The sequence below is a fragment of the Dipodomys merriami genome, unplaced genomic scaffold (assembly GCF_024711535.1).
Source record: "Dipodomys merriami isolate MVZ:Mamm:240054 unplaced genomic scaffold, mDipMer1.0.p SCAF_98, whole genome shotgun sequence".
NCBI classification, from domain to species: domain Eukaryota; kingdom Metazoa; phylum Chordata; class Mammalia; order Rodentia; family Heteromyidae; genus Dipodomys; species Dipodomys merriami.
In genome coordinates this window covers 1,074,197-1,362,554 of record NW_027206601.1, presented here as the reverse complement: position 1 = coordinate 1,362,554, position 288,358 = coordinate 1,074,197, and positions in this window count along the sequence as shown.

The following is a 288,358-nucleotide window of genomic DNA, read 5'->3' as shown; positions in this document are numbered from 1 at the left end:
CTCTTGGGAAGCAATATATTTTAAAATGATATTATTTAATAATTGCTTTACAAAATATAGTATATTAAATAATGTGATAATTCATTGTCTAAAGATTTTCCTAACATTATTTTAAATTCATTTTAGAATTTGAAACTTACTTTCCATTTGCTTTTGATATATAATTAGACATATTTCTAGAGTATAGTGTCATGTTTTAGAACACAAACACATATGTATATGTATATGCACACTAAAATTACACAACACTTTAAATAATTTTGTGTATTTAACAGTGTTTCTTTTCTTTTCTTTCTTTGTTTTGTTTTGTTTTGTGTTGGTCCTGGGAAGCTTGGACTCATGACCTGGGCACTGTCCCTGAGCTTTGTGTTCAAGTCTAGCATTCTACTACTTGAGTTATAAGTATACTTTTGTCTCCTTGGTGGTTAATTGGAAATTAGAGTCTCATGGACCTTCTTGTCAGGGCTGGCTCTGAACCACTATCCGCAGATCCTCCTGAATAGCTAGGATTACAGGTAAAACCCATTAGTGCCTGGCTTAACAGAGCTTCTTAGGGTAGAATTTTCCACTTGTGGCATCTCAAAAACTTTTTGTTACAGGTTGGATTTTGGCTTTTCTGATTAGGTATGCTTCATTTATGTGAGCATCAGAGTATACAAATCAAAATCAAGCACATTGTATATTTTGACAGTTTAAGAAGAAAAGAGAAGTGTGTGTGTGTGTGTGTGTGTGTGTGTGTGTGTGTGTGTGTGTGTGTGTGTGTGCGCATGTGCGTGTGTGTACTGGTCCTGGGGCTTGAACTCAGGGCCTGGGTGCTGTCCCTGAGCATTTGGGCTCAAGGCTAACTCTCTACCATTTGAGCCCCAACTCCACTTTCAGGTTTTGGGCAGCTAATTGGAGATAAGAGTCTCACAGACTTTGTTGTTCAACCTGGCTTTGACCTGTAATCCTCAGATTTCAGTATCCTGAATAGCTAGGGTTATAGGCATGAGCCACTGACACCTGGCAATACATATGCATTTTTGAAATAATCAGACATTTAGCATATCTATCACATCAAACATTTATCAGTTTTTTTGATGAGAACATTCAAACTTCTCTTTTCTAGCTATTTTGAAGTATTCAGTATAAACCAGACCCATTATGACTGTTACTTTGTCCCCAGTGCCAATTCCCCCTACTGCCATTCCCAAAGTCCTTGATAACCACATGCTACACTCTGCTTCCATTAGTGCAGTATTTTTCAGATTTTACATATGAGTGAACTTCCGTAGAATTTGTTTTACTATGCCTGGCTTATTTTACTTAATATAATGTCCTCTGGGGTCATCTGGTGGACACAGGTGACAGGATTCTGTTTTTTCTAAGGGGAATGGTATCTCATTGTGCATGTGTACTTGATTTTCCTTACCCATTTTTCAATTGATGAACACTTGGTTTGACAGCTAATCTTGGCTAGTGTGAAGAGTGTTGCAATGAACATAGGAACATGGGTACTCACATCATTAATCATCAGGAAAATGTGAATCCAAGCCAGAATAAAATACCTAATAACTGCTGCTGTGGCTGTAGTATGAGGCATGTTTCAATGTGACTGATGGGAATGAAATGGAACACAGTATAGAGGCTCCTCAAAAACCTACTACTGGTAGACATCAAAAGGAAGGAAATCAGGCAAGGAATTTGACATTTATTGGAAGGTAATTTCTCAGCTGGATTTTACACTCATTACCTTGTTACATGAGTTAAAAATGAAGCACCTGGTTTAATCACCACTGACACTTTTTTTTTTCTTCTAGCTTAGAGTATATACTCATACTATATGAGTTGTGTTTGAAATAGCCCATTTTACTTCTTTTTTTCTTTTCTTTTCTTTTTTTTTGGGTCCAGTTGTGGGGCCTGAACTCTGGGCCTGGGCGCTGTCCCTCAGCTCTTCAGCTCAAGATTAGTGCTCTACCACTTGAGCCACAGCGCCACTTGCGGCTTTTTTCTTTTTGCTTATGTGGTACTGAGGAATCGAACCCAGAGCCTCAGGCATGCAAGGCAAGCGCTCTACCACTGAGCCATCTTCCCAGCCCCCCCCATTTTACTTCTTGACTCTAAATTACACTGATGTTTAACACAGTCTTCAAAAGTAATTTATGACACCACTTAGATGGCTGAAGAAGACAGTATGGTTCTAACAACTAAAGCTCAGCTTCCTAATCGGAACAGCTGACTTGTTAGAATGGTTTTATTCAGGTGGTTCTCATGGTTACCCAAATTGTCTTTTCTACTTTCATGAAAGACCAGAGGGAAAACAAGAATACTCTTAAACCACCTAGAAATATTCTGTTGGGTGAATGAGAGAGAGAGAGAGAGAGAGAGAGAGAGAGAGAGAGAGAGAGAGAGAGAGAGAGAGAGAGAGAGAGAGAGAGAGAGAGAGAGAGAGAGAGAGAGAGAGAGAGAGAGAGAGAGAGAGACACACACACACACAGACACACAGACACACAGACACACAGACACACAGACACACAGACACACAGACACAGACAGACACACAGACAGACACAGACACACAGACAAACACAGACAGACACATAGACAGACAGAAAGAACACATCTTTGCAATTTAGGAATAGACTTCTTTCCTTTTATTTAAGTTACAATTAGTAAGTTAGTTATGGTTTCTTTTATTCTTTTGGAACCTCTTATTTTGAGTCTCTTCTTTTTATTTTCTTTCTTTTTTTTGTGTGTGAGAAGGGTGGAGAAAGCATGTTACATTACTCAAGGATGAGCAAATTAGTGTTACACAATGCCTGTTTATCAGCCCAGAGATCTTGTATCAATTATTCAAACCATTATGAAAGTTCTTCTTCAAGTTGTTGCCAAAGAGCTGTTCAAGGAGAATGGAGAACTCCGTTTTTATTTCCAGTCTAATTTAACCCTCTTTTTCCTTTTTGTGGAACTAAAATCACATACACTGATTTTTTTAAAAGTATGATTATTAGTTTTCTTGGAATTGTGTGTCAAAGAACAAAATAGCGAAGGAAGTACTGTGGCTGCCTAATCGATCAGTAAAGTATGATTGTTACCAGCAGCAGAAGTTTGCAGGCCTCTGCCTCCTAGGAAGATTCCCCGAGCCCGAGGGGACTGTCAGTGCCATTGCCTCCCCAATGAGAAAAATTCTAGCTTCTCTCATTGGCTACTTCTTCACAGCCTATGATTATCACCCTGAGAAAACACTGTGAGGCAGAAGGATGAAGGAGAAGCTTTATAGTAGGGGACACATGGGTTTCACTTTGTCTATTAGGGTACAAACTTCACTCAATTTTGAGTGTGTGTATTGAAGACATAGTAATAATTATCCTGTAAAGTTATTGTTGATTGCCTGTTCCATGAGCCACACACAAAAATGATGTCTGGAGTTTCAGCTCACACCTTATGCCCTGAAAAATTGGAATGCATTCCCATACTATATTCCCTGTGGGCCTATGGATAACAGTCATCTTCCTCATTCTAATCAGAAATGGTGAACTTTAAAAAAGTCCTTAATCTATAGCTGGTATATGATATAATTTGGGTTATTTTCTGTAATAGTTCTTTTCTCTTTTCTTTTTCTCTTCATTGTGATATGCATTAGCTATTTCATAGGGGAAACTTGTGAAGGTTATTTCCCAGAGACATAAAAATGTGAAGACAGATGCTGGAACCACAGGATTATAGACTGTTTCCTGCCTCATGCTCTTGTTATCACATGGATAGAACTCCAGTTACCCACCATGGACTGTCATCAAGAGGATCAAGCCTTAATCTTTGTTTACAAAGAAGTTTAAGGGAAATCCTACAACAATAGGAGAGATACAAATAAGAACACTAAAAAAAACTATTGAAACAACTATATTGAATACATGGGGTCTCTACATTACTTTTGATCATTTTGCATAAACCTATAGAGATGTCAAAAGAAAAACATTTTTCCTACTTAACCCTATTATACTATACTTGTATTATTGTAATAACAAAATGACAGAAGAGGGAGAGACTGGAAGGGTTTGAAGAATTAGAAACTGAAAACTTTCTATAAATCTACAAACTCAAGACACTGAAGGGAGCTCAAATGTGAAACACCCAAAGAAATCCAAACCAAAGCATACAGTAACCACATTCATAAACACAGATCACAAAGACAACTCACGAGAAAACAGCACCGTAATTACAACAAAGATATCAATCTATATCATGGCAGATTTCTCAGAAATTACAGAGATCAGAAGGAAGTGGCATAAACTTTTTGAAGTACTTAAAAAATAGAACTATTGAGCCCAAATTCTATATTCAGTGGAAATATGCTTCCCGTAGAGAGGAAATAAGAACATTCTCAGATTGAGGAAAACTATGGAAATTTGTCACCATCAGACCTACCCTAAAAGAATGGCTCAAGGAAATTCTCAAAATAGAAAAATAACAATAAACAGAGGAAACCTGGAACATGAGTCAGAAGCAAACATATGGACAAACATAAGTACTTTTCTTCTCTTTAGTCTTTTAAATAATGGCAGAGGGTTGGAAGCAAAATTGAAGCACATCAGATGCAGCTCTTAATGTATATGTTATACATATTTAAGACACCCATATTCTAGAGTAAGTAGGGTAAAAATTACCTAGATGGAAGTGAAGTTCCTAAATATTATGTCACCTACTAATATAAAGAAACCAGCAGATGGGGATGGCATGTCTTTAATACCTAGGAAATGACTAAAAAGCTACACAAGCACTACTGACACTAAAAATCTTTAAGACATGGAAATGCAAGAAAAAGACAGTGGAGAAATGAACAGCATAGAGAAAAGACGACAAAAATGAAGTTGTACATTATTTTAAGATCTCAACAATTATAGTATACATAACTATCTCAATATAGCTATGCAAACTTTTCTCAGCATAGATTCACAGACAGGACACTGTTTGTAAGAAACTCATTTCAAATATCACAGCACAAGCAATTTGAAAATAACACATGCACAGACACAACATGTAAATAACCCAAAGGAAGAAGGAGTGGTTACATAATGTAAAATAGACAGTAGAACAAAGAAAATTTCCAAAGACAAAGGGGATCTATAGTTATAAAAGGGCCAGTACATCAATCATCCATAATAACAGTTGTATAACACATTAAAAGGACTACAAAATATGCAAAGGAGAGTTGGAGGTGTGGCTCATGTGGTAGACCACCTGCTTAACAAATGTGTAGTTCTAAGTTCAAAGAAAGAATAGTAAAACTCACAGAAATGTACAGAGAAAGCTCAATAATTCTCAATCTACAATTGCTAGAATCATACAGAAAGTAATCAAAGTCACAGAACAAAATATTCTAGTTGATATATATAGAATACTCCAACCTAGAGTATAACAGTATAACAAGATAAAAAAAAACCATCAGTAATGAAGACCCAAAATTACCCCTGCTTGCAGTGCTGTAATTACTATATAGATTACCCCAAGAAACTTACAGAGGTTTCCTAGAACTAATAAGTAAATTCAAGTGCTTCATAATAGACAATGAATATACAAAATCAGCTATATTTCTATGTATACACAAGGAGCATGTACATAATAAAATTTAAACTGCTATACTCCATAATATATAAAAGATAAATATGTATCTCAACAAACAAATTGTATATATGTAAATATATATAAATATACATAAAATATATAAACAAATATAAAAATAAGCATATATACATGTATAAAACATACTGAAGAAAAACCCATAGAATGCATACATGAGTGAGGAGCCATACCGTGTTCTTGGATGGCAAGATTCAGCATAATTTAAAGTTAATTCTTTCCAAATTAATATAAAGCTTTAAGGTAATGTCAACCAGAACCCCAACAAGATTTTTAAGGGTATAGTTAAGATGATTTCAAATTGATATTAAAAAAAGCAAACTACTGGAATAGCTTTAACTGTTTGAAAAAGAAGAAGAAAGTAGAATGAGTCACTCTGTTTCAAGACATTGCATACCTGCAGTGCTGGAGACTGTTGGGACTTGGTGGTATTATACATCCAGAGTCCAATGAAATGGCACAGAATGTCCAGTATACAAATATGCTCCATTTTTTAAAACAAAGGTGCAAAAGGAATTCAATAGAGAAAAAACTGCTGTTTTTCAATAGTGCTAGAGACACTGGGGATTCATACACAAAAGCATCATTCTCAAAAGGCACTGGTGGCTCATGTCTGTAATTCTACCTACTTGGAGGCTGAAGTCCAAAGGACTTTGGTTCAAATCCAGCCTGTGCAGACAAATTCACAAGTTTCAACCTCTAAAATAACCAGCAAAATATCCGGTTGGATGCATAGCTCAGGTGGTAGAGGGACAGTTGAGCAGCAAGCTGAGTAAGGGTAAAGCACTGAATCCAAACCTCTGTACAGACAAAACAAAATCAATGCAAAATTGATCATGAGTTCAAACATACAATTATAATGATCTAAAACTTTTCCAAAAGGAGCAAAACTTTAGGATGGAAGGAGTAAGCATAGATCTTAGAATTAAAATGAACAGCACAATCTATAAATAACCAAGTATAAACTGTATTTAATTACATTTAAAATCATTTGTTCTATAAAGACTACTAAGATAATGAAAATAAGCACACTGGGAGAAAATATTACAATCAAGTTATATACATGACTAAAGACTACTGCCTAGAATATGTAAAGAGCTCTCAATGGGCAATAGCTAATGGAAAATATAGCTTAATTAAATAATGGACAAGACAACTAAAAGTGGAATATAAAATCCAGGTGGCAGGTGAGCACATGGCCCAAGGGGATAAAATCTGATTCTGTAGGGAAAAGCACAATGAGGTACTGCTATATATCTATCAGAATGGGTGAAATTAAGCAACAAAGTGATAGCATCTATAGCTGGTGAGAAATCAGAGAAACTGGATCACAGTTTTGCTGGAGATAATATGAAATACAGCCATACACATGGTGACAACGAGACACTTTATTGTTAAAACTAAACATATAATTGTAAGGTCCTCTCCTGGATGGCGAGCAGACTCCACCCTCATCGCAGAGAAGTCTCCACCCAGTACCTGCGTTACCTAGGCAACTGGGATACCTGGAAGAGGTCACGTCCGCATCTGCTGAGGTCACATCCTAACCTGATGTGGCCACACCTTTCTCCCACCTGATCCTACTTCCCTTACCTGGCCACACCTTTCCCCGCCCATACCCTAGATAAGGGCTAGCCCAGGCCCAGACCCCTCTCTCTCTTTTTCTCTCTCCCTCTCTTTTCTCTCTCTGTTCGTTTCTAGCTCTTGCTGCTCTTTTCTTGCTCTCTTGCTCTCTCTCTCTTTCCCAGCCACGTGGAGTGCCACCCTTGCCTGGTCCCAGCAGGCCTACTGAATAAACCCCTTATCTGAATACCACGTGCGTGCTGGTGCTGTTCTTACTCGGCCACCTCTTTTTAAAAACCTAACATAAATGGTGCCGTGACTCGGATAAAGGCTTAAAGTCAGGATAGCTGGGATTTCTCTGTTTTTTTTTCCCTCGTTTTTCTTTTTTTTTTTTTTTGTTCTTCCTTTTTTGCTCTGAGGAATACCCGCAGTTCTGACGGCCTTTTGCGAACCCATCTGTCTGCGGTGGAATCAACGCATCGATACCATTGCTGCCTTCACATCCACGTCCACACTTCTCTACTCTGGTGAGTGAAACTACTCTACGGCTCTCTGTTACTCAGTCTCTGTCCAGACGTGGCGCTACGCCAGAGAGCTCCTACGGCCTTTAGCTGAAAGGCGGTCACCTCTGAAGCCGAGGACGCTTGGCTTTGGGGGCTTGGCCATTTCTCTCTAGAGGGCTCTGGGGGAATTCGGGACGCCGCTTCTGCCTGGTCAGCTCTCCCTCACTCACCAGACTGACTCTACTCATTTAATGGGGTGCTGTGAATCACGCCTGAGCCGTGAAACCCCTTTGAAATGCCTCCCGCGCTCCCTGGAAAGCCAGAGAGCCTCATTTTTATGCCATTCTCAGAAGTACACAGTTTTTGCTACTGCAATGGTAAATGATCAGAAGTCTGTTTACTTTCGGGCTCTCTTTGCTTCTCTCTCTGCCATTCATGTCCAACTTTCCCTATCTCTCCCTTTCTCTTTTCTACAACTTTTTGGCTTGTGCCTTGAAGAGTGCGACGCAGGCTGGGTCCCAGGGACCCCCCTCTAGGTTCCCTCTCAAAGGCTAGCCAATGTTGGCTTAAATCTATTCAGGCTTTCTTTGCATTCTTTCAGAAATTCTCCATCTTGAATCCGCCATCTTGGCCACGTGGTGGGTTAAGGGTTTGGCCCCATCTGACCCTTAACCTTCCACTAAGTTTACTACTCCATCTATTCTAAGGTGCCTTGCTAACAAGTTGCTGTTTTCACAGGCCCTAGTAACTGAGGCCCAACCATCTGATGTGCTTTGTTAGCAAAGATGTCTAAACGTTGTCGAAATTTTAGGTTTTAAGTTGTGCCTTTTTTGATTTGTGTTGTGTATTCTACTACTGACTATGTGGTTCTAAAATACTGGGCATATCTGTGCTAAAATTCTCATCACATCTAATGAGTTTTGTCATTTCAGAATATTTGTTGACAATTCTTGATAAGAACCAGGTAAGCTCAACTTATTCTACTTGATCTCCTTGTTGCTTTAATCGGAAATAATAAAGGGCTTTTGTGGCAAAGATTTCAGTTCAAAGCCAGCTCGGGCTAAAAAATCCCTAAGACTCCATCTCCCAGCTAAACTCTGCAAGTGATACTATAACTCAGTGTGGTAGAGTGCTAGCCTTGAGCAGAAGTGCTCAAGGACAGTGCCCAAGCCTTGAGTTCAAACCTCCTTGAACACTGGAAGTGCTATTGTAACTCAACGTGGTTCAGTGCTAGCCTTGAGCGGAAGCGCTCAGGGACAGTGCCCAGGCCTTGAGTTCAAATCTTGAATACCAACTGGGACAAGCCATCCCAGCAACGAGCACCTAGACTCAGCCAGTCTAGGGAACAAGGGAACGTGGAAAGGAGTAAGGGGAGATGATGTCACATCAGCTACTTTGTGCCTGCCCTTTCAAAATTAACCTGAGCCGGGAGGTCAGTAGAAGTAAGAAGCCTGCCCATCCAATGTCTATACCTGTCTACCTATTAACTGAACAGGAATTTATATTCTTGCCTTTGTCACCTGAATTCTCTACCTAGTCGCCAGATGTCAGAAGTAACTAGGGACATTTCTACCAACATTTTCAGCCCCAAGTCCTTCCTCTTGCCATTTATTTGCTCTCTAGTATTTTTTTTCCAGCCCCTCAATGCTCATGAGACTTCTCCAGATTTCATCTAAGGACTCACGCCACCAAGGGACAGCTGCTGCTCACTGCCTTCTCTGGGAGGAGACCAAATTCCAGCCTTTTACCCCTATTGTCGACGCCCCTTGTCAGCAGGAAGTAGCCAGAGAGAATCCTCGCCCTATTTCATGATTATTAAAAGGCTGGAATGTAAGGTCCTCTCCTGGATGGCGAGCAGACTCCACCCTCATCGCAGAGAAGTCTCCACCCAGTACCTGCGTTACCTAGGCAACTGGGATACCTGGAAGAGGTCACGTCCGCATCTGCTGAGGTCACATCCTAACCTGATGTGGCCACACCTTTCTCCCACCTGATCCTACTTCCCTTACCTGGCCACACCTTTCCCCGCCCATACCCTAGATAAGGGCTAGCCCAGGCCCAGACCCCTCTCTCTCTTTTTCTCTCTCCCTCTCTTTTCTCTCTCTGTTCGTTTCTAGCTCTTGCTGCTCTTTTCTTGCTCTCTTGCTCTCTCTCTCTTTCCCAGCCACGTGGAGTGCCACCCTTGCCTGGTCCCAGCAGGCCTACTGAATAAACCCCTTATCTGAATACCACGTGCGTGCTGGTGCTGTTCTTACTCGGCCACCTCTTTTTAAAAACCTAACAATAATGACCACATAAACCAGAATCTGATGTCTTCGTTTCAGAGAATTAAAAACCTATGTTCAGCAGAAACTTGTATATACACCTTTATATACAGGTCTTAGTAGTAATAGCCCCTAACTGAAAAACAAAACAAGCTAAAACAAAATAAACATAAAACAGTTGTCCTTCTGTTGGTGAATAGTACAACAAATGGATATGATACATTGGTTTCGTGAGCCGCACATGTACCCTGCTCAGCATAGCGAAGGAACCAACTGGCCAGTTCCACTGGAAGAATCCCCAGAGCAGCACCAGGAAAATCTTCAGGGATTATTTGCTGTAGGATTCCATTTACACAGCATTCCAGAAATGACAGCACTATAGGGATGGAGCACAGGTTTTGTGGCTGTTAGTAACTGTGCAGGCACAGGGGTGGGAGGCACCGTGAGACCTCCTTCCTGGGCCAGCATCAGGAATTTGGATGTTTTGCAGATGCTCCATCTGGGAACTAGTTGTATACATGAGTTCTCTACAGTCTTTTTGGCTGTTGATGTAAACCTGTAAGTATTTCAAATACAAACAGAATTCTTATTGTTCTGGTATTGAGCTTAAACTCAGGCCTTGCATTCTTATATGGCTTTTCCTGCTCAAGGCCTGTGGTCTGCCACTTGAGCCACATCTCCACTTCTGGCTTTCTGCTGGCTGATTGCAGAATGATATTCTCAGGGATTTCTCTACCTGCACTGGCTTCAAACAAGATCATCAGCTCTCAGCCTCCTGAGTAGCTAGGATTGCAGCTATGAGTTACAGTGCCCAGCCTAAAAATTATAGTTTTAAAAGGTGATGATTATCATGTTGGACTAAGGATAGGCCTGGAGCACATACTTCTTATGTCTGAGGCAGGACAATTGAGTTTAAGTGCAGACAAGGCTACATGGTCTGTTTGAAAAGATAAGTTCAATTAATCAATCAATAGGCAAATAACTTTAGAGTTATTAACAAATAGATTAAGGGCAGGTCTTCAATACCCACTTGAGACTTCAATTAAAGTAATTCTCACAGCCGATACTGCTACATTATTGAATTGTAGAATTCCCACCTCTTATTTATCTGAGAAGGCTCTTATTAGAACTTTAGGAAGAAGAATTTCAGTGGGTATAGAATTGTCGATTAGTTATTTGTTTCTTTCAGCACTTAGAAAATAGCCCTTCATTTTCTTCTGGTTTGTAGCTGCTTTAAGAAACAAGCAATGATTTTCATCCTTTGGCACTTACATCCACTGTTTTTTCTCTGGTTGCTTTTAAGATTTTCTTTATCTCTGATCTTCTGCAATTTTAGCATGGTGTGTTCTACTCTGACTTTCTAATATATGGGACTCTAGTATATGGGGAAACACTGTCATTATTAAACTTAGAAAAAAGGCCATTACTTCAAATATCCTTTGTTTCTCCTTCTTTCTGGAAACCCAAACACAAGTTTGTTATGCTACTTATTACTGTCCATAACTTGAGTCTGTATGCTTAAAATGTTTTCAATCTTAGCCCGGTGCTGGTAGCTCATGCCTGTAATCCCAGCTACTCAGGAGGCTGAGATCTGAGGATTGTGGTTTTGACTCTTATCTTCAATAAATTACTCAGAAAAAGCCAGAAGTGGCACTCTGGTTCAAGTGGTAGAGTGCTAGCCTTGATTACAGAGAGGCTCAGGGATGTGCCCAGGCTTTGAGTTCAAGCCCCAGGACCAGCCAAAAAGAAATTCTTTTTTCAGTCTTTCCCCTTCTGTTCTTATGAAGCTATGGATCTTTTGTCCATCCTATGTAGTTATAATATGCACTCTACATTTTATCTCTTGAAGTTGCATGGTTTTATCTTCTCATTTATCTTCTTATTACTTTTTTCATTAGTTTTTTGAGCATATTGGTTATATTTTCATCACAGTCTTTGCTTCCTTATTACTTTTGTTATACCATTTATGGTTTTATGATGGTTTCCATTAGCTGATACAGTTTCCTGACAATACATATCTAGTAAGTTTTAGTTGGAGACTAGAAAATGTGAATGGTGCTTTCTTGAATAACTGGGCTGGACTCTTCTTTCTAAAGTGTGTTGGATTTTGTTTGGATAGGCATTGAATTTGCTGAAGATTACGAGCTTTGTCAGAGTGGATAGTATTTAACTTTAATAGTGAAGTGTGACTCCTGGGGTGTGGGGTATGTAATTACAAAGTCATTCTGCCAAGGATATGGTGAGGATTTGGTTTGTGTTAGGTTTTTGGCATGTTTCTCGCTGAGGTGGTTATGGAACTCAATGGTACTTTCATGTTCATATATATATATATATATATATATATATATATATATATATATATATATATACATAATTTTAAATCTTTTTTTGCATGCTGGTACTGGGCTTGAACTCAGGACTTACATTCTCCCTTAGCTTTTTCACTCAAGGCTGGTGTTCTACCACTTGAACCACAGTTCCACTTCTGGCTTTTTTTCTTTGATTGTTTTATTGGAGATAAAAGTCTTACAGACTTTTGTGCTAGGGCTAAATTTGAGCTCAGTCCTTCAGAGCTCAGCCTCCTAAATAGCTAAGATTACAGGTGGGAGCCACTGGCATTGGGCCTAGTTTTTTTATTTAACAACTTTTGTCATTACTTTCAGGTATTATTAGGATAGCCTCCTCCTGAATGTCAGAGCTTAGTTCTTCCAATGTATTCTGTGAAAGATGATTCATGTCACTTCATGAAATTCAAATTATTATGTCACCCCCCCGATTAAAAATTTCAAAAGTCATCTATTATCTTTGAGAGGTAGCACAGACTTTGAAGTATGACCCCAGTGTCTTCAATAATGTGAATATTGTTTGCTCCTTCATTGTCTCCTCTTTCAGTGTCTAGACAGGGACTCTCTTATCCTTTCTGTTCTGGTCTATTTATGGCTCTTTGAAAATAGAAAATCTTTGTTTTCCTCTTGTCTGAATGTTCATCCTTTAAGATCACCATGCTCTGTCTGGCTCCATGGTGTTGTGCATCTTCATCATGGAGAGATAAAGTTTCCTGTCATCCTGTGTGGCATCTTCACTGCCATTGTGCTTTGTGAAGCATTACGTTGTTGCTGTGAAACCACCTACTTGTGTTGACATCTCCTATGGAACTTTGAGTTATATCAAAGCAAGGTCAAGGTCAATGGCAATCAATATGAGTTGAAATACCCTTGGAAAGAGCCACATCTGAATCCTCAGGAGCAAGGCCAATCTTTCTTTGAGATAGCATTGTATAATACATCCATTTATACTTGATTTAGAGTTTGTGTTGCAAAGCAAATGAACAATAAAATCTATCTGGTCACAGAAATGGTGATCATAATAGAGCTTTGATATCAAATGATGAATGCCAGAATCCAAGGAGAATTCACAGAACTTTTATTTTTAAAGGGATCATCTTTAGAGCTGAGTTTTAAGAAGCATTGTATTGTTAAAAAAAAGTGCAGGACAAATTTACTATGGAAGAAGCTACAGAGAAGCATTCCCATTTCAAAAGTACAGCATGAATACTGCATAGAGACATTGTTACGTGTGACATGATGCAAATTTGGTGTTTCCTGCAATGGAAGGAAAGCCAGCAAGAGGATGTGGAGGGCAAGTGCTGGGGCTGATCCCAGGAATGATGGGGACAGTCCCTGGGCTTCGCACAGTCCCTGTGCAAGTCAGTGCTAACCCCTCCCAGGTGGCGCTTTCTTCTGAACAATGGGTCTGAGCTCTGGATCAGGGTCTTCAGAATCTTTTTTTTTTTGGTCTTTCCCCAAAGCTTTTCTCCTCTATTTAATTATTTATTAATTTTTATATTGTCAAGGTGATGTACAGAGAGGTTACAGTTACATAAGTAAGGTAATAAGTACATTTCTTGTTAAACTTGTTGCCCCTTCCCTCATTTTTCTCCTATTGTACCTGTTGCTGTCAATGATGGGAGCTACATTTACATCGCTCTGTAGATAAAAGAGAAAAAATAAAGCTATTTTCTTCCACAGGTAGCAGCTGAGGTCACTGGCTATGGCTATTTTGAGTGACTCTGAATTCCTACTGACAATTATTTGGCACTGTGACCAGCTGAGATCATTGGCTATTTTTTTTTCTCCTGCAATTCTTGTAAATTCAATTAAAAATATTTTCTTAGCATACATCAGTAGAATAAGAGAATGTCATTGTGTGGTCCCCATGCATGCATGCTTAAATAGGTTCTGATATGCACGTGCTCTCAGCAACTCTCTTCTGCCTGTTTCTTTGGCTGTCCCTTTTCTTGTCCTCCTCTGGGGTCAGCTGGCCTTATTTCCTTTTCCTCAGCTGCTTCCGGGTGGATGCCAGTCCTCACACTCAGCTTTGCTCCCACTGAGATGTGTAGCCCCATTCCATGCTTGTGCAACGGTCTAACTGCTCCCTGGGAAACCGGGGCTCTGGCTTGCATTAAAATTACTCATATAAAATCAGATCTGTACCAAGTATCTCCAGAGATACTATGATAATGTAGCATGAAATCACTATATTTCTGCTCATTGAATTGTGACATGAATTCATTTCATGGGGAAAATTTTCCATTGTAGCCGAGTGCTGGTGGCTCTTGCCTTTAATCCTAGCTACTCAGAAAGCCGAGAGCAGAAGGATTAGATTTAAAGCCAGCCTGGAAAGAAAGGTTTACAAGACTGATGTTTCAAAACTAACCAGCAAAAAATAGGAATGGAGGCATGGCTCAGCAATAGGGTAGCATCCTAGCCCTGAGTGCAAACTCCAGTATCCCCAAAAAATAAAAAATAAAAAAGGATCTATTTTACTAAATGGCTCTGATTTTCAGGGTTTATCAAAGTAATTAAATAAAAAATAAATTGTAGATTATTCATCTTTTGATTGGGTAGTCAAACATAGTGACCTCTATAAAAAGTTGTTTGATAGGTTTTAAACTTCTCAAAATTATTAAAATTTTTGTTGCATGAGTAATGACCTAATACATTATTATTAACTAAAATCCATGGTTAATCTACGCTTCTGGAGCTTTATCCTCATGTCTTTTTTTCAATTGCAGTATCCTGATAACTTAGGATACAATGTGACATTAAAACCTTATGTTTCTTTAGGCTCCTCTTGGCCATGAGAGTTCTTCAGATCTTCCATGTCCTTCACAATATTTTTACTGAAATTTAAAAATTTTTGTTTTTGGAAGCCATATGTTTTTTATTTTCTTTTGGTGGTGCTGGGGTTTGAGCTTCAGGTCTCCTGTTTGTTAGGCAAGTGCTCTACCATTTGAGCCATGTCTTCAGCTACATTTTTATTTTTGATTGACACATAATTTTACCTTTTTTTTTTTTTTTTGGGTCCGGTTGTGGGGCCTGAACTCTGGGCCTGGGCGCTGTCCCTCAGCTCTTCAGCTCAAGGCTAGAGCTCTACCACTTGAGTCACAGCTCCACTTCCGGCTTTTTTCATTTTGCTTATGTGGTGCTGAGGAATTGAACCCAGGGCCTCAGGCATGCAAGGCAAGCGCTCTACCACTGAGCCATCTTCCCAGCCCAATTTTACCTATTTTATGAACAACATTTATGCATTTTGTAATGATTATTTCAGGGTAGTTAACACTTTAAGCATTTATCATTTCTTCAAAATTCTCTCTTCCAATTTTTTTTCCCAAATACACACTGCATTGCCAAGTGCTGGTGGCTCACACATGTAATCCTACTTACACAGGAGGCTGAGATCTGAGGATCACGGTTCAAAGCCAGTCCCGGAGGAAAGTCTATGAGACTCTTATCACCGGTTAACCAGCAGAAAAGCCAGAAGTAGAGCTGTGGCTCAAGTGGCAGAGTTCTAGCCTTGAGAAAAAGGAGCTCAGGGACAGTACCCAGGCCTTGAGTTGAAGCCCCAGGACCAAACACCAAATGTACACACGTGTGCACGCGCGCATGCACGCACACACACACACACACACACACACACACACACACACACACACACACACACACACACACACACACACCATTATTGCTAGCTCTGATTATCCAGTGCATAGTAGATCAGTAGACTTGATGACCTTGAAAATTGTGAAGAAGATGGCCAGATGATTTGTACCATGTCCCTTGATTGGAATTTGTCTGATATTTTTCCTATGGGTAAGCAAGGATTCTGGGTTAGGATGAGGAAGATTAGAGAAGTTCAGTACCATTGTCATCATATAATTCCCAGGCACATCTTCCAACATGATTCACCACTGTTAATGTTGGCTTTAATCAACAGGTTGAAGTCTCATTTGTCAGATTTCTCTGTATTTTTAAAAAATATTGTTCTCTTAAATATTGACAACTTTCTTGCTGGCTTTTATATTTAAAATACTATTTTAATACAAGGTCCTGAAAAGTACAATATGTTACATTAAGTAGGTGTTCTGAAGAGGTATCTTTTCTGAATTCCTGAAATATAATTCCTAGTACATTTTTGTTCTTACTATTCTTTTTGTGTCAGTACTGGGGCTTGATCTCAAGATCTCAAACTTTTGCTTAGCTCTTTTTGCTCAAGGCTGGCCCTCTACTACTTCAGCCACAGCTCTACCTCCTGCTTTTTGCTTGTTAATTGAATATGAATTTTGTGGATTTGTCTGTCTGGGCTGGCTTTCAACCTCTATTCTCAGATCTCAGCCTCCCCAGTAGCTAGGATTACAGGTGTGAACCACTGGTGCCTGGATGAATTCTCCCTTTCTTGTTATTTTTGAATGACTTGAGATGCAACTGTAGCTCTTCCACACATATCTCAGTAGATAACTAAATGTACAGCTCTGATAAATGTCCATTGAAGGAGTCAAGATTGTACTTTGCCCCACAACTGATAAAAAAAAAATTGCAATGTTTAGCTGGGTGCAGGTGGCTCATACCTATAATCCTAGCTACTCAGGAGGCTGAGATCTGAGAATCATGGTTTGAAACCAGCCAGGCAGGAAAGTCTATGAGACTCTTATCTCCAGTTAAGTCACAGAAAAGGCCAGAAGTGGATCTGTGGCTCAAGTGGTAGAATTCTAGGCTTGAGGCAAAAGGAGCTCAGGGACAGCACCCAGGCCAGAATTCAAGCCCCCAAACAACAACAAAAAGATTATACATGCGTGTGTGTGCATGTGTGCATTCACCTGCCTATGTATGCCAGGCCTGGGGCTTGAACTCAGGGCCTACGCACTGTCCTTGAGCTTTTTTGCTCAAGGTAGCACTCTACCACTCTAGCCACAGCTCCACTTCCACCTTTTTGGTGATTAATTGGAGTTAAGAGTCTCATGGACTTTCCTGCTTTGAAACATGGTCCTCAAATCTCAACCTCCTACGTAGCTAGGATTATAGATTTTAGCCGCAGGTGTCAGCTAGATTGTATCTTTTGAATGCCATCAAGTTCTCATTAGAAGGCTAAATGTATCATATAAAAAGCTTACCTTTCAGTTCTATATAGGCAAGGTTTTCTGACCCATTGTTCCATTATTTAACAGTCAGACTGTCTTTGTGTGAGTCACTCTGCTTATTTACATCCATTCTTAATTCTTACTAAAGCACATTTATTATGGGTAAATATATTTATAACAGGTACAGATTCTTGATGGACTGGCCTTTTTATTGTTATAAGATATTCTCACTGTGTCTATTATTTTTTTAAAACATTAAAAATAAGTAAATATAAAAGAAAGAAAAGTTAAACATTCATACCAACCTACCTTTTAATTATTTTTCAAGAATAGGGAATTTTAAAACTGATTAACCATCTTTATTTTTTTAGCAAAAATAGTTTTCCTTTCATACTTATGCTTAGCCAATTTCCTCTAAACTATAGGAAAATAGAAAATAATTCATTGTTTTATAGTGCTTTATAAAGAATCAAGAAAGTTTATTATTTAAATGAAATATACTGTCTTCTGAAATTTCTCTCATCTGCGCCTGTCTCTTTTTGTCTCTCTCTTCATTGCCTTTGAAATTCGTGCACTTTGCTCTTTATAATGCTTCTTAAATGTCACAGCAAAAGCTTGAGAAACCAAAGCATTCTTTTTAAATTTACTCTGCAAAGGACCCTTTACAGACATAAATTTAAGAATTCATTTCCTTTTTTGTTAGAAAAATGGAGGGTTGTTTTTTGACCATTCCTAGTTAAACTTCTATTAACTTTTCAAGCCATCAAAGTCACTGTCAGTTCTTACTTAAACATGTGGTATAAATTCTTCCCCTTATACATTGGACAAGCTATGCTCACTGGCATCTGAGTGTGAGAGAGAGAATGTGTGTGTGTGTGTGTGTGTGTGTGTGTGTGTGTGTGTGTGTGTGTACTGGTCTGGGACTTGAACTCAGGGCTTGTTTTGCTGTCCCTGAGCTCTTTTTTTGCTCAAGGCTAGCATACTACTCTACCACTGGAGCCACAGTTCTCCTTCTGCCTTTTTGGTGTTTTACTAGAGATCATAGGCTCAAGGACTTTTCTGTCCAAGCTGGCTTGGAACTGCAATCCTCAGATCTCAGCCTCCTGAATAACTAGGATTACAGGTGTGAGCCATTGGCTCCTGGCCAATGAGATAACTTCTGTTCAAAGCAAGAGGCAAGTTAAAACCCTTCCATGTATTTGTGTGTGGAAGGAAAGTGGAGACACCTGGTGTAGTGTGGTGTGGTGTGTCAAGGCCAGCTTCTGCAGTGAAGGGCAATGCCCACGCCCCCACCTGCTCTCTTCCACATGCCATGTGAATGCTGACTCAGAGTCCAGGCTCTGAAGAGCAAATCACCCACGGCAGCCTCTGAGTCAGAGTCTGGTGATGTGAAGGAGAGGGCAGGGGGAATTCTCCTGTGGGTGAGCCCACAGAGTGTGTGACCAATCAAAAAGAAAAAGCTGGCCAGGTGTGGCGATGCACACCTGTAATACCCCCTCACACACCCACCTAGGAGGCTGAAGCAGAGGATTGCTAGCTATGCGGTGAGAACCTGTTGCAACAAAACAAAACAAATACAAGAACTCTCCTCTCTCTCCTGAGCACTTACATGGCATCTCTTACCCCATTTCTGACCTATTTATGCCCCCTCCACCCATCTAATGCAAATGCTCTAGTTTTCATTTGCTTTCCTATGAGTCATCAAAGCCTGGCCACAAACCATGTATATATTCAACTTATAGGAGCAATGTTTAATAAAGGAGACAGGGTGTGAATGGGTGAGTGAAAGGTATAAATGGTGAGTTATCTTTACTTTATATTGATTTTCAACTTTACCATTCTTGTGTGGAAAAGTCATGGTTCCATCTACAGTTCTTGTGAGATCATACCAGTTTCCGGGCAAGCAGGAGCACAAGGAAAGCACCCTGACACTGGGCATGGCTCCCCCTCTTTCATGGGGATGCTTTCCAGGGCCCAGAGCATATGTGAAGCCATGTGTAGTCTCAAGCTCTATATAGTTTTTAGTATATACCTATGGCAAGGTTTAATTTATAAATTTTTAAATTAGGTATAAATAAGATCCTACTCAGAGTGCTTCATGATCATTCCCCTTGATACTAGTAATATAATAAATAAAGAGAAAGCAGAGCTAAAAAAATTATAAATTAGACACAGTAAGAAATTGGCGCCGGGCGCTGGTGGCTCACGCCTGTAATCCTAGCTACTCAGGAGGCTGAGATCTGAGGATCGCGGTTCAAAGCCAGCCCGGGCAGGAGAGACCGTGAGACTCCTATCTCCAATAAAACCACCAGAAAACCGGAAGTGGCGCTGTAGCTCAAGTGGTAGAGCGCTCGCCTTGAGCTGAAGAGCTAAGGGACAACGCCCAGGCCCAGAGTTCAAGCCCCACAACCGACAAAAAAAAAAAAAAAAAAGAAATTGGCAATAATAGGACTGGGAAGGTGGCTCAGTGGTAGAGCGCTTGCCTTGCATGCCTGAGGCCCTGGGTTCGATTCCTCAGCACCACATAAGCAAAAAGAAAAAAGCCGGAAGTGGCGCTGTGGCTCAAGTGGTTAGAGCACTAGCCTTGAGCTGAAGAGCTGAGGGACAGTGCCCAGGCCCAGAGTTCAGGCCCCACAACCAGACCCCCCCCAAAAAAAAAGAAATTGGCAATAATAGCTAGTAATAGAATAATGATAGCTACTATGCTATTTTTTAAAATATGACTTATTTATCTTGGAAATCTTCCATGTAATATTTTCCAACTACATTTGATCATGGTAACTGGAGCCTAGAAAATGGAGGGTTTTTTGTTTTTGTTTTTGTTTTGGTCATAGGGCTTGAACTGAGGGCCTGGGCACTGTCCCTGAGCTCTTTTGCTCAAGGTTAGTGCTCTACCACTTTGAGCCACAGCTCAACTCTGGTTTTCTGGTGGTTCATTGGAGATAAGAGTCTCATGGACTTTCCTGCCTGGGCTGGCTTTGAACTGTGATCCTCAAATCTCAACCTCCTGAGTAGCTAGGATTACAGGTGTGAGCCACCAGCACTGGGCTTGGAAAATGACACTTTAATGAGAGAGCAATTGTACTTCAGGTTGGATATTGTGCAGGCTAACTCAGGCAAACTTCATTTGAGAGTATGTTGAGTAGCAACAGGACTATAACTGGCCAAAGTTACGAAGCTTGAAGTATCCATGGCTTCCCTTGTGTGTCCCCTTACGGGTTGACCCTCTGTATTCCTGGGGACCACACCTCTGGATTCAGGGAACTGCAAATAGAAAAGAGATAGAAAAGTGCATCTTCACTGAACAAACACTAGGTTTTTCCTTATCATGATTCCCTGATACCTGAGTCTGTGATAGTCATGCTGCGTTAGGTGCCATAAGCAATCTATACATGATTCAAAATACACAGAGGGGTGAGTATAAGGTCATGAGAGATGATTTAAAGTGTGATTAAGTTATGCAAATATGACCTCATTTCATATAAGGGACCTCAGCATTTCTCAATTTTGGCATCTGTGGGGGTCCTGGATAGTCTTGAGTAAGAGAATGACTCTATTTACACAGAAACCAGCCTGAGTGCATTTTAAACAAAATGAATTCTGTCTAGTTGTTTGTGTTGTATTCGAAGTGACTTAGACTATCTAGAGAATGGAGGTTTAATTAGCTAATTAATTTTTACCTTTAAATAGTTGAACAAAGGATTTCAACAGCACAGTTTATGAATACAATGCATCCTCATCCACCTCACCCTTTTTGAGCATTCTCACCCAGGTCTCCCACCCCATCCCTTTCCTCACTTTTCTTAATGTTAAAGGATGTGCATTGAATTTTTGACTGTATTTCCCCTCTTTTTATTTGAATGTTGATTTCCTCATGTGGACAAAGCTTTTCCTCTCCAGGCCTCTGTAGAGCAAACCTGTAATACAGTGCTTACAAATCACTCCCAGACAGCAGTGCACAATCTAATGGAGCAACCCCACAGCCATGTCAGGGGCACACATTTATTATGCTTTCCATTGTCTGGCAAGTCTGCTCTAAGAAATATGCTATGAATGTTAACAAGGAAGCCGGATAACCCTGGAAAGAGCTGACCCACGCTGCCTCCCACTTCCTGCTGTCCTCCACTTCCCCTGTCCTCCTCCTTTGATGTGGGTTTTGGCAGGACAGCTTCAGCCAGGATGGTTTGGAAAGGGTGAGACCAAAAGCAAGTGGAAGAATTTACTTTCTGGGATGATCTTAGATGAATGAAATCCCCACTCTCTGTAGGCGTTATGATTTATTCTTCTGAAAATTCTTGAAACACAAAATATTTTTTCCTATGGCACGCTCATCTCAAGGCTTTCAAACTCACAGACACATTGAATATTTTGCCCGTATTGGTGACATTTTATTTGGGTTTAGTTTCCAACCTAGGGTGGCTTGAGTGGTCAAGTGGTACCTGATGCCAATGATGCCAATGATGATGAGAAGGGTCACAGACCCCCTAACCCTGTCCCTATGTCAGACCCCAGAGTCCCTGTAACCTTTGGGAGCAACAGTCATGCTATTTTCATGTGAGATGGATGGAGCCAAGAGCAATTGCGTAAGTTCTCTTGTCTTCGACACCCATGAGGAGCTCAGCAACACTCAAATCCAAATCACATAATCAATCTACATTATCCAAGACACAGTATTCCGCTTCTGATTCAGTCGGTTTTGCCCCATTTCTAAGATGTCATTTCCAAGAGTATACTTATTTTCAGGATTCTACTCATTTGATTTGCACTAATTGACCACCTGCAGAAGAGTTCATCTTACAACCCCTGTGGGTTATTAATGTCTCTTTCTCAATTTCTACTTCTAGTGTTCCCCGAACTTCTGCTCCTGCTCCACTTTATCCAGCCCTTAACATAGTCTCTCAATGCCGCTTCATTGCTTAAGGTACAAAATATAAAACCTTTCTCTCAGTGTTCATGATTGAGTTAGGCTGTGCATAATCTTAGGAAGCCTGACTACTGAAAGACTTGACTCTTCCTTAATTAGAACATGTCAGATCTGTCTGCTTTCCATATTTCTGTCCAAATCCTTCAAGGCACAAAGGCTTTGAAGAGCCAGACACTCCAAGACACAACTTCTTTTTTCCACTATGTCTCTGACAGTGGAAGGGCTATTTGTGTCTTATTCAAATATGTCTCTCAGCCCAAGGAGCCAGATGCCTCCTGAGAACAGAAGAGAATGTGGTAACAATGGGAAGGGCGGACTTTTTCTTATGGGATCGGATGAAATGTGATTTAGAGGTGGGAATGTGGCAGTAAGTGATTGGCCATTGGCTATGGCCTTTCTGGGATTCTCCAGGAGAGACCATGAAGGGTGCTCCCTTCTCCTCGCCACCCAAGGGCACTGTGGTCCTCTCTCCCTGTGACCTTGGGGGCAAGGCTTGCCCTGTGTCCTTAGGGACAAGACTGGGTGAGCAGCAGCCATCTGGAGGGAGGCGGAAAGTCTAGCTGAGGGTCTGAGATCCCACACCATTCTTCCCAGCACTACAGGGATGTTTGTCAGTCCAGATATGGCTTACTCTGGGACAGAAGAGCCAGCTTTCCCCCTCTGATAAAATTGCAGGTCCCTCTCCCCTTACTCAGAACTATGAGATCCTGAGAAAGAAGATCCTCTTCAGGGTAAGTTCTCCTTCCCCCCGTTAGACTCACTCCCTGTCCTGCCCTCTAATCAGACAATGTGCCCACCCCTCCCAGGCCAGATTCTTGGGTCAGCTTCCAATGTATGCAGCTCCCTGGTGAGGTTTATGCATGGCTGTCCTCATCGGCCTCTGACACAGGGGCTCTGCATGCTTCTGTTCAGACAGGTTCCGCTGTTAGGGATGGAGTGTGTGTGTGTGTGTGTGTGTGTGTGTGTGTGTGTGTGTGTGTGCGTGCACACTTGTGTATCCCCAGGTTCAGATTGGGAGCCCTAACCTCTCCTGTGATGGTTTTCAGGAGTGAGGCTTCCAGAGATAGCTAGGTGATTTTAAGATGTGGAGCCCCCATAATGGAATTGAGGTCTTATGGAAAAAAGAAAAGATACAGAAGTTCTCTCCTCTCTCTTCCTTTCCCTCTCCCTTCCTCTCTCTCTCTGTCTCTCTGTGTCTCTCTGTCTCTCTCTCTGTCTCTCTCTGTCTCTGTCTCTCTCTCTCTCCTGCTACAGGAAGGACATGACTCAAAGGTGCCCCGTGCAAACCAAAAGGAGGGCTCTCATCAACAATCTGACTATGCTGGCTGTTTTTTGGAGGGGGAGGGGATTTTCGTTTGTTTTACTTTGCCAGTAATGGGGTTTGAACTCAAGCCCTCATGATGGTTCAGCAGGTGCTCTGCTACTGAACTGCTTGGGCCACACCTCCATGACAGCTTTTTTGTTGGCTAACAAGATGAAGTCTTCTGGACTTTTCTATCCAGAGAAAACTGAAATCCTCTGGATGAGTGTCCCTTGTGTAGCTAGGATTGCAGGCATGAGCCAGTGGCACTGGGCATCCCCTCATTTTCAAGGGGACATGAACTACATGGTCTTGGCCTTGGCCACTGCTTCCATCTGAGACCAGGACTGGGCTTTGTGGAGCAGAGCCTGTGCCAGTTACCACCGCACTATCCGGAAATTGGTTTTCAAAGAAAATTAATTATACCCAAATAATTTATCTTTCTACTGTACAAAAAGCATCAGTGTGAAACTTTATAAACTAGTACTGAAGTTGTTTGGTCAATGTGGAGAATGCTGAACTTTGTGTGTGTCAAAACACCAAAACTTGTGCAAGCCCCTATCAGCCCATGCTCTGGTGTGTGACAAGGCAGCATGTGTCATTGTTGGCTTGTCCTATGAGCCTCTTAGTCAGGGTGCCCAACACACAATCTGCAATAAATGCCACAAATTGACACCTTTCAGTAATATTGTGACAAAAAGTAAGTCTGCTGTAAACAAACAAACAAACAAACAAACTTGCAGCTCTCAGTGATGTTCTGAATAAGGTTTATTTTGGGTTGCAGCATTTTGCACAAAAAAACTGATCCCATTAACATCGGATGGCGTGGGACTGACTTGATTACACTTCTGATTTTTCCCTTTAGTTGATTTATTGTATTTATTTATGGATCACAGGACACAGGCTGGAGGAAATTTTAAGCAACTCTATTTTGTTTAGTCGAGTTAAGATCTAGTTTGATTTGCTGTCTTTCCCTTTCTTTAACTTTCATCATTCTCTGACCCTATTCTGGAAGTATAGATCTTCTGTAAATAAATAGCCTTTAGAAGAAAGTGTTGAGATTATTTTTAAGGTAAGTGTTTTCTATGAACTGGACAGGTGAGAAGACCCAGGCTTTTAAAGGTTAGTTGATATTAGGAGCTGGTGGCTCACACCTATAATCCTAGCAACTCAAGGAGGCTGATATCCAGAGGATTGTGATTCCAAGCCACCCTGACCCAAAAAGTCCATGAGATTTCATCTCCAATTAACTAGCATAAAGCAGGTCTGGAGGTGTGGTTCAAGTAGTATAACACCATCCAATCAAGCAAGTCAAATGAGTATAATGTTTTGAGCTGAAGCCCCAGCATCCATCTCTCTCTCTCTTTCTCTCCCTCTTTCTCCCTCTCTCTCCCTCCTTCCCTCCACCCCCCCCACATACACACACACACATAAAAAAGGCTTGCTAACTTCATTCACCATCCAGGCTCATGAACATGACTCCAAGCCTGTGCCTTCTTCATCATTGGCTAATGCAGCTTCCAACTCACTTGAGATAAAGCCTCACAGTTTGAAAATTTTCAGTTTGTAAAGAGCATTTACAGTCCAGATCTTCAGAAGATCCCTAAGACAGAGGCATTGTACTTAATAAGATGTAAACGAGGTGGTCATAAGTCATAGGAAAGAAGAAAAGAGTCCCTCATTACAGGCATGGAGCTACTGAGTTACCATTTGAATCCAAGGTGTTTTTCTCCAAATACATGCACTCACTTCCCAGCATTTGGAGCTGACTCAATGTGTTTATCATCCCAAACCACTTGGAAAGCCCACTGCAGCCATGATGGAGTTTCTCTAGCTATGTGTTCCACTTCGTTAATCTTTCCTTTGACTGTGTATTCTCCAGCCTATTGGACTTTTTATCTCCAACAGCATAGTACTTATCTCTAGAAGTCTTATTTGATTCTTTTTACACCTCCTGTATCTGAACTTGCCATGATCCATCTTTCCTTTATATTTTACAGTAGCCTTCTCCCACTTGAACTGCATTTCCAGTCCAGAATTTTTTTATTCTTTTTTTTTATTGTCAATGTGATGTACAGAGGGGTTACAGTTACTTAAGTAAAGTAATAAGTACATTTCTTGTCAAACATGTTACCCTTTCCCTCAATTTTTCCTTCTCCTCCTCCCCAAGGCCCCCCAAAGTTATACAGATCATTTCCAAACTATTGTTTTGTGAATATCTCTGTTGCATTGGTTCCTACCTTGTTCTTTGTCTCACCATTCTGTTATTCCCCTTCCCTTCCCTAATTTAAATAAATGTATGTACAATACCAGGGTACCAGAATCAAATACAGTGATAACAGGGGATATACCATAGGGGGAAGAACATACAAAAGAAACAATAAATCACATAGTACATTAAAAACAACAACAACAACAAAGAAAAACCTATTGTGTCCCTGTCTTGGGGTTCATTTCACTTAGCACCATCTTATATGGTCATATGTACATAGCTATTGAGCTATTTTGCTCATCTGCTAAGATTATCCTAGACATATACTAATTATTGCAAATAAGGGAAGCTATGGGACTTATGTTTCTTTAGGCCTGGCTTACTTCACTTAATATGATTTTTCCGAGTCCTTCCATTTTCTTACAAATGGGGCAGTGCCATTCTTTCTGATAGAAGGATAGCTTTCCATTCTCTCTCTCTGTGTCTGTGTCTGTCTGTCTGTCTGACTCTCTCTCTCTCTCTCTCTCTCTCTGTCTGTCTCTCTCTCTCTCTCTCTCACACACACACACACACATTTTCTTGATCCACTTATCTACTGAGGGACATCTGGGTTGGTACCATATCTTAGCTATGGTGAATAATGTGTGATAAACATAGTTGTGCTAGTAGCTTCAGTATGGCCTTGTTTGTCATTTGGGTAAATGCTCAGAAGTGGGATTGTCTATGTGTAGTCTTTTGAGGAACCTCCATACTGCTTTCCAGAGTGGTTGAAGAACCGTAGAACCCTGAAGTTAGATCCTTATATATTACCCTGCACCAGAATCAACTCCAAATGGATCAAAGACCTTGAAGTAAAAGCAGATACCCTGAAAATATTACAGGAGGGAATAGGAGAAACTCTAGGGCTCCTTGGCACAGGCCAAAATTTTCTTAATAAAGACCCAGTAACGCAACAAATCAAAGAAAGCTTGAACAAATGGGATTGCATTAAACTGCAGAGCTTCTGCATGGCAAAGGACATAGCTAGTAAGATCAATAGAAAGCCCATGGATTGGGAGAAGATTCTCACTAGCCATATAACAGACAAGGACCTCATATCTAAAATATATTTAACCCCCCCCAAATTAAATTTCCCAACAACAAATCCTCAAAGAAACAACTGCCCATTAATAAATGGGCTAAAGACTTAGAGAGAGAGTTCTCTAAAGAGCAAATAAGAATGGCCAGGAAGTGGTGCTGTGGCCCAAGTGGTAGAGCGCTAGCCTTGAGCTGAAGAGCTGAGGGACAGTGTCCAGGCCCAGAGTTCAAGCCCCACGACCGACAAAAAAAAAAAAAAAAAAGAATGGTCAATAGACACATGAAGAAATGCTCAACATCTCTGGCAAATGCAAATGCAAATCAAAACAACATTGACATTCCACCTCACCCCATTTAGAATGGCCATAATAAAGAAAAGAAATAATAGTAGATACTGGTGGGGATGTGGCCACTGTTGGTGGGAGTGTAAACTGGTTCAACCAGTCCAGAATTTTGGTGGTTAATTGGTTGTAGAATCTGTGGGATTTCTCTCTAGACTGGCTTTGAACTGCTGTCCTTAGACCTCAGCCTTCTAATGTCATTGTTGTCTGCTTGAGGTCATTTGTTGGTCATAGTTGGGCTGGTTTTATCATTATGAGATGTACATGAACATGTTTGTTAGGTATGTAGATTTATGGATTTGTAGTGCTGGATCCCAGGCATGTTTTGTTGCTGTAATTGTTTTTTGAGCTTCATTCAGGGGTGTTGAAAATTGCTGGAGATAATTTAATTATTTTAGATCTTATTAAAAATCTCTGTAATTTTGGAGCAGATCTACTGCAAAGGCTCATTTTGAACTACTAACAATTTTTTGCATGCTATTAACCAGTACTCTGTGAATATTTTTCTCTGTTGAGTGGTTAAAAATATAATCTTATACAAGCTTTGGCATTGATTGTTCCCTAGGTTATTCACTTTTCTCACATTCATATAGAGATCCGTGTACTCTTAGAGAAAAGAAGCTCCCTTTTTAGGCACCCAGTGTTTTCACTGCACAGTTTGTGTGTGTGTGTGTGTGTGTGTGTGTGTGTGTGTGTGTATGTGCGCGCACACACACGTATGTGCTAGTAATGGGGTTTGAACTCAGGACCTCTTGCTTATCTGTTTTGTTCAAGGCTAGTGTTCTACCACTTGAGCCACAACTCCACTTCTAGTATTTTGCTGGTTAATTGGATATAAGAACCTCTCAGATTTGTCTCCCTGGGCTATCCTCAGGCAATCCTCACATATCAGCCCCCTGCGTAGCTAGGATGTAGCCACCGATGCCTGGCTCCCTGTGTGGGTCTTTCCTTGTTAGTCCCTGCTTTGTTTGTTGCAGAGGGTCATGACAATCACTCAACTCCATGCTAAAGGACTTAGTCCTACTTGAATGACTTGAGTTTATCCCTTCCTGAAAGAGCTGAGCCGGTTTCATGGTCTTGAAGTTGTATAATTCCAGGTAATCTTAAGTTTTACAAAACAAGCACATTACATTTATAAATGCCAATGAGCAAATTCAAAATTAGGTGCAAACCAGAGCATTTCTTCTGAAGAAGAAAATAAACCCCATCATTTTTAAAAAATGGACCAATGTCATCACTTCCTTGAGCTCATTTTCTTTTTAGAAAAATGTTTAGTTTTAATCTGTGTGGATTTTGATATGATTGATCCTTGGAAAGAATTGAAAGGATATAATTGAATTTCAGATTACATATTAATGATTAAACCACATTTAATATACTGCAGTGTTGGTTGGAGTCATATAATTACATTATCCCATTCCTCTTAGCCTGGCTGACTCACAGCAAGTTGGTGTAGGAGTTCTGGGCTAGGGTTCTGGGACTTCAAGTTATCTATGTGTTCGTTTGTTGGGGTGGTTTGAGTTTTATAATCAAGAAACACAAGGCTTGTGTTAAAAAGGAAATAAGTGTCTGCTGACCCTCAAATCTATTGCATAATGGAGTCTAGTCTAGAATGGGAACAGTTCTGTTTGAATGAGCACAAAGCCTTTCTTTCCTGGCTAACCCTCAGAAGCTGATGTGTGTGTTGCCACAGTGCAACAGCTCCCATGGCTTTCTCATGCGCATGACTCACCTCTGTGCTCTCTCATTCAGCACGGACACTCGGTGTGAGGCACAACTGGAGATCATGAGTGCTTGGTGCTTTTCCTTGGCAGTACTGAGGTATGGATGGGGGGCACTCTGCCACTCGAGTCATGTCCTAGCCCTTTCAGGCTTTAGTTGTTTGTTAGATGGGGTCTGGTTATTTTGTATGAGCCTAATTGGGGCTGCAGTCCTATTTCTAACTTCTATCGAACTGGGACTACAAGCTTCATACTTAGCCCTTTGGTTGAGATGGAGGAATCTTGCTATTTTTGTTGTTGTTGTTGTTGTTCAGGCTGGCTTTCAAACATAATCTTCCTCCCTTCTGAGTAGCTGGGATTTTAGGCAGGAGCCATAGCACCCTGCCTGTGACTATTCTTGGCCTTTGGGGCCAAGTACCTGGTGAGAAGCATCTCAGGCTATTGGTTGATTCTCAAAAGATACTCCCACTTTGGGGCAATGGAAGTGCCTCATTGTAGTTGTGGTAGGAACTACATGAATGTCCTGGCCAACCAAACTTTTGTGGGATCTCCTGCTTCCTCTCCCAAGCCCAAGCCTGCCTGCAGTGCTCCCAGGGTTATTGTTGTCTTGGGAATGAATGGAAGCCCCCCCCCAGAAGTGAAAGAGAGTGGCCCTCCCCCAAATGCAGCAAAAATAGGTCATTTTTTTAGAATTTTCCAAAGTAAAAAACAAGCCTGCTCACCAGTAGGTCTCTGGGTTGTTAATGATTAAAAACTGCTCTGTAGATTTGGTTTTTTATGGTTCTATAGAACAGACATAGAACAGGTAACCCAACATCTCCACAGTCTCTGCCACCCTTGGAGAAACTTCTGAGTTTTACACTCAGCTGACTGGAAGACACCAATTTAACCACCTTCCAAGGTACCCATCTTCCACTTGATTGGTTTCTGACTCCCTCCCTTGCTCTTTCTCCATCCCCCCCTCTCCATCCCTACCCCACAGATGCTGAATGAGATGGCGCTGATCCCTTAGCTCCAGAGACTCCTCAGCTATAGAAAGTCACTGCTCATCAGAAATGAAATAAGTTTCAGCATCTTGTGTCTGTGTTGGAGCCTTGGCAGCCCACCCAATTTGTTATTTCCTTTCCAATCTTCATCACCAGCCAGCAAGGTACAGTCATTCCTGGTTTACAGATGTGTAAAGTGGAGACATTGAGAGGATAGCAAATGACCCCAGGCTCACACTTAGAATACAGAGCCTTGGCTTCAATACAGATGCTCTTATGGAGCCAGCAGCTCCTGTGAGCCTACTGTGCATCCTCACACCTACTGGTATGAGCCCCAAGTGCAGGCTCTGCCCTGCTCACTGGAACAGCACTTAATATTGGCAGCTCTGAGCATGCGAGCATTTGTTGGATGACTGTCCTCTCTGGCTCACCAGCATCCACTTTAATGAAATGTCACAATGGAAAATACAACGTATATGTAAAATAGAATTAAAAATGAGTTTCAAGCTTGGTGTTGGTGGCTCACGCCTGTAATCCCAACCACTGAGCATCTGAGATCTGAGGATCACAGCTCAAAGCTACATGGAGCAGGAAAGTCATTAAGTCTTATCTCCATTTAACCACCAATACTTCTTGTTTCTCACATGATAAATACTGACACCAGTTTGGATCTTTCTGCACAGTTCCTATGACCTGTCACCAGAATTTCACCTGGTTTAGTCAGGTTACTCATATCCCATGTTTCCCAGTCTACACATTCCAAACAGCAACATAGATTTTTTAAAGTTCTACATGTCTAGACTAAAAAATTTTTTTTTTAAAATTCCCTGACATGTTGCTCCTTTCTCTTTTTAAAAAGGTATAAACCAAGTTTTGATCCTCAAGGGAACATTTATATGGAAGTTTATTTGAATACAACTGGAGTTTGTTTATTTTCCTGGAACCATTGAATTTGTCAGACCCAAAGAAAGCTATAAAATAAATATAGATTTTACTTATGGATCTACTGGGAGAAATATGTGACTGGCATTTGAGAGGGAAAAGAAGAGATTTATATGTCTAAGTAAAAAATTAACACATCTCAAAGGGCAGTAGATAAAGCAGGTATTCCCAGGAAGGTATTCCCAGGAAGCTGACCATTTGTTGGCCTTGGCAATGTCAAGGAATTTGGACAGAATGGTTGTAGTTTTGGCTGTTGTGTCTTTCCATGGATCACTCCTTATACTATTATAATTTGTTGTCTGATGTCCTCTCTAGCCAAGCTGTGACATGTATGATTCTCTCAAACATACTTTCTGTCAAAGTCATGAAGTCAAGATTCACCTCTCCTGTCCTCAAGCACATACATGGAGTCATTCATGGCTCTTCCTCTTCTCTCCTCTACTCCCCAGGCAATGGGCTATGGAGGAAGCATTCTAGTCAAGGAATTGAATGAAATGATTCCTCACTAGAATGCCAAGGGACCTGAACATACCAATGTACCTTGAAAATCACCTTCTAGCTGCCTGTGGTGAATACATACATAATCCCAATACACATAAGGAGGAGGCAGGAAAATCCCAGGTTAGAGGCCAGACTGTGCTGCTAAGCGAAGCCCATGTCTACATTACATAGCAAGACCTTGTTAAAAGCCAAAGAAGGAGAAAAGTGTGCCAATGTTGTGTTATAATTGTATCACATCGTATAGCATCATATAAAACTCTGTGATTGATGTAATTACCACTGAACTCTCCCTTGGATATAGATTTCAGTACAAACCTGTTAACATGCATCAGCAAACATAAATGTACCGTAATTTTTTTGGGGGGGGTCTGGTTGTGGGGCCTGAACTCTGGGCCTGGGCACTGTCCCTCAGCTCTTCAGCTCAAGGCTAGCGCTCTACCACTTGAGCCACAGCGCCACTTCCAGCTTTTTTTCTTTTTGCTTATGTGGTGCTGAGGAATCGAACCCAGGGCCTCAGGCATGCAAGGCAAGCGCTCTACCACTGAGCCACCTCCCCAGCCCGTACCGTAATTTTTTTAAAAAAATTGTGAAATATTTATTATAAATACAATTTGTAGTGAGTACAAATACTTGATACATTTAACTATAAAATATTTAACATGCAATTTTAGCATCATTATAAATTTAATGTAAAAATTGCACAGTGTTTTTGCTTGGTCTCCATCCTGATGAGTCAGGGTGGGTTTTCTCTTGCTGGGTTTGGTGGTGGATGTCTATGGCCCCAGCACTCAGGAAGCTGAGCAGGATTGTCAGTTTGAGGCCATGCTGTGATGTAGGAAGGTCCTGTGAAACAAAATAAAATAATACATAAAATAGAATAAGCTGGGTGCCGGTGGCTCATGCCTGTAATCCTAGCTACTCAGGAGACTGAGATCTGAGGATCACAGTTCAAGCCAGCCTGGGCAGTAAAATCCATGATACTCTTATCTCCAATAAACCACTAGAAAACCGGAAATGGCGTTGTGGCTCAAGCAGTAGAGCCTTGCCTTGAGCTGAAGAGCACAGGGATAGCACCCAGGCCCAGAGTTCAAGCCCCACAACTGACAAAAAAAAAAAAAAAAGAAATAAAATGGCTGAGATGCAGTTCAGTGGCAGAGTTCTTCCAATGCTATTCTCCACAGAAATGGAAAAGAATTCTAAAATTCACGTGGAAGCACAAAGGATCCCCCAAAGAACCATCACGATCATGATCCTGAGGGGGGAAAATGGAGCCATGCTGGAAGTTTCCCAATAATTGATTTTGCACCACATTATAGAGCTATAGGAATAAAAACAGCATGGTACCAGCACAAAAACAGGCACAGTGACCAATGAAATATATAGCGGGCTCAGAAATAAGTCAGGACAGGTACTGCCATCTGATTCATGACAAAGGTACATAAAAATATAAGGTGCAGGAATAAAAACAACTTTTTTAAAAAATTCAGTAGTGATAGATACTGTACATTATATTCAGAGGCCTGAAATTAGATCTGTTTCTTTCACTCTGAAAAAAAGCTGCAACAATGAGATGTACAAGTTGTTATGTTGGAAAAACAAACTTTGCAACTTTGGGGGGGGGTTGGGAAGGATGGGAAGAGGAAACAAAGGAGGAGGCTACAATGCTTGATAAGAAATGTATTCATTATCTTGCCCATGTAATTGTAACCCCTCTGTATAGTATTTTCACAATAAAAAATGAATAAAACAATTTAATAGAGAATTTGAATTTTGAGATCAGTAGAGCAAAAAAATCATAGGGGAGAGACTTCAAAACATAGGCAGAGGCAAGAACTTTTTGAATCAGACTCCAATTGCTCAGGAAATAAAAGCAAAAATTGAAAAAAATGGAACTGCAACAAATTAAAAAGCTTCTGCACAGCAAAAGAAACAATCAACAGAGTAAAGTGGGAGAGAATCTGCAGAGTCGGAGAAAATCTTTGCCAAATATTCACCCAACAAGGGATTAATATCTAGAATTCATAAAGAACTAAAAATATTGAATTTCAAACAGTAACAGCATAATCCAAATATCAAAATAATCCAATCAGTAGGTGGGCAAATGGACTGAATTGACAGTTTTCAAAGGATGACACACAAGTGGCTCTCTAATGCATGAAAATAGGTTCAATATCCTTAGCTGTCAGTGAAATGCAAACCAAAATGACACTGAGATGCCACTTCACCCCACTCAGACTGGCCATCATCATCAAGAAAACAAATAGTCAGAAATTTGAGCATGGATGTGTAGGAAAAGAAGAACTCTTATTCAATGTTGGTTGGAGTATAAGCCATTCTAGCTACCATGGAAACCAGTATGGATGTTTCTCAAAAAACTGCAAGCAGAACTCCTATCTGACCCAGTCACACCCCTTTTAGGTAAATAATCAAAGCAATCAAATTCAGCTAACACAGATCCCTGAATACTCATGCTAATCATAGAACCATTAATGATAGCCGGTTTTCAGAATTACCTTAGGTGTCCTGGGTGAATGGATAAAGAAAACATCGAAACATTGGACTCTCTCTCTCTCTCTCTCTCTCTCTCTCTCTCTCTCTCTCTCTCTCTCTCTCTCTCTCTCTCTCTCTTACACACACACACACACACACACACCACAAAATTTTGCTCAGCCATTACCAAGAATAAAGTTATGACATTTGCTTTCTAAAAAGTGTGTAAAACTGGGGGCTGGGAAGGTGGCTCAGTGGTAGAGCACTTGCCTTGCATGCATGAGACCCTGGGTTCCATTCCTCAGCACCACATAAGCAAAAAGAAAAAAGCTGGATGTGGCGCTGTGGCTCAAGTGATAGAGCACTAGCCTTGAAGCTGAAGAGCTGAGGGACAGCGCCTAGGCCCAGAGCTCAGGCCTCACGACTGGACCTCCCCCCCCCAAAAAAAAAGTGTGTAAAACTGGAAATCACAGAGACAACCAGTGCATATTTTCTCTTTTGTGGAAGCCAGGGGAAGACCAAGCGAACCAACCAAACAAACAAACAAAAAGCAAGGGCATTAAAGTAACATGGGATTCCTAGAGAGCCGAAAGACGGAGGGTTTAAAGCCAACATGGGCAGGAAAGTCTGTGAAACTCTTATCACCTACTAACCACCAAAGAGCCAGAATTGGACCCATGAAACAAGTGGTAGAGCACAAGACTTGAGCAAAAAACTGAGGGCAGTTGGCATTTTCCAGCCTTAGCAGTTTTTGAAGTACTTGTTACAACAGTACTAAAAAAAAAACCTAATCCAATAACATCTACTTTAATTAATGTATATATTCACATTTAAAATGTTTATAGATGTGATTGGATCACTCTTACCTTGCTAGCTGTTTTGAATTTGTTCCTTGTGTTGCTTTGCTTCTTGTTTCCTTCTTTCTACTTTGCTTTCTCTAGGTTTAGCCCAGCATTTGTATGCTTTCATTTTGCTTTTTCTATTGACTTCATTAGGCTTTGGAAAACATTTCCACACCTATAATCTTAGTTGCTCATGAAGCTGAGATCTGAGCATTGAGGTTCTGAGATCTGATCTGCCAGCTTGTGCAGACAAATTCTTGAGATTCTCATCTCCAATTTACTAGGAAAAAACTCCCAGAAGTGGAGGTGTGGCTCAAATGGTAGTGTGCCAGCTGGGAAAGGAAAAAAGTCAAGTGAGAGCATGGGGTCCTAGGTTTAAGGCCCAGTGCCCAGCCTGGTTTTTTCATAGCTACACTAGGATTAGAAATATTTGTCCTTAGATATTTGCCTGAGGCATTAGTCTCACAGACGCATCTGTGTGTTAATAATTACACCGCATTTGTAAAAGGATAAACTTTCAGTTTCTCTAAATGTCCAATCACATGTCCAAAGTTGAATCAAATTGTAGCACATCTTTTAGTGAGATGATGACCTAATAGTCTAAAAATGATTACATAGCAATTGGAAAAATACTTTTAGACCTGATTACGTGAGGCTTCAGACAGGCGTTGGCTAAACACGCTTCACTTTTATTACCTGGAGAGCTGGTAGCAACCTATTTCCTTACCAGCTTATGTCAAGACTCAATAAATCACTTAGGAAGACTCTGGAATATTCTTTCAGTAAAAGAAGGTTAGGACATTAGGATTTGAAGATGCAAAGAGCTCATTGGAAAGAGGCAAAGCTGCTCCACTTCCAGCAAACATAATCCACAAAAGAATCTAGCTCATTTGCTTACTTAAAAAAATTAGAACACAAAACTGAGGACGTTTTTGTCTTTCATTTACTTCTTTCCTGACTTCGCTTGTTATAGGCCCTCTTCCAATTGCACTTGTGGCTTTGTCTACATTGGATAAGGGACATTCTCTGCTTGCAGCCTACCTGGGGTTTCCTGTGGGAAGGAATGGAATTGAACTGTAGGGCGCATGGGCCTGCACTGAAGAACAAAACCTTTGTCTACATAGCGTGGAAGGGACAATGGAAAGGTTTTCATGTTTAATTTATTACCGATTTATTATTTTTAAAAAATGAATAGTCTGTTTTTTAAAAACCTAATTTTCTTTTTGTAATTTTTGGAAAATATTTGGATTTATTTTATATATATATATATATATATATATATAATACAACACAATTATTACTAGAGTCAAGCTAATGAACTTATCCATTCTTCACATAATACATATACACATAATACAATATATATTTTTTTATTGTAAAGATACTGTACAAAGGGGTTACAGTTACATGAGTAAGGTAATGAGTACATTTCCTATCGAGCATTGGTACCCCCTCCGTTGTTTATCCCCTACCATCCCTTCCCTCCCTACCTCCCCAACTCCTCCCTCACCCCCCACTGAAGTTGTAAAGGTCGGTTTCAACATAGTGTCTTGTACATCTCATTGTTGCAATGGATCAACTTGTATCCTTTTTTCAGCATTTAGTTATTTCCCTTCCCCTCCCCAAATTAGAAAAAAATGTATATACAAGACATAGAGCACCGGAATCAAATACAGTGAAAACAGGGTTTATACAAAAGAAACAAACAAACAAAAAGAATGGCCAACAAACACATGAAGAAATGCTCAACTTCTCTAGCCATAAAAGAAATGCAAATCAAAACAACATTGAGATTCTACCTCACCCCAGTTAGAATGGCTATAATCAAGAAATCTAATAGCAACAGATGCTGGAGAGGATACGGACAGGACAGAAGGGAACCCTACTGCATTGTTGGTGGGAGTGTAAACTTGTTCAACCACTTTGGAAAGCAGTATGGAGGTTCCTCAAAAGACTCCACATAGGGGGCTGGGAAGGGAGCTCAGTGGTAGAGTGCTTGCCTAGCATGCATGAGGCCCTGGGTTCGATTCTTCAGCACTACCTAAGCAGAAAAAGACAGAAGTGGTGCTGTGGCTCAAGTGGTAGAGCGCTAGCCTTGATCTGAAGAGCTGAGGGACAGTGCCCAGGCCCAGAGTTCAGGCCCCACATCTGACCAAAACAACAACAACAACAACAACAAAACAACAAAAAAAATAGTACACATAGAGCTCCCCTCTCACCCAGCAATCCCACTTTGGGCATTTACCCAAATGATCACAAACAAGGCCATACTAAAGCTACCAGCACAACTATGTTTATTGCAGCATTATTACCGTAGCTAAGATATGGAACCAACCCAGATGCCCCTCAGTAGATGAATGGATCAAGAAAATGTGATATATATATATATATATATGTATATATATATATCTTATATATATGATTTTACAAGGAATGGTTTTTATATTGCAAATGATTATTTTTATATTAGTTCATTATGCTTAGACATAAAAACATCCACGATTGTTTTTATACAGTCATAGTTTATTAAATAAAAAAACCCAGGGGCTGGGAAGGTGGCTCAGTGGTAGAGCACTCGTCTTGCATGCTCAAGGCCCTGGGTTCAATTCCTCAGCACCACATAAGCAAAAAGAAAAAAAAGCCGGAAGTGGCACTGTAGCTCAAGTGGTAGAGTGCTAGCCTTGAGCTGAAGAGCTGAGGGACAGCGCCCAGGCCCAGAGTTCAGGCCCCATGACCGGACCCAAAATAAATAAATAAATAAATAAATAAATAATAAAAAAACCCAAAAATCTATTTCATGATCAGAATTATTTATAGTATCTATGCAGGTTTATGAATGGGCTTTCCCATGGTCTTTATGAACAATGTCTATTCGGTTTACTACTATTCAATTTCTACTCAATTATATGAGAAAACTGAGCATACATTGCATTTATATGCATGCATGTGCACACATGTGTACATGTATATTTGTGTGTGCATGAATCTGTGTGGAGCTGTATTATATAAAGATGCATGTGTATGAATATGTGCATATGTGTTTGCACACATCTTTTAGCCAGGTCCGACACCAGGACTTTTGTTTTGTGTCAAGAATATGACAACTTCAGAGTTTTCTGAGAGGTGTACAAGATCTGTTACATATGTAAAAGTACAGTCAGTCAGGAGATCGTTAGAGCAAGACAGTCTCCTCTGTTTGCTGTTCATGTTTATTATGAAATCTGAGGATATTCACAAGAGGTTCAAGTATTCTGAGCACTAAACAATGAACTATTTTCTTCTTACTGAGGCTTGAGATTTCTGTATACATTCTGAATTCGTGGTCTTTATTAGACAATTTTTAAAAATAAATATTTTTATTTCTTTATTATGTTATGGCATAGCTTCTCAGTCTTTAAACACATATGTATTCTTTTTAAGTAATTCAGAATAAAGTCATTTTAAAAATGTCAGTAAGGTCTTATGTATCTTTTTTTTTTTTTTTTTTAAGATTTATGCTTTTGGTGTTGGATCCAAGAAACCAAAATCAAAGACAAAATGAACTCCTCTTCTGTGTTCTTTTAGTAGTTTTATGTTTTAGGTTTCACATGAAGCTTCAAACTCGAGGACTCCTCTGCTTTTACTGAGTCATTGTTGGACAAGGCTCTATGTCATACGGGAATCTACCCCCTTTAACCTCTCCTCAGCAGCTTGACTGTGGAGGTGGCTGCTGGGTGAGGGGATAGCAGCAGGCAGAGGCCTCCCGTGGGGCATCGTGTGCTGCCTTTATCTTTATATATGATTTTCAAGGGGACATAAAAGGTTGTTTAAACAACAGCAAAACAAAACCAACAAACACCAAAATTGCTTTCAGAGCAGCACGATTAACCTTGGAAGACAACAGCAACTTTTTCAAACCAAAGTATACATTCTAGCATATGAATCATTTGGGGAATGCTTCCCTCCCCTCCCAGGTCAGTGGGCAGACTTCCCCAATGCCACCCTCCCCTTCCCCCACCCTCCCTTCTTCAGGGTGCTGGTCTCCCTGCATGCTCCATACCAATTATGGATGTCTGAGTTGACAAGGTCACTTTTCTTGTTCTTTCTAATGGGCCAAAACCATGAAGTAGCAAAAAGAAATCACTTCTAAATCCTTCCTCTCACCTCCTTTCTGTGTACGTGCAAGGCACCCACGGGATTAAAGGTTTGGATGTTGTTAGAGCAACAAAACGAAACCCTAATTACTTCTGCTGTGACATCTCACTTGTAGGAACATGATGGCAAAAGCCACCTCTCAACTGGGGCATCCGAGTCATTTATATTCAGCCATTTCTATTTGCCAAATTAAAAAAAATGTAATGCCTAGCTACAGCAATAAGACAAGATGCAAACATAAAAGGGATCCAAATAGGGAAAGATGAAGTAAAACTCTCCCTCTTTGCAGATGACATGAGCTTGTATTTAAAGAATCCCACAGACTCCACTCCCAAATTACTCAAGCTGATTCAAAACTTTGGCAAAGTAGCAGGGTATAAAATTAACCCTCACAAAGCAATGCTTTTTCTATATGCCAACAATGAGAAAAGCATGGCTGAAATCAGGAAAGCAACTCCACTCATAATAGCCCCACAAAATATAAAATACCTAGGAATTAACCAAAGAAGTGAAGGACCTCTATGATGAAAACTTTAAAAATGCTGTGTCCCACAAAGAAAAATCCACACAATGTACACTTCTAGGAGGAGCACTGAGACAAAGAAAAAGAACACATAAGTCACCAATAACTCAAGCAATGGGAATACTCTGTAAACCTTCAGATTCTGCAGCTGTTCATCAGAGAAATCTGCAAATAACCCGATGACTAGGAGTGCCACAGTTTTGAATAAGGGAACCAATTCCTTGAGAACTAGAATTACAAAACACAGTGGAATTAAGTAGAAAGTCCGAATAGGCCAGTAATCTTTAAAGGGACTGAGTTTTCACTTAAAAGCTCCCTAGATAGTAATCTTCAGGACCAGATGGTTCCATTGGAGAATTCTACCAGCCATTGAATGAAAAATTAAGATGATTTTTTTGGGGTAAAAACTCTTCCAGAAAACAGAATAGGATGCACAAACACAAAACTCTCAATAACATATTATGACTTGAAATCTAACAGGGTACTAAGAATTGTTCACTGTAGTCAAAGGGGAACTATTGCGAATTTGTGTGGCCATGAGAACATTGGAAAATTAAGCAAAGCAATTGATCACAAGAACAAGCCAAAGAAGAAAAACCATGTGATCCTATTCATTATACACAAAGGGCACTTAGCACAATTTAAAGTTCACTCAGAATAAAAGAAACATTCCAAGAGAAAAATAGAGGTAGAAGGAACTTCCGCAGTATGATTTTTTTAAACCTGAAAAATACATTCTAGATAACATTTTACCTCATAACACAACTTTTTTCTTCCCTTAAGATCTGGGAAAATCAGGCACGGGACTTGGGTTTCTATTTGTATGTGTGTCGTCAACATGAGCATCTCCCTAGAGTTTTGTGAAGAACAGGTGGGGACACAGATGAGCACATTCTTTCAAAGTGCATCATTTAGCAATTTGAGAATCGAGAGACTTTATGGTAATATATGTCTTGTCATTACAGTAAAAAGACTGAGTCACCCAAAAAAAATCTGAGAAAAGATAAAGATGACCGGTTTGACCATTCTTATTCAACACAGTACTATCTTGTGTGATCAAGTATGAATAAAACAGAAGTGAAGGCAGAGGGTGAAAAACTGAAATGAAAGCATCCTCTTTTGCAGATGATGGGTCATGTAAAAATTCCAAGGAGCGGAACCTGTTTCCATCTATATGGGAGGTAGACGGAGATGGGAGGACCACAGTTCTATGCCAGCTCATGCAGAAAAGTAAGGAAGTGCCCTATCTCAGAAGAAAGAAGGAAAGATAGAAAGGAAGAAAAGAAGAAAGGAAGAAAGAAAGAAAGAAAGAAAGGAAGGAAGGAAGGAAGGAAGGAAGGAAGGAAGGAAGGAAGGAAGGAAGGAAGGAAGCAAAGAAAGAAGGAAGGAAGGAAGGGAGGGAGGGAGGGAGAGAGGGAGGGAGGAAAGGAGGGAGGGAGGGAAGCAGGGAGGGAGGGAAGGAGAAAGGGAACAAAGAAAGAGAAGAAATGAAAGAAGAAAAGAAGAAAGAAAGAATAAAAATGCTGGGTATGGTTGCACATGTCTATAAATCTAGTTATGCAGGAGGGTAGAAGTAGGAATAAATATCTTGGTATGAGGCCTGCCTTCGGCAAAAGCATGAGACCATACCTGAAAAACAACTAAAAGAAACAGAGCTGGGAGTGTGGCTCAAGAGGTAGAATGCCTGCCTAATTAGTGTCAGGCTCTGAACTCAAACTCCAGTGACACACACACATACACACACACACATACACAAGCACACACACACACACACACACACACACACACATCCCACTAAGACATCCACAAAAAGAATTTTAGAAATAATGAGTTCAGCAAAGTTGCAGGATAAAACATCAGCATGCAATAGCAGTTCTATTAATATATATGAAAAATAAAATAAATGTGCACTCAATGCATAGAATTTGTTATAAAAATGATAAAACACTGATAAAAGAAAGTAAAACAGGAGGCTAAAAGATGGACTAAAAGACTCATCATAGAAAAAATTTCATTTCTCTTCAAATTGATTTATTAGCTTAAGGAAATTTCCATTAAATTTACCCAAAGGTATTTTTTAGGATAACATAACCTTATTTTAAAATTTACATTGAAAGCTGGATGCTAGTGGCTCTAAAACTCTCTATTCAGATCTGAGGATAAAGATACAAATCCAGCTCGCTCAGAAAAAGTCCATAATACTCTTATGCCCAATTAACCAGGAAAAAGCCAGAATTACAGGTGTGGCTCAAGTGGTAGAGTGTCAAGATAAAAATAAAGCCAAGTGAGACCCTGAGTTCAAGCCCCAGTATTCTCTCTCTCTCTCTCTCTCTCTCTCTCTCTCTCTCTCTCTCTCTCTCTCACACACACACACACACACACACACACACACCATTCAGAATATATATATATATCTATATATATATCTATATATATATACATATATATAGATATATATATATATATATAGAGAGAGAGAGAGAGAGAGAGAGAGAGACCTTAGAGTAATTAAAACAATCTTAAGAAAAACCACAGCAGAAAGCATCAGTCTCTCATTGTGTCTTACCACAATAGTCAAGATAATGGTATATTGACAAACAATAGATAAATACACTGATGAGAGAGAAGAGCACAGAAACAAACTGAATACTAGTACAGCCCAATGAATTTTGAATGCAGCTACAATAATCTGTGTGTATCCTATGAAACTAAGGAAGTTGAAGGGAAGGTTAGATTGAGGGGGATGCAGGAGAATGGTGAAAGGAATGACATCATCAAGATTTGTTATCCTTATAAGCAGAGTGGTGGAATAGAAACTCCTTTGTACAACTACTTAAAGAGAATAAAAATATAACATTAGAAAGGAAAGATGTATATGCAAAGATAAAAAAGGAGCAAAACAAATAAAATGAGGGAAATGATCATCTTTTCAATAAATGGTACAGGAACAAATAGACTTCCATATGCAAAATTCAGAAACTCAAACATACAAACAAACCTCTAAATAAAAAAAAACACAGATCTTATATTTAGACATTATGCTTATCAGAAAACTCAGGTCAAATGGGATGAACCCATTTTTAGCAGAGGTACAGAAGCAATTCAGCAGAGGAGCATATCTTTTCTGGTGGGTAATTAGACAACATATTTTCAAAATCTCTTAAAAATAATAAAAATGGCTCGTGAACTTCAACGCACAATGTATTATGGTAACACCTTTAAAGGATCCATAGGAGGGAATTCTTCATGATTTTAAGTTTAGGAGAGATTTCAGACTTGATATCAATAGCATGAACAATAAAAAAGCAAACAGTAGAATTGATAAATAAACCTCATAAACAGGTTTTCTCTAGTAAAGCCTGTGGAGAGAATGAAAGGAAAATCTACAGATGGAGAAAGTGTATCTCATAAACTTTTCTGTCCAGTTTGATTTCAAAACTTCATCCTCTCCCATTTCAGTCTCCCCAGTTGCTAGAATGACCGAAGTGAGCCCCCAGCCCTCAGAATCTTCCAATATTAGTGTCAATATAGATCCCAGAGACTGTGGAATTGAGACATTCTTTTGGTTTCTGATGAGTTTGCTGGGGAGGGCACTGCTGACTCCACAGCTGTACCCTGAGGAGCAAAAATGATGTGATGCTGTGGTGCTCAGGGTCTCCACTCAGAACCCAATGGGCTGTGTCGCCCTTTACTACACTGCAGTACTCGTGGGTGCCAATCCATGGTCCTCACCCATGCTTTCTAGTGACTTTCTGCAGACACTCACAAAGCAGAGGGTATTTCAGAGACTTGGGGCAGGCGAGAGATCTGTGGGTTGGAATTTGAGGTACCTTGGGGCAATTAAATAGAAATGTGTAAGAGAATTGGAAGTGGAGGCTGATGATCCTTCAGGTCATGGAGGAGTCCATGAGAAGGTAAAATTGTGTTCAAAGAATGTGAGTACAAAGATTCAACAAAAACTCCAAATAACAAAAGATGAATGAATGGATTGGAGAAGAAGGAGAGTCTCTTTGAAGCTAAGGAATTTGGAGACTCTTGCAACCCAGTTATATTGTGGAGGATATAATTGTGTCAGAACCATGGAGGGCATTCATAACTGGGAAGATGTCCAGCATATTCTTCATTATTTATTTGTTTGTTTTTGTTGCCAGTACTGGGCCTGGTCCCAGATCCTTCTTAACTTTGCACTCAATGTTTGTGCTCTACCACTTGAACCACAGCTTTGCCCCTGGCTTTTTGGTGGTTAATTGAAGATAAGATTCTCAGAGACTTTCCTTCCCAAGCTGGATTTAAACTGTGATCCTTAGATTTCTGACTCCTAAGTAGCTAGATTTAAAGGCATGAGCCACCAGTGCCTAGCTCTATCTTTCTTTTATAGGATCACTTTTCATTGTATAATGAAGACTTTAGTTACTACCTCATTATCAGATGATGAATTGGGAATTTTAGGCTGCTTGACTTTCAACTGTTTTCAAAAAGATTTTTAATCCTTTCTTTGATTTTGATATACATCTAGACCTCTCTATTTTTTAATTTCCATAGTTTTGCATATTTTAAAGGTATTTACTATCACTATGGTATAATGAGCTATTACATAATTTTTAACTGCTTTATAATCTTTTTAAATTTAAATTTTACTTTCTTATAAAGATGCTGTACAGAGAGGTTACAGTTACATCAGTAAGGTAGAGAGTACATTTCTTGTTGGGCACTGTTACTCCCTCCTTTGTTTTTCTTCCACTATCCCCTTCCCTCTGCTACCTATTCCATTCCTCCCCCTCCCAAAGTTATAGGGTTCATTTCCAACAAAGTATCTTGTGAATATCATTGTTGCAACGGGTCATTTTAGCTTTAGAGCAGGTGTAATTTCTGTGCACGACATTTGGTGGAGCTTTTGGAGGTTTCTCTCTAAACAATGTTATTGTCTCCAACTCATGAGAGCTCATTTTTGCTTTCCAGTTCTTGCCTTTTTCACGATTTTCTTTTCTGGCTGTGACCCACCCACTCTCCCCATTGTAAAACTAAAACTTTTAGGGGTTAACTTTATAACTTCAGTTTGCAGCATGACTTTTATAGGCACATGTATCTGTCTAGGCGATTTCCTTTTTAGGGATTTATCTTTTCCCATTAATGGAGGTTGAAATTGATCAGATCTCCTTTCCGCTTCCTCTAAGAGATAATTTTATGAGTATATAATTTCTAATTTTGTTAATATGGCTACTTGCTCTCTCATTGATCTGATATTTAGGTAAATCCAATTTAATCAGGTCACGTGACTGTTATCTTCACGATTGCCAATTATTTCAGTGTGTACAGTGGTTAGAATGTGTCCTCACACAGTTCATGTGTGGGAAATAAAGTTCAGAGTTCAGATTAGCAGTGAAGTTCTTTGGGAGAGAGAGGGCTTTGAGAGCCCATCAGGATTGGGTGATGGGGCCTCACAGGGCACTGGTGGCTTTATAAGAGGAGCCACCTGAGGTAGCATGCTTGCTTGTTTCTCCCTGCGATGCTTTTCATGTCACCAGGCTACAAGAAGGCCTTTATCCTACATCAGCACCATGATTTGAACTTTCCAGCACCCAGAACTTTGAACCAAATAACTACTTGTGAGTATTTTGTTATAGCAATAGAACATGGACTAAGTTGATTGTAATATTCTTTTCAAAAGCTGGGCATCAGTGGCTTACAATTTGTAAGCCTAACTACTCAGGACCCTGAGAGCTAGAGAACTGAGATTCAAAATCAGCCTGGGGCAGAAAAGTCGATGAGACCTTATCACCAATTAACCAGAAAAACGCTGAACTGGAAGCATGACTGAAGTGGTAGGGTGTCAATCATGATTGAGAAAGCAAGGTTAGAGTGCGAGGCTCTGAGTTCAAGACTTAATATTCCTTCCAAGTGCTACTAAATTTTGGTGTCAAGTGTTGTTTTTTTTAATTTGATTGATTAAATATTTTAATTTCATTTTTCTTCTTCCATTTATTCAAAAGTTGCATGTTGTAATTCTACCCTTATGTAGGCACTGTAAAAGCTACAAAATACAAAGTCACTTTCACAAACCCTGCAGAGACAACCCATCTTCATCCCTATCTATCCAAGTGCTGAGAGGCCTCGGACAGTGAGCCATTAACTGCTGAGACTCCTTCCTTTGCTTCTATTACCATTCATTAGATATCAGTTCTACCCTCTGTAAATCACCTACAAATTCTGTAATGGCACTACTGCTTGTACACTCAAGGTTTTCTCTGGCAGATTTACATGTTGGCCACTTTATTTGTCCCTGACAGTTTCTTGAGGCCCAGGTCTCCCTTCTGAGTTTGCTTTCCCAGCCTGAAGCCCCACTGTTTGAAAGTGAAGTCTGCAATGCAAGTTGTGACAATCTGGATTTGTCTCACAACCTTCCTCTCTCTTCCCTCTTTTTCTTAGGAAGAGTTTGTGGTTGGGTTTTACTCCCACACTAGAGAGGCCACTCTTTAAGCTCCAAGCTCCAGGGTTTGCTTTTTTGAAGTCTACCCAGCAAACTCTCATTTCTTTGATGGTAATTGGAGTTTTCTGTGACTGATTTTCAGATTTTTTTTTCTTTTTGTCTTTCTTTTTCCATATTTTCACTAGGCTGCAACTTGGTGGGAGTATCTTTTATTTGTCCTGTTTGGAATGACCAGGCTTTTTGAATCAGTTCTGGAACATTCTCTACCCTTCTCATTCTCCATCCGGTCACCAATGTGAAGCCCATTTTCCTCCCCTGGGTCTCTGATTAATTTCTTCCCAAATGCTTCAATCTCCTGTCTCTCCTCCGCTTGACCACCCTACCTACCACCATCTCAGCCCTTTTCACATTCATCTTTTTTTCTTTATGATTAAAGGCCTGGACCTGTGCTTTTTGTCTTATAGACCTCTTCCTCCGTAGTAGCAGGGTTGCTTGCTTTTTTTTTTTTGGTCCGGTTGTGGGACCTGAACTCTGGGCCTGGGCGCTGTCCCTCAGCTCTTCAGCTCAAGCCTAGTGCTCTACCATTTGAGCCACAGCACCACTTCCAGCTTTTTTCTTTTTGCTTATATGGTGCTGCGGAATCAAACCCAGGGCCTCAGGCTTGCAAGGCAAGCGCTCTACCACTGAGCCACCTTCCCAGCCCCGGTTGCTTGCTTTTGAGATGGAGTTTGGACAACATTTTCCCCTGCTGGCCTTGGTCCATGATCCTGCTATCTCTATTTCCTGAGGAACTGTGATTACAGGTGTGAGTCATCAACTGTGCTCAGCAATCTTCTTTTTTTTTTTTTTTTAATATTTGGAGATAGGGAGACATCAATATCTTCAATGCCATGGCTTTCCTCATAGCAGATCCAAGATTCATAGTTTGCTTTGCTTATCCCAAGGTTGTATTGATTATGAACCTTTCTTTTTGACAGAATGTTTTCACATACAACATCCTGTTGTCTTGGTAGTAACAAAATGCCTGAGATGAATCAATTTAATTAGAGAACAGGTTTATTTAGGTCCATAGTATCAGAAGTTCCTGTCAAAGGTCAATTGGCCCAGTGGTCACCCGGTTTCTTTGTGCCTGGAGGAAGCCAGCTGATCTCAAGGGAAGCAAAAGAGGTAAGTACAGAAGACTTAAGGGTCTCAATGTCTCCTTTAAGGGCATGTGACCAATGATCTGACATCCTTTCATGAGCCTTAAGGCTCTACAAACTCCTGGTAGCAACACAGACTGGTGAGCAAGCCCTCCATACATGGTCCTTGGAAGGACATTCAAGATCCAAGTTCTGGTACATACATACATACATACATACATACATACATACATACATACGGGGATACATATATATGGCTACATCGTTATATGTAAGTTTTAATCTATCTATCTATCTATCTATCTATCTATCTATCTATCTATCTATCTATCTATCTATCTATCTATCTATCTGTCTGTCTGTCTGTCTGTCTGTCTGTCTGTCTGTCTGTCTGTCTGTCTGTCTGTCTGTCTGTCTGTCTGTCTGTCTGTCTGTCTGTCTGTCTGTCTGTCTATCTATCTGTCTATCTATCTGTTTTGGTGTCAATCTTGGGCTTGAACTCAGGGCCAGGGTACTGCCTCTGAGCTTCTTTTGCTCCAGGCTAGCACTCTGCCACTTGAGCCACAGCTCCTCTTCCAGCTTTTTCAGGGGGTAGTTTATTGGAGATCAGAGTCTCATGGACGTTCCTGCCCAGGCTGGCCTTGAATCCTGATCCTCAGATCTAAGTCTCCTTCATTGTGAGCATTACAGGCATGAGACATCTACTCTCGACTAGGAACCACACTTTATGATTAGGAAGCAAAGCTTGTTGGCAGATGGTAGGTTGCAGTGCACATTCAGTATAGCCCATTTGCATTGTACAGACCTTGCAGGAGAGGCTGTGGTCTTGTCCCAGTGAAGGCTCTGCAACTACTTGAAATGTAAGGCACAGAGCGTGTGGCGGTATCTCCAGAGCCTCCGTGTGTTCTGAAAAGCTTGTGAGTTGCCTCAGAGACCAGAATCTAGCTAACCCCTGTGGCAGGTAGGGGAGGATTCACATCAAAGGCTGGCCTCTCCTCTGGAGGCCCTGCAGGGTGATACTCAACCTTCCCAACTCTGTTCCCTACCTCCTGTGTGGTTTTTGAAGAGACCTTTGATGCTTTTCTGCTCAATTTCCTCATTTTAAATCAGAGAAATAATTGCCTGCCCATAAGTTTTCTATTACACATTGATGAAGCCCATCTGTCTAAAGCACTGTAGACACAGCCCAGCCTGTGGTGAGTGGACGGTGCTGTCAGCTACATGTTGGTGATCAGGGAGAGCCAGGGATCCACGTGGAGGATGGTGCTGAGTATGTGCTCAGTGGCCAAGGACATGGAGACAAAGAACAGTCCTGTGAATGCCACAGGAGTTCCTGCACAGCTATCACCTGCAGCTCTCCCAATATCTATGCTAGAAACATGATCTCCATTTGCCAATTGAGAAAATGAGTCCAAGGCACGAAGTGACTTGTCGAGTTCATGCAACCAGAACAGTTTCTGTTACAGACTAGTTCACTCTGAACTTGCTCAGCTCTCAACTAGTCAGGCCCCTCCTGCCGGATCACAAACTTGAGGCGTATTTCCCTGATGTGTCCTTGCTTGCCTACATCAGGGTGCAAAGGTCTACCAGTCAACAAAGATGTTCCCCCCAGCCCATCATGTTTTACATGACTCGTCTCTATTTTTTACTGTTTACATTTTTTATTGTTAGTATAAAGGTGATGTGCAGAGGGGTTACAGTTGTGTGACTCATCTCTAAAGCATCCCTTAGGTCCATAGTGGGACTTGTGATGCTGGCTGTGTCTAGAGGAGCCAAAGAAGAGGCTGAGCTGGGCAGTCTCTCCCTCGCTGTCCAGGGATGCTGTTCATCCATTCCATGGCAGGTGGGCCAGGGGATGCTGAGCTCTTGTCTGTCCGCAGGTGTGTGAGGCAGCTGGGGCATCCCAGCATCAGGAAAGTGCTGGGCTGGAGTCATGGAGCTGCTGGCACAGCATCTGCTTCTAAGTGAACCTGGAAACCTGAGGCAGGTGCAGAGGACTATCTGATGTGTGGAACTAGAATCTGATCATGATCTTAAATTGTCTAGACAACACATATCTATCTGCCTTGTAGATGGCTTACTGTATTGCTCTTGGCACCCTCAAGCCCTGTTCATAATTTCCATGATGGTCTTTGGTCTATCTGTAGAGCTATGTTGGATACAGGGATGAGGCGTGTTGTAAGCACCATGTGCTCTGACCTGTGCCCGAATGCAGGCAGGATGGTGGCTGCAGGCTGCTGTGTGGACTGCTCTAGTATCTTCTTCCATAGGGGAGCCAGGGTGCAGCTCTCCTCCTGGCTATGGCAACCCCAGGCCAGGACAACAGAGAGCACCTCTGCATGAGGAAGAAGTCGGTATTCTAAAAAGTGAAAAAGTGCTGTGAACTGAAACAACAGGAATGTTTGCTAACCAAATATGTCTGTCCCTCAGTACTCAGACGGGACAGGTTCCAGGACCCCCACCAACACCAAAACTCACAATTCCGACATCCAAGGTGGTAGAGTATTACAATCATTGGCTGCATATTTTATTACATTTTTAGATTAATTTTTTTCTTTCTTTTTTGGCACTACTAAGGTTTGAACTCAGAGCTTTAGCTTTTTAAAAAATAAGATTTCACATTGTACACAAGCCAACTGATACCACTCTACCCCTTCCTTCCTTCCTTCCTTCCTTCCTTCCTTCCTTCCTTCCTTCTTTCTTTCTTGCTTTGTTTCTTTTTTGTTTCTTTGTTTCTTTCTTTGTTTCTTTGTTTCTTTTTCCTCCTCCTCCTCCTCCTCCTCCTCCTCCTCCTCCTCCTCCTCCTCCTCCTCCTCCTCCTCCTCCTCCTTCTCTTCTTCCTCTTCTCTCCTCTTCCTCCTCTCCTTCTTCCTCTTCTTCCCTCCTCCTCCTCCTCCTCCATCACCACATTCTCCTTCTCCTCCTCCTCTTCCTCTCCCTCCACTCAACTAGCCACATTCAGCTTTTTCTAAATTAAAACGAGGTCTTGATCAGTTTTTATTCTGATCAACCTTGAACAATGATCGTCCCAGTTTCTGCCTGCCAAGTAGATAGGGTTTGAACTCAGAGCCTCACACTTACTAGAGACCATTTGAAACATATTTCCAGTCCCACTCCTCATTTTGTTCTTATTATTTCTTTTTGTAATTATCTCTAAGTGGTTGTACAGAGGAGCTGTCATTCTACAAAACAGTTTATGAACACAATGCATTTGATCAAAGTCACCCTTATAACATTCTCACCCATTCCTCCCAATATAGAGACTCTCACAAATTTTTCTACCTAGGCTCACTTCACCATGATTCTTCTAATCTCAGCCTCCCAAGTAGCAGCAACGGGCAGGAGAATCTGTCATTTTTAGATGCTAGAATTCTTGCTGTCCTCTGACTTGAGCAAGTCTCCGGGAGTGGATCCAGAGCTGGCTCATTTGTGTATCCTCTGGAACCTCTGCTTCATACCTGCAAAACTTGATGGATTTTAGAACTTAGAGGGGTAAAATGAGGTCAGATTAGAAGGGTACCAGGTGTCTGGGAAGGTGGCTCAGTGGTAGCGTGCTTGCCTTGCATGCATGAAGCCCTGGGTTAGATTCCTCAGCACCACATAAGCAGAAAAAGTCGGAAGTGGTGCTGTGGCTCAAGTGGTAGAGCACTAGCCTTGCTGAGGGACAACGGCCAGGCCCAGAATTCAGGCACCATGACTGGCAAAAAAAAAAAAAAGGCACTATGCCAAGCACACAGCAAGGATGAAGGAGGCAATCTGCGTCCAATCCCTTGGGGACAATGTTCTAGCATATTGGTGCTGTGTGTGCATGCATGTACCTGCCAGCACTGGGGCTTGAACTCCAGACCTGGGATCTGTCCCTTAGCTTTTTTCCTTCAAGGCTAGCTCTCTACCTCTTGAGCTAAAGCTCCACTCTGGCTTTTTGGTGGTTGATTGTAGTTAAGAGTCTCACAGACTTTTCTGCTTAGCTTGGCTTCAAACCATGATCCTCAGATCTGAGCCTCTAGAGTGGCTAGGATTATAGGCATGAGCCACCAGCACCCAGTTAAATTTGAGAGGGTTTGAAATGTGGTCAGGGACAGGTTAATTTATTTTTCTTCTTATTCAGTAAGATGAAGGAAGGAATGAAATTTGTCAGCAGCTTAGTTGGTGTGTCTAGTAAGCATGTAGACACATGAGCAAAGTCTACTTTGTACTGAGTCAACACACTAACATTCTACGGTGTTTTTTTTATTATTTAAAAGAAATTTTGGTGCTTCAGGCCTATTAGCCATGCACTGTACCATTTGTGCCATATCTCCAGCCTCTTCTTTTAAAAAAAACTTAAAGAAAAATTCTTAAAATTTCAAAATTGTTATTATACTGTGATGCACAGAGGATTACAGTTCAGGTAAAGAGAGTGTATTTCTTTTTTGGACAGTGTCCCCCGTTCCCTCGCTCAGCCTCTTTTGTTATGTTAGTTATTTTGCAGGTGAATTCTTTCTTTCTTTTTTTTTTTTTTTTTTGGTCTGGTCATGGGGCTTGAACTCTGGGCCTGGACACTGTCCCTCAGCTCTTCAGCTCAAGGCTAGCGCTCTACCACTTGAGCCACAGCACCACTTCTGGTTTTTTTCTTTTTGCTTATGTGGTGCTGAGGAATTGAACCCAGGGCCTCGGGCATGCAAGGCAAGCGCTCTACCACTGAGCTACCTTCCCAGCCCCTTGCAGGTGAATTCTTAGGTTTCTATGTAGCACCAGCCTCCCAAATACCTGAGGGGCCCCACACCCAGCAGTGGAATCCAGCCTTGAGTGAAAAGCTAAGTGACAGTATGAGGCCCTGAATTCTAGCCCTGCTACCGGCACATTGTGTTGGCATGTGTGTGTGTGCGCACATGCGTGTACACACATGCACAATCACACACCAAGAAATAGTAGGTGCACCTAGAAACATTCAGAAGAAATTTCAAGGGAGAGAAAATATCTTTCTTTGGGAACTGGACTCATAAAAGCGCTCAAGACACAGAGTCACTAAGCTTCTGCTGGGAACATATGAAACCAGGTAAATCTTAGATCCTCAGTTTTCTTTTTTTAAAAAAAGCAAAATAAGTATGAAACAGGTAATGAAAACAATTGTAATGTCTAAGAGGTTGAAGTCAACCCCTGCAGAGCTCTGGCAACATGGGTGATCATACATAAATTTAAATGTGTGTCGAGTTCCACAAAGGACAGGGACCAAAAGATTTCCCTGTATTGCGCACCCCAGGGAAGAGAACCCGTAGACACTTCTCTCATCCCCTGCCCTGGGCCCTCCTGGCCTCACCAAGGAGAAAGACCCAGCAAACACGAGCTGTGCCGAGACTTCCTGACAGGGGTTGCAGGGGTCCAGAGAAAAGGCAGCTGAGCCTTGGGGCTGGGACCTTCCTGCATCCACTCTCTGGGTGTCACCAAATGGAAGAATGCTGGAGGTACTGGTCTTGTGGGGTGACTGGAGGCAATGTGGAGGCATGCTTCCGGGGTGTGGGCTTTGGAAGCCTGCTTTTACCAGTCTTGGTGTTCTTCCTTCTTCCCCTACTTTCTTTATATTTTCCAGTCCATTTCTCAGCAGACGGGCTGGCAGTGGGCAAGTGAGAGGCCCTTTTTCTCATGGAGCGTGGGAAGGTGTATGCACACCATTTCCTTCTCGATGATTCACTGTGAATGTCCACACACAATGCAAGCCTCGGAGGACACCTACGATTGAAAAGAGAACAATTTAACCACTGTTTATCCCAGCGTTTCTGGAATTGTATTTTGCAGCTGCATTTTTCTTATCAGGAAATACCTTCGAACTTCCCATGACGTACATTGACCACCACCGACAAAACCCCCTCCCCCCTTGCCATCCCTGAGAGCCTGTGTGGATGAGTAAAATCCCTGTCAGTGCTGGGGCAGTGCCTCACCTGGTCACCTGAGGAGGGATTCCCACACACTGGTGGGGGCTAACACACATCATGGGTGGAAGATTCATCCCTAGAGAAAAATGGCTCCAGACAGACAGGAATGAGCAGCAGTGCATACAAGCTATGCACAGGGCTTGTTTCTGGAACTCAGGTGTCAACACCTGGCATTCCCACATTCTGAATGATAAGCTGAGAGTGAGGAATTGAGCATGACTCTGCGAGGCAGTTTCTTCACATCTGCAGGCGACTTGCCACAGTGGATGCATTCTCAGACTAAGACAATGGCGGGACTTTTCCCTCCACATCCAGCTAAAAATGCTAAGGAATGAAAGAAAACACAATGGCAATACCTAAAAGCCTTGCATTATGGAAGGAGAGAAGACACAGTTGCCATGAGCCAATGCCAGAGAGCCCCGCTCTCCTGTAGACTCTGGAGAACCACACTGGAACCACTGTAACTAATAACGGGGTACAGTAACATGGTTAGTTGAAAATAAATGATCAACTTAAGTAACTTCCTTCTGTGAAAATGGTAAACATTTACATGAAATGAAGCAATGACATTATTTTTGCTAACAGTTGCCAAACAGTGTAAGATAGGTCGGTGTGTCATATAAAAGTTATACAATTACACATATATTCATCACCTACCTATATGAAGAGAACTATGCAATTTTACAGAACCAGCAAGAAGAATGGCATCAAATATTTTCAGGACAATGGGGGAATCTGGAAAAAAATCATTCTGAGCAAAGTAAGCCAGCCCCCAAAAGACAAAGGGCACATGTTTTCTCTCATAGACCCCAAATACAACCTCCCAGGTAAACCCACACAAAGACACATGCTAACATATATGATCAAGTTGATTAAAATATAGTAATTGAGGAGTAAACTCTTTGGACAATTAGCAGAAAGTTTAACAAAATGAATATCAGGAAGTCCAAATATAGTTTGGAGGGAGGCTGAGTGGAAAAGGGATCCAGTGTTACTACTCGATGCATGTATGGAGCAAACAAAGTGGGAAACTTGATGTCACTGTGGAGGAAGGAGGACAGAGGGAGGGGGAAGAGGAGTGGGAAAAGATGGGAGGAAGATGGAAGGGATGGGCTGGAAGGATGGAAGGGATGATCTGATCAAGATGCACCGTTCACACAAATAGGCATACTGAATTGTAACTCTCTTGTAGAACCATTTGGAGATTAAAATTATAGTAAGTCTTTAAAAAGAGAAAAGATTTCTTATTCCTAGTGAACAGCTATGGCAGAGGCTGGTTTCTTGGCCAGGGTCCCATGGCACTGTCTCCGTGCTGGCTGGGGGTGTGTGTGCCATCATGAGTTTGTCAATGGGAAGCCAGTATGACTGCTGCAAGAAATCCCTGTGGCATCCTCATCTTGGAGGGTCTTGTGATTGGGGATGGCTTATTTTTCTTTGTTCTCAGTGGGAAAGAGAAGAAGTGTGATTCTCATGAGGAGCCATGCCTGTGTTTCTTTAGAGGGCTGTTGTTTGCATAGAGCAGTCACTGTAGGGTCACAGAAGCAGGAGCAGGGAGGACACTGGGGTGCCATTGGGAGGCAGGTGGAGGCTGGGGCTGGCGCAGACCAGGGTGCAGGTGGACGGGTGTGGACCAGGATGCTGGTTGTCGGGGTGTGAGAATGCTCGTGTGGCTGGCATGGAACAGGGTGCTGGTAGACGGGTGTGAGAACACATGTAAAACCAGGGTGCCAGCACCAACGCAACTGCAGGAAGACTTCGTTGCACACCCTCTTGGTTGCCTCTGAATATGATATCATGGAGGAAATGCCGCCATTTCAAGTTCCCAGTGCATGGACGACTGCACATGGAAAGCAAAATGACCGATTAAATAGCAAGGGAAACATGCACCTGGACAGAATCTGGGTTGGAAGACACAATCTGCATGTAACTCAAATGTTGCTGTAATTCAGAAAAGATAAATTAACGGCAGAATTACACACAGAAGACTTTCAGTATCCATGAGCATATAGTTTCAAGGAGACCATTACTGTGCTCATGATGTACCAATTCAGTGATGGACTGTAGACACGAGTTGTTTTTCCTAGAACACCTCCCAACTTCTGCTAAAGGCACGCTGCCTTCCAGTGATTTTCAGTTGATGACTTGATTTAGGTTAAGTTCATTAATGCTGATCCTGCTTTAGCACATTCATCACAGGATGAATGGCAGGGCAGCTCTCAGTAGGTCACATGATTTAAACCCAGGGGTTAATCCTGAAGGACTGACAGACAGCTCCCCCATCACCTACCCTCCATGATGTGTGTGCTGGAATTTAAAACTTCTGTGTTTAAAGACACCTTTTGAATTGTATTTACTTCCTTGCTTGACTACCCTTGGTCAACACCACATACAACAAATCCACAAGTAAGGTGCTATACTTTTAGGTGACATGATTGTGTAACTAAATAAGACACAAAGATAGGAAATCCCTTAAGACTAAAGGAAATAAAGTAACTGCACAGCCATCAGATTCATGGAGAGACAGAGACTGTGACACCTTGCGACATCTCATCCTACATTCTCCCCTCTTGGTGGTGAAACTCCAATTTCTGAATGAGCACAAAGCCAACCGGGAGCCTCCACCTCCTGCCCTTTTCGGCCCATGACTCAACTCCATCTAGTGAGAGGATGTGTTGGCATTTCCAGAAAAAAAAAATCCCTCCAAGTAAGGGAGCAAGCTCACCCTGCTTTTCTACCTGCTTACTCCATTTCCTTTCTACTGCTATTAGTATGTGGAAAGGCAAATGTGGTGGTGAGAGCTCCGGCACCCCAGGTAATCCATGAAGTGCCCTTGACTCTGAGTTACACATGCTGAGGATGGTAGTGCAGAGAGACGGATGCTGGTACCAGGGGCAGCAGACTCATTGCACTGAAGCAAGGAGAGGACTGAGTAGAATACTATGTGAGAAGAGGCTGTCCAAAATGAGGAGGGGGAGAAGGGAGAGAGACAGAGAGACAGTAGGAGTGCTGAAAGCATATAACACAGTGAAAGACAAAAAGTAGACACGGAGAGGAAAAGAAGGATCTTCTATGTCCAATTTAACCATCTTCTGAGACAATGAACTGATAAATCCATTTCATAAGTGTTGAGGAATTTGTGGCAAGTATTCCAACTATTCCATCTACTCAAGTCCTAGAATCAAATTATAATATGTGATTGAAAACATCTGAGCCCTAGGGTACAATGCAGGCAGATAAAATAAATAAATAGTTCTATTTTTTAGGTATCTAGAAGACTAAAGTTCACTTTACATTTTCTGTTGTTTCTGTTTAAATAAGAAAACAATTTTACCGTGTTTAACTTGATTTGTACCAGAGAAGAAAACGATCAAAGTCTACTGGAAAACATGGCCATGGAGTTTGCTAGTATTGAAAACCTTTGGCAAACCATCTGTGGATCAGTTTTTTTGTATGAAGACTGAGGATAATACATGGTCTCCAGCCAATAAGAATTTTTTTTGTGGCAATAAAAATGAGCTAATGTGTGTGAAAGAACAATGTGATCGGAAGATGTTATTTGAGGGACCCCTGCATTCCAGGAAACTTGGGATACTTTGGGCGATGGAATGTTTTGTGTTTGAGCTGTCAGGATGTTTGGGGAAGTACAAGTAGAGGGACTATTCCTCGAGCTCACTGCAAATTCTTTCTTTACAAAGATCTTATTTGCATATCACTAGAGAGAGAAAGGTATGGGTCAGTCAGAGGAATACTGACAAGAGTTCAAAACTCCAGCACTACCAAAACCAACCAATTAAACAAAACTCCCCAAACTTCAACAGCAAAAAGCAGTGCAATTCTTGGCAGACACAGCCCAGGGTGGGGGAATCAGCTGAGAAAAAGTGTGTGAACAGTATACCTCCATGTGGCTTTGAATGTCCGCATCTTACTAACCCGATTCCTCTTTATGTAGCGTAACATCAAAAAAATAGAGTAACATCAATAAAATAAATGCTTTCATCTCTCAACATGATGACAACGTTTTCTCATTTCATTGGCATAACTAATTATCTTAATTTGATTCTTCATCATCACAGAAACTTTGCTTCCTATTTTTACGTTTGGAACCTCTCCATATGCTATTTTCTTCCATGAAATACAAATTGAGTTAGAACTAATTAGTTCCTAGTTTTGAATACAATTAAGAAATGTGTTACTGAGTTGTAAATTCTGGAAAAGGAAATATTCCAGAAGTGAGTGGTCTGGAAATAATGACTCAATCTGAAGCCACGAAATCTCATTGGACCTAACCTTTCTATTTCATGAACTTTAAGGTTTGCGTTCTTGTTCTGTGCTCCCCTATAACATAGAGAATCAAATGAAAGGAGCAATGTTACAAAGTTTTGCAAACTTTCTTTTTAATGAAGAGAGAGATCATAAAATTTTACCGGGGAGACAACTAACATCAGCATAGTTGCGGCAACCTAAATGAGGTTACAAATCCACAAAATGACAGAAATAAATTGAAGATGTGATTTTTATTCTAATTTCAATGCTTACAAGCATTCACCTTCATCACAACTGCAGAGGAAGTGAAATTTTTCCAACCCAACACACACCAAGAAACATAGGAAAAGGAACCAAGGAACAGAACAGGAAATGTATCTCTTGGAGGAGTCTCCAAGAAAAGACTCAATGCCAGACATAAGACCCAATGTTTGAAGCTACGAACACAATCCCCACACCAGAAGTTTAGCAATTGAAAAAGTATTCTTATTGTGATGATCAAGTATATATTTTATTATCTGCTGCTCTATAAAACATCTTATCTACAACAGCTATTGAGACACACAGAGAAATATTTAACAATCACACAGGTTATCAGATCCCAATGAAATCCTGGCATGCATGGCTCACACCTTTAATCCTTGCCACTCAGGAGACTGAGATTTGGCTATCTCAGTTTGAGGCCAGGCTGAACAGAAGAACCTGTGGAACTCAGACTCCAATGAACCAGGAAGACTCTGGATTGGAGATGTGGTTCAAGAGGTAGAGAACCTGAGCAAGAGGCCTGTAGTTCAAGTCCTGTCACTCAATTCCTGATTCTAGAGCAAATCTATTCCTTATAGACTGAAATGGCTGACATAGTATTTGAACTATGACATTACTGAATTATTGTAGTAGAATATTGTGGTAGAATTGTAGTAGAATTGTTGTAGTAGAATATTGTAGTAGAAATACAATATGGGTACTGTCACTAGGCAGGCATTTGTCAGTTTCTTTTTTACAATTTTATTTTATTATAAAGATGCTGTACAGGGGCTGGGAAGGTGGCTCAGTGGTAGAGCGCTTGCCTTGCATGCTCGAGGCCCTGGGTTCGATTCCTCAGCACCACATAAGCAAAAAAAGAAAAAAGCCGGAAGTGGTGCTCTGGCTCAAGTGGTAGAGCGCTAGCCTTGAGCTGAAGAGCTGAGGGACAGCGCCCAGGCCCAGAGTTCAGGCCCCACGACTGGACCAAAAAAAAAAAATAAAGATGCTGTACAGAGGGGCTATAGTTACATGAGTAAAGTAATAAGTATTGTCAGTTTCTTAGAATTAAATGTTCAGCTATTGTATAAAGCATGCTCATTCTTTCTGAAATTCAAACAAAAACATTCACACAAAAACCTATGCACAGATTTCTTTTTTTCTCCCTGTGGGGCTTGAACTCTTGGCCTGGGCACTATCCCTCAGCTCTTCAGCTCAAGTCTAGCACTCTACCACTTGAGCCACAGTGCCACTTCCAGTTTTCTGGTGGTTTATTGGAGATAAGAATCTCACGGACTTTCCTACCCAGGCTGGCTTTGAACTGCGATCCTCAGATCTCAGCCTCTGAGTATCTAGGATTACAGGCATGAGCCATTGGCTCCTGGCTTCACAGATTTTTTTAAACAGATTTATTCATAACAACTCCCCTGAGCAACCCAAATATCTTCCAATAAAACACTGGATTGACAAATTGTGGTATAGTTATACAATAGAATCATGCCTGGCAATAGAAAACAAGTGAAAGAAGGCAGATCCCAGGCACTATACATGTGACACTGTGAAAGGCACAGAGAGACAAAAACCAGCTGAGCAGCTGTGAGGGCTTGTGACAGAGAGGAAGGTTCATGGGAAGGAGGCTGCAAGGTTTCATGTTGCTGTCTAGGTTCTGTGTGGTGCTCTGCTGGTCAATACAGGATCCTAGACATTTGTCAAAACCCACAGACACACACTGCACAGAATAAACTGTATGACATCCAAAATTTGAACCTTAGTATATGGAATAGGGAATGATCTAGGGTCATGATCAGCATCGTCCTCATACCTGCTGTCAGTCTCAGCTCAAAAATATTACGTGAAAACATTCAAAATGGAAAGCTCAAGCAACCTGCCTGGAACCGGAACACGAATCACCTATTTATGCAGTGTACCCATGCTGTGTGGCCCCTAGGTCTCTATGCTAATGAGTCACTTAAAAGGTTATTAACTTCACTGTCAAAGTGATGTAGTACTTTTGGTCAAATAACCCTTCTTTTACCGAATAATGCCTCCCCAACACAAATCTTTATTATTCTATATCACTATAATTATTTTATTATTATTATTGTTGATAATCTTTAGTGTGTCTAGATTATAAATTAAACAGGTACAAATGTATAATTTCAGACCCCACTGGGCATCATGGAATTTGTCTCCCACTGTGACTAGCTTTGTAAAAACAGTGTCTACACTGACTGAACACTGTGAGGAAAAAGACCGCATGAAACTGTGTATCCGCTGTGCCTTATTTTGATTGCTTTACCTCTCAGGAATGGGAGTTTGCAGTTTTGACATGTCTCAATGTGTAGACTAGAGTTGAACAAATAGTAGCAAAAGAGTAAATCATAAAATTTCAGATTTCTCACTGTTCAAGAAATAAACTACAAATCAATCTTCACTGAACATTATGGTACTGGAAGCCTGCCTGGGCCAAAAGCAAGATGCTGTATCTGAAAAATAACTAAAAGCCCAAAGAGCTGGGGACATGCTTCAAGTGGTTGAACACTTACTTTGCCTAGCAAGCTCAAGCTCCTGATTTCAAACACCAGTATTGTAGCAAAAGAGGGAGGAAGAGGAAACGAAGGAGGAGGAGAAGGAAAAGAAGAACAGGAAGAAGAAAGGAAAAGACAAGGGCAGGGCCGAGCAATAGAGTTCTGATATCACAGCAAACCTAGAGCTACAGAAATAAAGCTGAGAATGTCATGCCTACCTAAAACCATAGTTAGTATGTGAAGATCAAATAAATTTGGGGAGGGCAAAATAAATTCCAACTAGTTGCAACATGCTTTGAATGATTCTTTGAAGACATCATCTCAGAACTTAATGTTGCTCGTGTATCAACCTTATATCTGCAGTGGCATGTGCCTGTTGATGGTTGACCCCATGTACATTTTTTTAAAAGAAATTGACTGGAATTTAGTCTCCCAAAAAATGTTCTCGAAGAATCAGATTGAAATAATTCCAGAGGGGAGAGTTGTAATCCCAGGGAACAGATGGAAGTGGTGTCATTGATCACGATGCATAGTACTCAGAAGTTGAGATTTGAAACAAAACCCTTTTGTACAATTACTTAAAGATAATTAAAGTATTTTCACATTTTAAAAATTAAATAAAGAAATTGAGCAATAAGATAAAGTGCAGAGTTCTGTTAATGTAATGTTATTGTAATGTGATGGTGCATCTAACATAATCTTGCAAGTAATAAAAGGTAAGGTTTAGTTTGTGCTACATCATAACACAGCAACAACAATAAAAGCAATATATGAAACAAAGACACAAACAAATACCAGTAGAAACACAGGCTCATTTTAATAAATTTGGTTTTATTCTATTTATGTGTATTACATAGGCTAACACATTAATTGTGGACATTTATATATAACATATAGTATCTGACAATAGTGTAGCATTGCTTATTGAGATATTAGAGATATTAGGCATCTATATTAAATATCTTTATATTAAATTAAATATTTCAAATTATTTCTCATTCTTTTTTTTTTTTTTTTTGTCAGTTGAACTCTGGGCCTGGGCACTGTCCCTGCGCTCTTCAACTCAAGGCTAGTGCTCTACACTTGAGCCACAGTGTCACTTCTAGTTTTCTGAGTGGTTCTCACAGCCTTTCCTGCCCAGGCTGGCTTTGAACCACGATCCTCAGATCTCAGCCTCCTGAGTAGCTAGGATTACAGGTGTGAGCCACGGGTGCTGGGCATTCATTCTTTTCTTTGCAGTGCCTGGGAATTGAACCCTGTGTCTTTGTCTGCCAGGCAAACAACTGAGCTCTACCTGCTGGCCCTCCTCATTCTTTTGCCACAGCTACTGAAGAGTTTCCTATATTGTCTTTACAATATGACAGTTAACCATCAATGAATGGATCAGTTCCCTTATACAAGATCTTACAGGTGTTCTCAGCATAAAGTACGAAGAGAAAACAGATTTGGTGCTTGTGCTTTTTAAACATCAGCATTTAAACATCTTTTTCAAGAAAGACGGCTTGGTCTTCCTTTACTACGGGCTTGTGCTCAGTGTGTCTTCTTCACCTTCATAAAAACTGGAAGTTGTGTATGTTCACAGGAGGGCCATCATTGTTGTATTTGTCTGCTTGAACTTTGACTAATCTAGAAGGTACAAAGAGAGGTCCCCTGAAAATTCATTCATTTTCTAATTTTCCTAAATGGCTCCAATCTTTCCCATCTCTCTAACAGGAAAATCAACATCCCACATCACATTAGAGTAATTTCAGGGTGTCTCTTCAGTTTCATTCTGGTACCACTCCACGCAGCCTGGAGCCGGTTTTAAGAATTACATCTGGGAGGCTAGAGGTGTCTCTCCCTCATTAGCAGCATGTGCTTTCTCTCTCCCCTTACAAAACCTGGATATTCACACGGAAATGTTACAAAAGTCAATAAATAAAAACCAATCAGGACAGTGACTCCATTACCCATATTTTGTAGCTACATACCAGGTAGAGATTGTCATGTTGCTGTCCACTGAGTCCTGACAGAGAAAAGCTGCATTATCACAGTCTTAGTGAGTGACTCTGTGTGTGGAATGACTTGCTTTAACATCCTTGCTTTTGATGCATTAATAAGACCAAAATCAGGTTCTTAAATCATGAATTTGAGAATTCTATTGTTTGATAGAATAGTTAATAATGCACTGGGCTCTTCCGCTGTATTCTTTAATTTTCAATCCCAGTAGCAGTGACCTGGCCCTTTGATTACTCACAGCATTGCTTTCCAGTTTATCTTACAGCAGGCTGCTGATGTGCTGTGCCTGCTCTCTGAAAAAGTAGGTGATGTTTCTCTGTTTCTTGTTTTATAAGAATGGTCTCAATCCAAGGACAACGTTCATGGAAATGTATCTGTCAGAGCTGGCTGTAAAAGTTCACATTTGTATAACTTCATAAATGGAATGAATGCCACAGCAGAGGATGTAACTGTAATAATACTGAAATGACTTTCATTTCTCTTTGAGGCTGAATCTTTTGAAGTCTCCATAAAGATCTGAAAGGTAGCTTCTGCATTTGAAGGTCAGAACTGCGCAGACTTTTGTGTGATACAAATGATTGCTTCAAGGAGAGAAATCAGATTGTGTCATGAGTCCTGCCATCCGTGGGAATGTACTCTTTCGATGTTTCCATTAGGGAAGTGAAGCTGTGAAGATTCATTTGTACAGGGGGAGGGGGAGTCTTTTTGAGACCCTATCTACTTGATATATTGGGCTAGCAATATATCCAAGAGTCTATATGATATGTGCATCTGGATCAAATTACAAACAATATTTTTCATTGGTTTACTATTTCCTCAGTGGGAAGAAAGAAGAAAAGAAAGAAAGAAAGAAAGAAAGAAAGAAAGAAAGAAAGAAAGAAAGAAAGAAAGAAAGAAAGAAAGAAAGAAAGAAAGGAAGGAAGGAAGGAAGGAAGAAAGGAAGAAAGAAAGAAAGAAAGAAAGAAAGAAAGAAAGAAAGAAGGAAAGAGAAAGACAGAAAGAAAGAAGAGAATGAACACCAAGCTCCCTCTTTTCTGTGTTTCCGTGAGTCTCTACAGGTCTCAACAGAGCCACTAGGTAATAGTGGTGTTGATTGATAGATACCCTATCGAGATGAGCCAAACCTCCCCACCCTGCAAATCATGGCTCCGACTATGGTGATGAGTTAGCCCAACACATGCCACGGGTTTTAACATCACCCCAGGAGCATTGGGAGCAGGTGAAAGAGCAGGGTGGGGACTGTTCTGTCAGCATGGTGACTCAGCATGAAGTCACCTGCCCTGACGTAATCGCCTCACTTCTGAGGGTTCCTAAATTATCCATGCCTCTTGGCGTGCAATCCCGGGAGACACCCCTGCCCTAACGTGCCCTGACTTAGAACTGTCAGCGGCAGACAGGGTACTCAGGGATCCATTTTCTGTTTGTTGGTTTTGGGGGAGTGTTTCTGAAATAGGTATAATGTGAAGAGACACTTCAGAACATGAACAGATTAAAAAGACCTTTTTTGTTGTTGTTGTTTTTTGCAGAGGGAGCTTGACAATCTAGAGAGGACAAATAGTGAAGCAATTAACGGCCATATTTAATAAACACTAAATGAATACAGCTAATGCGAAGGGAAAAAAGAAGTGTTGAATAATTAATAATGCCTGGAGACTATGACAACATGGAGACTTGATCAGGGCCATTGGTAAATGGAGATAAAACTGCATTTGATTATTTAGGATTAAGTGGTTTTGTCAGGAGTGGGGACTAAAGGATATTGCTGGTGACAGTGAAGAATCAATGTTCTAAAAACTTAAAGGGCTCCTGGGGAAGTTGAGGGCTCAGCGTGGCTCTGAAATGGGGTCCTTGGTGGAGGGGTGCATTAGGCCCTAAAGATTTCCTCACCTGGGGCTTTTGTCCCCTCTGGACTGTGCTGCTCTGCCAACTTGCTTCCAGTCCACATTACAGGAAAAGTCACCCAGTGTCCCTTGCAAGCAAGTCATGAGTTGATGGCTTTTGTCTTGCTAATGTCCTCTCTCTGCAGTTGATTTGAGGAAGGAGCAGAGCCCACAAAGAATAGGGGACATAGCTGGCCAAGAACCATCTGGAAATGAATCTCACCAAACTGTGGTCTTGACAACAGATCTTTCTCCCATGATGCCTTCCCCTGACTATAGGTCAGCCAGCACTGGGGATGTGATTGTGACTTGGTGACCCACCTCCTGGACTAAGTGAGTGCAAATGGCTTTTAGTTTTATGAGCAGAGTTTGAAGAACTTCATGGGGTGGAGGATTTCCTGTGTCAAAAAGAGGACAATTCTGGACAAATTCACATTTGTTCATACACCATACACAGAAGACTCAGTCGAATTGTGCCTGCCCTCTTGATACACTACAATCTACACTATTTTAGGCTGCCTTATTTTCTGGCAATTTGTTACCAACACCAGATGAGGCAAAGGGACCTGCTGCTGAAGACAGTGAACAGATTAGCACATAGTAGATTTGTTTTCTGTGACAGAACTAATAGCTTAGATTATTCACCAGCAAAGTAGGGAAATCCCAAGTTTTTTGTTTTGTGTGTTTGTTTTTGTTTTGGTCAGTTGTGGGCTTGAACTCAGGGCCCAGGCACTGTCCCTGAGCCAATTTGTGCTCGGGGCTAGCACTCTACCACTTGAGCCACAGTGCCATTTCCAGTTTTTGAGTGGTTAACTGGAGATAGGGTTCTCACAGGGACTTTTCTGCCTGGGTTGGCTTCAAACCCTGGTCCTCAGATCTCAGACTCCTGATTAGCTAGCATTACAGGCGTGAGCCCCTGGTGCCCGCTCCAAGTTCTTTTTTAAAATATCACCTTTACATTAGACAATCATAATTATGTCTGTTCATATTATTTATAATGTAGCATTTATATATAGCAATTCTTATTTAATTATTATCATTCTCCCTTACCTCTCCCAACCCCACCCATCATCTCAATATTCCCAGTTCCATTTTCACATATATACATAGAATATTATGGCTGCATTTGTACATCATTCCTCTCTCCATTTGTCTACCCTTGACCTCACACCCTCACACACTCTTAGGTCCAGCCCCCTGGTATTCTTTTTGTTAGATTGTAAGTTAACTATTCAAAGGAGTTATGCCACTAGAATCCTCCCTTGCATATAATATACTTTAAATATCATATATTATATATGTATATCTATGTGATGTGGAATATTTAAGCCAAGATAATTGACATGCTCTCCCCTTCCTTCCACCCTAAGTTCTGAGCAGGGAAGGATACTGCTTGGTCAGCATTTTGCAAAGCCTCTCTTTGAGTCATAATTAAGATAGAAACTACTACTACTAATAAGAATAACCTGCATAGATACACACATTGAATACTTACAATGTGCCATCCTTGGCATGGTCTCTGTCTTTACAAATATAATTATATCCTCCTCCAAGTGATCACAAGACTAAGAAATATTGAGGAATATGTCTGAGATTACTCACAGGTAAGTGAGAAGTAGAAATTAGCCCCTGGTCTTTGCATCATCTCCTGATTAGAGAGATGGTAGAGGTAACTTTCGGCATTGATGCAATTCTGGGTGTTGAACAGTATTCCATATTTCCAGATCATATAGATTATGTAATGGCAGAGATTTTACATGCTAATGATGTTTGTCTTTTCCCCATTATTAGCTGTAACTTGAAAGCATTTACATCTTTATGTGAGGATGAAGAATGAGTTGGGGATTAGTTACCAACTTGGTGCGCAAGGCAGTATTGGAATGTCCTGTCCTGCATTCTGCTCAGCTTCTCTTGATGGTAGGCTGGGTGGTGAAGAGACAGATTTGCTAAGTGTTTTCTTTTTAATTGTGAAAATACCATACAGAGGGGTTACAATTACATGGGCAAGGTAATGAGTACATTTCTTATCAAGCATTGTTGCCTCCTCCTTTGTTTCCCCTATCTCCTCCCCCCCTCCGCTCCCCGCCCCCACCTGGCCAAAGTTGTAAAGTTCGTTTTCAACATAACATCTCATTGTACATTTCATTGTTGCAATGGGTCCACCTGTATCCCTATTTAAACGGTTTGTTTTTGCCCTTCCCCTCCACAAATTATACCGACATCAAATACAGTGAAAGCAGGGGTTATACTGTGGGGGGAGGGACATACAAAGCAACAAAGAAATCATCTTATAAATATGTTAGAAACAATCACAAGAAAGAAAAAACATTTGAATACTTATCTTGGGGTTCAAAACACACGGGCCAGGTACCAGTTGCTTACACTAGTTACTCAGGGCTGAGGTCTGAGGACAACTGTTAAAGGCCAGCCTGGGCAGCAAAGTCTGTAAGAGTCATCTCCAATCAACCACCAGAAAGCTAGAAGTGGAGGTGTGGTTCAATTGGTAGAGCACCAGCCTTGAGAGAAAAGGAACGGTGGTCAGGCTCTGAGTTCAAACCCCGTATTGGCACAAAAGCAAAACAACAAAATAAAAACATGCTTGTGGGCAAAAGGAAAAGCAAATGCAAAGGAGGAAGGCTACAGTGAGACTAATGAACATCATCTCAGCTGTAGTTCACATGAGCAAAGCGGAGCTGTTTCATGAAATTTGGAAAACCAGAAGTGAGAGAGAAACATATGGCTCTGGGGGAAGTTCAATACCTATTTGCATTTTTTTTGTTTTTGTTTTTGTTTTTGGTTGGTTGTGGGGCTTGAACTCAGGTCCAGGTGCTGTCCCTGAGCATCTGTGCTCAAGGCTAGTGATCTACTACTCTTGAGTCTCAGCAGCACTTCTGGGAGATAAGAGTCTCATGGACTTTCCTGCCTGGGCTGGCTTTGAACCATGATCCTCAGATCTCAGCCTCCTGAATAACTAGGATTACAAGTGTGAGCCACTAGCTCCCGGCTTCATATTTTTATTGTGACTCCAAGGAACCACCCCAGTAAAGAGAAATGAAATAATGATGAAAATGAAATAGAAAACTTTTCAGACTTTCTCCTAAATCAGGAGGCCGAGATGGTGTCACAGCTGCATTTATAAGAAGGTTAACTCTATGAAAAGGCATCTCCACTGGAAAGCCCCATTGGTTTTACCAGGAAAGGACAGTGAGTATGATCACTCACATTTCTAATACATGAGAAATTTTATGCTGCTCTGTATGAAGGTCTGTCAGGTTTAAAAGGTTTACAGACTCATGCTTTGAATGTTTTCTGGGAATTTCCCACATGGCTGAGAGGAATGCAGGTGCTTTCTTTGCAAATAGAAAAACATTCTTAATAACCAGGTGATTGTAAGTAGTGAGGATTAATGATGACATTGAAATCCATGAAAAAATCCAAGTGAATCTTAAGAAGGAAACATCCCCCCCACCAGCTGCTCCCACCCCCCCCCCCCCCGGGCAGGGAATAGCAGGGAATAGCTGAGATGCTTCCAGACCTGGAACCCAGAGTGGATGTCTCCAATATGTTTTTATTAAGGCGTGCAGGAAGCTGGTGATGATTTTTCTCTAAGGAGAAATGTGGATTTCATATTATCTGTAGACTGGGAATAATTGTGTCTTTAAATTATGAAACACTTCAGATATATACACACAGAGAGCATAACACAATAAATACCATTACGTCCTCTGTTTAGAAAATAAAACATTACCAAATCATTACTCTGTGTAGCCTTCTAAGACCTTGTCCTCCCTTCTTTCTAGAAACAGCCACAGCCTTGAACTGATGTGGGGAATCTTATATATGGAGGGAGTCCAACTGTGGGACACATGGCAGAGTGAGCAAGGGAGTGCAGAGATATAGATACACACACACACACACACACACACACACATGCATGCATACACTTGCGCACACATATGCCACACATACATGCGTGCATACACACATCTGCAAACACAGGAATTGTTTTGCATATTTCTGTATTTTCAGAATAATCTGAAATTTTTTCTCCTCTATTATCTCCACTCTATATTATCTATACTCTTTTGGATTATTGTATGGTCCTTTTTTTTAACTTTTTCATTTTTTCCCCTGGTATTTTGGATCCTTTTTTTTTAAAAATGTGGCTCCATGCATTTCTGAGGTACTCGTTTTCACTGCTTACAGTGTTTCTGGAAGGAAGACATATTGACTTGTTTATGTCTTCCTCTGGCTCAATGCCCCCATTCCCCCTGCCCCCCTCTCCTGAGAGTATTTCCCCCTTTCACCATTATCTGTAAGTTGCCACAAGCATTCTGTGCCTGTTGTCTGTCACAGGAAGATGTGCACGAGAGTGGATTTATGGGATTGAATCAATGTTACATATTTTCATGTATCCCATACTGCTGGCTTTAATATTTGCATGGTTATTAGTATTCCCTTTGCTCATTATTGGAACCAACATTTACTTTGGTAGACATTCTTACGTTGGCTTTAGCTTTATGCAGTAGTGTCACATGAGGTCATAATTCCTGTCTGAATTATTACCAGGCTTAGTCATATGAGGTAGAACTGACTTTTCAGTTTTCTTCTGGGCCCACAGTGCACACTCTAATCCATTACAATCCTTTGTGGGTGAAGAGACTAAAGCATGGTGTGGGTATCCTGGGTGTGTCTTCACAAACATTCACATGTGGCTCAGCACCTCTATTGGAATGCAGTGGACTTGCACGTCGCTACCTTCTCATTTGTATGATATCTTATTAAAAGGGTTCCTATCATTGCTATATCAAAAGTTCTTCTTTTTGCATGAAGTATAACAATCATGTGGATTTCCTTTTCCATCTTTAAATTAGTGAATTATGGGAACAGATTGTCCAATCTGGAATCAGCCTTACATTCCTTACAGGAACTCACTTTACTTCTTGTTGCTTTTTATCTTGTTAAAACTGTTGTTTGCTGAGGTTTTGTAAAATTTGGTCAGGATTATTTCTGTTCCAATTCAGATCAGTAGTTTTTTCTTTCCCATATGTCTAATTTTAGGGTTTATATCACAGTTATCTTACTCATAAGATTGCTTACATGCATTTTTTAATTCTTTTGGAATGACTTGTGAAATATTAAAATTCTGGGTTGCTTGAATAGTTGATACCAATCATTTGATAAATGTTGTTTTCTGTGAGTATTTTAAATGTTTCAATTAAGGTTTTCTATCACCTCCAATGAGTCTTCTCAAGTGATATTTCTGGAAAAAAATTGTCCAACTTATTCATTTAAAAATGTGTTAGCAATCTGCCACTCATTCAAAGGTGGTGGAGGTGTTTGGAGACCCTTTTTCTCTCTGTTCTTCTCTGCTAAAAACAACTGTGTTAAATTTCATGATTTGGTCACAGCATAATGATCACTACATATTTGAAATGCAGTAATTCACAAACAGCTATTTTTAATAATGAACATTCTGACCTATAACATTCACCTGAATGTTTTTACTCTTTTGATCCTATATATTTTATGATGTTGTATTTAAAATATACCACGGCCAAGATACTTCCTCTTCCTCCTCTTCCTCCTCCTCCTCCTCCTCCTCCTCCTTCTTCCTTCTCCTTCTCCTCCTCCTCTTCCTTCCTCTTCCTCCTCCTTCTCCTCCTCCTCCTCCTTCTCCTCCTCCTCCTTCTTCTCCTTCTTCTCCTTCTTCTCCTTCCTCTTCTCCTTCTTCTCCTTCCTCTTCTCCTTCTTCTCCTTCCTCCTTCTCCTCCTCTTCCTCCTCCTCCTCCTCCTCCTCCTCCTCCTCCTCCTCCTCCTCCTCCTCCTCCTCCTCTTCCTCCTCCTCCTCCTCCTTTTCTCCTCCTCCTCCTCCTCCTCCTCCTTCTTCTTCTTGCCATCCTCTATTTCAAAATGATTTTGGTAAGTGTTATCTGTTTTCAATTCCTGTGATGGCAAAACCCCATCTGTTTCCTGTTGTGGAGGGAGTTAGTCATCAATCATGAGTTATATACCTCTAGAGACTAATATGGTCACAAATGAGAACAGGTAATAACCGCATGGTATTCTACTTATACCAGGGCACAGGACAAAGTACAGGCTAAGAATTTATTAGAAATACAAGCAGGTTTGGTATCAACTTGCCTCTAATTGATTATAATTAGGCCAAGTATTTTAGCACAGTGGTTTATGTTCCAGATATGTTGAAACAAGTTACTTACCTTGTAAGTTGCTGTACATGGAAATTTTTACTGGAAAGCTCAGAGGGGAGTATAGACACACATTCACATGAAGGTTTGGAGAGACACAGAAAAATAGGGAGGGAAAGAGGGAACAGAGATAGAGACAGAGAGAGACAGAGAAACAGAGAGAATGTTTTGTAATAGGGTTACAAATTGGATATTAACTTCCAGTCCATTTTGTACTTGCTTGAACCAACTGAGCATATACTTTGCAGTGAAGAGCATCTCAGCAGGGGGTGCTCTTCAATGTGTGCCCCAATGCTGCCTTAATGCCTACCTAATAACCACCTGTACTTCTCTCTAGTCTAGCTTTGCATTCATTCACTAATTGTGATGATGGACGTCAAACCTGTGGAAATGCAAGTTGTAGCTGGTCATGGTTCTTCCAGATCCACTCATCTATTTTGGCTTCAAAGACATCACTGTTAAGAACCCTAGGAATCTAAACGTGAGTACCACCTGTACTGGAGGAGGGTCATTTGGTAGAACAACACTGGCACCTAGTGGCACGTGTTATGGAAGGAAATGCTTCCATGGCAGCCATGCAGGAGTGGAACTCTCCAGTCACCAGCTTCTGTGTCCTCAGGTTCACCTGTGCTTCATAGTCTGATTTTAATGGTAAGGTCACAGAGTTGTAATGCTTAGAGATGGAGAATCCTAGGATGCCCCAGGAAAACACTAGCTTACACATAGTCTCTTTTGCAGGGTGTGAATGATTATGGGGGCGGGGTGGGGGATGGCTCATGACTTCCTCAATGATCCATATTATCCTAATAGTAGAAAACTGAAGGAAAACTAAAAACACAACAGACAACATTTTTTTTGGCCTAGAGGAATTTAGTGCCTATATAGGGCGGTGGGACACTCATTTATAAATCCATGCATTCAAATCTATTTATAGATCATACTCTGGGATCGCTCCTATGAGAGATGCCATGGGCAAAGAACCAAGTAGGCAAGATGGGAGCTTGAAAACACTGAGCAGGAGTGAATCAAGAAAGAGAGAGAGAGAGAGAGAGAGAGAGAGAGAGAGAGAGAGAGAGAGAGAGAGAGAGAGAGAGAGAGAGAGAGAGAGAGAGAGAGAGAGAGAGAGAGAGAGTGTGTGTGTGTGTGTGTGCCAGTGCTGGGGCTTGAGCTCAGGATCTGGACACTGTCCCTAAGCTTTTGTGCTCAAAGCTAGTCCACAGCTCCACATTTTGGCACTTAGCTGGAGATAAGATTCTCACAGACTTTCCTGCCCAGGCTGGTTTCACATCAAGATCTTTAGGTCTCAGCCTCCTGAGTAGCTAGGTCTACAGACATGAGCCACCAGTGCCTGGCCAATGAGCTACTTTTGCCTACAGAGTTGAAGCCATAGGTGACAGAGGTGGAGCGGACATCAAGGGTAAATGCAGGACAGGTTGAGACAAAGAGCATCATTCCTCTGTCACAATAATCTCCTTTAGGGAGATTATTGACACTCAGGAGACATTAAAATCAGAGACCAGAGTGTGGTTACTGTCCAACTAAGATGATACAAAGAGCAAAAAGAGGTGTTTGTCACATCACTGATCTGAGTCTACATGAGTTTGCCCTCAGACTTGGGTCTGCAGAGACCATATGATATTATGATATTATCACCATATGATATTTCATTATCCTATCATTTATTTATCTATCTGGTACTGTTGAACATTTGGGTTGTTTTGAGTTGATGGCTTCCATGGGTATTAGTGTGGTATTGGTTTACCAACATTTGAATTTCTTTTTTTTTCTTCTTCTCCTTCTCCTCCTCCTTCTTCTCTTCCTCCTTCTCCTTCTCCTTTTCCTCCTCCTTCTATCCCTCCTCCTCCTTTTCCTTCTCTTCCTCCTTCTCTTCTTTCTTCTTCTTTTCCTCTTCCTCTTCCTTCTCCTCTTCCTCTTCCTTTGGTTTGCTTTTGCTTCCTCCTCCTCCTCCTCCTCCTCCTCCTCCTCCTCCTCCTCCTCCTCCTCCTCCTCCTTCTCCTCCTCCTCCTCCTCCTCCTCCTCCTTCTCCTTCTCCTCCCCCCCATTTGTACCAGTGCTGGGGCTTGAACTCTGTTCTTTTTTGACTTTTTCGCTCAAAGATGATTCTCTACCACTTGAGCAACACCTTCACTTCTAGCTTTTTACTGGTTATTTGGAGAGCAGAGCTCATAGACTTTTCTGCCTGGGTTGGCTTCAAACCTTGATCCTCAGCTCTCAGCCTCCTGGGTAGTTAGGAGGGTCAGGCATGAGCCACAGTGCCTGGCTGACATTTGCTTTCTATTGTATTTATTATTAGAATCTATTGGAGATATCATTAGATTCAATGGCTTGATCAGAGACTTTGTGTGTATTAAACCTAAATGGATAATGGAAACCTTTGTGATGACATAATAGCTATGTGAATATGCTCTTATAAAATGATATTATGGAAATGAACTCCAAAAATGCAAACAAGAGGGTTTTTTTTCATTTGTTACTGTCTTTGTTTACTGTACCTTTTGTCCTGTTTGTAAGTTTATCTGTTTTGGGGAGAGTAAGGGGGAAGCACAGAAATGGTGGGACAAAGAGCAAACAAATGCAGCAGTGATACTCACTAGACACTATGTTGAAAATGAACTACACAATATTTGGGGGAATGGGGATGGGAGAACCTGGAAGAGAGGAAGGGAAGGGGTGATATTGTCCAAAAAGAAATCCACTCTTTACCCGACTTATGTAACAGTAACCCCTCTGTTCATCTCCTTTACAATAACAATTTTAAAAAATCTTGGAAAGTAATATATGAAAAAGGCTGGATAATCAAATCTACTCAATCCTAGAGGCCTGAGTAGAATAGGAGAGGAATGGAGTGGGGAAGTATCTCTGATTGTAATGAGATTATCAATGAAACTGAAAGGTAGCCCCAAGATAACCAGATATAGGCAATAATAAACTTATTGAAAAAAAAAAAAGAATGAAAACTTTTGTGGCAAATTTCAGAGCCATTTTGATTCATATTTTCACCAACACACATGTTATCTGTCTTTCTGATGTTTACTTTTTGGTGGGCTGCAGTTCTCTGTTTGGGATCTCAATTGCATTTTCTTGATTACAAAAGGAATTGGGCTTATTTGTTACGTTGACTTGCTATCAGCATATCCTTGTTCTGAAGGGTCACAGCTCAGCTGTTTATCAGCCCCTCAGGCCACTCAGGGAAGAGAACTGGAGACACTGATGTGCGGAAACTGGAGCAAGGCCTGCCCAGAACTTCATAGAGTGGCCAAGAAAGAGGACATTGTAGCATCTGAGGAAGCATTCCCCCAAGGTTTCTTAAATCACAGAAATACACATGGTCCATAAGGAGACTGACAACAGCTGGAAGGCAAGATGGGGTCCTTCCAAAGCACCTGTCAAGTTTCAGGTCAAAGAACCATCATATCGAGCTCTCTCTACCCAACCTCTCTCCAGCTCTATCCTGACTTCAACTATCTATTGGGCCCCAGTAAATTTAGCTAGAATATATGGCGACTAAGGAGAACTCAAGATAAGCACAAACTTGGAAGAAACAGAAGATAAGGTCATTTATAAGTCTCAAAACATGCTGCATACCCCTCTACCTTTACCTGTGCAGTAGGCCAAATCTTAGCCTCTTTTATTAATGGGAAAGCTTTGTGCATCGTGTTCCATGCCTACTTCACTTGCTCTCCTCATGAACACAAAGCCTCTACTTTTGCACATTGAAGAATCCTATTAGTCTTTCACACTGGTTCTTCTTGTATCATGCCAGCCCCTTAAGCTCCAATGTATTTTAGTTATTGACCTTCACCAAGACTGAAAGTGAAAGGATTTTTTTCAAGGTCCTCTGAACCAGAGAAGCAGACTTCCAAAGGAGAAAGTCAGCTTTCTCTTTATCTCTTGCCACACCTTTCTGTCTCTGAGTAACTACCCAGTCCACATTCCAGTTCTCTAGTTTCAGTTGAGTTACTCTGTGCATGTCTGGTGCATGCTTCAGCCTCTCAGAAGTTGGCAGTCAACTGAAAACTATGTTCCCTACCTCTCACTTTCCTCTTCCCTTCACCAAATTTTTATTAGAGAAGTTTATGTTCCTCAGAGAAATGAAAGGAATGACACAATATGTGCTCATAGCTTCCCATCAAAAGAAATGTACTCCTTACCCGAGTTATAAAACAGTAACCTTTCTGGTACATCACCTTTACAATAGATAAATAAACAACTATCTATCTATCTATCTATCTATCTATCTATCTATCTATCTATCTATCTATCTATCTATCTATCTATCTCTCTATCTATCTATCTATCTATCTATCTATCTAAAATTGAGGAAAGGATTGTGGTCTGGAGAATGGGAAGAATGATGAAAGGGGTGACATTGATCAAGATGCACTGTGTTCATAAACTGCTTTGTTGACTGGCAGCTCCTTTGTATAACTACTTAAAGTTAATAAAAATGTAGTTAAAAATAAAAAAGTGAGATGTACAAGTTGTTATGTCAAAAAACAAACTTTACATCTTTGGAGGGGTTGGGGGGTGGGGTGGGGTGGGGGATGAGAAGGGATGGGAAGGGAAACAAAGGAGGAGGCAACAATGTTGGATAAGAAATGTACTCATTACCTTGCCCATGTAATTGTAACCCCTCTGTATGGTATTTTCACAATAAAAAAAAAAAAGATAAAAGCAAGAAAATTACAAAAAAAAATTAAAAAGGAGTCATTAGTTGTTGCTAACAGTGGCATCAGAATTAAATCAAAGATTATGCATTGCATTTCGTTGTTTTGCCTTTCAAAGATTCTCTTATTCTAGAATGATCCTTCCATCTTGTTGAGGGGTGGGAGGGCCAGGACAGGTGTTCTGCAGAATATTGTACCGTCTGCCTGTGTCTCATCTCCTTGAGTATCTCAAGATTCAATCACATTTAGATTTTTTTTTTTAGCATAAATGCTCCATAGTTTCTTCTTCCTTTTGCATCTGATCAAGAAACACACACGTTAGTCTGTGCTAATTATTATTAGTGAGAGTAAGCTTGTGATTTGATTAAGATTTGGAAGCAATATTTCAATAAGACAATGTAAACCACTTCCCCCTCCTTGCAGCCCAACAATTCTCAGCCTCAATTGAAACTCTTCTTTAAGCAGTCATTCCACTGGCGGCTGGGAGTTCTGATTCTCTGGGCCTTCTATATTTATTGGGTGGCAGTCAGGTTTTGATTTTAATTTATTTTTATTTTTTGTGTGGGATACAGAATGGTTATAGTCGCATGACTCAGGTACAGTCAGTACAATTCGGTTTGAACCATGTCTCTTCTTGCATCGCTCTCTCCCTGTTTTTCCCTCCCAAATACAAACAAACTAACAAACAAGACAAAGGGGGAAAAAAAGAAAAATAGCCACAATGATAACTAAATAATGAGTCCTGTTTCCTTTTCTTGGAGCTCATTTCCTAGAATATTATTTCATATGCTCATCTGTCCGTAGCAGTCAGGTTTAAGAAGAGTCTCATTTATGGGAATGTGTGAGTGAGAGCAGTAAGAGGAGGGAAGAGTTGGATGAGAAGGTGACGGGATGGATATGGTTGAAGTACTGTGTATGCAATTATGAAAATCAAATCATGAAAACTGTTAAAATTATTTTAAAATAGGGAGAAGGAGGAGGAGAAAGAAGAATAGAGGGACAAGTCATATAAGAGTAATAAAAGTGTAACACAGGGAGACAGTTCAGGTTGGTAATGGGTATCCTTACCAATACTATGTGGACAATTGGTCTATTTTTCCAGGGGTATTCAATGGCTGGGACTCTGTTGGGATTCACACAGAGTGGGCTGGCCCCTCCCTATAAGAACAGCTAGCAAGGGTGCTGGAGCTCCTGTCTACCTGACAGAGGAGCCTCATATTCGCCCTTTGATTTTTTTTTTTTTGCTCAACATTGGCACTCTACCAATTGAGCAACACCCCAACTTGTCATCTTCTTTGGTTGGTTAATTAGAGATAAGAAAACCTCATGAACTTTTCTGCTGGGTCTGGCTTTGCCCCCAAGACCTTCAGATCTCAGCCTCTTGAGTAGCTAGGATTACATGTGTAAGCTCTGTGTACCCAGTAATTTAATCTTATCTCCAACAAGAAAGTACAATGACAATACACTAAAAGCTATTTCCCATTTGCTGTGTGGCTGAAAAGATACTGATTTCTTCTCAGTGACAAGTTTGTGCTGAGATTTTAGAATTCAGTAATCAACCCATCCTTGCATGCCGTGACATCACCATGCTCACCAATACATTTGTAAAGAAGAATTTATTCCTCTGCTGGCTTTCTGTTTCTCAAAGTTCCTAATAAGCTTGAAATAGCAGGTACTAATGGGGTTGAAATGCAGCTTTGTGAGAAGCTTTGATGGCATGGAGGTGCAAGGACAGTTACCCAGCAAATGCAGAGGCTGGCCCTTCCCCTTCCTCAGCTCCCCATGTCAGAGTCCGGGGAGTCCTGCCTAGGCTCTGCTCTGGAAGGTGGACCAGATGCTTCTTTTTTGCACATGAACAATTTATTTATTCATAAGCATTAATAGCTGGGTGCCGATGGCTGATGGCTGTAATTGGTCCTACTCATGATTTAAAGCCATTTAGGGCAGGAAAGATTCTTACCTGTAATTAACCAGCAAAAAGCTGAAAGTGGCTCAAATAGTAGAGGATCAACCTTGAGTGAAAAAGCTCAGGGGCGGCACTCAGGCCCTGAGTCCAAGCCTCAGTACTGGCATGTGCGCTCACACACACACACACACACACACAACACACACACACACACACACAACTTTGTAAGTACATGGTAGGTCTGTAGTTCATCATCTAGCATTCTCTGATTCCTTTTAGACTGAACCTGTCACCCCTTCCCCCAGCACCGACTATTCAACTCCCAAAGTGTTAATGTCCTTAGCAAGTCCCCTCTTGTGAGTTGAACATTGTGTCAACCCTGTCATCACCCTTTCATGCTGACTTACCCTCCTGGGCCATGCCAAGTGGTTTGTTTTGCAAGATTGAGTACTGCCGAATAGGAAAGAAATTCAATAGCACCAAATAAACACATTAAAGTAATTTCCCCTGTGCAAATGTTCATCAGAGGAATCTACTCCTCCAAGTGGAAATATTTACCCTTTCTCCTAGGTGATTTTCATGGAGCAGAGTCATTCAGCATGGGGAACAACTTCTCAGATGACCACAGTCAGAAATTCAGGTGTAGACAAGCAAACAGGGAGAGGCTGAGTGAAAGAGCTGATTATAGGATGAGTATCTTGTGAGGATGGTGACTGGGCCCTGACTTATCAGTGACTGTGTGCCTGCAGTGTGGCTGGAGGAAACCAAAGCTCATTTGAGTCAGATGTCTAGAAGAAATTGGCCTCAGCAGGAGAGCTGGTTGGCCTAGTATCATGGAGATTCACATGTTGGAGTGGACACTATTTCCCAAAGATGGCTGTATCCAGGGATCAGGGAACTCCAGCTTGGAGCCATGGCTGGCCCTCGAAACCTCTCCCAGAGCTCATAGAAACAGAGAGAAGGCTTCCTCTCCTCAGAAGTTTCAGGAGTGAAAGTTCACCATTTTAACTTAACAAAACTAAGTAGAATGCTTAGAAGCAGAATGCTGTCTGTGCCTGACTCTCCTCATCTGGAACACTTGTAATAACTTAACATCAATAAAATGAAACAAGTCATGTTGGTTTTGAAGTGGCTGATTTTCTTCTCATCTGTAACCAGGGCCCTTTTTTTGGAGGCGGTTACCCAGATGCAATCTCTTTTCTTTCCCAGTTCTCAGGTCTGTATCTAGCCTCCACACACTGAGGAGTGTGTCCCTGAGTTTATCACTTTCCTTGGATTTACTCTGCCACAACCTCCCCCTTATGAGTGAACCAGCCACTGATGCTTTCTTGTGTCACGGTATCAAAACGTTGAGACATCTCCATGCTGGCTAGTGACCTCCCGAGAAACAGAGATTAGATATAGACCAGTGCAACCCCTCCCTGAAATGCATGGCTTGTGTTTGTCAAGAAAAGGTAGGAAGAGACAGACAAGAGTAGGAAATGCCAGGCTGAATGTAGGTCTGCTTGGGACGGTAGTATCTAAGGCCATGAGTATATGTGAATAATTAGACCTGAAAACAAACAAACAAACAAATGAAAACAAACAAACCACAAAACCATCCCATCCAAGCTGGAAAACCCTCTTCAGTCCTGCCTGTTTTGTTAAGTGAGTCAAAAAAATCTCAAATGCTTACCCGGCCCTTTTACCTGGCCATTCTGTGTGATCATTTCTGAAGGTGACAGTTATGAGAAGTGAGAAACCACAGGTTAAATTTCTTTTCTTCTGCCCCAGGACTTTCGGTATGACCATCTGGTCCTTCTAATTTTAGTTTTGTAAGAAACCTCCATTCTGATGTCCACAGTGCCGGCTCTGATTTATATTTCTTCTGACAGTGTATGAGCTCCTTTGTCTCTGGACGCTTGGCAGGGTTTGATGTTCCTAAATTACTTTTCTATAGAGCAGCTTTACTATTCCCTTTCCAACTCTGATCTGTAAATAATTTAGTAATTTTTTGAAGTAGTGTGAAAATATCAATGTGATCTCAGTTAAGTAAGTAGTTTTTACAGAGACTTTTTTTTTGTCGGTCATGGGGCTTGAACTCTGGGCCTGGGCGCTGTCCCTCAGCTCTTCAGCTCAAGGTGAGCACTCTACCACTTGAGCCACAGCGCCACTTCCAAGTAAGTAGTTTTTACAGAGACTTTTTTTTTTTTGTCGGTCATGGGGCTTGAACTCTGGCCTTGGGCGCTGTCCCTCAGCTCTTCAGCTCAAGGTGAGCACTCTACCACTTGAGCCACAGCGCCACTTCCAAGTAAGTAGTTTTTATTGCAAGGTTCCCAAGGGAGTTCCCCAAACTAGAGGCAGACAAACATCTACTCACAGAAGGCATGAAAGCCACCTGTCAGGTTGTTCTGCAAATGTATTGGAACTTCCAGGAATACAGAACAATTTCAGGCAGTGTGTCAAAAGTGCAGATCCCCCAGCTCTGGTTGAAAAGACTTCATTCGGTCCAGGGTGGCGATTGTGGGATGCTGAGCATTAACTAAATTCTTGCTTAGTCAACAGCAAGTCATCCAAGAACACTGAGTGATTCCGTGCATACTGTTCAAAACGCATGAGAGCATCTTGGTTACATGACTTGAGACAGGAGGAGAGAGTGACTATGCAGAAGAATGACTGTGATCACAGGTGCTCTGGGGCACATGGAAAAGGTAGCCAGGACACCTGGTTAAAGGCAGTGTGGGGAGATGGTAGAGCTCTTACAAGATAGCTTCTAGAGCCGGGCTCCAGTAGCTCACACCTATAATCCTAGCTACTCAGGAGGCTGAAATCTGAGGATTGCAGTTCAAAGCCAGCCCAGGCAGAAAAGTCTGTGAAACTCTTATTTCCAATAAACCACCAGAAAACTGGAAGTGGCTCTGTGGTTCAAGTGGTAGAGTGCTAGCTTTGAGCTGAAGAGCTGAGGGACAGTGCCCAGTGGCCGGAGTTCAAGCCCCACGACTGACACAAAAAAGATAGCTTCTAGAAGTTATATCTGGCCCACACAGGAGTATGAATACCCTCTCTGTCTCTCAGCTGAGCATCTTCTTTTTTTTTCTTTGCATAGTTTTTTTTATTGTCAAGGTGATGTACAGAGAAGTTTCAGTTATATAAGTAAGGTAATGAGTACATTTCTTATCAACCTTGTTACCCCTTCCCTCAATTGTCTCCTACTTTCCCTCCCCCTCTAGATCTCCCCCAAGTTGTGCAGATCGTTTTCAACATATTATCTTGTGTATATTGCTGTTGCATTGGTTGCCCCTTGTCCTTTGTCTTGTACTGTGTGGTCTCATGATGAATCACTGCCTTGTCACAGGCCCCAAAGCAATGGAGACAGAAACCATGAGCCTAAATAAACCTTCCCTCCATAAGAGATCTCTCTCAGATATGTTGTCAATGGAAATCGATTACGACAGTGTCCAATCACTTTGCCTCTTGCCCACATGTCCTGCCAGCTGGGGAGCACCTGACTGAATGGGGCACAGGAGCCAACACTAGATGGTCACTGCACCTCTTCATCTGAAAACTTGGGCCACCAGGTGCCAGCCTGCTGAGACTTAAGTCTCTGCTCTGTATAAAACCCTCCGTCTATGCTAATTTGCCATAGAGTCTAACGTGACTATGACAATAGTTTGCTTACTCTTCCCTCTAGGATGCATATCAAACATCTGCTCTGGGGTGTGTGTGTATGTGTGTGTGTGTTGTGTGCATGTGTGTGTCAGTATGGGGCTTGAACTCAGGGCCTCACACTCTCACTCGGCTTTTTTTGCACAAGGCGGGCACTCTACCATTGGAGCCACATTTCCACTTTTAACTTTTACCTGGTTAATTGGAGAAAAGAGCCTCTTGGGTTTGTCTGCTCAGGCTGGCTTTGCACTGTGATCTGCAGATCTCATAGTTCACCCTTCCAAGTAACTAGGTTCACAAGCATGAGCTACCAGCTTTGTTTTGTCTTTTGATCAGTCTGCTTTCTCAAAGCCATACAAGGGTATTTGTACATGTTTGGTAGTGCGTTTTTTAAAATGAGAAATCATGAATTTGATTAAAATGTGCCAATTCAATGTGTAGATTTGAAAATGTGGCTGCAGGAAGGCCTGGAGAAAGCCAATTGTATGCTTTGTGTGCTTTCTTTCTCTGGGGCTGCCCGAGAGCAAAGAGAGTAGAGTCCCCACAGTTTAGAGCCTAACATTCCAAGATAACAACCAAACAACAAAAACAAGGAAAAGATAGGAAGAGGAAGACTCTGCAGGTTTATGTTCTCCAATTCAGATGTAATTAATGGATTTATTTACTGCATAAGATGAGAAAGTGTTCTGAACTCCTTGGGCAAAGTCCAATGGATTTTGTTTGTTTGTTTATTTTAAGGGTTGGTGCCCTTGGGAACTTATTGATGGCCTTTGCCTTTTTGACTTGTGGCCTTCACTTACAAAGCCTATGGCTTTTCAAGCCAAGAGCCCAGCTTAGGTCCAGGTAGCTCAACCTGGATCTCCAGCTACATTCTTCTTCCTCTAGTACCCAGATGATAAGGCAGTCTTGCCTGAAATTTCGTTACCTCGGAATTCCTTTTGCCAAAGTCTTCTCCAGTATCCTTTTCTGCTGATCAACTCCAGGGACACAGCTGCAGCCTTCATTCCTTGTCAGCCAATTCTTAATCCCATTTGATTTCCGATGCAGCTGAGAAACTGAGTAGCTCTGTGGAGACTGAAGTCCTCACCATTTTGCCCTTCTACTTTGGTTTCCCCACTTTCCTCTGATTGCAATGGATATGCTGTTTGCTTTTGGCATCATTTCCTCCTTATCCACCTTTGAGTCCTTGATGTCTTCTCTGCGCACTTCAAACTGCTACAATCGTATCGTTCAGTGATCTGAGGGCCAAAGTCAGAGGATAATTTTGTTTTGACATTTAGTTCTTGACTCCCTTAAATTTCTGGACTATCCTGAAATTTTCTCCCCATGCTACTTGGTCAGTTCAAGTTTTTTATGTACAATTTCAACAGGGCCCATCAGGGGTTGAGAGTTACTTTCTTTCCCCCTCCGCTCTCCTCTCTTTCCCTCCCCTCCCTTCCATTCCCCTCAAGAAGAGTATCTTGGCCAGGTGCAGGTGGCTCTCATCTGCAATTCCAGCTACTCAGGAGATTCATGGTTTGAAGCCCACTTGGGCAGAAAATCACAGGAGTCTCTTCTTTTCAAAAAGATTGAATTGGAGATGTGGTTCGAGTGGTAGAGCACCAGCTCTGAGCAAAACAAAAGTTAAGAGATAACACCTAGGCCCTGAGTTCAAGCCCCAGTACTAGCACACAAAAAAAATCCCAAAGAAGGGCTGGGAAGGTGGCTCAGTGGTAGAGTGCTTGCCTTGCATGCATGAGGCCCTTTGTTCGATTCCTTAGCACCACATAAGCAAAAAGAAAAAAGCTGGAAGTGGCGCTGTGGTTCAAGTGGTAGAGTGCTAGCCTTGAGCTGAAGAGCTGAGGGACAGCACCTAGGCCCAGAGTTCAGGCCCCACGACCAGAGCCCCCCTCCAAAAAAAAATGCCAAAGAATACCCTTGGGTACTTCTAAGTTTAAGAATTAGGTATAAAGCTCCTATGGACATTTATGTATAAGATTTTGTGTAAGTTTTCACTGCATTTATTTAAACACAAGTGTGATTGCTTGGTGTTGTGATAAATGTATGCTTAATCTGTAAGAAACCAACAAAAGTTGCTTTAGCATTTTGCATCTCACCAGCAATGAATGTGAGCTCATCAATGGTGATTGTTGCTGTTTTGGATTTGGTGCATTTTCAAGAGATGTGTAGGGACCTCTCATGGCTGTTTTAATTTTAACTTTATCCTTCCTTCCTTCCTTCCTTCCTTCCTTCCTTCCTTCCTTCCTTCCTTCCTTCTTTCCTTCCTTCCTTCCTTCTTTCCTTCCTTCCTTCCTTCCTTTCTTCTTCCCTCCCTCCCCCCCCCCCAGTTTCTGCCATTTTTTGAAAAGCAAACATTTTTATTATAAAAACTTTATGTTGGAAAAATTAGATGAATATTGAAATTGCAAAAATGATCCGCAGCTTCTCCCATGATGATAGCCCAATTTAAAACCAGGAAAAAAGCACCAATACAATGCAATGACCCCAAAGCAGAATTTCAGCATGTTTTCTGCTGCTGACCCATTTCAGGATCCAGCTCAGAGTCTCAGATTGCATTTGGCCATCATGTCTCTGCAATCTCTTCCTGCCTGACTGGTTCTTGATTCTTTTCTTATCTTTCATGACCTTGAGATTATGGGACAGTATGAATTGTTCCTTTTGTATGTTACCCTCATTCCTAGTGTGTTTGTCATATTATTGTTTGTTTGTTTTTCACAAATACATACCTGAGAGAATGATCTGTTAGTAGAAGAGTGGGTTTATTTTGGCTCATGATTTCAGAGCTTTTAGGCTGTCATGATGGGGGCTGGTAGAGCAGGGTAGCATAGATGATTGCATGATGTGGTCAGGAAAGGAAGAAGCACACCTGTGAAATTTGTGCACACACATACACACACATACAGAGTTAGAGAGAATGCTACTAATACACTTTTCCCTAATTTTTTCATTTTATTTGAGCCTTCAGTTTATGAAATGATGCTGTCAACATCCAGAGTAAGTCTTCCTCTTACTTAATGCTGGGGAACTATGCTCACAGACATACCAAGATGTGTGCTTTACTCACTTTCTAGTCACTAACCAATCCTGTTATCAATAAAGAGTAACCATCATAAGTCTATCTGCTGTCAACTTGGCACCTAAACCCATGTCCTTAAACAGCTACCTCTCATGAGACTCCAAAAGGCCAATGTGCATCTCACAATGCAAAATATATTCAGTCCATCTACTCCTCATAGTTGTGTGTGTGTGTGTGTGTGTGTGTGTGTGTGTGTGTGTGTGTGTGTGTGTGTGTTTTGGTACCAGGCCTTGAACCTAGGGCCTAGTACTCTTGTTCGACTTTTTTCACTCATGGCTGGATTCTACAGCTTGAATCATACCTCCAACCTGGCATTTTTCTATTTAATTTGGAAATGGAGTCTCATGGGCCTTTCTGCCACAACTGGCTTCAAAGTGGACCTCTAGTCCTCAGCTTCCTGAGTGGCTAGAATTACAGGTATAAGCCACCAGCACTCAGCTGAGTCCTCAATAGTTTTAACAGCTGCTTAAAAAGTTACTGTTAAAAAAGTGCACATTCAAAGTCTCTGAGACCCACAACTCTCAGCTGTGAGCTTCTATAAAACATAGACACCACACTTTCAAGATAGAGTGACACATAGAAAACATTTCTGTTGCATGAGGGACAAATAGGAGCAAAGAAAGGAGGGATAAGAACCAAAGCAAGGCCCAAGTCCTGCAGAGAATCACTGAGTCCCCCAGCTTTGTGTCCAGCCTGTGGTAGCATTATGTGAACTCCCAAAGGGCTTAGGCAGCCCTGTTCTCAAGGCCTTCTTTGCTGCCACCCCGAGACCTCTCTCCCAGCCGCTCTGCAGCTTTGCTGGGCAGATAGCTCACATCCCTGGCAGCCCTCATGTACTGTGTACCCATTTCATCTTCAGCTTCACTTTCACAGCCTCACTCTTCATGCTCAGGGCTGCCCACAGATATCCTAAGCCTGTTACACCTTGCCTGGCCTCCTAGACTTCCCTTTCAAATTTGAGTCAAAGCCTCTATGACCAAATTTCTATTGCATTCTGCAGGCACACAAGACCAGCTTCACATGGGGGCAATGCCAAGACTGCCATCAGCTCCAGAGGAGTGTGACAACTGGATCATCTTGGAACATGGCTTTCAAATGAGTTAAAACCTCTGTACTCTTGAGCCTGCATCTAATCCCTGAGATGCTTTCTAGGTATCTTTCTTGTAGTCCGGATGTTAAGCACTTAAGATTTTCAAACAAGTGCTTCCTAACTTCCAAGAGCCACACTTTCTTTTACATTCACTCATTTTCTTGGAAAACCAAAGGCTTTATAAATATGTTTTCTCTTTTTATGAAGTACAGTTCTCATCTCAAACTTGACTAAAAGCAGCCACCAATAGCTGTTCTTCAGCTGAATGCTAGGCTGCCTTGAAATTTCCTCTGTAAGATTATTAGTCCATTATTTTTTAAGTTAGCGTCACTCAAAGTCTCAGAGGATGGACAAAATGTACACAAATTTATTGTTGGAATGGGGGATCTCTAGTCCAATTCTCAGTAAAGTCACTATTCCCATCATGAGCACATCCTCTACTCTCCTGTTCTGAGCCCACACCGGGTCCCGTGTTAAGTTCTGATTTCTAGTATTCTAGGGCTTCCCAAGTCTTCATCTACAAACATTTCCAAAATTTTCCCACAAAGTAGTAAAGTAGGGCTGGGAAGGTGGCTTAGTGGTAGAGCACTTGCCTTGCATGCCTGAGGCCCTGGGTTCGATTCCTCAGCACCACATAAGCAAAAAGAAAAAAGCCAGAAGTGGCACTGTGGCTCAAGTGGTAGAGCGCTAGCCTTGAGCTGAAGAGCTGAGGGACAGCGCCCAGGCCCAGAGTTTAGGCCCCATGACCGGACCCTCTCCCCTCAAAAAAGTAGTAAAGTAGCAAAGTGTTTATGTACCACATTATGAGGGAATAACAACAATGAACAGTTTTCTGGCACCAATTTGTGTGTGTGCGTGTTGGTTGTTTATATTGTTAAATTAATACCTGAGAAAAACAAGTTAAAGGAGGAACAAATAGTGTCAAATGTGTGGCTTAGAATAGAGAATAGAATAGAGGCTTAGAAGAGGGGGATGGAAAGAGAGGAGAGAGAGGTGAAGGAAAAGGAGGAAGAAGAGAGGGAGAAAGGAGGAGGAAGAGGAAGATAAAAAGAAAAGAGAGAATACAACACCACATCTGCAACTCAGGCCTTCTAGAGCTTTATGCTTTAGAACTGTGGAGTCTGTGGACCTGTACTCCTGACTAGGGTGCTGCCATGGGGTCCTTTACTTCACACATCTCCAAAACAAAGCCTGACCCTTGGAATCACAAAGCAGTGCATGTACTTTTGCAGAAATATGTTGTAGGTTATGTGAGCACTTATTTCTTCTTATGGTTTAATCATATTCTGTGTTACAGAGGTGCATACTCTGTCTATTCAGCAGTTATTACTATTTTACTTTCTTTTTAGTGTGTGTGTGTGTGTGTGTGTGTGTGTGTGTGTGTGTGTGTGTGTGTGTGTGTGTGTGTGTCGGTCCTGGGGCCTGAACTCTGGGCCTGGGTGTTGTCTCTCAGCTCTTCAGCTCAAGGCTAGCGCTCTACCACTTGAGCCACAGTGCCACTTAAGGCTTTTTCTGCTTATGTGGTGCTGAGGAATCGAACCCAGGGCCTCATGCATGCAAGACAAGCACTGTACCACTGAGCCACCTTCCCAGCCCTCTTTTTAACTTTTTGACCACTGTGAATAATAATATTATGAAGAACTAGCCCATTCAAGTGATTTTTTTTTTGTGTGTGAACATGTTTTTAATTGTCTTGCATAGAATTCAGGAGTGGAATGGTTGAGTCATATGGTAACTCTATGCTTAACTTTCTAAGGAACTGCCAAACTACTTTCTAAATTTCCCACTCCATTTTACATTCTCACCACCACTGTGAGAAGATTCCAAATTCTCACCAACACTAAGTTGCATTTGTCTTTTTGATTACAGCTTGCCTAGTGAATATAACGTGATCTGTTATTTTGGTTGTTATTTCACGTTCCAGATGACTAGTGATATTGAGTATCTTGTCTTGTGCTTATTGGATACCTTTGTATTTTGCTTGGAGAAAGGTTATATAAAATCAGTTGTGTGAAGTTTTAGTTGGGTTTGTCTTTTTGTTATTGTGTTGTTAGAGTTCTTTATATATTTTGGATGCAAGTCCACTAGCAGATATATGAATTATAGATATTTTTTCCCAGTAGGCAGATGATTTTTCACTTTCTTGAGAGTATCTTTTGATCCTCAGAATAATGTGTATACATATATACATAGTCTCATTTGTGTATCTGTTTAGCTACTTTTGCATTCATTTTGCTCCTTCAGTTCAAAGCCTTTATGTTAATTGACTCTTGCAAAAAGGCTAACTTCAACAAAAAATTACTGCTGTGTTTCTGTGCTGTTAAAACAAGTGAGTACAGGACCTGATGCTCTTTCTAGGATCTCTAGGAGAATGGAACTAGTTATTCCCCACCATTAGCAACAAACAGGAGAATGGCTGGATCTCTCACTCCAGTGGAAGAGTATGCAAACTGAAATGAGATAGAGAAGGCTGAGAGCACATGGCATTGGGTAAAGGCATGTTGTTGCCAGGGTTTTGTGGTGGGCTCCATTACTGATGGTTGCAGCCAGTTTCTTGATAATCTGATGCATTATCCTTTCATATATGTCCTTACACCACTTGAGCAGGGGTCAAGGAGACAAAGCTTAAAAGCTGTCACTTCCTGTGTGACAGCTGTAACTTTGTGTACTGTGGACCAGGCTCAGAAGTCCACCTGCGCTGCTATGGGAACTGCCTATGACAGGCTGAGGAAGCTGGCCCTGTGGCATCAGAGAGAAGCAGATTTGGGATTTGGCTGCCCCACCCTTGATAACAAGGCACAAGGTGAGGATCTTCACATGCATGCTGTCTCTAGTGGGTGCTGTGGAGAGTAGCAAGGGAGACTTGGAAAACAGTCATAGTGATTCCGAGAAGAGTTATTGGGACGAAGCAGCCCATTGCTTTGATGTTAAAACCAAACCTGGGGGAAAGGATGATTATTGCAAGGAAGGCTGCTAAGGTCTGAACTCTGAACTGCGTTCCTGTCTGCAGAAACAGTAGGAGTCCTGGGTAGATATCCAATCAGAACAAAGCATATGTTGTTGGTGTAGAACAGTGTCGAAACAAATCAAACCCAACTGAACTAAAATAAACATGAAAGTGTGTCTCCTTCATCATGCTGGTGTGAGACATCCATTTTCTCAACTACTCTGCAGGGCAAAGGAGCCTGCCCTGAACTCTTGTGAAAATTACCCATGATTCTATTTGCGCCATCTGCCTGCCATAGAGACATAAGCAAGTCTTCTGAGAGATCAGCTCAAAAGAGACCTGGCTTATGACTTGTCAAAAACAAAACAACAAGCACCAACAATAATTCAGTTCTCTAGGACAAAATTAAGTGAGCACTTTTATAGAATGTCAGGATGACAACATACTTAATGAATTGGTCTTGGGACCACTGTTGGGACATTATGTGTAAAGATTGCTCTGGGACACAATGCCTTTCCTTGACCTGCAGAGGAAAAGCTCAGGGATGGGTGAATAGACAGAAATGGAGGGAGTGGTCATGAAGAACCAGGGCCAGTGGATCCCACATGGATGTGAGCTCCTTTTTAAAATGCAATGATAAAAACCATAGAAACAGCAAAGTGTTTTTCAAAGATACTAGATGCTTGAATGCAAGCATGCAAGAAAGCCCTAGACTGAATTGTCAATGTAAAACAATTTGGACAGGTAAAACTAATCACTAACTTGAGTAAACCTTAGAGATTCCTTCTGGGATCAGAAGTCTTTGCATCTTATTAACTGTTTAAGAGTTATAAAAATCTTCCATTTTGTGCCAAATTCCATTTCCATTGATGTAATTTTGAATACTGTAAGGCATCCATACAGCTGTCCTTTTTTTAATCTCTGCTTTTCCTTCCTAAGATTCCAGTTGCTCATGGTCAGCCACAGTTCAAAAATATTCAATGGAAAATTCCAGAAATAAGCAATTCCTAAGTTTTACATTTTACTATACAGAGTAATTAGATGAAATGGCATGCCAGCCCCTTCCATCCTGTCTGGTATATCCCTCCATCCAACATATCCATTTTGTATATGATACCTGCCTGATAAGTTAATTCGTAGCTATAGTAGTTGTCAGAGCTACTATCTCCAGGTCATAATGCTTGTGTCAGACTAACAATTCACTTAACAACAGATGATAGCTCTCAAAAAACACTCAGCTTTATTACAGCATATAATTCTTATCCATAATTATAAGATAGAATTGATGCTTTTAATTTATATTTTATTCATCTTGTTGTATGTCTAACTGATACACTATATCATAAGTATGTACGTATAGAAGAACCACTGTATTCTGTGAAGTGTTTAATCCCTTCCTCAGTTTAGGTATCCACTGGGGTCTTGAATGAGGAGAAACTTTTGTGTTTATTTGGAAGTAAAGCCAATATCTCCCTAAAGGCAATTGCTTCCCAATAATCAACGTCTCATCACTGCGGAAGCTGAGAGTGGGATTCGGGTCAGACGCGGCCTCTGCATGCGGAAGCTTCACCTTACGTGAACTGCTGCAAGCCTGGGTCCTGTGAACAGAGCTGGCCACATGGCCACATACTGCACACAGCCTTTCCTCTGAGATTTATGGCATTTCTGCTTAGTGGGATTGGAAACACTAAAAGCACTTAACCTCCCCACCCCCTTCCACTTGCTGGCTTGCTTGTCTTCTTAGCTGGGGAGAAGAGGGTGCCTCAAAGCAGAGCAAGAACCCTTACCAGAATGTTTTACAACCTTGGAAAAGCCTGGGGTTAATCTCATTCCCATGGAACTGGTCAAATATCAAAAAGGCAGCTTGCTTTTTATGGGTTCCTCCACATCCTGAAGTGAACAGAAGTAAACAGGCAATGAAGTACAAGAGCTTTTGTGGGGTCAGCCACATCCTGGAGGTTACCGGCCTTGCAAAGGACAGGATTGAGGGGCAGAGAATGGGTCATGGGGCGCGGGAGGCTCTTGCTAAAGGGTTCTCCTTACAGAAATCAAACTCAGCTCCACTGTTCAAAGACAATTCTTCAACTTGGATGACTTTTCCATTCTTAGGAGTTTCCAGGCTAAGAGTGGCTAAGAGAGAGACAAACAAGTTGTGGGGTTTTGCTCTTGATAGGTTCAGAAGAGCCAGGGGAGCTCTTGATTTATTCCTGATTGTGGACACAATCGAGCTGTTCTGAACACCAAACACCTGTCATATGAGAGATGCTCACACTCCATGCTGTGTGGACAGGGCTACAAGCAAAGGGTGTTAGGTATTGCCCCTTGATACTGCTCCATCTTAAAAGAAAACAAAACACAAGCCTGTTTCTCTTGATTTTCTTCTAATTTTTTTTTGGTGCCCTTCCTGAACTCAGGGCCTGGACTCCTGAGATTTACTGCTCAAGGCAAGCACTGTACCATTTGATCCCAGCTCTACTCTCTCTCCCCTCCCTTTGGTTTTGGTGGCTAGTTAGAGATAAGAGTTTCGTGGCCTTTCCTGCTCAGGGTTGCCTTTGAACTGGGATCTTTTAGATCTCAGCCTCCTGAGTAGCTTGAATTGCAGATGTGAGCCATGGGCGCCCAGCTTGATTCCCTTTTAAAAATATTCTTTCCCCTGTGGTCAAAGGGAATCCTGTTGCATTGTTGGTGGGAGTGTGAACTTATTCAACCACTTTGGAAAGCAATATGAAGGTTCCTCAAAAGACTACACATAGAGCTCCCCTAGGACCCAGCAGTCCCACTTTTGGGCATTTACCCAAATGTTTACAAACAAGGCCACACTAAAGCTACCAGCACAACTATGTTTATCACAGCATTATTCACCATAGTTAAGATATGGAACCAACCCAGATGCCCCTCAGTAGATGAATGGATCAAGAAAATATGGTATATATGTACAATGGAATTCTATGCCTCCATCAAAAACAATGACACTGCATCATTTGTTAGGAAATGGAAAGACTTGGAAAAAATTATATTAAGTGAAGTAAGTCAGCCTCAAAGAAACATAGGTCCCATGGTTTCCCCTATTTACAATAACTAATATATATCTAGGACAAGCAGAAAAGGTCAGAAGCTATGTACATATGATCATATAAGATCATGCTAAGCAAAATGAACCCCAAGATAGACACAAGTGGTTTTATCTTTCTCACTATTGTTTTTAATGTATTTATAATGTGCCATGTGATTTTTTTGTTTCTTTTGTATGTTCTTCCTCCATAGTATAACCCCTGTTTTCACTGTATTTGATTCCGGTGCCCTGAATCTTGTATATACATTTTTCTAATTTTGGGAGGGGAAGGGAAATAACAAAATGCTGAAATAAGGATATAGGTTGACCCATTGTAACAATGAGATGTACAAGACACTATGTTGAAAACAAACTTTAAACTTCTCAGGGGGAGGGGAGGAGGGGAGCAGAATTTAGGTGGTGGGGAGGGAACGGAAGGTAGGGGGAAAACAAAGGAGGAGGTAACAATGCTCCATAGGAAATTTACTCATTACCTTACTCATGTAACTGTAACCCCTCTGTACAGTATTTTTAACAATAATAAATATTTTAAAAAGTATTCTTTCCCCAACTTCCAGTCCTCTTTCTTTGGGGGGCCTCAGTCTCTCCCAATTTCCAGTGGCCACATCTAGGTAGGCAAAAATGTATACAAATCTCTACTCTCTGCAGTCTGGGCTGTACTGCCTCTTTGAGTGTTGGCTGGACTGTTTCCCATTAATGTTCTATTAGCTTCTCAAAAGCAATGTACTTCATCGCCGCTGGACTCAGCCGCCACTTCACGTGCTTTCTCTTCCTCTCTCAGTGCATCAACATGGAACCACTCTGTCTTTTTTGCTCCCTGAGAGGAACTAATTCCTTTCTACAGTCATATACAGGAATACCTTGAACTTCTGCAGCCAACCTGTGCCCATGCAGGCAACCTCTGGTTTCTCCTATTTTCTTTACCCCTCTATAATATCTCACTCAGAAATGACTTATTTACCCAAAGCTCAGCTCTGGGAATTCTGTATCACAGCTGCCCTATATGCACTGTTTATCCTTGCTCTGTTCTGGCGTGCCTGTGGCTTATCTTCTGGCTCCTCCTTCATTGTCTGCATCCTTGCTCTCCAGTTACTTCCTGGAGAGTCCTCTCAGAGCCACCATGCATACTAGCCTTTTCCCTTCTCTTCAAGTTTGTGGTCTGTCTCTACAGCCCCAAGACTCCTTTGAGATCAGTGTAAGCTCTGCTCATATGTTAACCTGTGTGATATGTTCTCTTCCTCTAGAATTTCCAGCATAAGGAGGATCTCTATGAGAATCCTAACAGTGGAGTCTCATTAGATTTCAGACTACTTCACTTTAGATGGAAATTTTCCATCATTGACGTTTATTGCTGGAGCAAACTACTTGGGATGCTAGAGCAACACATTGCAATCTGGGTGGGTTAAAACCACAAAAAGTATTCTCTTCCAGTTCTGGGGTCAGAAGTGTAAGTTCTGGTTGTTGGCAAGGCCATGTTCGCTCTGAAACCCAGAGGGAGCCAGTTCTTGCTTTTCTGGGCTTCTGGTCAGGGCTGCCAAATTTTGGTCTTGTTTGATAGGCAGCTAAACCAATCTGCTCCATCTTTATCATTGCTTGTACTTGGACAATGATCAGAAACAGAATTTGTATAATAAGGCTCCTTCCTCTCTTGAATTTGAAAGGATTAAACTTGATTATGTATTATTATTATAGTTCATTCATTGATATCTCAAATTCCACTCACCCTGAGATAGCACAGGAAGGTGAACTACACCATTTCCCTCTCCATACCTGGTCCTCCTCCTCTCCCATTCTTTATTCCAGTGAGTGATATTCTTTCCTAGCCAGGAACATGAAGTCACCCTCTCCTCCTTTCCTTTGTGTGTTTTGCCTCACTTGTGTATATGAGTACTACACTCAACAGAAAGGACTTTATGTCATCTCTTCTAATGATACACGATTCTGAACACTGGACTTGGAAGAGACTTTCCTGTGAGGAGGCTTGAAGCCTCAGCCTTATGAGACCCATGATAGAGTTGCCTTCATATATAAAATGAATGAGTCGGAATTCATAATTCAGGGATGATGGGGAAGAGAAGAATCAGGAAAAATCCCCATTACACTATAAAAAACAACATGCTGACACATAGGCATGGTTATACTGTCTGTGAGTAACAATTCAGATGGAAAAAATGCTTGATTTGCAGATAATTTAGCCAACTTACAGAACATCTTTTTATCTCCAATGTGCCATTTCTCAAATATAAACAACACTGCCTTCCTTTTAAAACTGAACATCTGAACAACAGTGTTATTCTCAGCAGCCAAGAGGTGGATGCCACTATGGCTACAGGAGCTGATGGTGCATGTACAGTACCTGCATCTGCTCAGTGCAATGTCGTTTAGTCTCACTATGGAAGGGAGTTCTGATACCTCACAAAGCATGGATACGTCTTGAAGACATTCTACTAACTGAAACAAGTCAGTTACAGAAGGACAGTGTATGACTTCACTTATCCACAGAGACAGAAAGTGGAGCCATAGTTGACAGGGAGATGAGATTAAGGCCTCGCACTCTTGCTTGGCTGTTTTGCTCCAGGCTGGCACCCTACCACTTAAGCCACAGCTCCACTTTCACCCTTTTGGTGGTTCATTGGAGATAAGGAATCTCCAAGACTTTTCTGCCCAGGTTGGCTTTGAAGGATAATCTTCAGATCTCAGCCCTAGTAGCTAAAATTACAGGTGTGAACCACCAGCATCCATGAGGATTAATGTTTAATGGATTTAGATTTTCAGTTTTGAAAGACAAAGAGTCCTGAGCAGGCACGGTGGAAATGGTAGCTCAACAATGGGTATGGAGTTGACACCAATGGGCCACAGACAAGAACTTGAGCCTTGATTGAGTAGAGGAATGGAGGCTAGAGCTGATGTATGCAATGATGTGGGCAGGGATGGCCAAGGGCCGAGACCATCTCATAAGGAAGCTTAGAACATGGAGGGGCCCTGACTAGTGCTATAAATCAGACCAGTAAGGAACAAGGTTGGACAGGCAACCAACAGCCACTGACTGAGGCAGGGCAGATGACTTGGCTCCACTCATCATGGGGATGGGGACTTCTATTCCCTGAGGGATTGCTGTCATCCAGAGCCCCAGGCTCTGCCCTAGCTTTGCACCTGTTCATGGCAAAGAGTGCCAAGAGTTGTTAGCAGTTATCTCATACAGGGTTTCAGATTATCCCCACGAAGAGAGTAATTAGGGAACTGGTTGAGGCTGGGGAACTTCTTCAGGTCCCCTGTCTTGGCTGGAGCGTGAGAGAGTCCTTCTTCCCACAGTCCACAGACTTGTAGAAGGGCTGCAAACTGCACTGCACTGGGAGCGGAAGGAATATGTGATGCTATGGCTCTTCCACAGTCTGAGGAAAGATTGGCTTGCAACTGGAAATGGAAACTTTTCAGCCTTGTTTTATTCATGACTTTTGCAAGTTTCTACCTTTGCCAAAGGGAATGTTTGCCAGAAGAAAACACATGCGGGATCCTTCACTTGCTCTTCCCCACATGGGTAAGTCATTAAAACCCAACAGCTGACAGCTCAGGTGCTAAGTGGTTGCTGGATAGACCCCTTCCTTTAAAATTTCATGTTTAAAAGTTAGTCATAGCATATACAATAAATTCGCACCTACATTCTCCCCCGCTTCGTTCTTCTTCTCTTTTCCCCTTGGCCTCACCTTTCCCTCTTACAAGTACCATTTCCCAGTATTTATTTTGGTTGGGCTTTAACTTAGTCTTTTTTTGTTGTTGTTATGAAAATACCATACAGAGGGGTTACAATTACATGGGCAAGATAGTGAGTACATTTCTTATCAAGCATTGTTACCTCTTCCTTTGTTTCCCCATACCATCCCTTTCCCTCCCCATCCCCACCCCACACCCCCTTAACACCACCACCACCACCACCACCACCAACCACCCTGTCAACCCCCACCCTGCCAAACTTGTAAAGTTTGTTTTTCGACATAACGTCTTGTACATCTCATTGTTGTAATGGCTCCACCTGTAACCCCATTTAAACAGTTTGTTTTTTTCCTTCCCCTTCACAAATTATATCAACATCAAATACAGTGAAAGCAGTGCTTATACCCTGGGCGAGGGACATACAAAGCAACAAAGAAATCATTTTATAAATATGTTAGAAACCATCACAAGAAAGAAAAAAAATTGAATCCTTATCTTGGGGTTCATTTCGCCTAACATCAACTTGTCTGACAGTTTCTGTTTGTCTCAGACACATACTAGTTATTGCAAATAAGGGAAACCATGGGACCTATATTTCTTTGGGCCTAGCTTACTTCACTTAATATAATTTTTTCCAAGTCTTTCCATTTCCTAATAAATGGGGCAATGTCATTCTTTCTGATGGAGGCATAGAATTCCATTGTACATATATACCATATTTTCTTGATCCATTCATTTACTGAGGGGCATCTGGGTTGGTTCCATCTCTTAGCTATGGTAAATAATGCTGCAATAAATATAGTTGTGCTGGTAGCTTTAGTATGGCCTTGTTTGTGATCATTTGGGTAAATGCCCAAAAGTGGGATTGCTGGGTCATGGGGGAGCTCTATGTGTACTCTTTTGAGGAACCTCCATACTACTTTCCAAAGTGGTTGGACAAGTTCACACTCCCACCAACAATGCAGTAGGGTTCCCTTCTGTCCACATCCCCTCCAGCATCTGTTGTTATTAGAGTTCTTGATTATAGCCATTCTAACTGGGGTGAGGTGGTATCTCAATGTTGTTTTGATTTGCATTTCTTTTATGGCTAGGGAGGTTGAGCATTTCTTCATGTGTCTATTGGCCATCCTTCTTTCCTCTTCAGAGAAGTTTCTCTTTATTGACTTAGTCTTTTTAAAGAATTACATTATTTGCTCTCTCCATAAAATCTATTACTTTAATTAATTCATTTGTAATCCCTTTCTTTTACAGAGTGTGTTTACTTGTAGACTTATAGACACATTCTACCTACTACAAATGAGGGAAACCACGTAACCTTTGTTTCTCTGGGTCTGGCTTACTTCATTTAATATTATTTTTTCCCACATCTTTCCATCTCCTTACCAATGGCACAATCTCATTCTTTCTGATGGATAAGTAGAATTCCATTGTATGTGTATACCACATTTCCTTGATCCATTTGTCCCTTGAGGGGCATCTGGTCTGATTCCATAGCCATACAATTAATATAAGACAGGGAGCATTAATTATTAATGTTTAAAATGTTTTAATGTTTAAAATATTTTAAGTATTTAATTTTCTAATTTAATGTTAACACTCATTTTTAAAATTGTCTGTGGATATGTCTCAGTAGATTGATTCGTGAGGTTAGCTTTAGGCAACTTGGTTCACCGTGAATGCATGAGTTTGAACCAATGAATCTGCATGGTTACCATGAATACATATAATTTGTAATATATTGTGTATAATATATGCATTTTATTATATATTACATATATTTTATATCAGCAACCTCAAATAAATATATATATACAATTCGGTTGAAGGACTTTGTCTGTTGGTGCTGTTGGCTTATAGAAAATGTCCCCAAGGAAAAAAGCAACATCTGAATTTGAAATTTGAGTCTGCCCCTGTTCGTTTTTATTGATTCAGTAAGCAAAGATGCCTGGTATGGTGTCAGAAACCAAAAACCATTGTGAGACTAGATTTGCATGTGCTCATTGTCAGGAGAAATAGCAAATATAATAGGACATACAAAAATTAGAATTTTTTTAAAATTAAAAAGTAAGTAAACTCAGAATCATGAAAAGCAATTTTTGATTCTCTTAAATATTAATACAAATGTAATTCAAAATTCTGTACTTTGCATTCTGATTGAGTTTGTTTGGAGAGCCAACAAGTGTCTGCTTAGTTCCTGCCTGATATTTTCCCTCAGGCACAAACTCATAAAGGAAATTACACTCTGCTTTATTAACCAGCAGGAAGAAGGTCCGCACTAGTCCTGGCCTGCAACTCAGACAATCTCCTGGATGATGAGATTTCATTAATGCAGGCCACAGGGAGAGAGATGGGACCACAAGGTGCAGTTTTAACAAGTTTTTTACATGGATCTGCAACAAAGAAACCAGTTATTATATATGAGAATGGTGGCTTGGCATAATTATTCACACATAGAAAATTATCAATAAAAGTAGAATGGTAAACAGTACATGAATTAAGCTGGAATTCAAAGAAAAGATATTGACCAAACATAGGAAAAGAACACACTGAGCTGGGTGCCAGTGTTCACGCCTGCAACTCCACCTCTCAGAAGGCTGAGATCAGAGGATGGCAGTTTGAAGCCAGCCTAGACAGGAAAGACCAAGAGACTCTTAGCTCGTGTCCAGTGCTTCTTGCTCAGGGTCACTCCTTCTATCTTTCTCCCTCACCATCTCTCACTCTCCTCATCCCCCAGGTTTTAGATTCACTCTTTGCTTTTTTGTGCAGTGGATTATTACCTCCATCTGGTCCCCACATTGCCTTCGAAATCACTGATTCCTAGTAGGAATCTGGCACAAGCCATGGTTCATCCTTTGTCAAGAATAACCAGTGCCTTCTTATGAAATAATTACCAGCAATGTGGTTATGAAAACCTGGTATTACAAAGACAGCCCTCCGCAATTGTTTCCCATGTAAATTACCTGGGACATTTAATCTTAATTAGTTGTTTGATTAACCTAAGAGATTGACTGCACATGAATAGTCCAGTTAAATTCTTTATTATTTTTTAATTCATTGTTTAATTTATTCTTCATTCTCCTTTCCATGTTAACATACTGGGAACCTCAAGTCCTAGTCTCTGGGTGACCGTAAACGAGAGCTCTGTCTCCCGGGAGGATAGACATTGTGTGTTACAAGCATGACCCTCATCCATGTCCCATTCCATAATGGGGTGTCTGCAAGTTGACTTCTGAGTTCTACTGACATGAGCCAAGCCATTTTTGATGCTTTCCTGTTTGAAGCATGACAACATTTTTCAGGCTCATTGTGTTCATTTCCTGTCTTGGCGTTGGAATGGAGTCTTAGATGCAAAAGTTATATAGAGTTCTGGGCAAAAGCCTTAGGAGAGACCTACCTACCTTTGGCCTCTACTTGGTTAAGCAAGTGTTAGGCAGTTAAATAGTATAGTTACTCCTTTTGCCAGTGACAATTATAACCTCAAACGTCGGGTGACTATATGTATAAAGCAATATTTATAACCTCTTACTTCATTTTTTTATAGTACAGTGAATTAATAATTCTAAGCTTTTTGCTTGTAATGAAGCATTCCAAACTTCACTACTTTTCCGGGAGGTCTCAAGTGAGCACTAATGATTATGGTTTTAGATTTAATGAAATCTGGACATACTCCTGGACTATGCCTATGAAAGGAATCTCAGCCTCCAAATGCTGTTGTTTCAGTGGTTTGGTTGAGTCCTTTGTGAAGTTTATTCAAGTGAATACAAGGACCTAGGTGAGGAGTAGTGCAGATAAACTTCTACACCAAACACTCAAGCGAAATAAGGAGACTAGGTCTAAGTACTATTATGTTGTCCTCACAGCCATCTTGGCACCTTGCTGAATAGAGGGGGCTTTCTACCCAGCTCTGAAGAGCATAGAAGTGAAAGACGCTACTCTTTGAATTACAGATATACTACTGTTTAACCCCAGGAGAGCTTTGCTACAGAAAATGCTCACCCTTGATTTCCCATAAATGGTCTGCTTTGCTTACCCCTGAGTATTTCCCTATATAGTTTGCCTCTTTGGGGCTTGGCTCTCCACCTCAAATATTTTTTTTAAAGCTTTGTGCAAGCAACATTCTGAGCTGCAGGTCTTTGGGTCAGGAGTCCACCTGCACTCGCCAACTTTCTACTCTGTCTTTCTGTTTTTTGGGTGGGTCATGGGGCCTGAACTCTGGGCCTAGACACTGTCCCTCAGCTCTTCAGCTCAAGGCTAGCGCTCTACCACTTGAGCCACAGAGCCACTTCCTCGCCAACTTTCTAATATTACCGATTTGACCTCTTAAGATGTGGCTTCTCTGTTTCTCACGATTGAGCTCTTGAGTTCTAAGAGAATTATAGCAAAATCTTCCTTTTCTAATATTTGCAAGCACTTCACTTTTTTGTGTGTGCATGATTAAAGTTTGCTTTCAAAGGGGAGAGTGCAGGACAGGATTTTAGAAGAGAAGTGACCTCAGATCATGTTTTCTTCTGTTGGATGATATTCCAAGGGAATGGCAGGATTTCAGAGCATGCAGTGATTTAAATGTGAGTGGATCCGCTTGCCCAGTGGATTTTATTGCTGTCAGATAATTCACCATCAAGTAATAAAATTGCACTAGCCTACATTTTGACTCTGAAAATTTGGAGAGCATTCTTTCACCACTTGTCCAAATCCAGAGTGAACTTTTTTAAACTTAGCGATGTTTTATGCAAAGTAAATTTCTAACTATGCTTTAACAATGAAGCAGGTGATGAGCTGACTAATGGGCTGTGGAACATTAAGATAGTACAATCATTCTCTGTCCTTGTTTGCTCTCACTTTTACTATTAGTGAGTATAAGTTCACTCTTACTTATGTGACTCTTTCTTATGCAACTCATTCTATATGGTCACCACAACTCACAATGGAGAGAAGGTCAATGCTTTGTCCAAGGTCACAGGTAGGAAACGGCAGATCGCAGGATGGGAACTCAGGCAATTAGGCTAAGAGGCCATGGTGCTGGACACCACTAGCACTGCCTTTCCGTTCCTTCATAGGCCTGTAGGTATATTTCCAATGATGAGATTGAACTGAATGTTAGCTCCAGCCACCCTAACACATTTGATCCAAGCAGCAAGCAAGTGCAGATTTATTTACTAAGGGTTCTTGGTGGTTAGAGGTCAGCAGAGCTTTGAGGTAGAGCCCTGTGTTACTCATCTATTTGAGATCCAGACCCAGAGTGGCTGAGAGCTCCTGACTGTCACTGTGCTGCTCCGCTGGTGGGGCAGGAGGAGAAGAAGGGAGAGGTTGTGGAGGGTTGCAAGGCTAGGCCTGTACGAGGCTCACTGGACTTGGTTTTGAAGGTCTCTGTGCCTTGACCTCAACCTCATGAGGACAGCTGGGATCAAGTACTGTAAATGTAGCCTAGGACCATGAATTCTCGCATCTTGGCCTCTGTCTGTCCTGTGGTAAGCCAGGACAACCCCACAACCATCAGAGGCTTCCTTCCACGTGGAGGTGAGGATGCCACGTGTGTCTTCATTGGCACTAAGGTGATAGGTAAAAATATTCTCAAATATCAACCTAATCTTAGTGTTCATCTTGCTACTTAAAAATGTTTTTTTCAGTTTTTAGTGTTTTGACATGGAATATCACGTGCAGTGCTCACATCAGAGTAATTAGCACCACCTCGAACTTGTAGCATTTGTTAGTGTTGAGGACATTCAAATCCTCTCTTCCTGCTGTTTGAGAACACATGATAAATCATCATTAACTATGGTTATCCTTCTGTATTTCTATCTTTCCAACCACATCTGCCTGCAGGATTCCAAACCTTGGGAAAATGCTCCGCCTTTCTTATGAGATATTCTTGCAGAGGGACAGTAATTTCTGACATTTTGTAATGTTCTGTAGATCCCCGAAGCACTTCTGAGGCTCATTAAACCTTCCCTGTGCCTTGCCTCAGAACTCCTCTGTGTCCTACCAGTAAGTAAGGTGTAGCATTTGCTCTTAACAATGTATTTCTCAATGTATTTTCTTGCACTTCTACAGATTATTCTGGTATGTATTAAGAAGGCACTATTGTTAAGTATGGAGATTGTGTCTTCATAATGAGTTTCTTTTGTTCTTCAGAGATTTCTGGGGATTCTTGAATGGATAAAATAGAGTCATATTGCTTTTTAAATATTTGCTCTCACTGTTATTTAAAACAAAAGTTTTGGGCCTCATCAGCACCTCCTGGGAAGCTGTCTAAATGTAGCTTAGAATGACGTCATTCTCTATATTGTCTTTCATCTTCCAAATTTCTGCCTTTCTGTGATGTGCTTTCCACCCCCTTCCACTAACTTCATCTGTGATGCTAGCTGTTTTCTGTGCTCTTAATTTCATTTTTAGGGCTTTTGGTTCCAGGATTTCTGCTTGGTTCTTTTCCAAATCTGCACTGTCCCTTTGTTCTTCTTTTTAGTTTCCATATTAAAAACTTGGTTTATACTCTTTTGTAAATACTCAGTGGAGTTGTTTTATAATCTAAATCTTCTCAGCCTGTTTCAGTTCCCTGTGCCCCTGGCTACCCTTCATTCTTGAGTTTTTGCTCTTGTTTCTTTCCTTCCTGTGTGGCAATTTGCTTTTTTCTCTATTCTAGACTTTGATCATATAGCTGTTTGTAAGACTATTTTTTTCTTTCTTCTACCAGAAATCTGGGGCAAATTTATTCTGATTTCAAATTAGAGACTTGTCAGTTTTATACAAACAGGTCACAAGGTGGCTTTTGGAATTGCTTACTTCAAGGAAGATGAAATCCCCAGAAAGTGGGGTGGGGGGGGGGAGCTGGGTGGGTGGAGGGTTCAGGTAGACTGGGTACCAGAAGGCAGCTGTGAAGGCAACTCAGTTTACAGCTCTAATTTCTTAGAGATTTCCTAAAGCCCTCAGAACAGCCACAACTTTGAGCACTGGATTTCCCTCTTTGGGTTCTGAACCTGTAACCAGAGTTTATCTCAGTTCTTTAACACTATCATGCTACACAAACACATGCACCCTATGACACACACATGGGAGCATGCACACATCTGTGTATGAAAACACACGCACACACATACACACACACAGATGACCACATCATAGCACAGTTGAAACTGTGTTCTCAGTAGCAGGATATGATCTAAGACACTGTGTTTTCTTTGTGCAACCTGGAGAATGATGGAATGTTTACAGGAGTTCCTAGATTCAACTTACCTGTCTAGGAATCCTGGAAGCCAAGTGAAATGATACATTCCTCAGATCAAAAAGCACATGTCCACCTCCATTGCTCTTCTGCCAAGAAAGGCAAGATGTGTGCAAGGAGAGATCTTGAGTTAATCAGTTAATTAATGTAGTGTCATTTTATATAACCATTTACATAAATAAGTGAGAAATAATGACTAACCTTCTTATGTTTGACAGTTGAAGCAAAAAAAAAATAGTATACACTGATGAAGACTACATTGTGTGTGGCCAGAGGGAAGTTAAGTCTTCTATACTTCATTCAAACTTGCAAAGTGGAAACACCTTTGGATGATAACAAATTGGGACTATAGAGTACAATAGCCACACAATTGTCAAAAACTTAAACAATAAGAGATACACAGCAAGAGTTGCATTCAAGCACACAGCAAGGCTCCATTTTTATTTATTTACTTATTTATTTATTTTTGCCAGTCATGGGGCCTGAACTCTGGGTCTGGGCGCTGTCCCTCAGCTCTTCAGCTCAAGGCTAGCGTTCTTCCACTTGAGCCACAGTGCCACTTCCAGCTTTTTCTGCTTATATGGTGCTGAGGAATCTAACCCAGGGCCTCATGCATGCAAGGAAAGCAATCTACCCCTGAGCTACCTTCCCAGCCCCAGCAAGGCTCCATTTTTGATTGGGCAAAACACTTCTATCCTCAGCTACTGTCTGTATGCCTATTTATCTGTCTGTCTAGTGTATCCATCTATCATCTATCTATCTTTTCAATCTGTATCCATCTATAATCTATCCATCTATCATCATCATCATCATCATCATTATCATCATCATCAATTTAGAAAGCAAGAGCCTTGCCTATGTTAAGTAAGAACTCAACTCCTGAACTCTACCCACAGCCTGTGATGTACACTCTTTTAATTCTAAATCAATAATACAAATGATTCATTTTAAAATGCTAAAATTTGATTATTTTTATAGTGTTGGAAGCAAAATGGCTCTGAGCTTTCAATATCAAGACATTGCCATGCATATTTTAAATCTCCCATTATTTCAGAGTATGTTAGGTATAGATCAGAGTGTGTATGTTTTCTGTGCTTATCTTGGCAGCCAGAAGTATAAGACCAATTAGGGAAATATCAAACCTGCCTGTATGCCAAGCCTTTAGTTCATTAGTGTGTGTCCTTCATGAAAGATTGTTTCTTCAAATCCTGCCTTGCAATTGAAAACCATATCTGTATATAGATTGCCTCATGAAATCGATTCTGTTTATCTTAGGGTTTTGTCTTTATTTATTTATTTATTTTTATTTTTGGGGTCCAGTCATGGGGCCTGAACTCTGGGCCTGGGCGCTGTCCCTCAGCTCTTCAGCTCAAGGCTAGCGCTCTACCACTTGAGCCACAGCTTCACTTCCAGCTTTTTTTTTTCTGCTTATGTGGTGCTAAGGAATCAAACCCAGGGCCTCATGCATGCAAGGCAAGCACTCTACCACTGAGCCACCTTCCCAGACCTTTGTCTTTATTTATATATGAGGAAACAAAAGATGGAAAGCAAACAGAACAAAAAATAGTCTAGATTTGTATTGGCCAAGACTTGCATGTGGGTCTCTTGCTTTTTAATGAAAACATTAAAAATATTGGTGGTACCTGGGTTTTAAACTAAGACCTCACACTTGCTACACTGGACTCTAATCACATTATACCAGCTATTTTTGAGACACAATCTCATAAACAGTGATCTGGAACTTTGATCCTCAGATACCAGTCTTCTAAGTATCCAGAATTATAGGTGTGAGTCACGGAGCTAATAAAAACATTTGAATATTTATTAGCATCAATTTTTTGTACAAAGGAGTTTCATTCTGACACATGCATTCATGTGTACAGTTATGTTGGTTGGTAACTCCTCATCTCATTCTTTCTCTACCCTTCCCAAATGGCTCTTAGCAAGTTTTCTTGCTTCTTTTAATAAAAATGTGTGTGTGTGTGTGTGTGTGTGTGTGTGTGTGTGTGTGTGTGTGTGTGTGTGTGTGTGTAGGGGGGATGCTGGTATTGGGACTTGAACTCAGAGTCTTTGCTCTTGCTCAGTTATCTTGCTCATGGCTGTAATGGAATCAAGTTTAATGTCACATTGTTTTATTCTACCATTTGATCAAAGAGAACTTCAAGAATCTCAAGTACTTTGACTAGAGCTGAAAACTTCTGGATGAGCAAAACTAACCAGCAGAAAATTTATTCTTTCTTCTATGACAAGCCAAGAATTTCATGTAAGTTTTCAGGAAATCACTGGTGCATTTCTGTTAGTCAAAGAAAAGGCAAGTCCTACAATTGCAAATCTTTAAATTTCTTTGACAGTTTATTTTTTATTACATCCTCTTGTTAAATTTATCCCTAGCTATTTAATATCTTAATGTTATTAGGATGGTACTTTTCTATTAATTTAATTTTTTTATGTTATATTGCTCTTAGGAAAATACTTTCTAACTTAGAAAAATGTTAAATCTTTTAATTGTATGAACTGAACAATAGGTTATTTGGGATTTTCTAAATCTACAATTATACTACCTGAAATAAGTGAGTTATTTTATCACTGACAATGTCAAACTTGAAGTGTGGCTCAAGTGGTAAAGCACCTGCTCAGCAAGTGCAAGGTCTGAGTCCAAATCCTGTTACCACAGAAATAGATATTGCATTAGTTGCTTTCTCTATATTAATTGAGATATTACTTATCTCCCCTAGTCTGTTATTTGGACAAACCATATTGTCTGAATACCAAAATTATCTTTTATGCATTAAGTAAATGCAAGTTGTTTTGCATCTATATCTTTAAACCTGTAACTGGCCTCTCCCATATCTTTTTTTATTTTTGGTAACGGACTTATAAAATGTTTGGTCATTCTTCCATAGCTTTGTAGCCTATGAAAGAGTTTAAAGTTATAATTCTTCTCCTTTAAATATGTGGAAATTGCTCATGAAAGTGGTGATGTCTAATGTTTGATTTGAAAGTATTTTAATTACTGATCAATGTATTTCATAGTAACCAAACTATTTATATGCTATTTCTTACTGTCATATCTTAATAATTATATCTTTCTTCAAGGTATCTACTTCAAATAGATGTTCAAATTTAATATTTTACATTTATTTGTGGATTAATTTCAGCTTTTGAAGTATCTGTTCATGTTTATTATCTCCCTGACAGTGGTATTTTTTCTTTTTACTTGATTAAACACACCAGAGACTGTTAATGTGTTACTCTAAAAAAGAATTTTTTACGGTATTGACCATCTCTATTGAGAGAAAACGATGTCCAAGATGTAGTCCTAAGAAAATTGTTGAAAAAGGATTTAGGAATGGGCTTGGCCAACTGTGAAAATATTGCACATTTACTTGCGTTTTTCTATTATTGTACATACCATCTTTGTCTCTCACACACTTAAACATACACTCATATACACACAAGTGTAAGTTATTTACCCAAATACATTTTGTTTTTATTGCCCTTTTACTATGATGTCTCAAAGTTATGAGGCATGCTAATGTCACCCAATATGATTCTACAGAGTTGTTGACTTTTTGTGTTTTCCTTTGACCTCTTTTTGACATTGCTAAACTGACTTAAGAATTCTAGGTTTAAAAAAAAATTTTAGTGTAGATTCCTTTTAATTCTCTCTGTTACCTATCCTGTCATCTGCATAGGAATACTTTTCGTTTTTCCTTTAGAATCTGTATGCCTTCATTCTTACCTATTTTCCAGTACTATGCTGAGATTTTATTCAGAGTTCTCTTTCTTTTCTCTATTCATATTTTTCTGAAAGCTTTTCCATTTTCTTAAAAAGTTATCTTTAAGTAGTTGTACAAAAAGGTTTCAGTTCAACATGCCAGGTTGTGTATCTAGTGAAGCTCGATCAAGCCACTGCTTTCTTCATACTAATGAAGGCTAAATTCTGCCACTTTTGCTTTATCTACTGATATAATCTGAGCTTGCCTGTCATATCTAAAACAAATTACACTTAGTTATATTATTTTACATATTGCTAAAGGGCTTGCTCATGTTATTGGTGAATGTTACGTCTATGTGCAGAAAGACAAATTGAATATTCTTCTATTTTCTGAAAAAAAGATGCATAAAATGGTTAATTCTTTCAAGAAACATTTTGTGCAACTCTCCAGAACAATTTTAAATTGTGCTTAGAAATTACGTCTTTTGAATTAAGACTTTAGATCCCATTTATTTTAATTATATTGAGATTTTGTGTCTTTTGTTGATTTGGTTTTGATGCCTTGAAGATTATAAGAATTTGATCCATCATTTTTGAATTTGTGAAGTTCATGAACATCTACATTTTCCAGCATACTCACTGTCATCTTTTTAATGTTTACAGAAATTTTAGCAATATTTTCAATACATTTATTGTTGATTGTCTTTTTATCCTTTTATATTATGTCATTATGCCTATTTGATGTTAAAGATTTTTAACAATGAACCTTTTCTTACATATGTTTCCTCTGTACTATCTTGTTTATTGATATTGGATATCTTTTTTAAAAAAGATTCTTTTTTTAAACATATATATTTTTATTGTAAAGATACTGTACAGAGGGGTTGCAGTAACATGAGTAAGGTAATGAGTACATTTCTTATCCAGCATTGTTTCCCCCTCCTTTGTTTTTCCCCAACCATCCCCTCTTTCCCTACCTCCCTAACTCCCCACCACCACCGAAGTTGTAAAGTTGGTTTTCAACATGGTGTCTTGCACATCTCATTGTTACAATGGGTCAACCTGTATCTTTGTTTCAGCATTTTGTTATTTCCCTTCCTCTCTCCAAATTAGAAAAATGTATATACCAGATGCAGGGCACCAGAATCAAATGCAGTGAAAACAGGGCTTATTCCATGGGGGAAGAGCATACAAAAGAGACAAAAAAAATCACATAGTACATTATAAGTACGTTAAAAACGACAGCAAGAAAGATAAAACCTCTTGTGTCCCTCACTTGGGGTTCATTTTGCTTAGCATCATCTTATATGGTTGTATGTAGATAGCTTTTGACCTTTTCTGCTTGTCCTAGATGTAAACTAGTTATTGCAATAAGGGAAACCACGGGACCTATGTTTCTTTGGGTGTGCCTTACTTCACTTAATATGAAAAATCACAGGAAGGAATAGGAGAAACTCTAGGGCTCCTTGGCACAGGCTGAAATTTTCTTAATAAAGACTCAGAAACACAACAAATCAAAAAAGCTTGGGCAAATGGGATTGCATGAAACTGCAGAGCTTCTGCATGGCAAAGGACATAGCTAGTAAGATCAATAGAAAGCCCATGGTCTGGGAGAAGATCTTCACTAGCTATACAAGTATATCTAAAATATACTTAGAACTCAAAAAATTAAATCCTCCAAAAACAAATCCTCAAGGAAACAACTAAAGAGCTAAAGAGCTAAAGAGAAACTTTTCTGAAGAAGAAATAAGAATGGTCAATAGAAACATGAAGAAACGCTTGACTTCTCTGGCCATGAAAGAAATGTAAATCAAAACAACATTGAGATTCCACCTCACCCCAATTAGAATGGCTATAATCAGGAAATTTAATAACAACAGATGCTGAAGGGGAACTGGCCAAAAGGGAACTCTATGGCACTGTTGGTTGGAGTGTAAACTTGTTCAACCACTCTGGAAAGAAGTATGAATGTTCCTCAAAAGACTCCACATAGAGCTCCCCTATGACCCAGCAGTCCCACTTCTGGGATTTACCCAAATGATCACAAGCAAGGCCATACTAAAGCTACCACACAATTATGTTTATTGCAACATTATTTACCATAGCTAAGATATGGAACCAACCCAGATGCCCCTCAATAGATGAATGGATCAAGAAAATGTGGCATATATGTACAATAGAATTCTATTCCTCCATCAGAAAGAATGACATTTCCCCATTTGTTAGGAAATGGAGACTCAGAAAAAAATTATATTAAAAAAGATTTTTAAAGTAGGAATTTAGATTGATTTAAGACTTTATCTTATGTCTACTGAAAAAAATTAGGGTTATAATTTTTCTCAGATCTTTCTGCTGCATTCAAAATATTTTAATATATTTTAGATTTCCATCTACTTTACTTTTGAAATTTTTGTCAGATCTCCTCTTGCTCATGTTTATTTAGAATATTCTTGCTATTTTCTACATGCTTTCACGTTTTTCTGATATGTTTCTATCACTGATCTGTATTTGAGTCCATTAGCTATTAAGATATACTCTATCTTAGCAGTTTTAAAAAGTTATTAAGGTTTTTTTATACACTATCATTTTTTAGCATTTGGAAAGTATGTGTTTTTCTACTGCTACCAGAAATATTCTATAGATGTTTGTAGACTTTTTAAGGACCAATTCTTACCACTCCATTTATGTATGTATGTATGTATGTATGTATGTATGTATGTATGTATGTATGTATGTATGTATGTAATGTATGTATGCATGCATGCATGTATGTATTTTTGCCAATTGTTGGGCTTGAACTAAGGGCCTGGGTACTGTATCTGAGCCTTTTTTCTCAAGGCTAGTATTCTACTACTTTGAATCACAACCTGTTTGGGGTGATTAATTGGAGATAAGAATCTCACAGATTTACCTGCCCAGATTGGCTTTGAACCATGGTCCTCAGATCTCAGCCTCCTGACTAGCTAAGATTACAGTATCCATCTTGTCCCTTTTATTTTTAATATGCTAGACTTGAAATATAGTAATGGATTAATTTGTGGCATAGCCTAAATAAACAGAGTTTCTGAGAGTTTTATTCTTGAGAACATCAAAGGATTGTTTAACTTCTTCCACAATTAAAAAATATATATACACATATGGAAAAGCAAGTGAGTGTTGTCACAGGAAAGCAAGGTTGGTTCTGAGACATGTCTTCTTCACAAGTTCTGTTCCCTTGTCTCCAGTGTGATATTGCTTAGATGGCCACTCTGTTTCCTTGTGGCTGAGGGATGAAGCAGAAGGAACATAGATGACACACACCTGTGTGCTGGTTGGTCCACATCCATCACTGGGGAAGGAGTTCTTCGCCATTCTGGTGTGCTATCAAGTCTGTGTGGGCTCAGGAATAGACATACCAAATCAGTATCTGGGTCTTCATATACACATTGATTGTGATTGAAAGCTAGAGGAAGTTTCAATGTGGTTCTCCCTTGCCACTGCCATGCCCGACACTGAGGACCCAGCAGTACTTCAGAAACCTCTAGCTCTGCATGGGACTCTGCAGTGAGACAGTAGATGCTTGCTTTCTAGAACAAGTCATGTGGTAATGGTGTTCAGAAGTGTTATGTCTACTTCTAGAATATACAACTGTCAACTGTAACTGTCCATGGATGCTATTGTGCCTATAACATTGGGCTCCTGTCCCTGAATAACAAGCTGGCATTTTTGGAAACCTTTTTGATTTCTTAACATAGATTGATTTTGGGGGGGGAGGGAGTCAGTCAGTCATGGGGCTCTAACTCAGGCTTGGGTGCTGTCCCTGAGCTTCTCTGCTCAAGGCTAGAAGCAGCTCCACTTCTGGTTCTCTAGTGATTAACTGGAGATAAGGGTCTCATGGATTTTCCTGGCTTTGAACCTTGATCCTCAGATCTCAGTCTCCTGAGTAGCTAGGATTATAGGAATGAGCCCCCAGTACCCAGCTGACATAGGTTGATTTTCTATCAAACCACCTATATGGAATTTTTCCTGATCAGATTTGAAATTCTCTGAAATGCTTTTCCCAGGCAGCTGTTCTAGAAATATAAGTGTAATGAAAACCACATGGGAAAAGCATGTGCATGCACATGTGCACATACACACATACACACACACACACACACACACACACACACACACACACACACACACACACACTGATATCTCATCCAATATTCCACTTAGTATCATCAGTCCCCAGCTCCTGAGGACTCTACCGTCTGTGGGGTCTTAGCACTTAGGTTGCTTGGCATTTCCTTTTAGTAAGTTAATGAGTTCTTTGGCATTTTCTGAGACTTTCAACAGTATTGGCTTTTAAATTTCCAATAAACTTTCTTAAAAGCCTTGGGAGATTGTCCTGTCAGCAAATAGCAAAGTCATCTTTGGAGCAGAACTGTGTTGTATTATTATGAAAGGTTCTAAATTTGGGACCCAGAAGGTCTACTAGAGTCAGACGCCAATCTGGGGAGCAATTGTTGTGGAATAATCATCCATAGGTGTGGAGTGTTTCCCAACATGGGTGAGCTCCAAGAATCAAAAAGAGAAAGGAGACTGAGAATCCCATGTATGAGACAGCTGACCTTGCACAAGATAACAGACAGGACCTTGGATTGAGGGACAAGAGGTGGCAAGCTTTTTCATTATGTGCCTTCTTACAAGCAGAATTCAATTTGAAAGCTGTTGTTTGTTTTTTTTTTTAAGAGAGAAAAAGGCATTTTTATGCTTGTGTTGTTTTGAATGCTAATATATGCTAATATATTCAACAGCAAAACCATCATGCCATTTAAAGCTTGCCTTTGGCACGTTACCTCTCTTGTTAGAATATTGTCATCACGCCAACAGTTAACATCACGTTCCTAGGGATAACAGGCACTCATACTGAGAAGCCAGATCTGAAGATGATTTCCTGGTGTTCAGGAGGGACAACTCACCATCGGTCACCTGAACAGTGGCCTAACAGTGTGGTGCACAGGGGATTTAACCACAAAACAAGGGACCTCAGTTTTGTTTTAGCCATTTAAACCAGGCAACCTTGTTTTCTTCCTAGGAAAATGATGGTGAGTTAGCTGACTCCGATTGTGTATGGCACGGTGGCACAGACAGGGGCTGTAGATGGGGATCTTTGTATGTAGGTGAGCAGAGAAAGAAGCCCAGCATGAATGAGAACTGAAGTGTGGGTGCTTTTACAAAGGCCAGACAGATGTAGAAGAAGAATCATTTTGGAAGCTGGATGCTGGTGGCTCATGTTCATAATCCTAGCTACTTAGTCAGTCTGGGTAGGAAAACTCTATGAAACTCATCTCCAATTAGCCACACACACACACAACACCACCACCACCATCACCACCACCACCACACACCAAGGTGGCTCAAGTGGTAGAATCCTAGCTTTGAGCAAAAGAGCTCAGGACGGCACCCAAGCCTCAAGTTTTAGTCCCAGTAGTGGCACAAAAACAGAAATAAAAATAGTCATTTTGGAAAGTGATATAAAAATGGGAAGCCCCAGTGGGTTTCTTTCAGTGGAACTATTCTTACTTGATTTTTGTTGTTGTTGTTGTTTGGTGACTAGTTGATCAAATACCTAGATTGAAAACCTGACTTCTCTCTTCAATTAATAAAATATGTGATTAGGAGCAAGGTGCCAATGGCTCATGCCTTTAATCCTAGCTACTCAGGAAGCTGAGATCTGAGGATCCAGCTTCAAAGCCAGCTGAGATAGGAAAGTTCATGAGATTCCTATCTCCATTTAACGAGCAGAAAGCCAGAAGTGGAGCTCTGGCTTAAGTAGTAGAGCACTAGTCTCCAGTGAAAAAAGCTAAATAAGAGAGTAAGGTCCTGAGTTCAAGTCTCAGTATATACATAAATACATACATACACACATACATACATACATGCACGCATACATACATACATACACACACACACGTGTGTGTGTGTGTGTGTGTGTATGATTATCAATGAAAATGTGTCTCAGCAATAGAGCACTTGCTTAACATCTACAGGGCCCTGGCTTGACTAGATTTTTACTCTGAAACACCACTGTGATCCTTCTCTAAATCTCAAGTTAATTAGATCCCATTGATTCTATTATGAAATATCATAATTCATTCTTCCTGTGGACTTTGGATACGTTACCCTGGATGGACTCTCTGCCCCAGGATTCTCCTCATTGTCTTCTAATTCACAGTATAGTACCTCCTTGTTGTTTTCCTGCCATTACCTATAAATAAAGTATGTATTCCTTTTTTTTCTCTTGTAAATATAGGCATGGTATTACTGTCACCTTCCTGTCAATTTTATCTCCCATGTTTTCTGTCCTATCTACAATCACACAACTCTCTTGCACATTAATATGTCTTACACAATTTGATATTCTGTTGGACTCTGCCCAGGTTTCAAAGTCACAAGTCTTACTTCATCCAAGAATCCTTCTACTTGTGCCTTTCATAAATGATTCTCCCTTCCAATGCATTTTCATTAACACTGGAGTTCATTGGTGGAAAGATTTAATTTGTGTATCTTGGCACATTTTTGGTGTCTACATTAATGACTGTGGATTAGAATTAAGGCTATGGGCTGAGTCTACCTGGCTTCTATTTGTGTGACCTTGAAGGGGACCCCATAGAATCGTTCTATTTACCCAGCATCCTCTGATCTACTAGGGGCAGGAGGTACAATCAACACACTCATTGCATACTTCTAGTCCTATTTCTTTTCAAATCCCATCCTGGCTTGAGTAAGAAGTATAGTAGTTGTAGGGAGCCGGGGCGAGACTCCGCCCACTCCCTTGCAGCTTTGAGGTAACCACCCCATATTAGACGGTGCTTGGCGGGACGCCTGGGCTGTGCGCGTGCGCGAGCCAGGTAGAGTCCCCAGCCAATCCCATGACACCTGGTGACGGTGAAAGGCAGGCGACCAACAATAGACCGACCCGCGTTCCTATTTCCCTATATAAGCGGCTATGTTTCGGGTGCACACTCTCTCGCGCCCAAGCTCTCCTACAACTAAAAGGCTCTCCAATAAAGCATGATCTGAGAAGATTCCTGGTGTGGTGGTCGTTCTTTCTCGCTGGTCGAGTAGACGGTCGCTACAAGTAGTGATGCATCTTAGAAAAAAATGGAGATATTCTGAAGAACATGAGTTATTTTCTTGTTTCTTTTTGTTTATATATATATATATATATATATATATATATAATTGTAAAAATACTGTGCAGAGGGGTTATAGTTACATGAGTAAGGTAATGAGTACATTTCCTACAAAGCATTGTTACCTCTTCCTTTGTTTTTCCCCTACCATCCCTTCCCTCCACACATACCCAACTCCTCCCCCCCAAGGTGTAAAGTTTGTTTTCAACATAGTGTCTTGTACATCTCATTGTTACAATGAGTCAAGCTGTATCCTTTGTTTAAGCATTTTGCTATTTCCCATCCCTTCCCCAAATTAGAAAAATATATATACCAGATGCAGGGCACCGGAATAAAATACAGTGAAAACAGGGCTTATACAATGGGGGAAGAACATACAAAAGAAAAAAAAATCACATACCTTATAAATACATTAAAAATAATAGCAAGAAAGATAAAACCACTTGTGTCCCTATCTTGGGGTTCATTTCTCTTAGTATCAGGTTATATGGTCATATATACATAGCTTTTGACCTTTCCTGCTTGTCCTAGATGTATACTAGTTATTGCAAATAATGGAAACCATGGGACCTATGTTTCTTCTTCACTTAATATAATTTTTTTTCAGATATTTCCATTTCCTAACAAAAGGGTGATGTCATTCTTTTTGATGGAGGCATAGAATTCCATTATACACATATACCACATTTTCTTGATCTATTCATCTATTGAGGGGCATCTGGGTTGGTGCCATATTTTAGTTGTGGTAAATAATACTGTGATAAACATAGTCGTATGGTTTTGTTTGTGATTGTTTGGGTAAATGTCCAAAAGTAGGATTGCTGGGTTGTAGGGGAGCTCTATGTGGAGTCTTTTGAGGAACCTCCATACTACTTTCCAAAGTGGTTGAACAAGTTTACACTCCCACCAACAATGCAGTAGAGTTCTCTTTTGGCCACATCCCCTCCAGCATCTGTTCTTATTAGATTTCTTGAGTGTAGCCATTCTAACTGATGTGAGATGGAATCTCAATGTTATTTTGATTTGCATTTCTTTCATGGCTAGAGAATTATCTATTGGCCATTCTTATTTCCTCTTCAGAGAAGTTTCTCGTTAAATCTTTAGCCCACTTATTAATTGGGCAGTTGTTTCTTTGAGAATTTGTTGGGGGATTTAATTTTTTGAATTCTAAGTATATTTTAGATATGAGACCCTTGTCTGTTGTATAGCTAGTGAAAAACTTCTCGCAGACCATGGGCTTTCTACTGATCTTGCTAGCTATGCCCTTTGCCATGGAGAAGCTCTGCAGTTTCATGCAATCCCATTTGTCCAACCTTTGATTTGTTGTATTTCTGGATCTTTATTAAAAAAATTTCAACCTGTGTCAAGGAGAACCTATTGTTTCTCCTATTCCTTCCTGTAATGTTTTCAGGTTGTCTGCTTTGATTTCGAGGTCTTTGATCCATTTGGAGTTGATGCTGGTGCAGGGTGATATATAAGGATCTAGCTTTAGTTTTCTAGGTGTTTAACCAATTTTGCCAGCACCATTTACTGAAGAGACTGTCTTTCTTCCATTCTTTTTTTTTTTTAGCTCTCTTTTCAAAAATTAGGTGGCTATAGGTCTGTGGGTTAATTTCTGGGTCTACAGTTCAATTCTATTGGTCTTTAGGTCTGTTCTTGTGCCAGTACCAAGCTGTTTTGATTACTATGGCTTTGTAGTAGAGTTTGAAATTTGGTGTTGATATTCCCCCAGCACTTTTCTTTCTGCTAAGGATCGTTTTTGCTATTCTGGGTCTTTTATTGTTCCATATGAATTTTTGGGTTGCTTCTTCTATTTCCTTGAAGAATGTGGTTGGGATATTGGTAAGGTATCACATTGAATTCGTAGATAGCCTTTGGCAGTATCGTCATTTTCACGATGTTAATCCTCCCAATCCAGGAGCATGGGAGGTTTTTCCATTCCTTAGTTCTGCTTTAATTTCCTTTTTCAGGTTTTTAAAGTTTTCATAATAAAGGTCCTTCACTTCTTTAGTTAACTCCTAGGAATTTTATTTTTTTGTGGGGCTAATACAAAAGGAGTTGCTTTCCTGATTTCAGCCGCACTCTTCTCCTTATTGGCATACAGAAAAGCCATTGATTTTTGAGGGTTAATTTTATACCCTGCTACTTTGCCAAAGTTTTGGATCAGCTCAAGTAACTTGGGAGTGGAGTCCATGGGTTTTTGAACACAAGATCATGTCATTTGCAAAGGAGAGTTTTACTTCAGCTTTCCCTATTTGGATCCCCTTTATGTTTGCATCTTGTCTTATTCATGCAGCGAGGCATTCTAATACTAAATTGAAGAGAAGTGGAAAGAGTGGAAATCATTATCTTGTTCCTGAGTTTAGGGGAAATGGCTTTAGCTTTTCACCATTAAGTATAATGCTAGCTATAGGTTTGTCCTACACAGCCTTTATTATATTGAAGAGTGTTTCATGGATCCTAGTTTTTCCAGAGCTTTCATCATAAAGGAGCTTTGGATCTTGTCAAATACTTTTTCTTCATCTATTGAGATAATCATGTGGTTCTTATTGATGTGATGAATTGTATTAATTGATTTGTGTATATTGAACCAGCTTTGCATCCCTGAAATGAATCTGTTTGATCGTGGTGTATGATTTTTTTGATGAGTTGTTGACGTCAATTGGCCAAAATTTTGTTGAAAAATTTTGCATCGATGTTTTTCAGAGAAATGGTCTATAGTTCTCTTTCTTTGATGAGTCCCTGCCTGGTTTTGGGATGAGGGTTATGATGGCTTCATAGAAAGAATTTGGTAGTGAACTTTCACTTTCAATTTCATTGAAGAGTTGCAGGAGCATTGATGTGAATTCTGCTTTGAAGGCCTTGTAGAATTCAGCTGTAAATCCATCCAGTCCTGGGCTTTTCTTGGGTGGAAGGTCTCTTATTGCTGTTTTTATTTCGATGCTTGATATTGGATGCTGTTAAGTTGGCTTAACTCATTTTGGTTTAGTTTCGGCATGTTGGTATTTGCTAGAAATTTGTCCATTTCTTCCAGAATCTCAAACTTATTAGCATAAAGGTTTGAGAAGTATTCCCTTATAATATCTTGAATCCATTTTTTTTCCTGTGGTGATGTTTTGATTCTCATATTAAGTTTGTTTATTTGAGTGTGTTCTCTTCTTTTCATGATAAGATTTGCTAAAGGGCTGTCAATTTTGTTAATTTTTTGAAGAACCAACTCTTTGTTTTGTTGATTCTTTCTATGTTTTTTAGGACTCAAATTCATTTAATTCAGATTTAATTTTAATTATTTGTGTCTGTCTAGTGGATTGGAGTTTAGCTAGTTGCTCTTTTTCCAGGAGCTTCAGGTGCCTCATTAAATTTTTGGTTTCAGATGTCTCCAATTTGGTAATGTAGGAACTCAAAGTCATAAACTGGCCTCAAAGTACTGCCTTTTCTGTGTCACAAAGGAGCTGATAATTTGTGTGTTAATTTTTGTTAAATATCATGAATAATTGAATTTCCTTTCTAATCTCTTTCATGACCAGTGGTGGTTCAACAGTGTGTTGTTCAGCTTCCATGTGTTACAAGATTTTCTTTGGTGGCTTTTGGTGTTCAGTTCTGAATGCAGGACAATTGAGTCACACACACACACACAAAAAGACCAAAAGGAAAAAGAGTAAAAAGTATTTTAAAAAATCACACACACACCTAAAATAAAAATGATGAAAAAATAGAAAACAGTTTTTTAAAAATAAAAAAATAGGTAGAAAAAATAGTTCTTTGATTGGGGGGGGGGGGTCTCGTGTCTCCCCTGTGTCCGTAACATCTGTAACCAGTCTCTTGTTGGAGTCTATGGCTTGCTTGGGGTGTTTGGTTTTCCTGTGGCTTGACTTGTTTCTGAAATCAATTTGTTTGAGCAAGTAGAAAGAAGTTTGCCTTACCAGGGACTTTATGTCTCTCCTCCCAGGCTAGTTCAGTGGGAGGGAGATCTGCTTTGAGTATCATAAAAGAGGGAATAGCTGTTCCCTCTAGCTTGGAGTTGCTATGATGGGGCTAGGTTGTGGGTAGGGTTGAGGCCTGTCAGCAATCAGTAGCTTTTCCCTGAGGGGCTAGCTCTGAGACAGTCACAGAGCCCAGCCTGGAGCCATTCTCAGGATTTATGTTTACTGAGTTTCAATTGTTTTGTTTTTTTTTTTTTGGGGGGTCCGGTTGTGGAGCCTGAACTCTGGGCCTGTGCACTGTCCCTCAGCTCTTCAGCTCAAGGCTAGCGCTCTACCACTTGAGCCACAGCGCCACTTCTGGCTTTTTTCGTTTTGCTTATGTGGTGCTGAGGAATCGAACCCAGGGCCTCAGGCATGCAAGGCAAGTGCTCTACCACTGAGCCACCTTCTCTATTACCCCTCCTGACACTGGGTCTGCTGCCTAAGTTGCTGTGGGGAGGGGCAGCCTCTGGTCTGTTTACCCAGAGAAAAAAGTCACTCCTCCAGGGCGAAGCTTCTCTGCCTGGGAAGAGCAACTTTCCCCTGGGTGGAGCTGAGCCAGGCAGGTCAGGTTCCTGTGACCTGTTGAATGGCTCCTATTGTCTTCCTCCAAGGCCTGAGTTATGTGTTAGCTGCTCTGGTAGAGTCTTTGTGTGTATCAAAGATGGAGTTCTTCTCTGGTGGTGGGGAGGGGCTACCTTCCCACCACTACTCCTTGAGAAGGAGTGAGGATGTCTTGGGGTACTTATGCCTTTCCCTTGGCTTCCAGGCCATTCACAGTCTGAAACTACCTGTGATCAGCAGGATGAAGATTTCCACTCCTTGTCAGTTCTTGTTGGCGGTGAGTAGAATCCACTCACACACCATCTCTGGTGCCTTTGTCCTGGGCTCTCTCTGTTAATAAGGCAAACATGGCAGCAGCCATCGCTGCCACTGCTGTGGACACTGGTGAGTGCTCAAATCTGTCACCTTAAGCAAGCTGCCTAGATTTTTCCTCTCTGGCCAAACTCTCTGTACTATGGTGGCACACTTGGTGTGACTCTCTAGCCTTGGACTTTTCACTGGAACACTAAAACTGGTTTCTATGTGAGAGCTAGTTTAGCCCCAGTTTCTCCTCTGCCATCTTCTTCCTGACTCTCTGGGTTATTTTCTTATATTAGAGATACTCTAAACTTATTCAGTCCCTACCGATGTTACCTCAATGTTAAGGTGATTTCTTCAAAAAGTAAGGACTTTGTAGAGTTTCCATAAGTTATCTAAGTTTCAACATTCCCATATCACCTTATGTATTGGTGAAATAATTAGGTAGGAATATATGGCTTACTAACATAGTAAAATTGCATTTCCTAGCAATAATATCTAGACATGGTTGTGGGTAGTGGTCTTTCCAGTTGCTCTAGGGGCTCTAGTCACATGACAAGGTGGCTCAGTGAGCAGAGACACCTTCTCCTGAATGAAGGAAAGCTAGAAATGAAAGAAAGGGACGATACTGAGTTTGCATACATCATTTCTTCCACTTAGTAGTCTAGATCCTCTTTGGAATAAAAGAGTGCTTTCTGTAAATCATAGACAGAAAATGATAAAAATGGAGAGAAAAGAGAGATGTTGCTGTGTTTCTCCTGGTCAACTTTGATTGGATAAGTGGAAAGAAAATTTAACCCATCCTTGCTATAAGAAATCATGACTCCATTAACAGTTAAGAGAAGAAAAAGATGGATGTATCGCCCAGTTCTGTAAGAGAGAGCTAGCTATGCTGGTAAGGAGTTCTTTGATACTGAGCAAAGTGGAACCAAGCCAGTGATAGGAGTCAGAGTGAGTCTAGGAATGACCAAGCAGGTTGGACAAGACACTGACAATTTTAGAGGCAGGGCTGTTATCAATAGGTGTGGCTCAGGGGATATTTACCAATGAGGTTGCTTCTCACTCACCAAACTCACTAGATGCCTGGATTTCTGTGGAGTGATCATTGTCCCTGGATTAAAATTTGTTGTCCTTATTATTCAGATAAGATCCAACTCACTTCTAGTGTTTACCTGTTGCTATGGAAACACAGTGGTTGATTGATTAATTGTAGATAAGGTAAATCTCACTGACTTCTCTGCCCAGGCTGGCTTCTATCATGGATCCTCAGATCTCAGTCTCCTGAAGAGCTAAGATTATAGATGTGATCCATCAGTGCCTGGCTTACTTATGACATTTAAAGGTAATTTATCCTCTCTGCTTGAACTGTGTTGCCATATTTTTCTCCTATTTAGTTTTCAACAGCTAGACTTTATGAACTGAGATGTATTTTTCTTTGCTCTTTTTAGAACATGTTTAGAATGACCTCCTAGTCAGAGTTAAGAAAGCTGCATTGAACAATGACAAATGTCACATAAGCACCAGAGGTATGTGGAGGGCAGAAATGTGGAGTCATTCTCTCTGTCCCTCTCTCTCTTGCAGAGGAATAGCACATGGCTAAGTGTGCAAGTGTCTAGGCACAGCTGATTGGGCTGCTCTCAGAACACGTGTTCTGGTTGTGGTATGTCTTGACCCCAGGACATAAAGGAGACCGTGAGCTCTGGACTGACTGTTGGGCTAGGAATGGCTTAGGAAAGGAAAGATGAGCAGGAGAAAGAGAAGGCATGGTTCAGAAAGAACCATGCTTGGCTGGTGGCCCAAAACTCACCGGGGGCTGTGGTTTGCAGGAATTGATAACAGATCTGAATAGAAAAGGGAAATGAGGACTGAGTCTTGAAGACCAAAGGTATTTGGATGTTCTTCTTTCTCCAAGAGCCATCAAAGCATAACATCACAATAGCTAGGTGGTCCAGACACGCTTGGCCACCCCCTGGCCTAAAGTCACTTGACCAGGCCCTGGCCACAGGTCCTTTCCTACATTTGTCTTCTGTGCAACAGTCCTGAACTTCTAACTGCCCTTTAGATCATCCAGGGGAGCATACAGCCAGACTGACCAAAAAAAGACAAGCAGAGTTGTGTGAAGCTTCCTCATAGCAGTCTTTCCTAGCTAATACCAGGCAGGTGTTTCTGAGCTCTCAGTGTCTCTATTTTTCCTGCTCTAGCACTTCTCATAACTCCTTATTTTCCAACTAAAGAAGCAGGAGCCCCTAGCAATTATTCAAATCCTCCATCTACTTTTTCAGAATTCCTATCCTCTGTCCCAGCACAGCAGGTATTTTCAACCTGGATAGAATATTACATGGTGAATCATGTTTGGCTATTGTTTGTCTCCATTGTACACACACACACACACACACACACACACACACACACACACACACACACACACACACACACGTATAAAATCTCAGCGGACTCAGGAATGACTGTTTATGTGGTCTCCTGAGCATTTAATTTGATGTCAAGTGTGGATCAGAGGCTCAGGAACTCATGGCTGAGAGCCACAGTGCTTGGGCTCACTATGTCAGAAAGGAATGAAATTCCCTTTTTGCCTTTGAACCTAATGATAGCAAGAGGTTGTTGTTTCTCTTCTTGTCATTCCTCTACAATGGGCCAAATCGGCACTAGATTAAAGAACTTGCCTTTCCCGTGATTCTGGCTTGTCAAATCTTTTTTGGCAGTGAACATTTTTTTCCAGTGCTAAGAAATAGCCAAAACTGTCTTCCCATGGTATTCTGTGAAGTGATGAAGAGCAATCTCCATGCCAGACTGACATCAGGTCACCACATAGTACCTTCATTTCCAGTTTGGCAAAGAACTTATTCACACCTGAAGGTTTTAACAACACACACATTTCTGGGAAAAAATAAGCAGTTGAAATATGGTTTAAAAAATATGTCTTTAAGTCTAAGGAGCCACATGTTGAAACTGCATGAGGTATTCCATCTTTTAAATGGAAACAGCAAAAATCAAAATCCATTCTAATCAAATTGTAAGCAGAGAAAGAGCAAAATGATTAATTCATTCATATAATTAAATTGTTCTTTGGAAGTCTTTCAGTTGGGTCGAAATTCTCCTTCAAAACAGCAAACAAGAAGGGACCCAGAGGAATCATGTAGGCTAGTTACTTGAGCTTTTATTGTTCATGTTCCTCAAAGTGGCTTTGCAAGTTACTTTGTACTTGGTGTTGTAGGAAGGAAAAAGTCCCAGACATGCAATACTACAAGGACAAATAGATCTTCTTGGCTTTTTACACACTGTGGGAGTTCACAGCAGCTCCTCATTGCCGTCCATCTCCTGCTTTTTATGTGGTTCCAGAGATGCCTTCTGCAGTCAGCTCTCCGCATTTTGCCTTGGTACCTATTTTATTACATCTAGAATGGAGAAAATGCCATGGTCTTTCAGAGTAATATTGTCCCCCATTATAATCTCAAGAGTCGTGGTAACATGTTTCAGTGCAATTTCTGTTCAATAGGTAATAAAAATAGAAGGTCCAGCCAGGTGCTGGAGGCTCACCCCTGTAATTCTAGCAACTCAGGAGGCTGAAATCTGAAGATTGTGGTTTGAAGCCTTCCCTGGCCAAAAAAAAAAGTCCTCAAGACTTTTATTTCCAATTAAGCACCAAAAAAAAAAAAAAAAAAAAAAAAGCCAGCAATGAAGCTATAGCCCCAGTGGTAGAGTGCTAGTCTTGAGCAAAAAAGCCCAAGGACACTGCCCAGGTCCTGAGTTCAAGCCCCAGGATTGGCACAAAAGAAAGAAAGAAAAAAGGTTTCCTGACCCAGGACAGTGGAGGTAACTGGAGTGCACAGACTTTCAGTGCAGTGATGACAGATCTGAATCTGAGCACACATTAGTGCACACTGTACTGACATCTCTGGAATTTATATTCCACAGAACTTGGTCTGATATAGTACGTTTTTTTTTTCTTGTGAACACTGGCAAACCAATTCATGGACATAGTAACTTTACAACTCTGGTACATTTCATAATTAAAATCTGGACACTTGGTTCCTAAATTCCATGTCAAATTCCTCTGGTGGATGGATCTAATCAATGCACCTTTCTTTGAGCTCTTTGCAATATGAGGTTTGCCTCACATCACTAAAGTGAAGTGACTCTTTTCCCAGAAATACTCACTTTCTAGATGCTTTATTAAGTGGCTGAAAATCATGAATAAGACTTAGATAGCTGCTAAGATGCATTTCTGTAAGAAAAAATGAAGAATGATGTCTTTGGCCTTCCTCTACCACAGCTGACCACACTTAGATTGGACCCACTGTGAATGTAGCTGTCTAATCCCATATTCTTACATCATAGAGTTTATCTCTATCTAGTGCTTGTTTGGTTACCACTTTCCTAGTATCTTGGCTTCATTGCTAAGGGAAATCTCCAAAACTTCCCATCTCTAGTTCAAACTTCTCTTGAAATCCACTCATGTGCTTAACCAACGCAACATTTCTATGGGTCATGTGACCTGTGCTTCTGATTTGCCATGTCACTAAGCCCTTCTTTCTCCTGAGGTAGTCACAGCTCATGTCTGTTTAGACACTAGAAACTCCTTGTGCTCAAGAACTTAGGTAACTCCTGGAATCAAGCCCTGTTTCCATCTTGCTTTTCCTGTCCAACAACCAAACTTTGAGGAAATCATTTTGCTTTCTACCTTCAGGACAGGATCATTGTATAAGCCTTTGCCGTAGCCCCTATGATCTCTGTTCTGATCAAGGGTACCATCTTGTCACACCCAGATTGCCTTGCAGCTGGTCTTTTTTTTTTTTTTGGTCCGGTCGTGGAGCCTGAACTCTGGGCCTGGGCGCTGTCCCTCAGCTCTTCAGCTCAAGGCTAGTGCTCTACCACTTGAGCCACAGCGCCACTTCCGGCTTTTTTTTTCCTTTTTGCATATGTGGTGCTGAGGAATCGAACACAGGGCCTCAGGCATGCAAGGCAAGCACTCTACCACTGAGCCACCTTCCCAGCCTGCAACTGGTCTTTTTAACGTTGCCTTCTTTCTATACTCCAGATTCCAGAAAACATTCAGAATGAACTTGTAACACTCAAATCATGCTGTGATACTAAGTGGATCAGAATCCTGCAGTGATGTCTTCCTTCCCCTGGAGTAGAAGCCAAAGTCCTAAGGGAACCTTCTAGAATGGGCTCATCATTGCTTGCTCTTTTCCTGGTGATTCCTGCTGAACCTCACAGGCTTGGCAGTGACTCGGTGGACACACCAGGACCTCAGGCTGCCAGCTGCTGCTGGATCGGCATTGGAGATGTCCTTTTCCCTTGTGTCCCGGTGGACAGCTCTTTGAGCTTTGCTCTCTTGTCTTCTTCAATGCTTACCCTGTGAGTGTTCTTGTCTGACCACTGCCCATGCACCCTTTCTGGCTCCCAAAGCTATTCTAACCTTCCAGCATGTCAGATTATGGATACCACTGTATGTAAGGCATGGTCCCTGATGGTCTTTGCTGACTCCCAGGCGGCAACTAATTCTTACTGCCTCAGAGAAGAGTTTGTACCCAGAGCCTATAGGAAGAATCATTTGCATTCACATCTTACAGATATGCCTTCAAAAAAAAGACACCCAATTGCAGCTTTTGAGCATATGTATACATGTCCACAGCTTGTTTAATGGATGTAGTAGCTCAGAGGTGCTGGCTGACCAGAGGGCTGAAGAATGCAGTACCCAGAGGGGCAGCATCCAGCTCCTGGAAGTTCACCAGCCAAATCAAGATATCAAGGTACCTGGGATGGAAAGATCTTCTAAAAGGACTTTCTTTAAATCTAGTAACTTGGGGACAGAGGAAGGTGCCCTTGTCACTGGCTCTTTCTTAAAAGATTAAGGAATATTCTCAGGTCCCTAATAAGTTGCACTGACTAAAGTAAGAGAGTGCTCATGAAAGTCCAGCCCTCTCTGTGAGAGGTTCTCATTTTTTCCTAGCCCTGTAACATCCTGATCAATGTTCTGGAAATGGTTTTGAAAATCATTGCCTTGATTACTACTCTGGGAAAGATGTCAGCTGTGGGAAACTAAAATATCTCCCTTGGTATTCTGTGAAAAGGTTAAACCATTTTCTGTTTTCAGGTGAAACAAATGCTTTTGTGATAGTTGCAGAAGGTGGAAAATGAGTCACACCAGGCAATGCACATCATGGGAAGCCAACCTCTTCTCACACACATGAACGTGGTCTAGCACTGTAACCACACAAGACAGGTCCGATCCTGCTCCAGTGTTTGGAAAGCCTGGGTGAGTTAGAGCAGCCTCTGTGCCTTGCTCACTGCATGTAGAAGTTGGGTGTAGATTGTATGATTTTTTTAAATCATGAAAGCCAAATGAATTAAGACATATAAATACATGTAGAATGAGCATTACTATGAGTAAGAACTGGTTTGAGTTAGGAGGTGTCGACCTCCTCCAGTTCATGATGAGATGCAACAGCATTTAGGCATCTTAAGTAAGACTCTACGCCAAAGCCTTGACTTTCAGAAACAGGACTGGAATACAGGTCTACAAGGGAAACAGGACAAACAAAGCTCTTTATTTTGCCTATTTTTTTCTGCCTCTGAGAAATTCAAGGTAATATTGATGACCTTCTTCCAAGTAAAATGTTTGGCTTAAGAAGCCCATTTAGAAAATGTGTTTTTAATATTATGTCAATGTGATTTAATGTGACAATGAGTCATGTGACTTTGCAATATCTAAGACCAAAAGGAAAGATTTAGAAATACTTCCTTCTTTATCTTAAGATAATCATTTTTAAGACATTAAAAAACCAGATACTTTAAAGAAGGACTAAGCTTATTTAATTCTTAAGTGACCATGATGTACGTTGTTCATGAAATTACCTTTAATGTGTTTATTATTCAAACACTCTGACTACTTATGACTATTATTCTATATGTGATCATCACAAGATAGAATTATGGCCCTGTAGAAATCCATTGGCTCAGAAGCACATTGATGAGAGTATATATGTGACTTTCCTTCGAACAAGAGAAAACAAAGTATGTTTATAGTAAGGCCCTCTGTAGGTCGAGTTCATACTTTGACTTTGTTCAAAGATCATACAATATGGAAAGATGCACCTCCAGAATGCTGGCCTGTGGCCTTCATGGTCTGTTCCCCGTGGTCTGCCTTGTCTCTACTGAAAAGGCCTTTCTCATCACAGGGACTCCAGATTCTGAGAGTCAGCCTGGCGTGCAGTATAGGAATGGGTTCAGTTTTATTTTTTATTCTCATGACTTCCTATTTTGCTGCTTGCTTACATCTCTCATGTTATGTTATATTTCTCTTTTTGGGAGTTCATTTAGATGAAGTCAGTTTAATCTTCAAAAGAGTAAGTGTTACCCTGTGAATTACTGATACTTTGGCCGTACTGAAGTTTAAGCTTAAGGCCTTGCACTTGCTAGGCAGATACTCTGCTTTCTAAGCCATGCCACATCCTTTCTTTTGTTCTGGTTATTTTTTATAAATGTTTTGTCCAGATTGGCCCAGACTGCCATCCTCCTATTTATGATCCCACATAGCTGGAATGTCAGTCACTTTACTGCATCCAGACTTTCCTTGGTTGAGATGAAGTTTTATGTCATTTTTCTTTTTGGCCTGGGCTGGTCTCAAATTGCAATCATCATAATCTGCTTTTGAAGGACTAGGATTACAGGTGTGGGCCATCAGCCCTGCTTACCAGCTATTCTAGGCTTCTCATGCTTCTTATTCCAAAAGAAAACAAATCATGAGTAAATTTTAGTCACTTCATTCTGGAAGTATCCAAAATATTGAAAGAGTAAAGTCAGAAAAATTCATAAGTCTCTTAGATTCTTGTGGGACAGGCAAGATAATTTCCAGAAGAAATAGGTAAAGCAAATAAGTATGTAGCACTTAAGAAGCCTGGAGAGACCTGGCTTGGCACAGCTGCTGGATGGGCAAAGTGGATTCAGTGACAAGGTGCATGATGACTTTGGAGTTACATTGGAGAGGGATGATGGAAGAGGTTTGCCTGGGCAATGGTCACATGGGCCATTCTGCCTGGAGCAAGAATATAAAAAAGAAATAGTGAAAAGTAGGTATAGAAAATAGATGTAGAGTCTGAAGGGCTGTATTGGGCCTTTCCTTGCTTGGGTGAGCCACAGGAGCCATGAGAGGAACAAGAGCAGGGGACTAGTGGATGAGAGCTCAGACACACTACTGTGACAAACAGAAGCAGAAAGCAAAGGAGGAGAATGAAGGAAGCAATGACCTAGGAAATAAGCAGAGCTTTCATGATAACTGTGGCAAATAGTTTGGTTGCTGCAGTACCAGAAATCTCTGATGCTCTTCTTGTGGCACACTCCCTTAGTGAGCAGGGAACTCGGAGATACTGTGACCAGGGATTATACTGCACTGACATTGTCCAGGCACATATTGGTATGGCCAGAGAAAGCTTTGGTCTGTACGTAAATCTCAGCATATGTGTTCACCAGTGCCCTTACATAATTAAGAAAAAGACCCAAATGATAAAATTCTATAGCATGCATTTACAAAGTTTATTAAAGTGAATTCGTATCTTTATCATATAAATTATTATTCTTAAATCATTCTAGTCCATGGAATATAGTATCAATAGTAAAGTCATTTCTGTGTCCAACGCAGTTAAACGAAAGATGTAAGCCAAAGAGTATATTAGGAAGGAAGACAACTCATGATAGCAACAGAGAGAGGATGACTACTGATCAATTACAGTGATTAGAACAATTAGGTGTAAGTTTACACCCCAGTTCCGGCATGGCACCCTACATTCTGCCCCTGACAAGTTCTGGAGCCTTATGTCCTGTGGCTCCCCCTGCTCTCATGTCTGATGACATCAGGGGAGATAGTCACGGACCTTTTGTGCTGCTCAGGAGTGAGGGCCAGGACCAAGTCCTGGGTTTGGATTCACAACTTGGCAGGAATAGTGACCTTAATTTCAATTCCATCCAAAAGTAGACCCTGAAAGAAGGTCTCCAGAGCAGAAAGCTAATTGTTGAATCCCAAGAGAGAAAATAAGGCGCTGAGACAGAGGGAAGTGGAGCTAGAAAAGACATCTGAACGCTGGGTATACATCTATAATCCTAGCTACACAGGATGCAGAGATCTGAGCATACTGGTTTAAAGCCAGTCCTTATCTCCAATTATCCACCAGAAAGCCAGAAGTGGAGGTGTGGCTCAAGTGGTGAAGGGCTGGCCCTGAGTGGAAAAGGTGCCCCAAGTTCTGGCACGAAGAATGTATAAGTGGACCCCTGTAGTGACAGAGGCTCCACTGTGCCCAGGCCCTGTAGAACTTCACAAGAACATCCCTGTAGCATGAGAGAAAGACCACATCTCAGAGGACTAGTGACAGCAGAACTTCCACAGGGCAGGGCCCCGCCTGCCCTGCCTAGCTTTGAGTAAGCTAAGCAAGATGGTAGATCACAAGGTGGGGCCTGGTACAATGCATTGTTATAAGAACAAGTAAAAGGAGATTGCAGTAGGTACTGGTGGCTCACAGCAACAATCCTATCTACTCAGGAGGCTGAGATCTGAGGATCTCTGTAGCCAATCCTAGCTGAAAAGTCTGTGAGATTCTTATCTCCAATTAACCAGCAGAAAATGATAAGTAGAGGTATGGCTTGAGCTGTAGCACTTAGACTTGAGTGAAAAAGCCAAGCAAAAGTGAGAGACTCTGAGTTCAAACCCTGCTACTGGCACAAAAAACAAAAGCTAAAATTAAAACAAAAAAAATCCCCAAACCATAAAACCAAGACAAAACAAAACCCACCCCCACCCCTAAACTGTAATGAACTATAACAGATGGGAATACTTTTGGCTGGGAAACAAGGCTTGAGATATTTTCTAATAAGAAATTTTATTGGACATTATGTGTGCTTTTTAGAAATTGTAATGGAGAAGCACACTCTAGAATGTGAGTAATACTTATTGACTTTTGGAAAACTAGAACTGGAAGGGATTTTTGAGATCATACCATCTTTCTGTCAAGTTTCTCTTTCCCCAGTTGCAGTTGGTGGATTTTTCACAAATTTTTTTTAATTGTTTATAAATTTAAGTGTGGAAAGCGTATATCACTTATTGTGTTATAAAAACTTGATTGTTTAGGCTGTCATAATATACTAAATCTTATTTTGTCCCATTTTATAAATTCATCTTTTGAAGTCAATCAGAAGGAACGTGGCTTCCATTCTCCACATCCTCCATCCATCCTGGACAGCAATGAATGCATGTGTGACCTCAGGACCCACATTTCACACATCACTGGAGCCTCCTCTTCTCACACACATCACATTGTCACTGACCCACAGAAAAACAGGGCCTGGACAGAGCAATGTGGGGTGCTGTAGAGAGCAGTAGGCATATCTCTGCCTAACTGAGACTTAAAGCTGGTGGTGGGAAGGAAGTCAGCTGCAGAAGTGAACATAGCCCACGCTCTTCTTTGGTCCATCCCCAACACCCAAGTTTCGGCTTATCACACATATCAAGTTGCATTTCTTCTTGGCTTTTTCTTGTGAAATGTACCCACTACTCTGCTTTAAATGATTCAAAAGAACCTGTTGTCTGCCCTGGTGTTGGCAATGCTGAGCAGAGGCTGGGCGTGCAGGATGATGACACTCCACACCTCCAGTCCTCACATAGCCACAGATTCACTGAACATGCAGGAGAAAGTATGCAGCAGATTCTTGCAAAACTTTCAAGCTCTCTTCTACCTGTGATAGCTCACAGCTCAGAGCTCAGAACTATGTGCTAAGGAAAAATACGTCTCTAAGGTTTTGGTTTTAAATATTCAGGATGTGTGTCTTGCTTCAAAGCCAAGCTATGCTCAGTCACATTGTCTAGAAAGAATCTGGTAGTTCCATGACTTAATATTAACGAGTTGGGCTGGGCAAAATACGTACTTAGTGTGTATGAAAGCCTAGTTCCATCTCAAGCACCAAAAAGTCCACCAAAATGTTACTAATCATTTAATATTAGTAAGATATGATCCTTCATGGGAATATGAAAAATCAAAATTGCGTTTATATCACTGACTTGAGAGATGAAATATGGGAACATTTATATTTTTAGATATATAATGTCTAGGTTTTCTTTAATGGGTATATATTATCCTAATAAGTCAGGAAAAAATAGTAAAAAGGTAGAAGAGCAAAAAAATAATGAGAGTACAAAGGTGTTGGTACACCAAAGAGGAGGGTAGAGAAACACAAACTATTATTTCATCTCACATATTGCTCATTTTGATTATAATGATTGTGTTAATGGATGCTGTAAAGAGTTTTTAAACATTAAAGATGAATTGGGCACATGTAATCTCAGCTAGTTAAAGGCAGAGATTAATTAGAAGGACCATTTATTTGAAGCCTGTCAGGACAAAAATTAGTATGACTATATAGCAAAATAAATAGGCTGAGCCTGTAGTTCCAGATACAGGAGGTACAGGAAGGAAGATCTGAGGCTAGTCCTGGGCAAAAATATGAGAGCCTATCCAAAAAACTAATGCTGAAAAAGGTCAGGAGGCTTGCCTCAAATATTGGAGCACCTACCTAGTATAGACAAGACTGAGTTCAGATGAGCTACAGATGAAGAGCATTAAAAACTCCCAGGCTGGCAGTCATAGTCCTCACCGTGAAGGACGCTGCTGCATAGTTATAGATGTGAGCGATTTGATCCACGATGCAGCCGCAAACAGGAGTGTAATAACACATTCAAATGGAACTATTGGCTCAAACATGCAGTTATCAAATTCCAAAGTTATTGGTTGGACAAAGCTTATAAAATATGTGGCCAAGAATGAGTTAGGGATGACAGTTCAGGAACATTGGGCAAAAGAAGAAATGGGTGTGTGGAGGGGTGGGGTAAGTGGGGTGGGGATCATCACATCATGGAGAATAGTCAAACAAGTCAAGCTGCTTTGCATGAAATCCTGACGCACACACTACTTTAGATAGGGGAGAGGCAGCCATGGAGACGCTCTGGGAGGCCTCCAGGTATTACTGGCACACCGCAGGATGGAGTATGTGCGCTTATTTCATTTCCTGGTTTTTTGCTTTGTTTTTGTTTTTTGGTGTTTTGCACCCAGGGCCTTGCTGCCCTGGGACGGATGGCCTCTAGCTAATTCTACAGAGAGTAGTGTCTTCCATAAAGGCACTGTCCCAAAGTAAGTCAGGTAGTCTAGCACCTATATTTCAAAAACCTCCTCTGTAGGATCCTTATGCCCCAGGCCAGTGTTTACCTGTCCTTTTCACTCCAGGGACAGGAATCAGATAATGGGAGATAAATCCTAAACCCCAGAGCCTGAAATGATCCACGCCAGTGAGTCCTGAGCCTGCCAGCCATTCCTGGCTTGTCTTTACCCACAGAAACCACAACAGCAACTTGTGCCTAAGAATGCCCATGAATTCTTTGCCTTCTCCCCAGCCCTGGTGCGTCCCTGCAGGGCCCCACTAGAGCCTCAGATTCCTTGTGTCTTGGTAGCTGTGTACAACAAATCCTCTGTATAATGGCAGCCATCTTCTGATGTCAGTCTTACTGTAGCTTGTACTCTATTAATATGCTGGGAAATAGAGCATGCGCCATTTCAGCCCACAAAAATGGATGGATCCTGCAGCCAGCAAATACATTGGGTCTCTAAAGCATTCTGCCTCTCATGGAGGAGATGAAGGAAGCTGAGTCCTCATAGAGTGGGTGATAATAGTTAAAAATGAATACAGCCCTCTTCGTGAGATTTGAACTTGAGGCTTCCTATTTTTTTTCTTCTGAGTACTCACTCCCTGTTTGTGCAGACAAGCCTGTATTTAGCTCTTCTTCCCTATGAGTTCAGAAATCTTTGGTTTTCTGCCTGGAAAACATAAGATGATCCCATTCTCTTTTTAGGATATAAGGTCTCACTCAGAATGTAGCTCAGTCAGACCTTGAACTGATGATCTTCATGTTTCTACCTCACAGGTGCTCTGATCACAGAGCTGTGCTACCACACCCAGCCAAGTTAATCATTCAGAAGTAGTTGGTTTAGTTTAGTTTTCAGCCACTACTTACTATGCATCTCTTTGGAACCTCAGAGCAAAGACAAATTAGACTTGCTCTTCTGCTGTTGGTCCATCTCTATGGTTCTTTAACTTGGGCTTCAGATGCCTGTTGGAATACTTCTGTTTCCAGTCTATTGGAAGGCTTCATTATTAGAGAGCATAATATTCAGATTAGAGCTTTCTTACAGAAACCTCATTCAGCCTCTGTCAATGACCGCCGGTGCTTTTGGCCTGGACAGTGAAGCATCATGTCCTCAGAAGTGTTTGGCATCTCACAAAGTCCTCTGAGTTGCTATCCTGGGTGGCAGTTTCCAAGGGTGAGTTGTAACTGTTTGCAAACTTCAGAGGCTTCTTCTCTGCATCCTTTCCATTAGCACCTCCCACCAAATGCTACAGAAGAGCCTTTAAGAAGGTAAGTTAGTGCCAGGCGCCAATGGCTCATGCTTTAATCCTAGCTACTAAAGAGGCTGAGAGATGAGGATTGTGGCTTAAAGCCAGCCTGGGCAAGAAAGTCTTTGAGACTCTTATCTCCAATTAACCACCAGAAAACTGGGAGTGGCACTGTGGCTCAAGTGGTAGAGCTCCTTCCTTGAGCTGAAGAGCTCAGGGACAGCATCAGGCCCAGTATACAAGCCCCACGATGACAACAACAACAACAACAAAAACAAAAGGTGAATAAATCCTAAGGGCTGATGAGCCCAAAGAGATGAGGGACATCAGGGCTTGACCATCTGTAAGGTGCTGTGATTGACAAGCTCCTCAGAAACTTGGAAGAGTAAAAGGTGTGAATGGCAGAGTCCTTGGCTGGGCCTGGGTGTGCCTGTCTCCGAATCTGTCATTCACACATTAGTTAGCATCTTCCATTAGCAACACCCAAGCCAACTTGGACCAAGTAACTCTTTTTGTGGTTGTATAAGAAACAGGGCAGATATTAATAACATTGTAATTTAGAGATAATCCAATCTTTGTGTTTTCCTATATCTTGTCAAGATATAGACAAAAATTGATTCTGGGGTTGTATCTGTTACTTTAAAAATATTTTTAGTATTTTTAAATAGTTGTCCACTCATTAGCATAATATATCTTTTCACTTTTGTGTTGTAAAAATGATGTCCAGAGGGTTTGCAGTTATGCAAGTCAGGTAATGAGTACATTTCTTCCTGGACAGTGTCAATTCTTCTCTCATTTTGTCCCAGATTTTCCCTCCAAGTTCCCCTCTCCTATACGTTGTATAGTTTATTTTCAATATAGTATCTAGTGAATACCACTGTTGAATTAGTTAACCCTTTTCCCCACCATTTCTGTGCTTTCTCTTCCCCTCCCCAAATCAAATAAACTTACATACAAGACAAAATGTACAGAAATAAAAAAACAGCAACTAAAGAGGTAAAACAGAACCCCCCCACACAAATACCATTCAATAAATTCATTGATAATACACCTTGATCTCTATCACCCCTTTCATAGGTCTTTCTTATCCCTCCAACCCAACCCCTCCCCTCAATTTTCCTAGTTTCATAGAAAATGCGTTGAATATCATCTTATGTACTTCCTCTCTTCATCTATCTTACCTTGGTATATTATAGTTGTATTCATGTAAGAGGCAGAGAAAAATTATTTATTTTCCTTTTTTAGCATTTACAAATAGTATGCTGGTATTTTTAATTACTGTGAGAAGATATGTGCAATGTAAAAATTACAGTCTTATTTTTTTTCTCAAAAGGCACAGGTTTAAAAACAATTACTGGGCACTGGTGCCTCACAACTGTAATCTTTGCTACTCAATCAAATTCAAATTCATAAAACTTTTCCTCAATGTTTTTTAAAAAAAGTGTTTATATAGCCTTAGCTCAAAATTTTGATCAATGTTCCATTTTGAACTAATTTGTGTATAAGGTAGTGATTCAACTTCCTCCTTCCTTATCAGGTCTTTTCTTGAATTAGGACAGCATCATCGCAGTTTTGGTGTGTTGGCATCCTGACTTTATTCAGGGGCACAAGCTTGGAATGGAAAGCCAGCTTGTCCCTCAACTAGACATGGTCCTCTGTATTCTACTGCCACGTGCTCAAGTATGCTCCTCATCTATACACAGAAGTCAAGAGGTCAATAATTTGCATTTGCTGTCCTTATATTATGAATTGTAGTAAACAGGCCTGCCTGTCATCCATGCAGTATCCACTGCTAGTTGCACTTATTCATGTTTGCATTTTCAACTTTGTACCAAACAGTGTCACTAGAGCAAAATCAACCAGTGGAGGTTGTCAACCATCACGAGCCACCATTGTCCCTTGGTGGCTGGAACACAGGTCGATTGGAAGGGAGATGGTCATGAGGGACTTGCTGCTGCCAAGACTGGCTCAGAAGCTTGGACTCTTTCACTGCTTGCCTGTGTGGAGCTTTGTGGCTAGCAAAGCCTGGCCTTCCCTGATGGCACTCCCTCACTGAGTGTTCCTCTGATGAGGGAGGACCCCAGGTTGTGGGAGTTCCAAAGCTTCTGAACTTGGGAACTCTAGATGAGGAATGCAATCCCTCTGGCCTCTGGTTCCTCGGATAAGGGAAGAGCTCTTCTAATCCACAGGAGGGAGGTACATCCCAGAAGACTTCCTGGGGAAAGAAGTAGCCCCACCAAACCATCAGGACAGAGGAGGACATAAAGAAGGTATTTTATGGATAGTATATATGTGAGCTGAAAACTTGAGAAGATGAGTAAAGTCATGTCATCCTTGCAATAACCTTTGGAGCAGTTTCTCCTAGCATTGACCCAGAGAAAACATGTCACAAGTAAAATGTGCAGTGAGCTAGGAAGACTATTTGGACTGTTTGTGTTGTGGCCTGGAGGTCAAAGAGAATGTAAGCCTGCCTGACGGCCAGGGAAGCTTCCTGGACCTGAAAAAACAGAGATGCATGTTTCCTCAGGTGATGATCCAGTGACATGCAGACCTGTAGGCTCCATAGGTCTTTGGAACTTCTGCTTTGGGCAGGTGATGCGTAGGGCTCAGTGGATGCTGGAGAGATACTTGAGGTCCAGAGAAGACTTTGCAGAGTAGTGACTGCAGAATGTCATGGACATTCCCTTGATTACCAAATTTATATTGTGTGTCAAGTTTCCAGATGATAAAAAGATTAACAGATGCATTGTGTTATAGGACATCACTAAAAGATCGTAACCAAGAAGGAACATCTTGCATCAATTTTTAAAAAGAATTTTGTTGTTGTAAAGGTGATGGAAAAAGGAGTCACAGTTACATAAGTCAGGTAATGAGTACATTTCTTTTTGTACAATGTCACCCTTCCTATATTTTCTTCTAGTTTTTCCCTCTTGACCCCCTCCTCCAAGTTGTATAGTTTATTTTCAACATAGTGTCTAGTGACATATCACTGTTGCATTTTTTTTTATCATTTGCCCCTCCATTTCTGTGCTACACCTTACTCTCCAAACAGATAAACTCACATATAAGACAAAAGGTATAGAAAACAAAAGCAGCAATGAAAGAGGAAAAAAAACAAAAATCAAGCCCCCCCCCAAACAAAACAAAACAAAACCTCTTGTTTCAATTTCTTGGAGTTCATTTCAATAAACATCATTTTTTTTGGTTGGTCTGGGCCTGAGCTATTCAGCTCAAGGCCAGTGCTCGACCACTTGAGCCACAGTGCCACTTCCAGTTTTCTGGTAGGTTATTGGAGATAAGAGTCTCATGGATGTTCCTGCCCAGGCTGGCTTTGAACTGTGATCCTTAGATTTCAACCTCTTGAGTAGCTAGGCTTATAGGCATGAGCCACCAGCACCTGCTTCAATAAACATCATTTTATATGATCATATGCACATAGCTATTGTGTCTTTGTGATCCTCTCCTTTGGTCTCACTGTGTGAATGTTTAGAATCCTGTATACTTGATCATGTCCAAGTGCAATTTTTGACCTTTACCATTCAGTGTGTTTACTTATAGAATTATAGGCACATTCCAATTATAAAAATGAGGGAAACCTGTAACCTGTTTCTTTGGGTCCAGCTAACTTCACTTAATATAATTTTTTTTCCAAATCTTTCATTTCCTTAACATGGGGCATCTTTCTGATGGAAACACAGAATTCCATTGTGTATATATAAGACATTTTCTCCATCCATTAGTCCACTGAGGGGCATCTGGTTTGATTCCATATCTTGGCTATGATAAACAATGCTTCAATGAATATGGTTGTGCTGGTAGCTTTAGTATGGCCTTGTTTGTGATCTGTTGGATAAATGACTAGGAGTAGAACTGCTGGGTAATAGTGAAGCTCTATGTTTAGTCTTTTGAGGAACTTCCATACTGCCTTCCAAAGTGGTTGAACAAGTTTACATTCTCATCAAACTAAAATACCTAAGGAATTAACCAAAGATGTGAAGGGACTCTATTATGAAAACTTTAAAAATCTGAGCCAAAAAGAAATTAAAGCAGATTTAAGGAAATGGAAAAAAACTTCCATGCCTAAAGGTATTTACAAATTCCATGCATCAAGTTGTGTGTGTGTGTGTGTGTGTGTGTGTGTGTGTGTGTATGTGTGTGTGTGTATGTGTGTGTGTGTGTGTGTGTATGCATGTACAACCAGAACAGAGGAAGTCAGATAGGATTTCCAGAGGCCCAGTGTGGATCTCCTGCTGCACTTGTGGTGGCTAACTGATCCTGGGTTCAGCCACCTTCCAGATTGGTTGACCTCTTTTTGGACACAAAGCTCCATGATGGAAGATGTGGTGTTGTAATGTCTGTGGACCATTTGCCTGTGAAACTGGCAAGTGCTCAGTTGCAATTTGTAGCAAGGATGTACATAGAAACTTCAGCAAAGGTCAAAAATGAAGGAAGGAAGACAAGGGCTCGAGTCAAGGAATCAATATACATAAAGAAGGCAAACACAGTTTAAAAGGCAAATGGAAGACAGACTCAAAGTCACAAGAAGACAGCAACATCTACTTCCTGTCATTGTTTTTCTCAAGTTCACCATGTAATTACCATTCAAGACTGATAAGTGTGTTGGAGGAAATAAGTTTGTAATTAATTACCATTGGGGAGATTCAATGGGGAAAGAACTAGAGTCCAGCCCACTTGCTCACGTTTGCAAGTTGCTGGTGTCTTTCTTGGGAAGACACAATGCAGTCCCAGACTACTGAAAGGTGACTGGATACAAGGAGAAATGGACACAAGCAGGCGATGCTCACTGGAAAACATCCAGAAATGGGAGGATTATCAAACAAACGGTCTGAGATACACAAACCCTTCTGAAATGGGCTTGCTTGCCACATAACACTCAAACAGAAATGTTTTCCTTGAACTAAGAGACTGTGAAGCAAGGAGAATGTTGCCATGAGCTTGGAGATGTGATGATAATAATAATGGCAACAGCATCAAAAATGATAAGTGATATTATCATATTAAACATAAACATTTAGTATACAAATATTTAATATGTATATTAAATATGGTAAATATATTATTAAATATTACCATGACATTATAATAGTAAAGCAGATGCCCTCAGAGAATTGTGGTTGCTTATCCAAAAAGAACATTTGTTTTCATTTAATTAGTTCTCATCACTGTGTCAAGGAAACAGTCACACGAATATATATCTTTTGGGATGATTTCAAACCTCATTCTGTTTTGGGTGCTTTTTTGTGTTGTTTCAAACAAGCAAATGAACTTCTCAGATGTTACATATGAAACAAATAAAAGATCATGTTCTACATTCTTATTTCTGTGGAGAATCGCTGCTCACAGCAGGTCAGGGTGAACTTTCCAACTGAGAAAGAATGATTCCAACAAAGGCTTTATTGCCATTTTGAAGGATCAGGGTGGGCCCAGATGGAATACTTGGAAGCAAGTCCTAGTTTTCTTTCTTTGGTGTAAAGGAAAGTTGAGGACCTGAAACACAGTAAGTACGTGTCCAGTACAGTAAATGTCCGATCTTTTTGTAATAAACTCAATCATCAGTCTGAACAGGGAGCAAGAGAACAATCATAGGTAAAAAATCACAAGTTTCTATCTTTCTGTCACCTTTCCATGTAGTTTAATCCTTTATTTCATTAAGCATCCACTTTGAACAAAGAGTATGTAAAGAATAGGGCCTAGCACGTGTTACATTGGTACCTCCACCTGACAAGAGAATTCTCTTGCAAGCAGGAGAATTTGACATGGAAGTTCAGGAAGTTCACTCTGACACAGCAGACTCCCCAGTGGGGGAAAGCTCAAAGAGGGGACATCCAGGAGCAATGGTGTTCTAGTTACATGACCCAGGATTTGTTTTAATCTGGTGTGTTAACACGCCTGGACAGAGAAGTGATTGTCTCATCGTGAGGAAGACAGTGCAAGGGACAAAGCATTGCTGACAGAACTTCTCACTTTTTTTGATCCAGAGTACCTTCACGATGATTGTCTTACAGGAGGACTTGCATACTAGCCAGGCTGGACATCAGGGTTTGGTCATCCTGTGCATTAAATTGCATTGCCCCCATTGGATATGTCCCTTCCACAGGGACCCTCTTGGGCTGTGTTGTGTGATATTGTTTAGGGTAGTGTAATACTCCTTGACAAGAAATCCTGGGCCTCCCATGGAGCCCATCTTCCTGCACCTCGCAGTTTCTTGTATATCTAGTTGAGTCTGTGTCCTGTCCTGTCCTCTTCCTGCAGGCTGACACTTCAGCACTTCTGTGTGCACACCCTGCACCATGCTTCTGTGTGCGTGCCCCGCACTATGGGGACCCGGACTTAATTCTTCTGTGGAAATACTTTTATCTCTCCAACTGGAACTTCTGAAGCTCATCCCACATGCAGAGGACTGAGAGCTTCCTATGGTCAGCCTGCACTGACTTTAACAGTGAGGTGCTTTGCATTCTCGCCGCAGAGGGGGAGCAAGGGTCTCTCATGACAGGGTGTGATTTTTTTCTTTCCTCCCATTTTACACTTTTGTGAAACATTTGCTTAATTAAGTTTCCCCCTGTAGATTCACAGAGCCTCAAACAGAAGGTCAACTTCAATTATAGATAATTTTATATCATTGTGTAAATATTAATTTTCTTGAATGCCCATTTACTCCATCTGTTTGTCATGCAGTTGAATTGCTTCTTTTTCTTTTTGAAAGGATGATCCTTTCTCTATGGGATCACATCTGCGCCTATGTAAAAATCCATCTGATTATGCTCTTGTGACACTAAGTATCTAGTACTCAGGTAGCACTGTTTGGTACTTGGGCTGTGTACAATCTCTGAGTTCAGATAGATGGACTTATAGCATAGCCTTCTGCTTTTCAAATTATTTTTTTACTCATTTGCCTGTCTGTTTAATATTTTGGCATCTGTATTTATGGGTATTATGTTGTAGTTTTCAATTTTTGAACTATCTGCGTTCATTATCCAGGGGAATATTTGTTCATAAAATGAGATAGACAAGATTCCTTCTAATTATCAAGAAGGCATTGTGTATAACCAATAATATTGTTTGATCTTTTGTAAGTTCCCCAGTGAAATTTTTGGGCTATTTCTCCTTCTGAGAATTTTTTAAAATTATAATTTTATTGCCTTTAGGTAGTTGTGCAAAGACGTTGCCATTCAACATGTCAGTTTAGAAGTCGAAAGACATCTTGATAGATAGGACCTCTTCAGATCTTTTTAAAATTATAAATTTAATGTTCTTAACTTTACAAATGATCCAGCTCACTTCCAAAGAAAAATGGTACCATGTTCTCATTGAGAGGAGTCTAGGGAACTTTTCTGCCAGGCTGAATTCAAACTGTGATCTTCTAGATCACAATCTCTTGAGTAGATAGGATTATAGCCAAGATTACTGGTACAGTCAAAGGAATGATTTTCTACTCTGTGAGTGTGGGAATTTTATTGGACTCTGCCCACTTTAGTAGCTTTCCCTGTGAGGATGGTGGGCTGCTGTCTCCCACTGGTCAGATGGGGGAAGAGTCTTCCAGGTGAAATTGTGTGTCCCAGATCCCAAGACCTGTCACTCATGAGGTTAGGGCTGAAGCATTTCCCAAGTTCCTGAAATATTATTTATAGAATTGTTTTTGTTGTTGTTGTTTAGTATTAAGCCCTTGAATTTAGGGCCTTGTCTTGTTAAACAGGCACTTTACCACTTAAGCCTTTTTTGCTGTCACTCTTCCCATCATTTTTATTTGCATCAATTAGTTGTACAAATAGGTTTCATTTTGACATGTCCATAGATGCACATAGTGCACCTAGAGCAGACCCAAGCTCAAGGCGAGCACTCTACCACTTGAGCCACAGCCCCACTTCTGTTTTTTTTCATGGTTAATAGGAGATAAGAGTCTCATGGATGTTCCTGCCTAGGCTGGCTTTGAACCTTGATCCTCAGATCTCAGCCTCCTGAGTAGCTAGGATTACAAACATGAGCCACCGGTGCCAGCATCAAACATTGTTCTTCTATTTTCACACGTATACATGATGTGTTTTGACCATATTCTTCCTCTCTCACACTCTCCATTTGCCCTTCCTGCTCCACAAGTACCCACTCTTTGAACAGGGCCTATTTTACATTCCCACCACTCACTTTTTCCTATTAGATCCGAATTGTGCAAAGGGATTTTATCTTTGTGTGTCCCACATACACCATTCATTGTTGTTCAAATGAGGCCTTACATGTCCCGGTGGGCTGGCCACTCTTTCTCTTTCTGCTTCTGTGCAGCTGGGATGAAAGGCATGCCCAAATTTCTATTGGCTGAAATGGGAGTCTTACAAACATTTTTCCCTAGTTGGCCTCAAACTACAATCCTCTCCATCACTGCCTCTGAGTAGCTTGATTCATGGGCATGTGCTACAGTGCCTGCCCTTTATTACTCTTTTGATGTCTGTAGGGTCAGCAATGATGTCTTCATTTAATACCTAATATTAGTAATATATTTCCTTTCCTTCTTTGGCAGTGTTTCTATAAGTGTGTCAAAATTTTGCTCTCACTCTTTTTTTGATTTTTCTCTTTTTAACTTCATTGACTTTTGTTTTTTGTCTTTATTTTTTCATGTTTGCTTTGGGGTTGTTTATTTTTTATCTGGAGGTAGGTGATTAGACTAGTAATAAGAGAGTTTCCTATTTGGTAATGTCTACCTTCAGTGCCATAAATGTTTCTTTCTTGTTGAGACTTTCTGATTTTTCATTTGTGTATGATCATACTTGCCTGCACAATATTTTATAATAGCTCATTTAAAATAGTTTTAGATATTTCACACATCTCTATCATCATGGTATTGGCATGTATTGGTTTCTCTTTCCCATTCCAATTCAGTTGTTCTGATTTTTTAAAAAAATGTCAGTCATGGAGCTTGAACTCAGGGGCCTGGGAACTTTTATGCTCAAGACTAGTGCTCTGCCACTTTGAGCCATAGCTCTATGTCCAGTGTTCTAGTGATTAACTGGAGGTAACAGTCTCACACACTTTCCTGCCCAGGCTGGCTTTGAACTATGATCCTTAGATCTCAGACTCCTGACTAGCTAGGATTCGAGGGGTGAGCCACCAGTGCCTGGCTGTTTGTGGATTTTGATATGAAGAGTCAATTTCTTTCTCTTTTCTTTTTTCTTTGTTGGTGATATTGGGGTTCGAAGACGGGGTCTTGGGCTTCTTTGGCTTTCTTGCTCATGGCTTTCCCTCTACCATGTGATCCATGCTTTCAGCCTTGCTTTTTCCTCCTTATTTTGGAGATGGAGTCTAGTGAACTCCTCTGCACTGGCTGGCTACACACTGTGATCCTCCATATCTCAGTCTCCTGAGTTGCTAGGATTATAGACATGAGCTATTGATGCCATAGCTTGGGAGTGATCTTCTACTCTGTTGGAATATTATTTTATGAGAGTGTGGATTTTATTTAAGTCTATCTGCTTGGTGGCTTTCCCTGTGAGGATGGGTGGGTTGCTGTCTCCTATTATTTAGATGGGATACAAATTTACCAGGTGAAATTGTGAGCCATGGTTCCCTAAGAGCTGTCACCCATGAAGTTGGGGCTAGAAGACTTCCTAAGAGTCTTCCTGCTCTAGCAATTGAGCACGGGAGTCCATGCTCCTGTCATTTGCTGGCCTGGACAGGTAGGGGTAGGGCTGCAATTTTCCTATGGAATTTAGCCAATTTGGAGTTATTATTTAGAGCTTTTCAGTTTTAGCAGGCTGCTGCTTTCTTGGTCTTTTGCCAGAAAGGATGAGCTTTGTCTTGGGCTTTTCTTGTTGACTTCACCCACCACAAGAATAGAGTACAGGAATATGGGAGGAATAGAGGAATCCAACAGAAAAAGAAGGAGCTCATCTCTTGTTATTCTTCCCAGCTAGTCTACCTTCCTCCCTGCCTGCCAGGGTTCTCCTGTGTCTGTTCATGGATGATGTCAGGATTTCACACAGGATAAAGGATGGGTGTGCAATCCTTCCTCTCAGAAATGTGAGTTTCTGTCCATCACCTTTGTGCAATTCACCTCTGTGTCATTTAGAACCCCGCAGGATGAGGGAAACATTAAGTCACTGCTCTTCCACATAAAGAAGTCTAGGACACGTGTGAACTGCCAGATTCCCTCTATGACTCATCTTCTGGGATACTGCCCCACATCCTCTTGTACTGTAGCCTTTCAAACCAAGCACCAAACCCCATCTGGTCTAATCAATCAAAGTCTTCCACAGGCACCCGGTTTCTCCAGTGCCAACCGCCACAGGTGAGGTCTGCAGTTTAATTACCCCTTGATCCACACAGTGCTTATAATCAACCAGCCACCAGTGGTCTTTTTCCTATGAAAGTCTTAGATTTTCTGCATCTTTGCCTTTGTAGCTTTTTGGGACAGAACTTTCTGTCTCAATTTCTTCTTGCTTCATTTGGTTCGTTGTATCCTCTAGCGGGGTATATTACCTCCTGGGAGGTCTCCGTCTTTATACTTGCAAGTCACTATTCCCACTCTTCAAGGGACAGAAATTCCTAGAGGAAAGGCTATACTAACCAGATCTTAAGTGCAGAGTCTATGGGAAATTATACCTGATTTCTTATTAACAATAAGTATTCCAGTGAAGACGGGAGAATTGTGCTTTAATTTTTATGAATAGAAAGAAAGTAATTTATTTTGAAGCTCAAAATTCTCTGAGAATTGGCTTTTTTTGTTGTTCAAAAAAACTGTATTGTGTGTGGGTGGTGGGGGTGGGGAGATGAGAAGGATGGGAAGGGATGGGAAGGGAAACAAAGGAGGAGGTTACAATGCTTGATAAGAAATGTACTCATTACCTTGCCCATGTAATTGTATCCCCTCTGTATGGTATTTTCATGATAAAAAAAGATATTGATTAAAAATAAATAAATATAAAAAACTGTATCATCGAATTCCTATACAAGTTAGTAACTTACATTGTAGAGTTTTTATGTGTGCAAAAGTAATTTGCATATCTATTCTCGAGAGCCTTTCTCTTTATTTTTGAGACCTGTCATTCACATACATGTGTTTAGGGTTTCTTCCTTTCCTCCTCCTCCTCCTCCTCCTCCTCCTCCTCCTCCTCCTCCTCCTCCTCCTCCTCCTCCTCCTCCTCCTCCTCCACCTCCTCCTCCTCCTCCTCCTCCTCCTCCTCCTCCTCCTCCTCCTCCTCCTCCAAGATACAGAACTACTATAAATGAAAGTGAAGAAAGTAAAATGTTCCCTAAATACATTTGCTTACAAGCCCCTGCTACTAATAATGGTACTTGTGAAATTTGCAAGACAAATATAGGCTGGATTTATGCTTCCAGAAATTGTCCAAAGTTAGCACCCAGTTGCCTTCTGAGATGCCTTAGCAGATGGTAATTCTTAGGTCAGATTATCCCAGACCGTACTCTGCTCCTGGACTTTCATTTTCTCTGAGTACATGAACAGATCTCCTTAAGGGATACTTACTTTAACAACTTTACTAACTTTACTAACTTTAACTTAACTAACTTTAACCTCCTAGAGGCTGGATGCTGGTTGAGGTGGGTACCACATGCTGTTGAAGCATATCTCCTCCCATTCCACTTCCAAGAAACGGCCTTGCAGGGTTCATTGGTGTATCGACAATACACTGCAGAGCTTCTATCAGATGTCTCTCAAATAGTGCTTGCTGACAGTCTTACAGCCATTCATCAGCTTGCTCTAATTCATCTAATGTTGTCAGAATTTGTTGGTCTATATGGGTTTGTGTCAAAACTCCTGCAGAGATGAGCAGAAAAGCTCAAAAGCGATGCACATATGACCATCTAAGATGATGCTAAGTGAAATGAACCCCAAGATATGGACATAAGATATTTTTCTTTGTTGTTGTTTTTAATGTACTATGAGATTTCTATTGTTTCTTTTGTATGTTCTCCCCCCTATGGTTTGTCCCCTGTTATCACTATATTTGATTTAGGTAACCTGCATCTTGTACATACATTTATCTAATTTGGGGAGAGGAAGGGGAATAACAAAATGCTGAAACAAGGACACGGGATGACCCATTGTAATAATGACATTCACAAGACACTATGTTGGAAATGAATGTTACAACTTCAGCCGGAGAGCGGGGGAGCTGGGGGAGGGAAGGGATAGTAGGAGAAAAACAAAGAAGGGGTAACAATGCTCAACAATGCTCATTACCTTACTCATGTAACTGTAACCCCTCTGTACAGCATCTTTACAATAAAATAAAATTTAAAAAATAAAATAAAAATTTAAACCAAAGTCATTATCTTCCTATCTTCCAATTTCCAATTTCTCCTAGATGTATCATCCTGCTCAGAAATGTCATCTGCTTACCTCCTTATGGATACTCTGTGCTTTCTTTGACCTCATTCTGAACACGTTGCCTGATGGTAGTTCTTAGGTATTCCCTCTCAGGCTGTTCCTTCTACAGTGTACCTGGCACAAACCCTGGTTATGATGTTCATGATCGCAGCATATGACTCCTAAATGAGCTTTTCCTCCTGGTTTTCCTCCCTTTAACTTGTGCTTCCCAATCCACTAACTACAGGCCACAGGTGGGTACTGAGCTCCAGGAATGTGACAAATATAGTGGATGAGCTATGTTTCCATGACATTTAACTTAAATTTCTTCAAATTAAAAAAATAGGATGTTCAATTCCTTTACTAGATAGAAGAATTTATAAATCATTGACTGTTTGGGCATGCAAGTCTATTTCCAGCTCTTTTATAAGAGCTAAAATATAACTTAAATATACTTTCAATAAGTTTTTTGCATCTAAATTCAAAGATGCTGTTTGTATCCAATACTACTTGGGCTGTAATTCATTTGAACAAAGAGGCAATTATAATATGTCATCTGCAACTTCTATGTATTTCCATATTAAATGGCAGTAGTTTGGATGCATTGTGTAAAATAAGATAAATAATTCATTATTTCTTCTGTTTGTGGTTGGAAAATTTTAAGGGATATATGTGGCTCACACGCTCTACCTATAGTTTGGCTTTATTCCACCAATGTGTGAAACGTTCTGTAAATTCTGGACTGCTTTCTTGCTCATCCTTTGCCAATGGAAAAGACCCAGGGCCTTCATGCCTCAATCTTCCCCAGCCTTCCGTCAGCAATGCAGACACGGTTTTGAACTTTTGAGGCTTCTAGTCCAAGCATTCTTTCCCTACCCACATACTATGGAGACTGCCTTGAAAGGTGATTCTTCTGCCAACTTTTTAGCTTCCAAAACTTTTCTTCTTTGCTCCTAAAAAAACAAAAACAAAAAAAACAATGAGGCTGGGTGCTGGTGGTTCAAACCTGTAATCCTAGCTACTCAGGAGGCTGAGATCTGAAGCCAGACTAGGCAGAAGAGTATGTGAGACTCTTATCTCCAATAAACTAGTCAGAGCCAGAAGTGGTGCTGTGGCTCAGGTGGTAGAGCACTAGCTTTAAGCACAGATAGTCTCAGGAACAGTACCCAGGCCCTGAGTTCAAGCCCCTGGACTGGCAAAACAAAACAAAACAAAACAACACCAAAAATAAACATAAGTAAACTGTACTTGTGATGTAAGAATAAGTTCAAGGCAGGGACAGATGTGGCTTTAACTGGTTTTATTATTTAGGTTCTGAATTCCCAGAGTGCCTGGGTTGCTTTCCATTAATAAAAGAATTATTTTTTTAATACCTAAAAAAAGGATAAGTTCAAGAATTGTATCTCCAAAAATATGTAGCTGGTGCTGTTACCTCCTCTCTGCCAAGGCATGTCATCAGCTCAGGGCCCTGTTGTTAGCAGGATACCACTCCCAACAAAGCAGCATGAAGAATCAATGAAAGGAACAGTGAAATCAGGGCTACTAACTCACAATAGGGAGCAACATCTCTGCTGCAGACTGGAATGCCCTGGTTCTACAGGCATGTCTTCCCATGCTTGGAAACCAACAAAGGAAACACGATAAAATGCAGAATCTGAAAACAACAGAAGCAGATAGCCAAGAGGTACCACCTAGACACTCTCTCCCTGTGGCTCTGGCAGGGGAGCAGCCACAACCCATGACCTCATCACTGTCATGGCCGTCTCTGATGACCCCTTTCCTCTACCAACACCTTTTCTCTGCCCTCATGACTACTTCCTGACCAGCCAACACATTCTCTCTGAGACTATGTATGCATTTTTAAACAAGTCTAATACAGTCCTGTTAGAGGTCCATTTTGTATTGTGCAGAAAGGTGGTAAACTGCATCTGAGTCCTTCCCTGGTAAATGAAAATCAAAAGTGCTCGCCTTGAGCTGAAGAGCTGAGGGACAGCGCCCAGGCCCAGAGTTCAAGCCCCACGACCGACCAAAAAAAAAACAAAAACCAATATTGAGATTCCATCTCAGTCCAATGAGAATGGCTGCCATCAAGAATACAAACAGAAGGAAATACTGGTGAAGATGCATTAACTCAGGGCACCTTAACACATTGTTGATGGGAATGTAAACTAATGCAACTACTGTGGAGATCAGTATAGAGACTCCTTAAAAACTAAGTAGTGTCACCCTGTGACCCAGCAATATCACTCTTGGGAATTTACCTGAAAGATTGTGAATCACCTTTGCACCTTTGCTTCCAGGGCCAGTGCAGCACAGTTCACAATGGCCAAGTTATGGAAACAGCCAAGATGACCCACAATGGATATTATTTTTCCTGAAAAATAAAATTTTGCCATTTGCAGGGAAAGAGATAGATCTGGAAGATACTATAATGAGCTAGGTAAACCAGGTCCAGGAAGACATAGGGCACATGTATTCTCTCATTGGTGGATCTCAGATCCAAAGTGCACACACACAGGGGCAAGTATACTTGACTAAAGTATGGTATTGAACACAGAGGAGAGAAACTCCATAGAGTTAGCCTTTCAAATAATTAACAGTTTAACAAAATGAGCATCAGGAAGTGGAAATGAGATTCCTAAATGGAAGGGAGATGGATGAATGAAAAAAGGAGTAAAGGACAAATCTAGTCCAAATACATATGTGATAGAGGAAGGGGACACTGTGAAATGAGCCTGGGGGAGGGAACAGATGGAATGGGGGAGGATGATGAAAAGAGTGGCTCTGAGCAAGGAGCACTGGACACTCAGATGTACAGCCTTTTGAAAAAGAATATTTTAGTTTTTAATTTTTATTCTTTTTTCAGTCATGGGTCTTGACTCTGGGCCTGTGCGCTGTCCCTGAGCTCTTCAGCTCAAGGTAAGTGCTCACCACTTGAGCCACAGCGCCACTTCCGATTTTCTCGTGGCTTATTGGAGATAAGGGTCTCACAATCTTTCCTGCCCTGGCTGGCTTTGAACCTCGATCCTCGGATCTCAGTCTCCTGAGTAGCTAGGATTACAGGTGTGAGCCCCTGGCACCCGACAAGAACCTTTTTTAAAAGGACAGAAAATGAGTCCTTCCTTGTTGATTGTAAATTGGACTCATTGTCACTTCTGTTTTTGGGGTTTGTATATCCATATGGTTGAGGAACTTACCACTCATTCATGAGACTCACTATAATGCTGAATGTTCAAGAAAGACATTTCAGCGCTTAAAGTAATGTTTTGAACACTGAAACAAATGTTAGGTTTTAAATAATTTCTTACAAAGTTTATTTTGTACTGACTATAGTGCTGAAGCTCAAAATCAGTGCCAGAGAGTACCCAAAAACTTTCATCCACATGGGATTAATATCCTCACACAAAACAGCAAAACATTTGTCAGGGTGAGCAAGGCCCAAGGCCACTCTTCTCAGCGTGAAGGCTATTTGCACCCTGTGTGGATAGTGTCCACTGTGATACAATAAATCTTAACTTGTTTTTGTTTTCTCTTCTCTAATTACCAGAGTAACCTCTTGCCTGATAAAAACATCAACAGAGATGAAGGAAGATGGATCTCAGCTGTCCTCACCACAATCAACACAGAAAAACTGGTTTTCAGGGTCACTAAAGTTTAGCCTATTTATATAAACTTATTATGTGGCATTAACCCATAATTTATCAGTGCAAGATGAACAGTAAGCTGCATGACAGAGAAATGCCTATCCAGATCATTAATAAGTCAATATATTGAGGAGTTTATTTTTGTTGCTGAAGTTAGATGGTACAGTATCTCAATATATGCAAAGACAAATACTTGGACTAGCATCATGCTCATTTTACCTCCAAGATGTTCTAAAATGTCTGTTTTGTGAATGTTCTAAAGCCTTCACAATAAATGATTCTACATTTCCTCAATCTGCCATTTTGAGAAAGCACAGTTATGTCTTCCTGTCTCATTTAAACTCATTTGCTCAAATTGCTGGATATGTATATATATCATATGTATATATATATATATATATATATATATATCTCATATATATGTATGTATATATATATATATATATATATATATATCATATATCTGTTTTAGGTCAAGGGACCCATTCAGACAGGAAAGGTCCAATGCAGAGCTTCCCAGATTAGGATCCAACATTCCCTTTTGGAAAATCACATGTGATTGGGCAGAGGTGCATAGTGCTGTTTTTGCTGTATAATGCTAGCCAATGTGGAAAGAGTAACCACACTAACTTCCATCAGTGAATGTTTTCAAATTTCCAAAACACTACAGACATTTTGATAGCCATCCTACTCTAAATAACAGTGAGTTGGGCATCTTGTCTGTTTTCTCCCTCAGTGAGGGAGCTTAAGCCAAACACTAAGACATGATCTGGGTCTTTCATTCCGGATCCCCTATTAAATGAAGAAACTAGACTGGGGTCAGATCCTCACTTCTTCATATTAGCTCTGAGAAAAAGTAAGCAAAATAAACTTAAGCTTTAGGCACTTGGACAATAGTCAACTTGATTTTTGTTTTGTTTTGTTTTTAACTCGCAGATGTTTATTATTTATTTTATCATTTTGCCAAACCAAAGTTTCCTTAAACCAAGATCTATTTCCTTCATCTAAAATAAAAATAAAACAAATAGCATCATTTGATATAAATAATGGATCTGGAAGGCTCAAGGTTAGAATACTTGCCAGAATCACAAATCACTGATAGAAAATAATGGTCTTTTTATTACTGAAAAAAATTAAACTAGCATCTAGGCTGTTTAAATGTTAATAAAAGTTAAGTTTGGAAGGATTGGAGTTTGTTTCAGATAAACATCTATTTTTACAAAAAAAAATGATCCAAAACTATTCTCTCTCCAGAATGAGGCTCCAATCTGATCAGCCCTGGATTTCCTACAAAGCTGGTCTCTTCCTGTTTATACTCAGCTTGCACTCTGCAAGGAAATGGTGTCTTGTAACTGAGCAATACCAAATCCTTCCTTCCCTTGCTCTCAAATTACTCACGAGTAGTAGAAAGATGAAATGACTTAAATGTGTTTCCATCTTGAATTATCCAAATCCAAGATGTGTTTTCCATATGTATAAACAAATGGTCCCTTAAAGCTCAAAAATATATGCACATATATAGTATAAGTGCATTATTTACTTATGATTGATATATAGTTATATGTGCATTTACACAAAGTCAATTACTAGAATTGTTTTCTATAAAACATGTTTATCATTTCTTTAATTTTATAGGTTTCTGAGGATAGAACAAGTTTTGTATGCAATCCCTATGTTTTAACATAAATAACTTTACAGGCTTTTTCAATTCTTGGGCAGGGTTGGAGCCCATCAGTTATATTAGGGTAAGATTTCCAATTTTTTAACTTAGGAAACATTTTAAATGTTTCCATCCCCTTTATGGGTCATAGTTCTTAGCTGTTGAAGTCCACTGATGAAGTTGGTAGGCCCTTTTCAATGTAAAGAGAGGGAGAAGATGTCTGAATTTCTGAAGAAAGCTGACAATCCAACTATGGATCTCATTTGTTTAAACACTTGGCTCTCTTCCTTTTCTATGTATATAATTGCTGAAATAAATTTATATAATTGCTGAAATAATAAATTTATTTATAATTTTATATAATTTCTGAAATAATTTTGCTATCTTTTTCCTTTTTAAAAAATACTTTTTTATTGTAAAAATACTGTACAGAGGGGCTACAGTACACGACCAAGTTAATGAGTACATTCCCTAATAAGCATTGTTACCTCCTCCTTTGTTTTTCCCCTACTGTCCCTTTCCTCCCAGCTCCACAAACTACACTTCCTCCCTCCTTCCTGCTCCTTGCATCCACCTAAATTGTAAAGTTCATTTTTCAACATAGTGTCTTATACATCTCATTGTTAAAATGAGTCAACCTGTATCCCTATTTTGTTTTTTACCTTCCCCTCCCCAAGCTAGAGAAGTATATATACAAGATGCAGGGCACTAACATCAAATACAGCGAAAACAGGGGTTATACTGTGGGGGAGGAACATACAAAGAAACAAAAAAAAAACACATGGTACATTATAAATACATTAGGAACAATGTCAAGGAAGGAAAAACCGCTTGTGTCCCTATGTTGGAGTTCATTTCGCTTAACATCATCTTATACGATCATATGTACATAGCTTTTTGACCTTTTCTGCTTGACTCAGACATATACTAGTAATTGCAAATAAGGGAAACCATGGGACCTATGTTTCTTTGGGCCTGGCTTACTTCACTTAATATATTTTTCCCAAGTCTTTCCATTTCCTAACAAATGGGGCGATATCATTCTTTCTGATGGAGGCATAGAATTCCATTTTTTTTGTGTGTGTGTGTGTTACACACACACACACACACACACACACACACACACATATATAGTGGGATTGCTAGGTCATAGGGGAGCTTTATGTGGAGTATTTTGAGGAACCTCCATACTGCTTTCCAAAGTGGTTGAACAAGTTTACACTCCCACCAACAATGCAGTAGGGTTCCCTTCTGTCCACATCCCCTCCAGCATCTGTTGTTATTAGAGTTCTTGATTATAGCCATTCTAACTGGGGTGAGGTGGTATCTCAATGTTGTTTTGATTTGTGTTTCTTTTATGGCTAGAGAGGTTGAGCATTTCTTCATATATCTATTGGCATTCTTATTTTCTCTTCAGAGATGTTTCTCTAAGTCTTTAGCCCACTTGTTTATCTGGCAGTTATTTCTTTGAGGATTTGTTGTTGGGGATTTAATTTTTTGAGTTCCAAGCATATTTTAGATATGAGACCTTTATCTGTTGTATAGTTAGTGAAGATCTTCTCCCAATCCATGGGCTTTCTATTGATCTTGCTAACACAGTTATGGAATAATTGTCCAGCAATCAATTTAGAAGAAACAATTAAAAATTGTAAAAAGAGAGTAGTGAGTGACACATCTGATATTCTGAAAATTTCTTTTTATTATCATTTTATTATTATCATTATTATCTTTAAGTAGTTGTACAAAGAAATTGTGAATACAAGGTATTTGACAACATTGTCACCCATTGCTCCTAACCCATCCCTTCTCTCACTTTTTTAAAAAAATTAAGATTAGATGATTACATAAATTTCACATATTTCACAGTATTGTGGGATAGTGATACTTAGTTAAAGTCACAAACACATTTTAATCTTCACAAGGCAAATTGTTATTATCATGGTCTATAACGTTTGTGAATTCTATACGTGTTAACACTACAAATTATTTCTTCCACATTAGGTGATGTTTACATTTCTTTACTTTTGCTTAGTGTAGGCTATTCCCTCTTTCCCTCTCATTTAAAAATAAATCAGTTATGAACTGTTAAAAAGAAAACAGTGAGATTTCAATGGGCTGGCAAAATATTTGTGAATAGTTTATGCTATTAAAAATACATATTTCTCCCTGTTTTTTCCCTCTCAAACCCCCTACTCCAGAAGTTGGGGAATTCATTTTCAATGTAGTGTCAAGTGAGTATCACTGCTGAATTAGTTCACCCTTTATACCTCCATTTCTGTGCTTCCCTTTCTCTTTCCTCAAGCAGATAAACATATTCAGGACAAAAAGTACAGAATTCAAAAACAGTGACAAAAGGGGGAAAATGAAATACAAATATAAACAAAACAGTAAAACAAAAATCTTCTTGTTTCCATTTCTTGGAGTTCATTTTGATAAACATCATTTTATGTGATCGTATGTACCTATTGAGCCTTTGTGATCCTCTCTTAAGAATATCCTCCTTTGGTTTCACTGAATGGTTAGAGTCCTGTTTAATTTATCATGTCCAAGTGTAATTTTTTTCTTTTACCATTCATTGTGTTGGTTTCAGTGTTCAAAAATGAATGTACTAATTTCCTGACTTATGTAACTGTAATGCTGCTGTACATCATCTTTACAATAAAAATAAAAAATGAAATAAAATGTGTACAATTCTATTTTCAAGTTGCAAAGTGACTGAACCAAGGAAAAGGTTTTGCCTGTTGTTTTTTGTTTTGCTTTGTTTCATTTTGCAACATTATTATTTATTTGGATTTTCCTCCCCATAAGCAAGTATGCCCAGAAGGTCAAGGTAGCAAAGGAATCATTCAAAGATTAGCCCACACTTACTTGACTCTTAGCCTAACTGAATTATTCAGAGTCACTACTATCATAACAGGCATTTAGAAACTGCTTTTTCTATAAAGCACGAGTCTTACTTGGGTCTATGAGTTAATCGAAAGCAGGAGAAAAGCTTGGTACATTCTAGACTTCATTTCCCATCCATCTCCTTGACTTTGAATCTCTGTTCTGCAATCACTTTGGACTTCAGGAAGGACAGGACTCATCAACAGCGTCTTTATGATGAAAGATGGAAACACCTCCCATGCAAAGCAGAGGCCCCTGGCCTAATGGCAGTCCACTTCCAGCCAACATGGACTGCTTTGTTGTGATGAGGTACTGCCTGGCCATCTTGAGATACTGATCAACACATCACACCTTTGCACAGGCCTATTAAATAATTATACATACTTCTGGCTCCCTGCCCAGGCTCTTTCTCTATTTATATCCAAAGTTCCTGCGATGTACCCTGGATGGCAGGCTGCAGTCCTCACTTTGCCTCTTTCAGTGGCATATCCCTGCCATGTAACAAATCTCCTTTCTCTGCCTTTAATCACTACTGGTCTGCATATCTGGCAAAGTGGGACAAATGGTGGTTCCGCTGGAATAAGCCCTGTAGCCTAGATTTCTCCAACACAACAATAGCCTGGAGAATCTCTTTATTTGAAAACTCTGAGAAGTGAGAGGAGGACACCGGTCTCCAAGAAATCTCTTTGACAGCTCTGTCAGGCTCAGAGTTAGGGCAACAGCAGCTGGACTGTCTATGAACTGTCTGTGCAGGTAATAACTCACTCCTAGGGAAATGCTCTATTTAACATGAACATTTCAATACATCACCCAGGAAATTGTTCCCATTTACAACTCAAACTGCAGAGATTTTAGCATTGCAGAGGTCAAATATGCACACTGAAATAGCATGACATACGCACTAGTCAGCCAGATGTGAGAATTAATTTGGAAGAGCAATAACACAACTAACTGTTTCTTCTCTGAAGTGAGTTTGAGAAACAGCTTCTCAGCAGTGGAAATTCAGCAGTGATTCATAAAGGTGGGCTGAGATTGTCATCTCTGTGTTTGGAAAGACACCTCTGAAGCTGCTGACCATTGAACTAGAGAGAGGCGCAGGTCAGAGGTAGCGCTTTAGAGATAGATGCCTGGGAGTTGTGAGGTAATAGAGCTAGGAACACTGCAGAGGAGATGTAGTAAAACAGATTATAAAAAATGAGAAAAAACTATAAAAAAGCACCAATGCTTCTTTGATTAATTGCAGAGACTGGGTAAGAGAGAAATGAGCTTTCAGGGGTGGGGAACCTTTTATTTCTGCCAAAGGCCATTTGGATATTTATCACCTCATTTGTGAGGCTGTATTTATTGCATTTTGCTTTGTACAAAGCTCCTAGATGTATCGGATTTTGAATCCTGCCCGTGGTTGCCTTGGCAGGGCTAGACCAAAGGGTTTTGCAGGCATGGTAAATCCAAAGGTCGCATGCTTCCCACCCAGTGATGATGACACTGCAGATTTGGGAAGGTGAATGGACAGCAACACCTGGAAATGGGAAGAAGGGAAGAAAGGATGTGGAGTGAAAATGAGCACCTTAGAAGAGAAGATGAAAAGAAAAACTTTGGGGATAGTGGTTTATTTTGCTCATATTATTTGTTTTTCTTTCTGTCAGTCATAGAGCTTGAACTCAGGGCCCAGGTGCTGAACCTGAGCTTTTGTACTCAAGACTAGTGCTCTACCTCTTTGAGGCACAACACCACTTCTGGCTTTCTGGTAGTTACTTGGAGATAAGTGTCCCATAGACTTTCCTGCCTAGGTTGGCAACAAACCGCAATCCTCAGATCTCAGCCTTCTGAGTAGCTAGGATTATAGATGGGAGCCACCAACACCAGGCTATTTTGCTCATATTCCAGTAGGGGCTAGACACTTTATGATCTTTAGCTGTGAAATCATCTGGACAAGTTAAAACCTTATTTCTGCCATTCAATCTCTAGATAGCTATGTCATTTGGTCATTTGGTCTCAATGTTTAGAGAGAGTGCTCATTTTTATACAGCTTTGATCATTAGATTACATTATGTATACAAATGTCCCCAGTGCCTGACTGTGTTATAGTCAGACATTTGCAATGAAGGCAGGGCTGCAGTATGAATTTTAGAGGGATCAGTTCATGATTCAAGTGAAATAGTGAGTGAGATTGAAATTTTCCAGGGAAATTCCATAATGAAGAGGAAAGGATGATGGAGACTGAGTGAGAATTCTGCTGAAGTAAGTGATGTAAGAGAAAATACAAAGATGAACAGGATGAAGTGCAGTGAAGAAGGAAGGAGGGAAGAGCATTCAACCTGCTGCAGCAGCTCACAGAGCTTGCTCCTGGCCTTGCTCTGTGTGCTGGTAGAATCTGCAACATCAGGAACATTGCTGAGCAGCATGCAGTCAACATACATAGAATTAGATAATAAAGCATCATCATGACCAGCATCTATGCTCACAAACATTATTTTAATATTTCCTTGATAAAACAAAGACAAAACAAAACCACTTAAATTGCATCAAATATAAATCAATTCACTCATAGGAATGTTTCAGAATAGAGGCAAATTTATTGTGGGGTCACCTTGTAAAATAAGAAGAGATAGCATAGTCCTTAATTTCAAGACAAATAAGGGCACAGCTCTAGTAGCAGAGCACTTGCCTAGAAAGATTAAAGCACTGAATTCAAACCACAGTACTGTCATGGAAGCAGCAGCAAAGAAGAGGAAGAAGGAGGAAGAGGAGGTGCAATTCTGGTGCCAGGCAAAGTGGCTCACTTTTTTTTCAGTTCAGCAACATGAGAGGTAGAGATTGGAAGGATTTGTGGTTTGAGGCCAGCAGCCTGGCAAAAAGTTAGCAAAACCCCATCTCAACCAAAAAGCTAGATGCTGTGGTGTCAATGGGTAATCCCAGTTAAGTGGGAGGCTTAGGTAGAAGGATTGCTCTTTGTGGTGGATCCAGGTAAAAAAAAAGAAGATCCAATTAAATAATAGAAAAGGACATAGCTAGCAAGGTCAATAGAGAGCCCACAAATTGGGAGAAGATCTTCACTAGCCATACAATGGACAAGGGTCTCATATCTAAAATATACCTGGAACTCAAAAAATTAAATCCCCCAACAACACATCTTCAAAGAAACAACTGCCCAATAAACAAGTGGGCTAAAGAATTAAAGAGAAACTTCTCTGAAGAGGAAAGAAGGATGGCCAATAGACACATGAAGAAATGCTCAACCTCCCTAGCCATAAAAGAAATGCAAATCTAAACAACATTGAGATACCACGTCACCCCAGTTAGAATGGCTATAATCAAGAACTCTAATAACAACAGATGCTGGAGGGGATGTGGACAGAAGGGAACCTTACTGCATTGTTGGTGGGAGTGTAAACTTGTTTAACCACTTTGAAAAGCAGTATGTAGGTTCCTCAAAAGATTCCACATAGAGCTCCCCTATGACCCAGCAATCCCACTTTTGGGCATTTACCCAAATAATCACAAACAAGACCATACTAAAGCTACCAGCACAACTGTATTTATTGCAGCACTGTTTACCATACCTAAGATATGGAACCAACCCAGATGCCCCTCAGTAGATGAATGGATCAAGAAAATGTGGTATATATACACAATGGAATTCTATACCTCCATCAGAAAAAATGACATTGCCCCATTTGTTAGGAAATGGAAATACTTGGAAAAAATTATATTAAGTGAAATAAGCCAGGCCCAAAGAAACATAGGTCTCATGGTTTCCCTTATTTGTAATAACCAGTCTATGTCTGAGTCAAGTAGAAAAGGGCAGATAAGTTGATGTTAGGGAAATGAACCCCAAGATAAGTATTCAAATTTTTTTTCTTTCATGCAATTGTTTCTAACATGTTTAATAAGATTATTTCTTTGTTACTTTGTATGTCCCTCCCCCACGATATAACCCCTGCTTTCACTGTATTTGATGTTGGTATAATTTTTGGAGGGGAAGGGAAAAAACAAATCATTTAAATAGGGATACAGGTGGACCCATTGCAACAATGAGATGTACAAGACGTTATATCAAAAAACGAACTTTAAAACTTTGGTGGGGGGAGGATCGGGTAGAGGAGGTGTGGGGGAGTAATGGGAAGGGATGGGAAGGGGAAATAAAGGAGGAGGCAACAATGCTTGATAAGAAATGTACTGGTTATCTTGCCCATGTAATTGTTACCCCTCTGTACGGTATTTTCACAATTAAAAGTAAATAAATAATAGAAGCAAAAATGGTCTGCAGGCATCATTTATGTGCTAGATAGATACTACAGCAATTGCAGGGGTTTGAGTTCAAACTTCAGTACTACTTCCCCGCTGAAAGTCACTTCAGTCATCTCATTGTGTCTCAAGCTGAAGGTCCAGCATCCTCTTTAGTTTACTGCTCATTCGAGATGCTTTATTCCTCTTAATAGAAAGAACATCAGTTACTTGTTCAAATTTCCATGTTAAATTCATTCACGCAATGGCTTTGATTGAGGGTTATTTATTATTTAAGACTTCCAATTATCTTGCCCGTGTAATTGTAACCCCTCTGTACAGTATTTTCACAATAAAAAAATAAAATTAAATAAAAAAGACTTCCAAGCCCCAGTTACATGTCTCAAAGGGAAACAGGTGTATCTACCTGAATGTGCTGTTGTGAGGAATGCGGCAGGCACTTGCCTGTATTTGAAAAGGTGGAGATTAAAGCACTTCCCTTCTCGTCCCCAAAGTCCCAGCTTTACAGGCAGGGGAGAATGAAGACTTGGAGCCTGTCTGTAATGCATGCACTCCAGAGCACCTCCTTTCACGGGCCCTGGACAAACATGGTGGCCAGATCCCTCCTTTTGGCTTAACAGCTTGTCTTACACCAAAAGGTTTTTTTGTTGCTGTTGTTTCAATCTGGAACTTTTTAAAATGTATGGAATGGGGGGAAATATTGACATGACTTTTCTTAACTTACTAAGAAGAATAATCTCTGAGTTTCTATTACTGCTAGAGTATGTTCTGGCTTATTGTATTTCCAGATATTTTTCCCCACCTTTTCCTCCTCCACAGAATCCTCTCTAAATTCTTAATGATCACCTCAGATCTCCAAATTTCTGGGTAATCAAATGAGATGACACAAAAGGCAATTAGATTCTTACATACCAGACACACGTGAGAAAAAGGCCACAAGGGCAGTTGGAGGGGCTGACATCGACTGAGAGTCCTTAAGCAGGCCAGGCAGAGACAATGCCAAAGCTGTATTTCTTTAAATGTTCTTTGGAGGGTATTTAAGTGAACATCCCGCAGCAACTGAATATGAAGAAGTGTGTCCACAAACACCTGGGGCTCAGGAATGACAGACTCCAGTCATCTTCTCTTGTCTATGGAATTTTTGTCTATGGCCAACTGTAATTCACAAACATTCCAGAAATCATCCACTGGTGTGAAACTAAGTCCTCTGCATGGCACAGGGAAGTTTCAGGAGTAGGCTGTCCTGCCTGTGCTTCTCCCGGCATCCACCGCTGCACAGCTCTGGTCCAGTGCTCAGTGGTAGCCATGTGTTATCAGATTTCCCCAAGTAGCATTGCAGTTCTTGGGTTCAGATAACCCTCATTTCACTTCAGAATGGCCCCAAAGCATAAGAGGCTGGCACAACAACAAGGCTGGCAGTTTGGATATTCCCAAGAGAAGTGACAAAGTCCTTTTTTAACAATTTTTTTTTATTGTCAAGTTGATGTACAGAGGGGATACAGTTACATAAACAAGGTAATGAGTGCATTTCTTGTCAAATTTGTTACCCCTTCCCTCATTTTCTCCCACTTTCCCTCCTCCTGCCCCCCAAGTTGTACAGATCATTTCCAACATACTGACTTGTGAATATCGCTGTTGCATTGGTCCCCCTCTTGTCCTTTGTCTCAACAGTCTGCTGTTCCTCTTCCCTTCCCTAATTCAAATAGACATATATACAATACCAGGGTACCAACATCAAATGTGAAAACAGTGGATGTAACATAGGGAGAAGAACATAGAAAAGAAACAAGAAATCACATAGTACATTAAAAAAAACAACAACAAAGATGAACATATGGCCATGTAAGAAGATGCTAAGCGAAATGAACTCCAAGACATGGACACAAAGTAATTCTTATAAGTGAAAAGTAAAACTTCTCAACACAAGAAAAGTAACTACTGTGGTTGATGAAGCCTGCAGTAAGGATTGATTTTTCTGTGAAGTTTTTTAAAGTTAAATATGCTAATCTTGCTGTCACACCAAAAACTACAAACTATATGGCCATAGTATGTGATGGGTGCTTAGTTCTGATGGAAAAGGCCTCATGTGTGTAGGTAGAGACAGGAAAACATAATGTATATAAAGTTTGAGCTATCTGTGGCTTTAACCTCCCTAGGGTTCTTAGCACGTGATTCCGACAGATAAGGCAGAAGACCGTAGAACCAGCTCCGTTGATACCTGGCTTTGCAAAAAAGGAAAAGGAAAATTCCAAAAGCTAGAAAAAAAGAAGCTAAAAACAAGATTATAGCTGGGCACAGTGGCTCATGCCTGTAATCCTAGCTACTCTGGAGGCTGAGATCTGAGGACCATGGTTCAAAGCCAACCCAGGCAGTAAAGTCCATGAGACTCTTATCTACAGTTAACCACCAGAAAACTGGAAGTAGCACTGTGGCTCAAAGTGGCAGAGTGCTAGCCTTGAGCAAAAGAGCTCAGGAACAGCACCAAGACCCTGAGTTCAAACACTCACACACACCTCACACTTTCACACACACACACACACACACACACACACACACACACACACACAGAGGCAAAATTATAAGCAGACTCAGTAGCAGGGAGTGTGAACAATGAGCCAGGATTATTTGGAGATAGGATAATGACATTGGATAAACATTATGTGATACATTTGGATAACTCAATTAAGATAGTATTTTCAAGAGGCCATATACTATAATTTTGAAAAGATTCGGCCACCAGTGGCTGGTGTCAAGAAAGAATAGAAAGATTATTTTTTCTCTAAGATTAGACATTCAATGATATGGACCTATACCCAACCACTGAAATTTAAAGCAACAATACATACTTGTTGAATAAAAGCCTTACATTTTTCTAAAACAGTAAAGATATCACATGTAAGGACACTCCATGTTCCCATATCAGCAGATTCATTATTGTTTAGATGAAAATTGTCCTTAATTTGATTTATAGATTCCACACAACTTCTACCAAAACCTCTAATGGCCTTGTTTTTGCAAGACTTGAAAAATGAATCCCAAAATTTCTGTGGCAAGTTACCAGGGACTCAGAGTAGCCAAAACTATCTTGAACATGAAGAATAAATTTAGAGTTCACATTTCAAAATTTCAAAACTTGTGACAAAGCTACAGTAATTAAGACAGTGGTTCTGACATGAGGGTGTGCTCATGGACTAGTTGGATAGAATTTGGACTCCAGAAACAACACTTGTTGAATTCGTGATGAATTAATTTTCAACAAATTTGAAATGACAATTGAAATGTGACAGGAGAATCTTCTTAGGGAGAATCTTCTTACAGGGAAAACTGGCTTTTCATATGCAGAAGAATGATTCAGTTACTTTCTTCACCCCATTGCCATGATCACTCAAAATATATCAAATGCCAAAATGCTGGAAGTATTATGAGTAGCTTTTGTGATCTTGGGTAAACACATGTTTTATATATGATAGCAAATATACACAGAGAAAGCAATAAGTGAAGTTTAAAGTTGAAAATGATCTTCAAGTGATGACACTGTTCAAACAACACATGAAAAGAGATACCTATAAAACAGAAGCGAGAACAGGAAATCAGGAAGCACTGCCAAGGAAGGAGAAGCTAGCACACACACAGACCTACATGCAGAGATGATTCAAAACCTGTGATTCCACCAATGGATCATTGGCCTGAAACAATATCATTATGACAAAAAGGAAAGAATGAGAGATCACTGGTCTTATCAACCTTCTACTGAGATGGCATGGAGATGCTCTCAAAGAGAGATTATGACATATGAAGGCTTTTATTGGGAAACTCAATATGAAGGTATAATATTCAAATGATACACTTTTTATCCACCCCTGAGAAAACTTAAGTCCTGAGATAAGTGGCCAATCTAGGCATCTGAGTCAGATTTCAGTACTATGTGTTTGGTCCTTTTGAAGAGTGCTTGCTAAGGAAGGAACTAGTGGAAGGGGATTATTCTCAAAGCAGTCTCAGTATCTGGATGTACAGTTCAGGAGATTTAAGTCTCAATTTTGGCTCTGCAAAGAAGAAACTGAATGATCCCTATCAAGTAGCATTATTTTCTCTCCTTTGAATTAACCATAGCATGAGCTACTATGTGAGGGTAGATTGATATTACTCTACAGAGTCCTATAAATTATAAAGAGCCACCTCAATGCCTGGACACCTCCAATCCACTCACAAGCCCACACACATGCATTTTCAGTGAAGTGGAACCAAACTATTCTGGTAGATGACATTGGATGAAAGCCAATGATCATTAGAGAACTAGCAGAATAAGTCAGCAAGGAAGTGAACACATGACCCAGACCAGGTATTCGTCTGTCTGATACCTTATTGCTTTAAACCATAAGTGTTGCTGTTGATAAAACACAGGGAGAAAAATCCCAAATGAACCTAAGTGGAAATCTGGAATTTAACTGAGATAACATTAAAGGATTAGGAAGGAAAAAGAAATTACTGTAGTAGGATATGTATGGAATGGTCTAGTGAAGTTTTCTCTTTTCAGGAAAAATCAACAGATGAACCAGTGCCATGTGTCAACTTTCTAAATTGTGTTTCTCAATTAATACTTATGGGATACAGTATATGTGAGTGTAATTTGTGTAATTTGGTAGCCTTGCTACCAAATTGGCAAGTAAGATCTGAGGCTGTGTGGTGAAATCAGGAGAAAGGTTGGCTTGAGTTTGTATTCAGATTCCAAGACAGGCAGATTTGGAGAAATATAACAAGTACTTTAAACATGCCTAATATATGAAGATAATAACATTTTTATGTTTTTATTTCTAAAAAACTGAAAATTTATGTCCCCAAAGAGGAATTGTCAAAGATTACACAACTCAAGACCCAATTATTCTTTAACAGTTAAGTTTTTTCATGTTATCATATTTTCTTTTAAAATGTAAAGCCACACACCCTTCCAAAGTTTTTAATAAGACATTAATAGCTCACAGGAAAAAAAATCCCACAGCCTCAATTTGGTCTCCAAATAGATCAGACAACACAATTTTACTCTGGCATAAGATAATTGAATTGCTTAAATTACTGTGATTTTTTTGAACAGTACTAAGTGACTGAACTAAAGACTCTACAAGCGGCTTGGAAGGTGGCTCAGTGGTAGAATGCTTGCCTTGCATGTATGAGGCCCTGGGTTCAAGTCCTCAGCACCACATAAGCAGAAAAAGCCAGAAGTGGAACTGTGGCTCAAGTGGTAGAGTGCTAGCCTTGAGCTGAAGAGCTGAGGGACAGTTCAGGTCCACAACCAAAAAAAAGGGAGGGGAGAGAATGTAATATAAACTTCATGCATATCCTATACAATTATGAATATTGAGGGAAGAGCTGGGAGTGGGAAGGGTGCATGAGAATGTTGAAAATGGTAACATGGATCAAAATGCATTCTATTCATAAACTGCTTTGTTGAATGGCAACTCCTTAAGGATAATAGAAATATAAAAAAGAGATATAGTTTTATGTGTTAAAGAATTAAAGTGTTATCAAAGTAAAAGCTGACTTATGTATGTAGAGAAGATTTCTAAATAAGACCCCAAATCACTCACTTTTTTAACAAAGGAGAACTGAGAAGAATGTATATGTGTGTGTGTGTGTGTGTGTGTGTGTGTGTGTGTGTGTGTGTGTATATATATAGACAGAGAGAGACATATATATCTGTATGTATATATGTCACCCAAAAATATTCAAGCAAAATGAAGATGTTTCTATTCTGTGCAGGACACCATAGAACTGGCGATGAACTGGGTGAATATACATTTCATGTTTATATTAATATCCAGAGTACACATAACTTTTTGAAATGACAATAATTCTAGGTCTTGTATTTCAGCCTCCCAATACATTTCATGGTAGAAAAAACCAGGCTTATACCTTTAAAAAATACATGTTGGTCAGTTGGGAAAACAGGAAGAAAGGCATTGAAGACCCTACGGACAGTGGGAGATGATGTGTTTGTCCATAACAGTGGGCCAGGCCAGGGACACTCTGAGGCTGGAGGAGACAACAGCAGAGGAGACTTTGCTGTGCTGAGAGGTTCTGTGAACTTCGTCCACTCAGTGGGGAGTGACAGCCTTGCTTATCGGAACACCGTGACTAAAGACGGATTATACAATCTGAGTTCCCCCAGGGTGATTCCACCCAAGCGCATTATCTCATGGAACTTCAAAGTTGTCTCCCCTCTGCTCCCAGGCCCCACCCGGGTGCCACCTTTCCTCATTAGCACCCCACGATCTTCCAGATTTATTTCCCTGACTCATTGGACGCCCCTTGCTGCAATTACCCCGGGTGCTCCCTGGTGCTGGGAGTTGAAGGAAAGGACACGCTGTAATTTATGTCTGTTTACTTCAGAGCCTCAGGGTTGTGCACAGGTCAGTCTTAGCCAGTGTAAGTGAATCCTTGTGTAGAAGGGATCAAAATTGCCGCAGATTCTCAGTGAGACCCTTGGATTTCCTATGACTTAGGAACCCACAGCTCACACAGGTTCTGTTCTGCCAAGGCCCGGGAGGCAGCTCCTCGCCTCCCTGCTCACATCCATGCTCTGAATGCTGTGAGCCTTGCTCCTCACATCTATTTTATGAATGCTCTAGTTTTCATATCATGCTCACATCCTCGGATTTGTTTTCTCTGCAGTTGTTTATACTTCCAGCCTGGAGCAACTGTGGTGCCTTGTTGCATCTGTAGCTCCCAGGGATCGATTCCCTATCCCTGCTCACCTATATCCAGTTGCATTTCTTCATGAAAAGCCACCTCTAGTCACCATAGTCCTGTGTGTGAGTTTGCAGCAGGCCTCTCTGTGTCCATGGATCTGATTCCTTCTGTCTGGAGCTCTCCAGATCTGTTCACAAGAGCCATCCTTCCCCTACTTGTTTCTCTCAAGAGGAGCTCTTCCTCTCACGTGACCTCCTGCAACCCTGGCAATGTCAGCTGTCTGTCTTTGACAGCAATGTCTTCTTGGACATAGTGGGGGGGGGTTGAGATAATACAAGGAGGATGCTCCATAAAGGATCTTTTTGAAATCATGTAGGTGCAGAACAGAAAAGAATAGAATGCTCTGCTCTGCCACACTCACCATAAAGCACTAACACCACTGAAGGTCTGAGTCAAAATAAGTACTTCATCTTAAGGAATTTTTTTTACAACAATAAAAAAGTTACAAGAAAGTCAGTACTAGAGAAATGCGACTGTAATTGTGACTACTGGGCCACATGGTTCAGCAAACATTCACACTGTTTTCAAAAGGAATTTGGAAGATTTTGTGGGGCAGGCCACAGAAGTCCTGTGATTCTGCAAGCAGAAGGTTAATGTGTGAGCTCGTGGGAGCTCAGAAGACCAGAATACTGACAGAGATTAGGAGAGCAGGTGCGGTGTGCATGAGGTTTCAGATGGAGACTTTACTGGGAATTGAATAGGAGCCACTCGTGTTACAATGTGGCAAAGATTGTGTATACATTGTACATACTCCTGCCCTGGGAACATTGTAAAGGACTGAGTCTCATAGTGATAGATGAATCTGGTGGAAGAAATTTTGAGCCAGTCCATTATTCAAGATCTGACATAGTTAATGCTCACTGCCTTTAGAGAGGTTCACAAGGATGACTGAGCAGAAACTTGCAGCTTGCTCATAAAAGAAGCACATGTAAAGTTGGAACCAAGGAAAGTGTGCCCGTGAAGAATTAGAACTATTAGAAAAGCCAATTACTCTGCATTAGGATAATAAGAAAAGTATTTTCAGGAAATGACTGAATTCCACTCAGGGCAAGCTCAAGGATATAATGACTTTCAATGCATAGCTCAGTGTTCTCCACTCATTCAGGGCTGAGAGTGGAAGCATTCCCCTGAATTTAGCCATCCAGGCCTGCAGGCCCACAGCTGTGGACTCTGGCTAATGGTACAAGGTGGCAGTGGTCTTTGGCTTTGTCCAAGCTGAGAGAATGCAATAATCACAAGGATGGGAAGGCTTCCACCCATTCAAAGGAGAGTCTGGAAGACCAGGCAATGTGTGTCATTACCAGAATCCCTGAAGGTATCCCTGAGTAGTCAATGCATGAAGCTTGGGTAAGGTCTAGGTTCCAGGACAGTAGAGTTTCCAGATATGTGAAGTATCTGCCCAGAAAAGCTGAAATCAGTGCACAGAGCCAGCTCAGGAGAGAGACCATGTGAACTACATGGTAAGCTCATAGGAATGGGGGTTCCCCCAAGGTAACTGTGCTGCAGATGCCAGGTCTGGAGCTGCAGGATTTAATGTCCATCCTCTGAGTTTCAGCCTTGTTTTGGTCCTGTTCATTGTATTTTTTGTGCCCCTACTCCTTCCTCTTAGAATGAGAATGTTTACTCTGCATGTTGGAATCATGTCATTTATTTTTGACACTTTTGGGGTGTTCATAACTAAAGAGTCTCCTCTGGGAAGTGGCGCTGTAGCTCAAGTGGTAGAGCGCTCGCCTTGAGCTGAAGAGCTGAGGGACAGTGCCCAGGCCCAGAGTTCAAGTCCCACGACCGACAAAAAAAAAAAAAAAAAAAAAAAAAGAATCTCCTCTGTTATGAGAAAGTCAATGCAGCTAAACCTTAGTTCATCTTTTTTTCTTGGTGAGAGAATAATTGAAGCAAGACACAAGCATAAGTAAAACAATAGAAAGTTTTGGTATTAATGTGAGGTATACTATGAGGGCAGTGGGCTTGAGCAAGGCTCCAGAGTCCTAATACTTTGCTTGACTGGGCTTTGTGCAAATCAGCATTAGGGGTGGGCAATTATCATCTGGCTTCAACACTGATGGACAGCTTGAAAGACAGAGGTGGCTTATGTAACACAGGTGCACCACTGTGTACAGGCTTCTCATGAATACTGAATAGCCTTACACCGAGGTCCTCCATACCATGGGGCCAAGAGGTAATTGTAGGGTCATTGGGTGAGGTTTCCACTTTGCCTGACAAACCTTCTGGTTATTGGGACTTGACACAAGCTTGTATGGACTCAGTAATTGTATCAATGTCTTCACTGGTAAGACTTACTTGATGAGCCATTGGGGGCTTCTGTGAAAGTCAGGAAATGCATCTTTTGTGGGCAGATCCAGTCCTATCAGCTACCCTAATAGCCATGAGAGTAGTTCGTGACTGCTCCAGCCACCAGGAGCCTATGCATCTGCCCTGCTACATCCTGTGCCTCAGAAGGGACTTTGGTCTTGGATTGCTTTTTAGAAAGGCTGAAACTATAGAAACTTTGGGGAATCTTGGAGTTGGACTGAATGCCTTTTGCATTATCAGATAGACACAAGCTCTTGCAGGCCAGAAGTGGAATATTATGGTTTAAATGTGAAAAGTACTTCAGGGCTCATGTATATGGAACTGGTTGTGAGCTGAGGTCATTTTGGGAAGTGATGGAACTATAAGGCCTCTTCCTACACACCTTTCTTCTGAGAACATTAGAGATGCTTTCACAAGATTTTTCTGTATCTTCATGAGTTTTAGCTCTTTCATATTCCCCTTTTCTTCAATATTTATACTACATCCTGAATAATTTCCTTAGAGATATTTTCAGCTCAATAATGATCTTCTGCTTAATCTCCTCCCCATTGGTATCCCCCCAGTGAATATCTCTTTTAAAAAAAATATTTCCAAGAACTGTTATTTTTTTCAGTCCAAAATTTCATTCACACAGGGTTATACTAAATTTTTATATTTTTCCATTCTATATTTCAACTCATAATAACTACTAAAATATACTTTCAGGCTATGTTAACAAGCCTTGGCAGTTGTTTTTACATATGTATATAGTATAATAATTATCATTCATTATGCAATATTGTACTCCTCACTGCTCATTGTTTCGGGGTGCTTCCTAAGAAAGAGTATTTTGGTAAGAATTTCCAATACTCACATGGGAAGTGTCCACAGGAAGAATTTCCAGTTACTTTGAATCTATACCTATGACTTTCTTTGTGGTGACAATAGCTTCATGTTTCATCCTGTGCTACTTGGGGTTAGGTGAGATTCTGAATGGAGAATCAATGGAAAGAAATGCACACATCATAGAGATTTCTATGTTTGATGATATAGCAGTGCTTTCTAAGTTTCTCTAAAATTTGATACATTGAAACTGAGTCCACCTAGAGTCTATCTCCAGTTATTTCCCAACCTCCAGTGGTTTTAAATCTCAGGATCCCAAATGTATGATCCTTCAGTGCTTATGTTGTCTTTGTTTTTTTTTGTTGTTTGTTTTTGTTTTTCAAAACAATTTATTGCATCATATTTGGTACCTTATGTTTGACAACAAAAAAGAAATTACGTCTATAATTACAGGGGGAAAAAAAGCTGGCCTGTTACTGGAAAAAAAATATTGGGCCTTTTAAAAATTACAAAGTCTTGGGCTTGCCTGAACCAAATGAGCAAGAAATACATACTTCGAAATGTAGGGCTTCAAGTCACAAACCTGTGACACTGTGGAAAAATTCTAGAGGTATGTAAACTGCAGCACTTTTTCTGCATATTGTGAACAAGGCCTATTAGTCTCTTGATCAGTCATAGAATGGTAGTCAGGAGTTCTGCTCTTTAACTTCAAGCCACGGTAGCTTTTCTTTTTTCACTTTTGGGTGAAAAGTTCCTGCTTACTATTAGTTGGTGCCACCTCACAGTGCATTTGGTTCTTGCATTTGGTTTTAACAAGTTTGGCCAAAACAATGCTGAAAGGTTTGCATTGTTATTTTAGTTCTTCAAGTTTTAGTTAAAATTGAGATTGTGTTGTCTTTGTGTTTCATTGAAGTTGAAGGAAATGTATGAAAGTGAGCGGGGCGTGAACCGGGAACAGGAGGCCATGACTCAGAGGCAAAACTGTGCCCACGCCCACCCGCGACCAGGGCAGAGCTCAGCTGAAATAATTCAGCTACAAGGAGGCATCCCTGACTTCTGTGAGTGAACAGCAGAACATTTTGTGGTTCATTAGAGGCGGGGCTCTCTGTGGGCTTTGAAAATCTACTGAATTGTTGTGATGGGAAAGAGGAAGAGACAAAGATTTCCTTATTTCTGATCATTTATTTAGGACACATTTCCTGCTGCAAACACATTCATATAGGTAGCAGGGGGAGAGGAGACAAGTCCCATGCCCCCTGGAGGTGTGCTGAAATAGCCAGGAGGCCAGGAATGGCAGCATACGCTATCTACGAAGTGATACACACCAAGACTGTAAGGAATCCACCTGGTACATAGAAAAAAAGAAACCTGATTTTGTTGTTTGGAGTGGAAGTGGACCAATGACTATTTCCAGATAACCAGTTAGTACTGGATCTTGGAGATGAAGAGGAATTTTCTGGAAGATTAAGGAAGCATAGGCCTATCCATGCACAAAAAGAGTGTATAAAAAGTAAGAAGTAAGAAAGAGGACAATAGGCTTTTGACAATTACCTCATGTTGCTAAAGCTGCCTTACCAGAGTGCCCTAAATTGGGTGCCTTGAACAATAGAAATTAGCTCTCTCCACGGTTTTGGAGGCTGGAAGTCTGAGGTTAGGGGTTCGCCAAGCTGGTCCTGCCCAGGCCTCTTTCTCAGCTCCTGCTGTTCCTGGCTCATGGGTCGCATTCCCACATCTGCTTCTATGCCCCCTGCATGCTTCACATGTGCCGCCCCCACGCGATCACACTGCCTTTTATCTGGCTGTTTCCCCACCCCATTGTCCTTCTAGATTAAATCTCCCCACCTTCGATTTCCTTTCCTCCTGGAAACCACAATGGACTTGTGTACGTTGAAATTTAAGTGTCCCTTTCCCAAGAATCAAGCATATTAACCTCTCTAAAAATAAGAGCCAGTTTATTTATCAGGTGCATTTCCAATGCCTGGTTCCATGCATGGGTGCTTGGCACGTGTCCACAAAATGTGTAGAAAATGAAGGACACAGGGACATACCTTGGAAGATCAGAAGGGCTGATAGGTCAAGTCCTCCCACAGAAACTCTGTAAAACCTGGAAATCTCCAAGGAGCACCAACCAAGAAGGCAGCAAGGGTGAGCACAAGGGACTCTCTCTGGGATCTCTTCTGAATTTTTATACTTCCAAGTATTGGTGATCATCAATTTACCACTTTTAAACCTCCCTGATTATCTTGGAATGGTTGATATTCCATATACTGGACACTACCTGGTCTATTTCCAATATCCTACATTCTCCAAAAAACATGTCCACGGCAATCCATCAGGAAACCCCTTTATTTTCTCACCCTTACCCAAAATGATTTTTCCCAGAATAGAGCCAACTCTAGCCTAGGAAGAGTTTCAGTCTCATTTTTATTACAGCCAGGCCTGGCTGTATCTCAAGGCAGCTCAGCAATACCCATTGGTATGGACGGGGATGATAAGCAGAATCATTGTCTTTTGTCATTTGCTGAAGCTCATACCCTGTTCTGTGTCATCCTCATCCTGCTAATGGAAACTCAAGAAGCAGATTTCCTCACAAAGGGATGGGTATTTTCACTTGGAAACTTGATTCAGTCCAGCATGATTCAATTGTCCCTCTATTCTCCACAGGAGGGCTGAGTCAGAATACTGGTGCTGAATTAGGAAAAGAAAGGTGCTGGAATCCACTAAATAACTACCATATTTCTGAAGATGTTCTTGAACTGGGTAATCCAGAACAATGCCCTGCCAAATGCTCCTCTACTTAAGACAATTCTGTACAAACATCAAAGAAAATGTTTTGGAATCAAGTGTAAACAATGCATGAACCTTTTCCACTTTGAAAGGCTTGGTATGGCAGCATGTTCTGAAGTTCAGTGAACTTTGATGAAAGGTAGTAAGAAAGGAATATTTTCTTAAATGTCTCCTTTGAATCAGGGAAGTGTCATAAAGCAAAATGAAGCCATAGAAGCCAGCAAGCTCCATATGGCTGCGAATTAATTCACAGTGGCCAATGATAGCAAACTGCATTCTGGGAAATGAAATGCCATTCTCCGCTTGATAAATGTGGTTAAAAAGCCACCGTACTCCAAAACTATATATTTAATAAACATTACTTTGGCCTTTTAAAAACTGCTTCCATGCGAATAGGATTTCAGCATAGCTCAGAGTTGGCTCTAGCAATATGCCACACAGAAAATTTATATATTGTTTTCACTACAATCATAATGAAACACACCATCCAAGACCACTTTATTTAGAGAATCATCACAAGTCCCCCCAGAACTCTCAGCCAGGAAAACATTTTTCTCCTACGGTCCTGGTATAATTCTTCCTACGAAGCCAACATGGAATTCTGTTTAGTCTATTATTAGTTCTGTAAGAGACGGAAGATGTGGTTTTTTTGGTTGAAGCCATTTGGGAAATGTTGGGTAAACACCATGGCTCTTGATGAAACTGCAAAGCAGCCTCTGGTTTTCCGCACTCTACATCTGCAGAGTTCCCATGGAAAGTGCAACTTTCTTCTGATCATTTGGTCAACAGTAATCCTTCTAATTTTTTTCCAGAAACCTTTTCAGGTTTAGAGTTCTATGAAATGTTGTTGGGGAAATATTACACAGGAAAAATAGCCCTTCTCTCTCTGAGGGGCTGCCGAGTCATTCATTAGAATCTGGTGGCCAGCACCCATTCTACAGTGTTGAGTTTTAAGGATATTAACAAGAGTTCCCTGTGGTGGAAGGGAATGCAGGGCTTCCCTAAGGCTCTTGGATATGTGTGATATGTGAACAAAATGGGAAGCCTTGGAAACTTCAGTTTTCTGATAAAAATTGGAAGTAAAAGCCAGGAGTCAATGGTTCACACCTGTAATCCTAGCTACTCAGGAGTCTGATGTCTAAGGATCATGACTCAAAGCCAGCCTGGGAAGGAAAGTCTGTGAGACTCTCATCTCCAATTAATCACAAAAAAAGAGCTAGAAATGGAGCTGGATGTCAAGTGGTTGAGAACTGGCCTTGAGAAAAAAACAAAAACAAAAACAAAACAAAACTCAGGAGCAATGCCCAGACCCTGAGTCCAAGTTCCAGGATAGGAAAAACAATGGAAGTAAAATAGTGTACTTGGAAAATTCTTTGAAAACATGATGTTAAAAATAAAATACTGTAATACTTGAAATGTCCATTCATTAGTTAATTTATCACCTTCCTTTTCTTTTGAATTTTCATTGGTATATTTGTCTTTGCAGAGATGGCTTCAGAGATGGCAATGGTTTCTATTTTCAGGATATTTCAAATCTACATTAGAGATAACTGAGAAGTACATATACAAATGATTAAAACATTCAATATACACAAATCTTCAATATATTCAATATATGTTGTTGATCATGGGACTTGAACTCAGGGCCTGGATGCTGTCCCTAAGCTTTTTTGCTCAAGGCTAGCACTCTACCACTTTGAGTCACAACTCCACTTCTAGTTTTCTTGTGGTTAATTGAAGATAAGAGTCTCAGATCTCAGCCTCCTGAGTAGCTAGATTATTTATTATTTATTATATTATCCTAGTTTTAAATAAGAAATAATAATAGCTTTAAAAAGAAATAACGGTGAGATTACTTTTCCAGTTAGGATTTTGCCATTTTTAAAGAAATTTATGTGAGTTTAAAACAATGATAGATTTTGTTTCAGAAAATAAATTCCAGGCTCTATACAATTATGCTCAGAAGATAAGGACTCTGATTGAAAATAAAATTATTTGTAATTTTAATTATTTGTAAATGTTATATCTAAATGTCATGGGTAATTTCATCCATCCAGCTATCCATCCAATCTTATGAATAAGGAGATGGGATTGCTAATCCCTCTGATTTAGTCAGTACATCCTGTATACATGTCTTGCAATATCACACTGTACCTCATAAATAATTTTGAACAGTTACACCATACCTCCATAATCCATCCATTCATTCACCATCCATCCCATCATTGAATAACCACTTCAGACCTATCTCCCATTGTTTACAGTGTGATTGTCCAAGATAAGAATCTGAATAACACTTTGCCTCTAGCCACATCTCCCTGCCCTGCATCTCTATAGCTTTGCTCACATAGGTCTCTGCACTCTCTTCTTTGTTTATCTTTCTGAGGCACCCACAAATGTCCCTTCTTTTCTGAAGATCTCTCCAGGAGGCTCACGTTTTCTCCCTGAGCTTTGCACTTCTGTTCTGACCATTGTCAGATTGCAATATTGCTGTCTTCTCCCTGGAGTCTCCCAGGGCAGGAACAGATTCTTCCTTTCTTTTATTCTCTTCTGTATGGAGCACAGAACTTCATTCATGACAAGCATTTGGTAAATGTTTCCTGAATTGAATTAATCACTCATACTCCACAGGGTGGGGGCATGGTTCCAGTCATGGAAACAGGAGCACCCTCACAGCTTAGGCCCTCCCTTCCAGTCTGGCTGGCCTAGGGTTCAGGAACTTGCATCCAACCCCAGGACAAAGGTTTCAGGGAAAATAGTGGGTTACCCATGCACACCAAGGTAAAAGTAGTAAATTCTAGTGCCCCACAGCATAGTAGAGTGATTGGACTTCATAATAAATGTATTAATAAACAATTTAGAAATGCTCATCACTCTGATTTAGTCAGTACATCCTGTGTACATGTCTTGCAATATCACACTATACTTCATAAATAATGTTCAACAGTACACCTCATAAAATTGTTCCACTCACTGGCCTGTTTCCTGGAGCAAGGTGTCTCTATAGTAGAAAAAAAGCAAGGGAGAGGCTAGCAAAAATCTGGCAACCATTTCATGCCTTGTTCCAGGCTAGGTGACCTATCTCAATTATCTCTAGGTGGACATATTTATCTTACAGATACATACAAGGAAGCAGAGAGAAGCATCAAAGGAGCTGGAGATGTGGCTTAGTGGTAGAGTGCTTGCCTAGCATGCATGAAGCCCTGGGTTCGATTCCTTAGTACAACATACACAGAAAAAACCAGAAGTGGTGCTGTAGCTCAAGTGGTAGAGTGCTATCCTTGAGCAAAAGAAGCTCAAGGACTGTGTCCAGGCCCTGAGTTCAGGCCCCAGGACAAGAGGAGGAGGAGGAGGAAGAGGAGGAGGAGGAGGAGGAGGAGGAGGAGGAGGAGGAGGAGGAGGAGGAGGAGGAGGAGGAGGAGGAGGAGGAGGAGGAGGAGGAGGAGGAGGAGGAGGAGGAGGAGGAGGAGGAGGAGGAGGAGGAGGAGGAAGACACAACAGCAGCAACAGCAGCAGCAGCAGCGACAGGGCATGGTGGTGCACACCTGCAATCCCAGCAACTCAAGAGGTGGAGGTAGAAGGATCCTAGACTGAGGCTAGTCTTGGTAAAAGCTTACATGTCACAGAAGAGTCTGAGGCCCAAAAAGAGCAGGAAACTGACCCAAGATTCTGCCTGGCAAGTGGTGATTTTAGATATGAATCCAGAATCTATTATGTCATGTCCATAATCCTCACTGCCTTGGAATATATTTCAAGTGTTTAACAAAGTACTTTTATTTTTACTTCTTTCCTTCTGCTAGATTAAAAAAAAGATTGCTAAAAAAACCCAATAACAAGATTATACACTTGAATGATAACTTTTTTTTTTTTACAAAGCCTTTATTCAAAGGGTTTAATCAGTTCATTTTTACTAGATATTGCCAGGTTACCCTGAAAAATCTTTATGCAAATTTATTTTCCCCCCAGTAAAGATTTGACCTGCTGAATTTCTGTGTTTATTTAGTTCATGCTTAAGTTGGATATGTATTTTGTTTTTGTTCTTCTGGTGTGAGGTAGTACTTACTGTGTTAAGTTGTTCTTTTTAGTGATTTGTGTGCAGAATATCTATTGACACGCAATCAGTCTTTTGCAATTGCTCTTCCCTTGCTGCTCTGTTCAATTTTGGAGCACTTTCTTTTGGGCTATTTGTCTTTCCTATTGTGCTGTGACATGTCAATTGACAGTTGTGCTTCAATTTGTCTTGATGGAAAGAATGCTCCATCAGTAGATATGAAATGTAATAAATAGCCTATTTGCTAGGGGCCTTTGTAAATTAATGAATTTCTTCTTTCTAATGTCATGAAAAATTTAAAACAGCTCATCTCCATAAGTAAGTGCTTCAGCCCTTCAAGACCATATATTTGCTAGATATCTCCATTTCTTCCATGACTTTGCTCTCAGTTTACTAGTAGTGTGTTTCCATAAGTTTTAGTTTTCAGACATTGTGTTCTATTAATCTGTCACTGCAAAGTGTCTTCCTCCTATTTTGGTTTTAGATTTTTATTTCCTCTCTTGTTTTGTTTTAGAATCATTTTGAATATGTTTTTTCCCTTTGAACAGTTTTTCATTTGCAAAGACATTGAGAGGATTAAGACACAGATTTCTATAATACTCCATCACCAATTTTCCTTATTGTTCATACTTCACACTGAAATAACTCATTCATTACACCAGTAGACCAGATTGAAATCAAGTTGTCTTTGCTAACCAGAGCTCATATGTCATTCTGATTTCCTTAATTTTTACCCCATCTCCTTATCTGTCTGAGGATTTTATCTGGAACTCTTATTACATCTATTCATCATGTCTTCCTAGGCTTCTTTTGCTAGTGGTAGTCTCCCTTTCTTTAATCACTTTGACAATTCTAAGGAATACTGATTAAGCATTCTCTATGATGTATCTTGGTACATTTGTCTGATGCTGCCCACAGGATTGGAGTGACAGAATTAAGAATAGAACCTAGATATTTTGTCTTGTGTCCCATGATACACCAATCATCATGAGTTTTTTGAGGACTCCCTGGCTTCTTGGAATTACAACATGTTCCCAGAATGTCTTGTATACATCCTATTGTCAGGACCAAAATCATCAATTCATTTTTTTTATCATCTTTACAGAATTTCTTTTACCCTGGTCTGCATTTCCTTCTTGGATGGCTCAATCTCTTTGTGTTAATTTGTTTGAACTTGCATACATTAAGATTTACTCTTCAGCTGTGTGGGTTTTGATGGATGCATTGGCGCCAGCTCATCTATGATTACCACGTTATAAAATATAGCTTTGTAGCTCCCTGAGCCCACCCAACCATCTCCCCATATCAGCTCTATTATCTGGCCACGTATCTACCCACCATTTCTATGTTTTTTTCCTTTCTTACAATGATATACAAAAGAAGCAATACATTTTGTAGCCTAGACAGGGTAGCTTACTTCATTACAATGCATAGTTAGCTTTTACATGACCACTAGCCCATTCCTTTTTTAATGGTTGAGCGCTGTTCCTTCGTATGGGTAGGTATTGTTTATCCACCCTTTTACTATGATTACATCTTTCCACTAGACATTGTTTCTGGTGAAGCATTATATTTTCCCTTCCATACAGATTTTGTTTGCTCCAGTCTCATTTGTTGAAAAGGTAGCCTGCTGTTTTAACCTTGTAAGCCAAGTAAGTATTTACATGTAATTTGTTTCTGGGTTCTCCATTTATTTTCTACTATTTTATCAACACTACAATTTCAATCCAATGATCAAATAATTCCTAACATTAGTTGGTACATAGTCTGGTTCTTCTGCAAAAGCAGCTTAGCTGTGCTGGGCCCTTACGAGAGCATTCTGTTTAATATAGAATTCCTTCTTTACTCTCTTCCCTAACCACACATACACTTTAAAGGCATTTCCTGGGACAACATATTTCCATCCTTCCATTTGTAGATTATCCTAAGTATGACCACATTTGCCCATTCTTTAACTCACATCAATAATGTTTTGCATTTCTCCTAGTGATCCTGTTTCTGTTTAATTAGATTTGTTCCTCAGAATCTGATGCAGTTAGGGTCCAAGTGGTATTTATTTCACTTACTTTTATATGTGAACATCTAATTCTATATGTATCCTAAATGGCACTCAAGCTTCACTTTGGAGCTTGTAACATGCAGATTCTTAGTATCTCTGAGAGAGAGAGAGAGACTGATTTATGAGATCATTTTCAGTTACGACATCTGGGAAATGTTAGATGTCATAGTTAAAAGCTCCCTAGTATCGTAGGCAAGGAAAGTAAAATGCCTAACAACCATCATTGACTTATGGTATTTATTTAACTTCTTAATTCTAGCCATCACCATGGTGTCTGAGCATAAGCTCTTGAGCTTTTTGTTTTTTTATTAAGCAAACACATGAATCATTATAGAGGCTGATGAATCACCCAGGTCCAAGCTTTTGTTCTAGCTATGAAATCGATCTGATCAGGGAGATAAAATCCAGGATTTGAGGCCTCAGAGTTCATGGAGGCATAATTTTTTTGTAACTGAGAAATCTTCTGAAAGTCTAGTTATAAATGGAGGCCTAAATACCCAAGTAGGAAAATTATGTGTTTAGTGTTGCTCTGATTATTACAACCCTAAGCTTTCTTGTGATCTAAACTTTCTTTTGTAGTACCAAGAGTCTGTGTGCTGTCAGGTACTTCAGCTGCCCACATAGAAGTTTGCAAAGTTGGCTCACACCTGCAATCCTAGCTACTCAGGAGACTGAGATCTGAGGATCACAGTTCAAAGCCAGGCTGGGTAGAAAGTCTGTGAGACTCAACTCTAAGCACCAAAAAGCCATATGTAAAGCTGTGGCTCAAGTGGCTCAAAAGCTCTAGGATCATGCTAAGCTTTGAGTTCAAGCTCCAGGATCAACACACACACACACACACACACACACACACACACACACACACACACACACACACACACACACACACACACACACACACACACACACACACACACAAAATAAATTAAGTTTGCAAAATCATCTCTCATGTCTACAGATAGCCCAAACCAACCCCTCCTACCTGCGACTCTGATTCAATCTATAGTATTCTGTTTAGTTAACAATGAACATTTCTATTGTAATTATACTAATGTAAATATGACTGCATAGCTAATTAAAGTATAATTAAGTGGGAACCATCCCCTGTCACTGAAGCTTATGGAATGAGTAGCTGTCATGTCTCTGAGATGGTTTGCTCAGGCCTGTTTGGACACATGTACAGTGCTATTCCTTGTGTAGTATTTTCTTCATTTGTCCTCTACACACATTTTACCTATTTTCTGGCACAACCCTTCTTCTCATCAACCAGAACAAAATGAAGAATTACCTTTTGACATTTGTGATTCCACTCATGTAAAATTCTGGAATGTTGGAACTAAGCTACCAGAAGATGAAAGTGGCCCACTGCTAGTGTGAGGTGAGACCAAAGTGGAAAATGGCAGCCCGGGAGAATTACAAGGGATAGAGGAAAATTTTAAAGGTAAATGATGTGTTCCTTATATTAGTATTATTGTTGGTATCCAATTGTAAACTTTAATTTGCTGCAGAACTTTTTGTTGGTACCCAGATTTGAACTGAGGACTTCAAACTTGTTTGGCTTTCTTGCACACATCTGGTGCTGTACTATTTGAGCAACACTTCTAGCTTTGCATTTTGTTGGTTAATTAAAAATAGAATCTTTCAAATTTTTCTGCCCTAGCTGGCTTAGAACCCCAATCTACTCCGCTTCCTGAGTAGCTAAGATTACAGGCATGAGCCATCAGTGCCTAGTGGTGGTAAATTGGCAAGACAGTAGATACAGATAGAACTCATTCCTTTCTCATATGGTATTAAGTGCATATATGCTTCCCAGTGAATTAAATTCTTCCCTAAGGACTCACTGTCACATTTCCAGGGTTTTGCCAACACAATTAGTGATTATATATATGTACATATATATAATATATTAAAAATACTAACATAATACATAATACAATAAGAATTCATTGCCTATATTTTATAATATCAATATATTAATAGTATAGAATTATAATTCTATAAATATAATTATATATAGTATTTTAAATATATAATACATATACTATTTTAAACAATATATAATATTATTATAATATATAATATATGAATATAATTATGTAAATTAATACATTAACAACAAATGTATAATTGTATAAAATAATCATGATTATATTGATAATTATATATGGTTATATTATAAACTATAATATATAATTATATATATAATACTTAGATGTTATATGCTATATAGCATATTATTATGTAATTATCCACAATATATTATAATAAAATATAATTCATTCAAATTATAATATAAATTGTATAACATATAATAATATATTTGTATACATTTACATATGTATTTATATATTTTCTTTTTGTTGTCTTTAGTTGTCATTTCATAATTTATATAATTTATTTTTATATAATTATATTATTCATATATAATTGTAACACCATGTAAGCATATATATAAAATGTCTAAATGCATATGTACATATAAATATAATTGTTCAATATATTTAATATATAATGTAATAACATATAATTATATAATATACTAACATATTGACATTATATTGTACTGAGCTAAAAATAATATTATGCAGTGTTGTTACATGCAATGTGTAAATAACTACAGATTTATACACACATACATACAATAGCTATATAAATGTTACAAACAAATATAATGTATCTTTAGGTACAGAAGTACATTGTTGTTTTTCATGTTGAGGAAGTTGGTCAGAAAAGGACACGGTACATATTCTCTAGTGATACTTTTTCCAGAACTCTGCACATACCAATCCTCATACCCCAGCAGCCCAGTGAGTGAGCTTTTCATCAATAGCACTTCAGAATTATTTTACCTGTTAGAAGTACTTTATACACATATATAAATACAGAATGACTGAACCTATTTAAATTGCTTACAAAGAGGGAAGAGAAGATAAGAAAGAGTAATAGAGCATATATTAATAAAATAAGAATGAAATATATATGCAAATATGTTAAGTAAATATATGTGAATATACTAAGTGAATATACTAAGTAAATATATTAAGTAAATATATAGGTTAATATATTAAAAATATTGCAGGACTCAACTGTATACCCAAATGGAAGCAAAGTTAGTTTCTCCACCTCACATCACAAACTAACTTTCCAGATAGGTTCTTAATTTTCCTTTTTCTTTGCTATTTATAAGCTTTATATCATCAGAGAATTCTGTCATCTGTCTGCCTGCCTCTCTATTAGCTCTGATGTCAGAGGGATCTAGCTTCAATTCCAGATCTACTCTTTTACTAGTAAGACCAATTGCTTGACCCTTCAAACTGTTTTCCTCAACAGTGAAAAAAGAAGACACTGGATTTACCGCATGGTGCTTGGGACAATTAAGTACTGTATCAAAACTATACTAGATCTAGAGTTTCTTTTCACATAATCATTTCAAACATTTCCAAAATATCCAACACATCTATCCCTTTCTTTGTACATATGTTATTAGTTTACAAGAAATTCTCTTCCTAATGGTAGGCATCATCCAATATCTTTGCCTTTGGTGTCTCATGGACTGCACACCCAAGACAGCTTCCCAGTGCTGACACCCTACTGATTTCCCTGTTTCTGGAGAAACCTTCATTTCAGTGTTCTTAGGTCCTTTTCTAAGTTACACAAATTCCTTAAAATAGGATCTGAGACCTCCAATACATTCACAAGAAGACAAGAAGACCAATTAATTTGTCTTTAGCCCAAAGTGAATGCTGACTCAAGAAAAAGGGACTCCCACCAAGGCTTCTGCTGTGAGATTCCAGTGAGCTCAGGTCAGCATGCCCGCCTTACAGTTCAAGAGGTTGCCAAGTGTTAATCATCTCACTTGGGGTTCCAAAAGGCATTCAAAGACAGAAGAGAAGGAGTTGTAACAGGTTTGAACTCCACAGATTAGGCAATGTTGAAGCATGTCAGTGCTCAGCAGCTAAGTTAATAATTTCTTGCCCAGAAACAAAAGATTCCACCAATCCAAAGTACCAACACAGACTCGGCTTTCTTATGATGATCATCTTAGTAAGCTGGCACAGGTTTCAATGAGGTACAGAATATGTGGGCTCACCAACCATATTTACACTTTGGTAAAATACATTTATATTGTGGGGAAGAATACTGTTCATGTTCAGTATTATTTCTTAAGAGTGTTAAAATCTCATAAAACTCGGGAAGAATTTCAGTTGAAATGGCCAATGGTTAATTATAAGGCCTTGTCTGATTATCTTTTGTAGCGATCAAGCCATGGGTTTGGCTTGGTAACTATTTTTAAGGAATGCTTTGTAAAACTATACCAGGGTTTCTAAGACCGTTTAGGGCTCTTTATGGTAGAAAAGAGGGATTAAGTGTAGTTGGAGCCTGTGTTTCTTAGCCTGATTAAACAAAGCAAACTGAAAATGTTTGTAGAAACAAGATCAACAAAGTGGTTTTCTTCAAAATACCTGCTCCAAAGGCATTCTTCTTTATGATTTTTGTAGAGAAGGAGCTGGGGTTGGGTTCTGCTTTGTATAAGGGAATGAATGCTGCTTCTCCCTGTCACTTCCTGAAAGCTTGAGAGCTGTGTTGTGAGGGTGTATTCTCTGGGAGCTGTGGAGGCACACACAGAGAGGCACACAGAAAAAGGCTCCCTTTATCTCAGCTCCAGTGCGTGTCCAGGGGAGAATAGAAGTGCTCACCTGACTCATAAGGGCACAAAGCCAGATACACACTTTTGTTTTGTAACCTACTGAAAGCTTGTCAGTACACAGCAAAACCTAGCTGACCCTGCTTGATTCTCTCTCTTTGTTTCTTTTTTTCTCTTTCTTTCTTCTTTCCTTCCTTCCTTCCTTCCCTCTCTCCCTCCCTTCTTTTCATCTCTTCCTCCCTCCTCCTCCTGTTTTCTTTCTTTCCTTCCTTTCTTCCTTCCTACCTTCCTTCCTGCCTTCCTTCTTTCTTTCTCTCACCCTCCCTTCTTTCTTTCCTTCCTTCCTTCCTTCCTCCCTCCCTCCCTCCCTCCCTTCCTTCCTTCCTTCCTTCCTCCCTTCCCTTTATTCTATCTCTCTTACTTTTTTATTTGTGCCATTTCTGGGGCATGAACTTAGGTTCTGGGCACTGTCTCTGAGCATTTTTTGCTCCAGGACAGAGCCACAGCTCTACTTCCAGCTTTTTCAATGTTTAATTAGATCCTAAGAGTCTCATGATCTTTCCTGCTTACACTGGTTTGAACCTCCATCCTCAGATCTCAGCCTCCTGAGTAGCTAGGATTAACAGGAATGAGCCAGCAATGCCTGGCTCCTGCTTGATATTTCTACTTACTTATGCAGGTAATTTAAAGAACTGAAAATGGATTTATGTATTAGACTGAATCTCATATATTTACTGGTTTTAAAAATGACATAGGTGAGATGGTATTAGTATGAACTGACTCAGTTTCATCATTCACATGTATTTGTGTATATGAAAACATTACTATACACATTATTTTATTTTGTTTCTAATTCATCATCTTAATTTATGAGTAACGATGATGTTGACCAATGTTATCCCTTCCTACCAATACACAAGGGTAAAAGGGCAATAAAAAAGTGTCATATATGCTTTTATTTGCTTGAAATTACAACAAATCAACATTTTGATTATTATCAACAATATGATTATTTGCCATGTTTTACTATAAAATTTTTCCATAGATTTTAGTGGCTTATTTTGCTGATTAATTGGCCCAAACATTTTTGGTGAAGTTATGCAAGTCTCATTCTTCCTTGTAACTTATTCCAGAACCGTCATCTTTGGAATTATCATGTTGCTGTTATTTTAGATTATACCTTAGGACATATTTTGAGGAACATGATGGGCATTCATTGTATACAGGAAAAGTGAAATTCTGGAAGACTTGACTATTTCCACCTCCGTATAGTTCTGCCAAATATCTATAGATCCATGTTTTCTAAACCTTATACCCTAGCTGCATCAGCAATCAGGGCAATCAGATTCCTGTGAGGAGCAGGAATCTGTACTCTTCCTCCTGGGACCCTCAGGTGAGCAGGGCTCGAGGACCAGCCTCGAGCACCTCCCTCCGTGCTGACAGGCAAACAGAGTGTGTGTTGAGGGGTAGAACTAGCTGGTACCCCACACACTCATGCTTCTTTTCCCGTGAGTCAGCAGAAGTCAGCAGGGAGTGGATCTTTCAGCTTTCTTCAAAGGAACTTAGGTGATGCAGGATTCAAGAACAACTAAACTTGAGTAGTGCCATGGATTTTAATGAAATTCAATCTCTGGTTAAACACTTCCTAGTAATTTGGATCCAGTCTACACAATCTCTCTGGTAAATTCTATTAGATATTTAGGAAGTGACCCCAGCCCCTTACTCTTTCAGAAAATCGAAGACAGAACATTGGCAAACTCAGTTTGCATTGTCAATGAGATGAAAACCAATCATTTAAAAAGGAGAGAAGTATATTCTTGTATAGGTATAAAAATCCTTTAAATTCCACTAAAATTGAATCTAATGTGCATAAAAAATATAACACATCATGATCAATACAGATATACAAGTGATATTGTCTTTATTTGAAAAATATAAAATATAATGGATTTCCCATTGTGGGAAGTTGCGAAGAGATTATGAGAACCTTGTGCTCTTTCCCTAAACCCTCGAGACATCTTATATAGCTCTCAGTATCAGTGGAATATCAAAACCAGGAACATGTCATTGGTACAATGTGTATGTATTTCTTATTATGTCATCATTTGAAAAATTATGGCTTCAAATTTAGAAATAAGCACTAGAAGAAAAGCAATTATTCTTTTCTCTCTGGATTTTGTTATAAAAAAAAGCACACACAAAAATATTGAAATGTCATGCCAGGTGCTAGTGGATCATATCTGTAATCCTAGCTACTCAGGAAGATGAGATTTGAGGATCACAGTTCAAAGCCAGTCCAGGCAGAAAAGTCTCTATGAGACTCTTATATCCAATTAACCACTCAAAACCAAAGTGGAATTGTGGCTCAAAGTGGTAGAGTACTAGCCTTAAGCAAAGGAGCTCAGGGACAGTGCCCAGACCCTGGGTTCAAGTCCCCAAGACTGGTATACAGAGAAAGAGAGAGAGAGAGAGAGAGAGAGAGAGAGAGAGAGAGAGAGAGAGAGAGAGAGAGAGAGAGAGAGAGAGAGGAGAGAGAGAGAGAGAGAGAGAGAGAGAGAGAGAGAGAGAGAGAGAGAGGAATGTTTTTGAAACTCTTATCTCTGATTAATGACCAAAAATCTGGAAGTAGAGCTGTGGTTCAAATGAAAGAGAGCTGACTTGTAGCCAAAAAAGCTCAGGGAGAATACCTCAGCCCTGAATTCAAGCCCCAGAATCAGCACACAATTAATATTGAAATGAAGATTAGTAAATGTTATATCCTACAAGAAGCTACAGGACACTTCATGCTATAACCATTCATATTGTCATACTTTGATTCACTATTTTAAGAAAAGAGAGGATGATTTATATCTACACAGTCTACTGTGGTGCTTATACAATAACAAATATGAAGCCGGGTGCCTGTGGTTATCCTAGCTACTCAGGAGGCTACTACTGAGATCTGAGGATCACGGTTCAAAGCCAGCCCAGGCAGGAAAGTCCATGAAACTCTTTTATCCAATAGACCGCCAGAAAACCAGAAGTGGCACTATAGCTCAAGTGGTAGAGCGCTAGCCTTGAGCTGAAGAGCTGAGGGACAGCGCTCAGGCCCAGAGTTCAAGTCTCACGACTGACAAAACAAAACAAAACAAATATGATTGCTTGAAATAAGACTGTGTATATCCCAAACTTCTTACATAAATCTCTGGTACAGAAAATGTCCCCTTTTGGGGTATATTATTCACCTAAGTGGTAGTATATTCTTATATATTCAGATATACAGAAATTAATTTTTAATCTCACAGCAAGCTCAACAAAAACTTGGATTATGCTAGAACCTAAGATAAACAATTATTTATGGGCTTTTTATTAAGTGCTCATAGCAAGCATGAAAGTCAAAAGCAAAGTCATAAAAATGAACTCATCACTCTTAAGGATCTCAGATAAGATCATAAATGTCCTGAGTCCTCACTTTAAACTTCATGTGAACTGTGCCTGAACTCTGGGAGGTTTGATTCCCACCCTGGACGTGTCTCCTTCCTTCATCCCCTTATTTCCCAGTGGCAGCCAAAGTGTCGAGAGGCCAGCAGCTCTCTATCCTAAAACTGGGTCCACTATCTCTTGAACCAGCTACAAACAGGGACGTGCTTAGAGCCCTTCAATACAGCTGGTTTCTATTATAGTTTTTATGAGGTTTCACCTGATGCACCGTTGGCTGAGTTAAAAACAAATTGAACACTCAAAGATTTGGGAGTGGTTTTTTGATGAAGTGCCAGATGTGGCCAATGCCAGGTTACTGTTCTTGAACACTACACTGAGGACAGTTGATAGGCATAGGCATGACACACAGGATTTTGGTAAACCGACCTCAACCTGTCCTTCCAGAAATACCTTGAGCAGTGCCTCACCCCCGTAAGCTTTCTGAGTGTTCTGTCCCCAGAATGTGCCTGGATAAGTTTTGCTTGCATGTTGTTGAGCCACTTTTTGTTTGTGGTGGATTCTACTTTTGCCCATGTTATGCCCAGCAGTGGCTCAAAATGCAGCATCTTCATTCATTTTACTCTTGCCATGAGAAAACAAGTCAGCTTCACTAGGCTGGACTGTTCAATTTCCCTTCTCTCTGCTGGCCAGGACAATGAGGGTGCTTCTGATTGGTGCTGGTTGCATTTGTGAGTGGATACTGCAGGTCGAGTTAGAGGACAATTGAGGTTCTGCTGGGAGACAATGGGAGGATTTGGCCCAGAAGTCAAGAATCTGGTTGCAGATAGGAGGTGAGGGCAGATGGCTGAAGACCCTGTCCTGATTCTTGGTTTGTAACGCTAGCCATGTATGACTAGAGCCAAGAAGGGAGGGGCCTTTGTGATGTTCCTGTCCTGTGACCAAGAGGGTCTGGCAAGTGAGAGATTGGGAGACAGTGGCAGTGAGGGGACTGGAGAGAGAACACGAGGAGTCACTGGTTTTGAGGAGTTGGGTAAAGGCAGAGGTATAAGAAGTTCCAGACTGTGGCATTTCCATGAATGGAAAGGGTTGGTGGTATGGCATATGCCTGCATTTGAGATTCCTAGAGTCCTGTGTAACTCCATTCTGTTCTATGCAGAATGTTTAAATTTTTTTCATTAGTATCTGTAAGTAGTTGTACAAAAGGCTTACCATTCAACAAAGAAGTTTATGAAGACAATGCATCTTGATCTGTGTCACCCTGTTCAACATTCTCACCCATCCCTCCCAATCTGCCCCTTAATTTTGTAGGATATGAATCAAGTTCTTGCCTCGAATTCACCTTTTGTCATTATTACACTGGACTAACTTTAGGTCCCACTGTTCTGATAGTGGGCTTTCACTTATCTAAGGAACACAGAACCCTGAGGATATGTTATGATGTTTATGTTACCAGAGAGGAAACTGAGATGCAAGGAGATGAAACCTAACATGATGGAATCTTAGATTTGAGACGCCATCCAGGGGCCCTGTCCTATCCTATACTACCCTTCTTCCAAGTTGCACCTTTTGCTGCTCTGCCATGTCCTGAGAGGGGATGCAGCAGCAGGCTTCAATCAAGTCTTGAAGGACCACAGGGCTGCCAAGAGTGAGACATCAGATCATTGATTCTATTATCAAAACCAAGCCGGAGTGATTACCAGAACATCATGTGTACATGTATCTTCAAGAAGGAAAGTCTGGTTGTGTCTAATTGATAGTCTAGTAGAATGATTCATATGCTAATAGAATTCATATTCTAGAAGAATTTTTCAGGTAGAATATGAATTGTAAAGTTTTGAGCTTCTTTTCTCTGTGGGAGTGTGTGATTTTGAGAATAAAATTTAATGATGGTGAAGTGAAGGAAGGGGTGAGTTTGTTCAACAGGAAATCTATTCATGACCTGACTTGTGGAACAGTAACCCCTCTGTCCATGACCTTTATAATAACAATAAAGATATTTAACAATAATAATAAATTTAATAATGGTGAATATCAAAATGTTAGTGCCTTGTCAGAAATGGGCTGCTTGGGTGTCTACCTGCAGGGGAGGAGAAGTGGGAGGGCAAGGATGGTGTGTGCAGCCTGGCTGTATGTGTGGTTCAGCAGAGTGCCTGTCCTGCAGGATGATGGTCTATCACCCTGATCCATCATGTTCAAAGGAGAACCACTCAAAAGAAGCCACTCCTAGCAAAGGCAGGGAGGCTATTCTAAGCATCCAAGTACAGTTGTTTCTTTCCTTTTTAACCCTCATTTCAAATAGCACTTCAACTTCCTGGGCCATCTCCAGAAAGTCTTTTTTGTTTGTTTTATTTCTTTTATGTTTGGAAGTTGTTTTCAGTATCTGGAAACCTTTTAAAAGAAATTCAGCATTGCATTTCTGAATCGAAAGCTTACTGGGGGACACATGGGGTTGAAAGTCATCACTGTTAAGCCACAACCACACAACTGCCATCAGCAATGATATTCTGGCCAGTGAGAGCCACATAGGTGTTATTTAGAAACAATAGCTAATGAACTCCAGAGTTATATGCGGGGTTGTATCCATGTGCTGCTTCTACCACATGCATCATCTCTTCCATAATGAGAACTGTGATCCAAAGCCAACCCTAGTGGAATGAGTTCCATCCATTTGTAACCTTTCTGAAAACCAAAATGGATAACTAGGCATTAAACTCTCACTAAAATACACAATACAGTGAGAGATCTACTTGGCTATCTCTCACACTGAAGAAGAGACCTTATGTAAAGGGAGAGAAAGGAAGAAAAGTGTTCTTACACTTGCCTGGGTTTGCATTGGTATTAGTGATCCTTCTCTACCATTGGGAGTAAATGTAACGTGGTTGGTATGTAAAATGTCATGAGGGAAGATGGCCCTTGGGTCTGCTGTATTCAGGAAAACTTCATGCTCTCAAAAGAATCTAAAAGTTGAAATTGGATCAAACAAGAGAGGAAAACATCTTAGATAAGGCAGAGTAAGATAAATTTATTTTCCCTGAACAACTCAAGTATGTGCTGTTTCCACAGCCACAATGTGGCCATGATCACAAATCTATCTAACCTGATTCCAAGCAGGAATGACTTCCGTAGTTTAAAAATGAACAAGCAGTCCTAGCTCCAAGGGAAGCATAGATCAGAAGGGTTTGAAGCTAGCTCAGAAAAAAAAGTAGGAAGACCTTCATTGCAACCAGAAAGCTGAAATCCTACCTCAGTGGGATGACATATTTTGTATATTAGTCTGTAGGTAGGAGGACGGCAACACAGGCCTATACTGAGCAAAAATGCAAGATAATATTTGAAAAATAACAATCGAAAGAGCTGGGATGATCCAAATGGTAGAGCATCTGCCTAGCAATTGGCAAGTCCTAAGTTCAAACTTCAGTACTATAAAACAAAACAAAACAGAAAAAAATCCCAACTAAATAAAAATGAAATCAGAGCTGCAAACTTAAAATAATGGGCTCTCCTTGGCTACCCTATATAAATTCCACAGCTACTTTGTTGCTCCAATAAACTGGATTCCAAATTTATTTTGCCACTTTATTTTCTTGCCTCATTCTTTCAACCTGGTTCTTCATTTTCAAAGAACCACATATTTCTCAGTTCTCCTTTTGCCTATAATGAATTTGCGTTATTATTTTCTTATTTCTCTCTGTATTCGATCTTATCTTCTTTAAAAGTAAACATTTAAAATGCACTTATTGTTGAGAGAAAACAAGGGAAGAGGTAACACTGTTCAAAAAGAAATAAACTAATTACCTTACCTATATAACTGTAACCCCTCTGTACATCACCTTTGCAATAACAACAAATTAAAGAAATGATAAAACGTACTTAATTAGCTTTTTATCTACACATAAATTGTAGATAAATTGTAGATATAGATATAGTTATTGAAAGTAACTTGAAAGATGCAGGAATAAGTTTGTGCTTTTAGTCTTAGTCTCAAGTAACTTTTAGCCTATGGATTGGCTAGCTAGGAGCTGCAATGTAGCCAGTTGGAAATGCCTGGAGTATGAAAGAGAACAGAAGCACCTGCAGAAGTTTTGTGGCTTTTTCAGAGGGTGTGGAAACAGGAAGTTGAGAGTCTGCACGTGGTCAGCTGGTGCTGGGAAGTGGTACAGTTCCTGGCTGTAGCTGCCACCCAGACCTTACCTTTCTCAGGTGTCTCATGGGGGAGGGGGAGCTGAAGAACACCATCATGGATAACTGTGTACCTTTTCCCACATCAAGAGCACTCCTTATCGGTGTTTGATCATCTGTCCCAGTCTTCACTGGGGGAGTCCAGACAGGTTGGGTGACTGCAGCATGGCACCACCAAGGAAGACAACCTTGTCTGGAAACCCAGGGTATTTCCTGTGAGTGCCACTTTCTTTCTCTTGTCATTTTCTATTTCAAGATAAATGATGGGACCATTGACTATATCTCATCTCATATGTACTTGTGGTTTTCTTGAGCCTCTTGAAACACTTTTAATCAATTCCACTACTAGATCTGAAGCAGCACTTATAGGAAAAGGCTAAGCAGCATGCCACAGAGGAAAAAACTTGTACAACCTTAGCCAGATCTAGGTGCACAGTTCACATATAACGCCTTGTAAAGATCAATTGTATGTTTGGAGAGAAGATCAGAGCAAGAGGTGAAAACAAAACAGTAATACAAACATAGGCAAGTCAATGTTAACATGTAAGCAGATTCCTTAGTATGGAAAAGTTTAAAAAGTCTATTAACTCCAAATATGTAAGCATATTCTTTAAGAAAATTGTAGTTATTTAATTACTAGATGTAATATACAGCCTGAGTGGCATTTGGCTAAGAGATGAAAGGAGCATTTCAGGAAGCATATGGGAATAATTATTATAACATAAAGGTAGAAAGTAGCAAGCCTGGAAGCTGACCATTCAGATTCCCTTCACACTTAGTGTAAATTGTATCTCTGTTTATTAGTTTTTAAACTATACTTTTTTTCACATTCCATGATCATGTTTTGAATTCAAGTCCGACATTACAAAAATCCTCCCCTACTTTCCTTTCTTTGAAGAAGGCTTGTGCACTTTGGCATTTATTATTTATTTGGTATTTATTATTGATCACAAGTTTACTGACAGAAATTTTTTAATATATTCAAACTTTTTATTTATTTTTTGTATATATTTTACTGTAAAAATATCATACAGAGGAGTTACAGAGGAGTTACTGTTATATGAGTAAGGTAATGAGTACATTTCTTATTGTTACATCATCCTTTGTTTTTCCCCTACCATCTCTTCCCTCTATCATCCCCAACACCTTCCTCCCCCACCCCAAGTTGTAAAGTTTGTTTACAAAGTAGTGTCTTATACATCTCCTTGTTACAATGAGTCAACCTATATCCTTATTTCAACATTTTTTAACTTTCTTCCCACTTCCCAAATTAGAAAAATGTATATACAAAATGCAGGGCACCAGAATCAACAGTGAAAACAGGGGTTATATCATTAGGGAAGAACATACAAAAGGCACAAAAAATCACATAGTACATTATAAATACATTTAAATAACAGCAAGAAAGATAAAACCACTTGCTTCCCTATCTTGGAGTTCATTTCACTTAGTATCATTTTATATGGTCAGATATACATAGCTTTTGACCTTTTCTGCTTGTCCTAGATATCTACTCGTTATTGCAAATAAGGGAAACCATTGGACCTATGTTTCTTTGGGCCTGGCTTAATTCACTTAATATATTTTTTCCAAGTCTTTGCATTTTCTAACAAATGGGGCAGTGTCATTATTTCTGATGGAGGCATAGAATTAATATATATATATATATATATATGTATATCACATTTTATTGATCTCATCTACTGAGGGAAATATGGGTTGGTTCCATATCTTAGCTATGGTAAATAATGCTGCAATAAACATAGTTGTGCTGGTAGTTTTAGTATGGTCTTGTATGTGATTGTTTAGGTAAATGACCAAAAGTGGAATTGCTGGGTCATAGGAGAGCTCTATGTGGAGTCTTTTGAGGAACCTCCATACTGCTTTCCAAAGTGGTTGAACAAGTTTACACTCCCACCAACAATGCAGTAAGGTTCCCTTTGGTTACATCCCCTCCAGCATCTGTTGTTAGTAGACTTCTTGATTATAGACATTCTAACTGGGTGAGGTAGAATCTCAATGTTGTCTTGATTTGCATTTCTTTTATGGATAGAGAGGTTGAGCATTTTTATTTCCTATTCAGATAAGTTTCCTTTAATTCTTCAGCCTACTTATTTATGGGGTGGTTGTTTCCTTGAGGATTTGTTGTTGGGGGATTTAATTTTTTGAGTTCCAAGTATATTTTAGATATGAGACCCTTGTCCATTGTATGGCTAGTGAAGATCTTCTCCCAATCCATGGCTTTCTATTGATCTTTTTAGCAATATCCTTTGCCATGTAGAAGCTCCACAGTTTCATGCAATCCCATTTGTCCAACCTTTCTTTAATTTGCTGTGTTTCTGGGTCTTTATTAAGACAATTCCTAGTTTCTACAGAGCCTTCATCATAAAGGGGTTTTGGATCTTGTCAAATGCTTTTTCTTCATCTATTAAGATAATCATGTGGTTCTTATCTTGCTCTTGTTGATGTGATGAATTATATTATTGATTTGTGTATATTGAACCAGCTTTGCATCCCTGAAATAAATCCTGCTTAATCATGGTGTATATTTTTTTTTGATGAGTTGTTGATGTCAATTGGCCAATTTTTTGTGTGTGTGTGAAAATACAGTACAGAGGGGTTACAATTACATGAGCAAGGTAATGAATATATTTCTTATCAAACATTGTTGTCTCCTCCTTTGTTTCCCCCTTCCCATGCCTTCCCATCTTCCCCACCCCTGTCCCCTCCCATCCCCCGGCCCCCTGCACCAAAGTTGTAAAGTTCCTTTTTTGACATAACGTCTTGTACATCTCATTGTTGCAATGGGGCCACCTGTACTCCTATTTGAACATTTTTTCCCCTTCCCTTCCACAAATTATACCAACATCAAATACAATGAAAACAGAGGTTATACCGTGGGGGAGGAACATACAAAGCAACAAAGAAATAGCTTATAAATATGTTAGAAACAATAGCAAGAAAGAAAAAACAGGGCTGGGATGTAGCTCAGTGACAAAGTGCTTGCTTAGCAAGTGCAACGTCCTGGGTTCGATCCCCAGTACCAAAAAATAAAAGACAAAAAAAAAGAAAGAAAAAATATTTGAGTCCTTATCTTGGAGTTTATTTCACCTAACATCAACTTATCTGACCATTTCTGTTTGCCTTAGACATATACTAGTTATTGCATATAAGGGAACCCATGGGACCTGTTTTTTTGGGCCTAGCTTACTTCACTTAATGTAATTTCTTTCCAAGTCTTTCCATTTCCTAACAAATGAGGCAATGTCCTTCTTTCTGATGGAGGCATAGAATTGCATTATGTATATATACCACATTTTGTTGAGAAGTTTGCATCGATGTTCATCAAAGAAATGGGTCCATAGTTCTCTTTCTTTGATCTGTCCCTGTCTGGTTTTGGGATGAGGGTTATGGATAGCTTTATAGAAAGAGTTTGGTAGTGAACTTTCACTTTCATTTTCATTGAAGAGTTGCAGGAGTATTGGTGTGAGTTCTGCTTAGAAGGCCTTATAGAATTCAGCTGTAAATCCATGCAGTCCTGGGCTTTTCTTGGGTGGGAGGTCTCTTATTGCTGTTTCTATTTTGATTCTTGATATGGGTCTGTTAAGTTGATTTAAATCATCTTAGTTTGGGCATGTTGATATTTGCTAGAAATTTGTCCATTTCTTCCAGATTCTCAAATTTATTAGCATAAAAGTTTGAAAAGTATTCCCTTATAATGTTCTAAAGCTTGGAGTTTGTTCTGTGGTGATGTTTCCATTCTCATCTCTGAGTTTATTTGTGTGTGTTCTCTTCTTTTTCTGATAAGATTTGCTAAGGGTCTGTCAATTTTGTTAATTTTTTGAAGAAGCAACTCTTTGTTTCGTTGATTCTATTTTTTTAGACTTTAATTCATTTAATTTTGATTCAATTTTAATTATTTCTACTGGATTGGGCTTTAGCTTGTTGGTCTTTTTCAAGGAAGTTCAGGTGCCTCGTTAAACTGTTAGTTTCATATCTCTCCAATTTGTTGATGTAGGAACTCAGAGCTATAAACCTGCCTTTGAATACTGCATTTGCTGTGTCCTATAGGAGCTAGTAATTTGTGTGTTCATTTTGTTGAATATCAGGAACATTTGAATTTCCTTTCTAATCTCTTCCATTACCCACTGGTAGTTCAACAGTGTGTTGTTCAGCTTCCATGCGTTACAGGATTTTCTTTGGTGGCTTTTGGTGTTGAGTTTGTGGTCTGAGAGAATGCAGGGCATAATTTCAATATTTGTGAATTTGGAAAAATTTGCTTTGTGACCTAAAATGTGGTCTATTTTGGAGAATGTTCCATGTGCTGCTGAGAAGAACATGTATTCTGATACTGCTGGGTGAAATATTCTGTAGATGTCTGTTAAATCTAGTTGATCTATGCAGTTGTTTAGATCTGAGGTTTCTCTGTTGAGTTTTTGCCATGCTGATCTATCCAGTGGGGATAGTGGTGTTTTAAAGACCACAACAATTAATGTCTTTGTATCTATGTGTGATTTGAGAGAAAGAAGTGTTTCTTGGATAAATTTGGGTGCTCTGTTGTTTGCTGCATAGATATTTAGAATTGGAATATCTTCCTGAAGGAGAGATCCCTTAATTAGTATGTAGTGACCTTCTTTATCTCTTCTCACTAATTTTAATTTGAAATCTGTTTTATCTGATATTAGGATTGCAACTCCTGTCTGTTTATGGGGCCATTTTCTTAGTAGATTTTATTCCAGCCTTTCACTTTCAGGATATATTTGTTTGTTGGTTGGTTTGTTTTTTGTGCAAATACCATTATACAGAGGGGTTACAATTACATGAGCAAGGTAACAAGTACATTTCTTATATCAAGCATTGTTGCCTCCTCTTTTGTTTCCCCCCTACTATCCCTGCCCTCTCATCTCCATGATTACATGCCCCCTTCCCCCCAACAAAGTTGTAAAGTTCATTTTTCAACATAGCATTTTGTACATCTCATTGTTGCAATGGGTCCACCTGTATCCCTATTTAAACAATTTGGTTTTTTTCCCCCTTCCCCTTCCCAAATTATACCAACATCAAATACAGTGAAAACAGAGGTTATACCATGGGGGAGGGACATACAAAGCAACAAAACAATCACCTTATAAATATATTAGAAACAATACAAGACCATATTAAAGCTACCAGCAAAACTATGTTTATTACAGCATTATTTACCATAGATAAGATATGGAACTAACCCAGATGCCCCTCAGTAGATGAATGGATCAAGAAATGTGGTATATATACACAATGGAATTCTATGCCTCCATCAGAAAGAATGACATTGCCCCATGTGTTAGGAAATGGAAAAACTTGGAAAAATTATATTAAGTGAAGTAAGCCAGGCCCAAAGAAACATAGGTCCCATGGTTTCCCTTATCTGCAATAACTAGTATATGTCTGAGTCAAGAAGAAAAGGTAAGATAAGTTGATGTTAGGTGAAATGAACCCCAAGATAAGGACACAAGTGGTTTTTCTTTCTTGCTATTGTATCTAACAATATGTTTGTTTTTGTGGGCAAGGTGTGATTCTTGAAGGCAGCAGAGAGAAAGATTATTTTTTGATCCAACTAGACAATCTATGTCACTTAATTGGAGAGTTAAATCTGTTAATATTGAGAGTTAAGACAGAGATGTTTTTGGTAGTTCCTGCCATGTTATCCACTTTCTTGGGGGCTGTGCCAACTACGTTCTTCTTAAGATTGTTGGATTCTCTGTCTGGGGGCTGTTTCTTTGCCTTTATCATGCTCTTGTTGGTTTTCTATGTGTAGGACATCTTTAAGTATGTTTTGGAGGGCTGGTTTGGTAAAGATATATTGTTTCAGTTTTACTTTGCTGTGGAAAGTTTTCATTTGCCCTTCTGTTATGAAGGGGATTTTAGCTGGATACAGTATTCTTGGATGATAGTTGTCTTTAGGACATGGCATACATCATTCCAGGTTCTTCTTGCTTTCATCATCTCTGCTGAGAAATCTGAAGTTATGCTGCTTGTTTTCCCTTTATAGGTAACTCATCTTTTCTCCCTGACAGTTTTAAGGATCCTTTCCTTAGTCTCATTTGATCCTGTGCAGATTACAATGTGACAGTGTGATGATCTGTTCTGGTCTAGTCTATTTGGGGTTCAAAATGCTTCTTATATTTTAATGGGACTATCTTTTTGCAAGTTTAGGAAGTTCTCTGATAGAATGCTGTTAAATAAATTTCCTAGACCTTCTGTCTCTTGGCCACCTTTTAAGCCCTTTGGCTTTAAATTAGGCCTTCTGATGGTGTCTTCTAATTATTGAATAGCTCTATCATATTTCTTGGATTTGTCTTGAATACTTGTCTGTTCTTTCTCTATAATGTTTTCAATCCCAGAGATTCAACCTTCTGCATGGTCTAATCTACTGTTAAGACTTTCTACTTTGTTTTATATTTCCTTTCCTTCTAATTGGTCAGATTTGATGGCTTCAAATTCTTTGTTGCAGCTTTGTTTCAGATCTTGTATGGACTTCTTTACCTCCTTAATTTAGTTTTCAGTGTTCATTTTCCAATCCCTTAGGTGATTAGTTATAGTTTCTTTGGACTTTCTTTCCTTCTCTTTAGCGTTCCCTTTGTGGCCTTCATGGATTCTCCAGCTTTCTGTTTGTGGATTCCATGAATGCCCCTATTAATCTTTGTTTATTCTCATCCTGCTCATGCAATTCCTCTATTAATCTTTGATTAGCTTCCTCATGCTCAGGAAATTCCTGTATTACTCGTTCTTTAGCCTCATCATGCTCATGAAGTTCCTCTATTAATCTTTGATTAGCCTCATCACGCTCACATTTTCCCCTATTGCGCTCACACAGAGACCTTTGCAGGCTTTCAACATTTTCATTCAGAATGTTTACCAGTAGTGTTTGTAGATCATGTTTGGAACTCGCCTCTGGATTATTCATTAGCTGCTCTGTTGCCTGATTATCATGAGTAGGGAATTGAGATACCTGGACTTGCCATTTTTCTTGTGTTTCTACAGCTTTTTCTGTCTATTTGGGTATGAAAGCAAAACCAATTCTGTGCTAGAACACTATTTTAAGGGAAGCATCAGAGCCCTGCAGTTGCACAAATTGTTTAACACAGTCAAGATGAATACAGATAAATCTAGTTCAATGGGTACAATCTAGTTCAACAACAAATTACTATGGATCAATGGTCTAAGAAATTCAAAGAAGGATTCAGCAGACCACAAATTAACAGGTTTAGGGAGACTTGTGAGGAGAAAATAAGATTAGAGGAATATGGGGAAGGAAAAGAAGAGAGGGAATTTAACCAAAACTTAAATTCAGAGAGGAAAAAGGTAGAAGGAAAGAAGGAGAGAGGTAAAGAAAAAAGAAAAATACAAAAATAGAAAATTGAAAAATGAAACACTTAAAATTATATAAGTATAAAGAAATAATATTTTAATTAAAGGAGTTAAGGCTGAGAGTGTGTGAATTGAATATGCACACAATGAAGGATAAGGTCTAATTATCAAAGATGGGTATATATCTGGGATTGAACAGAACAGCAATTAAGTCATGCAAAAGAAAATCCAAAACCAAAAGACCAAAAATGCAAAGAGTCACACCTAAAATAAAAATTATTAAAAAAGAAAAGGATTTTTTTAAATTTATGTAGAAAAAAGAGTTCTTTCAATTTTTTTTGGGGGGGTGGGGTGGGCAATATTGTATCTCCCTTGTGTCTGTAACCAGTCTCTTGGTAGAATCTCTGGTTTGCTTGGGGTGTTTGGTTTTCCTGTGGCTTGACTTGTTTCTTAAATCAGTTCATTTGAAGAGGCAGAAAGAAGCTCTGCTTTCCCAGGGACTTTATGTCCCTCCTCCCAGGCTAGTTCAGTGGGAGATCTCAAAGCAGATATGCTTTGAGTATCACAAAAGAGGGAGATAGCTATTTCCTCTAGCTTGGAATTGCTGTGATGGGACTAGGCTGTGGATAGGGTTGAGGCCTGTCAGCCATCAGTAGCTTTTCCCTAAAGGGCTCCTGAGACACTCACAGAGCCCAGCCTGGAGCCATTCTCAGGATTTATGTTTACTGAGATTCAATTGTTTTTCTATTACCCCTCCTGCCACTGAGACTACTGCCTAGGCTGCAATGGAGGGTGGGGGGCAACCTCTGGTCTGTTTACCCAGAGAAGAAAGTCACTCCTCCATGGGTGGAGCTCCTCTGCCTGGGAAGGGCAACTTTCCCCTGGGTGGAGCTGAGCCAGGCAGGTCAGGTTCCTTGACCTGTAGAATGGCTATTGTCTTCCTCCAAGGCCTGAGTTACATGCTAGCTGCTCTGGCAGGGTCTTTGTGTGTATCAAAGATGAAGTTCTTCTCTGGTGGTGGGAGAGGGTCTACCTTCCCACTACTACTCCATGAGAAGGAGTGAGGAGTCTCACATTTTCCCTTGGTTTTCAGGCCATGGTCTGTGACTGTCTGTAGTCAGTAGGATGAAGATTTTGGCTCCTTGTCAGTTTTTGCTGTTAGTGGGTAGAATACTCTCACACATCATCTCTGGTGCCTTTGTCCTGGGCTCTCTCTGTTGATATGGTGACTGGCAGCAGCTGCCACTGCTGCCGCCATGGACACCAACAAGTGCTCAGATCTCTCTCCTTAACCAAGCTGCCTGCATTTTTCCTCTCTGGCTAAACTCTCTGTACTATGGTGGCACGCTTGGTGTGACTCTCTAGCCTTGGACTTTTCACTGAAACAGTAAAACTGGTGTCTATGCAAGAGTTTGCTTAGTTTCCAGCTTCTCCTTTGTCATCTTCCTCTGGCAAGTTACCTGACAGAAATTCTTACTTTGAAAAAAATAGCAAAACTCTCTGTCTCACTAATGAAAATATTTGTCGTGTTCTGCTTTGGATAATCAGTATGGGCATGCACATTCACCTCAAAGTTTTAGTGTTCAATGTAGAGAAAAACAAGACTCTCAAACTGAAAATTGGTGGGTACTGTTATTTTGTCTAAGTTTTTTTTCCCCCAATTATTACCATTTGAATGGAAGTTAAGAAACTACAATCCAATTAAAAAAAGAAACAATGTCTGGAACACAGGAGCAGTACAAATGAACAATTATTGTTTAAGTACTGGGTTGTGCTTTGGAAGTTGCCCAGATGGTGTGCACAAAACATGCATGAGCATGGTGTTTAAGATGCTTCATCAGCCTCTCCTTATAATTTGGTTTATCCTGACTGCATACATCTTAGTTACTTAGTTCTGGAGTTCATGACAAATGTGGGGCTGATAAGGGACAATATCCCTGGTTAGCACAGCTGTCTTCAGTAACAGGAATTTTCTGTGTCTGCCATCTGTGTGTGTGTGTGTGTGTGTGTGTGTGTGTGTGTGTGTGTGTGTGTGCTGTCCATTGCATCTGGTGTGCTTCTCATTAAATGAAAGTACAAGTATGCCATGCTGTTCTGTTAAACACTGAGTTAAGGGAGCAGAAAGTACCCCTTTCTCACTGCTGATTCTTCCCTTCTATCCTGAAGCAGAGGCCTTCTTGAATATGAGGCCACTTTAAAACTTCTAATGTCTGGCTCACACTCTTCCCAGGATGATAGAAAATGATCTCATAATATCTATGGACCATAGAGATACCCCACCACTGCCAAACAGCCTGCTAAACCCCAGGGCATCACCCTTCCTGGGCCTCAGCCTCAATGCTCAATGCACTTGGAGATTTCTCTAACTATCATTGAAGTGATTGACAAGGTTGTACAGCCAGTAATCCTGACTGTTGAATCCAGCTCTCTCCCTATCAGCTTACTGTTAAAAATTTTAATTTCTCAAAGCCTTGGCATCAGCAAAAGTTACATTGCAGTTTTGGTAACATCTCTGTGAAAGCAAGATAAAATAATGCCTTGGAAGCTACTTACATATCATTTGATCCATAGACAAACATAGTAACACCAGACACTCAATGTGCTTCTATTGATGACATTCTAGCATCTTGATGGTGGAAAATGACCTCAGTCTTGTGCTTTGCATCCTCTCCTGATGGGGTGAAGCTTCATTAGTCCCCAGTGTGGGTGGATGAGGGACTCACACAAAATATGGGATCAGATTCAGAGGAGAGCCAGCCTTGAGAAACATGGTGTCACCAGAACACCTCTCCTCCCAGCAGCTGCTGGAATGGGATTGTCCAGAGATCTGTGAAACTAAAATAGGAATTTGGATAAAAAGAGGCATTCCTGTGGGATTTTCTGTACTTTCTCCTCTAGTCAGATTCTGGAGAGTGAAACATGACTCAGAACTGTCTGGCAATCAGGGAATCTTACCCAGCTGAGAACAGGAAGCTCAGATAAGTCTGAGCAGAGCTGAACCTCCAAGGGGCCAAGAAGTGTTACCGTCCACCTCTTTCTCCTCTCTCTCACTCTCCTGCCCCTTCCTGGTTCATGTTGATGAAATTTATTTGTAAGTAAACATTGATTTTGGTGAAAATTAATGCACTCATCTTAATTACTTAATGATCTGGAAATTTCACTAGAAAGCCTCTAAAATGAAGAAAGCAAGCCAGACACAGAGGATCCTGCCTGTAATGCCATTACTCAGAAGTCAGAGATCAGGAAGATCAAAGTTCAAGGCCAGTTGAGATGAAAGATTAGTGAGACCCAATCTCTTCCAATAAAACTGCGCAATAGTGGGGTATGTCTGACATGCTAGGGATGCAGGAAAGTTAAGGAGGATTGCAATACAGGATGGCCAAGGGAAGGGATGTGAAACACTACATAAAAGATAACTCAAACAAAAAGGGTGAGAAACATGGCTCAAATGGTAGAGCTCCTGCCTAGCAAGCATAAAGTATAGAGTTCAAACCTCATTACTACTGAGAGACACACAGAGAGAATGGAAGGAAGCAAGTTGGATTATCTACATTAAGGATAGGCTTATCCATCCAAAATAGAATTTAACTTATATAAGGTAGGCTGTAGACAAACACTGTCCTCATTGAAGCAGCTTTACCAGTCACTATTGTTTATGCTTTATCATTTCCATTGCAGAGCTGGGAGCAGAATGATTGGAACAGGTGATTCATGCACACTTCTTAGCTCAGCAGGTAGGTCCTATAGATCTCTGGGAGCACCAAGGTAGGAGAACCACCGGCATGGGAGTACCTACTGTGGAACAGCCCCACAACCGACATCCTGGACACACAGGGTGAACTGGGTGATCGATGCTTTTTAAAATTGATTTCTTTTGCTGTGCTGGGTCTAGGAACAGACCAATGTCTGTCTTCCCTCTAATTGAACATCATATCAGTCATATTTAGACAGCTGGAAATGATGACCAGGTAAGGCCCTTTCTTCTAGGGTCAGACATGACTGGACATGTCTTAGATCTTACTGACCTGACCAACCAACTGATGGTTGGAAGTGGGAAACACCAGAGCTGGTGTCTGTTTTCCTCCAACTTGAAGAAGGACGTCTCTGAACACTGCACTCAGTGTCCTGTGAACTATACTGTTTTCCTTTCACTGGTGGAAACGAGAGTATTCTCTGCTGTGTGTGTACTCCCAGGATGCTGTGTCATCCTTCCAGATGTCTCTGTGCATGGTTTTCTATCATTATTCAGCCAAGAGCTTGAGAAGAGTCTCTGACTTAGCTCCCATGCTGGTCTGTGAGTCCCAACTTTCAGCCTCTCTTAGACCCCAGCTCCAACGTCTACTCCAAAAGATCCATGGTGTACCTCTACCTGGGTTTGTGCTTGGTTGTATGATGGGCAGAATATTTTCTGGTATAATTTCAAACATCATTTTATCCGCTCCTCTCAGGGGTCAATTTCTTTTGTTGTCTAATGCTCAAGTGCTTGGGTACTACTATTGCATATATTCTATTTGATTTTTTTGTTGTTCTTTTAGCTAGAAACATGAGTCTCCTGTCAGTGCATCTGGGTCAGCAGTGGAAGTCCTCATCCCACGGATCTTAGTCTTGTTTCCCCTACATGTGCACAAGCACACATATGTACATCCCCTTTGCATCCTCAGCTTGTGCATCAATGTCAGAATGTGTGCCTAGGTATTAAGACTTTCATGATACTCTGCAGTATAAACAGAGAGAAACACTGCATTAATCATACCAATAAATCCATTCATACATTCCATTTTATATATTTTGACAGAATCACTGCTGTGGTGCAGTCTGAAAGGAATTAGGTGAAATAAAGAGGAGCCATAGAGGCGTGAGGCAGTGCCTGTATTCCAGGTGGAACCTCTAACACAATGCCTGGACTTGATGAGTGTACACTTAGCACATTGTATTCACAATAGCCTAGGACTGTGTGAGGACCCATGGTAAAGGATGAGGTCAGAGGGCTGCTCAAGGCTGACTTGTTGGTGAGTGATGTAAAGATGAGCCTTTGGAATCTGGGAAAGGCAGTAAAGGAAGGAAGAGGTCTGATAAGGACCAATCATTCAACTCAAGAAAGAGGTAGGACTCCCTGAGGACTCAAAGAAGAGCTGGGCCCTCTGACTGCTAGAGGGCTTTTAGTCACAGAAAGTGGCTCCAGGAATGTGGGAAAGGACACCAGGGCTTCACTGTGTTGGAAGAATGCCTAATATTCCTGACAGAAGAAGATGCTGGAAATTGAAATACTAAATCTTGACTGTGGAGGTGGGGATGCAACTGGCCATTCATCGGGTATGTAGGAATGCATTTGACACACCAACAGACAATTGTACATGCCTAGTAAGAAGACACCCAAGGGTGCCTTTGGTTCTTGGGGCTGCTGACCTCTGTGCACAATGGACACCAGAATGGCTGAGCAAGGGCGGCAGCCAGGCGTGAGGACAGGAGTGTGGGGAGTAAGTCCCGGTGTCAGGGGAGACACTCGTGAGACAGTACTTGTACAAAGGGATTCCAACTTAGCATGACAGTTTATGAGTGCCATGCATCTTGCCACCACTTCCATTGCTCTCCCTGCTCCCCCAGTCCCACCCATCCCTTCCAGTTACCTGGTTCCATTTTCACATTGTACATGGAATAGCATGGTGGTATTTGCCCACCTTCAGCTCTCCATTTTTCTGCTTCCCCACCCTTTCTCCTTTTTTCCCTCAAATCTTATAACATGACCAGTGTTGGTTCTTACAAAATGAATCACTGATAAGTGGTATCCTCATGAGAGATTTCTCCCAGAAATCTGTAGTAATACAGGGATTGGGCCTGCTGTGTGTCAGTGAATTCTGAAATTATAAGCCCAAGAGAGAAAGATGACATAAGGCCCTCACAGAATTTATAACTAGCCCATTAATTAATAGATATTTCCAATGATAAGGTGTTTTGTTTGAGGAAATGTGGGAGTATTGTTAGTTCTGTGGACAGAGGCTCTTACAAGGCTGAATGTGGACAGAGCAATGCTATGTTCACTATTTTGTATCAGGAATCCCAGAGCTGATAGTTTACTCTAAAGATACAAGAAGCTCAATAGCAGAGCCAATAAAAGTACTAAGGGCCAAGTTGAGATAGGGTTACCATAGTGATAAAAACTCACATAAGTCAGAATTCCAAGCTCAAGGATCAAAAATATTGTTGAGTAGGTAGAGGCCCACCATTGGCAGGGGGCAAACCCACGTGTAGCACTCAGCTCTTGTTTTGATGAAGGCTGTGTATGCGAACTAAGAGGTCCCTGACCTTTGCAGCCTGAGAAAAGAGACATATACCTCTCACCCACAGCACGTTTTCCCACCCCTAACGGCAGTGACAATGAGGAATTGTGTATAACACAAATCCTACATAGCACTTTGTAGTTCTTCATGAAAACACATCTAACTCTATAATTCTGTTGAATTTATCACTTTGCTATTTCCTGGGGCTGATCCTTTCCATTCTCCAATGAGGAAATGAGGCCAAAACTCACATCATTCCATCCTCTGTAGTCAGTAAACTACATTTTATCTGCTGTAGGCTGACTGTGGACAGAGCAATGCTGTGTTCACTATCTCGTATCAGGAATCCCAGAGCTGATAGTTTAAGGATACAAGAAGCTCAATAGCAGGGCCAATAAAAGTACTAAGGGCCAATTTGAGATAGAGCTACCATAGTGATAAAAACTCACATAAGCTAGAATTCCAGAAGCCAGAATTCCAGAAGTCCTACATAATGCAGGAGGACCAGCACAAAATAAAAGTGTGGCGATTCTTGTTCATCAGTGATTAAGAATTGGAAGACTGTGACAGCATAGCATGAACCAAACATGAGTCTTTCTGATAGAAGCCCTGGGTTGTGCCAATCCTGATACCTGTGAAGTCCACCCCAACACTTGGCCTTGATCCATGATTGAATGTGACCCTCAAATTCTACCAGCCCCGATTAAGCCAGGTATAGCTGTGATGTGTGCACTTGAAAGTACTGTTTCTGTGGAGGAAGGAAAACCTGTTGAAGAGGAGATTCTCCCAAACAATGCCACAGTGTAACTGAATCCTTCCTGTGATGGAATTTAGAAACTTCCCCATGAATTTATCATGATGACTTGACTCATGGTCATGACCAGAGGTGCGTTCACATTATCCCTTATTTAACCCAAAACATCATTGTTTTATAACATAAGCAAGTCAGTTCCCACACCTTCCACTTCCCTTTTTTTGCTTCCTCATATAGTCTACTCAAATTTTCTAACCATATTTGTGAAGTGAAGGATTTACAAGGTTTGGTTTCAAGGTCAAGCATGTTTTTATCCTACAACAAATAAGTTATGCTCTGGGAGGACTGAATTGACTCAATGTTCTGCCCCCTGCTAGTTGAGGTCAGAAGCCAGAATTCCATCTAAATTTTGGGAAACAAGCCACTCACAGTTCAGAGACACATGGCTCCTGGGCAGAGATGCCTCAGCTTGCCCAAGGGTCTTCTTAGCTTCGAGTATTTTGCAGATGAATTAATTTAGTTCCAGTTCTCAAACATGATCTTTCCTGAGAAGCCTGGAGGTCTAATTTCATAGACTCACACTCTTTGCGTGTCTTGGTTCACACCCTTTACACAGTTCAAATAATAACCAAATCAAATGCATTTTCCCCTCTTCTTTAGTAATGGCATGAACTCAACAGCCTTGTCATCGCCTTGACCTGTGCCTCTGTTCATGTGTTCTGTTCTCTCATCTTCCTGACAACTTGACCATTTGGTATACATGTCCTGTTTCAAGAATCCTGACTTTTGCTACCATTCTGTTTTTACTGGTGCTGGGGCTTGTACTTAGGGTCTGGATACTGTCATTTGTCTTTTACAGTCATGTCTCACTACCACTTAAATAACAGATCCATTTCTTGCTTTTTGCTGGTTAATTGGAGATAAGAGTCTCATGGAGTCTCCTGCCTGGATGGCCTCAAACTTCAATTCTCAGATTTTAGCCTCCTCAGTAGCTAAAATTATAGGCATAAACCACAGGCACTTAGTTTTGTTACCACGCTTTCTGAGCCTAAAATGGTATCTACTTTATGTCATTAGCTAGAATTCTTCCACTGAGCGTTCATTCATTATCTGTATGCCCGTATACTTACGCATCTCCACAGCTTTCCTTTCACTCATTTATCCAGCTGCCTGACTGTTTGTCCAACATGTTTGATGCACTTTTTCCAGCCACAGACTATTTCTCATGCCTAAAAATGATGAAAGTCTATTAAGATTCCATGCAAGGGGCTACTGGGCAAGCGTGAAAGGTTTACACTATGTGGCTGATGAAGGGCAGCATTCAAGTGAAAGGACCAAGTAGGAAGGACTCAGGGAAAGCCCTGCAAACTGGTGCCCAAGGTGAGCACTTGAGACCCTGGAAGACAGAGCCATTGCTGATAGTATGAAAACTTCTGAAGAGTGGCATAATTGGAAACAGCAACATAAAAGCTGGTGAACACAGGCTGTGTATCATCACTGAAGCCTAGAGTTCAGGAGGTAAGGCACAAGAAGTCTTGTGTGAGTGAGCCACAGGGTCAGCACGCAGGCCAGTGTGTTATCCTGAGGAACTCAGACTTGACACTGGCCATCAGTGGTAGGATTTACAAATTGAAACTTTGTCTACAAAGAGCCCTCTAGGGGCAGAATGGAGAATGACTTCTCAAGGATTAAGTAACACAACCAAGAAATTCATATTTAAGCAAAGTACTTAGCATAGTGGAAAGGAAGAATAATGTATGCATTTGAGAGAAGTAAACAAATAGGCTATTCAGAACCTGGGAGTTCTGGGAGGGGAAGAGAAGTAACTTCCAGGGAGCCTCTCTCTGGTGTGCATTACCTGGTTAGATGTGGCTGAGTTTCTGGGGTGAGAAGCTTGGGAACACACAGTATGGAAGGAATTTATGAGCTTTGTTTTACACACATGGATGATGAGGAATCTGAGGATCACTAGTTGAAGATATGTGTCTAGAGGCCAGGAGAATGGAGGTCATATATCCTTCAATAATCTAGACAAAAAGTCCATACATACACATAAAGATGGCTAAGGAACCCAGTGTGGTGGGAGATGAGGCCAGTCCTCAACACATGTGCACTACTTACTTGATGTTGACAGGTTGTACCTGTGATTAACCCACTCATCCCTTGGAGGGACTTGGGCCATTCTAGTACACAGGGGTGAAATCACCTGCAGTGTGCTTTCAATGGAAATATGCAGTCTCAAAACAAGATTGGAAGTCCAGGTCCACAGTTAGTGTTTCTAACTGCTGGGCTCTACTCTCTCTGCCTCCAAGGAGCACTCATAAAGAGCACTTGCCATAGGAAGGACTTTCAGCAAATAGGAAGTGAGCAGATGAACGTAAGTATATCAGGGTACTCAGCCTAGCTGTTGCGGTGTATCCAGACAGAAGAATACCCTTCTCATTTCTGAGTTCAAGGAATAAATACGCAAAGGCCCAGCCCAAGAAATGCTGGGACTGAAGGAAAGGGTTTTAGAGAGATTCTTTACAATTTTATTGATGCGGTGCTGTTGTTTCTGAAACCAAGGATACCTTATTCTAACATGTCACAATCTTTTTGTAATATGCTTTAATCTCACTGGTTTTGGCTATATCTGTATGTTTTCATTTTGGAACAGTATTATATTTTAAGATAAAAACTTTATTATATTATGGAAAAAAGCTTTATCTGGAGAATGTCCACAAATGCCTCGTCATGTCTCACCATCATAGTCCACCAATTGTCTTTCACAGCACAAACCTTCCATGATATGTCTTTGGTTACAACAGGTTATGAAGTGTGCTGATTTCATCACTAACATATACCATCTATATATTTATTTAATACCCTGAAAAATTGTTTGAAAAACTTGAATCTTAGTCAAATTCCAACAGCTCACACCTCTCATCCTAACTACTCAAGAGACTGAGATCTGAGGATCAGGTTTGAAGCCAGTCTAGGCAGGAAAGTCTAGGAGGCTCTTATCTCCAATAAACTACCCCCCTCCAAAAAAAGCCAAAGTGATTCTGTGACTCAAGTGGTAGAATGCTAGCCTTGAACAAAAGAAGCTCAGGGGCAGCACCCAGGCCCTGAGTTCAAGCCCTACAACTCATATGCATCCTACACATACAGCAGACAAACGAAGGTGGATAGTGCTGTTGAGTACCATTGGAATTGGAGTTTGTTGCTACTACTTTAAAAATCAACAACAAAACAACCCCCCTCAAAAAAAAACTTGGTGTCTACAAATATCTTAAGTACAGAGCAAGATGTGAACGTGTGTGTGTCATCAATTAACGATACACAGACATCATTTTGTTTTTTGCTTTTGCTTGTGTCTGAATTCCTCTTATCACCATCATCCCCAGTCCCTTCGACCTTGCAGGAATTATGACTCACCTCCTGCAAAGCTCAAGATCATGGCCTGGATCCCTCTCATGACTGCCAGCTGTTCATTGGTCTGTTTCATGAATGGATTCTTGAGTTGCTCAAAGACAGGAACTGCTTATTTACGTTGGGTCCTGCCATGTAGCCGCATCCAATGAACAGATTCGATACTCAGTAAATAGGAACAAGTGGACCAAATGCATTTGGAAAATTGTAATGGGATAGCTTGGTTATGATTTGAGAAAATACAGGGTGGGGAATCACTGAGAAAAGCCAGTTGGAGTCATTCAGAGTGTGGGCAGACAGGGTTCTTAGGTTGAGGTATTACAAGTTCAAGGGTTCTCAAAGGAAAGACCCAGGATCCAGCATCTTCTGAGACCTTGTTAGAAATAAGAACTTGCCTTAGGCCCCAGTCTAGACATCCTGAATAAAAGTTCCTGAGGCTTGGACTTCACCCACTGCATTTTAATAAACCTTCAAGTGATTCTGATGTATGTTCAGGCTTGGAAATCACTGGCTTAAGAAACTCTACAACCTATGGACAAATGGGATTGCATGAAATTGCAGAGCTTCTGCATGGCAAAGGACATAGCTAGCAAGATCAATAGAAAGCCCACCGATTGGGAGAAGATTTTCACTAGCCATACAAGGGACAAGGGTCTCATATCTAAAATATACTTGGAATTCAAAAAATTAAATCCCCCAAAAACAAATCCTCAAAGAAACAACTGCCCAATAAATAAGTGGGCTAAAGACTTAAAGAGAAACTTCTCTGAAGAAGAAAGAAGGATGGCCAATAGACACAGGAAGAAATGCTCAACCTCCCTAGCCATAAAAGAAATGCAAATCAAAACAACATTGAGATACCACCTCACTCCAGTTAGAATGGCTAAAATCAAGAACTCTAATAACAACAGATGCTGGATGGGATGTGGACAGAAGGGAACCTTACTGCATTGTTGGTGGGAGTGTAAACTTGTTCAACCACTTTGGAAAGCAGTATGGAGTTTCCTCAAAAGACTCCACATAGAGCTCCCCTATGACCCAGCAATCCCACTTTTGGGCATTTACCCAAATGTTTACAAACAAGACCACATTAAAGCTACCAGCATGACTGTGTTTATTGCAGCATTATTTACTATAGCTAAGATATGGAACCAACCCAGATGCCCCTCAGTAGATGAATAGATCAAGAAAATGTGGTGTATATACACAATGGAATTCTATGCTTCCATCAGAAAGAATGACATTGCCCCATTTGTTAGGAAATAGAAAGACTTGGAAAAAATCATATTAAGTGAAGTAAGCCAGGCCCAAAGAAACATAGGTCCCATAGTTTCCCTTATTTGCAATATTTAGTATATGTCTGAGTCAAGCAGAAAAGGCCAGATAAGGTGATGTTAGGAAAATGAACCCTAAGATATGTTTTCAAATGTTTTTTTCTTTCATGCCATTGTTTCTAACACATTTATAAGTTATTTCTTTGTTACTTTGTATGTCCCTCCCCCACGGTATAACCCCTGCTTTCACGTATTTGATGTCGGTATAATTTGTGGAGGGGAAGGGTAAAAACAAATTGTTTAAATAGGGATACTGGTGGACTCATTGCAACAATGAGATGTACAAGTCGTTATGACAAAAATGAACTTTACAACTTTGGTGGAGGGGTGGGGTGGGGAGGATTGGGTGGGGGGGCAGGGGGAGGATGGGAAGGGATGGGAAGGGGAAACAAAGGAGGAGCCTACAATGCTTGATAAGAAATGTACTCATTATCTTGCCCATGTAATTGTAATCCCTGTACAGTATTTTCACAATAAAAAAAAGAAACTCTACAACCTATATTCATCCATTCCACTGACATTTCAGTACCATCTATTAAATATAATTTGATAGAAATTTATTTTCATTCAGGGTCTTAAAGTCATGTGGAGAAGAAAAAGGACAAAATTATAGGTCAAAATAAGTCATCATAAACAGGACAAGGCATTGTTGGAGGCAGGTTACATAGCTCAGCTGACCAGGGAAGAATATATTAAAGGTGTTGACTTGAGTTTGTCTGACATATATTTAGAAATAGATTATATTATTTTTGTGAACGAACTCTTGATTATTAGGGGTCAAATCTCACTCCCAAGATTGTAGATGTTTTTGGCATAATAGGCTATGTCTCATTAAGATCTGCATTCTCCACTTTGAACACAGAACTAATCAAGTAGCACAGCACACTTGGTTTGGGCCAATAAATGAAAGAATAAGTGGATGGGTGGATGGATGGAAGGATGGATGAGTGACAAAATGAAAGACTCCTGGCAGAATGGTTGATTAACAACTGAATTAACTTAGACTAGATTGTTTGCATAATGAAAATGTACTAGAATGTAGGATGCCTATTTATTGCAGGTAGAAGATAAAGACAGAAAACTAATCAAGACTGACAATATTGTATGATTAGAAATGAGTACCCAAGGAATCTGGACCTTATTTTAGTGTCAGAAGGGAATTATAATTTGATGATCAAGATAATGCTCAAGGGATAAAAATATAAAACTTGGAATTCACGAATCATTTATCTCCAACCATGTAATTTATTGTTATGTGATCTCCAGAAAAAATAAAGAGTTAGAAGCAATCCATTTCACAAAGCAGCTGGGGCTATGTGACCCAACATAAATTTTACAATGGGCAAAATTCAGCAAACTGGACATCTGGTGCTTCTGATTGCTACACAATGAGGTGTGCAAACAAACACTGGGAAAATGACAGAGTATCTGCCCAAGACCCATGGGATACGCAGCCCATGGCCCACATGGTCACACATGACCCATGATTCAGAGATGACTATTAGAGACAAACTTAAGTCTAGGAAGTTCATATACTTCAGAAGTCAATTTAGATGGATGCTATTCTTTTTTGGTGTGGTTTTTTTTTTTTTTTTGGACAGTCGTGGGGCTTGAACTCTGGGCTTGGGTGCTGTCCCTCAGCTCTTCAGCTCAAAGCGAGTGCTCTACTGCTTGAGCCACAGTGCCACTTCCGGTTTTCTAGTGGTTTATTGGAGATAAGAGTCTCATGGACTTTCCTGCCCAGGCTGGCTTCAAACCTCGATCCTCAGATCTCAGCCTCCTGAGTACCTAGGATTACAGGTGTGAGCCACAGGCACCCAGCCAGATGGATGCTATTCTTGATCCTTTACCATTCATTCAACACGTTTAGTGTTGGTAGTGGAGCTTGAATTCAGGACCTTGTGCTGTTGCTTATCTTTTGCCCTCAAAGTTGACACTTTACCAGTTGAGCCACACCTCTACCTCCAGCTTTTTGGTAGTTATTTGGAAGTAAGAATCTCATGGATTTGTTTGCCTGACTTTGAACCACAGTCCTCAGATCTCTGCTTCCTGAGTAGCTAGGATTTTGGGCATAAACCTCTGGCAACCCAGTTGTCCTCAACTGTTTGGAAACTGAGATGAATCTTTTATATTTGTGTGGCTTAACTTCAGAATGTAAATCTCAATCACCATGCGATCAATAGAAGACACCAGGTATAGTTTCCATCTCTTTAGCATAGCATAGCTTGCTGGTACTCTAGTGTTCATTTTATTTCTCTGTGCCTTTTTAATGCTGTGATTCACAAAATAAGTGAAGCATATGCTTATTTTTTGTGACAGAGTTTTTGCATTTCAGTGTATTGACATGACTTTCAGCCATTGGAGGAGAAGCTGCAAATGAAAAGCATTCAATAAACAGGAAAGAGTATCAAAGTCAGTGCAGGGGCCCTGCAGGCTCAGCACACTCCCAGGGGGAAAGCAGCATCACTTTCATGAGAGTCCTCCAGTACTGTGATATGGTGCAGTCCAAAATGCTCACCTCCGCATGGAGATACGTACTGAAGTTGTCCCAGTTTCATCATGAAGATGGGGAAAGAGAGAATATTGCCTTTTTGTTTCTTCTGACATCTTTTCTCTAAACACACCAATACTGGCCTTTACATGCTATGCATTGTGGATGGGATTCAGAGCTCTGTTCACTGACGAGAGGGTGAATGTGTTCTGTGTGGTCTTACAGCCATCTTTTATGCTGCTTTTTTTTCTAGGCACATGTTCTTGAATTAGGCAGCTTCATGACCCTGTGTCTTGCTTTGGTGAAGCCACCATGAATAGCAATGCTATTTATCATCCTAGATGGAAGTATTTAAGGGCTGGTCTGCGTGTGATTTTTCAAGTTCTCTTTTCTCTGCTATAGCAACCAGCTCACAAACCAAAGAGAGGAGACTTTGCTGTTCATATCTCTGAGTAAAAAAAGGGAAAGAAACTTCAAGGTAACTTGAGATAGTCTTTGCAGCATATAGAAAGCAAAGCATAAAGAAAAGAAAGCTGTCATTGTTCCAATTCACTAAGACCAAGATCTGTTTGTTCCTGCAGCAACACCTAGACCATACTGACTGGTTCAGTTTAGTGTCTTGAGAATAAGAGTGATTTAGTTGAAAATCAGAAGAGAAAGATATTCAATTGAATCAAGCAATTCAAATTCTGAAAGTGGAATGCAAGGAATCAATAGAAAAAAAAACAAGAAAAGAAAGGAGATAGGAAAGTTGGATTACAAAATTTGGGACTAGAAAAAATAGTTTGAATTATCCAGAAAGAATATTGAAAGTGAATAACTTTGTAATGTTGGCATCAATACAATTCTACTGTTAATATTCTAAATGTTCTTGATAGTGACTAGGTTGGATTAATCCTAGACTGTGGAGAATTGTCTATTCTAACAGAAAGGTAAGTTATAATTAGTTTCATTATTTGAAGTAGTTACATTCTACAAACTTACTATAGACATTAGTTAACGAATACTGACCCATAGCCCCTAAGAGAAATATAGAGTTAAGTTCTTCTAGGCCTCTGGTTAAAACATTTTCATAAACTGATCAATATATTACCATGTTTTATACCTTGTTCAAATGTATTATTGATTATCAGTAAGCTAAGCACTGACAGCTCAATAATTCATGCTTGAAAAAAATTTATGCAACACACATTTTCTCATCCAGTACTAAGAAATCCCAAACAGTACTTAAGTACTATGTTCGAAGCCATATTAAGCACCAAGCATCACCGACAAAATGTATGAAATACAAAAGACCTAGAACCAGCCTGACCTTGAAAGAGTCATGTGTTAGCTCACACTCTTGAGCTAAAACAAGTAGGTAGAGTGTCTGTTGTTGGATCATACCTGGGGACACGCTCCTTGGGTGACTCAAGGCTCCTAATCTCATGATGTTTATCTCTAAAGGATCACAGAAGCAATTTGGATATTGATTTGGGAATAAATATTCACTTTAGAGAATAGAAAAAAACACAAATATGAAATCTGAAAATAATTAAGATCAACCATTGATGTTAAAGGATAGTCTTGCCTAGACCTGGCAGCTTAGGCCTGTGATCCTAGCCACTCAGGAGGCTGAGATATGTAGATTATAGCTTAAAGTCAGCCCAGGAAGGAAGTCCTGAAACTCTTCTCTCCAATTAACACCAAACAGTTGAAAATGGAGCAGTGACTCAAGCAGTAGAGTGCTAGCCTTGAGTACAGAAGCTCAAGGACAGAGTCCAGGGCCTGAGTTCAAACCATAGAACTGGCAACAGAAAACAAAACAAAGAAACACCACAGTGAGTGAACAGGGCAGGGAGGGATGCATGATAGAAACAAACAGGCTGAGAACTGATATCTTCAAATTGTAGCCAGCCTGGATCTTGCCAGCCATGTTCTGAGCTCAGCACCAGGATGTGGTGACATCAGGATCCCTGGATACTGCCTGACCCTTAGCACAGGTAGAAACAATAAAGGTATTAAATGGTCCTTGGTCTTTCTGGTGAGCTATAATCTCATCAGGACCTTTTCTTCCATCTCTGAAATGAGAACATTAAATCTTATCTCAAAGAGCTCCATAGGCAGTGCAAGGGAGAATACACTGGGGGGTTCAGTGGCACATCTGGTGGCACATCTGCCTACAAAATGCAAGGCTCTGAGTTCAAATTCCAGCACTTCCAAAAAAAAAAGTCAAATTTCACTACAAAACTAAGAGGTAAAGAGGACAAAGACCAGGAACAAGACATGCAAAAACCTAGAGACAGCCGAGTATTTCTAAGCAGACTGTGTGTGAAAGGGTAGAGGCACTGTCAGCTAAGATCTGAAATGCTGTTTGCATTGGTGAGAGGAGTGTGTGGTGTGGGTTTGGATGGAGTAGACAGAGAAGGAAAGAAGATGAGAAAGGGAAGTTGCAGAGGCATGGCATTATGGTTTCAGTATGAAAGGTTCCATACAGACTCCTGTGTTGGGATCTTATTCCTCAGCTGATAGCATGATGTTGAGAGGTTTGGGAAAGCTTAGGTGGTGGGACCTCTCTGGAGAAAGCGTGGTCATTAGGTCCTAACAGGTATCTTGTCCCAGACCACCTCCTCCTCTCTACCCTTCCTTATCCCCTTCCCTCACCACCCCATCCCTTTCTCTGCTTCCTGGCCACCATATTGTGATATGTTCTCCGCTGCTACCCTCCCCATCATGATATACGAAGGCTTCTGAAACCGAAAGCCAAAAGATCCTTAAGGTGTTTATATCAGATTATTTCATTACAGTCATGAGAAAGTAACTAATACAGATGGAAAGGGAGGGAGGGGGAATGGAAGAAGGTTGGAAAAATGATGAAAGGGAGGAAGGGAATTCACTTATGGGAGAGATCCTAGAATCTCTGTTCCCTATTACCCAGCCTCTCATTCCTATTCTTGAGAACTGCAGAGCAGATAGGAAATAGGCTGGCATTACATGATCAGGAAAAACATAGCATAACACTCATGACCATAGCAGTCAGTTCTAGCAGGTCCTAAGTCTGTGACTCTGAGTGGCAAGTTAACCTTTGTCCCTTGGTCTCTTCCTCTGTGAAAAGAGAATATAAGACCTCACTAAGACAGTTTCTCTGATGATTAAAAGAGTGTGCCCTACAAGCAACTGTCCATAGACACAGGCTGTTTTTGGTCCCATCTGAAAACCCATAGCAAGTAGGGTTCACAATAGTCTAAGGATCCTTCCTACTGTATGGTAGCCATGCCAGGGCCAGGCGTTGGCTTGGCATTGGCCTGGGATCTGCCCAGGGGTTCTGACTGCAGTGCAGTATGATAATGGTAGCTGAGGGGCTCTTCCAGACACAGCTGAGATACTGGAAAGCCAAGGAGATGTCCCTGAAGACAGTGAGTTTGGGGCCTGCTCTGGGAAGCAGTGAGACTTGGATGAACAACATGGCGACTGGTGGCAGATGTGCAATTTTGTCTGGAATTTTCTCCAACAACACACAGCACTGATGGATCCAGTCATGTGTGTGCTATTGTGTGTCTTTGCTACAAGAATAGTCAAGATCAGCGAAGTTAATTGTCTTCATTGTAAAAGGAGAAGAAGCTCTTAATGAGACCACAGCTCAGCCAGATCAAAGATCCATTTAAGTATTTTTTTCCTTCTTGCTTCATTTTGTTATTCAGCTCCATGCTGAAAGTGTGCAAAATATAACTTAGCCCATTTTCTTTTAGCTTTATTAGCGACTTACACCTAAAGCAATTATGAAATAATTATTCCTTTATGCTCCTAATGCAGTGCTCCATTAAGATTGACAAAGATCCTTGCCTTAAATTGCTATACACCACTCATCCTTGGCCTGATTGCACCCCAGGCAGCAGACTGCACTGGAGTGCCTCTCATATGATGTCCAAAACCAAACTCTCTGGTAAAATATGTTCAGGAATTCAATCTGCAAAAGCCATGTCACAGGCCATACCTCTCACCATGCTCATCTCATTTGGGAGGGCAAGGGTTCTAAAGCCAGCTGTGAGGACCAGCACATTTGTAGACTGCCATTGGTGATATTTCAAATTTATTCCTTAAACACCATTAAGTTTCAGATCCCTGCATGAACATATCCCCAGGGGGGAACCGTCTGTCATTTTCCTGGTCCACTCACTGTACAGACCTGCCTCTATCCATCTTCCCACTGCCCTTTGTATATAGCCACACTTCTACCAAGAGGTAGAATTTACCTACCAAGAGGTAGAGGTGCAAGACAGGACCAGCAGAAGTGGTCCCAGCAGCAGCAGTGCTGGTAGAACTAGGAGGAGGAGGAAGAGGAGAAGCAAGAGAAAACAGAAGAGAATCTCTTGTGAGGATAGTGACAGGAACAGCAATATTTGTAGAATTAGAAGGAGAAGGAGGAAGAACAGGAGGAGGAGGAGGGCAGGAGGAAGAAGAAGAGCAGGAGAAAGAGGAGAAGAGCCAGGCATAGGTAAACTAGCAGCAGGAGCAGCAGGGGTAAGATTGGTAATGCAGTGATAACAGAAGGAGTAGCCATGACACTAATAGTAGTCCTTGTAGTATTTCCATCCACAATAATAGCAGTAAGACCAGCAGCAGACATAATAGTGGTTGTATATCAGTCAATTGTTTTCACAATGTGACAATACCCAACATAATCAAGTTAAAGGACCAAAGACCAATTTACTCATTATTTCAGAGGCACTTGGCTTCCTTGGGCTTTAGCAGAACATCATGGCGGTGAGGTTGTATGGTGAAGGGCACCGTCATCTTGTAATGGACAGGAAGCAGACATTTAGAAAGGGACCAGGGACTAGTCCCCACAGTGACCTACTTCCTAAACCAGATCCCTGCCTTTGAAACTCTGCAACCTAATATCACCAGCTGAGATCAAAGTGTTCAACCCATGAGCCTGAGGAGGATATTTGCTATCAAACACAAGTAGCAATAGCTGCCACCAGGGAGGTGTGGGATTGGAGGGTTTGGTGTCTTCACAGCAGCAGTGGGTGTAAGGAAGTGTTTGTGGAGGTGGTGGTAATAGCAACAGTGGTAGTAGTACAATTGTAGCACTAATAATCGGCTGACAAAATCAAATCTGACCTGTGTGCTCACCGACTGCAATTCCACAATGCACTAGTATACCCCTGTGGGGAGTGCAGAATTGATGAGTCCTCCACATATTCAGATAGCTGTAATTCATGTAATCATTTTTACTCTCCTAAAAGTCCTAGAGAAAGATATTAATACCCTGAGTCTTCTACACAAGAGAAAAGCATGGCTCTCAGATGACTAGAACCTGGCCCACAGTTCCACAGCTGGGGTGTGGCTACCTCAGTCCCTAGAGAGATGCCTGGTGCTCACCCCATCCTGCATGCAAAAGGTGGAATGGTACTGTGGGCAGGAATGCCAGTGTCACCATGGGAAATAGCTCACTGGATAGTTCCGAGGGAGGGGGGTTCCAGCAAAGTTGCTGGTAGGTCTGGAGGCAGTCTTCCCATGTGGGAAGTACCACATCTGTAGTAGCCCAAGGTAACCACTGTGCCAGGCTGGGCTCAAGGCACTCTGTGGTTCTCATGCTTAGCCTCACTGAAGGCTCTGGGTTCTCCAGGACAGATCTGCTATGTACTGCACTGCCTGGAGTGTTGGCTGCATTTGTGAACGGGCATTGCTAAGAGTTTCTGGGAATGCCCACATTGCTGGCCCAGGAGCTCTGTGAAGGCATGGCTCCCTTCTCTGCACAGCAGATAACTGCTGTCCCTTGGTGTCAGAAGCTTCACAGAGCCCGGATGATGGGCTTGCAGGGACACGATGCTGCTGGAGCTCACACCATGGCTGGCATGATGCCATGCCTCAGCTGGCACAGGATGGCTTTCTAGGAATCACAAATGTTTCCTCTGGGTATCTAGAATGAAAGCCTTGACTCTGATGTGAATTCTAGGTAAAAATCTTGCCTAGCACTGAGTTTAGTGATGGGTCTTTATCCTGAGGGGAAGTGAGGCATCCCTGGCTAGGCATTTAGGGAAAGAAAATGGCAGTCAGGACGAGATCTAAGATGGTAAGGATGGCCCAGCAAAGGACACTCATCTTGTTCCCATCAGGCCCTGTAGGCTTCTTCCAGGGCCTCCTATCCACAAGACTCCCTATAACCACGTCCACAGCCCATCAGACGAGGAGAATGCCACTGGGGAAGGAGAACCAGGACCTGTATCCACCAAGCCCTGGGTAAGAGGCTGCGGATTTCTAGTTGGGAATCCTGTTTCTCTGCTCTCCTTTCGTTTTTAAATAAAACTGCTCTGTCTGCGCTAAGGATTTTCCAGCCCAAGCTGGGTGCTGGTGGCTCATGCCTGTTATCCTAGCAACTCAGGAGGCTGAGATGGGAGGATGACAGTTCAAAGCCAGCCTGGGCAGCAAAGTCCACGAGACTCTTATCTCCAATAAAAACCACCAGAAAACCGGAAGTGGCGCTGTGGTTCAAGTGGTAGAGCGCTAGCCTTGAGCTGAAGAGCTCAGGAACAGTGCCCAGGCCCAGAGTTCAAGCCCCACGACCGACAAAAAAAAAAAAATTCCAGCTCATTGATACTTTAATCAACAGAGGAAAACAACCCCAACCCTAGATGGTATCAACATCAGATGTTTAAACATGAATGAGAAACACTGACCTAAAATTTAAGATCAAGTGTAAGATACTCAAGAGGCTGAGACCTGAGGATCAAGGTTCAAATCCAACCCAGGCAGAAAAGTCCATGAGACTCTGATCTTCAATTAAACACACAAAAGAGCAGAAGAGGAGTTGTGAGTATAGAGTAGAGTGCTAGCATTGAGTCAAAAAGCTCAGGGACAGAGCCCAGGCCATGAGTTCCAGAATCACACACATGTGCACACACACGCACACACAACACATGCACACATGCATGCGCGCGCACACACACACACACACATCCTAAGTCTACCTCAGGGTATTTCTCTACCTTTCCAAACCAGCCAGCCTTGGCTCCAGTACAACACAGTAGCTGGCGTGGCTCAGGCCCTGGCTCTGGGAATGCTGCCTTCCTTCCTGTGGGCCCCGGCATTCCCCACTCACAGCCCAGGGACCTTGGTCCGCAGCCAGCACTTGGGAACATTGTGTTCACAGGCTCCCTTGAGCTCCCGCTACCCATCAGGATTTCTATGTTTACATGGGCCCTTCCCTTCAGGAGCTGTGTGTTCCTGGAAATAGTAACTGGGTCATATTCTCCGAATCTTCAGCACAAAAAGCAACACAAGTAGACCTCCTGTAAACATTTATTGAATTAATACTTTCCATATTTCTAATTTGTAAAGAAATAGCACATGCAAGATCAATTGCTTTAAGCCCAAGGCATTTCTTTTCTAACCAATTGGCTTACATTCCCAGCAACCTGATAAAGTCATGAAAGGCATTTCATGTTCAGTTTTGGCTCTGTTAGGCGGCTAAATGATACACTCCGCATCTGATCTTAGAAATATCTGCTTCTGAAATGAATATGAGGCCATTTCACTTTAATAAGCAGTTTCCTTTCTGTTACCAGTATTTTCATGATAACATAACTAGGCAAAGTATGGGTAATAACATTCAGTGACCACTGATTTATTCTTTACAAAACATATTTATACTGTTTGATTTTGTGGTGGTGTCATGCTGGTCCCGAGACTTGAACTGAAAGTCTAAGTTCTGTCCTTGAGCCTTTTTACTCAAAGGTAGCTTTATCACTTGAGCCATAGCTAAAGTTATAGGTTTTGGTAGTTGATTGGAGATAACAAACTTCCTTGCCCCAGTTAACTTCAAACCACAGTCCTCAGATCACAGCCTCTTGAGTAGCTAGAATTACAGTTTTGATCCACTGATTCTCAGCACTGCTTGCTTTTTTAGTACAACAAGACACCTACTGAAAATATCATTTTGCAGCTTAGCAAACAGAGTCAGTTAAGCCTAAGTAGCAATCAAAGGGCAAATGAACTCTGATTCCAACTGAGCTATTGTAATTCCAAACGTGAAGATTGTCAGTGACTCTATCATAAGCAAACTACCAGTGACATTGCTGTTTCTAGAAAGATATGCCAATCATTGTAAACTAATGCAGCTTTCTTGAAATAATTTCTGCAGCCAAGGTGTTTAGATAAGGTCGATGGTGAAAAGGAGGCTTCCTCAGCTGGCTGCATCTGTAGTTCTGAAATGGGAGGAAACAGAGGGGAAATCACAAGTCAACGCAGCACCCCCAAGGTAAAAAAATGACACGAGTCTGCCAAACTTCTCTGAAAACAATGACTGTTCTTTCTAATACTACTCTGCCTTGATCCTGATCCTTCTGTGTGTTTTGTTCACAGCAGTGTCACTGTTACCTGGGATTGACTAAGACTCATGAAGATCCTGGTGAATGCTAAATGAATGGAGAAAATTTCACAGTATCCAAGTAGAGTCCATGACCCTATTTCCTCATTACTGCTGGATAGTTTTTTCATCTTCATAGACGTTTGATTGGCATAGAGGTCTCAGCCAATCAACACAAGCCTCCTGTCCTTAAATGCTTGGGCAGTCAGGGGCTGTGGAGGGTCTGGATGGGGTGTTCCCACAAACAGATGGAATTGTCTAACAGTCTAAGGTGACTTTGCCTCTCTGCTTTATCATCTACAGCAGGAGCCACTCATTAGCAAGTTCTTAGTGGGGACTCTGACCAGCACCAGCTGTCTGGGTACCTGTGGGTGTTCTATAGAAAGCGTATCAATGAATGGAAGTGGGGGGGGGAAGGTGCATCTAATTTGTAGGCCCTCTTAGATGACTTCATGAGCCACATGTAGAATTAGCTGACAGCTTAGGAGAGTCCTTGGTGGCAGAACTATTCCATTTTCTAAATCCTGTGTAATTGTAGAGCATGGCTCATTGAACAGACACCAGCTCCATTTAGACATAACTCAGACATTCTCTGAACATTATGATAGTGTTTCTGAACTCTTTCTTGGGACTTGTGCTTTACCTTGTGCTTCCACTAGAACCTACTTCCTCTAGTTGTTGGATCCAGAAAACAACTTCTTAACTCTCCTGCTCCTGCTCAGTTTCTCTGCCTGGAGATGCTTTGTTCTTGGATGACACGGACTCTGTTTTATTCTGACTTCAGCCGTCCTAAGATGTCACCCCAGCCCATGTCACTTGGCTTGGGGTCCTTGGGGAAAGGCTGTTCCAACTTACAAGCATGGGATTGTGGCAAGGTTTTTTAAAGGTCAGAGTCTGGTCCTGTGACAACGCAAGTAGCAATCAGATCTCATGATCAGAGCAAGGTATAGATGGTTTACAGTGTTTTATAATCCATTGGTTAGTCTAACATAGGTTAGAGAGGGGTTATTTTCATTTGTGTAGAGCCCTAGTTCTTGCCTCTACCTGTGCGTTGCTGCAGAGGTTGACAAAGACCACTGTGGCATGGTTTCTCGGGATGCTTAGTGATCTTTTCCCTTAGTGAAGTAGCAGCATGACTGTTCCAAAAGTTAAATTTCCCAAGCTTTTGTAGTCAGTGGATCTGCTTTGTTGTAAATCCAGAAACTCAAGGTTCCTGCATTTGTGAATCAGGGACCCTGGCTTACTGCCACACAGCTTCCATACTGAGAAGTGTGGAGACATTGTTCACTTATTATGCAGGATTTTCCCTTACATCACATTAGGAGAATCCTTGAATCCTCATCTCTCCTCTCAGTTCTACCCTTCTACTGACCAGGAAATAAATATTAATAAACTTCTTTGCAACTATGATTTGGAGCATATATAATCTGTATTCTCCGCTACTGTGATAGGTATGTGTCATTCTTTTGATCTGAATTGTTGTTCAAAGACTCGTGTGTTGAAGGCTTTGTCTCATCCTTGGCATTACTGAAAGTTTTCTTTTTACATTTTTTATTATTATTTCTTTAAGTAGTTGTACAAAGAAGTTCCCATTCTACAAAACAGTATATGAACACAAGATATCTGACAACATTGTCACCCATCGCTCCTAACCCATCCCTTCTCTCACTTCTTTTTTAAAATCGAGATTAGGTGATTACATACATTTCACATATTTCACAGTATTGTGGAATAGTGATACTTAGTTAAAGTCACAAACACATTTTAACCTTCACAAGGCAAATTGTCACTATCATGGTCTATAAAGTTTGTGAATTCAATGAACTTTTAAGAGGTGGAGCCTGGTGACAGAAGTTAGATCATTGAGGAGATGCCTTTGACAGAAATATTGGTTCCTGCCCCCTTCCCTCCCCCCCCCACCTCTTTCTGCTCCCTGGTGACAGCATGCATTTCATTTCACAGTATAATGTCTTGACATAGGCCCACAAGCCACAGGGACAAAAATATCATCACCTAAAACCTCTGAAATCTTGAGCCAAAATAAACTATTTTTCTTTTAAGTCATTATGTCAGGTATTTTGAGATAGTAACCAAAAGTGACTAACATAATATATGAAATTATGTACTTAATATATACAATATACATAATGTATTATGTATACTTATAATTCTATATGTATATATTTTGTGTATGCTATAAATGTTTTCATTCACATATATAATTATATAGGTGCATCAATATAATATATAATATATACACATTTATGCCTACAAAAATTCAACAAATAGTATGCAAATCATATAGACACACATATATATATATCATTATTTAAATGTGAGAAGAAGAGTTGAAAATTTTAATAAATAACATCCCTAAAAGTGTATAGGCTGTTTAAAAGTTTTATAGGTAAGCTGAGATGACATGATGTCCGAGGCCTTTCAATTAATTTTAAAAGCTAAACTCATAGAAAAATATATTTTCTCCTCAATTGACCATTTTACCATTCTGTCCTGTATAAAAGTATGTGTCTCTGTGAAATAAAAATAATAAAAATCTCATATTCATAAAGTAATTAAAGAGTAATAAATGTATTATTCCAAGACCATATATTTTACGAACTTGCTATGTGTATAAATCAAATGGTGGTTTATGTCTGCATTTTTGTTCTTCACCTCTGCCATGTAATTTCTTGATCTCTACATGTGCTTCAGTTTTGTATCTCTCTCCTGGCAGCAGCACAGAAGCAACTTCTCTGACGGATCCACCTCTCACCCATGCTGGCTCAGCCTGTGCAGTGACCCTGGTCCACGTCCGGCCATGCTTCCATCAGGTTTCTGCAATGTGGGGTTCAACATTGTATTAAGATAATACACTATGTGTCCCCACGTGAAAATACAATAGTAGAATAATAGCCAGGCCTTTAATATGGAATGCCACTTAACAATAAGTAAAGAAGTAGCAGATTGTCGAAAGACAAACCAACTTGAGCAGAACTCCTGTACTAAATTAAGCATATTAAAAAGCCACACCTCAGTGGGAACATAATCACAGATTCCATTTATCAAATATCCTCAAGGTAATAGGGTAGGGTTAGAAAACCTGATTCCAGGAGTGGAGCTTTGAGGCAAAGCAGCTCTACAGGGTATCATGGGGAAGTTTTATGATACCAAATCAGTTTGTATCTTGATTTTAGTGGTAATTATAAAAATGTTCAGTTGCAGTTTGACTCTGAAATTTCCCTTACAGTCTCCTCTGTTAAAGCCTGAGTAACTAGGTCCCTAGCTGGTGGTGCTGTTTGGGACATTTTGGAAATTTTAGGATGTTGGATATAGTGATGGAAGCGGATCACTGTGGGGCGGGGGGGTCATTGGGAGAATCTTTTCTCGGTGTCCTTCCTGTTTTCCCCTCTCTGGATACAGTCCACTATGACTGAATAGCCTCTTCCAACACACACTTGCTGCTGCCTTGGTGCTCTGTTCCACCAAGGGCCCCAAATTAATGTAGCCAAAGACTGTGGATGGAAATGTGTCAGACCATGTGCACAATAAAGCCTTCCTCTTTTTAAGTTGTTCCCTCAGTTCTGACATATGCCTAGTAAAAACTCTGTCAACTGTACAGATTTTTCTGTATTAGTGTCAGCATGTTGACAGAGTGCTGCCGGTATGCAAGGCATTCATGTTGTTAGAATTATTATATATGGTCTTTGTGAACATCTTTCCTGTGAATTTCTCTCTATAAATATTTCAGAATAAAATACAGTCCTGAACAACATAATATTACCTGTTGACCTGTGTTGGGAGTGGATCCCAAGGATGAGGAGCTGTAAGTCACAGGTTTGCATGTATTGGAATTCCATCATGGTCATGATAATGCCACCTTTTTACCTAAACCTTTCATTCGTTTATTCCACAGGCCTCCCATAGGAAACACCAGAATGCTATGGATGCTGAGCCTAAAAGCAGTTTGAACAACATTTCACAAATACCCATTTCTCCGTCCTGACAGTTCTGGGGTTTCAACACTAGTCTCTACACTTCCCAAATGAGAAAACATAGCCTTGAACAGGGTTTGGTTGCTCAGAGTCATGCAATTTCTAAGTGCTATATATCAGAGTGCCATCTTAACCCCAGCTCTCCTTTGTCTCCAAGAGTAGTAATTCCTGTGGGAACTCCCTGTGTGGTTCCCAGTGGGTGCTGAGCTCAGTAACCCACGCGTTTGTCAATCGAATGCAGCTGTTTGGGCCAGATGGACTCACAAGTCAGAGATACATATAAAGCCCTTCTGGGGAATTGTGAGCTAAATGATATGACCAGGTAACAAAAATAGAAGATGTTGATTAACTGTAAATCACCATACAAATAATAAGGGAATAATTATTTTGAGTTCCTAATGAGGGACAGGAACATTCTTAATTTGTCAACATGACCTTTCAAATGAAGATGCTTTCATTTGCTTCTTTCATGGGAGTACCACACAACCTTTCCAACATGTCTCTGAACTCTTTGAATTCTCTAGCCATAAGTCATTCCCAAGAGAGGTGGCAATGCCCTCTGCTGGTGCCATGATGGATATAGAGTTGTGATAAAAGAATACATCCACACCAGGCCACTCCCACGTCATCTTCCAAAAGTTCAGAGCCTTCCTAGGCAGCCAAGAGCAAGGCCCCCAGGGATCCATGTGCTTTTTGTAAAGCTCCTTCCAAGATAAACAGTGTCAGCTCACTGGAAGGAAAGGAAAGATTCCTTGAGACTCCAGGATTCCATGGTCCCTCCCTGAAGTCCACAGCACTGGACGTACAGTCCAGGATTCATGCTGTGTTACAGGAGTCTCAAAACAGATGGCAGAGACACCAGTGCCTTGTCTTACAGCACAGGGCCAAGCTGTGCAGGTGGTACCGTCATGACAACCGGGGCTTTCACTGAGTGTTTTAGACAGAAGTCATGTTTAGAACTCGAAATAATTGGAAAATGTTTTTCTGACTCCCATTGTCTCCTTGGATCCCTGTTAATTTTGTCTACCCCAGCATACGTGTGCAATTGGCATGTCTTCTGTAGATCACTTAAGCGGGAGAAACTAAGAAATACAAAAGGCTGTCCACACATGTGAGAGTTTGTAAGTCATCCCTACATTGGAATGATCATAAGTCAGAGCCTGATAGAGCTATGTCCTCCAGCTGTAGGAAGCCTGTTTCACTAATTACCAAATGGAACCAAAACCTCTACCTCATCAGTATCCCCTGTTAAAAGATGAAATAAGGCAAAGAAGAAAGGAGTCATCAGAGTGGCAAGGAGTGGACACAATATCAATAATAAGAATTGTTATTAACATCTATTATTTCCATTAGGCATCCTGTATTATTTTTTCTGGGAAGCCTCCACTCTTTTTCTTTTTTAAATCTAATTTCAATCATATCAAACAATACTTCTGATATAAAATACTGCAGGAAGAATGTATACACAGAAATGAGACAGAACAAAATCTTTAAGAAAAGTTCCTGGGGCTGGGAAGGTGGCTCAGTGGTAGAGCGCCTGCCTTGCATGCATGAGGCCCTGGGTTCGATTCCTCAGCACCACATAAGCAAAAAGAAAAAAAAGCTGAAAGTGGCGCTGTGGCTCAAGTGGTAGAGCAGTAGCCTTGAGCTGAAGAGCTGAGGGACAGCGCCCAGACCCAGAGTTCAGGCCCCACGACCGGACCCCCCCAAAAAAAGAAAAAGAGTTCCTGCCAGTAGGCAAATGAACCTCCTGTTAACTTCCTGGCTATGGATGGATTACAAGGAGAGCTTTTGGAGGATTCTAGCTCCTCAATAAAATACATAGATTCTAAGCAGCTTGCACTTGTCTTAAAAACATTAAAAATTCTTTCCAAAAAATAATGCAAATTATACACATCTATGATACAAATCATAAATTTATGATGGAAATTTGTCTAGATTTTAATCATTTAAAGAAGGCAATGTATTTATTTTCAACCTGAGAACATGCTTGAGTCAGATTAGATGGCCACCATCCATGTGATGCATGAAAACATATCCAGGTGTTTAGCACAGTATACATCCAAGAGCATTTTGTTAAATGATAATAAAGGAACATTTTTTACTCTGTCCCCTATCCTAATAATTAGATTTATGAGAGTTGGGAATAAACATGGGGGAATACTTGGAACTTCAATGTCATATGATGCATTTTTAGGGAGCTTGTTTGTTTGTTGTGTTAAAAAAGAGTTTGCTTTTCTTGTGATTCAAATCCATTTGTGTTTAGAGGAAAACTCATCCATATGTTTCTTATTTGTTTACACTGACTATAATCCATCAAAGCACTGTTTAATAAGCTGTTTAGTCTCCAGAGTCTTCATCAACGGGGATTTTGTGTCTTTTCATCTCATGTACCAGGAATCTTTGCTTTTCTTTGAAACAAGGTTTATGTTTGGAAAAAATGTTACCTTACATTCATCTTTTGAAATATTACCAGGCTTGTGAACAGGGCTAAGAGAAGTGTGGGCTTGAGCAATGAATTGGAGAAAGTGTAGCCAGTTCTTTTAACAATGAGGTTTAATTATAGACTCCTCAATTCTTTATAATTAATAAAGATGCAGTGGAAATTGGGCAGGGGGAGGGAAGAAGAGAATCTTCTACTTCAACAGCCTCCTCAAAGTGTCAAAGACTGTACAGAAGACATTATCCAATCTGCAAAAAGTTACTTGAACTTGATTTTGTTCAGATTAGCAAGATACATCAACTCTAATTGTTTCAGAAATTAATGTTTTTGTATGTTTGTTTCTATGTCTATGTGTATTGTACATCTACCAGTACAAGTGTGCCATGTGCATCATGTACACATACCTATGCATGTGTGTTTGCATATACTTCTGTGTGTCTGGTATATTTGTTCATGTGCTTGGGTGTGCATTGTGTGTGTCCATAGCATGTATGTATTGTATGTTATTTTGTAGCATATGTGCTTTGATAAGACAGAGAAGACACTGAAGCTAACCAAACCCCTGACACTTATTTCAAGAAGTACCTGTCAACCCGCCTCCTTACCCCCCAGCAGAAACTGAGTATGAGCTGCCTGCTGTGAGTCTTTGAGCCCCCTGTTTCCTCTGGCCTACGCTTGATATGTTTCCTGAGCAGCCCTGATAATTCTCATAGAACAGAACTCATGATTACCACTCAATATGTCCTCAGGAAATAGCTTCATGCAACATCAGAGACAAAGTTTGTGTTAAAACACAATGTCTATGATTTGGAGCAGGAGAGACATTTTTTAAAGGCCCACATCAAATTGTGAATTTTACATTTGAGAGAAAGAGGATATGTCCAGGGCAGCTACCAGCTTCAGCTGACTTTCAACCCAAGTATTTGGTTTAAGCGTGCATTTTCTCCTTTAGTATTCATTCAACACTCATGGAGATCCTAGGTTGTTGACCAGAGAGCTGAGTAAATGAAGTAAGTAAATGAAATGAGCTCATTTATCCTATGGTTAAAGAAGGGTTTCCTCTATTAGTAGGTACTCTTGTGGAGAGGAGATGCCAGTGCAGAAAGTCCTGGGAAACTTGAAGTTCATTATCTTATTTACATTGGATAATGACTTTTGAGTAAGACTGGAGCCTGAAGTTCAGTCAGGCTGAATAACTTACCGCAAATCATGATGCTGTTTCTGAACAGCTAAAAATCAGCCCCAGATCTCCATGTAGACAAAAGTCATTCTGAATTATCTCACTGTGATTGCAAACCTCATGAGATTTCAGTGTAAGAAGGGATCACATTGTACTAAATTTGAGCTCTCAGCTCCAAACACCCTTTGTAATCAAGAAAGAATCCCCTGAACACATCAATCACCCCCTGAGCCTAAGGTGCAGGGTCTCTTGATGTTGCTCACTTTTGATATTGGAGGAAATTTTGGAGACTTTGGTAGGGTAGGTGTTGGCAGTGGAGTCAGAGCATGGCCGATAAGGAATGCCCACCTAGACTCAGTAGAGCTCGGTGAACCTGAAACTGGTGTGATTAGAGAGAGGACAAGAGAACTTTTGCTATTCTCAGACATGGGAGTGCTGGGTCACATGGCAGCTTCATGTGTAAGCTTATTGAGAAACTATATAAATTCACATTCTCATCAACAGTATGCATGGTCTCCAATTACTCCACATATTATATATATATATATATATATATATATATATATATATATGTATATAAAACAACTTCCAGGCCAGAAGCTTATGCCTGTAATCCTAGCTACACAGGAGGCTGAGATCTGAGGATTATGTTTCAAAGCCAGCCCAGCAGCAAAGACAGTGAGACTCATCTCCAAAAACCCAGAAAACTGGAAGTGGTGCTGTGGCTCAAATTGTATAGCTCTGGCCTTGAGTGAAAAAGCTCAGGTATGTATGTATATACATATGTATATATATGTATGTATATATGTACATATTCACATATATACATAGATGTATATATGTGAATATATACATCTATGTATGTATGTGTATACGCATGGATACATATGTGTATATATTTACATGTATACTCATATATGTATACATGCATGTGTATATATGTATATGCATATATATATGAGATGAGTGCATAAAAGGCTAGGCACAATTATACTATTATGCACAAGTACACATATATAAATATAAGTGCCTACAAATAGATATAGGTAAAATAAATATTTAAATAGTGTTCAAATATCAGTAATGATGAGAAGAATCTTTGGGGTGAAATAGTCTTGGGTTCAACTCCTGCTATTGGTACTGTTCCTTTTGAAAGCCAATGAATCCCTTTCTTATTTATAGATGAGAATCTTAATATCTCACACAACATCTGGTTGGGGGAGTAAATGAAATATTGTATTGTAAATGTTAACCCCCACATCTGGCATGCAAATACTCCTGTATCTTATGTAAACATGATATATGCCATTATAATAATGTGTTATTTGCAAGTTATAGATATGAGGTTTATTGCCTTAGGAAAAGCTACCCATCAGAGTTATATTATTGATTACAAGCTGCATCAGGTCTCATAGGAAACATGAAGTCTAGACAGATTTTGTTCCTTTCTTCATGAGTTCATGTTATATTAGACTAAATATGCACAAAGTTACAAAAGGATGCATGTTTTCTCTCATATGTGAAAGTTTGACCTAAGATGTAAACATAGGAAAACATATATAGGGTCATGTGTATCTATACACAATTGACTGATGGAAGCAATATATATATATATATATATATATATATATATACACACACACATACATACATACATACATACATACATACATACATACATACATACATACATACATACATACATACACAGGGGAGGATATCTATGGCATAACTCCTTTGAACAATTGACAGTTTACCTAAAGGAATGCCAAGATGCTGAAGCATGTTTTGTCTGAGATGACTGGGATGGGGAAGCAGATTAATGGAGAGAAGAAAGGTAGAGAAATACAGTCATAATAGTCAATGTATGTATGTGAAGAAATGGAACCAGGTAATTTACAGGGGTGGGTGGGGTTGGGTTTGGTAAAGGGGAATAATTGAAGAATGACATTGATCAAGATGCATTAACAGGCTTAATTAAAACCCTTTTGTACAATGATTTGGATATTATAAGAAAAAACTATAAAGCAATGGGTACTAACTTGAGATAGGAGAATTGGGTGGCAGTCATCATTATGGATTCATTTTCAATGGAAAACAGAATTTTGGGCTTCTGGTCCAGTTGTCATGTGTATCTATACTTATAGAACATTTGCCACATCTGAAACCTGTTATAAATAGCTCAAAATACAACAGGTTATTATACAAGATTTTTTTCTGTGGCCAGACAATTAGAAAATTATCACAGTTGCCTTTCTGGAGCTTGTCTGCAGGTCACTAGCACTGACTGATATCCCAGGAACCACCACTTGGCATTTGTGGATAGGTCTAAGGTCTTTCTAAATAACCTTATTTCATCAACAACCTATCTGTTCTTTTTTTACAATACATTTTTTGTTATCTTTAAGTAGTTGTACAAAGAAGTTGCCATTCAACAAAGCAGTTTATGAATACAATGCATCTTGATCAATGTCACTGTTATAACATTCTCTCCCATCCTTCCTAACCTCACCCCTTCATCGTCTGAATTTTCTACTACATTCTTTGAATTTTATGACTGCCTTTCCCCTTCTTCCACTCTTCATTTGTGAACCCTCTCTCTTTTTTGCTCTACCTCCCCTCTTGTGAGTACCCATTTCCTAATGTTTTTTTTTTTTGGGGGGGGGTGTGGACTGTGAGTCAGCCTTTTAAGGAATTACACCATTTTGAGTTCTCCCCCGAAGCTACCATATTTCTATTAATTCATTTGTGTATAGTTGCATACTACCCCAAAGTGTTCACTTATATATTCATAAATTATTCTAGCTTCCACATACGAGAGAAAACATGCATCCTTACAACTTGTCTTTTCTTCTGGAAGATATTTAAGTTGTTTTTTTTTTTTGGTCCATCGTAGGGCTTGAACTCTGGGCCTGGGTGCTATCCCTCAACTCTTCAGCTCAAGGCTAGCGCTCTACCACTTGAGTCACAGCACCACTTTCTGGCTTTTCCTTCTTATGTGGTGCTAAGGAATCGAACCCAGGGCCTCATGCATGCAAGGCAAGCACTCCACCTCTGAGCCACCTTCCCAGCTCCTTAAGTTTTTTCTTTTCAATGATTTTGATGATACAGAGTGTCATTCACCATAGCATGTCCAGATATGGCTAAAATTTTTGTTTAACCTAGGATTCGGTGTGATCTCACTTTAGGAATTCCATCTTCCTCTATATGAGAAAATCCTTCTTGAATTTATACATATTTTGCTTCTCTCCATCTGCACTTTTAGAAATGCATATATTATACTTTGTCCTTGTTCACTGCAGAAGAAAATGTTCAGCCTGGCGAACCTGTCTGTCAATTTATCAGGCTGGAGAAGAAAGTGAGAAAGAAAGAAAGAAAGAAAGAAAGAAAGAAAGAAAGAAAGAAAGAAAGAAAGAAAGAAAGAAAGAAAGAAAGAAAGAAAGAAAGAAAGAAAAGAAAGAAAGAAAGAAAGAAAGAAAGAAAGAAAGAAAGAGAGGGAGGGAGGGAGGAAAGAAGGAAAGAAGGAAGGAAGGAGGGAAGGAAGGAAGGAAGGAAGGAGGGAAAGAGGGAAGGAAGGAAGGAGGGAAGGAGGGAAGGAGGGAGGGAGGGAGAGGGGGAGAGGGAGGGAGGGAGGGAGGAGGGAAGGAAGGAAAGAAGGGAGAGAGAGAGAGGGAGGGAGGAAGGAAGGGAAGGAGGGAGGGAGGAAGGAAGGAAGGAAGGAAAGAAGAAAGGGAGGGAGGGAGGGAGGGAGGGAAGAAGAAAGGAAGAAAGGAAGGGAGGAAGGGAGGAAGGAAGATAGAAAGAAAGAAAGAAAGAAAGAAAGAAAGAAAGAAAGAAAGAAAGAAAGAAAGAAAGAAAGAGAGAGAGAGACAGAGAGACAGAGAGAGAGACAGAGAGAGAGACAGAGAGAGAGAGAGAGAGAGAGAGAGAGAGAGAGAGAGAGAGAGAGAGAGAGAGAGAGACTTCCAGCTGTGAATCTAAGCAGAAGCCATGTTCGTCCCAGACACCTGTGGCTTCTGCGTTGTAGGTGAGCAATGCTTCTTTTGAGTGACTCATGCTTCTCGACTCACAGGGAAGTGCTCCCTAAAATCTAAAATCTGGAGGTCTGGCTGTTTGAAGCTGAACTAGTAGACATGAAGCATCAGCCTTTGTTTCCCTGTCGGCGCAGAGCATCGGCCTCCACACTATTCCAGACCCCAGGGCTTCGGAACAGAAGGGTGCAGAGACTGCATTCCACATTTATCTCTAGTTTACAGCTTCCGAGAAGGCAGAACCTTGGGTACAATTTGCTGGGTTCATCCTTTCCATGAAGCCTGAAACAACTCTGGCTCTTCTTTGTGAGAAATCCCGTGTTTCCTCAGATGTGTGGCCCCTCTCGCTGCATGTGACGATTCCATGTGCCATGTATTGTGCCAGATATTGTGGACCACAAGGTTCCCCCTTGGGGTTGAAATGGGCACCACTATGCAATCAGCTTATTTTTCTTCTATTGATTTATTCGCCAACTAATATCAACTGTTAAGTGTTATTTTACTCTCTTATGAAATCCATGTGCACAGGAATATTTCTATCTATAGCTCTCTCTCTCTTTTTATTTCTACTTCTCTATCTCTGTCTCCCTATCTCTCTCTAAATTGTTTGTCTTACTGCATTGTTTGCTGCTCCAATCGAATCCCAGAAATGCAGCTATTTATAAAGGAAAGAATCATAGTTCTCACCGTACTGGAAGCTACAAGTGTAAGGTGAAGAGTTGCCAGGTTTCCTTGTGCAGTGAGGGCTGTGTCCTGCTTCCAAAATGGCACCTTGAACTCTGCACTCTTGGAAGCACACGTGTGTCTTCACAAGGCAGGATGTGGTAGGGAGAGGAACACAGATGAGCTCTCCCACCAAGCCCTTCCATAAGAGCATCTAGTAAGTAAAGGGCCCACATCTTAATACAGTCATGTTTTCAATATCTGAATCTTGAGAAACATAGTCAAACAATGTAGTGCAGAATTTATGTAAATTATGCACATATAAGCGCACACAGTATATAAAATGCATATCTCAATTTAAGTACAAACCAAGCAGACATCAGTGCATTACTGAGGTGAGCTATCCTATACTTTATTCTCTCACTCAATATACAATGCCTTTCCAATTAATTATCTGTTGGTTTGGTTTTTTTAGGTGGGAAGAAGCATTCATGTTTAATATATCCTTTACATGACATTGTTTTTCATGTTACTGTAAAGATGGAGAACTTATCTGCTAATGAGGACTATTTAAATATATATCACATCATTCACAGGCCACACAAAATTATCCTCTTTAAACTAGCCTGCTGTATTTGGTCAAACATGTAATCAGCTCTGTTCTAATGTGATATGAGAACTGCTTCTCTAGAGGAAGCAGGTAAGTTAGCTGCTATTGACACTGCTGACTTGTAACTGTTTGTCCAGGTTTGTGTGGGTCAGTCTGGAGTGCAGTTGACTCTTTGAGATGCTACGTTTTAGATAGAACTGCTCACAGTAGTAGTTTTGCTGAGTGCATAGTCCCACTTCAGTGCACACCTCCTCAGAAGGGGAAGTTCACTGTTGCTATGTAGTCAAGCTGTGGGAGGTGGTAGTTGGACCTAGCTTTCAGATCATCATTCTTTTGTGGCTGAATGATTTCATGTTGTAGGTTCTCAGGCACATTGACCTGTTGAAAGATATGCTAAAAATGCTCAGTGGCAACTGCTTGCTTTGCATGTCCTTGACTAGTGATGCACCCTTCCCCAGAGGACTCAAGTGCAGTAGAAGGCTTTCCTCCTTCCCAAGTGGGGAGACGCACTGTGTTATTGCTTTAAGTTGCACTTACCACCATCTTAATTTAGTTTCACATGATTTTATGTGTGAAAGCATGGAGCTGAGAAGCTGGTAGCCCCTGATGCTTGGCTTTCAGCTCTGAGAGGTGGTGGGTAATGCTCACCATGAATGCTAGAGTTCCCTGGTAGCCTCTCCCTTCCTCCCCATGAATGGCCTGACTTCACTCCATTGTCAAACCTCTCAAGCTTGCTTTGCAATGCATCCACCACACTGTGCAGTGTGAAACAAGACCACTGAGTCAAGTTCATTCAGGAACTCCTGAAAGTAACAACTGGTAAACTCTGAGTTTGACAAAATTTAGGCAGAGCACATGCTCTTGAACCACAATAGCTGTGCACAGACACCATCTGGGCGGATGCTCAGGAGTGTCAAATTAAGTCATGTACATCAAATTGGAGATGATTCAACACTTTCTTGACAAATTCAATTCACCCTTTTTATAACCAGCCATGTCTGGTGCTCACTCTCTAGTGAAGTAACTTAACTTTTCTTTTTTTTTGGGGGGGGGGTCCGGTCATGGGGCCTGAACTCTGGGCCTGAGGTGCTGAGGAATCGAACCCAGGGCCTCATGTATGCGAGGCAAGCACTCTACCACCGAGCCACCTTCCCAGCCCCCACAGGCTAGCTTTGACTTAAACAAGAACAACAACAACAGCAAAACCCATTTGTCCATTGCTTGTGGAAGATCGACACTCTGAATCAACTTTTCTTCTCTTTGTGGTTGACATTTGTAAGATGTCACATCACTTCTGATGTAATCACTAGCTAGTGTGTATTTGTATGTGTGTGTGTGTGTGTGTGTGAGAGAGAGAGAGACTGCCACCATGATTATTTTGTTTTGGTTGTTGTTCTAATCCTGTAAATAGCCGAAGTTCCTATCACTAACTCTTGAGATCTTTGTTGTGGACTTATTTTCTTCATCTTCATTGGAGTTTCAGAGTTTGTGAGGATTATTGATCATGAACATATGGATAAAGTCTGGCTTGACATTATCATCTGTGTCAACAAAGCAGTTGGCAGTAAACAATGCCTTGGTCAGTCATCAGAGGCAGCAGCCTCTGTGACACAAGGAATCATCTCGTTCTACCTTGCCTCAGCATCTCGGGGTCACAGTGGTTTCTCCAGGGTAGTTAACATGTTCACAGTGCCTGGCACCCACTGCTCTCTGACTCCCCAGAAGATGAGGAGAGGCCGTAGGGTAGCCAAAGCATGTATGTCTGTGTCTGTCTTATTCTGTGCTCGTATGTGTCCTATCTGTTCATGATGGATGTTCCTTGCTTGTCCTTCAAATTTTGTTATTATCCTTAACATGAATTTATGTTGCTATGAAAATAACTTGTATGTCTATTTAATTTCAGGTCCCACTTGGAGTTGTCTTGTGAGGCCAGGCCAAATGATTTCAAGCACCTACTAATACCTGGGGGCCAAATGTCCCCTCCCTTGCTGGAGAGTATTGTATTATGTAGCGAGAACATGATGGATTTATCCAGAGGACAGAAGATGGACATTTCAGTTATTTCCATTATTTTGACAGTAGGAAAAGGTGTGCGCTTATCCTCTGGGAAAGTAAGCACGCACGTGACCTTGTGGGAAGACCCTGGGATTCAGTACTGGGTGTCAGCTGCATGCAGCCTCACCTGTTGCAGGTATTGTAAAAGGACACTATGGCACAGAGTGGCCCTAACAACTATGTCCCTTCCAGTGGGGGTTGAGGCTGCTCTGCACCTTCACTGGTGTGGGATAACACTGGGATTTTCATATCCCTTACTATGAGCTCATTGGGTAACTTCTGCAGTGGCCAAAAGGCACGAACATCTTTTTATTTCTGATCATCCTTTCATATTTTTGCTTCTGACCAAATTATTAGGAATTCAGCACTTTTACTATTGATTTTGGTAGTTATTTATTCATTCAACATACTAATTTATATTAAAGGAATATTTTCTCTCAGGAAGCAGTCTATTGATTAACTTTCTTTATAGTTTCTTTGGGTGGATTTTTGTCTTCTAATTCAATATAATCATCAGCTATTTTTTACCTTGATAATTTTCACATTTTTCAGGATGCATTTTCCTTATTTTAAACTCATAATGAAACTTTCCCAGGTATTATTCTAAAATTTTTATCCTTTGGCATTTAATGATTTCATCGTGAAGACTTTTTTCTTTGGAAGTGGAAGAGGAATTTTCCATCATTATGCTGCAACTCAAACCAACCTATATCATCAGGTTTTGCATTTTCTGAAAGTAATTTCTGTCCCATGCATATTTGAAGACTCCTATTTTATCCTGTGGATCTCTTTACTTCTATCCTTATACTTTCACCATAATCCTTACTATTAGGGAAGACAACTCTCCCTTTTTACTATTTAGGAACACACACACACACACACACACACACACACACACACACACACACACATGTTACAGGCTTTGGGGAGTTTAATGTGAATCACCTTGCACTCATGAATCTCTTGTGGAAACTGGACTTCCTTCCTACAGTTAGTTTTTTTAAGAATGCATATCCCTGCATTCACCCAAGTCTCCTTCACTTCTTTGCAATAAAGTGTTAGATTTAGTTAAGCTATGTTTGTGCTGTTTTAAAAGTGTGTACTGATGATTTCAGTAACAGAGGCTCAGAACACAAACCAAGAACGGGATCACAGTAACTTCTGTTTAACACATTTCCATTTTACATGAGGCCGAGCATTTGATTTTAGTAAGACTAAGAATGCATGGATCTGTACACATTACCTATAGTAAGTATAGCTGTCATTGTCAAAACATGAATAAAAACTCCAGGACATTTAAAAGATTTGTGAATGCTAGTTTTCTCTCTGCAGATTCTTAAGGACTCATTTAAAGCATCATGCTTATATCTACTCTTTTTTGTGAGAGGTGATAGGCAGGGGTGATAGTTCCAGAGTTTGAACTCAAGGATTTGTGCTCACTCAGCTTGCATGCCCTCATCTGGCATTCTACTTGAGCCACACTGCTAGTCCAGCTAGTTACTTTAGATATGGAGATTCATGGACTTTTCTGCTCAGTCTGGCTTCAAACCCTAATCTTCCTGAGTAACTAGGATTACATGTATGCATCATTGTTGCCAGGCTATTTGCTTTTTGGTTTTTTTTTGGCTTTTTCTGGTACTGGGGATTAAATCCTAGATATTGTACCTGTTAGATAAGTGCTTTGCCATTGAGCTGCATCTTAGCCCTCTTATATGTACTTTTGATTTTTTTTATTTTAGATTGTAGGCTCATTTTAAATGGCATGTTCCTCTTTTACAAGTCACTCTCGTAATTTCTGTATTCCACCAGAAAGCTTAACTCGTAATACAATCATATTTAGTAATACAATTATATTTAACTTTTTACCATTGTTAGTTGATGGCATCAGGGCATTTTTTTTTCAATTAATTCTTGTGTTTTACTTCTCTTCAGGTGTTCTTTGAAAAATTTCACTTTATTTGATTTCTATAGTACTCAGTTTCATATCTATCTACTTTTTAAAAAAGAACTTCTCTCTACACTAGGAAATTTTCCAAATATTTAACTTAACAAAATCTGGCTAGAAAACACTTCTTTCCAAGGAGACCTAGGGTTTCTCCTATTGCATCCTGTAATGTTTTCAGAGTGTCTGCTTTGACTCCAAGGTCTTTGATCCATTTGGAGTTGATTCTGGTGCAGGGTGATAGATAAGGATCTAGCTTTAGTTTTCTACAAGTGATTAACCAATTTTGCCAGCACCATTTACTAAAGAGACTGTCTTTCTTCCATTCTATTTTTTTTAGCTCCCTTATTGAAGATTAGGTGGCTACAGGTCTGTGGGCAAATCTGGGTTTTCAATTCTATTCCATTGGTCCTGAGGTCTCTTCTTGTGCCAGTACCAAGCTGTTTTAATTACTATGGCTTTGTAGAGTTTGAAATTTGGTATTGATATTCCTCCAGCACTGTTCTTTCTGTTGAGGATCATTTTAGCTATTATTGTTCCATATGAATTTTTGGATTGCCTCTTCTATTTCCTTGAAGAATGAGGTTGGAATATTGATAGGTATCGCATTGAATTTGTAGATAGCCTTGGGAAGTATTGCCATTTTCACGATGTTGATCTTTCCAATCCAGGAGTTTTTTCCATTTTCTAAGTTCTGTTTTGATTTCCTTTTCAGGTTTTTAAAGTTTTCATCATAGAGGTCCTTCACTTCTTTGGTTAAGTTAATTCCTAGGTATTTTATTTTTTGTGGGGCTATTATGAATGGAGTTGATTTCCTGATTTCAGCCATGCTTTTCTCATTGTTGGCATACAGAAAAGCTATGGATCAAGAAAATGTAGTATATATACACAATGGAATTCTATGCCTCCATCAGAAAGAATGACATCACCCCATTTGTTAGGAAGTGGAAAGACTTGGAAAAATTATATTAAGTGAAGTAAGCCAAGCTCGAAGAAACATAGGTCCCATGGTTTCCCTTATTTGCAATATCTAGTATATGTCTGAGACAAGCAGAAAAGGTCAGAGAGATGATGTTAAGCAAAATGTACCCCAAGATAAGGACACAAGTGTTTTTTTCTTTCTTGTTATTGCTTCTAATGTATTTTTAAGGTACCATGTGATTTTTTTGTTGCTTTGTATGTCTTTCCCCCACAGTATAACTTCTGTTTTCACTGTATTCTGTATTTAATGTTGGTATAATTTAGGGAGGGGAAGGGAAAAAAAACAAATTATTTAAACAAGGATACAGGTCGACCCATTGCAACAATGAGATGTATAAGATGCTATGTCAAAAAACGAACTTTACAATTTGGGCGGCGGGCGGGGGGGGGGGGTAGTTGTGGAGATGGGAGAGAAGGAATGGTAGGGGAAAAACAAAGAAGGAGACAACAGTGCTTGATATGAAATGTACTCGTTACCTTGCTGATGTAACTGTAACCCTTCCTCTATACAGTATTCTCACAATAAAAAACTTATTAAAAAACACTTCTTTCTTTATAAAACAAACAAAAAACAACATTCAAGAGTCTAGACCTTTTATGTACAATTCTCTTTTCTTTTGACTTACTGTAAACATGTTTCTACTGTTTCACCTTCACATTATTTTCTAATCCTACAAATCAGACATTACTATTTTTATGGTACTCAGTTTTCAATTGGCTAAATGCTTGCTAAGCTGGCATTCTACAACTTGGGTCATGCCTCCAGATCTGTTTTATGCTTGTCAACTTTGAGGCAGGTTCTTCAGAACTTATTTGGCTTTGAACAGTGATCCTTCTGCTCACAGCATCCTTAGCAGCTAAGATTATTGGCATGCGCCACCGGGCTTAGCCATTACTTTGGAAGTGATACGACTCATGGTAGGTGTTTATTCAGATTTACTTACATGCTTGCAATTTTTTGTCTATTCTTTTCTGTAGTTTGGATATTCTTCATGCCACAATTTCCTTTCTTCTGAACACTCTGTTTTTCTTGGTGCAGGGGTAGTCTCGGGCTTTTGTGCATAACTAGTACATACTGCAGCCCTCTCACCAAACTCCTTGATAAACTTATTGGTAATACACTTCAAGACGACCAGTCAGAAAATATCCTTATTTTCTCCAATTCTCTAAACACAGTTCCATTGGCTACATGCTTTATTTTGGTTGTTATCCATGTTTTATCAGTCCTTTAATAATAATTGCCAGTCTCTGGCTTCTCCTGTGGCTCTAGAGAGATCAGCTGCTGTCTATCTTTGTTTATATGCATGATCTGCATTGATATGTATGATCTGTTTGTTTATATGTGTGATCTATGTGTATATGAATGATCTGTGTTTATATACATGATCTGTATTTCTTCCTCTGTGGCTTTTGGGAGATCATTTTAACCTTTATAACACACACTCACCCACATATTCACACTCACACATATGCATGCATACAAGCACACACACCTTTCTATACTATAGTCAGTTTAATTTTTTTCAACTCTGTCTTAAAACATTAATTCTTATTCTACTTCAACCTGCTGTTTTAAGCTATTAAGTCATCATTTCTTTTTTTAATTTTTAATTTTTTATTACCTTTAAGTAATTGTACAAAGTTCCCATTCTACAAAACAGTATACGAATACAAAGTGTCTGACAACATTGTCACCCATCTCTCTTAACCCATTCCTTCTCTCACTTTGTTTTTCTTTCATTGAGATTAGGTGATCACATTAATTTCACATATTTCATTGTATTGTGGAATAATGATACTTAGTTAGAGCCACAAACACATTTTAATTTTCACAAGGCAAATTGTCATTATCATGGTCTATACAGTTGGTGAATTCTATGAGCTTTAACATTACAAGTTATTTTATCTGTATCAGGTGATGTTTACATGTCTTTCCTTTTGCTTAGTGTGGGCTGTTCCCACTTATTCTGTTCCTCCTCCTGGCTTCCCTCTGTTGCGTGCATAGATCTACCATACATATGGTCCAGACCATGGAGTCATTTAGCAATGATATAACAAAATGGGTGGCTGTCCTTTGTTTCTTGAGTCCTGTTTGCCATATCTTCTTGTATTTTGGCTTTAGCATTCACATATCAGGGAGACCATGTGCTATTTGTCTCTTTGTTCTTGGCTTACTTTGCTCAAAATAATCTGCTCTAGTTCCACCCATTTCCTTGCAAATGCCATTATTTTGTCCTTTCTAAAGGCTGCATAATATATGTATATAGGTACCAGAATTTTTGGATCCACTCATCAGTAGTGGAGCATCTGGGTTGTTTCCAAATCTTGGCTAGTGTGAACAGTGCTGCAATAAAAATGGAGGTGCATGTGTCTTTGTATACTGGCTCCTGTTGCTCAAGGTAGATGCCTACGAGTGGTATGGCTGGGTCATAGGGGAGGTCTATATTTAGCTTTCTGAGGTATCTCCAGACTGTTTTCCAATGTGGTTGTATAAGTGTACATTCCCACCAGCAATTCCCTCTTTCTCTGCATCCCCTCCAGCATTTGTCATTGGCTGACTTTAGGATGTGGGCTATTCTGACTGGGGTAAGGTGGTATCTCAGTGTCGTTTTTGTTTGCATTTCCTTTACAGCCAGGGATGATGAACATTTCCTCATGTGTTTCTTTGCCATTTTTATCTCTTCTTCTGAGAAGTCTCTCTTTAGTTCCCTTGCCCATTTCATGATTGGTTTGTTAGATTTGTGAGGGATTAGTTTCTTGAGTTCCCTGCATATAATGGATATTAGACCCTTGTCTGCTATTTTGCTGGTAAATATTTTTTCCAATTAGTTGGCTGTCTTTCTAGTTTAGTTGCTATTTCTTTGTCTGTGCAGAAACTTTTTATTTTAAGGTAGTCCCATTTGTCCAGTCTCTCTCCAATTTGTTGTGATCCTGGGACTCTGTTCAGGAAGCTCCTGCCTGTGCCTATAAGTTCAAGTGTCTCTCCCACTCTGTCCTGCAATAGTTTCAGAGATTCAGGTTTGATGTTAAGGTCTTTAATCCATTTTGATGTTAGTGCATGGTGATAGGCTGGGGTCCACTTTATTTTTCTGTATGTGGCCTCCCAATTTTCCCAGCACCAAGAGTTGAAGAGGTTATGACTCTTCCACTGTACATCTTTGGCTCCTTTGTCAAATATCAACTGACTGTACATATGTGGCTTTATTTCTGGGTCTTCTAGTCTGTTCCATTGGTCTTCAGGTCTCTTTTTGTACCAGTACCAAGCTGTCTTTGTTATTATGGCTCTATAGTAGAGCTTGAAATTCGGTATCACGATCCCTCCTGTGTTGTTTCTTTTGCCTAGAATTGCTTTGAATATTCTAGGTCTTTTGTTGTTCCATATGAACTTTTAGACTGTTTTCTCTATTTCAGTAAAATACGTCATTGGGATTTTAATGGGAATTGCATTGAATGTGTATATAAATTTTGGCAATATAGCCATTTTCACTATGTTAATTCTGCCTATCCAGGAACATGGGAGATCTTTCCATTTCCTGGTATCCTCTACGATTCCTTTTTTTTAGGCTTTTATAGTTTTCATGAAATAGATCCTTTACATCTTTGGTAAGATTAATTCCTAGATAGTTTATTTTTTTGAGGTTATTATGAATGGAGTTGTTTCCTTGATTTCCCTTTCTGCTTGTACATTGTTGGTGTACAGAAAGGGAACTGATTTTTGTGGGTTAATTTTGTATCCTTCTACTTTGCTGAAGTGGTTTATAAGCTCTAAGAGTTTGGGGACGGAGCCTTTGGGATCATTAAGGTATAAAATCATATCATCTGCAAAAAGAGATAGTTTAACTTCTTCCTCCCTATGTGGATCCCTTTAATGTCTTTTTTTCTGCCTTATTGCTCTGGCTAAGGATTCCAGAACTAATAGGAGTGGGGAGAGTGGGTATCCTTGCCTTGTTCCTGTTTTTAGGGGTTGTAGTTTTTCCCCCATTAAGTATGATATTGGCCATTGGTCTGTCATATAAGGCTTTTATTGTTTTAAGGAATGTTCCTTCTATTCCCATTTTTTCCAGAGCTTTTTAACATGAATAAATGTTGTATTTTATCAAAAGCCTTTTCTGCGTCAATGGAGATAATCATGTGGTTCTTGACCTTGGATCTGTTGATGTGATGATTACATTTACTGACTTACATATGTTAAACCATCCCTGCAGCTCTGGGATGAAGCCTACTTGGTCATAATGTATGACTTTTTTGATATGTTTCTTAAGTCATCATTTCAATAAACCTTTATTTTAAAACCTTTGTTTTTATTTTTTTCTATTTCAGTCCTCTACAGTGTAATCTTGCCTGATACTTTTTCTAGTAATTTTTAAATATAGCATTCTTTGTTATTTTTCTTGGTAATACTCCAGGTTGAACTCAGAGTGGGGACTTGCTCAGCTAGTATCTATACCACACCTGCTTTTAAAACTAGTTTTTGCTGGTTATTTGGGCAAGAGAGTCTAGTGGACTTTTCTATTGGATTTAAACCATGAATTTCCTCACTCTTGGGTAGCAGGATTAGAGCCACACACCATCAGTTCACTCTTAGAAATGTAAACAAGTGCAATTTTAATATTCTGTATCTGATACTCCAATGCATGAAGACCTTGAGCCTTTGGTTCTGTTTTTCTTTACACTGTAATTCATTCATGGCTACTTGTGGTACCACGTACTGTGACATTTTCTATTTTGACTTGTGAGTTTGTTTGTGTCACAATTTTACTATGAGCAATTGCTTCACACTCCTCTTACCTGGTTCCTCTACAAAGCTTGGGCTTCTGAGGTGTCAAGACCCTGAATTGCTTCCCTATCCTCAGCTTGAGTTTTTTTATTTGTTGGAAGAAGACCACATGACTTCATGACCCAAACACAATAAGGGTAGGGCTTGCAGTATCAATTTTCATGTTTATTATTATTGTTATTATTATTTATCTAATCAAAGGCAGAGCTGGGAGTGCCAGGGGTCCCAGTCTAATCCCTAGTGGTGGCTTTCCACCTGGTGATGCTCTGAACACTCAGGGGTGCTCTTAGGCTGGAGTATCTGCTCCCATGTGGCTCCATGCCACCCCTAGCCCCATTCATTGAGGTCATTGATGTCTGTCTCAGAGTCATTGGTGACCAGAAGTCCCTCCCTGGCCACAGCAATAAACCCACACTTGCTCACTTCCTGGGCTCCTCATGTGAGGCATCTGAGAGTTCCCAGGTCTTAAAGGACTACCACTTGTGAATTTCCTTTTGCATTTCAGCTACTGCTTTTCCAAGTGCCTCACTGTGAAGTTTTTAGGAGCAGCATGGATTTTGTAATATTGTGTGTGTGTGTGTGTGTGTGTGTGTGTGTGTGTGTGTGTGTGTGTGTGTGTGTGTGTGTGTACAGAGGGGAGCTTTAATTTGTATTAAATGAAACAGTCATCATACCTACTGAGGTTGAAGGCATTTTTTACATTGCAGTGGCCTTTTTGATATTAAGTGGAAAGTACACACATATACATATACACACACAGTCAGTGGACGACAGTGTCAAGGCACAGAGGACTTGGCTGGAAAAGTTCAGCTGTGCTAAGTCAGAGCCCCTGGGGTGGGTGGAGCCTCTCCTCTGTGCCACAGCAGCCCTGCAGCAAGTGTTCAAAACTGAAGCTTCTGAGTCCTGCTCTGCTCCAGAGGAAATTCACAGTGGACCTGATCCTCACCAGTGCTCACTGAAGAGCTGCTCGCTCTCCACATCTGCACTCTGTGCAAGACTGGGAACAAGCAGTGGAAATAGGCAGGACTTCCATACCATAATTTTTAATGATTTCCAATGGAAACAAACTGTAAATTTCTGGAGTCGATTATGCTTTATCTTTTGATTACCTAGGAATTAACTTAACCAAAGAAGTGAAGGACCTCTATGATGAAAACTTTAAAAACTTGAAAAAGGAAATCAAACAGAACTTAGAAAATGGGAAAAACTCCCATGCTCCTGGATTGGAAAGATTAACATCTTGAAAATGGCAATACTTACCAAGGCTATCTACAATTCAATGCGATACCTATCAAAATTCCAACCTCATTCTTCAAGGAAATAGAAGAGGCAATCCAAAAATTCGTATGGAACAATAAAAGACCCCGAATAGCAAAAACGCTCCTCAATGGAAAGAACACTGCTGGAGGAATATCAATACCAAATTTCAAACTCTACTATAAAGCCATAGTAATCAAAACAGCTTGGTACTGGCACAAGAACAGACCTCAGGACCAATGGAATAGAATTGAAAACCCAGAAATGAACCTACAGACCTATAGCCATCTAATCTTTGATAAGGGAGCTAAAAAAATATGTTTGTTTTTGTAGGCAAGGTATGATTCTTTTTTTCTCTTTTTTTAATACATTTTTCATTGTAAATACTATTCAGTATTCTTTTTTTATTGTGAAAATACTCTATAGAGGAGTTACAATTACATGGGAAAGATAATGAGTACATTTCTTATCAAGCATTGTAGCCTCCTCCTTTGTTTCCTTCCCAACCCTTCCAATCCTCCCCCTGACCTCCCAAGGTATGATTCTTGAAGGCAGTAGATAGAAAGATCTTGCTTTTTAATCCAACTAGCCAGTCTGTTGCTTAATTGGAGAGTTAAGTTCATTAATATTGAGAGTTAGGACTGAAAGGTATTTGGTAGTTCCTGCCATATTATCCACCTTCTTGGGTGCTGTGACACTTGGCTCTTCCTGTGGTTCTTGGATTTTCAGTCTGGGGGCAGTTTCTTGGCCTTTATTGTGCTCTTGTTAGTTTTCTATGTGTAGGATATCTTTAAATATCTTTTGTAGGGCTGGTTTGGTGGAGATATATTGCTTCAGTTTTTATTTGTTATGGAAGATTTCTATTTGGTCTTCCATCATGAAGGAGAGTTTAGCTGGTTACATTATTCTTGGTTGATAGTTGTTTGTCTTTAGGGTATGGCATACATCATTCCAGCTCTTCTTGCTAAGAAATCTGAGGTTATTCTAATTTGTTTCCCTTTATAGGTGATTCATCTTTTCTCCTTGACAGTTTTAAGGATCCTTTCCTTCATCTCAATTGATCCTATGTGGATTAAAATGTGACTGTGGGATGTCCTGTTCTGGTCTGGTCTATTTGGGGTTCTAAAATCTTCTTGTATTTGAATAGGCCTATCTTTTTGTGTGTTTGGGAAGTTCTCTGCTAGGATCCTGTGAAATAAATTTCCTAGACCATTAGCTTCTGTCTCTAGATGCTCCTCTACACACATTATCCTCAGATTAGGCCTTCTGATGATGTCTTCCATATGTTGAATAGGTCTACCATATTTCTTGGGTTTGTCTTGGATAGTTGTATGTTCTTTCTCTACAATATCTAGGCTATCTTCAATCCCCAAGATTCGATCTTCTGCATGATCTAATCTATTGTCAAGACTTTCTACTTTGTTTTTTATTTCCTTTCCTTCTAATTGGTCGTATTTGTTGGCTTCAAATTCTTTGTTGGAGGTTTACTTTAGACCTTTTATGGACTTCTTTACTTCCTTACTTTGGTGTTCAGTGTTTATTCTCAAACCCTTTAGTTGATTGGTTATGGTTTCACTGGACTCCCTTTCCTCCTGTCGGGCTCCATTCAGCATTCCCCTTGTGGTCTCCCTGGATTCCTTCATCTTTCTGTTTATGGATTCCATGAATGCTTCTATTGATCTTTGTCTATTCTCATCCCACTCGAGTAATTCCTGACTTACTCTTTGATTAGCTTCCTCATGCTCATGCAATTCCTGCATTACTCATTGACTGTTCTCAGCCTTCTCATGCAATTCCTGCATTCATCTTTGATTAGCTTACTCATGCTCACCTGATTCCTGTATTCATTTTTGGTTAGCCTTATCATGCTTGCTAGTTCCTTGTATTAATCTTTTGTTACCCTCATCTCACTCCCTATCACGCTCACAATGAGTCCTTTGCAGGTTTTCAATCTTTTCATTCACCATGTTTACCAGTAGTGTTTGTAGAACTTTTCAGGAACTCTCTTCTGGATTATTCATTAACTGTTCTGTCACCTGATTATCATGAGTGGGAGTTGAGATATACCTGGACTTGTCATTTTTCTTCTGTTTCTCCGGCTTGTTCTGCCTATTTGGTATGAAAGTAACATCAATTTTGCACTAGAACACTATTTAAGGCAAGCATCAACCAGAGTCCCATAGTTGCACAGTCAAAATGGCTGCAGATACAATCTAGTTCAACAGATATAATCTATTTAACATCAAACAACTATGGATTAATGAGCTAAGAACATCAAAGAGGGATTCAGCAGATCAGAAATTAATAGGTTTGGGAAGAATTATGGAGAAAATAAAATTAGCGGGATGAGGAGCTATTAAAGGAAAGAGTGAATTCATCCAAATCCTAATCTCAGAGATGAAATGGATAGAACAGAATGAAAGAGAGAGATAAAAAAGAGAAAATGAAAGAAACCCAAAAATTTAAATTTAAAAATGAAACACTTAAAAATTATACAAGAATAAAGAAGTAATACTGATAGAAGAAAATGATAGGATAAGAGGAGGAGAGATTAAAAAAGATGAAGCAGTAAAAAATAAAAAAATTAAAGGTGGAATACTTAAAAATTATATAGGTATAAAGAAATAATACTACTATTAAAGGAGTTAAGCCTAAGAGGTTGTGAATTGAATAATCAATTTCTGAATGAAGGATGTGAATAATCAATTTCTCATGAAGGATAAGGTCTAATAATAGATGATGGGTATATATCTGGGGATGAGCAGAACAACAATTAAGTCATGCAAAAAAAATGGACCAAAAGGTTAAAAGAGATGTTTAAGAAATGAAACACACACGCACACACACACACACACACACACACACACACACACACACACACACACACACCAAAAATAAAAAAACCTATGAAAGAAAAAAAATAGAAAACTATTTTTAATTTTAAAAAAATAGAAAAAGAGTTCTTTGATTATTTTTGGAGAGGAGGTGGGGAGATCTTGTATCTCCCCTGTGTCTGTAACCAGTTTCTTGGTAGAGTCTCTGGTTTGCTTATGGTATTTGGTTTTCCTGTGGCCTGATTGGTTTCTTAAGTCAGTTTATTTGAGCAGGCAGAAAAAATCCTGCCTTACCCAGGACTTTGTGATCCTCCTCCCAGGCTGGTTCAGTGGGAGGGAAATCTTCTTTGAGGGACATGGCTATTTCCTCTAGCTTGGAGTTGCTGTGATTATGCTAGGTTCTGGGTAGGGTTAAGGCCTATCCTCAATCAGTAGCTTTTCCCTGAGGGGCTACTCCTGAGACAGTCACAGAACCCAGCCTGGAGCCATTCTCAAGATTTATGTTTACTGAGTTTCTTTTACCCCTCCTGCCACTTGCCATGCTGCCTAGGCTGCAGTGGGGAGAGGCAGCCTCTGGCTCTATTTACCCAGTGAAGACAGTCACTCCTCCCTGGGCAGAGCTTTCTCTGCCTAGGAAAGGCAGGTCAGGTCAGGGTCCTGTGACCTGATGAATGACTCCTATCGTTTTCTTCCAAGGCCTGAGTTAGAGCTAGCTGCTTGGCCTTTGTATCAAAGATGGAGTGGGAGGTTCTACCTTCCCAGTGCTGCTCCATGAGGGGTGAAGATGTCTTGGGGTTACTTATATCAGCCTCTTAGTTTCTGGGCCGTCCATGGCCTGTGGTCAGCAGGATGAAGATTTCTGCTCCTTGTCAGTTCTTGCTGGTGGTGAATAAAATCTGCTAGTACACTGCATCTGGTGCCTTTGACCCGGGCTCTCTCTGTTGATATGGTAGCCACGGCAGCAGCTGCATTGGCAAGTGCTCAGATCTTCTCTTTTACCAAGTTGCCTGGATTTTTTCCTCTCTGGCCAAACTCTCTGTACTGTGATGGCACACTTGGTGTGATTCTCTGGCCTAGGACTGTTCATTGAAACACTAAAGCTGCTTTCTATGCAAGAGCTTGTTTAACATCCAGCTTCTCCTCTGCCATCTTCCTCCAGACTTTTTGGGTAGGAAAGTTTATGAGACTCTATCTTCAATTAACCACCAAAAGATCTGGAAGAAGAGCTGTAGCCCAAATGGTAGGCACTCACCTTGAGCACAAAAGCTCAGGGACAGTGTCCAGGTCCTGAGTTCAAACTACAAGATAGTATGGAAGCAAGCATTCAAGCAAGCAAGCAAGCAAGCAAGTAAGAAAAAGAAAGAAAGAAAGAAAGAAAGAAAGAAAGAAAGAAAGAAAGAAAGAAAGAAAGAAGAAAAGAAAGAAAGAAAGAAAGAAAGAAAGAAAGAAAGAAAGAAAGAGAGAGAGAGAGAGAGAGAGAAAGAGAGAGAGAAAGAGAGAGAGAAAGAGAGAGAGAAAGAAAGAGAGAAAGAAAGAGAGAAAGAAAGAGAGAAAGAGAGAAAGAAAGAGAGAAAGAAAGAGAGAAAGAAAGAGAGAAAAAGAAAGAGAGAAAGAAAGAGAGAAAGAAAGGAAGGAAGAAAGGAAGGAAGAAAGGAAAGAAGGAAGGAAAGAAGGAAGAGAGAAAGAAAGAGAGAAAGAAAGAGAGAAAGAAAGAAAGAAAGAGAAATAGAGACCCAGAAACACAACAAAGCAAAGAAAGGTTGGACAAATGGGATTGCATGAAGTTACAGAGCTTCTGCATGGCAAAGGACATAGCTAGCAAGATCAATAGAAAGCCCATGGATTGGGAGATCTTCACTAGCCATACAACAGACAAGGGTCTCATATCTAAAATATACTTGGAACTCAAAAAATTAAATCCCTCAACAACAAATCTTCAAAGAAACAACTGCCCAATAAATAAGTGGGCTAAAGAATTAAAGAGAAACTTCTCTGAAGAGGAAAGAAGGATGGCCAATAGACACATGAAGAAATGCTCAACCTCCCTAGCCATAAAAGAAGTGCAAATCAAAACAACATTGAGATACCACCTCACTCCAGTTAGAATGGCTAAAATCAAGAAGTCTAAAAACAACAGATGCTGGAGGGGATGTGGACAGAAGGGAACCTTACTGCATTGTTGGTGGGAGTGTAAACTTGTTCAACCACTTTGGAAAGTAGTATGGAGGTTCCTCAAAAGACTCCACATAGAGCTCCCCTATGACCCAGCAATCCCACTTTTGAGCATTTACCCAAAAGTATACAAACAAGACCATACTAAAGCTACCAGCACAACTATGCTTATTGCAGCACTATTTACTATAGCTAAGATCTGGAACCAACCCAGATGCCCCTCAGTAGATGAATGGATCAAGAAAATGTGGTATATATACACAATGGAATTCTATGCCTCCATCAGAAAGAATGACATCACCCCATTTGTTAGGAAATGGAAAGGCTTGGAAAAAATTATATTAAGTGAGGTAAGCCAGGACCAAAAAACATAGGTCCCATGGTTTCCCTTATTTGCAATATCTAGTATATATGTCTGAGTCAAGCAGAAAAGGTCAGATAAGGTGATGTTAGGGAAATGAACCCTAAGATATGTATTCAAATGTTTTTTTCTTTCATGCAATTGTTTCTAATGCATTTATAAGATTATTTCTTTGTTGCTTTGTATGTCCCTCTCCCACAGTATAACCCCTGCTTTCACTGTATTTGATGTTGGTATAATTTGTGGAGGGGAAGGGGAAAAACAAATCATTTAAATAGAGATACAGGTGGACCCATTGCAACAATGAGATGTACAAGTCGTTATGTCAAAAGCAAACTCTATAACTTTGGTGAGGGGGCAGGAGGAACTGGGGAGGTTGGGCAGGAGGGGGCACAGGGGGAGGATAGGAAGGAATGGGAAGGGGAAACAAAGGAGGAGGCTACAATGCTTGATAAGAAATGTACTCATTATCTTGCCCATGTAATTGTAACCCCTCTGTACAGTATTTTCACAATAAAAAAATGAAAGAAAGAAAAGAAAGAGAGAGAAAAAGAAAGAAAGAAAGAGAAAGACAGAGAGAAAGAAAAAAACAGAGAGAGAGAAAGAAAGAAGGAAGGAAGGAAGGAAGGAAGGAAGGAAGGAAGGAAGGAAGGAAGGAAGGAAGGAAGGAAGGAAGAAAAAAAGAAAGAAAGAAAGAAAGAAAGAAAGAAAGAAAGAAAGAAAGAAAGAAAGAAAGAAAGAAAGAAAGAAAGAAAGAAAGAAGAAAGAGAGAGGGAGAGAGGGAGGAAGGAAGGAAGGGAGGAAGGGAGGGAGGAAAGGAGGGAGGAAGGAAAGGAAAAAAGACAATAAAGAAAAGAGAAGAAAGAAAGAAAAGATAAAAAAGCAAAGAAACTAGAACAAAAAGAATCTTCCCAAAGAAAATCAAAGGAAAAGTGAAATAAACTATGTGCTTTCTAGTGTTCCACTACCTTACTTAATCTCAAATGTATACATTAGTAATTTATACCAGTATCTGAGTTCCTGGAATGTAAATGTGTTTCCTCTACAACTGCAAAAGTTGACTCCAAACAATTTATTTTATGGTAGATTAATGCCATTTAACATAACTCACATTAAAATGTGATTTTCAATTTATATGCCTTATTATTATTATTATTATTACCATTGCTAATATGGTAAAAAATCACTTAGGATATATGAAATGAGATAGAATCCCCTAACACATACATGCATGTATGGATGTATAGACATACAGATGCATACCCACACACATGCACACACCTATGCACATACATGTGCACATGTGCACACACAGTGTGAATGCACACATGTATACATGTTCCCACATGCACACATATTATGACTCCAAACTTAACCACCAGCAAAAGGACTAAAACACAGCTACATTTTCCCCAGTTATCATCTCTTCAGATGTCAAGAGCAGGAAAGAGAAAACTCTCAAATTGAGATAATCTGTTTTCAACCTTTCTGGAATTATAAACCTATTCCTATAAAGTGCTTACTAGCAAGGCTTAGGGAAAAGACAGTAATGTGGCTGCCAGAAATTCTTCTTTTTCTCATTGGCCACAGTGGCTCTGAGTCCCTACAGCTGGAGATGTTGGGCTCAGCAGAGAAACAGGACAGACAGACAGCCCCTCTTACTCTTCCCTGGTCAGCCAAGGAAGCCAAGGTCATCTAGAGCGACAACCCTCAGATCAGATAACAGTTTTTCTTGCCCAGGTTATTCTTCATAATCCCTTCCATGGGTAGTGGGAAACTCCTGAATTTCAACAAAGGGAACAAGGGATGGAAATATAAAATCCATTGGCTCAGGGGAGGGACAACTGGCTTTATTTTGTGAGCATCTTTCATACCAGGCAAGTGGTCACTCAGTTTTTCTTAGGCTTCATTTGCTTTTTTTAAAGGAAGAGCTTCAGGTATGTTATTATTGTAATACCTTAACATTGACTAACCAGATTGAGAAAGCAAAAACAAAACACTGAAAAAAAGTTCCAATCTAGCCCATGGGCATGGACATAAAGGGAGAAGAGTTCATTTCGCATATCCAGAGGACCATGAAAGAAACACCTGGAGTTGAATTAGGGCTCCAAACTGGATCTCATAAGAGGATCATGGAGACAATCTCTTCCCACGCTTCCAAATGATTCTTTACTTATAAAACCCAACAGGTGCGTGACGAGAAGTTTCTGGACAGCTGGATGAATTTAATCCAAACATGGTTTTTCACGCTATGTGATAGCTCCAGCACGGTGCAAACCAGCCATCACTGGGCTATAAATTTTCTCTTTCACAAGCAGTGACTATTAGTTGAATGTGCCTGGTCCTAATGCTATGCTGTTTGTGGGAAATCTGGTTCAAGAATACTATCCTACCCTGAAATCCTAAAGGTATTTCCAATCTATAAACAATTCTCCCAATGCAGTTGGCAAGGACAGTGTGGGAACAGAGGGGGTGGCCCATTCTGGCTACGAATGCCACAGAAGGCACACTACAACAAATCATGGATCTGTTGCTTCTGAAGCTTCTGCTTTTAGTTTAAGGAAGTATAGACACCCAGGAAGAGAAGGAACGAGCCTGAGGTCTTCTGGGGTGGACAAAGTAGATAACCATAACAAGGCAGCTGAAAAATGAATGAGCAGTGCTCTTTCTTCCTTGGGCTGCAGTGATCTTTCAGAGATCCCAAGCCATGGCTGAGCCAGGCAGGCAGGGAAGAGACACATCACCGGAGGGAGGCCTCACCAGAGAATCCACAGAGGGCTTGATGGATTGTCCCTTACTTGGCTGTGGAACAGCTTTAAAGCCAAAGGGGGGACAGCAAGACAGCTAAGAAGACATGGGGAAGACATGGAGGTCCAGAGTCCAAGAGCAATGAGTTGTTCTTTTAGTAAAGAGGGCTTGTCTACTGGAAAAGAACTCTTTGGGTCATCTGGCAAGATCTGAAGTGCAGAAAGGATTTCCTACCCCACAGGAAGCAGAGGAGGACAAGATGATAACCTGTACTTCTGCTATACTAGAAAACTGAATTCAAGAACTAAACTGAATTTAAAGATCGATTGTCGGGATTTGACTCAGAAATGAAGAAGTGAACGCATATTTTAATTTTAAACATGATTTTTATAATTAAATATTAAGAGAGTGAGACATGGTGGCACAGGCCTAAACTCCCAGAAACTTGGGTGGCAGAGATAAGCAGATTATGGTTCTAGGCCAGCCTGGGCAAAAGTTAGTGTGGTCCTACCTTAAAAACAGGATAATGATGGTGGCACTCACTTCAATCTAAGATGCAGATGTAGATGTCTTGAAGACTGAGGCTGATGCTGAAAAAACAAACAAACAAACCCAAAGCCCTATCTGTAAAGTAAAAACAACCTAAAAGCAAAAGGTTTTAGAGTGGTATAGAGACCTCTAATAAATGTAAGGCTTCATGCCACCAAAAAGAAAAAAGATAAATGTTAAAGAATATATTAAAGCAGGAGCTCTAATTAATGTGGTATCTACTCATGACTTTAAAAAAAAACACTTAACCTGGAATCTGACCAGAGTGATCTAATATAAAGCAACAGATAGCTGAATATTTAGCTGTGAAAGAGTTAAGGTGTCAGTGTTTTTGCAAGTAGATAATATGTTTGTGCTTGTGTGTTTGTGTGTGTCTGTGTCTGTGTGCATATCTGTGTCTAGGTGCATTCCACTGGTTTATTTTACTTCAGGTGTGTTAACAGAAATAACACATAATCATAAAGAAGGATTCTCAACAAAGTTCATCCTTAGTAAGTCAAATGCAATAGTACAAATGGGGCTTTGTTGGCTTACACCTGCAACTCTGGCTACTTCAAGAGTTCTGAGCTACTCAAGGTTCAAAGAAAAGTCCATTAGGCTCCATCCTCAAAATAACCAACACAAAGATAGACTGGGGTGGGAGCTGGGAGGAGGAGAATGAGCCAGATAGCAGTCTTTTGACAAGATAGAAAGTGAAGTGTCAGGAAGTGGTGCTGTGGCTCAAGCAGTAGAGTGCTCGCCTTGAGCTGAAGAGCGCACGGGCAGCACCCAAGCCCAGAGTTCAATCCCCACAACTGGCAAAAAAAAAAAAAAAAAGAAAAAGAAAGAAAGAAAGAGAAGTGTCAATAAACAGAGCCCTGTAGACCAGAAAAGAACCCATCCATTCTCTACTGATGGCAGCAGAAGCAAGAAGGGATTGCAGTGGAGATGTGGGGTCGCAGGTATAGCTGAAGAAGTGATACTTTTGATGGCTTGAAATGAATAAAAGGAGCCAATGGAGAGCTCCAAAGCTCACACATTGCTTCTTTTCTCAGCACTTGAAAAATCTTGCACATTCCCAGTTAGTAGGATTCTGAAAAGCTCTTCCTTGAACTCAGAGCTGTAAGGGTATGTCTCATCACTTATTCAACACTTCCCTCTCAGACAAGTCATGAAAAAGCCCTGCTTCAGAGCATGCCCAGGCAGTCGCTCCATTGCCAGCTTACAAAATTGTATGTGGAAATTCAGAGCAGGAGGGAAATGGGGCCAAGAATGAGCTGTTCTTAGGAGTGTGCCAATTCAAATGTACTTATCCCCAATAATGATGGCAATTTTCACATCATAACTTTACATGGTGTGTCTATTGTGTTGTTATTTCTAAAACCATGATAGTACCTTTGAAGATAACTTTCCTCCACTACTCATTGCCTCTCAAGAGCCCTGAGCTCAGGAGTCAACTATGTCAACATCAGGCATGAAACAGCCAAACTGCCTGGTAAGTCACTGACCTGCAGAAAATCCAAACGCTTACCAGCCCCTCTGGGGCAGAGATTGTGATGGAAGTTTTGATTAGCCCCATCATAAAGTTTCCAAGAGGATATCCAAAGGCAGACTTACAAAAAAAAGAAATGATTGGCTCAGGATGAATAAATTCAAGAGTCAAAGAACTGAGAGAAGCAAAACACATATTTCCCTATCTATCACCTTTATATTCTTAATTATAAATTAAGACTAGTCATATGAACTTAGTAGGCTTGCCACTGAATTATGTGAAATGATAGACCAACACAGATAACAATGGCCTTGTGGATTAAGTTCAAATAGACAAATTGGTCAGCATCTCTTCAGTGTATATTCTTACCTATTCTTAGGGTATGTACTAATCTTTGTTCAAATAGCTACACAACAAAATAAATACATATACAACAATAACTATGCTAAAAACATAAAACTAAATTACTATGAACTTACTATGTGCTATGAGGGATTATTAAGAGGTGTAAAATCTTCTAGGGTCAGGAGTAGGTAGTGCATACCTGTATCCCAGCTATGTGGGAGATGAAGTAGGAAGATCATGGGCAAAAATGATGAGAACTTATTTGAGAAATACACTAAAATAATATGCTAAAAATACACTGAAGCAAAAAGGGGCCACAGGTGTAACTCAAGTGGTAACATGCTTACCTAAGCAAGCTTGAGGCCCCGAGTTCAACTCCCACTATCAACAAGAAGAGCAAGAAACTCTTAATCACAAAATGTCAAGAAAAGAGGTGATAATGGCTTAAAAGTAAAGACTAATAATATTGGAGGCTAGAGTAGCTTTGTTGTTAGGTTGGGAAATGAACTAACTTTCATCCTAGCCAATGGGAAGCTGCAGATGGAAGGCATGGGAGGACACAGAACTTCAGAAAGTACCGCACTAACACGAATAGTGCTGGATGTCAGAGCTGAGAATAAACACAACCAGGGCTGGCAGTGGAACCTTTGGTGTTGACTGAGTCTGAAATAGATTAGAGGAAAAAAATTAACATCCCAAGAAAATATGTTCATTTCATCCAATGATTTTCTCTGTACATTTCCTTCCAATGAAACCTACAATCTATATTTAGATTTTTTCTACCTTAAAACTTCACAACTCTTTTTGCTAATGTGGACATTGGCCCATGGTAAATAAAATCTCCAGTCCCAAACAAAAATGAAGAATAAGGACCACTAATCAAAACCAGGTATGTTAAATATAAAATTCGGTACCTTCTTGTTTCTTCTCCTAAATCATTGTGGGGGGAGAAGTCATTTTAGAAATATGAAAAGAAGACATAATAATTGGCTGAAAGTAGAATCAGAAAAATCAGCTGTTTAGCCTGCTTCTCAAATGGGGTGAATGTTGATTGTGCAATGAATAAGAGGCAGTGGCATTGTGATGAGATTTCTACTCTGGAAATACAGCGGTTGCCTGGGGCTAGAGATTGGGAGGGGTAGCAGGAGGGAATTTTGTGCATATGTGCCAGTCTTGAGGCTTGAACTCAGGGCTTGGGCACTGTGCCTGAGTTTTTGCATGCAAAGCTAGTGTTCTACCACTGAGCCATCCACAGCTCCACTTTCAGCTTTGTTGATGTTTAATTGGAGAAGAGAGTCTCATGGAAGTACATACAAAAGAAACAAAAGAGAATCACATAGTACATTAAAAACAACAGCAAGAAAGATAAAACCACTTGTGTCCCTGTCTTGGGATTCATTTCACTTAGCATCATCTTATCTGGTCATACGTACATAGCTTTTGACCTTTTCTGCTTGTCTCAGACATATACTAGTTATTGCAAAGAAGGGAAACCATGGAACCTATGTCTCTTTGGGCCTGTCTTACTTCACTTAATATGATTTTTCCAAGTTTTCCATTTCCTAACAAATAAGGTGGCATCATTCTTTCTGATGGAAGCATAGAATTCATACACATACACACACCACATTTTCTTAGTCTATTCATCTACTGAGGGGCATCTGAGTTGGTTTGTACTTCCTCCATGTTTTCACTGTATTTGATTCTGGTGCTCTACATCTTGTATATACATTTTTCTACTTTGGGAAGGAGAAGGGAAATAACAAAATGCTGAAATAAAGATACAGGTTGACCCATTGTAACAATGAGATGTACAAGACACTATGTTGAAAACAAACTTTACCACTTGGGAGTAGTCAGGGAGATGGGTAGGGAAGGGATGGTAAGGGAAAAAGCAAAGGAGGAGGTAACAATGCTGGATAGGAAATTGTACTCATTACCTTACTCATATAACTGTAACCCCTCTGTACAGTATCTTTACAATAAAACTGCATACAAAAAAGGGTCTCATGGGACTTTTCTGCTTGGGCTGGCTTTGAACTGTGATTCTCAGATCTCAACCTTCTAAGCAGCTAAGATTACAGGTGTGAGCCACCAGTGCCTGACATCAGGAGGAAATTTTTGAGGAGAGATGGAGATGTTCCATGTCTTGAATATGCTAGTATTTACATGCTTTTGACAATGGTCAAACTTACACAACTGTGTGCCAGAAAGATGAAGCTGTAGTGCATGTAAAATAAAAATAAACTAATAGAAGAAAATGAGGCGAAGACAGAAAGAAAACACTTAGAGATGGCAGAAAAAATGTTAAAGCCAGTAAGCTACAGCACCTGATTTTCTTGAAAATATTCCTGAGGAAATTAGACAAACAGGTCAGCTATACAGTTTCTTGTCAACTCCATCTCCATATCTTATAAACTTTGATGGAAGTCACAGCAATCTATCAAATATAAGAAATAGTCTTCATTTACATTTTTATGCATGTGGCTACTTTTGCCTTTAAATTTTCCTATTCTTTTTCTTTTCTTTACTATTCCATTCCTTTGCCCCAAGAAATTTTCCATTCCTTTCAGTGTCAAAATATTCTCAATTCATAGATGTAAAATTCAAAATCTAAAATAAAGATAGTCATATAAGATTCACTCCGTAGTAGTCAGATTCACACTACACTACACTAAAGTAAAACCCATGCTATAGACTATTCTATAGACAATGTAATGATGAGAACAGATAGTGATCAGAAAGTAGCAGGCTTTCTGGGAGCCAGTGGTTCACACCTAGCTACTTGGGAGACTAAGAATGGGAGGATCCTGCATCCTCCCTCACAACAACCCTCTACCCATGGCTTGGTATAGGGACATACGCCTATCGTCCTAAACTATGTGGAAGGATGAGATCAGGAGGAACACAGCTCCAAACCATGGTACAGACAAAAGTCTAAGGGACTTCATCTTGAAGGAAAGATGAGTGCTGGACATGGTTAGGTGGCTTGTCATGCTATGATAGGAAATCTAGAATGGGCATATTGTGATCCCTGACCACATACCAGACATGGACACACAGAGCAGGAAGCACAAAAGTAACTTGTATGAAAGACTGCTGGAGGAGTGGCTTAACAATGGAATGCCTATAAAACAAGCAGGAAGTCCCAAGTTCAAACTCCAGTTCCCTCCACCCTGCAACAAAGCAGAGAATAGAAAGCAGTAGATATGCATTAACAACACCAGTGGTAAATCTGCTACAGCTGGTGACAAGATCTAGAAAGTGATCTTGGAAGTGGGAGGCTGAAAAGGAGTCAACAAGAAGGTCCTAGAATGGCTCCCAGGTATCAGCCAGAATGATGGGCCAACTGGGCAGAACCATTAATAGAAGAAAACAAACTCAGATGAGAGGGATTCAAGGGTTGAGCTGGGCTGAAGTTCACCAAAGATTTATTTCTACCACTTTCCTGAAAGCCATGAAAGCAAGCAACAAGTCTTCTGGGAAGGAAAGGACACACTCCCGGCAGATGGGCTCATTTCATAACTGTTTAAGCAAGACCCTTGTTTTCTTCTTTGTTTTTTGATTGTGTGTGTGTGTGTGTGTGTGTGTGTGTGTGTGTGTGTGTGTGTGTGTGTGTGTGTGTGTGTGTGTGTGTGTGTTTAACCATTGGACACTACCTCCTAGTGAAACAGCTTGCACAGAGCAGGAATGTTTGTCCGGTGAGGTAAACATAAGCAAGGTTGCTCAATCTTGGATTGTAGTGACTTGAACTCTCCAAATCACCAAGATTTCACTTATTTTGGGCATCAAACTCAACCTATATCTCAGTGTTAGTGAGAACAAAGATAAACATGGTTTTATGATGAACTACGTGACAAGATGCTGCACAGGAAGGCAATGAGTATGTTTTCCCACAGTCCCATGAGAGGTACAAAAATAAGAGATACACAGTGTCAGATGACCCCTGCCAGAGTCCTAATCGACAGGCACCAAAGCAGGACAGCCAAGACTCTGAGAGATGATGTGTGATTCCTTGGAGAAGCCAGGTTGGGAGACCTTGATCTGAGAGCTGTGCCATGACCCATTAGTGGAGCCAGAACAGTGGGTTCCTGTTCTGAGAGGCTGTGTTGGCAACAGAGAGGACAGACAGCTCTTCAAGAGAACACACAGGCTGGAAGAGTGGAGAGGTCTCTTCCAAGAAACTTGCTTACTCAGGCAGGTTGTCAGGTGATCTGGTGCCCAGGCCACAGGTTCCAGCATGCTCTGCCATGAGCAATGTCTTACTGGAAGCTGAGTTTGAGCCCTGGGTAATGAGAAGAGTTTGGGACACCCTGTGTTTTCTCAGAAGGTCAACAAGGAAGGTGAGAGAGGATGGCTGACCTGAGATCTTCTGGAATCCTTATTTCCTTGGAAGGACAGTATCCCACTTAATCCTTGAGCTTCCTCCTTTGCCTGTCACTCTTAGGCCCTGCTGTATGTGCTCTGAATGGCCTCTTGGTGAAGCTACTTGGTGACACGGAGTTTGCCTCATGAGCTACACACTTCCAACCCTTGTCCCAGCAGTCTGGATTGAAGAGAAGGCAAAGTTGCTGGAGGACTGTGAGTACTTGTTCATAAGGGGTCAATCCCATAGGGCCATCCTTGGGCCTCAAAAACCCTGGAGAGAGTGGGTGGGGCCTGGGTGGTGGGGCCTGGGTGGTGGGGCCTGGAGGGGAGCTGTGGGAATCTGTGGTCTGAGATAATGGAGGCAAAATGTGTAACTGTAACTTCTTTGTATATAACCTTCATAATATCAATAGAATAATAATAATAATAATAATAATAATAATAATATCTCATGAACTTTCCTGCCTAAGCTGGCTTTGAACCAGGATCCTAGATCTCAGCCTCCTGAGTAGCTAGGATTACAGGCGTGAGCCACTGGCACCTGGCTTTGCTTTCATATTTTTTAAATGAATGTACTATATATGTATTAAGGAATGAATATGAAACTCACACAATGATATTGTTTCAATGGGCCTTAAGTAGGAGGCATAGAACAAAGACAGCGAAATGATAAATAAATGTGGCTTGAAGTGTAGGTATCATTATTACTTAGGCATGGCAAGGCCAATGGCTCAAGAGACATTGCCTGTGACAATGGATGGTGAGATTTCCCATTCCAAGAGAAGATAGGACAGCCATGCAATGACACAGAGAGAGAGGGTGCATCAGGGTGTGTGGGGAGAATGTGCCAAGGCCACAAGACAGAGGGGGTGTGTCAGGGTGACAGGGGTCTGGGGTGGACCAGGATCACATGGGGAGGGAGTGTGCCAAGGCCATGGCGGGAGGAGGTCCACCAGGGTCACAGAGGCAAAGAGGGTGGTAAAGGCTAAATCCTTTCTGGTGGTCTCTGTCTCTTCAGGAAGACAGGATGGTGGAGAAAGAAGACTTAGAACTGACCATATTGAATTATGGGTTCTAGAGATGGCCCTGTTTGCCTAGTGCCTAGCTCCAGGTGACAAGGGTGGGTGGTTAATGACCAGGGTGTTACAAACCCACAGCTGGCGTGGGAGGGCATGGGACTGGTGGGTCTACACAAGAAAACATGCTCACAGGCAGACAGAGCTGCTACTGTCTGGAAATTGGCAGATCCTGGGAGAGGCTGGACGTCCCAAAGGAGCTGAGAACACCCCTGATGTCACAATATCCAAATACAAAAAATAAGCCATGTTTATGACAGTGGAAAACCCCAGCAGCAAGTGGTATGAACACTTTAAGAAGCAGCAGTAGATGGGAGAGGGCTATTTCCTCCTCCCGGGGCTGCAGGAGAGGGACCCTGTGGGCAGGGCGTCCTGCAAAGACCATGAAGCACTTGTTGAGGATGGACCTGTATGGGTTCTGGGGAAGAACATTCCAGGCAGAGGCGGGCTGCGAGCTGATGAGGAGAGCCCCTAAGACACAAACACAGCAAGTCCAGTGGGGAGGAATCTGCTGAGACCTGGGAACAGACAGCAGAGAAGACTGGAAGATGATCAAAGGCCTCAGCCATGTGAAGGCCCTGGAGGCCATCCTCAGTGATGTCAGTGATGAGAGAGAGACAGAGACAGAGACAGAGACAGAGAGACAGACAGAGAGAGACAGCAAGAGAACGAGAGTACCTTTGAAGGATCTGGGCCAGGGAACAATACTGTCTGAGCCTTGGCTACAAGGTGAATGCACACCCCATGGCACCAGCAGAGAATCACAACTGGAAGCTAACCACAGTGCTCTAAGCCAAGGTAGATGCTGGGGCTTGAACTAGGGGTAGCAAGGAAAGGGAGAATGCTAAACCTGGAGATGGGTTTTGAAGGTGGAGCCGTAAGTTCTGCAGGGTATGTGAGGAAATGTCTAAGAGGAAGAGAAGGGAGTCAAGCTCCTCATCTGCCTCAGGGAAAAGCAGGATAAGATTCAATCAACCACTTACTTGAGCCATAGGTGAAAACTCGCAGGGCAGGCACGGCTGGTGTTGGGTGCTGGATTGTGCACTCAACTCCTGAGGAGACCTTGAAGGGAACAGTGGGATGAGCCAGGGAAGGGTGCAGCGTGATTTCTGGGGCTCCTGTGCTGTCCACAGCTGACTGGGGTAGGGGCAGCATTATCTGGCAGGTAGCCTCTGGCTTCTGGAGCAAATAAGAGGCATCCATTGAAGGGAGCACAGGGAATTGTCACAGGTTCAGGAGTGACTTCCGGTGAGGAGCTCTGAGAGTCAGAGGTCAGTGCTTCCAAGATGGTGGCCACCTTCTACAGGCTCAGAGCAGTCATGGGTATGTGGGTTCTTTCTTCTTTCTCTCAATGCTACACAGAGAGCTTTCTATCTACCTTTTGTTCCCCCTCCACACCAAAATGCCTCCAGATCTCACATTTCTCTGGCCCCAAGTAGCATCTAAAGTTTGGCTTATCCTGGACTTTATTAAATCAGCAGTGGTCTGGTGAAGATGTTTATTTTTCTCCTGAGAATGGTATCTTTGAAATACAAATCTCTGAAGAGCTTCTAAGATAGTATCAAAACAGAAAAAAAGAACAACAAAAATAACACAGTAAGGAACAATCCAGAAAGAGTGGGTGAGACCCCTAGGTGAGATAAATGAACTGGCAAATCCCTTTCCTACACGGAAGTCAGGCAAGATCATGGGTCTGAAGGTCCTTAAAATGATACAGTGGTTGTCCACATCTGAGTGTCTGTGCTCGCCTGCAAGAGGCTGTAAAACAATGCACAAGTAGAAGACAATTCTGCACCTTGAGAACTGGCTTCTAACCTGGTCTGCGAGCCCCACCTTGAACAACCTGGCAGTTACCACAAACCTTGGAGATCTCATTGGTGAAAAGGAAGGCTATACAAAATAAAGGAAGAAATATCTACTTTCTAGAGTTGGTGGGGATACACAGACAAATATAAAAAAATGCTTTCAACATTCTAAAATGGGATACATGCATGTTCTTCTATACACAGTTGAATGGCTGACACCAATAAGTATGGGGCTGGTCTTGCTGTACGACCATTGCTGGTAAAGGAAGAGCAGATATCTGATTTGTATGAAGGTAAACTTCCTTCCAAGTGATGTGCTTATGTCCTAAAGTGAAATCTGGGGTTCATTATCTCCAAGAAAAAATATTTATCTTCTTGTCATAGATAATATACGCTAAATGACAGAGGAACTCTGTTTAAAGTAAGCCTCCTTTGGGTTCCATGAGTGAACAAAAGAAAGAGATTTCTTTTTTGTTTCTAGCAAAGTGTGGTCTCCTGTTTCTCATATCTAAAGCAAAAAGGGTTTAACAAGGTTCTCTGCACTCTGGCATGCATGGCACTTTAGAGGAGGGAGGGAGAAATATGTCTGTATGAAGATATTAGAAAGCTCTCCTAGAAGGGCTCAATGTGGAGAGTGAGGGTCAGTTGGATAAAGTTTAACTCAGACACCCATGCTCATTTTTAATGTATCCTTCATGGCAATTTTTGTGTTGGAAGTACACAGTGGAGTGGTTGTAACAGTTGTCTTATGAGCAGGAAAATTTAAGCCATTTCCTATTCAGCCCTTACAGAGAAATATTTTTTTTAAACTGCCAATTCATCACTGGCCAACCTCCCCAGTACCCCTTTTTAACTTGATAATGTTTTTTATTTTTTTTCTTACTGGAAATGCTCACTGTTGACACCAATAACAAAAACAAAAGTAAAGGTCTCACTTTATAACTACCCCAGAAATTTACCTTGGTAGGTAAATTGCTGATATAAAATTCAGACACCACAAATTTCAGATTTTGCCATCACAGTACCACAACTTTATTTACACAGACATGGGGAGGCCCTTCTGTGAACACATTGAGTATAGAAAACAAGAGTATAATTTCCTTGATCTTGGGATTCACACCAAACCAAGTAAAATTTATGGTCAGAAAAAACACTCTCTCTAGGAAGTCAATATTATGAAACAGGGCAAAGATCAACAACACATATTCTGCCTGATTCTTTTGCATTGATTTCTTTTCCAGTATTTTCTTCTGAGAAGGTCAAAACAACTGTAAGAATTGCAAGATTTTGAAACACTTGTAGAAAACAAAACCTGGGAGGTGGATAAGAGTTGCCACTAGGAAAATGGGTGTCCTAAGGCTCTACTGGAGTTTGACAATTACAGATACATGGTCCGGGCTTCCTTGTTCCTCTCTAAGGGTTTCCATGGACACAACCACTTCCTGTTTTCACAATGCCTTTCTCAGATTATCAGGGCATATGCTAGGATTACTATGCCTATTCAGCGATAGATGGAATTCATGCTTCATGTTCTTAGCAAGTCAAAGAGATGGGTAACATTTGGAAAATCTACCCCCTCTCCAAGCTCTATAGGATCTAAGGAGTCTGGGTTCTTCAGTCAAACTGTTATATGTCCTTCCTTGGAAAAATTTCTTCCTGGCTATGTAAGGTAGGCAGGTAAATCCTTGAGTGCATTACCACTTCCTCAACCATGAGAAGGAACAACCCAGCTTTGAATTCATCTGCTTCCCATATGCCATGCTTGAAAGGGTTTCTGCCCCATTGCAAGTCTCTAAGGCACGTTGGGCCTATGGACTGGCATCCGGCTATCTATCTTTGGATATTTATCAATTCAGTCCTGAAAATAGAACTTCTGGTAAAAATCATTTGTTCTTCATCAAATGGGATAGACCCATGGCAGTTACGTGTTCCAGTAGTGAACAGACACATGAAGTCATAGGCACTTCTGTTTCTGATGAATGATTCAGGTATGAAGTAGAAGGTCACAGGCAATTATCTGGGGTTTTGTAGCATGCTGCACATGTAAAGGCAGGAGATACTGTTCAGCCTTCGAGTAGAATGAACAGCCTGGCGTAGGTCAGAAGGCACCACTGTTGCCAGTGAGGAAGTGCTCTTGCTTTTGTACTTAATTAAATAGACGATTTCCCTTTCACCAGGTTTTGTGAGGGCATCTGTTGCAGGTGGTCAGTGATTTTTAATTGACCTCCTAACTTACACTATCTTACCTATATTGCCAGATGCCAAAATTATAGAAAGAAAGAGCTTGCTTCCTACGCAAGAACACCAGATCTTTACCTCTTGCCCTTTAATTTATGTAAGTCATACTATCCCAGTCCTTCTCTATTCTGTCAAGAGTATCACCATTCCCAAGATCTTTTCAAATATTTCCTCATCCCAAAAGATGTGTTTATTATTGCTTCAATAAAACCAGATAAGGAAGCCATTTGACTCTGGCTCTAGACTGATGGTGAGAGGGAAAGACAGTCCTGAGTAAGTGGCAGTGGATCCCATTGGTTGCTGATCGTGCTTCTCTATCTGCAGTCCTGCAGTGGTTTATCTACCTGAGCTAAGGAGAAAAGATCTGCCCACTCCCTTCACTTCAACCTCACATTACTGTCTCTAATTACATAGACCTTCCCTCATTCCAGATGCATTTCTGGTCACCAAGTCAGGAAGTCATTTTCCCAAGTCATACTGCTCTGGAAGAGCGTTCCAGAAGTGCCAGTACCAAAACCAGAGATTCTCTTAGAAGCCATGTAAGAATGTAGCCCTCGTATTCATTTACTTGCTGGAAACTGATCATTCCTGAACTCCACTCAGCCCCATCACTGGGTGATGGTCAGGGACTGCAGTGTCCTCCCCACTTTCTCCTGACTTTATGCTATACCATTGTCTAGCCAAAGACAACATGCAAAGTGGTTCTTTTGCAGTATAAGTGTGTGCACATTTTAGACTCTCTACTGTTTATCAAATGGCCTATAACCTCTATAAAAGGTCTTTTTGACATTGCAATATAATTAGAGATGGTTATAAATGGCATCATTTAGCCTGTGAGGAATGTACAAGTCTATTTTGTTGCAGGTGGTCAGTGATTTTCAATTGACATCCTAACTCACAACATCTTACCTATATTGCCAGATGCCTAAATTACAGAAAGCAAGAGACAAACAGCCCAAGAAGCTGTACGAGGAGAATGTCCCCTTGAATTCTACACAGTGGGTACTGAGACAAGAAAGAACTGATTGGGTGAGGATAGAGCTGAGATGGAGATGAGGATAAGGGAAAGGAATATGTGGAAGCTTATTAAATCAAATAACACCACCCACCTGATTCTGGAAAGTTCAGACTGGTAGAGGATAAGGACTTTCCTCTGGGGTCACGTGGATGATTATTGCATGATTTGGGTAATGTGATGGCTAACTTGACTGGGCTATGAGATGCCCAGGTATTTGCTCAAACATGATGTCTATGTGCATTTGTAAGGGCAATTATTGATGAAAGCAAAATGGACATCCTTAGACACACTGGAAGACCAGTACACTATGATTTTATTTATATGCAAAACCTAAAGATGTGAGGCTCCTAGAAGGGCAGAGTAGATCAGTGGGTGAGGAACAATGGGGAGGTGCTGGTAACAGATACCAACTTTCAACTGTCCAATAAGCAAGTTCTGACTATCTGATGTGCAGCACGATGGCCATACTGGGACTGTGTTTAGTTACATTTAATAATAGGACAACTTTTGGTGTTCTGTACATATATACACAAAATGATAATTATAAATGATAGAACTCTTAGTCAACTGCAGTAGTCAATATGCAAAGCATGTCTATATCAAATCATTACCACAAATACCATTTTATTAAGGTCTTTTAAGATTTAAAAATTACTTAGCTCATCATTTGTAATTGACACATATTGTAGTTGGCATAAACATAATCATATTGTAGTTGGTATATATCGAGCTCACAATGAATTTTATTTAACTGCAGTGTTCATCTAAGATGCTTATTGATAGATCTAAGTAGATCGATTCTCGCCTCTAAATTTCTAACATCTAATTCAAATAAAGTTAGCATTTTTTTTATAGTAAGTACTCCTCAACAGTCACTGGCATGACAAGATAGTGCTGGAACAAAAAAATGTAATAAGGAAATAAACTTTCCATCAGTGTAGAGGAGATCCCTGAGACCCAGGGCTTAAGATAGCATGAAAATTGTCCTGGAAACAGAAGAAGGGCTGAGGTCACCAGAAGATGCTGGCTAGAATGCAGAGTGGAGGGAACTTTGGAAACACCTTCCCAGTGAGCAAGGAACTGCCCCTTCTCCTTTACATCCAACTATCAGACCAAATTCCCACTTCTAATATTTGGTCTAGAAAATATATCCATTGTTGTAGCAAGTGCAGTGAAAGCAAAACAAGCCATCTCCTTATTTAGCCTGCCTCAAAGAAAGATATTCTGAAATCTTTGCCAAAAGCCCATTAGATGGGCAATTCTAATTTCTCAAATCAAGTAGAGAAAAGATCAAATATTTACTTACTTCCAACCAAATATTTTGTTCCTGCTCTGCTATAAACATCTCCACTGATGCTATGACTCCATTAATTTAGTGAGAAAAACTAATAGAAGGTAGATTGGTTTTGGCTTTTAAGATTTTATTTCTGAAGTTGAATAAGTTATGAACCTACCTGAAAGCAATCTCTCTCTCTCCCTCTCCCTCTCCCGCCCTCTTTCTCTCTGGCTTCCAAATTGGTCCTCCAAAGACAGGTTGTTGCATCAGTTTTAATTTCTTGTATTGAAGACTGTGGTTTTCAAATGCCTCATGAAGATTCTGGACACTGATGGATAGAAGGATAGAGACTTGCTTTCTGAGCCCTACAACAGAGCCTAGTTGCATGTCAGCTATGCAAGCTCCTTCCCTTCTTTCCCCTGCCCATTGCATCCTCCCCCTGAGCAGAATCATGCTCTCTAATCCCAAGACAATCCACGGGGGCCCTAGAGCCCTGCACAGCTTCCCGAGAGACCAGAAGACTCTATAACACATTATGTATACAAAAGCAAAGTTTGTCCTTTTTCTTGGCCAGTCCTGGTGCTTGAACTCTGGACATGGGTGCTGTCAACTAATCTCCTTTTGCTCAAGGCCAGTATTCTACCACTTGAGCCATAACCCTGCTTCTGGCTTTTTCTGTGATGAAATGGGAGATAAGAGTCTTACGGACTTTCCTGCCCAGACTGGCTTCTAACTGGGATCCTCAGATCTCAGGCTCCTGAGTAGCTAGGATTACAGATGTGAGCCACTGGCACCTGGCTCCTGGCTCAGAACTATTTTGGAAAGCACCCCAACAAGGAGGAGGGCTGGAACTCTCCACCACTCACCTAAGCTAGAAAGACCCATGGGATGACCAGTGAGCCCCTGGGTGTTAGGGCTAAAGGGAACTTTTGTGGGCTTGAACTTTACTGGGAAAATCGACTGACTCCCACCCCTCCACCTACTGACTGGCAATTCTTCCTCTTGAGAGAAGCTCTGAGGTCTTTTGCAAAAGACTTCCAGACACATCTTTTCCCATGGCTCCTAGCTGCGCTGTACGTGGGGTGCGGGGCCTGGCGAGCCTCCTGCAGCACAGGCTGGCTTCACCACAGAACATTCTCCGGGTACAGAACAGTCACGGAAAACCACAACAGAAGAAAAAAAAAGAGCAGAAATCACCACGGCAAGGCTCTCCTTTCCATATCAATTTTCATCACCCCAGAACCATGCCACCTTGGGCCGAGATCTCATTGGTCCTTGAACTTCAAAGTCAAGCTATTTCACAAGTGGTCAGCTCTTGTCTGGGAAAATCCCAAACAATCCCAGAGGGGAGAGGTAAGTGCAGTGTGTTTATCCCTGGGTCATTTGTTTTTTGTGTGTTCTTTTTTTTTTTCTTTCTGCATCTGTCTTCCATTTACTTAATGATTTGAAAGATAGCTTAAGCCTAACTGTTGGATGGAGATTTTCTTTAACTCCTTTCTTTATAAATGAAAAGTACCTTAGAAATACAGAAACATTTAGTCTTGCTAGCTATGTCCTTTCCTATCCAAAAACTTTTCAGTTTGATACAATCCCGTTTATCCAGTCTTTCTTTGATTTGCTGTGATTCTGGATCTTTGTCTAGGAAGTCTGCCCTCTACCTAGAAGGCCTAGGGTTTGCCTGTCCCCTTCCTGTAATATTTCCCACAGTATCTGGCCTTACATTGAGGTCTTTCATCCATTTAGAGTTGATTCTGGTGTAAGGTGATACAGTTTTCTGCACGTAGACTGCCAATTTTGCCAGCACCAGTTGCTGAAGAGGCTGTCTTTCTTCCAACCTGTGTTTTTTGCTTTCTTATCAAATATTAAGTGGCTATATGTTTGTGGGTTCATTTCTGGGTCATCTATTCTGTTCCATTGGCCTCGGGCCTATTCTTGTGTCAGTACCAAGCTGTTTTTATCACTATGGCTTTGTAATAAAGTTTGAAGTTTGCTATTGATATTCCTCCAGCAATGTTCTTCCTGCTAAGGATTGTTTTTGCTATTTTGGGTCTTTTATTATTCTATATGAATTTCTGGATGGATTTCTGTTTTTTTGTCGTAGAAAGTTGTTGAGATTTTGATGGCTATTACATTGTGTTTATATTGCTATGGGATAGATATGTACAGATGATTGCATAAAATAATATTCTATGAAATGGACTCAAAGAAAAAAAACAAGACATGTTTTAGTTGTCATTGTTGCTGTTTTGTTTTCTTTCGCTTTTGTCTGGTTGGTCAGTTTGCTTATATTTGGGAGGGTAAGGAAGAGCTCATAAAAGGTAGAACAGGGCAAACAAATACAACAATGATACTCACTAAACACTATGTGGAAATTTAGATATCCTGTGGGTAGGGTTGAGAGGGAAAACCCGGGAGAGAGTGATGGAAGGGGAGACATGGTTCAAAAAGAATTGTACTCACTACTCATTACCTGGTTCATGTAACTGTAACTCTCTGTATATCAACTCCGCAATAACAATTTTAAAAATAGCCCCAAACAAAAGAGACAGAGAGAGAAAGAGAGAGAGATCCATGTAAAAAATAACAAACAAGCCGGGTGCCGGTGGCTCACGCCTGTAATGCTAGCTACTCAGGAGGGGATCTGAGGATCACGGTTCAAAGTCAGCCCAGGCAAGGAAAGTCCGTGAGACTCTTATTTCCAATAAACCACTAGAAAAAAAAAACAGAAGTGGTGCTGTGGCTCAAGCAGTAGAGCATTCACCTTGAGCTGAAGAGCTGAGGGACAGTGCCCAAGCCCAGAGTTCAAGCCCCACGACCAAGCAAAAAACAAACAAACAAACAAAAGAGAGCTAGAGGCATGGCTCATATGGTAGAACACCTTCCTAGAAAGTATAAGGCCCTGAGTCCAAACCACAGTCAAATAAATAATTAATTAATTAAATGAATAAATGAAACAAATAAATATAAAAACACATATTTTAAAAAAGAAATACGTAAGTTTACAGATTCTGATAACTGTGACTTTGTTCTGAAAATCATTCTGTGTTCTATATAAATTTGATTTACCAATTATACTTCAGTGAAGCTAAAATGAATATTCTTAATTTTTGTTAGCACATATTCATTGCAAAGATTATGGTTTACTCATGAATAAAAATTTTAAATAGCGTTTAACATGTAGCCATGTATTACAAAGATGATCACCATAAAGGAGTAAATTGACATCTATAACTAAGCAATTTATTTGGAAATAAAGCTTAGGACAGAATTATTAGAGCCATATCTGTAATACCAGCTATTTGGGAGGTGAAGAAAAGCGGATTGCTGTTTGAGGCTAGCCCAAACAAAACAGTTATGAGGACTTAAAACCAAGCTGTCTGTGCCGGTTCCCACTTATAATCCCAGTTCCTCAGGGGGCAAAGGGAGGACCAGGGTGTGAGATTGGCTCTAGGAAAAAAACAAGACATTATCTGAAAAACAAGACACAAAGGGGTGGGGGTATGTGGGAAATGGAAGAGGGAAGTTCTTTAGGGCAGGATGTCAACCCATAAATTTGGAAGCAAACACGGGATGGCAAAACATCACTTACAGCAACCATAGTGATGACTCTGCCGGGGAGAATGACCCATGGGTTCCAGTTGGTGGGGAAATCTGGTAAGAAATGGGACTTTTATCCGGTCTCAAACTCATTTCAAAGGGGAAAACTATCGGAGTCCTGCCCCCAGCAGCAGGCCCCACTGCCTGGGGCCTGAATGTAGCTCAGGAAGAGACAGAACTTCACTCCAGTTGCTCTTGCCTCAAATGATCACAATTAAGTCATGGGCGAACTCTTAGCAATCGAAACTGAGGACATTTTACAAAACACCTGGCCCACAGAAATGTCAATGTTATAAATGACAAAGAACCAAGAAACTGTTCCACCTTAAATAGGACTAAGGAGTAGTAATAACTGAGTGCAAGCTGGGTTCTGAAGGCTGGGCTTCACAGATGCCCTCTTGACTGACTCATCAGGAGCCTCTGGCCTGTTACACATGGGTACTGTCTACTTTATGTGTGTCCTAGATTTCACTGGAACTTAATGGAAAAGTAGGAACTAAAACTGGGAGAACATAACTCATTCCAGCCCTCGGGCACCAAACATTTTTCTGTACTGTCAAGGAACTAGGAGCACCCAACTCCTCTAGGATTTTTTTTATGGGATGCCACAATTAAAACCAAACAACAAAATGAAAAGAAACGATAAAATATGAAAAAAAAAAAAACACTAGCTGACACCTTTCTTCCACCTATGAGTGGTTTCCAGTGACCATCCTCCAGTTGGCACTTTCAGAAGAAATTATAGGATAGAAGGAAAGATCTTTGTGATTCCTCAGATAAAAATCTCACCAGAGAGGAGTCTGGCCTCCTGGGCTGGCTTTGACATGTAGAGAAGCACAAGGCAGGGGAAAGAGTCAAGGTGCAGGAGCTATTAATGCACTTGAACTGGAGATGGCTTCCTGCCCAGGCTGTTCCAAATCATTGCCTCAGGCTCCCCTGTCATTTGTAACTGAGACGTTAACTCTGAAACAGGCTCTGTGAGCACTAGCACAGAAAGAGGGGAAGGGCAGGATGAGGACCTTGCTCTGCCAGGGCAGTGGTGGCGCTAGCCACGCAGGGTAGGCCTGGACTCTGCCCCCGTGCAGGCCAGTGTAAGTTTGAGATGGGTCCCTGAGTCCTGTCATATCCTTGCTGGCCAGGGTCCCCAGATCCATCACACATCTCTCCACAGCTCCGCAGTCCACACCCCACTGCTAGGTCCACTGAACCTGGTTTGTCCCTAATGGTGGGCGAGCTGAGCCCAAATGGTCTTCAGGGATGGACAGTGTTACAGACAAGCTTCATATTGCCACATATTGAGATACTCAAGGTCAACGTGAACACAGCCTTCCCTATAACCATAAGACATCCGGGGACCACTAATGCTCCTAAGCACAGATCAGCAGCTAAATTGCTATGGCAACTCATCCGACCTTAGTGAAGTGTCCCAGTATGATTTATCATTCCAAGATTTTTCAGTGTAGTCCCCCAACACACATCACATGTCTGTCAGTTGGTCTTAAATTTGGGTAGTCCAGCCTAATGTTTTCTCCCCTCCCTTTCCTCTTCCTCTTTCCTCTCCTTCTCTTTCCTTTCTTTCCTGCCTTCTTTCTTTTTTTGGTGTCAGTAATATGGCTTGAAATCTGGGCCTACTTACTATCCCTGAGCTCTTTTGCTCAAAGCTAGCAGTCTATCACTTGAGCCACAGCTCTACTTCCATCTTTTATGTGGTTAATTGGAGAAAAGAGTCTCATGGACTTTGACTGCCCTGTCTCTCATCTTGTAGAAATGAATAAAACTTGACCAAAGAAGCTGGACTCCAGAGGCTCATGCCTGTGATTCTAGCTACTCAGGAGGCTGAGATAGTAGGATCACAGTTTGAAGCCAGCCCTGGCAGTGAAGTCTATGAGACCCTAATCTTCAATTAACTGCTTCCTCCTGCTTCCTCCTCCCCCCCACCCCCCCACCGCCTACAAAAAGCTGGAAGTAGAGCTGTGTCTCAATGGTAGGACTCTAGTCTTGAAAAAAACAAAGGTCAAGGGCAGTGCCCAGGCCCTGATTTCAGCACAGAAAAAGATAAAGGAAAGGAAGGAATCAATGATCTAAATATAAAACTTGATCTAAATATAAAAATATATGTTCAGGAAATAAGAAAAAGAATTGACAGATAGGATTTAACAACAAAGGAATCAAGTACCATAATCAAGAGGATCAACTTTACAGAATGGGAGAAAATCTTTGCCAGGCATTCACCAGTACCAAGAGCCCAAAGATTTAAACACAAGAAGAGCAAGCAACCCAATTAATTAATTACTCAAAATTCTCAAAAGAAGCACAAATGGAAGCTAGGCACAGTGGCTCAAGCCTGGGATCTTTGTTACTTGGTAACTTGAGACGGGAGTATCATGGTTCATGGCCCATAATAACAAAGGGATTGAATCACAAAAAAGATAGAAATACCATAAATACATATGCACTATATGATATTATTAAAATGTTCAGGCTATGCAAAGACATCCAATGCAATTCTTATTAAAAACATAAGTGACATTCTCCACAGAAATAGGAGAAAGCAATTCTGAAATTCATATGGAATCCCAAAGGAGATTAAATAGCTGAAATAACCCTCAGGAAAACAACCCTGGGGATGTGAAAGCATATACTACTTGGCCTCAAAATAGTCACAAAGCTATGATCATCCAAAATGCATGACACTGTTATGAAAATGATATGAATGCCAGTAGAATTCCATTAGATGGTCCATAAGAAAGTTTTCTGCTTATTACCTTTTCACAAATGTGCCAAAAATATAATGGAGGAAATAAAGCATGTTGGATAATTAAACTGGGAAAATAAGGAGGTAGATCTTTCTTGCTCACCAATACAAAAACTGACACTGAAAGGACTACATATCTAAACGTGAGAAAATGAAAACAACAAATGTACTAGAAGAAAACACAGAGACTACATGCTCCCTTCAGGACAAGGATTTTTCTTTGTTGAAACCCCAACAGCCGAGAGACAACAAAATAAAAAATAGAATGGTATCAAACTACATGCTGCCTATGTGATAAAAGAAGCAATCAATATAGCAAAACAACTTAATGAACTAGAAGAACTATCTGCAAACTGTGCGTCTGACACAGCATTCATATCCAGAATATATAAAGAACCCAAACAACTCAATAATAAAGCCAAGCAAAATCAACCCACCAGAAACTATCTGATTCAAAGTGGACAGAAGAGCCGGGTGCCGGTGGCTCACACCTGTAATCCTAGCTACACAGGAGGCTGAGATCTGAGGATCTCGATTCAAAGCCAGCCCAGGCAGGAAAGGCCGTGAAACTCTTATCTCCAATAAACCACCAGAAAACCAGAAATGGCTCTGTGGCTCAAGTGGTAGCCTTGAGCTGAAGAGCTCTTCAGCCTTGAGCTGAAGAGCTGCAGGACAGCACCCAGGACCAGAGTGCAAGCTCCATGACTGACACACACACAAAAAAAAATGGACAGAAGACTAGACATTTTGCAAAAGAAGATGAACAAAGGACCAGCTGGTATATTTTTTAAACATTTTTTTACTTTAGATCAGGGCCTGAGCACTATCCCTCAGCTCTTCAGCTTAAGGCTAATGATCTACCACTTGAGCCACAGTGCCACTTCCTTTTTAAAACTTCTAAAATGCCCAGCATCACTAATCATGAGGGAAATGCAAATCAAAATTATAATGAGATGCTACCTCATCCTACAGAATGATTATTATCAAGGAGATAAAAAATATTAAATACTGCTGTAAATGTGGATTGAGTACAATATGTATATCCTGCTTTTATGAAATTAACTTAAAAGTGCTATGAAAATCAACAAAGAGGCACCTTACACTGTGCAATACAATCTAGCAATCCCACTGCTGAGTGTCTATCCAATGAGAATGAGATCAGTGTACACAGACAGCTGACTTCCTGTGTCTGCCACTATTCATAATAGCCCCAAATGTGCAGTCATCTCAATAACCAATGATGGATGAATGAATATTTTAAAATGTGTTTAATATACACAGAGGAATAGTATTTAGCCATACAAGGAGTAAAATCATGTCATTTGTAACAACACACCCCAGCCTGGAGGATACAAAGCTAAATGAAATAAAAGCCAGACACAGGGAAAAACATATTTTACGATCTCACCCATATGTGGAATGTGAAGACATAGAAGAGAGGGATGGAGAGAGGGCTTCTATGGCTGGGATCACAAAAGGGATCACAAGAGGGACACATGAAGGACTGAGCTGTTAGTACAAATGTACAGTAATACAGAAGGAATGTGTGCTGGTCATTCATTTTCCAGTGAACTGATGCTGGTTAACAATATTGTATTGGCTCATTTAAAATAGGTGGGAAAGAGTGTTTTAATGTCCTCACCACAAATAAAATTTAAATGCCTTAGGTGATGGGTCTGCTAATTACTCTGATTCGATCATTATATGTACTTAAACAGCATGTTATACCCCATCAATTAATCTCATTGGCATGTGTCAATTCAAAACAAAGTAAAAAAGACACAGAGTCATAACTGGAAGAAATTATAAAATCATTAGTCTGGGAGTGTAAACTAACCCTGAGTCACATGCTAAGGATTCCACTGGAAAAGTAGCCAGCAAGTAAAACCAGATGGTCACAGGAGGCATAGAAATGGAAACTCCATGAAAGACTCAAAGACAAATGCTGGAGATAAAAAAAAAAAGGCAGAAACAGACACAACCCTAGTGCACTGGACAGACACAACTGAGGAAAAAGTTAGTGAGCTTGAACATGTCAATAACTATTTCCCACACTGAGAAACCAAGAACCAATGGACATGGTAGCCAGTACACACAAGAAAATTCCAAAAAGATGTGCCATCTACAGAACAAGAATGTTAGAAGGGAAAAGAGAAATTGACAACCTTTGAAAAGTAAATTGCACCAAATTCCTGACCAAAGCAAACTATAGAGCGAGGCAGCAAGCTAGTAAGTGCACACAGCACACAGCAAGCTGGTAAGTGAATCATGCTGAAGCTCCAGTCAAGCAAAGACAAAAGCCAAACCTGGAAGGGTGCCTGCCTGGAGAGGAACAGGTTATCAATCACATTAGTCTTTGCTCAGAAGCCCTGCAAGCCAAGGAGTATAGTAGAATAATGGAAATGCTAAAGACATCCATCCACCTACACCTCTGTTTCCAGTGAAGAAACTAGCCACCAGAGAGAGTGTGGACATCCTCAGACTGAAACTGAGGAAAGTTGTCAGGAATAACTTAGCCTTCACCATTCATTTAGGGACACATGCCATTATCTACATGAATAAAATAATAACAATAAAACACTAAATGTCCACAAAAGGCCTTGCCTTTAAGCCCCAGTAGTGGCACACACAAAAATGTCAGCAGAATTGTATTCCTAGTTAGACACATCCATGCCCACATTCCTATGTATGTACATTTCTATTCCCCTATGACATTGCTGCACAGAACTACAGCACATCAGGACCAAGGAAAATGCCTCAAACACCTCCTTCTTTACTCCCAAAGTGTCTATTAGAGAATAGCAGCAAACTTTTCTTCAAGTGGAATAAATGACAAAAGACAACAGAACATTTCTTTCAATGTGCTGAGAGAAAACAGCTAGTGGCTTAACTGAAACATCATTCAAGAATATGTGCAAAATAAATATTTTCATTTTGAAGAAAGGATGGAGCAAGCTCAGTATTCTTAGTCAGAAGTGACACAATGATCTGGTGCAGTTAGATGGAAATTAGTCTGAACATGAAAAGGTAGAATGCAAAAAATAAAAGCTAGCAAATGAATTTCTAAATATGTAAGTTCACAAAGTTGATTAAAAAGTATTTTCTCAGTGTGACAAATCAGAATCTGGGTTTTAAAAATAGAGTGTTCTGGGCTGGAAAGGTGGGTCAGTGGTAGCATACTTGCCTTGTATGCATGAGGCCCTGGGTTCAATTCCTCAGCACCACATAAGCAGAAAAAAAATCAGAAGTGGTGCTGTGGCTCAAGTGGTAGAGCACTAGCCTTGAGCTGAAGAGCTCAGGGACAGCGCCCAGGTCTAGAGTTCAGGCCCCCCGACTGACAAATAAATAAATAAATAAAACAGTGTTTTCACACACACACATCTATAAATGAGTTTGATTTGTTGGGGTTGTGGCTTATGAGTGTGTTATGTGTATGTGTGTGAATGCTTGTACTACTGGAGCTTGAGCTCAAAGCATGGATGTTTCTCTTAGCTTTTTTGCTCAAGGCTTGCACTCTGCCACTTGAACCACAGCTCTACTTTAGCTTTTTATTGGTTAATTAGAGATTATTTCACTGCCTTTTCTGCCCAGGATAGCTTTGAACAACAATCCTCCAATCTCAGCCTCCTGAGTAGCTAAGATTATAGATGTGAGTCACGGGTACCTGGTAGTTCTAGCTTTTTTTTTTTCAGTTTCACTGAAAGTATTTGAGAACTTTTGCTCTGACTCATGCATCCAATGGACATTTGGTATTACATTTGCCTGAGCAATTAAATTCAAATGATACGTGATATTGTAACACTTCTAAAATAGTGTGTCACATTTTAGAGCAGAGCCAGGTAAAACTTGTTCCTTTTGGGAATATGGGTTTAAGAAGCGCTTATTTGAGGTTTGCCAAACCCTTGAATTTGTTCAGGGTATTTTGAGGCACCATGTGTAGCCAGTAGCAGGAGTAAGGTAGTGGCTAGAAAACCTGAGAGAGTGAAAATATTAAAAGAACCAAAAACACCCATTGATCTGCTTGATTTGAAGTTTCTTTTACAAGCTACAGGAGAAGAAAAGCTAAAAGTAATGCTAGCTATAAATAATTGCCCATGGAACTCTGTTCCTGTCTATTTAGACTTATAGAGAAAACATTTCTATGAGCCGGGGGGGGGGGTGGTCAGCCAGAAGGGGTTCCCAGATCACTGTGTCTACATTCCATCACAGATAGCACAGATAGTCACTGGGAGCAGGACACAGGAAGAGTAAAGATGTGCAGAGCCATGGCTAGCCAGCAAGATCCACAAGACCTCATGCTTGGCAGGTTGATATGAGCCAGTAGTCTGTTTCTGCCTCTGATATTTCTAAATTTGTGCAGACGTTGCTTGCTGCTGACACGTGTGGGATTCTTTAGAAATGTACTCTGAAGAGTACAGATCTGCCCTGTCTGCTGATTCCTATTTCCAGTTTCCAGGAATCAAAAAGTGCAGTTAAGTCTAGACCATCAATCATGGCCCAGTGAAAGTCACTGGCACTGGTCTGAAGTGGAGGACTTGAGTGTGCAAGGCATGAGGGTGTAGGGAAGAATAGGGCACAGAGCTTGTGTGCTTCTCCTCCTAAAATCAGATGTGTGGGCTTCCTCCAAGCCTCAGTGTCCAGAGCTTTTACTTGGGCTTCATTAAGTTCTTGGCCTGTGGCTAAACTCAAGCTTGAGCCTCACTCCTTTGGGTTTATCTAATAGTGTGGGGCTTATCTATAATAATAATAATATGGTTTATCTAATAGCATGGTCATCTTTGCAGTGACTATGATGACTTGAAGCTCTTGGGAGGTTCACAATGAATTATAATCAACCATAAAGCTTGTGCTTTTGGGGTATTCAAAAGGGATGGGGTGGGGTCAAGGAGAAGGGGGCAGATAAATGAAGAAGAGGATGTAATAAAAAACCCAATGTATGTCCTAAAAAGTTAAGAAGAATAAGGGAAAGGATAATTAGGCAGGGGTGGGAGATAATGTTGAAAGGGGTGACTTTGACTAAAATTCATTGTATTCATAAATTGCTTTGTTAAAAGCCAAGTCCTTTATACAACTACTTAAAAATAATAAAAGAATTTTAATCAATAAAACCAGTGCTTTTGAATAGCATAGGTACTTGGTCACACCCCTTTTTTTTGGTCAGTCAGTCTTCCAAAAGGATAGCCAATGATTTTTTAATCACCATTCCTGTAATAGTGACTAACCTTCTTCAGGACCACTAAGATAGACTTCAAAACACATACTGTCAACACCACAAATGTGTTTTGAGTATAAGCTGCCAATTTTAGATTCAACAAAACTTACATTGTATGTAAGAAAGAGCATGTGAGGCCAGGCACTGGTGTCTCACCCCTGTAATCTTAGCTTCTCAGGAGGCTGAGATCGGAGGATCACATATATATATATGTAGATATATATATATATATCTACATATATATATATGTAGATATATATACATATATATATACATACTAGTCTTCATTAACAATCTACTAATCATAATTTGAAATTGTTCAAAGACATTACAAATTGCTATGGTTACAGGCATACACAAGCCAGAGATTTTTGTGATTTTTTTCGTGTGTGTGTGTGTGTGTGTGTGTGTGTGTGTGTGTGTGTGTGTGTGTATGTGTGTGTGTTTTGCCAGTCCTGGGGCTTAAACTCAGGGCCTGGGCACTGTCCCTGAACTTCTTTGGCTCAAGGATAGCACTCTACCACTTTGAGCCACAGTGCTTGCCACTTCTGGCCTTTTCTGAGTATTTTTTTAAAGATAAGAGTCCCATAGACTTTCCTGCCTGGGCTGGCTTCCATCTGTTATCCTCAAATCTCAGCCTTTTGAGTAGTTAGAATTATATGTGTGAGCTGCCAGCACCCGGTTTATTTAATATATATTTCTATATCATGATTGGATTCATATTACAATGGGTGGTACAAAAGAATTCTCCTAGAGTACAACTTAAATACACTGGCTAGATTAGGCCTTTTAACCTTAAAAGAGAAATTGATGAAGGAAGAAAGCAGAATTTAAAGCAGGAGTATGGGGGCTGGGAAGATGGCTCAGTGGTAGAGCGCTTGCCTTGCATGCATGAGGCCCTGGGTTCAATTCCTCAGCACCACATAAGCAAAAAGAAAAAAGCCAGAAGTGGCACTGTGGCTCAAGTGGTAGAGTGCTAGCCTTGAGCTAAAGAGCTGAGGGACAGCGTCCAGGCCCAGAGTTCAGGCCCCATGATCGGACCCCAAAAAATAAAAATAAAAATAAAGCAGAAGTATGATAAATGTAAAAGAAATGAGTGGGTTAAAAGCCAGCCCATGTTATTATGAGGAAAACAAGCAGAGAGCAGAAGAATATTGATAAAAACGATGACAGTATGTTAAATGCTATGTACACAAAATCTACAAAATAAACCAAACAAAGAAAGCATACATCAACATTAGAAAATTAGAAAATGTAATTGGACTCAAAAACTTAAAAAATGGCACAACACAATATTTGGAATGAAAGTAGAAAATAGCTTTGTAAAATAAAAGGATTATAAGAGGAAAAAAATCCAAGATGTATTATAGTCATAAATTGGCATGAAGTTCTTTTTTTAATAACTACTTAAAGACTCTTGAAAATTTTTAAGACTTAACAGAAAGAAAACATGGAAGGGAGAGTTTTAGAAGTCCAGAAGACTAAATAAAGATGTACATATACATAAACAAGCAAACTGGAAAAAGACAAAGACAACTGACTTTGGCATAGTGAGATTAATCTTCTCAAAACTCCAGCTAGAGGGCTGGGAAGGTGGCTCAGTGGTATAGTGCGTGCCTTACATGTACGAGGTCCTGAGTTCGATTCCACAGCACCACATAAGCAGAAAAAGCCAGAAGTGGCACTGTGGCTCAAGTGGTAGAGCACTAGCCTTGAGCTGAAGAGCTGAGGGACAGAGCCCAGGCTCAGAGTTCAAGCCCCATGACCACCAAAAAAACAAATAATTTTAAAACAAGGAAATTTAAAAAGCAGATTTAATTGTCACACTATATGTTAATATGTATCAGAAAATAAGGCAAAAGAGAAAAAATGAGATAAGGAACAGAAAATGACAGATACGTAGAAAAGAGACAGTAAACCAGAAATTATAAATCTCGTCATATCGGTATTTGAATTGAATGTGAATCAATTAACTGACAGATTTTTTCAGACTCAACTATAAACAATGAAACCTCCTCTAACTATGTTCTTTATAGGAAACAGACTATGGAAGCAAAAAAAGCAAATGTAATCTTGAAACTACAGACAAACTACACAATGAATAGTAAGCTAATTAATGCTACCCAGATATACCAGATACCCATTTTTGGAGCCTGTAGGTTTTACCTTATAAGGAAAGGTGTTTTCCAGATTGCATGTGCTTCATCAAGATTTGCATCTAGGGTAATTATCTTTTATTTTCTGGGTGGGTGCTAAATTCTATAAAATTAAAACAATCATTGTAAGAGTAATCTAGATAATAATCTGCACTTACATGTGCTATAATGTAACGGCCAACAATGTTTACAGGCTGATCAGATTTCTAATGGCTATAATTTGAGCATACTTGTATTTTTGTAATTCTGAATTTTCACTTTTGTGTTTGTTTTTCATCCTAGGTCTTACTTTTCAGATTCGCCTCTTTTATCCTTCTATCTTCATCTCCTTAGTAGCTGCGGTTACAACATGAAACAGCATACACAGACCTTAATATTTCATATCTTACTATTCTCATGGAGCTTTGAGCCATGTCTTTTCAAGGGGGTCATGTTAGACAATTGCTCCCCTTTTACAATCTCTGCAAACTTCACTGAGCATTGTCTTGCACAGGGATGGGAGGGTGGTTTGACAGTAGGAGGGAAAATAAGAAAGTGTAAAAGCACCCCATCTAGCTAGCAGTCTGAGTGTCAGAAGGATAATTATGGGATGTGATCACAGCTCTAAAGGAAACTCGTTCCAAAGGGACATTGAGGTCTTGCCAGGTAGTCAGCTGGCTGCAGCCCTTCTGCTCTACATGGGTAGAGATGATGGACAGGGAGGAGGAAGCCTTCAGTTACCCTAGGCTCCAGGCAGTGTTTTGTAATCTCTATGTGATGGTATCAGACAAGAGGGAACAGTGTCAAGTGGCGCCCTCTAGTGTTTCAGCTCATTCATGAGCTCTGGGCGCTAGAACCCTCACAACGTTCAAGTCTCAGATGTTGAGATAGATGCACAGCCCTTGGTAGTGGTAGTAAACACACTACCTTTCTTTCAGTGACCAGGGCCTGGACCATTGCCTCTTCCTGGCTATTCACAGTCTTGGAATTTTCTTCAGCCTCTACTCTCTACCATCTCTTACTTTCTCCATCCTTCTGCTGTCCTTCCTGATCCCTACTGTTTTTGCTACACTGTTGCTTTAACGTTAGCTGTTGTCACTACTGTCACCAGAGCAAGAGCTCTGGAAGCTTCTTCTACTCCAGCTGCCTTTTCCTGCACACCCTGCTTTCTCTACCCCCACCACAGCCCAGCTATTACTAATGTCTCCTGTTTATGAAGGCTGCATTGGCCACAGGCTTCTCCTGCCCCTGGAACTGGTTCTGCGGCTGCTCCTGAGGGTTCCTCTCTCATGGCCACCTTTCCAGCTCTGTTATTGAGCAGAGCAACTGCTTATCTATCCAGAAAGCTGTTCCCTGCCAATCATGACAGTCCTTCATGCAAATGAAGTAGAGTTGCTGCCAATCATAACACAGGATTGGCCATCATGCATGCCAATCTTTAATATAACTGAAAGGCTGTGTTTTCACAGTCATAGATGTTTGGTCCAGCTACCAGGAAATACTCCTCTTCTGGCCTAGTTCGAGATGAATGTGGGATCTTTCGGGGTTCACTAAAGTTGTGATGGCAAAAGGTCCAGTGCAAGCTGTTTTCTAGGACACTCGCACAGGAGCTGGTGTTTGAGGAGCAAGCTGTGGCGATTGTGTAGCTTGCTCAAGGAGTCTATGGAGTGTTCAGAATGGCTGGAGCTGGTCTCAGGGCAATCTGACTGCCTACCTGACAGCCCTTCACTCAACCAAGACAAGGAAAGGGTCTTACAGCTGTCAATTAAGAAATCAAATTTGCCCCAGCTCCTAGCACCTCAATACATTTAAAGGGAAAATAAACATTAAAAGAGGTGTTTACAAAAAAGGCTTATCACTAATATCAATAGTGTTTTAACTGTATTAAACAGCACTCTAACAATGCTTAACCTCTGCCCCAGAGCCCCAGGGAGAGGTTGGTCCCTCTAATCTGTCTCAGAAATACATTGTTAATTCAATTTTGGAGAATAAATAAAAGCATTCCAAAGAAAGATATGGGAAAAGAACATTCTAGAAATGCAGAACAAAACAATTAATTGATTATTGAGAGTCAGGAAGTCAACTCATTCCTCAACTATATCATGTTAATATTACATTTTCATAGATATGGAAATCTGGCAATTGCATCTATAACTTCCAGCAAAGTTGGAAGTGGTATAAAGATTCCAGAATGGTTCAGTATTCTTATTTGGAATCTTACATTAAAAAAGATTAATGCCAGGCACTGGTGGCTCACACCTATAATCCTAACAACTCAGGAGACTTAGATCTGAATATCACAACTCAAAGCAAACCCAGGCAGGAAAGCCCATGAAACTCTTATCTCTAATTAACCACCAAAAAGCCAGAAGTAGAGTTGTGTCTCAAGTGGTAGAAAACTGGCTTTAAGCACAAAAGCTTAGGAACAGCACCCTGGGTGTTCAAGCCCCAGGTCTGGCACAAATACACAATAAAATGACTCCATCTTGGCTTGTTAAGAATCAGGCATGAGGGCTGGGAAGGTGGCTCAGTGGTAGAGTGCTAGCATGCATGAGTCCCTTGGTTAGATTCCTAAGCACCACATAAGCAGAAAAAGCCAGAAGTGGCACTGTGGCTCAAGTGGTAGAGTGCTAGCCTTGAGCTGAAGAGCTGAGGGACAGCCACCAGGCCCAAAGTTCAGACCCCATGACTGACCAAAAAAAAAAAAAAAGAAGAAGAAGAAGAATCATGCCTGAGATTGTTTACCTGCTGCCATTTTCCCTGAAGTGAGCTCCTCTCACAGCTCCTCTGTTTCCTTTGTCTCTCATTCTCCTCCTAGGTAAAAGTGCATATGCTTCAGCACAGAGTCAGGAGGTGCAACATTAGAGAAAGCTCTCCATGAGAAAATGGTTCTCAGCTTCTCAATGGGAACCCACCAGCCATGAGGGTGCTCAAGGATTGTCTTGGATATTAAGACTCCTACGGACACCAGACACATGCTTGTCAAAATGGTGTCTCTCCCTCTGTGTTCAATTTTAGGTACTCAGAACTGCATCTCTTCTTACAGTGAGGTTAGACACTAAGACCTTTGGTCTAAATCTGATTTCCTTCTTCAAGCTCAAATCTGATGAGGCCATTTCTGCACATTTTAATTTGCATTGAGGAAATGATCTAACTGATGACATTAAGCTTCATTTGTGATGACTCATTGGGAGAGTGTTGCCAACATAATTTCTGACCAGTTACATATACCCATAAGCATGCATGTGCGTGCTCTTTGGCTGTCTTTCTGTCTCTCTTCCATGCAAACACACGTAGACATACATACATATATATATATATATATATATATATATATATATATATATATATATATGCACCACATTAGTAACATGCGGGTAGTAGAACTACAATAAGCAATAGATTAGCTCCATTGCTTCTCAGTGAAAAACTATACTTAAGCTAAGTTGTAGGGTTGCATTGAGCATTTGGCATCTGACTGAAATCGCATTCTGGATTCTCATGGCTTTTTGTTTATTGGTTATCTCAAATGTTGTTCAAGCCAGGACAATGTAGTGCTAGGGTAAGCATATGATAGTCTGTCTGCTCTACCCCATCTCTGCCAAAATGTCCATCTTCTTCTCTTCTACAGTTCTTCATGAAATCCTCTCAATTTTCCTTCATGGAGAACAGAAGACAGAAGTACAACTAGACACCATCATGTTTCCTAGAAAAATCTTCTGCTAGAGCTATTTTTTATTGAAGAAAGTCCATTCTAAAACATTTCTACTGAACATTAAAAACCACTTAGCACATTTTTTTCTCTCCTTTGGGCTTGTCTGTTGGGAAGTTCCACATTTTGTGTCAACCTTTAGTTGCAAAGGCTTTCCTTGGCTTCCGTTTTGTCTGTCCAGGCCTGTGCCTCTAGCCCTAACTCTCTAATAACCACTCGTGGTGCATCCTGGTGGCCTTGCTCCAGTATGAGTATGGAGACACGCTCTGACCCTCAGCATCGTCACGAGGAAGGAGGAGAGTCTGTACCTGAGGTTCATTCTCATGTTCCACCACCCTGTGACCTACTCCACTCACAATCCTACAGTTGTGTTGAGGATTATTACACACTTGTTCTTAAAAGTAATACATAGGCTGGGCACTGGTGGCTCACACCTGTAATCCTAGCTACTTGGGAGACTGAGATAAGAGGATTGTGCTTCTAAGCCAGCCTGGGCGGAAAAGTCCATGAGACTTGTATCTCCAAAAAAAACTACTCAGAAAGAACTGGAAGTGACACTGTGGCTCAAGTGGTAGAGCACTAGACTTCAGTACAAAGAGGCTCAGTCCCTAGGCCTTAAGTTCAAGCCCTGGGACTGACAGAAAAATAAAAAGTAATATATAGGCTATGTTTGGTGGTCCACACTTATAATCACAGTTACTTGGAAGGCAGAGTAGGAGGATTACTATCAGACTGTAACTTTGACAAAAGCAAGGGATCCTATCAGAAACGTAACAAAATTAAAGCCAAAAATTAAAAAAAGAAAAAAAGGACTGAAGGCATGGCCAAATGGTAGAGTGTTTGCCTAGCAATGTTGAGTCTCTAATTCAAATCCCAGTAGTGCCAAAAATAAATTTAAGTTCATTGATAATCAAAATTGCAAACCAAATTGCCACGCTTTGTCCATTCAATTTATTCTTGTCATAACCCAACAGAGGAAGCAATCAATGATCCTGGAGCTTGTGCTGCACAGAGGTCAGGCAACAGTCAGGTTCATGAAGATGATGACAGTCATGGTTATTTGGTTCCTATGGGCCAAGGCAGCCCAAAGGAGGAGAGGAGATTAGATTTACAATGTGTAGAAATCACTTCAATTACTGAGCAGGGAATGAATTTGTGGACCTAAGATTGAAGGCAGGGAGCCAGCAAAAGGGTCTTCAAGCAGTGTGAGTGAAGGTTAGTGTCAGGAGGCTTGTGAGGGCTTGTAGGCAGACTTCTCTGCATCCTGGCAAGGATGTTTGACGCGGATAGGATGTGTCAGGTCTCCAAAAGGCTGGGGCTCAGGGAAGAATTCTCTCTGCTTCAGTGAGATGGTGGAAGGGACTTCCTGCCACAACTTTGGTGAAAAGATATTGTGAGTGCAAGTTCTCATTTGCCTTAGCATCAAGAAAGGGCTATCTCCTCTTAATGCCAAGGCCTTTATTAAATTAGAATTTAATAAAACATCAACAGATCTCTAAAACAACCAGAACAGTTCCTATAGGTTTTTCCATATATCTATTCAAAGGTAAAATTTTCATTAAGAAATGTTAATGAGGGGCTGGGAAGGTAGCTCAGTGGTAGAGTGCTTGCCTTGCATGCATGAGGCTCTGGGTTCGATTCCTCGGCACCACATAAGCAGAAAAGGCCAGAAGTGGCCCTGTGGCTCAAGTGGTAGAGCACTAGCCTTGAGCTGAAGAGCTGAGGGACAGTGCCCAGACCCAGAATTCAGGCTCCACAACCAACAACAACAACAACAAAAGAAATGTTAATGAGAACGATGAGGAGAAATGTTAGAACTGGCAGTGTTGTGGTGGTGTTCACATGGCTCATTTATGGGTGGTATTCAGAGAGAGGAAGATTAATAAATGCCTACTGATGTGTGAAATGACTTTGGAAATGGATTTTAATTTTGCAAGAAAGGACAGCCATTGTGTAATTTGAAAAGCGTAATGAGGTGTGTGAATGTATAATTCACAATTATGAAGAATTACACAGCAGAAACAGGAAACAAGCTCATCATGTTTCTAAATTAAAAGGTTTTGGGGGGATGTTAAGTTTGGGGGCCTGACAGATTCCATAATTCTTCTAAAACCACCCTTCAGTATTCCTGATTCAGCATTCTTTAACATCAGAGAGAACAATTTCCCTCTAATTCAGTCCAGGCAGTTCTCTTGCTTCAGATGAGGCTGTGACAGACATTTCTAAACTCTGTGGATTGTATAATAAATGTCTGGCCCCTGACCAGTTTGGTAACTTGTTATAAATAAAGGAAATGTTTAGAGAGTAGTTTAAAAATATTAAAGTTTGTGAACTTTATCTTGTTTACTGATGACTAGCAGACCCAAACATGCAATCATCAGGCACTGTTAAGACTCTGGATCCGAGCTGGAAGACACAGCTTGTGGCTATTTCTTTGACAGATTTCCACAATACTTTTGCTGTATCACCCTTTGGGCAGATGACCATTCTTAGCAGTGGAAAATATGAAGTCATTTATTTCAAAGTGTCCTAAATTTTCTGCAGTTTTGTTTTTAACCTCAACATGGAGACAATAGACTGAATCTTGAGAGAAGACCAAGAGACAATTAGTGAAAGAATAAGTAGAAACATTATTCCAACAGGAAGAGGCTTTACCCCCGAAATAAAAACTGCTCAGGAATTTTCTTGAGGTCAAGCGTTAGATTTATAGAATCAAAGCCTCCAAATTACAAAGAAGATATCTAACCTCGCTTTCTGTAACAATTCTAAACAGAAAATCTACCCTCTGTTGAGATAGCTCCCTTAATGGGAACCATTTTGCCATTGACTCTGGATGTGGTCTAAGAAGTTCCTGAGATACATATGAAGTTAAATCTATTTGCTACTCATGACTGAGGATGACTGCAAATGACCACGCCAGCAGGGAGATGAAGACCACCCACACATTGCCTGAGCCATTGCAGCTCACTTTTCCTGTGTCCTCTAGAAAATTTGGAGCCCACTGGTCTACAGGTGCCATGTGATCCTCCCAAGAACCATAGAAGTGCTGGCCCTAATTTCCACTGAAGAGATGATTTTCCAGAAACCCAGAGGTACTAATTAGCTTGCATCAAGCTATACAGGCAATTAATAATGGAGTCAAGTTGCAATGTGGTCTTTTGTGAAGTATATATGCATGGCTAGGTCACTAGAATAGACACATAATCAGCTGCTTGGAGCAACTGCATTTCCTACTATAAGGAGGGTCCCACTGATTGGAAACTAGCCTTGTCCACATGCATTGTGATATTGAAATCAGTCACACTTAATGTATGTGTGTATGTATGTGTGAGAGAGACAGAGACAGACAGACAGGTGACTCCTGTTATTCTTTCTTCTCATACTAGAAAGTTAGCCAGATGCCAGTGACTTATATCTATAATCCTAGCCAATCAGGAGGCTGAGATCTGAAAATCACAGTTGGAGACCAGCCCAGAAAGCCAACAAATATCTCCAGTTAACCAGCAGGAGTCAGAAGTAGAGGCATGGCTCAAGTGGCAGTATAAACCTGGAAAAGTAATGAGCTTTTTGAATCCAAGAGTAAGTGTAGAGGGACAGAGGTTCACAAAGTCACTGTGGACAATTCCATTATGCCTTCATTATACATTTTAATAGTATATATCAGGCACTAGGCACACTTAATGATGAGACTAGATGTTTCCATTCTCTCACAAACTAAAGTGAGAGCATTTAGAAAATGATCAGCTTTAGGATCCTCTTCACATATAAACTGGAGCAATAGAGATGTGATGGTGTATTTCAGCAGAAGAATACTTGCCTAGCATTCATGAAGCCCTGGGTTTGATCTCAAGCAGTGCAAATAAATAAAAATTAAGAAATAAGCTAGAGTCAGTTTCCAGTAGCTCATGCCTGTAAATCATACATAGGAAGCTGAGATCCAGAGGATCCCAGTTGAAGTCAGCCTAGGCAGCAAAGCCCACTATACTCTATCTCCAAAATAACCAGCAAAAGCCTGGCTTGGTGCATGGTCCAAGTGGTAAAGCACCAGTCAAACAAATCCTGAGTTCAAACCCAATACTACCAAAAGACAAAAAGAAATGTTGTAAGCTGAAGCCATGAGATAACTGAGTAATGATGTATTTACCCTCTCAGAACCCATTGCAGATCATAGATCAACCTTATCCACTGATTTAACCCTAGACACCCTCTTCATAGAAAATGGTAGTTCCCCTGTGTGCTCTGCAGAAGATGTCACAATGCTGATCTAAGATTGTCCCATGGCCAAAAATTCCCTCTGGAAATGACAGAGTGGACAGAGCCTACCAGGCTGGTCTCAAATCACAGGACATACCTCAGGTTGAAGGACAAGAGAATTCTTGTCCTAGGTAACACAGGTAGCTAGCCATAGTGGATCTGGAGTAGTCCTCCTGACTGAACGCAAAGTGATTCATTGAATGGGGGGGGGGAGGATCAAGGGTTTTCTTCCATTTTGTTTCTCATTTCTTCTTCCTCAACCCTCAGCAGCCATCGCCCAAGGTGAAGACATGCTGGAGGAGGTCAAGGACCTCCGTAGTTTTCACCTCTCTGCACTGGGGTGACATTGCGTTGTTTCCCACAAACTACCCAGCAGAGAAAAAGGCTGACGAGCTTTGGCCAGCATCCATCCTCCAGCCACTCAGGCACGGGTTTCTAGGAAACTATCTTTCCATGTGTTTGTTTCTTGCTGTTCCTGGGTGCTCTGGTGCCCTTGGCTGTGTGATGTCTTTTTTAATCCTTTAAACACACTTAGGAAAGAATTCTAGATGAGTAAACTAGACTTTTAATCCCATCCCAGACTCCCCCAGTAGAGGCTAGGCTGTGTGGCCTCTCCTACAGTCCTGTGATTGGCATCTGCATTGATAAGGAGTCTGTGGGCCTTAGGTCATTGCCTGTGTTATTCACATCCTACATCTGTGGTTCCTACCACTGTGACTTGGCCACTTCTCGGACTTGCTTTCTTTCTGAAGTGCACAAGCTCAAAATGCTCACGTGCAGACCCAGACCCAGGTTCCAAGTCCTAGGGTGAGCAGTGAGTGAACAGTGTGGATTCAAGTCAAAGCCCACAAAGTACTGTCCTCTCTCCCATTCAATCTATTCCACATGCTAAAGTGTAAGCATCTTGACAATGTTAATGCTGCTTCATTTGGGTGGTATATTTCCATTTTCCTTCTGCATACATAAAAATCACATTATTTGGAAAGCTGCTCTGAAGTAGGCATCTGAGCTGTGGCTAAATTTCTGTTGATCACCTGGGAAAACACATAGAAGTTAAGACTTTTTTTGAGGTAGGATTTCACTAATGTCCAGTAAACTTAGGGAATCATCTTGCCTCTGTCTCCCACGTAGCTGGGATTATGGAACCTCAGATGATTTTGGTTTTGTATGTGTGTGCCAATCCTGGAGCTTGAACTCAGGACATCTTGCCCTCACTTGGCTTTTTCACTCAAGCCAATGTTCCACTTTTGGCTTTTTACTGGTTAATTCGAGTTAAGGAGTCTCATCGACTCTTCTGCACAGGCTGGCTTTGAACCACAATCCAACCATGTCAGCCTCCTAAATAGCTAAGCTTACAGGCATGAGCCACTAGCAGTGAGTTAATGTGCTCTTTGCCTGAATTTTCCCTCCCAAGCCTCTACATGCTATTGAATTAGACTTTTAAACTTTTGTACCATAGATTCCATGTTAATCTTAAGGAACACAGGGACTTCCTCTCCGCACAAAGGTTGTAAACATAAAACAGAACACACAACATTACAATAGGCATAAGGGGGTGGGAATCTCCAATTCCAATTGGGAAAAAGTCACAGGTCTTGCTGATTCTATTGTGCTTTCCTTTTGTCTTTATTTCTAAAGGAGTATAATGCTAAATTTCAGTTAGTGAAATTAATGAGGCCATTTGCTCCCATTACATTTCAGAGACATAACACCTTCCTTGCCAAAGAATTCTTCCCACCACATTAGTAGAACTGAAAGACACAAAGCATCAGGTGGAGGAAAAAGCACAGGAACATTTTCTCCATTGTGATGGGGATGAAACCAGGCTAGAACTAAGTAAAATTCATGAAGGAAATAGGAGCAAGGTGACGTGAGATGTTGGAATAACTTCTCAAACATTGCTGTCACAGTGTGTGACATGTTTCAATCCTGAACAAATGGCCAAGGTCACCAGAGATCCAACTCAAAGATTTCTTTGAGACATTTATAGATTTAAAAGGAACTGGTGCATGAAGGAATGTTTGCTTCAAGATTCTTAGAAAAAGGATTAAGAAACTTGAAAGACACTATTTTCTAATTTTTTTTTTCTGAGAAAACTGGTCATAAGCAAGGAGGGACAAATGCACTTCCCAGAAAAGAATCTTAGCCTTATCTAAGTCTGTTCGTAAATGCTCCTGCATTTTGTCAGGACTCTAGGTCCTTTGTGGAAAGGTATGAACTACATCATGTCAAAAGTGTGGAAAAGGAAGTGTGAGAATTGTAAAGGACCCAACCAGGCACCAGGTAGAGCTGGCCTCAGAAACAAGAGAGCACCATTTTCGTCACACCTGCTGTATCTAGGAGTAGAAAAATGGAGCCTTGGCTGGCAATTAGGGCAAAGGCTCATCCCACGCAATTCTGCTCCCTCCCCAAGTCTGCATGCAGCCCCTGGGCATTCCATCATACTGACTGAACTCCCAAGATGTACTCCAGAAGGGGCCTCAGTCAGAGAGGCTCCATGGCACAGAGAATGTGTGCAGGCCGCGTAGAGCCACGTGGCTCTGGCCTAGAGACACCTATTAACTGTAGCACAATGTGCTCTAGGCTGTGTGCTTGCTAGGCTAGGCTCCTCCTGTCAATCAGAAGCTCTGCTTATCTTTTTCTTCCATAAGCGTTCACCATCTTACTTCTCCTCTATGTTTTTTGAGACCATAGAGAAAAAGGGCCGGTTGCAGGGTTTGCAGGTAGCCATCTGTGATTGAAGATACAGTGGGCCAGGCATTCAGGCCGCAGAGGGCAGATTGCTCACCCCAAGACACTGGTTCTCTTGGAGCTGCTGTGGGAATGCACGGTGACATTTTGCCTTCTATTATTTGTATTGTGTCTGGAACCAGGTACAGATTCCCCTGGAGTATTGTCCATGCCAGAGGAACTACCCACAGTGGTGCCCACCCAGCACCCCTCTCTCTTGTATGGGATAGCCAAGCATTTGCTAATTTACTATGATTACAAAATCTGCATTGATTTCATGCATACTCATGCAAAAAGGTAAGCCATATACATTTTAATGTTGAGTCAAACAGTATTGTTATTTAAAATTGGGGAACAGATTGTTGAATTGACCCCAAAAGAAGCTAGAGGCATTTCTATTTCCATAGTCCCTTTAACTGCAACAGCCATTTAAAAAATATGTGTATATTCTTATCATCTTAAAGTAGCTGTACAAAGGAGTTGCCATTCAATAAAGCCAGTTATGAATACAATGTATCTTGACCAATGTCATCCCTTTTCATCTCTCCCAAACCACACCTTCCCTCACTCTTCTGAATTCCTTAGGACATGCATTGAAGTTTTAGTGCCTTCCACTCCCAGTTGTCTTCCTAAATGGCCATTTAAAATTAGTTTTAGCTGGGCACTGGTGGCTCATGTCTGTACTAGCTACTCAGAAGACCAAGATCTGTGGATAACAGTTCAAAGCCAGCCCAGGCAGGAAAGTCCACGAGATTCTTATCTCCATCCAATTAACCATCAGAAAACTAGAAGTGGAGCTGTGGCTCAAAGTGGTAGAGCACAAGCCTTGAGCCGACGTGCCCAAGTTCTGAGTTCAAGCCCCACAACCATCTCCCCCCCACACACACAGATACAAAACCAAATCCAAAAAATCTTTTAATTGCTTGTCTTCTACTTAATTAAATATAACACAATAATTCTTTCAGTCATTTTAATCACAAATTGAATTTTAAATTGGTCATTTGACTCAAATTACATTCAAAGATACCAATCTCTATAAACTTCATTTGTTTCACATTTAAGCAAGTCCACATTCTGTTTTTTTTTAACTCTCAGGCACCTATCTTCTTGTTCTTATACTGAAAAACATCTGTGTCTTTAACCCACCTGATAGTAATTTTACATTAGCTGTTGATATCTTTTTTTTTTTTAACTTCAGATGGAAACCAGTTTCTCCCAAGACCAATTAGTGAATAATGCTTTTCTTCAGTCTTGGAGAATACTTAAAATTCTCAGCTAATAAACAATTGTTTCATCTTTTCTGAATGCACAGGATCATACTACCCAAGGACGGATGCTGCTTTTTTATCGGAATATAGAGCAATATCGCTGCTTTATATGATTTGGCATCATAACACAACCTCTTGGTGTCTTTTTTTTTTTTTGCTGTCAGTTGTGGAGCTTGAACTCTGGGCCTGGGCGCTGTCTCTGAGCTCATCAGTTCAAGGCAAGCACTCTACCGCTTAAGCCACAGTGCCACTTCCAGTTTTCTGAATTAACTGGAGATAA